General features: G+C 31.6%; 3 protein-coding genes across 3 annotated transcripts; 1 reads left to right on the forward strand and 2 right to left on the reverse strand.

The window, feature by feature from the left end:
• Nucleotides 1-21,582: 21,582 nt before the first annotated feature.
• On the forward strand, nt 21,583-37,936 carry LOC148308946 (DNA (cytosine-5)-methyltransferase PliMCI-like). Its single transcript, XM_088260961.1, has 8 exons — nt 21,583-21,689; nt 28,934-28,974; nt 29,819-29,933; nt 31,042-31,240; nt 31,319-34,013; nt 34,593-34,752; nt 35,680-35,861; nt 37,268-37,936. Exons 1-8 carry the CDS (start codon nt 21,677-21,679, stop codon nt 37,349-37,351), a joined length of 3,489 nt encoding a protein of 1,162 aa, XP_088117087.1. The 5' UTR covers nt 21,583-21,676; the 3' UTR covers nt 37,352-37,936.
• An 11,018-nt stretch (nt 37,937-48,954) lies between these two features.
• Nucleotides 48,955-219,778, reverse strand: LOC148308947 (solute carrier family 7 member 14). Its single transcript, XM_088260962.1, has 18 exons — nt 219,471-219,778; nt 114,489-114,633; nt 103,380-103,533; nt 93,696-93,823; nt 79,853-79,955; nt 77,603-77,811; nt 71,078-71,249; nt 69,104-69,287; nt 66,223-66,347; nt 64,067-64,239; nt 62,783-62,898; nt 60,075-60,175; nt 59,224-59,379; nt 54,030-54,201; nt 52,051-52,178; nt 51,155-51,332; nt 49,620-49,742; nt 48,955-49,069 (listed from the first exon to the last, which is right to left on the reverse strand). The coding sequence occupies exons 1-18, from the start codon at nt 219,482-219,484 to the stop codon at nt 48,955-48,957; spliced, it is 2,496 nt and encodes an 831-aa protein (XP_088117088.1). The 5' UTR covers nt 219,485-219,778.
• Nucleotides 219,779-236,115: 16,337 nt separating this feature from the next.
• Tcs4 (Threonyl-carbamoyl synthesis 4) lies at nt 236,116-247,506 on the reverse strand. Its single transcript, XM_088260904.1, has 9 exons — nt 247,117-247,506; nt 246,911-247,044; nt 245,845-245,960; nt 244,115-244,252; nt 243,182-243,315; nt 241,730-241,803; nt 239,649-239,797; nt 236,884-237,029; nt 236,116-236,611 (listed from the first exon to the last, which is right to left on the reverse strand). The coding sequence occupies exons 1-9, from the start codon at nt 247,341-247,343 to the stop codon at nt 236,467-236,469; spliced, it is 1,263 nt and encodes a 420-aa protein (XP_088117030.1). The 5' UTR covers nt 247,344-247,506; the 3' UTR covers nt 236,116-236,466.
• Nucleotides 247,507-260,187: the final 12,681 nt, after the last annotated feature.

Below are 260,187 nucleotides of genomic sequence, written 5' to 3' on the forward strand. Positions count from 1 at the left end.
CTCCGTTTTATGTGCTCCTGATACAAAAAGGATTCTCAACGTTTTCGCAGCGCGTTCGAGACGAGACTCCTTGAATTAAATAACGCTTAACTAACGATTTATTACTTCGATTTATGTGACCCTGGTAAAAAGGATGGTAAATATTTTCGCACTGTACTCCTTGAGTATTCAAAGCACGATCAAGTTTTTTTAGATGCTTTTCGATACTACATCAGCATTCAGAATATATAAGTTGTGTTTGACTTTTAAACACTTTTATAATCACCATGTAACATTAGAAGTTGAATTAAAGTCTGATTGTTTTGCCTGATGTAAAACGTTTAATAAACATAATATTTGCTTGATTTATTTAATTTAAAAATAATTCTTGTAAATTTTGTAATGCTGCGGAAATACACAACAAAGTTGCGATCGAAGCGAATAGGAATTTCAATGGAAATATCTAATATTTTACAAAACGTAATTATTTCAGCACGTAGAAAAAAATAATCACGAACTGTCGAAGGGATGTGCTGTAAATATTAAGCGAGAAGCAATTTAGTACGAAATTACCAGATAAAATAAGCTGTATATTTCAGATGGTGACAATTTGTTTATTTGTCTCCTATATATTCATGCTTCAGATAAAGTTATTATATTTTATCTACCATAAATAAAGCTTATTTAAAATATGAAAAATGCGTTTTTCTTCGTTTACCTTCAGATGGAGTCCCTTTAATTTAGATAAACTTCTGACGTTATTATTTCACCCGATTATGATAACTCGAAGTGAATGTTACCTTAAATATTCCACCATACGCACAAATAACGTTTTTTATTATTAATTTTGGCTTTGATGTCAGAACGGGTGTTTGATTTTGTGGAACCATTGTTTTGTCACCATACGTATGGTATGTCATAAATTATTCACTTTTCACCCTATGTTACAAAAAATGTTTTTTGTGATAATAAAGAACTGCAAATGTTCACGCAAGCTTCTTTGTTATTTAACAAAAATTAAACACTTGTATGAGCCAACTTGTATTCTTAAAAAGCCCAGAACTTACCCATCAAAACTAGTATTCGAAGAACTTAATATACCAACTATTGAAGAAATTTTTAATAAAGCCGCTATCTTACAAACTTTTAAAGAAAAAACAATTGAAGTGCAAAATTCAAGTAACTCTAGATATACTAATAATTTAATTTTGCACAGATGTAAAACAACAGCAGCGTTAAACCATTATACGTACATAGGTAAAAAAAACCTTTAATAAACTTCCGGAAAACTTAAAATCTATAAAAAATTATCAAACTTTTAAAACTAAAATTAAAAAATATTTAAGACTCACCCCTTCCTAGACTCCATACCAAAGAATGTTTATATTTAATTTTTAATTTACCTTGTTAATTTTTAATTTTTAATTTAAATTTACTTTGTTTTAATTTACTTAGTTTATAAAAAAATAAAAATAAATGTGAAACGAACTCCCTCTCTAAACACAAGTATCTACTTTATTAGAGAGGTAGAAACGTTATATATAAGATGTTCTGTATATTTACCTATTTTGTATTTCAAAAATGTATTTTTGTAAAAAAAAAAATAATAATAATAAATAATAAAAAAATAATAAAAAAATGAGACCACTAATTGTATTTTATTTTACACTGCAAGTTCCGAATGCTAAAGACGTTTTCATCGACAGATGATCACTACAACAACACCTAGTTTTTTATGATCACCTGTAGATAAAAAAACATCTCATTTCTCATTTCTTGAATGTTTTCCGCAAATACTTTGTGGCACATTTTATAAACTTTATAAAATTAAATAACTTAGTTTTAACCACTTTTTTCATTAATACGATTTAACCTACCGGTTTCGACAAGAACCTTGTCATGATCAGGGTTTATTTGAATTCAAAAATATTAAAAACTCACACCAAAAACTTCCACACACTCCGTAAAAATCTTAAATTTTTTGGGATATATTGTGACATTTACCTTCCCTATCCTTACTATCCTACCTGCAGACAAACATCTAAAATAGACGCTTTGCGGGTTATTACTTTAAACAAATGTAAAAGTATTAAATAAAATTTAAACAACTATGAGAGAAAAGTATGAAGGAAGTGGAAAATCAATGTGTGACAGAGTTAAAAACGAAGATATAAGAAAGGAATGCAATACTGAACTAGGGATCATTGAAAATATTAATAAGAGTTCTTTAAGGTGGTATGGACATATGAAGCGAATGGATAACGAGATGATGACTAAGTAAATATATGTGGCGAATGTGTGGGGGAGAACAGAACGAGGACGGCCGAAAAAGCCTTGACACGATCAGATCAATCAGAATCTAAAATCTGGTAGTGTCAAAAGTATGCGTAATCGGAGGGTATGTATGACTAGATGTATGGATGTGAAGGAAGCGAGGAGTGTAGGTCAGGACAGAAGAGTGTGGCGTTCCATCAAACGGCGTGATGGTGGTAGTAGAAGTAGTAGCAGTGGTAAAAGCAAATAAAATATGCTTACAGCGTCCATTTCTATCTGGCCTAGCAGTCTGTTTGAGAGGCCGAAAAGGCGCGCTCTTAGCTTGTGGGTCACGAGAACGATGTCCGAACAGATTATTCATGAACTCAAAATGGCTGCTTGTCCACGATCCTAATCCGCTTCTATTGAATCGATTGTAGGTATCATTCTGTTCCCCTGGAAAAAAAACAACTTATCATTAGTATACAGCTACCGTTCTGGAGGTCCCGGGTTCGATTTCCAGGTAGGGGTCACATAAATATAAGTGATTTTTTCATTCTAACATTTATTCGATATTACCCCGGACTAGACCTGGAGCAGAGGGTTGATCACCTTTCCTTCATGTGTTAACGATCAAGATAACACTGCGTTTAAAAGATGCAGTGCCATATCCACCATCGGGGTGCGGATATGGGTTCGAAGAATATACAATGTGATATTGGTGTTGAAAATGAAAATCTTCTTGCTTATGTTGGGATGTGGTCCCGTGGTTAGTTTCGCGGTCTCTCGAGTCATAGTTTTTGGGTTCGAGCCCACTCTACCACAATTTGATACCAATTTTTGATAATAAGCCGCTTTGGCTCACAGAAATAGTACGAAATGTAAGTATTTTTATAAATAATAATTACACAGTATTTTTCTTTTTTTAAAAATAAACATCACTATTTCTTAAAATCTACTGTGACACGTGTTTCGATGCATTCCGCATAATTTTCAAATACGGTGTTTAAAAATGATGCGAAACGCATCGAAACACGTGTCACAGTAGATTTTGAGAAATAGTGGAATTTACTAAGTAAAACACAAATTAAAAATGGATAGATTTTACCACAAAGTGACGAATCAATTAATGGAATCATATTATTCAGTGTATTTCAATAAATCTTTAAAAATGCTTTCACCGAGTAATTAATAAGTCATATTTAAATAAAAATTCAAAAAATCTTTGCTTTATACTTATGGATATTAAAATTTCGATCTCTTGTTTTTAATTATTATTTAACAAATAAATACAGATTTTATTGATCGGATTATTCAGATAAGAAAAGTTTTTTTTTTCGATTTCTAAAAATCCCATTTCGTTTAGATATTACTAAAATGCTGTTTTCTTTCTTGTGACGGGTACGGTAGCCAGGTACATTATATGTTATTTCGGAAGTCAAAACCGGACTATCAAGACGGAAACATATATATTTTTAAATTGTTTTGCAATATATGTATTATATTGTATCATTTTAGCGTATTGTCGATTAACCTTGACATATAAAAATATATTTGTTTGAATAATATCACAGTTTTACACAATTTGTTTTCCGCGTAAACAAAATTGGTTTAATGTACTTTGTTTTTCTCATTTCTCTTTAAGTATTTTTATAATATTTTAAGTAATTATAAGATTTAAATGATCATTTAATTATAATGTATAACTTATTGAAAAAACACATGAAATGAATCGAAAATTTTGCACAACCCTGAAGGAATCCATAACATACCGTCTAAAATGTATCTGATACATTGTAAATCATAACGGCAGATCCGACGGATCCGGTGCTCTCGCCAGAGTACCGAAAGCTGATATCGCTCACTCCTTTCAAGAACGTCATAAATCAAAAAACTTGATTTTTCATGAGAATGTTTTTAAAGTTTAAAAACATAACCCAATGTATTAAAAATAAATATGAAGCCACTTTTTTAACTTTTTACTGTGCAACAGATCTTTTTGGGCAAAACCTGAAGGTTTTTTCTCCATTTGAAAAATATTTACTCTAAAAAAAAATAATTAAACAATACCTTTTCTTCAAAATGCAAAAACAACATTTTCTGCCCTGTAGCGGGTAAATATTAAGTTAAAAATATGCCTCTTTTGCTGGGATATAGTACATTTTCTGGGCATTCTGAAAACATGCATAACTGAAAATTGACGATTTTTGATTTATGACGTTCTTGAAAGGAGTGAGCGATATGTGCGAGTGTTTTTGCCTAGAATTTTCACTCATGAATTACATGAAATTATAGTAACTTTAAACATAATGAGTAAATACACTTACAAGTAGGCATAGGCTATGAAACTTATAAAGTTGAAGCCTGAGTAGACATGATAAACGGTGTTGCATAAGCCGTAGCTAGATTTCAGAGTCACTTGGACGTTAGGTAATTTAAAAAAAACAGATATGTGTCGCCTACTTTCAAAATCCGCCAGATCCAATTTTATAAGATATTAAATACTCTATCGGAATGCCAATTCTGGGTTTTATTGTTTAAAATATGTATATACTTGAAAACCCTGCTAAACAATATTTAAAAACAGCGTTGTATTTCAAATTCCGCTATATTCATGGAACTTGCCTTCTGACTCATATCGTCCAATCAGAGAGCGGGGATAGGTCAAAAATTAAGATGACGTCATTATCGGTTTGTGTCTCGTGTTTTTTTATTAGTACTGAAAATTTTCTTTAAAAAATGGGAATATTCTCTCTTTTTCACAATATTTTATCTAAAGATTGACTAATCTTTTAAACATAAATGTTACCCGGAGAATTTTGCATTTTTTGTAAAATCGACTTACATGGATCTAGCGAATTTTGAAAGTAGGCGATACATATATCGGATTGTGGTAACCAAATGGTTTTTCTTATTCCTCTTAGCATATGAAAATTGACTGGACGAAATATTAACGATTTTATCGAGACAGAAACTTACTTTCCCTGACTGATATAAACAATACGTAGCTTTTTTATTTATTTAATTTTACTTGGTAAATACTATTTCTTGAAATCTATTGTGACACGTCGAATGAATTGAAACACATGTCACAATAGATTTTAAGAAATAGTGGTATTTACCGGGTGAAATTTAAAGTAAAAATAGTTTTAAATGACCGCTATATTTAACGAAATCATACCACTCACAGTCACATATTTATTTATCTAAGTTTACTATTGTATTGATTTTTTATTATAAAAATGCCACTACTTTGGTGTCTTGTCAAATTCAATATAGATGTATGTATATAAATATGTATGTAGATGGTTCACTCGTAACTCGTTTACATATTGTAATGCTATGTTTATATTAAAGGAATTTTTTTATCTCTCTTAATGATTTCATAGTCACCTAATTCCATTTAATATCAAAATAATTTTTAAATTCTACTCCTTTGGTGTGTTGTCAAATGCAACATACATACATATCGACAGCTCTACCTGCAAATCTGTTACTTTACAGGAGAGAGCTTAGAAGATTTTTTCAACATATATTTTTTTTATTAACTAACGATTTTATCTGAAATTCTAAACTAGTGTTATGCATTCAAAAACACGATAAAATAATGTATTCAATCGTTTTATAACTTTACACCTTGTCAAAATGAAGTAGTTAGCGTTTTAGGAGTTCAGTTCATTTCGAAAATTCGATGTAGACAGCGTCTTATACGCCTTAAAACTAGGCGTAATTTATTTTATATATTTTTTTTAACGGTCAGTTGATAACATACACCAAATATCTCAAAATTGACAAAAATTTAATTGGAGCACTTAGGGCACGAAGGATGGTTCAACCTTAACTCTTTTACATTTTACATTTTTCATTAATATATTTATATTTTTAATTAAAAAAAAATTATATCAAAATAATACGATGCGAGCATTCGTATAATCACGTTACCACGAAATGTGGAGGTCAGCCCCCAACTTTAGGGAAACATATCACATAAAAGCTTTTTTTATTAAAAGCGGAGCTTTGTTGCGGTAAAATCTCTTAATGTCTCTTTATTTTATTTTATTTTTCAAAAAATATTAATATTAAAATAATTTTAAAATTCTACTAGTTTGATGTGTTGTCAAATTCAACAAACATAATATGTACAATATAAAGATGGTACGCCCTCAACGCGTGTATATTTTATATTAATTAATTTTTATTTTTACATTCATATTATAATACATAATTTTGATAATGTCAAATTCTATATATGGTACATAAAATTGTAGATAAATAGTTCACCCTAAAATAGTATATTGTGTAATGCTTTGATTATTTGTAAAATTATTTTAGTACTGACCTCTTGATACAGATAAAAGCGCTGCCAACAAAAATAGATGAATTGTCGCCTTCATGACTTGAAGTGTATGCAAAATCAACTTTTGAATTTTTCATACCGCTCTTCACTGCGCGAATAGTTCACTTCTGAATTATAATCTGATTTAAACAACGTTTTTATACAGAGCTAACAAAGGCAACGGTCGGGTTGTTTACGACAATAGAGGAACGTATCAGGTTTGATTATCTCGTATGTAGAATCGTTCCTATCTGCCAGCACGTGTAACCACACGAGTAGGAACTAAGTAGCGCATATCTGAATAATCTTGCATCTGCATCCATCTACCGCCATTCTCCGTCTTTTCCCCTATCTCCGTTTTTTTATCAATTAACAATTTTTTCCCTAACAATTTTTAATGTGCGTTTCAGAAACCTTATGTTGCATTATTGGGTAATATATCCAAAATTAAACAAGGTTTATTTGGTTGAATTCTACATTTATTTATGTATATGTTAATACGTGACGCGTTTCGTCTTCTTAGGATATTATCAAACACTCGAGTGTTTGATATTTTCATTCACTTGAGTGTTTGATAATGTCATAAGAAGATGAAACGCGTCACGTATTAACATATACATAAATAAATGTAGAATTCAACCAAATAAACCTTGTTTAATTTTGGATATATGGTATTACCCAACAATTCAATATGGAATTCTACCAACTGTCTGCAGTTACAATAAATACCTTATGTTGCTGCTGTGTGCACATGATTGTGCGTTTCGGAAACCTTATGTTGCGACGGTGTGCACATTTTTGTGCATTTCGATTACCTTCAACTTATGTTACCAGTCTGATGTGCCGTTCACTGGTCAAATAAAATAATTTAAGAGGACTGTCTATAGGTAGGATAGTAAGGATAAGGAAGATCAATGTGATAAATACATCACAATCACCCAGACCAATTGGAAATCAATCAATTGAGTTCATTTTGCAATTAGGGGGAATCGAACCCACGACGTCAGTTTCGCGGTCGAGCGTCTCCCCAACTACGCCACGCCACTTTTTTATTCGGTATAAACTGTTTATAACTGATTTCAGTGTACTCCTTCTTAATCTTGCTATTTTTCTGTGATGAGGTTAACGTGGCTCATGACATCTTCTTTTTTCGGTTTTCCATAGTGTCTTATGACGTCTTTCTTCCACTCCTCTTAAAACCTTTGCGCTTGTCGCATAAATACGAACAAATATAATATGACTATTTCAAGAATGACATTTAAACTTTAAATATTTTCTTAAAAAGACTCACGGGTTGGCATAAATTCGTATGATATTATTAACTCTGTTTGTCCTTAGTACTATTTATAGTGAGTACACCTTACTAACTAACCATTTAGCCTCTTACCCGCAGGGATAGGCACAAAGAAAAGAACGCCACACCATTCTGTTTTTGCAAACATTCTTCGCCTTTACGGAATTTATGCATCTAATAATACATACCCGCCGATTATACCGACTCCTGACCCTTCAACACACCTTTCTTAATTTTATCAATAATTGTTTTCTTATTTCACCATTCGAACATCTATCTGAGTGATCGCATTTGACTCCATTTGTGTACTTTCATCCTTATTTTGCCAACTCCAGTACTTAATATTTAATCCTTTCAAGCTGGAATGATTATTCCGAAACCGATAGTCACGAAGAAGTGTTTTTCAAAGTGGTATTACACAAAGTAAAGGATGAATGATAAGCAGAGTGTTACATAAGAATTTTCCCCATTTACAACTATTTGACACCAAAATTCTGATATAATTTTTATGCATTATATAATATGTAGTATTGTCCGCAAAAGTAGGTTCAAAGTGCGTGTGAGTGCGGAAGAGAAACAAGCGTGAAGCGTGAATCGAGGCAGTTATAGCTTTAGTAGTCTCTACATAGTACTAAACCAGGTCTGGCCAACCCGAATAGCACCCCGGGCCGCATCGATGATATCAAATGCTCCCAAGGGCATACAGACATTAAAAAAAATGAATTATAATAACGAACTACAATTAAGTAATTGTGAAAAAAAGCATTACTACGACCAGATGTGAGAAGAAAACACACATTGAACAAACAACAAATGTATTTATTTGTATAGTAATAAAGATTTTGAAAAATCAATCAAAATTATGAAAATTACACATCGCTTACTCCTTTCAACAACGTCATATATCAAAAATTGTCAATTTTCAGTCGTGCATGTTTTCGGAATGCCCACAAAATGTACTATATACCAGCAAAAGCGGCATATTTTTAACATAATATTTACCCGCTACAGGGCAGAAAGTGTGATTTTTGTATTTTGAAGAAAAGGTATTGTTTAATTAATTTTTTTAATTTACTAAATATTTTTGAAATGGAGAAAAAAATATTCAGGTTTTACCTAAAAAGATCTTTTACACAGTAAAAAGGTCAATAAGTAGCTTAATATTTATTTTTAATACATAACATTACATTTGTAAACTTAAAAACGGACTCCTGAAAAATAAAGTTTTTTGATATATGACGTTGTTGAATGGAGTGAGCGACATCAAACTATATTTACCATTTTATTTTAAATAAAATCAATTTATTAATGGTCACTCAGTGCAAGAATTGTTTTATTTTAAGAAATTATTTTTTCTAAATCTATTTCAATAGTTGAATCTGCACACCTTAACTGGGTTTCGAGATTTTTGAGATAAATTGCCTTAAACTGACGATGCTGAAGATCTACGAAAGGATATTGTTCACTGTTTTTATAAAAACATGCATGACTTGGCTCAGAGATAAAATTCTTGAGCGCATAAATTTTATTGGTGTATCGAACCGTGTATCACAAACATACCACTGGTTTAAAAATATTTTTCTTGAATGTTTTTGGCAGATGCTTTGTGGTACATTTTACAAGCATTATAAATTAAAACAACTTTGTTTTAACCAATTTTTATTGGTACACTTTTTCCAACCGGTTTCGGCAAGAACCTTGTCATCATCAGGGTTTATGTACAAAGTTGTTTTATGTTATAAAGTTTAAAGGAAAAGTTTAAGGGAAGGGGTCGAGAGTTTCAAGTACTTGGGAGTGTACGCGACTGAAAATGGCAGCCTTCAAAAGGAACTGGGAGTGCGATTAGGACTCGCAGGGTCCGCATTTAACAGTATGAAGGCTGTCTGGAGATCGGATTTATACTCGGTGAAGACCAAATGCCACCTATACAATGCTTGCATTGCTCCTGTTCTCTTTTACGGCCGTAAAACATGGCACCTTACAAGGGCCCCGAGCAGCCGTGTACTGAGCTTTGAGAATAGGTGTCTGCGGAGAATTTCAGGCGTGCGGTGGTTTGACTTTGTGAGGAATGAAGAGATAAGGCGTAGGACGCAGCAAATCTTATCACAACTGTCGTCAAGAAAAGGCGATTCAGTTGGTTTGGCCATGTACTCTGCATGCCTCCTGAGAGCCTTTATCAAGCTTGCCTCTTTTACAAGGCATCAGGTTCGCGCCGCCCAGGACGACCACTGCTGAAAATTCGTCGGCAGTTCTCGTTAGAACTTCGGGACGCGGATCTGACTTGGGAGGATGCAAGGGAGCTGGCAGCCGACAGAAAAGCCTGGAGACAGTTTGAGGACTCCATATGCTCCACCTAGGGAGTGGATATGCTTTAATTTAAAAAAAAATTAAAAATATATTCGTTATACGTGACAACGGGCCGTACGTAAGTGAGTCGCGGGCCGCGAGTTGGACACCATTGTGTTAAAAGCAGGAAACGAATTGCATAAACCTCATTGTACCGCCTTGTGAATTGCAATGTTATTGTTTATCAGACGAACAGTAAATTATTTCATTTTTCATTAAATATTTGTAAGTAAAACGCAAACATATACCGCTGCGGTGTGCATGCATCTACTAAACAATATGGTATTTTTTCACACACTTGGTTTTCTTCTCTATAACAGCATTTAAAACAAATTGAGGCTAAAAAGAATATTTTTAGTACAACATGATATAATTTATAAACATTTATACATATGGCAAACTTATAGTTTTAGATTCGCTGTGCCTCTCCAAAAAAGAGACTGAGCTCTTGTGCTTGGATAGGGACTTACACTCATGGTTTAATGTTTTATATAATTAATAGTATAATAGTTTTTTCAAGATTTATATGTAATGGGCATTAATTTTATTCTTGAGGATTTTTATATCTTCTATTTTTTTTGTCCGCCTCCGTAGTGTGATGGTCAGCACGCTCGGCTACCGTTCTAGAGGTCCCGGGTTCGATTCCCAAGGGGGGTAAAATAAATATAAGTGATTTTTTCACTGTAATATTTATTCAATACTACCCTGGACTGGTACCTGAAGCGGAGGGCTGATCACCTTTCCTTCATATGTAAACGATCAAGATAACACTGCGTTTATATGACGCAGTGCCCTGTGCACCATTGGGGTGCGGATAAGGGTTTTATTATTATTATTATAATATATATTTTTTTAAATTTCTTTTTGGAGTTTATTGAAATATTTAATTCCCAAATATTTGAAGTTTTGTTGAAATTGTTTAGTATTACATTTTATCGATAATGCTAACATCAGCCTTGCATTCCTTCCTTATATCATTATTCGAACATCTATCATACATGGTTTTGCCACACATTCGTCTGAGAGATCGCATTTCGTCTGCATTTAGTCTACTTACGTCCTTCTTTTGCCAGCTCCAAGCTTCTTTCCATACATTTCAAATAAATAAGAAAAAAGGTATGAATAAATATTAGTGATTTAGCCTCTAAAATTTATTTAATATTACCCTGGACTGGTCCCTGAAGCGCAGGAGTGAACACCTTGCGTTTATATAATTAACGATCAAGATAACACTGCGTCAATACGATGCAGTGCCCTATTCACCATTGGGTGCAGATTAGGGTTAGAATGTTAGAAGAAGAATAAATAGGTATTTTGTTATTTTTTGACATCTCATCAAAGATGAAGAAGAATATGGAAGTCTGGGCATTTACGGGGCTGACGAACGTCATAGGCTGGTTTAAGTGATCACTTTACACACGTGTAACATTCACCAATTCTACCCATTATTGACAACCATACTACTCAAATTCTTGGAAGTTCTGTATATATGAACCAATTTAGAAACCTTGTTCTTGAATCACTAGAACTTCACTAGAGACATCAATTATAATCCAGGATTCGGACCTCACATACTAATATAAGAGTTTCTTTTTAATCAAAAGCTTCTTTACATCTCACCAATAGATGTCAGAACTTCCAAGAATTTGAGTAGTGTGGTTGTCAATAATGGGTAGAATTGGTGAATGTTACACGTGTGTAAAGTGATCACTTAAACCAGCCTATGACGGTCGTCAGCCCCGTAAATGTCCAGACTTCCATATTCTTCTTCATCTTTGATGAGATGTCAAAAAATAATATGAAAATAACTCCTGTAATTGGAGATAATCCAGATTTTGTGAACAAGTATTTGGACACACTCAAAATGTTGTAGGTATTTTGTTATTGTGTCGGTAGCGAAATCGATCAACATAACACTGCGTCAATACGATGCAGTGCCCTATTCACCATCGAGTGCAGATAAGGGTTAGAATGTTAGAAGGAAAATACATAGGTATTTTGTTATTGTTTCGGTAGCGAAATCGATCAACATAACACTGCGTCAATTGGGTGGAGATAAGGGTTAGAATGTTAGAAGAAGAATAAATAGGTAGGTATTTTGTTATTGTGTTGGTAGCGAAATCTCGTTCAAGAAATGTACAGAAGTGCATACAAAAAAACAAAATATTTTGACGGCGCGTTGATAGGTGAATAATTTTTTGACGCAATGTAAAAAGGGATCAGTTAAACTACGTAATGGATGGGAGTTTATCTTAACGGTGTGATCCTTAGATTGCGTAACGTTTAACTTTCCCGGATTCTCGATAACAATTCGGTTTCTGGAAGTTGAACGCATCAGTTTTGTTGAAAGGTTAAAATTATGACTTGAGTTTTAATATTTGGTTTATATGAATGTTACAATTTTTTTGCGAGATTACACACTTTTTCCGCGGAGACTAATTTTTTAGGGATTTATGATTTGTCGCTTTGTCAATCTGGGCGACGCCGACGTTGCCAAATCAATTATTGTGATCTCAGTACATACTTGGGATATACGGCTGTCCAAACTCAAAACACAGTAAAGGACATTTTTTTGTAGTACATTTTTTTTGCATTTTTGGACTAAGTTGATTCTACTTAGTCCAAAAATGCAAAAAAAAACGTACTATAAAAAATGTCCCTTACTGTGTTTTAAATTTGGACAGCCGTATAAGCCGCTTGTGCACTACAGGGAATTTTACCGTCCGGCAGTCCGGTTTTTTGAAAAATGAAAACGACTACGACAGTTTAGCGTGATCGAATTTACGCGCAACGTGTTCACGCACAGATCAAGAGCATCGAACCGAAGAAATATGGACATAAGCACAAGCCAATCCAAGCCAATCATCCGTTTTATATCTAACTAAAGTGCCGGACGGTAAAATTACACGGAATTTTACCGTCCGGCACGTCAGTTAGCATATCGTAGTCATACAGGAGAAAGTGACCAAGTGCATTTTTTACAAACACGTGATCATAGACTATTTTGATATCTTACTAGCTCAATATTGTCCTGAAAAAAATCCCAAAGGATTTTAATTTTGGAAGAATAATATATTGACTTGTTAAAAATGCCAAACTGCAATGATGTTTATTTTGTTGCCAAGCAAAAGTGACTTAAATGGCCCTTCTGAACATTTTACGTTTTGTTAGTTGGTCACTTTCTCCGGTACGACTACAATATAAATTAATACTTTGTGGCACTTTTCACAAACTTTTATAAAATTGATTAACTTAGTTTTTACCACTTTTTTAAACAAATAAATAAAAATAACATTTAGGATTTTTACGGAGTGTGTGGAAGTTTTTGGCGAGAGTATTTTAATGTTTTTGAATTAAAATAAACCCTGATGATGTCAAGGTTCTTGTTAAAACCGGTAGTTTAAATTGTATTAGTAAAAAATGTGGTGAAAACATAGTTAATCAATTTTATAAAGTTTATAAAACGGGTGATTGGCTTGGATTGGCTTGTGAAATGTTATTAACCCATCGGCCTATCAGCCGCCAACCGTTGGCGGTAGGTATATTTTTACATTTGCAAATCAGCCGCCGTTTAAGCCACGCTCCATTCGTTGTAGTTCATATTATAAAGATACTTTCGTGTGATATCTACAAATCAGTAAAGAAAGCTTTTTGTAATGCATTATTTCTTATAATTTTAATACAAGTTTACCGACGAAACTTGACCAAAGATGTCCCTGTGAGGATAGAATTATCCCTTTGATTGAAATATCAACTAAAATCAGTGAAAAATCAAAACTTTACATCCCAGGAGTAATGTTTAATTGAGTTATTTTTTAAGTTTTCATGTTAATTTATCACATTTCTGATCTAGACACACGATAAAATACGTGCGTAATAGTTATATGTACCATATTTATTGGTAAAACCATAAAAGTTATAATTTTATGACATAGTTTATTTTTATAACTCGGTTGAATTTGAACATTGTGTCATTGGTTGGCTGTTGGACCGCGCACTAAACATCAAACGTTTATTGCGCGGTACCTTTTTCTGCATTAAAGATTATTTCTATGTTTGTTCTCGTTTTAATAGGTGCAAAATATTAGCGCCTCCTTGTTTGACAACCCATATCACCTCCCCTCCGGGCGGGGCAACTTTCTTACTTGCGGGGATACATTCAATTAGTGTCTTTATTTACATATTATTTTTGACATCTCATCAAAGATGAAGAAGAATATGGAAGTCTGGGCATTTACGGGGCTGACGACCGTCATAGGTTGGTTAAAGGGATCACTTTACACACGTGTAACATTCACCAATTCTACCCATTATTGACAACCACACTACTCAAATTCTTGGAAGTTCTGTATATATGAACCAATTTAGAAACCTTGTTCTTCAATCAATAGAACTTCACTAGAGACATCTATTGGTGAGATGTAAAGAAGCTTTTTACTAAGCAGAAACTCTTATCCAGGATTCGGATCTCACATACTAATATAAGAGTTTCTGCTTAATAAAAAGCTTCTTTACATCTCACCAATAGATGTCTCTAGTAAAGTTCTATTGATTTAAGAACAAGGTTTCTAAATTGGTTCATATATACAGAACTTCCAAGAATTTGAGTAGTGTGGTTGTCAATAATGGGTAGAATTGGTGGATGTTACACGTGTGTAAAGTGATCACTTAAACCAGCCTATGACGGTCGTCAGCTCCGTAAATGCCCAGACTTCCATATTCTTCTTCTTCTTTGATGAGATGTCAAAAATAATATGAAAATAACTCCTGTAATTGGAGATAATCCAGATTTTGTGAACAAGTATTTGGACACACTCAAAATGTTCTTTATTTACATGTTTTGAAAAAAAAACTGATATATGGATGGGTTAAAAGTATTGTAATAATTGATCAGTTTTTTTAGATGCCATCGTACATGTACCCAAATCATGCCATCATATTCCTCAGCCAACAGCATGATAATTAAAAAACAGTAAAGCTTCCTACTACTCATGGCTCTGTATAAACAATGAAAGAACATATAACAATTGTGAATTGCTTGTCTATGTACTTTCTAATAATTGTTGGAAAGTGTCAACAAGTAAGTACTCGCTCGTTCGTGGATCGCTGGACCGTGGACCTTTCGTGACATAATCAGTTTATAGTCATATATTATAGCAGTGGTGCATAACCGGTGCTCCGCGAGCTTGTTGCAAGTGCTCCGCGAAATTATGGAAACCAAAATTTAAGGTTGGCTCATTTACTGCGCGATTTGAGTTACAAATATAATGGCTAGATGGCAGCATCCTTGCAAAATGAAGTTGTGTGCGCTCACCTCACAACAGCGGTCAATATATCTTTGATTCTATATCACCATATTTAGGGCGAGTGTTTTTGCCTAGAATTTTGACTCATGAATAACATACTAATATAAGAGTTTCTGCTTAATAAAAAGCTTCTTTACATCTCACCAATAGATGTCTCTAGTGAAGTTCTAGTGATTCATGAACAAGGTTTCTAAATTGGTTCATATATATAGAACTTCCAAGAATTTGAGTAGTGTGGTTGTCAATAATGGGTAGAATTGGTGAATGTTACACGTGTGTAAAGTGATCACTTAAACCAGCCTATGACGGTCGTAAGCCCCGTAAATGCCCAGACTTCCATATTCTTCTTCATTTTTTATGAGATTTCAAAAAATAACATGAAATTGTAGTATCTTTAAACATAAAGAGTAAATCCACTCACGAGTAGGCATAGGCTATGAAACTTAAAAAGTTGAAGCCTGAGTAGGATCATGATAAGCGGTGTTGCATAAGCCGTAGATTTCAGAGTAACTTAAACGTTAGGTAATTACAAAAATATATTTAGAACAATTGAAAATATCATGGGAGTTATGTAAAGCAATTTACACAGATGGTACTCCATCAATGGTAGCTTCATTAAAAGGATTTGTGACCCATGATATATGAACCTTGACTTAGCAATTTGGATGAAGAAATGAGAGTAGCTATATCAAGTATTTGACCTAATATCGCTGAGATTAGTAAAAGCCGTCAAGCTCAGATGTCACATTAAATAATTTACGCCGCATAAAATTTCAATGGAGTATTTTTTATGTTTGTTTTTGATTAATGTTATTTTAAGCTTCTCTGTTATAAAATAACCAGTTATATTTTAAATAAAAGTTATCTTAGTATGTTTTTTGGATCTTTAGTTGGAGAGCTACGAATTTCCCTTATGATCAAAAGTGCTCCCTGACTTCAGAAAGGTTCAGAACCACTGTATTATAGTTAAGAGCATGTACGGGCAACCATCGGCCCGGCGAGCTATTTTGTCCGGCCTTTAATCATCTCGGTGAAGTATATACAAATATGGAAATTTACGCGCTTTCGAAAAAAATATGCAGTCTTTTTTTGCAGCACATATACTTACGTGCGAAACACACTAAACAAAAAATTCTAACGAGAATAACAGATGGAAACCTCGAAAATTCTAAGCGATTATCCTTAAGGCCGTGCTCAAAATAATATAATTCATTAAGCATCTGGCTGCATTTAGAGCCAGTCGCCACCTACCCGTTTTTTCTCAAGAATACATCTTGGATAATTTTTTGATTTTTGGAATATATATATTGAAATAATTTTTTTATATAATTCTAAACTCATTCTCCGATAACTCTTTTCTTTTCAAAACTGTATATTTATTTCGAAGAAAGACTTTTTTTTTCAATACAAAATCGGTGTATTTAAAAAAAAATCAATTACGTCAAATGTAACCTGGGTTTAAAGAAAATTAGGTTGCGATTTGACGTATATTAGGCCTCAAAGGGGTACTCGCAAACACACAATTCAGTAAGCGATCCAGATGTGTCTCAGAGCAGGTTTTTTTCAGAATACTCATATATATCGGAATTTGATTTTATCATTACCTTTCAATAACTCTTTTCTTTTCAAAACCATTTTTTTAATAATAACTTATTTTTTTCAACACAAAAACGGTGTTCTAAGAAAAATTATTGAAAAGAAGCAATGTGTTTTATTTAATTTAATATGACTTTATTATGTTCAATTATTTTATTATGTTTAATTATTTGACTCGAAGGCAGAATGATAATTTGGCCGCAGATGTAGGGAAGGTTGCCCATGCCTGATTTAAAGAATATACATACATTTTTACAATCGTTTGTTACGCCTTCATTGTAATACTTGGTTTGCGTACAAAATAAACAAACTTAGGAAATGAACTGTTTTGTGCTGAGATTTTTTTCGTATATATCTTCCTAATACAGGAGAAATGACCTTGTGTATTTAAAAAAAAAAAGTTATTGACTATTTGACATCTTACTAGGTTAATGTTGACCTGGAAAAAACCCCAAAGCGACTTTAAACTTGGAAGTGTATTACAATGACTTGTTAAAAATGACCTCCTGAACATTTTACGTTTTGTTAGTTGGTCACTTTCTCCTGTACGACTGCGATATATGCTAAAATTGCCCCAGATTTTGTGTTCTTGTAAAATAATCCTTTTTATGTAGGTGTGTAAAAAATAAAATAATAAATTCCCTCAAATATTGACCGATTTTAGTATTTCTTTTTCCGCCTCCGTGGAGTAATGGTAAGCGTGTTTAGCTACCGTGCTGGAGGTCGCAGGCTCGATTCACAGGTGGGGTGAGAATAAATATTAGTAATGTTAAACTCTAATATTTATTTAATATTTAATATAAGATCACCTTGCCTTCATGTAAGTAACGATCAAGATAAGACTGCGTCAATACGATGCAGTGCCCTATGCACCATTGGGTGCGGATAAGGGTTAGAATATTAGTAATTATTTTTAAGCTTGTCAGGAGTTTGGTACACTCCAGTTTTCTCTATGCTGCTGTAACATGGACCATAAATGGAGAAAAGTTGACCCATTTCAAATTTGGTGTTGAAGGCGCATCCTCCGAATTAAATGGACAGCTAGACGCCCCTACAAGTCCATTCGTCAGGAGTCGCTGGTCAAAGTATGTGGAAAAAAAACTTTACAGTTCTTATTATAGTTACTGAATAGAGTAATTATACTACTCAATACTTTCAAGTAGGTATCAGGGAATCAGCAAAACAAAAAAGTAAATTACGCGATAATATTCCATATTGGCCCGTAGTTTGGTTTTCTTGCGCAAACGCAAGTTGTAACCGGCGTGGGTTACGTGCGATGACTCTCAAAAATGTACACGCCTGGCCTTCTTCGGAATCTCCCAACTTTGCCACCGTTGTAAGGGGTGACGTTCCAGACGGCCCCGCCGTACCGAGTTACCGAGTAAGCTGGATACGGACGGAGGTGAATGGATGTATGAGCCGGGAAGAGCGGCACTGGACCGACAAGTCAACCTCAATAGCCCTGATAAGGGCTTTCCGAAACTGGTCCGTGAATCGGTATAATGAGGCGAAACGGTCCAGGCTGGCGGCGCGGCGAGTCGTCCAAGGAGCGGGAGCGGAGAAATGAAACACAGGTTTCAACAGTCACACCAGAACTGGTTTATTACCAAAAAATGCGCCCTCTATATACCCGGCCGTGATCGCGTACCGCCCGACAGTGGGAAAGTACAGCCAATCAGCGGCCGGGGGAGAGAGACAGCCATATCTCTGTCTCTCTCTAATGGGCACCGGACGGGCTACACTTTTATACCGTACCGGTGCCGTTCCAACAGTTCAACAATTACAAGTCATATTTATGCTATAATATCCGTAATATCTATTTATTCTACTTAATATCTAGGCGCATTTAACATCTTTTCTTATATCTAATACATTTGGTGCCGAAGCCATATCAAAATTGGTACAATTCCTAGAGGCCCTTCTTCGGGCCGCATTCCGACGGGCGACCGTTTCGCTCGCCGCCAGGCGCCTGGAATTCCTTTTCAGGGCCGCCGCACGGGGTGTGCGATCTGTCCGTAACACAAGTGCTAGAAAATATTTTGCATTCATTCAAACCCTTATACGTACCCCAATGGTGCACAGGGCACTGTATCATATAAACGAAGTGTTATCTTGAACACATGAAGGAAAGGCGATCAGCCCCCGCTTCCGGTACCAGTCCAAGGTAATATTGCCTCCGTAGTGTAATAGTCAGTACGCTAGGCTGCCGTACTGGAGGTCCCGGGTTCGATTCCCAGGGGGGGTCAAATAAATATAAGTGAATTTTTCACTCTTATATTTATTCAATATTACCTTGGACTGGTACCGGAAACGGATAAATTATTTAGTCTTTTAATTCTCTTATTTTCAATTATATTTTGTTTTATTATGTCATACAAATATCTAACTAAGTAACTAACTAACCATCACGCCGCTTCCCCGCAGGGGTAGGCAGAGAGAATAGAGCGCCTCACCACTCTGTCCTTGCAAACATTCTTCGCCTCTTCCACGTTCATGCATCTCCTCATATATACCCGCCGACTGTTACGACTCCTAACCTGACCACTTTCAAGTATTTGGCATACCTGATCGTGCCATGTTTTTCTCGGTCTTCCTCTGCTTCTTTTCCCAATAACATTCGCCTCATAAATTTGTTTTACCGTTCTTTCCTCACTCATTCGTTCTACATGTCCAAGCTTAATAATTATTCCATATTTAATAATTATTCTACTTGATAGTTTCAAGTACAGTATCAGGAAATCAGCAAAACAGAAGGGTAAATAACGCGATAATATTCCATATTGGCGCGTAGTTTGGTTCTCTTGCGCAAATGCAAGTAGAAATGTGTATTGTGAAGCTTCTTCGTTAAAGTTTTACAATGAATAAATCTCATATTACACTTTTTATAGTTTCAAGTATCAGGGAATCAGCAAAACAGAAGGGATAATATGCGATAACATTCCATGTAGGCGAGTAATTTGATTCTCCTGCGCAAACGCTTGCGCAAACGTAAAAGTTATCAACTTATTAAGATTTACCTACACATAATTCTCTAATACTGTATTCACCAGTAAACATTTCATAATAATAATATAATAAAACAACAAATATGTAATGGGATTGGTTCCCTAATAAAACGAATAAGAAATAATTTTTTATGCGACTAAATGAATGTTTTAATCGATTAAATTATAACTTTAAATAATGAGAAAATCAAATCATTTTATTTTAGTATATATTGGATTTCTGTACTAACCTAAATCAGGGATTCCGTGAATCGAACGACAATTTATCAGGAGAGCACAAATCTTGAAGAGATTTATACTCGTTATACAGTATTTAACGAGTGTTTTTGCCTAGAATTTTCACTCATGAATTACATGAAATTATAGTTACTTTAAACATAAAAGAGTAAATCCACTCACGAGTAGGCATAGGCTATGAAACTTAAAAAGTTGAAGCCTGAGTAGGGTCATGATAAGCGGTGTTGCATAAGCCGTAGCTGGATTTCAGAATCACTTGGACGTTAGGTAATTTAAAAAAAACTGAGACTGATATCTGAACATGGTAATTTGTATTGTCCTTAGCTGAACCCAGCTCATTCCCACAGTTCGTAGCCATCATATTTTAAGATTGATTTATATGTTCCTCACAAATTGGAATGATAAATGATAGTACAAAATAGCAATAAACTAAGAAAGGTGTGTTGAGATGGGTGAGTGAAGAAAGATCACTAAAACAAATTTATGAGGCGTATGTAGATGGAAGTAGGAGCTGAGGAGAACCTAGGAAAACGTAGAATGATCAAGTAAGTCAATATGCTTGAAAGTGATCAGGTTAGGATTCGGAATGAATGTAGGAAGGAGTATGTATGTGGAGATACATGAATGTGGAAGAGACGACGTTTGTTTGCAAATACAGAGTGGGGTGGCGTTCTATTATATCCGCTTACCCTTGCGGGAAGCGGCGTGATGGTTAGTTAGTTTTCTAAATCATATTATACAAGAAAAAATAGTATTTTCTTACAAGAAATGCATTTAATGACACAATCTAATTACGTATGAGAAAAAAATATTAATAATAAATCATAAAAAGAGAAATTACTTATTTACATGATATGCTTGAAACTAAAATTGATTAGGTCAATTTCAATATTTTTTTTATTATTTTTTCTAAAAACGTGAAAACAATGAACACCATTCATATATATTTTTAAAACCTTTAAACGTCCTAATAAAATTCTTGTAAATTAGTTCCTTGCGCTAAGTTCGCGACAAGCGTGATTAAATTTGGCAATGGTGTATAAGATTTTGTTCTCGTTATTGGGTAGACAATTTTTTGGCCCAGAGTAAAAAGGTTTATTTATCCTTATACAGCATCTCATTTCTGGCACTGTTTAAATGGCTTTTATTGTGCCGAAGATGATTAATTTACTTTGATATTTCTTTTGTATTCGCGTTGTCGGGAAGTTTGTATATTATTATTTTTTCCTCACTCGTGTGATTGCGGCTCTGTAGGGTGGCTGGACGCTGCGCTGGGATCGCATCGGAAAATTACCCTCAAAATCAAATTGTATGATTTCACAAAATGTCTTCAAAACGTGAGTATTAATATTTTTAATTGGGTATTTTCACTTCTTCACTGTCTTTATTAATATTTTAAATTACTCCTTATTTTTATTGGAGAATGTAAAGTAGATATTATATTTTTTTACAAGGAAGATCTATGATTCAAATTTATGACGAAATTTTCAAAAATATTTTAAATACTTTCAACCCTTTATTTTCGAATGATATACTTATAAAATTCAATAAATCATTATATAAAAAATGTAGGAAAAATAAGACTACATTATTAAATCTAGTTTTATCAAAATGCTAAATCGTTAAAAATTAAACATATTCTGATCATGTTTTATAATTTATATACAATATGGATTTTTAATATACCATATGCATAGGGAAGAAATACCCTTAAAATGCGTGTTTTTTTTTTTCCTTCAATTTTCTATTAAAAAATATAAATAGTTTTGTGTTTTATTTTTTAAAAATATTTTCAACATTTTCCAATACTTCAAGATTGAGATAAGATAATTAAAGAGTATTTTGCGTAAATATATAAATATTTTTTTTATTTTCAAGCAAAATTGTTTTATTGTACGAATTCACAAATCATTTATTGTTTCATGATGTTACTAAAAACAGTCAAAAATATAAATAAACAAAAAATATAAAAAACAATGTTTCAAAACAGTGGGTGAAAGAGGTGATGGCGTTATGAGCTTGTTGCGACAAATCGAAACACGGGTTGAAATTAATTAAAAGCTGTTATTCATTTGTTTCCTACAATTATCTTACAACCTATGAAAATATTAAAAAATACCAATTCGGCTCTGTAATAAAATTTAGATAATAAAAAATAATGTTTTTTTTTTTGCAATTTTTTTTAAATTTCCTTTTGAGCGAATCACTCAGAAGTAGATTTTGTAGTAAAAGAATTATCAAAATATTATATTTCGAACCCTTTTAACTATTGACATATCGCTCACTCCTTTCAAGAACGTCATAAATCAAAAATCGACAATTTTCAGTTGTGCATGTTTTCGGAATGCTCAGAAAATGTACTATATCCCAGCAAAAGAGGCATATTTTCTTAATATTTACCCGCTACATGGCAGAAAGTGTTGTTTTTGCATTTTAAAGAAAAGGTAATTTTTAATTAAAAAAAAAAAAAAACTTAATATTTTTCAAATGGAGAAAAAACGTTCAGGTTTTACCTAAAAAGATCTGTTGCAAAGTAAAAAGTACAAAAGTGGCTTGATATTTATTTTTAATACATTGTATTGTATTTTTAAGCTTTAAAAATAATCTCCTGAAAAATCAAGTTTCTTGATTTATGACGTACTTGAAAGGAGTGAGTGACATGTTAAGCTTTTAACTAAAAAAAATATTTGAATTATCATTGCAATACCATATTTTATCATTTTGACTATAGCAATTACGTAAGCGCAAACATTTTTCCGTATCATTGATTTTGAAAATTAAAAAAAAAAATATCCATAAAAAAGGTGCCAGAACGCTGTTCTACTGCGTTACATTGAAAAAAATCCCTGAATAGAAGTATAGTGACGATAAAGACTTATAAAATTAAAACACTCAAAATGAGTCTTCTGAAAATTGATAAATTTAGAGATGTGACATTACATTTGCAAATAAGCTATATTACATTAAATTTGCAAATAAGCTCTATAAGCTATTGTATTCTTTGTTCAGAGCTACCTATTCTTATTTTAATTGGAGAACACTTCAATGTTAGGGCCCTGACTGCACTGTGACCTGTTAAATCTATAATAATCATTGACAAAGGCTACTTCACATTATTTATTCATACAAATATTCGCATACCTTATTTTGGCAAAAAGTTATTTTCGGAAGGCGGTAATCTTGTCAAATGAGATATTGCTTATATTACAAGCGTTCGAGAAAATGTTTGCAAGTTTTCGCAAATGAGAAATTGCGTATTTGATATTTTGTACTATTTATTATTTTAGAATTTAGTTTTTGTTACATCGTAATCATTCCGTGAAATTAATATCAACTTAACATTATTAATGTATTGTTATGGAGATGGTTCGTTTATTGAGAACTGTTAGTTTTGGCATGATTTTGCAAATATATATTTTTTTTAATTAAAATAAAACTGGTTGAAAGAAAAATATGTCTCCGCCTCAAAATTTTAGGGGTCCATCTTGTAGGATCTATCTTGCAACATGTCCAGCCCATTGCTACTTGAGTCTTGCTACGCGATCCATGATATCCGTTTTCTGGTTTCAAATAAGTCAATAAGCTGTACAATTTATAAAATATTGCAATTTGTACTTTTTAAGTTGTCTTAATGACTTCAGCCTTGTTGTTGTGTTCAGTATTGAACAAAGTCCTCGCTCTTGGTCATCCATAGTTCTCTGCTTCACGCTTCTGCGTCCTGTTCTAGGCTTCCAGTCGAGCACCTTTTTTGTCCCATCTATCTCAGACATATCGCTCACTACTTTCAAGAAGGTCATAAATGAAAAAACTTGATTTTTCAGAACTTTTTTAAAGTTTGAAAATATAATACAATGTATTAAAAATAAATATCAAGCCACTTATTGAACTTTTTACTGTGCAACAGATCTTTTTAGGTAAAACCTGAATGTTTTTTCTCCATTTGAAAAATATTTAGTATATTTAAAAAAATAGTTGAACAATACCTTTTCTTCAAAATATTTTTTGAAAAATAATTTTCTGGGCATTCTGAAAACAAGCACAACTAAAAATTGACGATTTTTGATTTATGACGTTCTTGAAAGGAGTGAGCGATATGTGTCACATGACCTGCCCATTTCCATTTTTATTCCGTGATTCTATGTTGTCTTATTACGTGTCAATGGGTGATGGCGATGGTTGCGGTGACATGTCTTAGTTATAATTAACTTAAAGATTTACTACGGCGATTACTAGGCTTCGTAAAATGCAATTGTCTTACTAAGTTGGCGATACTGATGACATCCTTATGGCTTATATTTCCTTGCTGTGTTTGTAGCCGATTTTTATCTTAAATACTGATATTCTGTGATTTGACAATACCCTAACTAAGATCAGTGTTGTGCTGCTATGGGTTTGTACTTCGGTTCGCAGTTCGGGATTTGAGATCGTTGGTTAAAATATGGATTTTTTTTACTATCCTATTCTCGAGATGGATTTTAACATAATCACAATAATTGGTTGATTTAATATGGATAAAGTAAAAATTTGCAGCCGTTTAGTGTAACTTTCTTGTTTGTTTTTATATAATCTATAAAGTGTGTAGTTAAAAGAGTGGCACGCGCTTGAATAGTGTAGAATACATTCATTATGATTATGATTCATGCTTTCAACTCTACATAAAACTACACCGAATATGCAAATACGAAAAATTACCGAATCTCGGTGCATCTCAAGTGTTAAATAATGTGCAAGCCGGTTGCTATAATTTAAGCAGCACATCACTGCCTAAGTTGGTAACTACCATCTGCGCAAACTAAGCTTAACCTTTTATCACTGTGCAAGTTCTGTTAACAAAAGATTAACAGAAAACGGTCTCAGTTCAGGATTCCCTTTAAATGGTGTCTCTTTTACTATTGTAATTTAATAAAGATAAACTTTACTCGACGCCGAGTGCCCTTAACACATTGTTGTCGGGGTGTTTTTTACTAATTATACTAATTAGGGTCGTATACTGATCACAAGTAACCGCAAACCAATTCTGATCTGTACAACGTTTTGTGGCTTTTTTCGCGCTCTTCCAAAATTAATTAAATATAACGCTCATAAGCGTCTCTTGCTCTCTACCAACAGTATGTAAAATACAAAAGCATTTCCAGAAAACAATGTGTTAAAATAGTATTTAACGAGGATAGCGATCTATAAATTATCATGATTCATTATAACACCTATAGACATTGTTGTCATGTTAAGAGAATGTGACAACATACACGGCGTATATATTGTGTATTTTACTATATTTTCACTAGATTTCTTTAAGTGTCACAACACACAAACATTTCATTGTTTTTCTACAACCGTAAAAACCCTTTAAAAACCCTTGTTTTTTACCATTGAGTTTATTTTATGACGACTAGTTTCGGAAGCTAAGCTTCCATCTTCAGGTCTAAATGTAAACATATATTTAGGCCTATAGATGGAAGCTTAGCTTCCGAAACTAGTCAAGTCAAAAAAACAAGTGTTTTCTTTGTGATGCCAAAACAATGCAGAAACAATAAATAAAATAATTAAATAAAATGTAAAATGATATTATATTTATTTGATTTAAACTAAACACTTGAATAATACACTTTATCGAGTTTTATTTTTATTTACGACTAGTTTCGAAAACAATTGTCGTTTTCGAAACTAGTCGTAAATAAAAATAAAACTCGATAAAGTGGATTATTCAAGTGTTTAATTTTAATAAAATAATCATATCATTCCATACCTATATTCGCATACCTTATTTTGGCAAAAAGTTATTTTCGGAAGGCGGTAATCTTGTCAAATGAGATATTGCTTATATTACAAGCGTTCGAGAAAATGTTTGCAAGTTTTCGCAAATGAGAAATTGCGTATTTGATATTTTGTACTATTTATTATTTTAGAATTTAGTTTTTGTTACATCGTAATCATTCCGTGAAATTAATATCAACTTAACATTATTAATGTATTGTTATGGAGATGGTTCGTTTATTGAGAACTGTTAGTTTTGGCATGATTTTGCAAATATATATTTTTTTTAATTAAAATAAAACTGGTTGAAAGAAAAATATGTCTCCGCCTCAAAATTTTAGGGGTCCATCTTGTAGGATCTATCTTGCAACATGTCCAGCCCATTGCTACTTGAGTCTTGCTACGCGATCCATGATATCCGTTTTCTGGTTTCAAATAAGTCAATAAGCTGTACAATTTATAAAATATTGCAATTTGTACTTTTTAAGTTGTCTTAATGACTTCAGCCTTGTTGTTGTGTTCAGTATTGAACAAAGTCCTCGCTCTTGGTCATCCATAGTTCTCTGCTTCACGCTTCTGCGTCCTGTTCTAGGCTTCCAGTCGAGCACCTTTTTTGTCCCATCTATCTCAGACATATCGCTCACTACTTTCAAGAAGGTCATAAATGAAAAAACTTGATTTTTCAGAACTTTTTTAAAGTTTGAAAATATAATACAATGTATTAAAAATAAATATCAAGCCACTTATTGAACTTTTTACTGTGCAACAGATCTTTTTAGGTAAAACCTGAATGTTTTTTCTCCATTTGAAAAATATTTAGTATATTTAAAAAAATAGTTGAACAATACCTTTTCTTCAAAATATTTTTTGAAAAATAATTTTCTGGGCATTCTGAAAACAAGCACAACTAAAAATTGACGATTTTTGATTTATGACGTTCTTGAAAGGAGTGAGCGATATGTGTCACATGACCTGCCCATTTCCATTTTTATTCCGTGATTCTATGTTGTCTTATTACGTGTCAATGGGTGATGGCGATGGTTGCGGTGACATGTCTTAGTTATAATTAACTTAAAGATTTACTACGGCGATTACTAGGCTTCGTAAAATGCAATTGTCTTACTAAGTTGGCGATACTGATGACATCCTTATGGCTTATATTTCCTTGCTGTGTTTGTAGCCGATTTTTATCTTAAATACTGATATTCTGTGATTTGACAATACCCTAACTAAGATCAGTGTTGTGCTGCTATGGGTTTGTACTTCGGTTCGCAGTTCGGGATTTGAGATCGTTGGTTAAAATATGGATTTTTTTTACTATCCTATTCTCGAGATGGATTTTAACATAATCACAATAATTGGTTGATTTAATATGGATAAAGTAAAAATTTGCAGCCGTTTAGTGTAACTTTCTTGTTTGTTTTTATATAATCTATAAAGTGTGTAGTTAAAAGAGTGGCACGCGCTTGAATAGTGTAGAATACATTCATTATGATTATGATTCATGCTTTCAACTCTACATAAAACTACACCGAATATGCAAATACGAAAAATTACCGAATCTCGGTGCATCTCAAGTGTTAAATAATGTGCAAGCCGGTTGCTATAATTTAAGCAGCACATCACTGCCTAAGTTGGTAACTACCATCTGCGCAAACTAAGCTTAACCTTTTATCACTGTGCAAGTTCTGTTAACAAAAGATTAACAGAAAACGGTCTCAGTTCAGGATTCCCTTTAAATGGTGTCTCTTTTACTATTGTAATTTAATAAAGATAAACTTTACTCGACGCCGAGTGCCCTTAACACATTGTTGTCGGGGTGTTTTTTACTAATTATACTAATTAGGGTCGTATACTGATCACAAGTAACCGCAAACCAATTCTGATCTGTACAACGTTTTGTGGCTTTTTTCGCGCTCTTCCAAAATTAATTAAATATAACGCTCATAAGCGTCTCTTGCTCTCTACCAACAGTATGTAAAATACAAAAGCATTTCCAGAAAACAATGTGTTAAAATAGTATTTAACGAGGATAGCGATCTATAAATTATCATGATTCATTATAACACCTATAGACATTGTTGTCATGTTAAGAGAATGTGACAACATACACGGCGTATATATTGTGTATTTTACTATATTTTCACTAGATTTCTTTAAGTGTCACAACACACAAACATTTCATTGTTTTTCTACAACCGTAAAAACCCTTTAAAAACCCTTGTTTTTTACCATTGAGTTTATTTTATGACGACTAGTTTCGGAAGCTAAGCTTCCATCTTCAGGTCTAAATGTAAACATATATTTAGGCCTATAGATGGAAGCTTAGCTTCCGAAACTAGTCAAGTCAAAAAAACAAGTGTTTTCTTTGTGATGCCAAAACAATGCAGAAACAATAAATAAAATAATTAAATAAAATGTAAAATGATATTATATTTATTTGATTTAAACTAAACACTTGAATAATACACTTTATCGAGTTTTATTTTTATTTACGACTAGTTTCGAAAACAATTGTCGTTTTCGAAACTAGTCGTAAATAAAAATAAAACTCGATAAAGTGGATTATTCAAGTGTTTAATTTTAATAAAATAATCATATCATTCCACAAAGTTAATGCCGAATCAATAAATAATATATTTATTTGGTTAATATTATACCTCAAATTCCAAAATTTTATGCGAAGAAGTGTCATTTTTTAATAATAATTTTGAATATAATCATATTGTTTAACCATGGAAACATTAGAGCTTGCACTCTGCCTAGAGATTTGGAAAAAAGATAAATTAAGGCGATAAAGTAATATTTCTAAATGGTTTATTTCCAGGCAAATGGAATCAAAAATTGGATAGTCCAGAAGTATCTTCGGTAAGAATATTTTGTAATTCTTGAGATTTTGAATTTTAAAAAAGTTTATGCTTGTAATTTTTTGACATCTTATCAAAGATGAAGAAGAATATGGAAGTCTGGGCATTGTTGTATTTGAATTGGTGAACGTTAAAACCAGCCTATGATGGTCGTCAGCCCCGTAAATGCCCAGACATTCATATTCTTTTTCATCTTTGATGAGATGTCAAGAAATAATATGAAAAATAACTCCTATGATTGGAGATAATCCAGATTTGTGAACAAGTATTTGGACACACTCAAAATGTTGTAAGTTTATGTATGCTTTAAGGTGGAGACTGACCGGAGCATTTCATCGTAACATAACGTCGTAACATCGCTCGCGGCGAGCATCGAAAACTATGGATGGAGCGCTCGGCTCGGTGTACTGACTGTCTGAATGCTCACATTGTAATATGTTACGTTACGACGAAATGCTCCGGTCAGACTTCATGTTTAGAGGTATATTATACCAATATTTGAACTCAAATGTATCTGCCGCGGTGAAGAATCACCAGTGTGTAGTGCTACAATGTATTCTCCAATCAGAGATAAAAGTAGTTTTAGGTAGATTTTATATAATTTTGGGCAGTGTACAAAAATTTTGTAAGGAAATTTAAGGTGAAATTTAAGGTCACTTTTAAATTTTTCATGACTGAAAATTTTAAAAGTGAAATTAAAAAAATGCATACATATAACCATTTACAGATAATGATTTGTTTGGTCTTTGACTTATTGAGAAGTGGGTATCGGAAATGGGCCAACGAGCTCCTCTGAAGAAACAATATACTGCACATACAATATAAAGCTATTTTTTAATTTTTAGAGATTGTCAACACTAAGAAGTAATAATAAAAGTAAGAAAGATGATGTCACAACAATTCCAAAAGACGGAGGAATGTTGGAAGAAAATGCTTTGAAAATGAATATATTCTCCAGCAGTAAATATAAACATTTTATATTATTTTATAATTATTTGAATCTATTACACTGAAATAAGGAAATTTAGATGATTATCATATTGTTATAGACTAATAGAAGTAAATAAAAATGTTATTTAAAATTTTCATGGCATGTTAAAAACTAATAGTAATTCTGTATATTACAGACTATAAAACAAACTTTTTTCTTCAAAAAATTGCCTCCGAAATTCAGGTGTATCTTATACTCAAAATTAATATAAAAATGTCTAGCGCTTGATTTAAAATTCTGCTAGTTTTAAAAATGACCATTTATTTAAGGCTGCGAAAAACCTATATCTATCTGCCAACATTGAGGGATCGTAATCCTGTTTTTTTATCTTGCTTTGCAATCTAATAATATAAAAATGTGTTTTTTAAAATAGATTATTAATTATGGTTCATCTTATAGTCTGTAGTATCTTATTGTCTGTAAAATACGGTATAAATAAATTTGTTTTATGAGTGTGTACGGTATAAATAAACAGAACGAGGACGACCGAAAAAGACTTCGACAATCAGATCAATCAGAATCTAAAATCTGGCGGTGTCAAAAGTCTGCGTAATCGGAGGGCATGTATGACTAGATGTATGGATGTGATCCTTCACATCCATACATGCGAGGAGCGTATGTCAGGACAGAAGAGTGTGGTGTTTCATCCTTTCTGCCTACTCCTGCGGGAAACGGCGTGATGGTAGTAGTAGTAGTCAGAACCTAGTTTAACCTGTTAACCGGGCGGGACACATAATACGTCAAACGTAAACAATATCGGGTAAGGGTAGGACATATGAATACGTCCTTGAAATATATGTTGCGCCCTGGAACGGGCGTATATTTTTGGAACAACAAAGGTATTTTCATCCATACATATCTCGACATGAATTTAAGACACAGAGTGAATCAGTATTCGCGCCCGTTACAAGTTGCGTAATTGGACAGCGGACCGCCCGGTTAACAGGTTAAATAAACTTGGCAATTTTTTCCAGAAAAATGTAGATAATTTTTTTTAAAATGACCAGACATTCTTAATACAAGAAATAAGAACTGATAATTTAAATTTCAGTAAACAATTTTAAACATTATTTCCAGGGCAGAAGAAAAAAAAGCCTATTCTAGAATTAACCAATTTTGTTGTATTTGACAAATGGAAAAATATGAAGTCGTTTAGTGATGAACCTCCAAAAGCTGGCAAAGATTTGTTTTTTTCTGGTCGCTTAATAAAAAACAACGAAGAAAGTGGCAGCAGTGATTCTGCATATGTGAAAGATTGTGGACCTGTTCGAGATTGGTAATTATATTTCAAGTAAAAAATATGCTATTATTTTCTTAGAATTCATTCAAATGAGCTAGTTTCTTTTCATTATAGGACCATATTCATTTCCAAAAATGGAGAATATTTGCCCAAATTAATAACACAAATGGGACACTACATTTTACTTCAGCCGCAAGAAAAATACAAACCATATATGCAAGATGTACTTGAGAAATGTGAAATTTGTAAAGTCACTATTACATTTTTAAATGATAAACTCTCTTCTCGCCCCGACCATTCGGAACTCGTAAAACATTTAAAGAAAAATTTAAGACCGGATCTTAAAGGCAAAGCGGAAAAGCTTTTACTGAAACATGAAAAATATATTAACCTTCAAATTCAGCTTTTTAAACCACGTGTACTTAGCCATTTCAAAAAAATAATTCGAAGTTTCAAACTGAAATTGGGCGAAGTTAAAAAAATTCCAACTAATCCCAAAGTAATGATTAAAGCTGTCACGACTCCCATAGTGGAAAGAATTTTTAAAAAGATTTATCCGCAATATATACAATCTGTTGATAATAAAAAACGTAGCCCCAAGCGTACAAATGCGTTGGCTAAAACCAAAAATCTTGGTAAGGACACAGATGATTTATTTCAAATTTCAAACAAAAATAGTGAAGTGACCTTACCTTCAAATACTGCAGAAGTGATGAAAAATTTAAATTATTATTCAGATGTGACTATTGGAAAAATGAAAATAAACAGCCGAAGCTTTGTTATCGCTGAAGTTTCCCGTGACAAAACAGAAATTTTAAAAGTCATGTATATCTGGCGAGATAGTGCAAGTACGGTACCGGGATTTTTCCACGGTCTTACATTTATCAGATCCTCTGAAACAATGCTCGGTGATATTGGAGACAAAAGGGAAATATTTATGACTCGCAAATGTTATACTAAGATTCCCTTAAGCAATATTCAAAGTAAAATTTCAGTTAAGAAAATTGACCTCTTCAATCACGAAGTAGACGAGAAAGCTGATTTTGTTTACCAAAAAATTTACTATCCCGAGTCCGGTAATTTTGAAGATATTCCAGAAATTGATTCGGTTAGTCAGAGATCTTGTTATTTTTGTAAAACAAATTATGATGATAAGATTCCTATTTTGAAAAATAAGTTGGATGTGCCCTCTAAACAATTGAATAAGGATCCCGATTTTTATGAAAGTTTCGTGTATGATGGGACAGAGTATACGAAAGGTACGGCTGTATATATGAAACAACAATTCACATTCAAAGAAGATGTTCAAGTTAAATTACCGAGCCAGCCGAAAGTCCAAAAAAAAGTCAATAAAAATATACATACTGAATATTACCGCAAGGAAGCAAATAACTTGACTGAATCTAAAGCAGAGTTACAAAACCCTTATTGCGTGGGAGTGATTGATACTATTCAGTATGTTGGTTCTTACATGTTTCGGAATCCATATGATATAATTGTTACTGTGAATATTTTATACCGCCCGGAGAGCATAACTAACGTGACTTTCCATGATACCAAATACCATGATAGCAACGAGTTATTTTGGTCAAAAGAGAAAAGGCAAATAAAGGTATTAGACATTTTGGGAGTGTTTAAATTGACATATATTGATAACATCCCATATTATCAGACTCTGGACCAATGGTCAGCAGCCACTAAGAATGGGTTTTATTTTAAGTATTTCTATGATCACATCAATAATACAATCACGGAGAAAATTCCCGATGAAGCTATTCGTATTGGCCTCGAGGACAAACTGTTTCATGAGAAAACAAAAGAAACCAAAAATGTTAAATTTGGTAATGCTGGGAAAAGCAAAGATGAACTTAAACCATCACCTTTGAAGTGCTTGGATATATTTGCCGGTTGCGGAGGCCTATCTGAAGGTCTTCGTCAATCTGGAATATCAGTTACCGAATGGGCTGTAGAAAATGTTGCTGCAGCCGCTCATTCTAACCAATTGAATAACCAGGATTGTATTATTTATGAAGAAGACTGTAACACTCTTCTTAAATCCATCTTAAGCGGGGCTGACGAAAGTAAAAGCCATTATACGTTGCCGAAACGTGGGGAAGTGGAATTACTATGTGCTGGTCCACCTTGCCAAGGATTTTCAATTTTAAACAGATTTAAATCTCGCAAATACTCAATGTTCAAGAACTCACTGATTGCCACTACTTTGTCTTATTGCGATTACTATAGACCGCATTACTTTGTTTTAGAGAATGTGCGTAATTTTGCACTATACCAAGACAATTTGATTTTGAAAACGACAGTTTTTTCACTTTTACAAATGGGTTATCAATGTTCGTTCGGTGTTTTGCAAGCAGGGAATTTTGGGTTACCACAAAGCAGACACAGATTCTTTCTACTCGCTTCTGCTCCAGGTTTTCCAATGCCAAAGTTTCCTTCTCCAACTCATGCATTCAAGAAAACTATGACTCTGTCATTAAACTTTGGAGGCAAAATTTACAAGCACTTTGACAAGGATATTTCTGGTCTAAGAAGACCTACGACCGTATATGATGCCATAGGTGATTTGCCTGCTATTAAGAGAGATCAAAAGCATTTAATCATTAGAGTCAAACCCAAAACTGATTATCAGCGGCAGTTGATGTCAAAAGACTTTATAATGCAAGATCATGTATGTGGAAAATTATTTGAAATTGATATCATACGTATTGCAAAAATTCCTAAAACACCTGATTCGGATTGGAGAGATCTACCAAACATAGCTCTCTCTCTTCCAGATGGAACAAAACTAAATGTAAGTATTTTATATCCTAACCTAATAAAAAAACAATAAATCATTATTATGTAACTAACTGGTCGAGATTTGAATTAGTTATTTTGCATTTAAATTTTCAAGGGGTATATGTATTGAAATTTCCCAACAATATCCAAGTATTTATTTGTATTAGTTGTACTGTAATGTTTCTCAATATTTCCTCTTATCGTAATATACCATAAAGCACAAAGCGGTTTCTCAGTATGTGCAAATGAGCAATGTGCTACTCTTACACAATTCAATTTACGAATAGCTTGTCACAAGAGAATTTTTTTAGTAAAAATTTGAATCATGTATATAATACTTTTTATCTTATAAATCATATATTATACCATTTTTGAAGTGAAATGCATTGCCAATAATGGCTACCAATGCTATAAAGTCAAATATACGAGTATATGCTGTATTTCAAATGATATGGTTAATACGCTATATGGTAGTGCTTCCCTTCTTCGTCTAATTTATTATAGTTTGATAGGAGACTGGGAGTAAACACATGATTCAAATTTTGCTTGATGTAATTGATAATTTAATTATATATAAATATTATATTTTCAGAAACTGAAATATACACATTTCATTGATGGGGTGTTGCGAGGCGTGTGTCCTTGTGCCGAGAATAAACCGTGTAATCCTGCATATAGACAGCCCAAAACTCTAATACCTTGGGGGAATGTGCACACAGCCTCCAGACACAACAACTGGGCTGGAAATTATGGTATGATAAATGAATATAATGAATTAGTTTAACCCTCCAATGGGCAGTGTATTTACTGAATTATACATCTTCTTGTGCCATGTCAAGTCTCCTCCTAGTCGACTCACTTAAGAGTATGTGTCCCTGTCTTGGACATTTCTAAATAGAGTTTCAACTATTCAATCTCCGTCTAACCTCATTTATTCTGTAGCCAGATCTACCTTCTGCCTACGCCTCATCAACTTTCTATTTTGCCTTTTATGATTACATCCAATAGCTCACAGTTCTCTCCTATAAGCATATACCGCAGACATTAAAGGCGGAGACTGACCGGAGCATTTCGTTGTAACGTAACACGTTACAATGCGAGCATTCAGGCAGTCAGTACACCGAGCCGAGCGCTCCATCCATAGTTTCGGATGCTCGCTGATGCTTGCCGCGAGCGATGTTAAGACGTAATGTTACGACGAAATGCTCCGGTCAGTCTCCATCATAACATCTGTCAGCAACTGTCATTCTACTCTTGCTCTTTAGAGCACATTTGCGTTGCTGACCACTTCAGTCCATGGCAAAATTAAACAAAAAAATTCTTCACTTTGTGGTAAAATCTATCTCAGTAAATACCACTCGTTCTACATAGAAATAGTGGTATTTACTAAGTAAAACTTCAATTAAATTCTTAATGTTGCTCATCTATTATTTCCACAACAGTACTCCCCCTCACTATGCCTTCATTAACACAATTACCTGAAATATTTATATCTAATCAATATGTTTATTCTGAATAGTAGTCGGAGTTTTAACAGACATATTTTCTTAGGATTTAGGAAACAAATCACCAGGCAAAATGTCTCATGTCTGATGGCTAACTTGTGCCAGTCAAATTTAGTAAATCTAAGTAAGTATCTAAATCTTACTGAACATGTTTTTTTCTTCATTATGTTCTAGGTCGTCTATCATGGAATGGTTTCTTTGAAACTATTGTCACCAATCCGAATCCTTCCGGAATACAAGGACGTGTGTTACACCCGGATGAGGATCGAGTGGTTTCCATTCGGGAATGTGCCAGGTCACAAGGCTTCCCAGACAAGTTCATATTTGCAGGAAGCATTGCAGACAAGTATACACAGGTAATCAATTGTGACTTTTATCTTGAGACTGGAAACGTTAGAAGCGACATAAACGTTGGATTGAAAATATTATCTGTCAGATTAATTATTTGAGTCTTGTGCACTCAGTTTTCTGTGATCAGTCACATAATATGCTAAAATTATATTTGGCTATAATTGTTTTTGAAAATAAAGCATAATCATTTTTCCCTAAGAGTGGTCTAAATTGTGTGTGACTAATAATGCTATCTGATGAGGTACACATGCTCATTATAAGCACAAAAGATTACTATTATTGAGCAATTGCAACATAGCATGTGTGTATGTTCTTTGATAGAAATAAGTAAGTTCCTTTCGAGAATGCTACCTGCAGCGTGGGTGGGCGGGGCATTCTCTGAGCGCATCTGAACAGGTTTGCTTATGAGCATGCTAGTATTGATGTACGTAAACGAGTGTATTCATTTCTAGCAAATGTATACAGCTGGAGAGCATCCTCGTCTTAAGTATGCTCATAAGCATGCTTAATCTTTTATTCACAGTGACATGTATTTACTAGAATTCGACTCTCATAATGAGAATATGAAATATAATAGATACAGGCTCAGAATTTTTGTATTCCTCGGTAATATAATTATGTATTTCATAAAAGTATTATAATATTAATTTATTTATTTGCGGAAAAGGAAATAAATAATTAAAAATTTTCTTGCCTATTATGTAGAAGGATTTAAAGCATATTTAGTTTATATCTCTTTACTAAAATGAAAATGGATGTGTATAGTTCATAGTAAATTAATAAACTTGATCCCTAAAAAAACAAAAGAAAAGATAATAATAGTAATAATAATAATTTGGATAATTTGTATAGCGCCATTTTCGTAAAATACTACCTCAAGGGCGCTAATAATAATAATAGGATGATGATGATAATGATATACAAAAAAATAGATTAAATCGTCGTCAATTGCTCTCGGGCCGTCGAGTCTGGAGCGGGGAAAAGGTGAGCCGACAAATTAAAAAGCCTTTCTCTTGATCCCATGGGCTGGAGAATGGCCAAGCTGTTGGGCACGACGCCTTCCTGAGCGATGGTCGTCACGCTGGAGGGCAGCTTTTGAGCTTCTCGTCATTGTGGATGGCCACTTCCAATTTCCAGACTAGCACAGTTCGAACGGGACTTCACTTTTCAAAAGATACAACAATACAATAGACACAATGGATTCAGTATCTTATATCAATAAAGATCTGTCACATAGCTCATTAATTTGTCTTAATCGTCACATTTTCCGAATAAGACACCAACTCCGATAGATCCCTTTGTCCCATGCCTCATCAATTATTGTCAACTGAATACCCTCCTTTAAGCAAATCCTCAATTGCAAAAAGCAGTATTATATTATTTGTATTTATCTTCCTCATCCACTTTGCAGATTGGTAATGCGGTACCCCCTCCGCTGGCGCGGGCGATTGGTGAAGAGATTCTTAAATCATACAAGATATATCTCAACAACTAAAGATTAAACACCTTTTGCTTTTATTAAAAGTAATTTTTAAACTATTTTACATATACAAAATAGGTTAAACATATGATAGTTTACTTTAAATACACATTTATATAAGAGTATGTTGCAGTGGAAACTCTCAAACGAGCATAAATCTTTTCAGAATCTTACTCGCTAAGTGAAATACTTGCTAAGCGAAACATTGTTTTCCCATTGAAATCATTATAAAATACGAAAATGCGTTCCATGCCGAAAGAGTACTCATTTTTCAATATTTTTTACTAACGTTTATTCATTATTGTTCGCCTCCGTAGTGTAATGGTCAGCACGCTCGGCTACCGTTCTGGAGGTCCCGGGTTCGATTCCCAAGGGGGGTAAAATAAATATTAGTGATTTTTTTCACTGTCATATTTATTCAATATTACCCTGGACTGGTACCTGAAGCGGAGGGCTGATCACCTTTCCTTCATGTGTAAACGATCAAGATAACACTGCGTTTATATGACGCAGTGCCCTATGCACCATTGGGGTGCGGATAAGGGTTTAAAAAAAAAAAAACGTTTATTCAAATAAAATTACTTATAAATTGTTAAGGAGTGTAACAACTTGAGAATTTATTAGAAAAAATAGAATTTATGACAAATAACTAATCATTTTAAACTACAAAACTGTTGCTCCGCTACTTCCTTCTCCATTAATAAGACCTCCTCCATAATTTCTTGCTGTGAAACAAGATGCAACTTTATAAGGTCATCGGTGTTCAGCTCTTGACTGTGATCTTTCACATGCCCTTCAATATCTTTTACTTCGAGTGCTGGCGTGGAAGTTCCTTTCTCTGTCACTCGTTAAGCAAAGTTGAAGCAACATTTTCACATTTTTTTACTCTTTATGTGAATTATTCGTTATGAGAGGTTCCACTGTATTAATATAAGAGTACATTTATATTTACAATTTTCATTTTTTATTTTAAAAAAAGTTTAAAAGGTTTAACAGATAATTCTAGGTATTTCCTAAAAATACAAAGTAATAAAAAACTATATTTTAATTTCAGAAAGATTTTTAAAAAATTAAAAAAACCTTTTAGTAATAAATATAAAATAGTTTTTTCTTTTATAAATATTTTTTTGGTGATTAATGTAAAATGTTTTTTGTTTTAAAAATAATTTAAGGTTTATGCAAGTTCTTATACGGGTTTAAAAAGGATTATACGTTAAAAAACCTTTTATTAATGAAAATGTTTTTCTCTTTTTTAATGAATATAAAAAGAATATGTAAAATAATTGAAGATTTGCCGAGAACTACAAATATAACATTTAAATTTCAAATAAAAATAAAAATTCAATATTTTATATCAAATAATTTAAGGATTCTCCTAGGGGTACGGGTTTAAAAAATATTTTTACTAATGAAAAGGTTTTTTTTGTTTAATTCTTTTTTTATGAATAATTAAAGTTTATATAAAATAGTTTAACGTTTTTCCTAGGATTATACGGGTTTAAAAAATATTTTTACTTATAAAAAGGTTTTTCTCTTTTTTTTCTCTTATTAAATTAAAAAAAAAACATAAAAATAATAAATATAAATATATTTTATATCAAATAATTTAAGGTTTTTCTTAGGATTATTCGGGTTAAATTTTTTTTTTTTAAAAAGTAAAAAAAAAAGTTTTTCTCTTTTTTATTATTATGAATGAATATTTATAGTTTATTTTAAATAATTTAAGCTTTTCCTATTAAATTTTAATTTAAGAATCATCAAAAAAAATTGTATTTAATATTTTATACCAAAAATTTCAGGTTTTTACTAGCTATCATATGTTTTATATCAAATCATTTAAGGTCTTTCCTAGCGTAGAACAAAATAGATTTTTAATGAAAAAATATTTTTTTATAATTTTAATATTTTTTAAATTCTAAATGTTTTAGACTTTATTATAGAGTAAAGGTTTTTCCTATGATACAATATTGTTTAGTATGTACTAGTAGCAATAAGTGGCAATTTTTATCATTGTTTTATAAGTATGTATCTAAGTGTGCAATCAGATACAATAACAACTTACATATTACTACCCTTCATTTATTGGTTTTCCTCAACTCTGTATATGTTAAATATATTAATTTTAGTATTTTTTTTACAAATCAAAGTAAATCTAACTATATAAAAATATTTATATTAAAATATATTGTTTTCAATAAAGGTTTAAGAATCAATCGTAGCATATCGAAAAGCCAATGTAGTTTTTGATAATCTTTTTCAAATATAGCTCCCTTTTAGGAGATAGAAATAATGCATCATTTAATAGAATGGTCCTTTTTGTTAAATTTTCCATTTCGAGCCCTGATTAAATATGTTCTAAGGTAACTTTTACATTCTTAAATTTAATTGTGCTTTATAAATATTTTATAATATTTTTTTTATTATGTCATTATTTCTGTGACAACTTTGGTGTGTTTGATTTCGTTAAAACCTCTGTGTACTGCATTCTTTTTTAGATTTATACAGGGCCGCCTGTCAGAAAAAAGGACCTAACTGCCGCATTTTGTTTAATTTGTCAAGTTTGTTTAATGTCCTATTTCTAGCCGTGATTATGTACAATTATATATTTCGTTTAGTTAAAACAGCTGTGAACTGTATCCTGTATTAGGTTTATACATACTAGCTTGTCATGTAAAAAGGACAAAAATCTACAATCGATACAAAGAAATCTGGGTTTTACAAACACGGCTCTAAGTCACTTTCATATTTTACTTTTTATTACAATAATATTCATATACTAAGGCTTTCTTCCTTAACTTAAAATGTTCTTAAAGTTTGTGTTTTCCTGTTAAAATAAGTTAATAATTAATGTTTCTTCTTAAATTTTTATCAAGTTAAAAATGTTCAAAACGGTGAATACATTTTTGTTACTTTTAAATTTTTTTCTTGGTGTGGGCCTTGTGGCCTATTTTTAAGAGGGATAGCCTCTCGCAATGTCGATTCTCAGCTGTTAATCCATCTCTCTGGTGGTCTGCCTGGGAGTCGTCTATCATGGAGTTAGCCGTGCAATGCAATGTGGGGGAGACTGGATGGTTCCATTCTCCTCACATGCGCACACCATTGCCTTCTTTGTTGCCTTCCCCACCTAACGACATCTTCAATGTCGATTAGATTTATATAATGTTAGTTTAGTTTTATAATTTTGTAATTTGTTTGTAATTTGATTTTGAAATAAAGAATAAAACTCCAAAATGACTTTTACTTAATTAACTTTTTGTATAGCTTGACAAAATGTGTAAAGTTCTCTAGGATGCGTTACAGACGCAAGTCGGCTGTCCAAACTTAAAACACAGTAAGGGACATTTTTTTTTGTAGTACGTTTTTTTTGCGTTTATGGACTAAGTAGATTCTACTTAGTCTAAAAATGCAAAAAACCTACTATAAAAAAATGTCCCTTACTGTGTTTTAAGTTTGGACAGCCGAAGTGCAGACTCTCCACTTAACCACTCCTGACTTAGCTTCGTGAAGATCTGGCAAGGATGGGTTAGGCAAATTTTGTATTGTTGTATTTCATTTAAGATACTCTATCTTTCTCTGTCTTTCACATTAAAGGTCTCTAATTCTTTATATTTTTGATGCTGTCCGCACAGTTTTTTAACATTTTTCTCGATGTAACTTTTTCTTCGTTCTCACCTCTTTCAATCTTTTTTTTGTATATTGTTAATACTATATGTGGAGGTCCCCACCAAATAGTTACATATCCAATATTGCACAAAAAATCATTTAAAAGCAAATCTGTTGTGTTTACTGTATTCTATCGAAATCTTAATTAAAGTATCGAAAAAACGTGACCAATTCTGTGTTGAACCAATATGAAACCATTAAATCGTACCTAAACGTAACAATTTTACAAGTTGGAATTCCTGAAACTCAAAATCATTTATAACGTTTTGGTGAGGACCTCCACATACGTTGTTAATAAAATACCTCTATATGTTAACCCTTATCGGTTCAATGACGAATCTCATTCGACGTGGATTTTTTCTTCGTAGGTCCCATGTCGAATATCATTCGACATTATTTTCATCGTTAGTATTATTAAGTTAAAATGCAAGCCCACATTTTTCACTCGTATCTATTACATCAGTATGTGGTGCAGAGGACAAATGAATTTTTGCCCATTGGAATGTGTAACTGTCGCCCTGGATTTTTTTTGGGAACTGAAAAGGGTAAATAGTATTTATTTTCAGGCATAGCAGGAAAGGAAAGTGAAAAACACATTTCGGATTAAGACAAAAACATTTTTTGTGTTTATTGTATGTAAATTTAACATTGAGTTTTGATACGTTTTGTAACAACGATATTATAGAATGTTTACAAGTTTCTAATATTAATACAGTTATTATAACAAGGAAACTAGATAATTCCAAGCTGTTTATGTTCCATATACTTTCTCCATTAAGACATCATTGTGGGTGTCGTCACCATTTTTTAGTAATCACAATGCCATTCATAAAAATTAATACAGTAATATTTATTATACTAAATAACATTGAATAAGTTATTTTAAGAGAGTTCATTTATTTATCTATAGAGATAACAAATCCTTTGTTACATGTACAGTGGAACCTCAGAAATCCATATCCCGGAAAATGCAAAAAACATTTTTAAGAAAAACATTTGAAAAACGCTCAGTGACTGAAGAACACATAGGTTCTATGTTAAATTAAATTATGTTATGTTAAATTATAATAAAAACTTTTACTATTGAAAAGTTAATAAAATTTACAGTATGTCCTGTGCCTGTATTGCTATACAAGAACTATAACATAAGATTGAAATGTAAAAGCCGTGTACAACGTAACTGCTGTAGTGTAAAGTATTATGTAGGTACGTACTGTATTACAAATTTTTTCGGCAAATCCGAACTTTGCCATATCCGAACAGGCCCCAGCCCCAATTAGTTCGAATTTCCGGGGTCCCACTGTTCCTTGACTCATAATATTATTTGTCCCTTATTTAGAATCTATTCTCCTTTCTCAACACATCTTATCAAATTATCAAAAATTATGACATAATATGTAAATTCAACAGCTTGAAACTTATCCGAAAGACGATAAAACGTTATCAAGAATTATAGTATTACATTAGTAAAATCTTTAACAATTGTTTTTTGTTTGTGGCCAAAACTGATTCGACGACCATCTGTGTTAAATGCCACAAAGTGATCAGTATGGACTAAGTTAAGTAGTATATTTCTACTTAAAATGATATGACGTGATTATAGTAGTTGAAAATATTTCATATTCTTATATCGAACGGAAAACAGTAAATGTATATTGTATAATCTAATTTAATATTGTAGACAGTTATATATGTATAACAATAGTAATATTATATGATCTATTCTCTTTCTTAGAAGTTACCGTAAAGAAATTAAGAAATTAAAAAATAAGGATAAATTAGCTGTATGTATAATACGATATAGAGAATTTTAGAACAGGAAGACAGTTTAAGTGAAGAATCGAAATGAATATAATATAATAATATTTAATTGATAATGTAAATTTATATATTTTATTAAAACGTTTACACTGTCAATAAAATCAATTTGATTAATTTTTTAATTTTTTAAATCTTTCGGATATGAAGTACATTTAATGCTTATAAGTAAATTCCTATTTCAGACCTCATTTTTCATATCATAAATATTAATCCAAATGGTCTTGCGCCTCATACCTTCAAGAAATCCCAATGTATTTTTTTTTTAAATTTAGTATAATATATTATATTATCTATTACAAAATTTAGAAATGGTGCTGTTACAAAATTATATAATTGGAAAGGTAGATGCCATAGTCCGATTTCCTTATCCGTACAATTTGTGCAATCATTATCTCAAAGTTTGGTAGACCGGTTATTTACAATTTTTATTCAATACAGTGGTATATTGCAAGGCAAAATGCATTTATTTGATCTTAACAAGATTGGCTACAAAAATATTCAAAAAATACATATTCTTTTGTAAATGATGTTCATTTTAATATTATGTAGTACTTATATTTGTTCATCCTATTGTTAAGCGAATATTACCATTCATTGAAGTATTGTAGTGATATAATTTTATAATTAAACTCTTTTTCCCGAACGTGTTTCATTCATTATTTTCAGTTCTCTTTATACTGGATGTAAAAAAACATAGTACCAATATTGTACAAGGCTGATATAAGCATTATCGATAAAATTAAGAAAGGTGCGATGTTATGGTTTGGGCATGTGAATCGAATAGTCCACAAAGAATGGTAAAACAAGTTTACTTCAAATTTACTTTTATTTAAAAATAATAAGGGGAAGACCGAGAAAAAATTGGCATTATCAAGTATTTTAAATACTTGGACGTGGTCAGGTCAGGAGTCGGAATAATCAGCGTGACGAGATGAATGAATGTAGAATAGGCGAAGAGTGTTTGCAAAGACAGTTTGGTGGGGCATTCTTTTCTCTGCCTACCCCTGCAGATAAGTGGCGTGATGGATAGTTAGTTATTCCTATTATAAAATATTGTATTATACATATTTAGATCTCAAAATTATTTATTAAATCGGGTAGATGCCGAAGATATGTATAACGTACGAGTACGTATGAGAATCATTCAAAACTTATGTACACACATGGAAGCTATTCTTAATGCTGTTGTGGACTTATATTATGTGGATGAGAGTTTTATAGTTACTGATAAGAAATATACGTAAAAGACACCGAAAATTTAAAAAAAATCCTTTGGGAATTTTTTTTTCTTAAATATATTCCAACAGTCTATTCATTCCGGCCTGTACTATGTTATTTTTACGCCCTGTACATAGTTTTAACGTTTCTACGAATCAATACAAACACACCTCATCATTCATTTAGAAAAATAAATTATATAAACTAGAAGTTAAAAAGTTTAAACGACTTTTAAAAGAGAAGTTAAAACGAAAGATAACATCTAAATAATAAATGAAGATCTTTGTTTTATTATAACAATGATTAAAGAGGATGTGATTTTTTACCATTGCTAATTGAAAAATTTACACAATAGATACATATATGTTTAAATATAATATAATACATCATCTTACAATCTAGTTAAAACACATAAAAAAAATACCACGGTTTCAGTAAATACTCGTATTTGAGAATAAGCAATTAGCTTAAAATTAAAGATAAAATGGAAGAATCTACTGTAATTTTTTTAAAGTATATTAAGAGGATTAAATAAATAGCAGAGGTATTTAATTCATTGGAAGTATGTTAGTTTTTGAACAATTAAATGAAATATTAAAATAAGGGAAGCAATTCAAAGTTTGCAAATGGAAAAAAAGAGGTACCGAAATCTATCGTATATTTTAAGAGTATTTACAAGAATTTAACAATAAGTCGATTTGACTATTCTACTCTCAATGAATACCTATATATACATATGTATGTATTTATATATATATATATATATATATATATATATATATATATATATATATATATATATATATATATATATATATATATATATATATTTATATATATATGTATATATATATATATATATATATATATATATATATATATATATATATATATATATATATATATATATATATATATATATATATATATATATATATATATATTTATATATATATATATATATATAAATATATTTAATTTTTATTATTTAATAAAATGTCAAACAGCTTTGCAGCCGAACCATGGTTCATTTTACAATAAATGCAAACCCAATTACACATATTATTTTTCAAGAAAGCCTTATGATAATTACAATAATTTAATAAAACAGGTTTATTTGTCAAACCTTAGAATGTAAACACTTATTTTATATTTTTTAATTATGTAATATATTGTTATAACTATTTTCAAGAGATATTTATACATATGTAAATAATTCCTCCCACAGACTGTTGGTCGATACGCACAAAGGTTTATCTCTCGTGACTCAGTCATTAATATGTAAGTGAAAGATGTTACTTTAAAATAGGACTTCTTTATGAACGACATACACCTTCGATCATACTAGACGGAAAGCATTGACAGTATTATTTTATAACATGACGACAAGGAATTTGAAATGGATGTCAGAGTATCTCTAGAGGCATATTTTTTTAACCATCCTACCTTCGGGTTATTTACAGGCATATTTTTTTAAAAGAAGCAAAAAAAACACAACGTTTGTTGTCACAAAATACCGTTAGGTATGAAACCTGGCAAAAAATTGTCAGTGTATCCGGTATGCATTAAATATTTTTGGAAAAGATGTATTTTTTTAAATTACCTAACGTCCAAGTGACTCTGAAATCTAGCTACGGCTTATGCAACACCGCTTATCATGACCCTACTCAGGCTTCAACTTTTTAAGTTTCATAGCCTTTGCTTACTTGTGAGTGGATATAATCTTTATGTTTAAAGTTACTATAATTTCATGTAATTCATGAGTGAAAATTCTAGGCAAAAAAACTCGCGACAGAAATCTTTTCTCGTGCGCGTAGGTTATCACGTACGTTCGTATGTGTAGGGCGGTTAATATCAAACGCCTCTTTCCAATAAATATTTTTTCAACTTTCACTAACGTTTAAATTTAATTTAAACTATTCTATTCAAATTATAAATAAACGATTTGCCTTTGAAATTTATTGAATTTTAAAGACGGTTCGTATTTGAAATATTCACTTGGAATACAATGCAAAATTGAGATAAAAAATTACCATAAGTGATTCGTAACGCGTTTATTTTGTTTTTATAGTACAATGACTTGTGTGTTTATATTTTAATTTATTGGAAATGAAAGCGAAATTTTTTGATATTCAATTCATAAATTTCAACCATTTTTAGCGATTCTTTGAGAAAATAAGGTTAAAAAATAACGCAGTCAATAAGAAAATTAAATTAAAAATATGAAAACTTCACTAAATTTAATCTCTAAGGGACAATGAACTAATGATTTATTTCTTTAATATGTTATAGTACTGATTGATTAATTATATCTACTTCGCACGTTAAGACTTTGACTGATAAGTTATGTGACCCTTTGACTGATAAGTTATCATAATGATTTCATTTAGAAAAAGGACAGGATTTTTTATTTGAAATATATAATATTAAGGTAACATATAAGATTGAGTATAATAATGTATTTTTTTAATTAGCAGAGACTTTTATGAATTGTTTGTAAGATTATTCTCTATATTTTACATACCAAAATACTGGGAATAAATAACTGGTCTAAATAATATTTCAATATAAAAATTAAAATGACGTTTTCAAGCGTCTGCTAGTATGATAGAAAAATTGATGAGAATCTTACATACATTTATAAAGGTCTCTGGTAATTTGATAAAATAAAACTTACTATAATGATTCGAAACATTTTTTAAAATATTTTACTGTGATAGTATATTTTGTTTTGAAGACAGATATTTAAAAAAAATATAAAAAATAATTATGGAAACCAAAGTTACAATCTTTCAGCTCTCGCATTTTATTTAGCAACTGATCAATTTCTAGCTATTGTAATTCCAATATCGTCGCCAAACATAAAAAAGTTTATTATGCCACGATATCATACATTTAATATGCAATCCATGTCAACTCCGCCAACTGAAACTTTGCATATGAATACGTACATTTATATATATATATATATATATATATATATATATATATATATATATATATATATATATATATATATATATATATATATATATATATATATATATATATATATATATATATATATATATATATATATATATATATATATATATATATATATATATATATATATATATATATATATATATATATATATATATATATATATATATATATATATATATATATATATATATATATATATATATATATATATATATACGAGTATATATATAAATATATATTTATATATATATATTGTCCTTAAATGTAATGACGAGAAATTCATCCGCCATAGAATAGAGATAATTTTGAATAACGTTGGCTTTTTATTTAGCTACTTTAGTTTTATAATTTTAATACTATCTAAGATACATGTTTTATAGCAGAGCTCCGCAACCGGTGTGTCGCGGTCAAATTCTATATATTTTACATTTTGTATTTTTTCATTATGTATTTAATACACAATCACAAATTAAATTTTCATAATACTGTGTATTTTTCAAAATATAGTATAGACAGTGGCGTGCACAGAGATTTTAATCAGGGTAGATAGTAGGGTTGGGTAAGGATAAGGCATAGTACGGTTGTCCAAACTTAAAACACAGTAAGGGACATTTTTTGTAGTATGTTTTTTTTTGCATTTTTGGGCTAAGTAGAATCTACTTAGTCCAAAAATGCAAAAAAAAGGTACTATAAAAAAAGTCCCTTACTGTGTTTTAAGTTTGGACAGCCGAGTAGGCACTGGTTGTGTTTCTATATCGAGTAATCGTAATCCAGGGTAGGCACTGCTATTCTGCTCTGAGTATAGAATAATTTTTGAAAAATCAATGCAGCACCTGGTGCCAACTGTTAAAAACTGCGTAATGTGCTTATAATAACCATTTGGTTAGCAAATTTCGATAAATCATTTTTTGGTACTCTAGCGAGAAATACCGGAATCGTCGGATCTGTCTTCATGATTTACAATAGTATCATACATTTTAGACAGTATGTTAGGAATACCTTCAGGGTTGTGCAAAAAGTAACGATTCATATTATTTTTTAATTCAATATGTTATACATCGAAATTAAGAATTATTAATCACTTATATTTTGCAATTAGTTGTAATATTACAAAAATAATGTACGTTAAACCAATTTTGTTTCCGCGAAAAGTAATTTGCGTAACGCTGTATATAAATTTTACCTTATAAAAGAATATGCAATGAAGTGATTCAAATATAATACATATATTGCAATACTGATTTCTTAAAATATTTGTTAATTACACGCACCCCTACACTATTTCTTTCAACACCTAATGTCGGCATTTATATTGGTAGTAGTTTCTCCAGTGTTATACGTACGGCGTAAAAAGGAGGTGGACAATAAGCTTGTCAGTCATTTAGTGATTTTTTATAACGTTGCATACATTTAGTTAAATAAAACCCGAGAGATATCATCGTCACGTAAGAGAAAGATAAAATAATGGCATACAGTGTTTATAAATTATTGAGCACATTTTACTTTTGAATTTTTATAATTAAGCTCTTGACCAAGAACTTTGGGTTACGCTATCAAAAATCGAGTTGAATATAAAACTTATTTTCATTGAAACAAGCAGGATCAAATTAATTAATTATTATTTTATAATAAGTATTGAGATTGCAGTTGAATATAAAATTTATTTTCATTGAAACAAGCGCAGGTTTCACATTAATTTATTATTATTTCATAGTAATTATTAAGATTGCGTAAACATAAATGCATTTAAGCTTTACGTATCACCACTTTTCAAATAAAAAACAAACAAAAAAATTGTATATTAATTTAATAACTATATATTTTAGGTTAAGAATTCTGGGAAGAATTTTGGTATGTCGTAGGTGAGAAAAGGTTGCGGAGCACTGCTTTATAGGATGAGGGTGCTGGATTCGGGTTTATTGAGGAGTTCAGTCATCCCAGGACGGGAATGCATCGACGTCACTCTGCCACAGGACGCTAGAGGACGTTCCCGATTTACCCTCCACCAAAGTCGACTTGGTATTGTTGGTCTTGACGTCAAATCTGCAAGAAAAACATAATTTCATTGTGAAAATTGTGTCGGGTTGTGGTCCCGTGGTTAGTGTCGCGGACTTTTAAGTCAGAGCTTCTCGGTTCGAACCCACTCTATCACAATTTGATACCTATTTCTAATAATGAGCCGCTTAGGCTCACAGAAATAGTATGAAATTGAAATATTTGTGTAAATAATAAAAACACAAATATCTCTCTTTATTTAAAATTGATAAACCAGATAAAACATTTTGAGTGTGTCCAAATACTTGTTCACAAATCTGGATTATCTCCAATTATAGGAGTTATTTATCATATTATTTTTTGACATCTCAACATAGATTAAGAAGAAAAATATGAAATTCTGGGGATTTACGGGGCTAACGACTGTTATGTGCTGGTTTACACACATGTAATATTCACCAATTCTACCCATGATTGACAACCACACTACTGGATTATAATCAAGATTAGGACCTCACATACTGAAATACACACAAATAAAAGTGTTTCTGCCTACCCCTGCGGAAAGCGGCGCGATGGTAAGTTAGTTGGTTATTACCTTTGCTCCACGGTGGAATAAGAGGGTTGGGTGGAGTAACGTTCACCCCATGCTCCGGACGATCCCCATGCACGACTTTCATATTTGTCCCCATTGTCCCAGCTAGAATTTGTATCCGAATATCTGTAAAAAATATTTCTTCATAAGATCGAGAAAGCTGAAATCGCACACATCGCTCACTCCTTTCAAGAACGTCATAAATAAAAAATCGTCAATTTTCAGTTGTGTATGTTTTCGGAATGGCCAGAAAATGTACTATATCCCAGCAAAAGAGGCATATTTTAGACTTAATATTTACCCGCTAAAGGACAGAAAATGTTGTTATTGCATTTTGAAGAAAAGGTATTGTTTAATTTTTTTTTAAATATGCTTAATATTTTCCAAATGGAGAAAAAACCCTCAGATTTTACCTAAAAAGATATATTGCACACTAAAAAGTTCAATAAGTGGCTTGATATTTATTTTCAATTCATTGTGTTATATTTTTAAACTTTAAAAACGTTCTCCTGAAAAATCAAGTTTTTTGATTTATGACGTTCTTGAAAGGATTGAGCGACATGAACAACACCGGAAATAATCTACATATAACGGCGAATATATCTTATCTTTTTTGTGAATTAAAAGCATTGTTAAGGTAATATAGCACTCTCTTTATCATTCATCGTTATCTTTGTCTAATACCACTTTAATGCGGTATATGTAAAAAACGTTTCTTCAAATGATCGGGAAAGGTAAAACCTTGGGTTCTTACTCAATATTTAAGTAAGTAATTGCGTTCGTGATTTACTTGAATAGAATTTTTGTTATCCAACAAGAGCTCCGTTGAATATTAAAACTATTTCGACACTTTTGTGCAGACTATTGATGTCATTCACAGGCGTGTGTTTTATATAAAAGCATCAGTGTCGTCTCTAGTTTTATGGAAGAAAATAAAGAAACGGACATATTGATGGAAATGAATCCATGTACATTAGGACTGATTAATCGGTCGTTGTATTTGTGATTTTCTAATGATTGTTTGATCAAGGGTTTTTCATAAATGTGATCACTTTATAATAATGCTGCATTGTGTAATAATAAATAAATAAATATTGGAAAAAAACACGTTTCAAATAAGAAAACCTATGGAACATAAAAATGACCACAAATTAACTAAAATAAATGACAAATATTATGTATTTAATTTAATAACGTCTAAATCATATCTCTAATGTCTTATTACGTATTGTCCGCCTCCGTAGTGGTCAGCACGCTCGGCCACCGTACTGGAGGTCCCGAATTCTATTCCCAGGGGGGGAGGTCAAATAAATATAAGTGATTTCATCACTCTAATATTTATTCAATATTACCCTAGACTGATACCTGAAGCGAAGGGCTGATCGCCTTTCCTACATACGTTAACGATGAAGTTAACACTGCGTTTATATGATGAAGTACCCTATGCACCATCGGGTGCGGAAAGGGTTTGAATGAATGAATAATTGAATGAAATTAGGTCTAAATTAGGTCTACTTTTAAAATGAAATATTGCTCACCCTCCATAAGCTCCCAGATTGAAGTGTCCATCCCCTTCAAAGATAGTCTTGTTTGGGTCTGGTTCATTGCGCCTCTTCTTCTCCATAGGAACCGGAACTTGGATATCTTCTTCTTCCTCTTCTTTCCCAAGTTCCAGAGTCGAATTTTTGATTCCGTAATAAAAGTACATTACAAAACCTACAAAAAAGTAAAAAAAATAGGGTGGACCATAGACATCAACAAATGGAGCCGCCAATAATTTAGCAATGTTACCAATATTAAAATAAGTCCACCGTTTTTGTCACGTCAATCATTACCAACTTACGAAAATAATGTATTTACGAAGGCGAATTTTCCTCAAGAAAATGATGACTGAAAATATTGATTTTATCGGCTGTTATAAACACAAAACGAGTCTAATACAATCCTGTATAGGTGGAGTATATTAAATTAGATATTTCTCCCGTCTTATAATGATCCTTTGCCATCATAATTAATGCTTATCTCTTATGGAAATAATTTGTTGGGGAAAAAATATGTAGTATATCCTTGAAATATTCTGGTTCATTGCTATCATATTTTATTTATTGTTTTGGCATTAACTGTGTGGTAAGACATGTTACAATGATTAAAGAAAACGCTTGTTTTTTACCACTTGAGTTTTATTATAGACTACATGTTTCAGAAGTTAAACTTCCATCATTCAGGTCTGTATAATAATTATACAGTTATTATATAGACCTGAATGATTGAAGTTTAACTTCTGAAACATGTAGTCTATAATAAAACTCAAGTGGTAAAAAACAAGTGTTTACTTTAATCATTGGTATCATATTTAATTCTCAACACTTATAGAAATAAATTGTTGAGAAAAAATGAGCACATACCTAGTGTTAAAAGTTAAAAAAAAACTTACCAAGTGTCATCCAGACAGTGAATCTCACGAGAGTCAGTATGGAGAGCTTGAAGATGAGGTAAATGTTGACAGTAACTGCTATTGCTGGAACGAAGGGTAGTCCCGGTGTAGTATAGAGAACGGCACTCCTAGAAAACAGGAGATAAAAAAAATATAGTGTCAAATAATTATAAAAAATAATCTGTATAATTCTTCTTCTTCTTCTTCTGGTTGGTGTAGGCCTTGTGGCCTGTTTTTAAGAGGGATTAGCCTCCTGCGATGTCGAATCCCAGCTGTGGATCCATCTCTTTGGTGGTCTGCCCGCCAGTCGTCTTCCTCGATGTTTTCGCCGTACAGTGCAATTTAGAGGAGTCTGGATGGTTCCATTTTCCTCACATGCGTATACCATTGTCTCCTTCAATGCCTTCCCCACCTAACGACATCTTCGATCTTTTCCATTCACATATCCCTTATTTCGTTGTTCCCTATTCTGACTCGTACACTCTTGCCAGATATGTTTCTTAGAGTTTTCATTTCTGAAACTCGTTTTTTTCTGAAAGCGCGTTTTTTGTGACTACGGTGTCCACTCTGCTTTCAATCTAAAATCGCTCACTCCTTTCAACAACGTCAAATATAAAAAATCGTAAATATTTCAGTTGAGCATGTTTTCGGATTGCCAAGAAAATGTACTACCTCCCAGCAAAAGCGGCAACTTCAACTTAATATTTACCGGCTACAGGACAGAAAGTGTTGTTTTTGCCTTTGAAGAAAAGGTATTGTTGATTTTTTTTTAAAAATACAAAATATTTTTCAAATGGATAAAAAACATTCAGGATTAACCTAAAAATATCTGTTGCACACTAAAAAGTTCAATAAGTGGCTTGATATTTATTTTTAATACATTTCATTCTATTTTTAAACTTCAAAAAACGATCTCCTAAAAATTCAAGTTTTATGATATATGACGTTGTTGAAAGGAGTGAGCGATATGTCATGATGGGTCACACACAAGTTTTGCATATTTTAATTTTTTATCTTATTTATTAAAACAACTTAATACTCTAAAATATTAAGAAAAGAACCAACAAGAAAAAGAAAAAAACACCGTGAGGTGTGTGAAGTAAAAATAACATTTAACTAAACTAATCCACAATGCATGACTGGATAGTTAGTATTAAATAAAATAGGTAATGTCTGTTGACAATATATTTAAGCATTTTTTCTACCTTCAACGTCCCAAGAAGGCAACTCTAAAATTTTGACTTAACTATAATAATTCCTTCATAGATTTGATAATGTCCAAATGACCTGATGATGAAATGATTATTCCGAAACCGGTAATTACGAAGTAGTATTTTTTAAAGTGATATTGCACAAAGTGAACGATGAATGATAAGGAGAGTGTTATATTTCCATACAACAAAGTTAACTAATGCTTTTAATATACAAAAATTAAAAAAATACATTTGGCCTTTTATTTCTACCTATTTAGTCGTTTTGACTTGTATCACCTACTTTCAAAATCCGCCAGATCCATGTAAGTCGATTTTCCAAAAAATACAAAATTTTCCGGGTAACATTTCTTATTAAAAGATTTGTCTATCTTTAGATAAAATATTGTGAAATAGAGAATTTTCCAATTTTTTTAGAATTTTTTACAGTACCTATTAAAAAATACGAAACACAAACCGATAGTGACGTTTTCTTCATATTTGACCTATCACCGCTCTCTGATTGGCCGATATGGGTCGGAAGGCAAGTTTCAAGTCAAATCTTTTAATAATAAATGTTACCCGGAGAATTTTGTATTTTTTGGAAAATCCACTTACATGGATCTGGCGGGTTTTGAAAGTAGGTGACGCACTTATAGATAATGAATAAATATTTGTAATTTATCGAACAGAATGGCAATTACAATCGCATTTCGTAACTAATGGGCCACCATTAGGAACGGAAACGGAAGACGAAGATAGCGATTTAATTTAAGGGTCTCAATTTACCTGTTTTGCGGTTTGCGCGAAATGGCGAGCAGGATTCCGAGTATGCCGATTACAAGGAGGGCCATTATTGTTGCCGTAGCCGGGGAGCGAGCCGGGGAACCGCACACAGCCGTGATGTCGAAGCACACGATCAGGCAGTAGAGGAAACCGACCATTCGCATGACGTACATCCCTGTAATGAGAAACATATATTTTTTTAATTTAACATATTTTGAAAAAAGCTAAAGTTTTATTCATTTACTAGACATTTCTACTTATAACATATCGCTCACACCTTTCAACAACGTCATATATCAAAAATCGTCAATTTTCAGTTGTGCATATTTCCGAAATGCCCTGAAAATGTACTATATCCCAGTAAAAGAGGCATATTTTTAACTTAATATTTACCCGCTACAGGGCAGAAAGTGTTGTTTTTGCATTTTGAAGAAAAACTATTGTTCAATTATTTTTTTAAATAAACTAAATATTTTTGAAATGGAGAAAAAACATTCAGGTTTTACCTAAAAAGATCTGTTGCACAGTAAACAGTAAGTGGTTTGATATTTATTTTTAATACATTTCATTATATTTTTAAACTTTAAAAACGATCTCCTGAAAATCAAGTTTTTTGACATATGACGTTGTTTAAAGGAGTGAGCGATATGTTATTCATATAAAGTAAAGCTATGTTACCTCTACAAAAAGAGACCAATCTCTTGGGCTTGGAGAGGGAATTTCACTCAATGTTTATTGTTTGTACTTAATAAATGATTTAAAAGTCTTTTTCCTTCATATTATTTTTTGTAATTTAAATTTAACTTTGCTTTAAAATCACTGTAAATATTTTATTATTACTCAATTATAATGTCTACCGGTTTCGAAGCTAACTGCTTCTTTATCAAGACTCATCAATAGTTTATCAAAGATTTAAAATAAAAAATTACATTTCAATTATAAAATGGAAAATCACACAGTTCGTGCTTCAAATATGATATCATATAATTTTTTCTATAGTAGGTTGTATGGTTTTGTCCACAGTATTAAGTATTATTTTTATCTTAACATATAAGAAAAATGGTATTCATATAATCCCCTGGTTTGAACATAAATCTAATCCTCCCAGACACTCTTTTCATGCACTAAAACATATATCAGGAAAACAATTCCTACTAGGCAATATCGATCTTGACCTAGTAGGAAAAAAACTGCATCGGCCCTGAGTGTGCGCTATGGTAATAAATACCGTTTTCTGTCGAGAAGAGTAAATCCGTTTTACATTTAATATAGACGTATGTACACAGTGCCGTAATAAGGTTAATGGAATTCATGATGGATTCCATTTTGGATTTCTGTACACCGATGTCAACCGAAATAAAGTGATTGCTGTCTTAATTAACAGGAAAATGAGTTTTCACTACATCCCTCTGGTTGTTGTTTTGTACCAGCAAAAAATATGGAAATATATGCATATATGAAAACATCGCTCTTGGATTCCAATCATCTGGGTATTTTTGACGTTAGTTAGACGAAGTTAATATTTTTATTTAGTTAGGTTTTTCGCATAGGTTTTTTCATTTCAATTAAAAATGACAGAAATTAAACAACTTTTATTTTAAACCGAAAAATACTCGTTTGAAAAGGGGAAACTGTTTCTATAACATATTAGGTGTTATCTTTTAAATTATTGATTGGCATCGTAGTATATTATGGAATATTTTTGCCACTTTTATTTTATTTAACCAGTGATCAAGTTTCGTCGATACCGACATCATCAGACTAATGGGAGGCTAGACAAAATTCGTATATGTTATGTGAAAATGTTATAAACAACGAGGCAAGGGGGTTGAAAAGCATTATTTTTAAATACGTTTTGAAATAAGTATAATCGAAGTTATCACAAAGAATAAAATATATTACTATTTATTTCATAAACACCGTGCAGTTTATTGTCATTTCCTAAAATAAAAATCCTCATTATACTCGTATAAACATTGTTTTTTTGTAATATAGTAAAAGGTTATCGTTTAATTAGCACAATAATTAAAAATCGTATTCAGTTTTCGATTACCTAAATTTAAATAAAATTTATTTCCAAGTTCGACTGCAATATACTCACGTTGAGAGTCAATAGTAAAAAGGTCCTTAATATAACTAAAAACTAACTAACTAATCATCACGCCGTTTCCCCGCAGGGGTAGGCAGAGAGCATAGAACGCCACACCACTCTGTCTTTGCAAACATTCTTCGCCCCTTCCACGTTCATGCATCTCCTCATACATATCCGATTGTTACGACTCCTAACCTGACCACTTTCAAGTATTTGGCATACCTGATCGTACCATGTTTTTCTCGGTCTTCCTCTGCTCTTTTTTCCACTTACATTCACCTCATAAATTTGTTTTAGCGTTTTTCCCTCACTCATTCGTTCTACATGTCCAAACCATCTCAACACACCTTTCTTAATTTTATAAATAATGCTTATCTCAGCTTTGCATTCCTTCCTTATTTCACTATTCGCACATCTATCATACATCGTTTTGTCGCACATTCTTCTGAGAGATCGCACTTCGACTGCATTCAGTCTACTTTCATCCTTCTTTTGCCAACTCCATGTTTTACTTCCATACATTAGAGTTGGAACCAGGACTCCGTTAATATCAATATGATATATTGGGGGTTAATTTCCAGAAGTAATATATTGACGAAATAAAAGTTGAACGATCAGAGGGTGTAACTCAGCGGACCGAAAACCTTATTTTGTAGCTTGCATGTGGGAAGCTGATAAGGAAGGATCTATGTATTCTACGAATATAGCGAATGTTTTATTTTTCAAACTATTAACCTCTATTGTGTTAGCATTATGGGGTAAAATCCGAAGAATATTACGTATTCAAGTTGTAAAAAATAACTTTTATCATTATAATTTTTTTAGGATAAGTTTACGTTTTTTTAAGAAGAATGATGAGGTATGGGCAGAAGACAAATTTCCTGGCTCCGGAATATACGAAATTAGACGGGATCAGGACCATCGAGGCGCTGTTCAGAGCTGCCCAAGAGTAGGATAATTACTCTCGAGTAACGTCGGGGGGCCTGAGATGACACGCACAGAAGAGGAAGAAGTTTTTTTGTCTTACGACCCAAATTTAAAATTCACTCTTCTCGACCGTAACCACGAAACCTAAAGCTGTATTTCTCAATGATCTTCAGATAAGTATATTATTTTAATGTATAGTTTTCTCATAAAACACTTTTCTTAATAAATTACCAGAGCAGCTCAAGCTATATATCGTAGTTATACAGGAGAAAGCGACCAAGTTCATTTTTTACAAAAACTTGATCATTTACTATTTAATATCTTACTAGTTTAATATTGCCCTGAAAAAATCCCATGTGATTTTAAACTTGGAAGTATAATATATTGACTTGTTAAAAATGACTAACTACATTGATGTTTATTTTCTTGCCAAGCAAAAGTGATTTGAATAACCCTCCTGAACATTTTACGTTTTGTCAGTTGGTCACTTTCTCCTGTACGACTACGATATGTATAAGAACGTTCTGATTTATAAGTACGTCGAACTTGCGGTACCGACTGATTGTGGTTTTTGTCAAAAACAATATTTTGAAACATTTAACGATTTGATATAATAAAATATTCTTTAATCTTTTAAACATTTCTTTAATTTTATTTTTTAACTTTCAATAAAATTGGAGTAAGTAGCTCTTATAATACTTAAGTTACGACAAGTAAAGTTGTTGACGATAGTCAATAGTCTGACTTCTACGGAGTTTTACGTAGTTTCCTCCCAGCAATGGGCAAATGCAGAAATGTTTCTGATTGGCCTACACTAGATTATCCCTCCTGTTTCCAACACAGATTAAAATAAAACAAAAATCTACTTTATGCTCTATAAACCTTATATATATATATAATAAACAAGGTAAATAATAAATTCAGCTTCCATATAAAACATAGGTTAACTTTGATATACTCGTATACAGAAGTGTAAATGATAAATTTATGAACATCTAATAAAATTGATCATGTTATGACGATGACAACCCTACATTTTTTTCATTATAAAGTTAAAGGATTTGTCTCCGCGGTCCACTGATCCGTTTAGTTATTTGGATTGGTCCGAGATCATATCTGGCTAGGACAGCTTGGATCTCGTAAATATTTCAAACTAATTTCAAACTCATCAGTTTTTCATGCTCGCACATCCATCTTGTTTGAAAACGCTGGCTTAAGGAAAATAAGATGAAGTTTCGTAACTTAATATAATTTAAAATGTGTTAAATAAATAATTGGTGCACAATATGAGTGTGTCCAAATCTTTGTTCACATAACTGGGTTTAGTCGAGGTAGGAGTAACATTTTTCAGCATCTCATAGTTCAGTAGTTCTTATCCATGTTGGAGGTACCGAATCCCCCAGTTTCATGTGCGCGTTCACCGAACCCTTTATTGGAAAAAAATATTGCTAGATTTTTATATATTCCTTTCAAACAATATACTACATCTATTGGATAAATTAATATATCATACGTCGTATAATTATACATGATATTTTATATATTGCTTTAAAATATTATACTAGATCTTTTAGATAAATTAATATGTCATACGTTGTATCATTTTTCTTAATATTGTACAAGTCGGGTGTGTTTTGTCCTCTGCCGAACACGGGAGGTTGACTCACCGAACCCAGGTTAAGAACCACTGTCCTAGTTTGTAAAATAATTCGGGAAAAATCTTATATACATTTCATAGAGGTCTCTGCTAGTTAAAACTTGTTCAACTCAACCATAGATGCTGACGAGAACTCGCATACGAAAGAAGGTATCAATTGAAGGATGTGCGTCTTCTGAAATTTGAGTATTTTGGTTGTCAATCATGGGTAGAATGGTGAACATTACATGTGTACAAAATGATCACTCAAACCAGCCTATGGTAGGTCGTACGACAACATATTATTTTTCAGTGTAGCAATTGCATTCTTTCCTTAAATCACACCATTGGAACATCTATCAAAGGTGGTTTTGCCGCATTGAGAAATCGCATTTCGACGGCATTCGGTATATTTTCATCCTTCTTTTGCCAACTCCAGGCTTCATCTATAAAGATGAATATCTATGAAGATGTATGAAAATAATTTATCTTTGCAATGATGAAAGTAAGAATGCTCAAAGAGATTTGATGAATTGACGTACCGCTCTGTTGAGTAGCTGGTCCACAGTCTACCCAGGGGAAGATGGCTGGACACAGGTACGTCAGAGCCTGGAGGCGCCTTGCGAGGTTGCTAAGGGTTGGACCCATTGTACCCCCCGTTCCCATGCTGGATCCAGGAGTTCCACCGTGTAGGGTTCCTAATGAAACAAATATTAAAATGTAGTATACTCAACCTTTTTCCAACCCCTATACAATGGGTGGCCAACCCGCGGCTCGTGACGGCCTTGCGTGCGGCCTGCGGTCATGTATGACGAAATATCGTATAAATATTTTTAAATATCAGATCCTTCAGAATATATTTTAAATTATATTTAAGTTATTAAAACTAATCATGTTTCTGTAATCACATGAAATGAATATATTCTGGTGAAAAGAAATCCAAATATCGCACTGAGTACCCATTGATAAAATGGTTTTGATTTTTTTGGTTAAAATTCATAAAAATGTTTATTACTATACAGATACATTTTTTGTTAGTTCATTGTGTGTTTTCTTCTCACATCTGGTTGTAGTAATGTTTTTTTTTCACAATCACCCTGAAACTACACAAAATGTTTAACACATTCGATTAGTGCATGTTGGTCTTTCGGTTGACCAAAAATCGCATGTGTGAAACATTTTGTGTAGTTTTAAGTGTGTAAATGGTGCTATGGTGGTGAAGGGTGGTATTGTTTGCATGCTGTGGTAGTGATTGTCCTGACGAAGAGACGGGTACGTCTCGAAACTGGTAGACATAAAAATCTTGGTGAGTGGTTATTTACTAATATTATTAACATTTTTGTAAAAAAAAGGATTTATCATAACGTCAAATATTGTTTGCAATGTCACTTACCATAGAATTTATTTTCGGTTTGATCTGACACCAGGAACTGATCGTCTCGGCCGAAGTCTTCATTATCCTCCCCGGGCAGAGTATCGTCCGAGTCTGGAGAGCTATCAGACAAAATTCAATACTTACACTTATCTGCCGAAAAAACAAATCTAATAGCTATCTGGAGATAATCCAGATTTTGTGAACAAGTATTTGGACACACTCAAAATGTTCTAATAGCTAACTATGAGTACCCAATACTTTTTCATGCATATACACAAGAATTATTATATTTAATCAAGTAAGACATGATTAAATTGTAAATAAAGACATTTGTTTTTTTATCACTTTAGTATAATATTGAGATAAGTACTATCGATAAAATTAAGAAAGGTGTGTTGAGATGGTTTGGACGTGTAGAACGTATGAGTGAGGAAAGAACGGTTAAAAAAATTATCAGGCGAATGTAGTTGGAAAAAGAAGCAGAGGAAGACCGAGGAAAACTTGGCACAATCAGGTATGTCAAATACTTGAAAGCGGCCGGGACAGGGTTCGTAATAATCGTTGGATATGTATGAGGAGATGCATGAATGTAGAAGAGGCGAATAATGTTTGACAGAGTGGTGTGGCCTCTGCCTACCCCTGCGGGGAAACGGCGTGATGGTTAGTTAGTTAGTTAGTTACTATAATATAAGGTATATTTATATTCAAACCCGTAGATGGAAGCATACCAAAACTTGTAAAAAATAAATATTATACTTAAGTGCTAAAAAACAAGTGTATTCATTTACAATTTTAAATATATTATAACGATTTAGGATAAACGTTTATTGTGGTTGCAACCGAGTTTCTGTAAATATTAGATCCGGTAAGTGAGATATGAAAAAAAGTTTTGTACTCAAGCAGCACAGGATTTTCCAATTTTTATAGGAAAACTGGATGGAATGAAAAATATGACATGTGTAATGGGTGAATTGTATGAATTTTGTTTCATTTGCGTCATATTGTGTTACGTGACCATTCCAGATAACATACTTCATGTGAAAGGTTTGTTTTAAAAATAAATACCTATTCTCGGATATAACGAGGAACGGTTATAACGAGCAAATTCAGACGGTCCCTTCATCCTCGTTATAACCGAGTTTGACTGTATTTATATCCATGTAAGTTTAAACTGTATGATGGCTTGGCAGAAAGCTTTATGATTAAAAGGAAGTTGAGTCATTTTAAACAAATAATTAATTTTATTTATGTATTATATATATATATACAGTATACAAATGTAACTGTTAAAAAATACACATAAAATGTTATACAAAAAAAATCGTATATGATAAATAATATTGTAATTTAAAGTAGCATAAGATATTTATTTAGAATAATGGAAATACTCAAAATAAGTGGGTTTTTTGTTACCACTTTATTCAAATTACTTCCGTAGTCTAGTTTTTACATTTTAAAGTTCAGGCGATGCGCTTCGTATTGCGATGACAAATTAGTAAGCACAGTGTGAGATATAGTGTAATGCGCGTTATTTGAGGACGTGTTACTGAATTTAAATACACGAGGCGTATTTACGAGTATGTACTCGTACGTTTGCGTTTTTGACTCACAAAGAATGGTGCGTTCTTTATGGGGTTAAAAATGTATTCAGAGATATTCAGTTTTTTTCGAAACGTAGATTTTGTGAAACCTGTTTTTTTTAATTTTCATAAAATTATTTTTTTAATGTCTTTCAGATATATTTTATTTTTAAACAGAACGTAGATTTTATACGACTTTTTTGATTATATTATTTTACGGATTTTAGTTAAGACTGTTTCAGAAATATTGCATTTAATTACAAAACTTAGGTTTTGTATTCCCACTAGGACCCTGTGTTTCATGTTAAAATATTTTTTGTTTTTTTATTAATTTTTGTATTTTTCATTATAACTGCCTGTGAATCTAAATATTGTGAATTATTAAATCATCCATTTTTGAAATTTAACCAGGTGTTACCAACTAAATGTAATTGAAAAAAAATGACGTGTTTTTAAACAACTTTTATTGTTATTTAAAAGTAATGAAATCATTGCGATTAAAAGTAATGTTGATACAATGTTGAAAATGTGCGAGTATTCTATCTTTGTTACAAGAAGATTAATTATATTAAATAATATATTTATGTATGAGAGCTAAAAACGATATGAACTAACTAAAATAAAATATGTGAATGTTGTAATGGAATCGTAAACGTATCGCTAAATTGCAAACAACATTATTTTAGTTATAAATAAAGTTTTGTATCAAATGTGTGGAATTATTTGGGTAAGTTAAAAAAAAAACAGTTACAAAGTGTAATGAAAAAAGAAGTATCGCAATATTCGCAAGATAAAAATTAGCATAGTATTTACCTAAAACTTAGGTATTGAGTTACAAATCCATAGTAGTAAAAAATGTTGAAATGAAACGCTGAAATATCGCAGGAAACATCAAAACAGACGCTTTTATATAAAAAAATAAAGAAAGAGATTAATTAAATAATATGGTAAAAATATATTAAAAGACGAACGCTTGCAAAGGTAATATTATCCTTTATAATAAAAATATAAAATTAGTCGAATTAAAACAAATAATTAGCTTGAATATTCAAGTTTCGAAATATCAAATTTGTTTTTTTTGGTTTTTTCAAATCACAGTTGTTGTTTTGAAGTTACTTTCCAAACAATCTACATATGTTGACTCACCTTCTTGTTACTTTGCGGACCATGATCCTCTGCGTGTTGGAAGTCACGATGGTATCACCCAAGGTATGCGCAGTCATGCCGGGAATCCCTCCGGACAACATTGAATCTCCATACATCTTCGGAGAACAAAAACATATATTTTGCGGCATATCGCTCACTCCTTTCAACAACGTCATATATCAAAAATCGTCAATTTTCAGTTGTGAAGAAAATGTACTATATCCCAGCAAAAGCAGCATATTTTTAACTTAATATTTACCCGCTACAGGGCAGAAAGTGTTGGTTTTGCATTTTGAAGAAAAGGTATTGTTTATAATTTTTAAATAAACTAAATATTATTAAAATGGAGAAAAAACATTCAGGTTTTACCTAAAAAGATCTGTTACACATTAAAAAGTTTAATAAGTGGCTTAATATTAATTTTTGATATATTTCATTATATTTTTAAACTTAAAAACGTTCTCCTGAAAAATCAAGTTTTTTGATTTATGACGTTGTTGAAAGGAGTGAGCGATATATCATATCCTTGGGTAACGAAATAAAACACTTTGCATGTTTAAAAACCTGAAGAAATAATTTTTGTTAAGAAATGTGGTAAAGAAATCATTCACAATGAAATCTTTTCAGATGTTTTAATCACCAGTTTTACGAGTATTTACACATTTAGTTATGATTGAATAAAAACTTAACCTAGAGATACAAGATTAACATTTTATTTATATTTGAAGCACTGGCTATGTGATTTTCTATTTTAGTATTAAAATGTAACTTTGTTTTAAAATCTCTATAAATATTTTTTTTTTAAATATTGTATTTTAAACAAAGTTACATTTTAAATATACAAGATTAACAGATTGACAAAACGGGCACACAATAATTAATAAAAATAATAAATAATAATAATCAATAATAATAATGAAACATACGAGTAGATATTAAATAGAATTTACATAATTCTATGTAATATCTGCTTGTGTGTTTCATTTGAACCCTTATACGCATCCCAATGGTGCATAGGGCACTGCATCATATAAGCACAGTATTATCTTGATCGTTAACACATGAAGGAAAGATTCAGGTACCACTCCAGGGTAATACTGAATAAATATTACAGTGAAAAAAATCACTTTTATTTATTTGACCCCCCCTGGGAATCGAACCCGGGACCTCCAGTACGGCAGCCGAGCGTGCTGACCATTACACTACGGAGGCGGACTCTTATGTTAAGATGTCAAAAAAATGTAATGTTTTCAGATTTAACATATAAATAAATTAAAATAATACCCCTGTATGGACGTTAATATTTGATCCATCGATGTTCGTATCCTTAACCGGTGTCCCACCCATGATCGGAGTTCGAAGGCTCTGGGGCAGGAGTTCAATTAGGTTGGTCGAATGCGGTTGGTAGCGCAGGATCAGTACGCAGGTCGAGACCAATGTATACGCGAGAAGTGTCCCTGAAATTATATCGAGTTAGTCCCTATAAATGTCCTGCATGAATGGATCATTCTCATGAGTTTAGTCTCTATAAATGTCCATGAGTTTAGTCTCTATAAATGTCTGGTAAGAATGGATCATTCTCATAAGTTTAGTCCCTTTAAATGTCCTGCATGAATGGATCATTCTCATGAATTTAGTCTCTATAAATGTCCATGAGTTTAGTCTTAATAAATGTCTGGTAAGAATGGACCATTCTCATGAGTTTAGTCTCTATAAATGTCCTGCGTGAATGGATCATTTTCATAAGTTTAGTCCCTATAAATATCCTGCATGTATGGATCATTCTCATGAGTTTAGTCCCTATAAATGTTTGCATGAATGGATCATATCATGAGTTTAGTCCCTATAAATGTCCTGCATGAATGGATCATTCTCATGGGTTTAGTTCCTATAAATGTCATGCATGAATGGATCATTCTTATGAGTTAAGTCCCTATAAATGTCATGCATGAATGGATCATTCTCATAAGTTTAGTCCCTATAAATGTTTGCATGAATGGCTCATTCTCATGAGTTTAGTCTCTATAAATGTGCTGCATGAATGGATCATTCTCATGAGTTTAGTCCCTATAAATGTCCTGCATGTATGGATCATTCTCATGAGTTTAGTTCCTATAAATGTCCTGCATGAATGGATCATTCTCATAAGTTTAGTCCCTATAAATGTCCTGCAAGAATGGATCATTCTCATGACGTGTTATGATTGGCTAATAAACTAATATGAAAAATCACAAGACTATCAATAACATTCTTTTTAAAATATATACAGAAGTAAGAGAGATATGAAGGTTTAAACATAAGTTATTTTAATAAAACGAAAAACGGACACGGCTATACGTCATCATATTTTACGTTATCAGGTGTATCCCTTTATGTATCTGCTTTATAGAGCTGTAATACTAGTAGTGTGGATTCGTTTCTGTGACGCCATTCGTTACGAACTTACGAAAATAACGTTTTTACAAAGGCGAATTTTCCATAAGAGAATGATGAATGAAAATATTGATTATATCGGCTGTAACAAACACAAAACGAGTCTTACACAGCCCTTTGTATGTTGAGTATGTTAAATTAAATATTCCTCCCGAGTGATAATACCCTATTGGAATGTGCGAATAGAGGGTTTTTTAAAAGTTTGTGGAGGTCGTGAGTACAAAGGAATATAATCATGGACTGACTCTTCCCCGTACCCAAATATTTATAAGACAAGTGTTATAAATTGCTATAAAATGTTTTAAAATCTTATAAATAAATTTCCCCGAAAGTAAATATAAGTTATTTATAAATTCGGATTCAATTTGTAGGACTTCGTTTTAATTTATATTTTAAATATTAAATTCAAGCACTGATTTTTAGAATCTACCAAACCGTATTTTATTATTGGAAACACATAAAAAATAAATTTTCGGACAATAATTTTTCATATTAATAGTGTTTTTTTCTGTTAAAAAACTAATTCTTATTTTTCTTGTAACCCTTATTCGCACCCAATGGTGCATAGGGAACTGCATCGCATTAACGCAGTGAAATATTTAAAAAATAAAAAAAAGTCAAGGGTAATATTAAACAAATATTAAATTGTAAATTCACCAATATTTATTTTCACCCCACTCTGCGAATCGAACCCGAGACCTCCAACACCGTAACAAAAAACACGCTAATCATTACACCACGGAGGCGGACAAAATAACAGTCAATAATATAACCGGATTTTTCGTCCGTTATATCCGTTCGTTAAGTAGAAGTCCGTCATATTATTATTTTGATTGTAATATTATTGTTCAATACATGCATTGCGGTTTTGAATTTCAAATCAACATGAATTCGGGGTGTAATAATTAACGTATTTCATAATATGTTAATGAACGTCAAATATCATTTATTGCAGATTGGAGGGTTAAAAGCTAATTAGCGAAAAGGCGGATATTGGTGACACTCACCGATGCTCATCATTTCCACTAGAACTTCCAACCTGATGAACAAGGCGACAATTGCAGCTGCCAACCCGGTGCTAAATGTTGCTAATACCGGAGTTCCGGTTTTAGGGAGGATGTGCGCCAAGGTTCTAGTAAATCAAACACAAGTATGCACATGGGTTAGTTCATATCACTTCGTGGATTGTTACATAGAAATGTGTACATAATAAAAATAATAATAATAAAACCCTTATCCGCACCCCAATGATGCATAGGGCACTGCGTCATATAAACGCAGTGTTATCTTGATCGTTTACACATACCAGTCCAGGGTAATAATATTGAATAAATATTACAGTGAAAAAATCACTTATATTTATTTTACCCCCCTTGGGAATCGAACCCGGGACCTCCAGAACGGTAGCCGGGCGTGCTGACCATTACACTACGGAGGCGGACAAAGTGACAATGAAATAGGCGGACATAGTGAAATAGGACAATGTGTACATAGATACAGATATATCGTAGTCGTATCGGAGAAAGTGACCAATCAACAAAACGTAAAATGTTCAGGAGGGCCATTTAAGTCACTTTTGATTGGCAACAAAATAAACATCAATGCAGTTAGTCATTTTTAACAAGTCAATATATTATACTTTCAAGATTAAAATCCTTTGGGATTTTTTTCAGGGCAACATTAAGCTAGTAAGATATCAAATAGTCAATGATCAAGTTTTTGTAAAAAATGCACTTGGTCACTTTCTCCTGTATGACTACGATATATCCATTTTAAGCGGTACTGTATACATTGCATGAAGCTATATGCATGTATTATATATATTTTATTAATCGTATGAAGCTATAGGTACACTGACCTTTTGTTATAATTTGAAGGTAAATATCAGAAGATATTCAGAAAGGTCTAAAAAGTTATTTGTTGATAATATGATATTTGTGTATAAATTTTTTTTATTGTAAGCGGTTTCGTATCTAACGTATGATTCAAAAGTATGTACAATATATAGATTGAAATCAATAAATAAGACGATCTGTATCCGAGTATTATCATTATAAGTGGTACTGTATCAACGTATTAAGCTGTATTTAAACTGACTTTTTCTTAGAATTCGAAGGTAAAGATCGGATGATATTCAGAGAAGTCTTTAAAGTTATTTGTTGAGAAGGCGATATTTTTATCTTTTTTTTTGTTATTGTAAGCGGTTCCGTATCTAACATGAAGCTAAAGTATGTAAATATGGTATGTTGAAATAAATTTAGAGGATCTTAATTAATTTATTATAAGATATTATAAGCGGTCCTGTATTATTGTATGAAGCTATAATAGTATATATATTGATCTTTTCTTAGTAGGTATTCAAAAAGTCTATTAAATAATTTGTTCATAGCTATTTGTTGATAAGATGTTCTTTTTCAATTTTTTTATAATATGCTATCCCGTATCTAAAGTTTGAAGTAAATTTATTGAAATACATAAATAAATAAAGTGGTAGGTAATGTATCAATCGTATGAAGCTGCATGTATATAAATCGACTTTTCCTTATAATTTTAATGTAAATATCGGAAATTCAGAAAGGTCTATAGTATTATTAGCGGACAGTAATTTGTTGATAAGATGATCTTGATATATCTTTATTTTATTATAAGCGGTCCCGTATCTAACGTATGATGCTAAAGTATGTATGTATATCGACCTTTATTTAGAAGGTGAATATAAATATCAGAAGATATTCAAAAAGGTCTGTAAAATAAGTTATTGATCGTAATTTGTTCTTTTTTATATTGTTAGTGGTCTTGCAACAAACGTTTGAAGCTCAAGTATGTATAAAGACCTTTTATTACAACGTGAATATAAATATTGAAGGATATTCAGTACTGTCTATAAAGTAATTCGTTGATAGAATTTCCATCCATCTTTTTTTAAATATAAGCGGTCCTGTATCAAAGGCATGAAGCTTATGTTTGTACATATATTGACCATTCCTTTGAAGGTGAATATAAAATTCGAAAGAGATTCAGAAGGGTCTACAAAGTAATTTCTTGTGAGTCATTGTACAATCAATCGTCTTCTCCACTTCGAGTATTTTACGAATATTGAGCAAAGAAATATCCTTAAAATTTTAGTACATTCTTTGAAACGTACTCGTACTTGAATATCAAAAATAATTTTTAATGGTTTTATTATGAAAATAAAATGATATTTCAATATCAAATGCTTCCATAGAAATATCGAAAACAATGAGGAATAAAAATGTTTTTTATTTGTGTTATTTAAAGCTTGATTTGAAATATTTCTCGTATGCTTTCGAAATACGGTATTGAGTAAAAAACTTCATTGTGTGGAAATAATTTTAATCACAGAAAACGCCAACAATGTATTGTTAAATTTTGCAGTTAATTTAATATTTCTATATAGCCTTTGCTTCGGTAAACTTAACTTTAGAAAAAAGTAAAACATTATAATTGAATTCTATATTTACGAATCGTAATTTTTAATTTTCGTTTGTGACGAAAAGCAATTTTTAACTTTGAAATTGCGATGAAAAGCAAATTCAAATTAAATTTTTGTTTTATACAATTCATTCAAACCCTTATCCGTACCCCAATGGTACATAGGGCACTGCATCCTATAAACGCAGAGTTATCTTGATCCTTAACACATGAAGGAATGGTGATCAGCCCTCCGCTGCAGGCACCACTCCAGGGTAATATTGAATAAATATTAGAATGAAAAAATCACTTGTTTTTATTTAACCCCCCTCCCCCTGGGAATCGAATTCGGAACCTCCAGAACGACTACGGAGGCAGACTTTAAAAATATATATATATGTTTTTGTATTTATTTTTTTATACAATAGGTATAATAAAAAATTAAAAAGCAAATACCTGAAGATCAAACCGTCTTGTGCCATGGCGTAGACAACTCTTGGCATAGGGAACATGGAGCCAAACATGGACACAGATAATCCTGCCACTGCACCAACTGCCACAAAGTACTTGCATTTGTATGCACCAACTTGACCAAACATTTCCACCAGCGCAGAGTCCTGATCGACTTGGTCGTAAGGCACTAAAAAATGGTCATTCATATATAGTCATCATAAGTAAACCATTGAAAGAAAATATAAAAATAAATAAGTAAATAAACAGTTACTTTTTGGAAAGATATTGAGTTAGTGATTAGTTATATATTCTATTTTTTTCCTTTAAACATACTTCTAACCGTATGTTTTTATATGCCTATTTATTATTTTTTGACATCTCATCAAAGATGAAGAAGAATATGGAAGTCTGGGCATTTACGGGGCTTACGACCGTCATAGGCTGGTTTAAGTGATCACTTTACACACGTGTAACATTCACCAATTCTACCCATTATTGACAACCACACTACTCAAATTCTTGGAAGTTCTATATATATGAACCAATTTAGAAACTTTGTTCTTGAATCACTAGAACTTCACTAGGGACATCTATTGGTGAGATGTAAAGAAGCTTTTTTTATTAAGCAGAAACTCTTATATTAGTATGTGAGATCCGAATCCTGAATTATAATCACACACATGAGAAACGCCAGAAAATACCATTTTCATTTTTATTATTTAGCTTATAATTTGACCAGATAATTTATTTACAACATTTTGAGTGTGTCCAAATACTTGTTCACAAAATCTGGATTATCTCCAATTACAGGAGTTATTTTCATATTATTTTTTGACATCTCATCAAAGATGAAGAAGAATATGGAGGTCTGGGCATTTACGGGGCTTACGACCGTCATAGCCTATTTATGACCGTCATATCTATTTAATCATGCCTATTTATTGTAGCTTTTTTTGCTTTACACTTAAAATTTTATAATTAAAATGTAAAAGTTACTTCTACCACGCATACGATCATTTTTTTAGACATGTCAATATATTTGCGAGGGATATAAATGGGTTTTCAATTGATTACAAAGTTTAATCTGTACTCCCAGTACTTACTACTACCATCACGCCGTTTCCCCACAGGGGTAGGCAGAGAGGATGGAACGCCACACTCTTCTGTCCTGACATACACTCCTAGCCTCCTTCACATCCATACATCTAGTTATACATGCCCTCCGATTGCGCAGACTTTTGACTCCGCCAGATTTTAGGTTCTGATTGATCTGATCGTGCCAAGTCTTTTTCGGTCGTCCACGTTCTGTTTTCCCTCTCACATTCGCCACATATATTTTCTTAGTCATTCTCTCGCTATCCATTCGCTCCACATGTCCATACCACCGCAAAGAGCTCTTTCTAATCTTTTCAATTATTCCTCGTTCAGCCTTACATTCCTTTCTTATATCGTCGTTTTTAATTCTGTCATACAATGATTTTCCACACATTCGTCTGAGGGAGCGCATTTCAACAGCATTCACTCTGCTTTCATCCTTCCTTTGCCAGTTCCATGTTTCGCTTCCATACATTAGTGTCGGTACTAGCACGCCGTTGTGAACAGCTAGCTTGGCTTCCATGGACATATTCTTATTCCCAATCACTCTGTTAAAAGCACCATTTATTCTATTCCCTGCATTCACTCTTCTCTCAATATCCTTATCCACTTTTCCATCCCTTGTGAACATGCTTCCTAGATATAAAAATTCTTGCACCTGTTCTAGGGATTCATCGTGCACGATAATCTTGCATTCTGTCAAATCTTTCTCTCTTTCAAACACCATGACCTTTGACTTACCTTCATTCATTGCCAGATCATTTTCCATACATACATCATACATTCTTGACACTATTAGTTGCAAGTCCCAGTACTTAATTTTTTTAATAATAAATATCCGTATATAAAAAAGCAAAATATGGTCGTTTGAACTAATCTTACCAATCAATGTCAACATCATCGACGTGGTGACATATGCAACCAATATTATCATCAAACTTGTCACAATTGCCATAGGAATGCTTCGCTTGGGATTCGTCGCTTCTTCACCAGTTGTCGCAATTATATCAAACCCAATAAAGGCGTAAAAGCAAGTAGCTGCTCCAGTAAATACCTTAAATTAAATAACCATAATAACATACTTGTAAACAGGTACTGTACAACATTCATCGTTCACTTTAAGTAATATCACTTTCAAAAAAATAGTATTACACAAAGCGAAGATGAATGATAAGGATAGTATTATTTTACCATACCACAAAGTTATCAATGCTGTTAATATACAAAATATTATACAATACATATTTTAACTTGAGTTTTAGGTTAATATGGGTGTAGAACTTTTCAATATATTGTTCCAAGTATTTTTAATTTGTTGCTGACGGAGGTAAGAGGTCTAAATAAAATATGGATAAAAGGAAAAATTAAGGTATAAGTAAATGATCAAGAGTTGTAACCAGTTTTTATTTTTTAAATATTTTTTTTTGTGTTACTGTGTTAAAATATTTTCTTATTACTTTGTGGCACGTTTTATAAACTTTATAAAATAAACAACATTGTTTTTTACCACTATTTTATTGGTATACTTTTTTTCCATCCGATTTCGACAAGAACCTTGTCATCATCAGGTTTTAAAATGTACTAATTCTAAAACATTGAAATAATTAAAGTTGAAATACTCATACTCATACTAACCTAACCTAACTATAAATATTTCAATGTTTTAGAATTAGTACATGTTAAACCCTGATGATGACAAGGTTCTTGTCGAAACCGGTTAGAGAAAAAGTGTACCAATAAAAAAAGTAGTTGAAAGCAAAGTTGTTTATTTTATGAAGTTTATATTAAAATAATTAAAAAAAAATTAAACCGGCGAGACACATAAGGTGGCTTGACTTTGCTCTGCCAAAAATGTTTATTTTCTTTATATTTTTTTAAAAGAATGTTTATATGCATTTATATGTAGAAATGTATAGTTAGCAAATAAATGATTTAATAAAAATAAAAATGTGCTTTATTTTCAGTGCAATTTTCCATTCAGAAATTTCAGACCACCCATGGACGATCTAAATTTTGTGTCTTCGTGTATATTGTAAGTATTGCTATTTGCAGGTTTTTTGTAAAAGACCTTTGTGATTTTCAATTTCGTGATGTCGAAAAGCTAGCTGAACCGTGATCTTTTCCGCAAAATTTGAGAAGCGGTCACAATCAGAATTAATCAAAGCATTCTCATTCCTTTGTACTTTCTGTTCTATTGGCACAGTCGTGGAACAATTGAACAAATCATATCTGCTCACAAAAAAAACTAAGTAGTGTCTATAGGTCTTCAACCAATTCACCCTTCAATTTATCACAGACAAATTAGGTCGAGTGAAAAACAGGGAACTTTGATAAAAAGATAAGAATGGAGAATATTATGATTGGCAAAAATAGATCGGTCACGTGTTGAGACCTGCACATAATTATAGAGGGGATCAGAGGACGCCCACGCCGCGAATACCTATGCGACTTATACGAAGACATGGCCTGCTCAACGTGTGAGGTGCTGAAGAGGGTTTCAGAAATTAGACCAGAATGGCCAATTAGATGTCATTTCTACAGGATTTGGGCTAGAAAAGATATCCGTGTTTATAATGTATTGTCACCTTCTTCTAGCTCTTATAGATGGATTATTTACGTATTTACGTACACACACACACACACATATATATATATATATATATATAACGTGGTAATATTTTCCTTTTGAAAATTAAGTGTAAATAATATGTAAAGTGGGTGTATAATAATAAAATAAACAATGTGTTGCTTTGTAATTAAAGAAACGACAATAAAAGTTTATTCTTAATTAATCTTTACAATAATTTTTATATCTATACGATTCTGACAGTTAATAATATTATCGGAAGTCTTTTGTTTTCTTCTGAGTGACGCATGCGACATCTGTTGGTAGAACTGTTTTATGTAGGTACTATTTGTAGGTACTTAATAAAATGTATGGGTAGGTACCTAGTTATTTTATTACATCTCCCCCCTTGGGGAAGAAAATTCATAGTAAAATTTTCACTCGTCCTCCGGATCATCTTCTTGTAGTGAAGGGACTGGTATAAGTTTAGTGATATGATAAAGGTTTGATTTTATTTTTTTGTGACCTGTATCAATTCTGTATATTGAGTTAGAAATTTTTTCAATAATTTTATAAGGTCCAATTTTTAGTTCATCCAATTTTTTTCTGTTTAGCTTGTTTCCATTTTCCACATACACCATGTCTCCTACGTTGAATTCGCAGCCTATTCTATTTTTGTCAAATAATGTTTTATTGTAATTATGTGATTTTATTGTATTTTCAAGCGCTATTTGCCTGTCTCTAATCCAGTCATTATTAGATTTTCCTTGTTTTAATTCGTTGGGTAAAATATTTACATCTGTACCATATAAAAGATAACTTGGGGAAAAGTCAGTGACTGAGTGATTAGTATTATTATATTTATTAACACATTCTTGAGCTATTGTGGTCCATGCTCTTCTCTTCCCTTTTTCATTTATTTTGCATCTGATTTTGTTCACCAATGTTTGATTCAGCCTTTCATTTAGGCCATTTGAGAATGGTGCATTTACTGCAGTGAAGATTATTGGGATCTGCTTGTCATTTAAGAATTCCTTGAATTCTTTCGAGTTTATTCCTGGGTATTGGTCGGTGAGAAGCATACCAATATCCTCGGTTTCTGTTATTTTCATGACTAGTTTTATAAAATCATTTGCATTCTGAGTTTTCGAGGTTAAAATAAATGCGTATCTTGTAAAGTGATCCACTAAGAGATGTAGATATTTTTTTGTTGATCTTGAACCTCCTAAACCTCCAATTGTGTCTAAAGATATTATTTCAAAAGGCTTTGTGGTCGGGCCTAGATGAGACATAAATCCAAATTTCTTTTGTCCTCTTGATTTATTTTTAATACAAATTTCACAATTTCTACAAATTGTTTTTATGTTTTTCGTCAAATTTTTGGCTGTGTAATGTGGACTAATAGTCTTTTGCATTTGTCCAATTCCAATATGGCATAGGTTTTCATGTATGTCTTTTATGATTTCGATGCTAAACGGTTCTGAAAGAATAATTTTTTCTTTTTTCTTGACCTTTTTAAAATAGACATTGTTTTTTTCAATCCATTTGTTTTTTTTCTGTTGAATTCTTTCATTTTTATTCTGATCTCTTAAAATATCTTCCAATTTAACCAAATTTACAACTTTTAATTGTTCATCTGCATTTTCACTCGATTCTAATACTGGATTCCTGCTTAGACAATCTGCTTCTAAATTCTTCTTTCCTGGATTATATTTTATTTCAAATTCATATTGCGATAAATAATATGTTAAATCACCTAACTCTTCATCGGTCCTAGATTTCAGATTCATATTTTCCAAAGGTTTGTGATCTGAATAAACCGTAAATGATTTACCTATTAACCAGTATTGCCAGTATCTTACTGCTTCCTTAATTGCTAAACATTCTAAATATATTGCTTTTTTTTTCTTCTGGGCTTCATTTAGTTTTTTTGAAAAGTATGCCACTAGTTCTTAGATTTCCATATCTTCTTTGATCCGAAAACCTTTTTTTTATTTACAGCGTTTTCGTGTTTTTTTACTTCATTGAATAAATCGACTGTATCTTCTAATTTTTCTCTATCAATCTTATTAATTATAAATTCTGGTAAACCAGCCACAATAAGATCTACTAAGGTACCCATGTCGATCGTTCTTCTCATCTCCAACAAAAGTTTTTCCTTCCTTATGGCATAGTCTAACAAGGAACCGTCGTTATATTTAAAAGATAATGCAAACATTACATGGTTCCATCCCTTGTTTGTAAATGTTTTACAAAAGTTGTTTTTCCATACTATCCATTCTGAGTTCATGGAAAATTTTATCATCATCGAACTGTACCAATCTTCACAACTTTTATCCATAAACAATCTTAATATTTCAATTTTTTTCTCATCCGTTGTCACCTCAAAACGTGTACATTCTTTTTCAAAAATATCCATCCACTGGTTTGCATTAGGATTTTTGCTTGTAAATTTTTGAATGATGAACATCTCTGAAATATCTTTTAAATTTTGATGTTTGCTTACCTGAGCATTTTGTATTAATTTTTCTAGTAAGTTTTCTAATGTTTGAGGAGCAGTATCCATTTTTTTTAAATTTTGTCTCTTTATTTTTGATTAACAAAATTGTCGTTTTATAACGTGGTAATATTTTCCTTTTGAAAATTAAGTGTAAATAATATGTAAAGTGGGTGTATAATAATAAAATAAACAATGTGTTGCTTTGTAATTAAAGAAACGACAATAAAAGTTTATTCTTAATTAATCTTTACAATAATTTTTATATCTATACGATTCTGACAGTTAATAATATTATCGGAAGTCTTTTGTTTTCTTCTGAGTGACGCATGCGACATCTGTTGGTAGAACTGTTTTATGTAGGTACTATTTGTAGGTACTTAATAAAATGTATGGGTAGGTACCTAGTTATTTTATTACATATATATATATATATATATATATATATATATATATATATATATATATATATATATATACATATTATACAAAATATGCAGGAAAATATCCTCTTCAATATCATCATTTTCTGCTGTATTGTATTAAAAACATTATTATCTCAAAACTTTTAGAAACACTTTCAAATTATTTTTAAACTCATAACATTTTTTTGAAGTGTGATTAGATTTCCGCCCTGAAACTTTTAATTATTGTCTTTGAAAAGTTCCGAAAACGAAAAGATTTTCTTTGGTCTTAAAATAATCGTGACAGTACTCTTCATATTTAATATTCGGTTTATCTACCACATACGAATTTATTTTATAAGAAAAAGGGTGATACACCATTTTAGCAGTAATTAGTACATATTAATAAGTTATATCCAAACGTAAATTAATAGATTACGTTATTAGTTGGATATTAACATAAATTTATTCACTGCTTGAAATTAATTTATAATTGTCGCACAAAAAATGCTCCAAGGACGTTTTTCCTAAAACCTGAATTGTTCGCCGAAATGGAGTCGTAACTCCATGCTGTTAAAACCACGTATTAATTATGCAAAGTTGTTCCAACCTCGGTTAGATTTTTTAAAACGAGTTACTACTTTTTTTTTTAGCTTGGTTTTATATTCAAATACTTATAAACAATATTATTTATACAATATTTAGATTTTAGTATGAAAAAGAAATCCTCATACATAAGAAAATTAATAAAAATAAAAATTACTAGACCTATTTTGATATTTTTTATTTGTTCACCTGAAAGCTGAGATCTCAAGCGTTTAAATTCAGAACGTGAACGGTCGCGCTAGAAGTCAGACGTGTTTCATATAAAATATAAAAATAAATAAAACCATTATCCGCACCCCAATGGTGCATAGGTTATCTTGATCGTTTACACATGAAGGAAAGGTGATCAGCCCTCCGCTTCAGGTACCAGTCCAGGGTAATATTGAATAAATATTACAGTGAAAAAATCACTTATATATATTTGACCCCCCCTGGGAATCGAACCCGGGACCTCCAGAACGGTAGCCGAGCGTGCTGACCATTACACTACGCAGGCGGACAAAATACATACATACTTATATGTATATTGAATGTTTTTTAGAATAAACAATATATTGAAAAAATATCTTTATAAATTATTTAACTCCTTACCTTTCAAAAACTATTTTCTGTTCAAAACCGTTTATTAATTTCCATAAAAAAAATTATCAATACAAAAATGGTAGTAAGCAAAAAAAAACGTAAATTGTGAAATAAATAAATGAATAAAAAATAAAGTAATTAACCGTATATATGAAGCGGTTAAAAAAAGAAAAATCCATTGAAACAGTCTAAAAATATAGAAAATCTTGATTGGTAATTTTGTTTTGGAAATGCATTAAATATTTCAGAGTATTTTGTGAAATAATTGAGCCAATTCCCATACAAAATAAGCAATTTCAATTTTTCAGCTGTTCCTACGGTTTTTTTTATATATATTCAATTCGAGCCATTTTAATTTTTTTACTATATGAAAGCATGGCAGTAAAATTGCATTAAATAAAAAGGATATAAGATAAAGAATACTTAAGAAATGCGTGTCAGGTTCCCGGAGGTCCCGTGGTTAGTGTCGCGGACTCTTAAGTCAGAGTTCTCGGTTCGAACCCACTCTGACAAAATTTGATACCTATTTCTAATAATGAGCCGCTCAGGCTCAAATAAATAGTATGAAATTGAAATGTTTGTGTTTATAATAAAAACATGTATATATATGTATATATATATATATATATATATATATATATATATATATATATATATATATATATATATATATATACATATATATATTTATTTGTATATATATGTATATGTATTAATACACAATTCATATACAATTGTAAATAAAGACTTACCCCACTCCATCCGTAAGGCAAGAATCCCTTGTGTTCAGTCCAGTTATCGCTACTAACGTAAAAGAGGCCTGCGCCCATAATGAACACCCACACAGACAGATTTATGACGTTCAGCACGTTATTGAAGATGAGTGATTTCTTAACACCGGCTGCCATCAGAACTGTCATCAATATTGTGATGACGCAAGCAATTAGATCCGGTGGTCGACCTGCAGAAAAAAAATAGTTTCACAAGTTTTAAAAATATATTCGCAATATTTTTGAGTGTGTTCAAATGCTTGTTCACAAATCTGGGTTAGGAGTTAATTTTACAAATTTGACATCTCAACAAAATATGCAAGTCTAGGTATTTACAGGAATTACGACCTCCCATAGGAACAAACAGAAATTGCAGAGCAAAAGTGGAACTGGACAGGTCCTGTTTCGGTCAGGTCAGGCAAAATATTTCACATACTTGATAACGCCTGAAAATTTGATTTTCAGTTTTTATGATCAGCTATTTTGGGAGAAATCCAGATTAATGAACATGTATCAAAATACACTTTTAATGTTATGAACGTATTTATGTATTGAATTCACACAAACGAAAGGAGGGGCATTTAAAAGTAGGAACTGAGATTAAAAGATACAGATAATATCATGATAACAGCGAAAAAAATATATTACTTAAGTACATAATACCTCAGTAATCCACAAAAATAAATTTCTTCTCCCGTTTTAAAAATAATACCATCAATTGCTACATTCTCCAAAAACCACATTCTCATATTTATTTTTCGTTTCATATTATTTTGCTATTTGTTTAATAACGGTGGAATACCGGAACTGTGGGTGGAATGTTCTATCCCCATAAATAATTTTTGATATATATTTTTCTGGAATTCTTTCATTGCTTTATTTGAACGTTTATTTTGCTTTGCTAGTATTTATATGAATTTCATCAGTATGTTCATTATTTTTACAAAGGTAGTATTTATACATTAACCCTTTGGTTACCAAAAATTGATATATCAGATTTTGGTAGTCTAGCGAGAAATACCGGATCCGTCGGATCTGACGTCATGATTTATGACAGTATCAGATACATTTTGGACAGCATGTAAAGCTGTGATATTATTCAAATATAGACATTTTTACATGTCAAGGTTAATCAACAACATGCAATAAATTAATGCAAATGCATATAATACAAATATTGCAAATTAATTTTGTTTATTGGTCACACCCCTACTCTATTGCGTTTAACACCAGATGCCTTCAATGAGGTCGGGAAGTCGTTTAATTCGCCGGTGCTCATTTTTTAAAAATTATTTCTTTGTTAATTGTTCTACATTTTTCTACGAGTTTATTCTTTCTAACCCCCTATTCGCATTCAAGAGTGCATAGGTCAATATATCGTGTATAAACAGTGTTATATGGATTTATTACAGAAATTGAATACCCCATTTCTTACTATTATAAAATAATGTTTTGTTCGTTTATCAATATTTTCCATCTGTAAAACTTGTATTCCTTAGTAGTTGAATTTTGCACCAAATACTAGTTTTGTTGATTTCGAAATCCAAAGATATATTAGCAAAGCAAGTGTGGGTTTTAAATGAGAAGGTTAAAAAAAGAGTTTTATCACTAGATAATGTAAGAGGTTGAAACTATCAATACAAAACGGAATTCAAGGTGTTGATTCAAATCATGAAATATTTGTCGGGAGAAATATTGCTTTTTAGAAAGCTATTTCTGTTTTATCCTGTCGCTTCACATTTCCGAACCGATTTATCCCCTGTTCAGGGTTGATAGAAATTTCATATTGCAACACTGTATATGAGTCGCCTACTTTCAAAATCCGCCAGATCCAATTTTATAAGATTTTAAAATAAATATTCTATCGGAATGCCAATTGTGGGTTTTATTGTTTAAAATATTTATATACTTGAAAACTTGCATAAAAATACACGTTGTATTTCAAATTCCGCTATATTCATGGAATTTGCCTTCTGACCCATATCGGCCAATCAGAGAGCGGGGATAGGTCAAAAATTAAGGTGACGTCATTATCGGTTTGTGTCTCGTGTTTTTTTATACTGAAAAAAAAACTTTAAAAATGTTAAAATTCTCTATTTCATAATGTTTTATCTGAAGATAGACAAATCTTTTAAACATAAATGTTACCCGGAGAATTTAACATTTTTTTAGAAAATCGACTTACATGGACCTGGCGGATTTTGAAAGTAGGTGACACATATCATCACTTACCAAATATGGTACCAAGAGAATTGCCTATTCCGGTACTGATGACTCCATTAGAAAGTGCATCGAAGCAGGCACTTAAAGCGCAGGCACAGGCGCTCGTACCGATCTGTGAAAAACAACAAATTAAACTTGATAAATAACAAAAATAATAGTAAAGTTCTAGTGATTCAAGAATAAAGTTTCAAAATTGGTTTATATATATATATGTAGAACTTCCAAGAATTTGAGTAGTGTAGTTGTCAATAATGGGTAGAATTGGTGAATGTTACGCGTGTGGAAAGTGATCACTTAAAACAGCCTATGATGGTCGTCAGCCACGTAAATGCCTAGACTTCCGTATTTTTCTTCATTTTTGATGAGATGTCAAAAAATAATATGAAAATAACTCCTGTAATTGGAGATAATCCAGATTTTGTGAACAAGTATTTGGACACACTCAAAATAATTTATCTGGTCTAATTATAAGCTTAAATAATAAAAATGAAAATGATATTTTCTGGCGTTTCTCATGTGTGTGATTATAATCCAGGATTTGGACCTCACATACTAATAAAAAAGTTTCTGCTCAATAAAAAGCTTCTTTTCATCTCGCCAATAGATGTCTCTAGTGAAGTTCTACTGATTCAAGAATAATGTTGATACATAACAAGAACAATTGGTGACTGATATCAAAGTCCTTGAAATAATGTATTATATGTATGAGGACGATATGTGTGTGTATATTCAGTAAAAACATAATTTTACACTATAAACTACATACTTATATGATAAAATAACATAAGATACCATCAAAGGACCAAAGATGTTCTTTGAAGCTCAGTTCAAATACAGCCCAGTTCAAATACATTTCAAGCATCGTGATGTACCAAAGAAAAATAATTCTGGTTGCATGAAAGAATTTATTTGTGGAAAAATAAAGATTCCCTTGAAAAATAATAACACATGTATTTTCTTGAATGTTCTTAGAAACAGTTGCTCAGTAAACGAAATGGAAGATATCGTGTCTCGATTTATTATACTTGGTCGAAAGACAGTACGTTAGTATCAGAACTTGAAGAACACAAATTGAGTCCAAATGAAAAATCCAAGAAAATTGAAAATGACATTTTCAGGCATTTTACAGTATGCATGGTAAAAATAATCCGGGGTTCGGATATTGTATAACCTCAAATTAAAGGGTCTCTGCTAAAGAAATATATAAATAATGAGATTTATGACATGTCAGGAGCTCCAACATTTGAATATTGTGGTTGTCAATCATAGGAAAACAAGTAATTGTTGCACGTGTGTAAAGTGATCAGTTAATCAGCCTCTTGAAGGTCATGTAAATACCCAGGCTTCTATATCCTTCACAAAACTTTGCTTTTCCTACCTTAAATGGCTTTAGTAAACTCGTTTTTAAAGAACGTTTTTAAAGTTTAAAAATATATGTATTAAAAATTAATCTAGATCTTTTTAGGTAAAACCTGAGGGTTTTTCCTCCATTCGAAAAATATTTAGTTTATTGAAAAAATAATTAAACAATACATTTTCTGCCTTGTATCGGGTAAATATTAAGTTAAAATATGCCTCTTTTGTTGGGATATAGTACATTTTCTGGGCATTCCAAAAACATGCACAAATGAAAATTGACGATTTTTGATACATGACGTTGTTGAAAGGAGTGAGCGATATGTCATGATGGGTCTCAAACAAATTTTATTTATTTTGATTTTGATTTTCTATCATTCTGAAATATTTATTAAATTTTACAGTCTCCTTACGTTCAAATTCAGATATTTTCTAAGAATCAATTTTATATTATCAAAAACTAGATATATAAGAAGGGAAAAACGTAATCAATTTCAATTTCAAACGTTTTCAAATTGTAAATTTAATGAATATAATTGTATGATTAACTCCGTCAATATGTTTTTACTACATATAATATTATGTAAATTTTTATGAGAAAGTTCTTTTTTTAGTCGAACAATTCTCATGAAAAATGTGATAAATCTAGTACATATATTATCTTTTCCATTCGAAATACACAAATGAGTCTCTTGTCTGCTATTACATTATTGGTTTATTTCCATCCCAATATGACCTATTTCATTGCCACTGTCTGATGGCTTCAATTTCAAAAGCGGAAATGAATGTTGCCATATGTGTCACACGTCCTATTGTAATTAATTTAGTTTTACAAAACACACTCATGATTGCCAGCGCAAAAAAACAAGGGAAAACAATTCAAAACATCACAATAGCTGTTGATTTGACTAATAAAAATGTGAAAAAACGAACAATGAAAATTGAGTATAGATAAGTGTCCTTATTAGTTGCAATGCGAAACAATTGATTTCCCCTATAAGTAATTCATTAACGGAAAATCAAATTAATAATACAGAGAGAATACTGTGTGGATGGTAGTGCTGGATCTGATTGTAAATTGATCTTTGTAATTGTTAAATTTTAATTTTAGTTTTTCATGCAAAAACCATATTAATGCTTGAGTTTTGTCTTTTACCGCGCCAAAAGTGGTTTCACTTAAAAAATATAACTTTTGTCTTAATGACGTAAAATCGGTTGTCAATGGATCTTATTTATTTATTTAAACATATCACATACACAAGTCACATATATGTATAATATTCCTGATGAGTCATTTCCATTCCTTATTTTGGGACATGGGATTAACGTTAACAAGACTGAAAAAATAAGAAAACACAGGACAAAATGGAAAATGTAAAGCAATAAATAGAACAGTAAATGTGCATTAAAAAAACATAAAGTTAGAAGCATGTTGAAAGGAAAAAAATAGAAAATATAACTAATCTCTAACACAAATACCTTTCCATAAAGTATTTTTTTAAGTTTATTCATTTTGTATCCCTGACTGGGTTCTATTTTATATATCGTAGTCGTACAGGAGAAAGTGACCAACTAACAAAACGTAAAATGTTTGGAGGGCCATTTAAGTCACTTTTGCTTGGCAAGAAAATAAACATCAATGCAGCTAGTCATTTTAACAAGTCATTTTATTATACTTCCTGGTTTAAAATCCTTTGCGTTTTTTTCAGGGCAATATAAAGCTATTGTAGTAAGATATCAACGAGTCAATTATCACGTTTTTGTAAAAAAATGCACTTGGTCATTTTCTCCTGTATGACTACGATATGTCAGGCAGCTTGTTAATTTGGGTAAAGGCCAATATATTGCATGGACCTTACTCCAAACTAAGTTGTGTTTATCGGCCCCACATATATTTTATTATGTCCTGGTGTATTATAATGATGAATTTGTGTATTATAATGCTGAATTATTTAAAAATGGATAGATTTTACCACAAAGTGACTTAATGATCCATTTAGATGTGTGACCATAACTTTGAATGAATCTCATTCACGAACGGCTGATACGCTCTGATATACTGAGTTATTATATCTGATGCACGAATTTTCTTATTCAGTCACTATTTCATTAAACGTAACACGTAACACGTTAGTACAGCGAGCCAAGCGCTCCATCCATAGTTTCGGATGCTCGCTGATGCTCGCCGCGAGCGATGTTTCTATCTAACGTTATATCTTTCTTCTCTCTCATGTAACTAAATGTGCGTAATAAACGTGACGCGTCCTTAAAATTTAACTCTCAATAATCGTCCAATTATGTATTATCGAAACGCCACCTCGGATGTTTCATATAAAAAACATATTTTCTTTTATTTATCAAAAAGCAAACAATATCAAGGAAAGATCATTGTCTTCAGTTTTGATTAAATGTATGAATAAATTTTACAGTACTAAATATATATTTTTTTATTCAAGGGTGAAGGTGTAATATAAAGTTCTACTGAATCATAAATTATGTATCTTTGTGAATAATATATTAAGGAAAACATAAATTGACATTAATGGTGATTAACTGTTTTTTGTTTTATATCATAAACTTGTATCTACGATCAGGGAAGTTAGATATTAAGGCCAACGATCAAATAAGTGACCGTCATCAGTAAAACTTGTATCTACTTTATAATATAAACCTATTTTCTTATTCACCATTTTTCTTCAACTGGTTTCGACAAGAACCTTGTCATCATCAAAAGTGGTTTAAAACAATGAACTTTTATTTTATAAATTTTATTAAATGTGCCATTTTTTTTTATAAAGTATCTGCGAAAAACGTTCAAGAAAAAAAAATATTTATGTATGATTGAATATTAAGCCAGTACTAAGAAATCCATAATTTTTAATGCAAAACTTCTTACTCGGTAATTTGATAATTGATAAAATTGGATGAGAATCGAGAGTAAAATTTCAAGGACGCATCACGTTTATTAGGCACATTTCGTTACATTAAGTATGCTGAGTAAGTAACATAAAGTAAGGAAGCGAAGTTAAAATAATATATAAGACATGTGTAAGACCGATTGCCACATATGGGATACAGACCAAAGCAGACACAGCGAGAACAAAATCTCTTCGATCTATCGATGCATCCAGTATATTTGGGGCCGTTAGTAGTTGATATTGTCTACCGTATTCTTTAAGGCCCGCAATTTCATTTTCTATAAACCCAGGTGACATTTAACCTAATTTATTTTTTTGCTTACAACACCGTTTTTGTAATTTAAAAAAAAAATGAATATTTTTCTTGAATGTTTTTCATATTTTTTTGTAAGGGAAGGGTAATTGACTATGAGTAATTCAATGTTTTACATTTTAGTACATAAACCCTGATGATGACAAGGTTCTTGTCGAAACCGGTTGGATAAAGTGTACCAATAAAAAGTGGTTAAAACAAAGTTTGTTTTATTTTATATAGTTAATAAATACATGGTTTTGAAAAAAAAAGATTTAACGTAAGGTAAGACAATAACATTCTGAACTTTGTATTTCATGTTAATTTTTGCGATTTGATTACTTCTGATTTGATTATAACGATTTTTTCAAGTAAACATAAGAATAAATTAAAGGTTACAGTAATTTTTACCATCCACATTTTAATATGATTTAATAAATGTAGGTCGAATAGTTTATTTTACATTTTCCGTTATAATAATTAATTATTATTATTGTAGTTATTTTGCTCATACCTCTATCTCCTCTTATATCTTTTTTTATTGTCATTTCAATGTATTTTGTTTATTACCTATAAACAAAACTATTTACAAAATTTTGAGTATGTCCAAATACTTGTTCACAAAATTCGGATTATCTCCAATAACAGGAGTTATTTTCATATTATTTTTTGACATCTCATCAAAGATGAAGAAGAATATGGAAGTCTGCGCATTTACATTTACATTCCGTAAATGCCCAGACTTCCATATTCTTCTTCATCTTTGATGAGATGTCAAAAAATAATATGAAAATAACTGCTGTAATTGGAGATAATCCGGATTTTGTGAACAAGTATTTGGACACACTCAAAATGTTGTAAAAAAATAATCTGGTCAAATTATAAGCTTAATAATAAAAATGAAAATGGTATTTTCTGGCGTTTGGCACACATGAGGTGTGTGATTATAATCCTGGATTCGGACCTCACATACTAATATAAGAGTTTCTGCTTAGTAAAAAGGTTCTTTACATCTCACCAATAGATGTCTCTAGTGAAGTTCTAGTAACTTTTCGAAATTGGTTCATATATATAGAACTTCCAAGAATATGAGTGGTGTGGTTGTCAATAATGGGTAGAATTGGTGAATGTTACACGTGTGTAAAGTGATCACTTAAACCAGCCTATGACGGTCGTCAGCACCGTAAATACCCAGACTTCCATATTCTTCTTCATCTTTGATGAGATGTCAAAAAATAAAACGAAACCATGTTTGAAATAAGGTATTTACACTTAAAGTTAACTTAAGTATTTATACTTAAATCAACCAGCTGCCTGACACATATTTAAAATGAACCTTGTCAAGGATCCAAAATAAATGAACTGAAAAAAATACATTTATCGCTTAGAAACAAGTTTTGTACCATTTTTACACCTTTTTATTACATCCGTTTATTGTTTTTTTTTAAATCTTTGTTTGTAACTTTCTTATTTGTGTTTCAGTCTTGTTGACCTCGATCCCATGTCCCAAAATTAGAAATGGAAATTACTCATCGAAAATATTTAATATGTTTATGACTTACGAATGAAATATGTTTTGAAATAAATAAAAATCAGTCGTAAACGAGTAAAGGTTTAAAAAAACTTTAAATCAATTACTATTGATATATACTTATGTAGAATAATTACTGTACAACAAATAAACTCATTTTAATGTTAGTATTTCAATGTAATATGTATGGATAAGCCAATTTTCCATTTACAATGTCCTAGTTGGAAGAGAAGTGAGGGAAAAATCCCATTCTGTTGCACATCAGTGACAAAATGTCATGTAACGTACGACGCACGTCCCTCGTTTAAAGTTCCGCATCGCCTGTAACAATGTTGTTCAAACAATATGTTGCCTGTCAAACTAAAGGAGAAAACTGAATGTAACGAATAGGATAGTATACGTTTGTACATGTACATACAAATATAAAACCAAGGATATTTCTATGGGGCGAGCTGATACGAACTTTTACGTGTTGAAAAACTCACTAACTAAAAAATATATTTTTAAAGCTCCAATTTCTCTCATTGAAGTGAAGCTTTTTTTAGTTCGCGGTAGGGCAAGCTTCTGTTAATTGCATAGAGTTCATACACATGTCGGCTGTTCAAACATAAAACACAGTAAGGGATATTTATCGAAAAACGTTTTTTTGCATTTCTGGACTAATTAGAATCTACTTAGTCCTAAAATGCAAAAGAAACGTTTTTCAAAAAAATGTCCTTTGCTGTGTTTTAAGTTTGGACAGCCGATGTGTTGTTCATACACATATATTGTTTATCCACAGTTATAAATTTAGATGGATCAACCTCTAGGGTGCTAATGTAACATTGATGATAAACATTTTTTATTGGTAGATTGTAATGCATACTAATGTACTATGAACCATACCAGGGGTAGCGAACTATTTCCACAAGTAGTTCAATTTTTATTTTATTTTTAAATCCGTCTCGCGGGTCATGTAGGCCGAGTTTAAAAAATGTGCAAAGGCCTGTTTAATTAACTTTAAAATTTACAAGCCAGAATTCAATAAAATCTTTATAAATAAAAATAAATGGAAGCGAAACGTGGACGTACGGGTAGGTAGAAAAGGGGCAGCTGGAGGCATTTGTGATGTGGTGCTACAGGTGCATGTTGGGGATTCATTGGTCGGAACAGGTAGGGAACAACGAGGTATTGAGTAGAGCTGGGGAGTTTAGATGATTACTAATTAACACAACAGCGAACCAAATGGATATGTCAAAATATACGACATCCAAGCCTGCTTCTTACGATTGTGGAACGCATGTGCGAAGGCACAAACTACAAAGGACTACCCCGCTTAACCTATACGGATCAAATTATCTCCGACATGCGTTGTAGCCGGTACGCCGAATCGAAGAGACGAGCGGAGAATAGAGTCGGGTGAAGACTGACAATGAAAGAAGCAAATCAATCATCATGCAGATTGTAACCCGCGGAGAAGAAATAATAATAAAAATAAATGAGATAAACTGTAATAATAATAAAAAGAACGACAGTTTCTCATTCAACGATATTATCGTTTAATGGGAAATCTGTTGTTTATTTGACGATAATGTGAGGTTCATAGTAAGTGGTGTTTTATCTTACACATGCAGATGTCATTTATTTACTCTGTCGATTTTGTAGGCGTGATTGAATAAAATTAATCGATGAAAATAACTGCTTGCATGCAAATGTCGATATAAACATAGTTAAAAGTATCTTTTTCATTGATTCAAATGAACTTGGTAAAAAATTACATTCTTGTTATATTACATGTATGTATTTTTAACTTTTTCCACTATTAATTTATTCACTATTTCACATACCCTTTTCTGCAATACAATGTTTTTTTCTTTATTTTTTTTTTTGCATTTCACAATAAATTATAATTACATGGACAATTTTTTATTCATCAATTAATACAACAAAAGATCCCACAAAGGCATGGCCTGTGCGTGGGTATACGTTTTATTTTATGTTATAATAAAGCGCTCTGGAAATAATACAACAGAAATGAGAAATATAAATATATTCAAAGAGTTAATATAAAGTACAAATATTTTATTTTGACAGAAAAAAAAGATAAGAACGGAAAAGTTAACAAATAAGTACTAAGTATATTAGTACTTTCAATCTAAGTTTTTTTTTGTAGATTAGACTTATCGAAGATGGCGGCTTTTTATTTATAGTTAAATAAAAACATTAAATAAAAGCAATCATATTATTTTTTAACATTTCATTAAAGATGAAGAAGAATATGGAAGTCTGGGCATTTACGGGTATTTTCACATTTTCATCTCACCAATAGATGTCTCTAGTGAAGTTCTAGTGATTCAAGAATAATGTTTCAAAATTGGTTCATATATATAGAACTTCTAAGAATTTGAGTAGTATGGTTGTCAATAATGGGTAGAATTGGTGAATGTTACACGTGTGTAAAGTGATCACTTAAACGAGCCTGTGACGGTCGTCAGCCCCGTAAATGCCCAGACTTCCATATTCTTCTTCATCTTTGATGAGATGTCAACTCCTGTAATTGGAGATAATCCAGATTTTGTGAAAAAGTATTTGGACACACTCAAATTGTTTTAAAAGCAACCATTTATAGAAAAGTTCAAGCGGGTAAGATAATTTCTCACGCAGATCCGCGGGTCTCTTGTTCGCCATCCCTGAACCAGACACATTTCGTTGGTAGTTGGCAATGCATATCAATGTACTGTGTACTGTGGTTATTACATTGGTGGATTGTAATGCATACTAATGTGCAGTGTAATAAAATAATTCACATAGAGGAAGAATAATATGGAAGTCTATGCATTTACACGGCTTACGACCGTCATAGGCTATGTTAAGTGGCCACTTTACATACGTGTAACAATTATGGGTTATATTATTTTTTGATATCTCATGAAAGATGAAGAAGAATATGGAAATCTGGGTATTTACGGGGCTGACGACCGTCATAGGCTGGTTTAAGTGATCACTTTGCACACGTGTAACATTCACCAACTCTTCACATTATTGACAACCACACTACTCAAATTCTTGGAAGTTCTATATATACGAACCAATTTAGAAACATTATTCTTGAATCACTAGAACTTCACTAGAGACATCTGTTGGTGATATGTAAAAAGCTTTTGACTAAGCAGAAACTCTTTTATTGGTATGATAATCCAGATTTTGTGAACAAGTATTTGGACACACTCAAAATGTTGTAAATTATGGGTAAACCCATGATTAGTAACCACGCTATTAAAGAAAATAAACTTCTGGATATATTGATCAAACTCGTAACACAGTATAAGCTCATTCACAATAGCCATCTACTGTGGGACGAGGAAAGCTTTTATTGAGCAGAGACTCTTTCCATTTTTATGTGAAGTCCGAATTCTTGATTTTATTATATACTTGAGAAAAGCTTTGAAAACATGATTTTCAACTTTTTTTAGCTAAGATTTTATGCAGTTAATTTATTTACAACATTTTGAGTGTGTCCAAATACTTGTTCACAAATCTGGATTATCTCCAACTTGGAGATACACTGAGTATCTAGAAATGTGGTTTAAAAGTAAATTCAACTTTAAGCTTTATTTATTTTATTCAGGCTGAAAGCTTTAAATAACAGGATTTATTCAAATATGGATTCCAAAGTCAACGTTTTTTGCCAGTATACCCACGATATTTTCTTCTTTCTCATGTTTCAAAACATGCCTTATGAACTGTAAATTTCACTCTCAATTCTCGTCTAATTACCGACTGTCGAATCAAGTAAAAAGGTTCACATCAAAAATGTATTAAATATTGTCACGAAATGTCTAGAACTTAAATATTTATACATTTTCTCTTATTTTTTTGTTCTCTTCTTTCCGTATTTCGCGATTTATCAAGTGTACTATTAAGCCGTAAAGTGTTTTCCTTTGTAATTTAAAAATTGTGTCTCGTCGGTTCGTTGTTTTTAGCAAGATTATTTCCGAACATGTCTTGAATACTTTATTCAGCGAATGAATGAAAATAATTCATATTTCCGTCGCAAGAAATCATTTATTTAAGCCCATTATTACAGCCTAAAGTTTTATTGAGAAAAACGAACTCTGAATGTGAATATAATTTATTGAGCAACAAATCTAAATTACGTAGAATTTATTATTTTTTTATTATTCAGGGGAAAAACCCTTTTATTATTAACATAATCATTTAAAAAAATACAAAGTAATGATTCAATTGATCCAAAACCCCTCCTTACATCACAATACTCCTTTCTTAATTTTATCGATTACGCGTACCTTAGTCTTGCAATATTTCCTTACATCACCATTCGAACATCACGATACATCGTTTCTCCGCACATTAGTCTGGAAAATCGCTCTTTCAGTTAACATTAATTTTATAAAATAAAATAACTTCGTTTTAACCATTTTTTATTGGTACACTTTATCCAACCGGTTTCGACAAGAACCTTGTCATCATCAGGGTTTATGTACTAAATTCTAAAACATTGAAATACTCAATGTTTAAGAATTTAGTACATAAACCCTGATGATGACAAGGTCCTTATCGAAACCGGTTGGATAAAGTGTACCAATAAAAAGTGGTTAAAACAAAGTTGTTTTATTTTATAAAGTTTATAAAATGTGCCACAAAGTATCTGCGAAAAACATTCAAGAAAAAGTAGATTAATTTTCTTTGCCAACTCCATGCTTCACTTTACTATACATTTGGATTGGAACCAGGACTCCATTGTACACTGCTAGTTTAGCTTTCGCTGACAGGTTTTTCTTGCTGTGTAACTGATTTCAGTGAACCATTTACTCTGTTTCCATCATTCATTCTCCTTTTTTTATCATTATAAATGTTTCTATCCTCAGAAAACACATTTCCCAAATTTACGAAATCATTTACCCGTTCCAAAATTTCGGCGTTCATTGCTTTTTTTACAAACAGATGTACATTTGTCTCTTTCAAAAACCACGGACTTTGAACTTGACAACATTCATCAGCAAATCACTTTCCTAAAATCACATATCTTTCACTCCTTTCAACAACGTCATATATCAAAAATCGTAATTTTTCAGTTGTGCATGTTTTTGGAATGCCCAGAAAATGTACTATATCCCAACAAAAGCGGCATATTTTTCACTTAATATTTACCCGCTACACGGCAGAAAGTGTTGTTTTTGCATTTTGAAGAAAAGGCATTGTTTAGCTATTTTTTAAAATTTACTAAATATTTTTCAAATGGGAAAAATACATTCAGGTTTTACCTAAAAATATCTTGCACAATTGCACAGTAAAAATTTCAATCAGTGGCATGATATTTATTTTTAAAACATTTTATTGTACTCTTAAACTTTAAAAACGATCTCCCGAAAATCGAGTTTTTTTTATATATGACGTTGTTAAAAGGAGTGAGCGATATGTTATACGTAATTTTATTGTTTGATTCTAGTTTTTTATCGAATACAATTTATCCTTTTTCATGGTCCATTCCTTACTATTTCCCCATTCATTACTATTTTACACCAGAACTACATTAATCTCTTTCAAACACTACGGACCTTGAATTTGTCAATCTTCCATTAATTAATTTTCAAATTAATAAAATAATTACATTAACCATTCCCTTTTAAATTCACTGTAGAAACTCGGTTCAAATAATTTAATTTTTTTATTTGCGTTAGTGATCATGTAAGTTGTGCAAAAGTTTTATAAGAGCTTCCATTAGCTACCTCTACACGTTCGTTCTTTTCCGCGAGTTCAGTGTTGTGTTAGTGAATCGAGGGCCAAAGGGTTTGCAGCGTTTAACGTAGTGAATGCGACAAAGAAAGCACCGTGCACAGTCCTTGACTCGCGGTTACTTTTAATAAGTTGTGTGCACATTTTCCGTGCCTTTTATACGGTTTATCCCGTACAATAGAATGCACCATACGTATGGTTTATGCGCGTTTGTGTAAATGTCATAAAGCTTAAATAAATATATTTTAAGACCCAATAAAACATAAATCGGAACATGATTTTCATAAAACCCAGGTAACATTTGATGAAGGTAATTGAATTGTGTCCGCCTCCGTAGTGCAATGGCCAGCAAGCTCGGCTACCATACTGGGGACCCGGGTTTGATTCCCAGAAGGGAGGGCCAAATGAACATGAGTGATTTTTCACTTTAATATCTATTCAATATTACCCTGGACTGGTATCTGAAGCGGAGAGCTGATCACCTTTCCTTCATGTGTAAACGAGCGAGATTACATTTATGTGATGCAGTACCCTATGCACCATCTGGGGCAGATAAAGGTTTGAAGAAGAAAAGAAGAAGATTTTTTACTTAAAATACCGTTTTAGTATTGAAAAAAATAATTTTTCTTCGTAATAAATATATGGTTTGCTGAAAGGTTAGGAGCTTAAAAAAAATTATAAAATAGTCAAATACCAACATATTTTTTTAATCGCGCTTAAAAAAATAATATGATAAAGTGGTATTACACAAAGTGAGCCATTGATGATAAGGAGAGTGTTTTATTACCATACCACAAAGTGTTCAATGCTTTTAAAATACAAAATAGAAACGCCATGTGCCTGTTAGTCCGCGAGAGGTACTTCATTTCCCTCCTACCCTGCATATTTACCGAGTATTCCCCTATCTGCCACCTGTGGACCTGTTCCAAAGCGGTCGCAGAATCCCAGAAAAGATGGACCGATGACATCGTCTCTGTCGCGGGTGAAGTGGATTGGAATTGGAGCCAGGACCTATCCGACATCGGATCCGAGTTCATAATGAACTCTTACGAGAGGTGGTACCATGTGGAGGTTCTCCCCAAAGAGTTACATTTCCAATACTGCACAAAAAATCCTTCAAATGCAAATCTGTTATGTTTACTGTATTCTATCGAAATCTTAATTAAAATTGCGACAAAACGTGACAAATCCTGTATTAAACCAATATGAAATCATTAAATCGCACCAAAACGTAATAAATTTACAAGCTAAAATTCCTGTTAACTTAAAATCATTTAAAATGGAAATGTAACGTTTTAATGAGGACCTCCACACATCGTAGTCGTACAGGAGAAAGTAACCAACTAATAAACCGCAAAATGTTCAGGAGGGCTATTTAAGTCACTTTTGCTTGGCAAAAAAATAAACATCAATGCAGTTAGTCATTATTAACAAGACATTATATATTAAAGTCCCAAGTTTAAAATCCTTTGGGTTTTGTTTCAGGGCAATATTAAGCTAGTAAGAGATCAAATAGTCAATGATCACGTTTTTGTAAAAAATACACTTGGTCACTTTCTCCTGTATGACTACGATAAAATTATGGAAAACAGTGAAGTACATTGGTACCATAAACCAAACTAGGACACATAATGTCGAATCCTCTTCCCGTGGAACGGAAGGCCTGTTGACGACAGTCAACATTCTGGTTTCTACTGAGGACTTCTACGTAGTTTTCTCCCAGCAAACCTGAATTGAGCAAATGCTGAGAATTTCCTGTATGACCCACACTAGTTTATCCTTCCTGTTTCCAGTTTAGAATAAAATTAAACATGTTTTTAGCTAGGAGAAACCAAAATCCACTAATTGATCTATGAACCTTGTACAAAATAAGTGAAGTAAATAATAATGCAACTCTCATCTAAAAAAAAGGTGAAATGAAAAAACCCAACCGAAAGAAATATAAGAGGCATACTCTAGCAGGCCTACGAAGCAGAAGAAGAAGAAGAAGAAATGTAGGAATAATTAAGTTAGACATACCAAATATTCAAGGATCATGTTCCATCCGATGACAAATGCGATGAACTCCCCTACAGTGACGTAGGAGTACATATAGGCAGAGCCGGTTGTATGAGGAACTCTAACTCCAAACTCGGCATAGCAGGCTCCTGAAAAGATGAACAATGGATAAATATCACGATGTGAGATTATTGGCTACTAAATTAAAATGAAAAATCTCAAGACTATTGGCAGCATTTGTATTGAAATATGTAGAGAAATAAGGGATATATGAAGGTTTAAACTTTAGATATTTTTATAAAACGAATAACGTGCGTCATCAAATTTCCGTCATAGAACGTTTTATGACGTCATATGGTTTACTGTCTATGGTTTATAGAGCTGTAATAGTAGTTGTGTGGATTATTTGTTTAACTTTACACTACCATTTGTGTTATACAAATATGAGAGGAGGGGAGAGGGGTGGGAGGGTTGACCATAGACATCAACAAATAGAGCCACAAATAATTTAGCAATGTTACCAATATTAAAATAACTCCATCGTTTCTGTGACGTCACTCATTGCCAACATACGAAAATAACGTTTTTTCGAAGGCGAATTTTCCAAAAGAAAATGATGAATGAAAATATTAATTATGTGGGCTCTTATAAACACAAAACGAGTCTAAAAAAATGCCTTTATAGGTTGAGTGTGTAAAATTAGATATTCCTTCCGTCTGACAAAGATCCATTAATACGACGTTGATCAATCTGATTTCCGCTATGTTGAACAATATCACATTGGATATTGATCTGTTCCATGTGTCCGAAGGAGTTTTCCGAAGCGGGATTCTTCTACACCTTTAAGTCTTCTTGCTTACTTTTACTTTTAATATATACGCCTTAAATATTGTTTGTTATGTATATATTATTTTTTTATTGAATAAATTGAATTGAAAGTTGAATTGAATTTAATTGAATTCATTATCAATAAAATGCAAGTGTAATCTCATAATCGTGACAGAAGTGAAACTTAAAACAAGAATAAGACATCATCTCGCCAATAGACGTCTCTAGTGAAATTCTAGTGATTCAAGCACAATGTTTCGAAATTGGATCATATATATAGAACTTCCAAAAATTTGAGTAAAGCGGTTGTCAATCATGGGTAGAATGGGGAATGTTACACTTGTGTACAGTGATCATTTAAACTGGCCTATGATGGTCTTAAGTCCCGTAAATGCCCAGACTTCTATGTTCTTCTTCATCTATGTTGAGATGTTAATAAAATAATACGAATAAGAGAGATTTAGTGTGTGAGACTGAGAGAAAGCAATTTAAAATAAATACAACAATACAAAATTTGTGTAAAAATATGATGTATAATAAATATTTACACTGTCATTGAAAAGTGTTATAATTTGTAATATTGATATAAATATTTTGTCATAGCTAAAATAATTCATACAGATAAGAGATATATGTCTGCAAATCAATATTTTCGAGATAACGAGAAAAAATTGCATCGATCGTTGTTTCGGATTTTGTAGTTGATTCTTCGGATTTTAATTGAATTTTAAATACGAATTCTTATGTTTCTTATAACGAACTTGCTCCTGAAACGAATTAAGTACCTACGTTATGCGAGGCACCACTATATGTCATTGTTTATTTATTCGTGATCCTTTCCTATTTACTTCAGTTTTCTTTACTCGTTTCTTAGCTTGGTTTTACCACATGTATGTTTTTATGAATGTAAAAAATGAGATGTTTCCAGATTTTTTTCCAGTTGTGATACAAAACATATTATTAAAAACTAATTTGAAAAAATTTCAAAAATTTAATATTCATAACATTTTACAATCTCTCTATGGATATCAAAATTTTTGAAGGTATATAAACTACTCTAAAAAGTTTATGCCTTTTTACGTTATATCATTTAAAATGAGTACTTAATTTTATTAAGAGAGTGATTTAATTTAAATTTCTCTCTAAATGTATATATGATCCTAAGTAGGTACTTAAAACATAATAATTGCCTAATAATTAAAAAGATTATATATAACAAAAAAATATATTATGTAACTCCCCTCCAAACATAAGAGCTAAGTCTTTAAGAGAGGCATAGTGAGGCTAGAATTATATATTTTTTATTAAAAAAATAATTTTTGAAACAAAAATAGTCACTTACTCACAGTTTCAAGTTTTACGTGATTTATCATGTAGGGATCAAGATCATGATAACATTAGCGTGTGTTTAAGTAGAAAAGTCAAGTATCGATTTGAATTTCTCCGGCATCTTGAAATAAAGGATAATAATCGACCCTTATTGTCTCGATAAAATAATGTTTTTTACGAACATAACTAAAACTTAAATATTTTTTGACATCTCACTAAAGACGAAGAAGAATATGGAAGTCTGGGAGTTCACGGGGCCGACGACCGTCATGGGCTGGTTTAAGTGATCACTTTACACACGTGTAACATTCACAAATTCTACCCATTATTGACAACAACAAAATTTCTCAAATTCAGGATACGGACCTCACATACAAATATAAAAGTTTCTGCTTGTAAAAAGAGTAAAAAGCTTCTTTAAATCTCACCAATAGATGTCTCTAGTGAAGTTCTAGTGATTCGAGAACAAGGTTTCTACATTGGTTCATATATATAGAACTTCAAAGAATTTGAGTAGTGTGGTTGTCAATAATGGATAGAATTAGCGAATGTTACACGTATGTAAAGTGATCACTTAAACCAGCCTATGACGGTCGTCAGCCCCGTAAATGCCCAGACTTCCATATTCTTCTTCATCTTTGATTGGAGGTCAAAAAATAATATGAAAATAACTCCTGTAATTGGAGATAATCCAGATTTGTGAACAAGTATTTGGACACACTCAAAATGTTGTAACTAAAACTTTATTCATTAGAATCAAAACCTGTCTTATCTTAGCGGATAACTCTTTTGTTAATCCTACCGAGGAGGGTGTGTAGCAACCATGGTTTAATCAGAAGTCTATTAAATTGCTCTTGTGAAATCCCATACCTCTCGGGAGTAAACTTGTTTCACAACGCTCAACCACACTGCTGTGTACAAACGATGCAGAGTAAACGATTTTCCACACGCTGTGATGCAAGCTCAGATAAAACACAGTTTAAAATGAGCTTTTATTGCAATGCTTTATTTTCTAACTGGAATATACTTTTATGCGATGTAACATAATATTTTTACACAGTCAAAATGTGGTATTTAAAAAAATAAAGTTTTAATTTTGTTTTGAATAAAAATAAAGGGTTTTTTCATAGATCAAACAATATAAATCTCTCTCTCTCTCTCTCTCTCTCTCTCTCTGTCTCTCTCTTTCTCCATTAATTAGTTATTAATCAATGTAGTTCCATTAATTTTTTCAATCAGAAAAAAAAACTATAGTTGAGTTCGTGAAAAATGATGACATTTGTGGATTACATATGCTTCACATAGGGAGCGGATGTGGTTAAGTATGTAAGTAAAGTAAATCATGTACATGTAGCGAGATTTTAACGTATCGATACTTAATATACTATAAAATATATATGACTGTTACGTATTGACACCAGCTCGTGACATCGTAAAAGTTACAAATATCTTATTTATTGTTTCGGCATTAACTTTGTGGTCTGACATGATAAAATGAAAAATAAAACACTTGTTTGTGTATATATATATATATATATATATATATATATATATATATATATATATATATATATATATATATATATATATATATATATATATATATATATATATATATATATATATATATAAATATATATATATATATATATATATATATATATATATACATATATATATATATATATATATATATATATATATATATATATATATATATATATATATATATATATATATATATATATATATATATATATATATATATATATATATATATATATATATTATATATATATACACATATATATGTATGTGAATGATTGAAAGCGGCCGGGTCAGGAGTCGTAATAATCGTCGGGTATGTATGAGGAGATAAGTGAATAAGGAAAAGGCGATGAATGTTTGCAAATACAGAATGGCGTGGCGTTGATTCTCTCTGCCTACCCTTGCGGTGAATCATTTGTTTCAAAATATACTCCATACATAAGTCAAATATATAATATTCCCGATGAATAATTTACTTTTCTCATTTTGGGATATGGGATTAAGGTTACCAAGACTGAAACGCACATGAGAAAGTAAGAAAAAGATTTTAAAATCTGAAAGGGATTAGTAGTTACTTCAGTTAGTCAGCTATATCCGATTCAACCAGCCCCGACCAGCATAACAGAGAGATTCGGAACAGTGGCAAGACATTTGCTGAAAACGTTCAGTCATCGCTTTTACCACTCAATCATTATTTATCTGTTACGGATCACTTTTACAAGTAACTTTTTTTTTTCTTGACACTATCTGACAACAATCCTAACAAACAACTTGGCAGAAAGCCCTAATCACGACATAGAAAGATAACAACAATAGAATGTAGTACGCTAGATACATAAAGATAACACCCTTACGATGCACTACTTTTAATCAAGCATAATCATTTAGAAAAAACAATGATTTTTTTTTAATCTAAAATTTCTAATAATCAGTGAATTAAATGAATTTTTTTGACCTCTCATCAAAGATAAAGAAGAATATGGATGACCGTCATAGGCTGGTTTAAGTGATCACTTTACACACGTGTAACATTCACCAATTCTATCCATTATTGACAACCACACTACTCAAATTCTTGGAAGTTTTATATATATGAACCAATTTAGAAATCTTGTTCTTGAATCACTAGAACTTCACTAGAGACATCTATTGGTGAGATGTTAAGAAGCTTTTTATTAAGCAGAAACTCTTATATTAGCATGTGAGGTCTGAATCCTGGATTATAATCACACACATGAGAAACGCCAGAAAATACCATTTGCATTTTTATTATTTAAGTTTATAATTTGATCACATAATTTATTGACAACATTTTGAGAGTGTCCAAATACTTGTTTACAAAATCTGGATTATCTCCAATTACAGGAGTTATTTTCATATTATTTTTTGACATCTCATCAAAGATGAAGAAGAATATGGAAGCCTGGGAATTTACGGGGCTGACGACCGTCATAGGCTTTATAATTTATTTACGAGCACCCTCTAAACTCTTAAAGAGACTTTAAGACACCAAACCTCTAAAAGAGTTTATTAAAAAACAACTTTTTTTTTTTTTTTTTTTTGGTACGACTTTTTAAACTTAGCTACCTTTACTCGACTTGGACTCGCTTGACTTTATCTTACTTATCGTACCTTCACATAACTAATTCTAAGAAGGTACCAAGTCTAAAAGAGACTGTAAGAGAGGATACCTTTGAAAGAGTTCATTAAAACTTCGCCTCTTTTCTTTATATTTTTTTTGGTACGACTTTTTAACCTAAGTTACCTTTACTCAACTTGGACTCGCTTGACTTTATCTAACTTATCGTACCTTCACATTACTAATTTTTAGAAGGTACTAAGTCTAAAAGAGTCTGTAAGATAGGATACCATTGAAAGAGTTCATTGAAACTTTTCTATGTTTTTTTTTTAATATTCTTTTTGGTACGACTTTTTAACCTAAATTACCTTAACCTGACTTCAACTTGCTTAACTTAATCGAACTTTACGTTACTTCACATGACTAATTCTAAGTAGGTACTAACTCTTAAAGAGACTGTAAGAGAGGATACCTATGAAAGATTTCATTAAAAATTAGCCTCTTTCTTTTATGTTCTTTTTATTTTTTTATGGTACGACTTTTTAACCTTAAATACCTTAACTCAACTTAGACTTACAAAACTTTACCTAACATGGCGTTGATTCACATTACTAATTCTAAGTAGGTACCTAAGTCCACAAATATATCCTCACATGACTTTACTAAGTTTTCAAAATTAACCTTACCTTTCCTAACCTAACCCATCCTTAACTTACTCAACCTGACCTATGTTTGATTTAAGCAGGTACTATGTTTTTTATAAAAGCCCTTTAATAATTAAAATCATCTTTTATGTTATGCCGAAAAGTATTCATTTGAAATATATAATAATGTTTTAAAAAAATTCATTTTCAAATCTGTTAAGTATGTTAAAAAAATCAGAACTTAGTCTGTTCAGGTATGTATATATATATATATATATATATATATATATATATATATATATATATATATATATATATATATATATATATATATATATATATATATATATATTTTATTCGGTGCAACGTCTATTAAGTATGTAAAAAATCAACCTAAAGTAAGCTTTATTTTCGAAAATCGTCGCTTGTGTATCTATCTCCACATAGTATTTTGGGAAATATTCAAATTGCAATTAAATGTGCAAAACGGTACTCATACCGCCATCTATCGAAAATATTTGAAACTTTCCCATTTTATAATTTTCCCAATTTATATTTTTTTATAGTTTTTTTCAAATTTCAAATAACTATTAAATGTGCAAATCGGTACTCATACCGCCATCTATCGAAAATATTTGAAACTTTCCCATGTCAAGTACTTGAAAGCCGGGTTAGAATTCGAAAAAATCGGTGGGTTTGTATAGATGTATGAATGTAGAAGAGGCGAAGAATATTTGCCAAAAATATAGCAGTTTGGCGTTCTATTCTCTCTGCCCACCCCTGCGGAGAAGCGTCATGATGTTATGTCAGCCACAACATCCAAATCAACCTACTTTGTTGAATGGTATCGATATAATTCTACCAGGATTGCAGAAAGATACAGAAGGTATTTGGAACTAAAAAATGAATTATTAAAACTCTAATTTATATAAAATTCATAATGAAAAATACAGCAGAAGTAAATTTTCAATAAATATGCAAAACGGTACTGACACTGCCATCTATCGGAAAATGTTCGAAATTTTCCCATTCTAACTAATACTCGAATATATTTGCCCAATGAATGTGGAAAAGGCGAAGATTGTTTGCAAAAACAGAGTGTTGTGGCGTTCTATCCTCTCTGCCCACCCCTGCGGAGAAGCGTCATGATAGGTTAGCTGTAACATCCTAATTAACCTAGTTTGATAAATGATTTTGGTAAAAATCTACCAGGAGTACATGAAAACGCAGGTGGTGTTTGAAAGAAGTAAGTTTGGTCGCCTTGTATAAGGAAAACTCGGCATACCTATGCACGTACTCATTTGAAAAGAAAATAAATTGCGCTCCAAGACTATCTAAGAGTAGTTACTGAGATATGAAGTACCATTTTATAATTTTCCCACTTAATAATTTTTTGTATGGTTTTTCAAATTTCAAATATCAATGAAATGTGCAAATCGGTACTCATACCGCCATCTATCGAAAATATTTGAAACATTCCCATATTAACTACTTGGTTAGAATTCGAAATGATCGGCGGGTTTGTATGGATATAGATTTATAAATGTGGAAGAGGCGAAATTGTTTGCCAAAAATATAGCGGTTTGGCGTTCTATTCTCTCTGCCTACCCCTGCGGAGAAGCGTCATGATGTTAAGTCAGCTAAACATCCAAATCAACTTTGTTTATTGAATGGTATTGATATAATTCTACCAGGATTGCAAAAGGATACAGAAGGTATTTGGAACTAAAAAATTAATTAAAACTCTAATTTATATATAATTCATAATGAAAAATACAGCAGAAGTAAATTTTCAATAAATATGCAGAACGGTACTGATACTGCCATCTATCGGAAAACGTTTGAAATTTTCCGATACTATTGAATAAATGTGGAAAAGGCGAAGATTGTTTGCAAAACAGAGTGTTGTGGCGTTCTATCCTCTCTGCCCACCCCTTCGGAGAAGCGTCATTATAAGTCGGCTAAAACGTTCAGAACAACCTTGTTTGATGTATAATAAAAGTACGAAGTACCAGGAGCATATGAAGACGGAAGAGGTCTTATATGGAATACTTGGCATAGTAAATTCGGTACTCGTGTACTTGAAAATGAAAAAATTTGACGAATTATTATTAGTAGCACCATCAAACGGCAAATGCTTGAATCATCCAAAAGTAGGTACTTACGGTAGGTACTCGTAGATAAAATAATATGAAAAGTCAGTTGAGATGGTTCAACACGTAAGAAAGAAGGGTAGAACAAAAATAATAGGCGAATGTAGTTGGAAAAAGAAGCAGAGGAAGACCGAGGAGAACTTGGCATGATCAGGTATGTCAAATACTCGAAGGCGGCTGGGTTGGAATTGGAAATAATCGGTGGGTTTGTATAGATTTAGAGATGTATGAATGTGGAAGAGGCGAAAAATGTTTGAAAAAATAGAGATCATCTCTCTGCCTACCCCTACGGAAAGTGTCATGGTGATAAGGCGGCTAAAACGTTCAGAACAACCTCGTTTGAAGCATGAAATTGCTTTAAATTACCAGGAGTACATGATTATGCAGAGATATTTGTTAGTAAAAAATGTATCAAATCGTGAATAAAATGTACCGATTAATATATTTAATAACTAACCCCGTTTATTTCCAAAGGTAGGTCCCCTCTAAAGGAAAATGTTGAAATATAATTTTCAAAACGTTCCATGAAAACCAAAACAATCGATTCCATTCTCTTGCTTAAAGCGGGAACTATACCCGATACAGACATCTCTCTCTTACTTATGCATTGGACATGTTGCCTTCTCGCACTCGCTGAAGCCCCGCTTGGATTGTCTCGCTTCAAGCGGTACCTCATACCCGTATTGCCGTCTCTCTCTGGCTAACGGGTCGCCCCTACCGAAGTAAGGCATACTGCTCCCACAGGGCCCTGAATTTTCTCTCGAATTCTCCCATACAAAATGTATGGAGAAATGAAAATTGCAAATTTGTGCACTAAAATTGCTCAGAACTGAATGATTTTGCATGAATCGACGGCGGCCATGAATTTGAACATATTAAAAATAAAATCTCGTGGCGGGCAGAGAAAAAAACCGGTCAATTTCGTCTATGAAAAACGGACAATTTTTAGTATGGAGATTTTTCATCTCGCAAATACTAAACCAAAAAACTATTTTCGACCTAAAATTTCACCGCTTAAAGTTGAGCATCCTCGTAAAGATGAAGTTTATGTAAAAACATGTAGGCGAAAGGCGTTTTTAGCTTGGAAATGTTAAAAAATGATTACTATGAAAAACCGTATTCGGCGACTTTGAACGCGCGCTGTAAATTGAAAACTGAATGAAACCTTGTCAAAATTGAATAGAATATGCAAAAATCAATTTAGAATCGTTTGTACACCTCACTTTTTCGATTTTCGTCGCGATATTTTAGCATTTAGCTAATGTTCGAGTCGCTGGCGAAAAATTGAAACTAAAGTCAATTTGACGTTTGAAATGGCCGCCCCGATCACGTGGTCGTGAACAACCACGCAAGTATGGAGATGAAATTAAAAATGAAAAAGATGAATGAAAAAGTAAATTAAACGGAAAAATAAGTATAAAATGTGAAAGAGGAGAGGATTCCGCTCGATAATGACCTCTCGCTTCGCTCGAGGCGCCGACCATGTTAGAGTAATAAGAAATTGAAATTTTTTTTGGCGCGAATTTTTTTTTTCGCGCAAAAAACGTTAGCTAAATAATAAGGACAACATTTTGGACACACTCAAAATGGTGTATATGAAAATAAGTTATTTGTATTACGTTACCTGAGAAGACGCTTGCAAGGGCCGCAATGATGAAACTGATGACAACCCCTGGTCCAGCAACGTTCCTGGCAACCATCCCACTCACCAAATACATGCCAGTTCCCACACACGAACCCACTCCCAGAGATGTAAGGTCCAGGGTTGTTAGACATTTCTGGAATTAAAAAAAAAATATTATGACAATTTTGACATCTCAACTTATTTTTTTTTCAAATGAAACCATATCCGCTCCCTAAGTGGAGCTTATGGAATCCACTGTCTCCAGGCTTTCCTATCGACTGCCAGCTCCTTTGCATCCTCTCAAGTCAGATCCGCGGGGGAAGTTCTGACGAGAACTGCCGACGAACTGTCAGCAGTGGTCGTCATGGGCGGCGCCAACCTGATGCCTGTTAAAAGAGGCAAGTTTGATTAAGGCTTTCGGAAGGCATGCGGAGTACATGGCCAAGCCAACTGAATCGCCTTTTCTTGACGACAGTTGTGACCAAGATTTGCTGCGTGCTACGCCTTATCTCGTCATTCCTCACAAAGTCAAACCACCGCACGCCTAAAATTAAAAATCTTTGAGAATAGGTGTCTGCGGCTGCTGTAGGCCTTTGTAAGGTGCCATGTTTCACAGCCGTATAAACTAGAAGCAATCTCTCTTAATTTAAAAAAGCGAGATTTTGACGCTGTAAATCTCCATTTGACAAATATTGATAGGTCAATTCTTTGTGACCGACATCTGAGTGAGACTGATGACTGAGATGTGACCGACTTTGTGATCGCAGGAGGCTGATCCCTCTTAAAAACAGGCCACAAGGCCTACAACAAGAAGAAGAAGATTTTTTTAATAACCTTTTTATGTGATTTTTGGTACATTCCATCATATTGATTTGAAGTTATGCGGTTTTAAAAAATAATGGAACCCATCCCCCAGTTTTGTATGTATTTCAAGTATTTTTTTAAGCGAATTATTTTTATGCGACTTCCCGTGGAACGTATCTATTGCATTAAAAGAGACCCAAGTGTATACACATATGTGTATATATCGGTAGTGTAAAGGCAAATGGGGTATATCTGTTTCATATAAAATTTTACAGGAGAGCAAAAACAAACATGTGAAGTTTAATATTTTTTTCAAATGGCATATGCACATATCTTAATAAAATTAAATCAGTATTGCAACTACAGCTTTATCCTTCAGACAAACAAACGGACTTAGAAAACGATTTTTTTTACAGATATACCCCTTTGCCATTACACTACCGATATATATTTATATGTATATATGTCAAAATTAAGAATAATTCGATCCAATACAATTTTCATAATAAAGTTTTATCACTATATTGTAGAATAAAATTGAAGGTATCAAGTCATATTTTTAATATATCGCATCATTAATTAAAGATTCTTTACATTATATTATATTGGGCTTATAAAACCAAAATTCACACAATTAAATGGATAAACTGACGTATTACTACATTATAAAGCAAGCACGTATAACATGAAAGGAAAATTTGCCGAAGGCGGAATTTATTATGAATTTCAAGTAATAATATTCATCTAAATTTGTGTACTTAATATTACACATTATATTTTGATCAAATTACGAGAGTAAATTCTTGGCGTAGCGAACCAAAAATGTAATACATATTTGTGTTTGCTCTATCACGTCACATAATAATATTACTTTATTACCGCTATGATGTTCTACGTTTCTGATGTTAAATTTTATATACGGGTTCAATAACTAAAAATATTTCGAAAATCTTACCCTCCCATATCCAACCTGCATATTATACAAATAATAATTTACATAAAATCCTCGATAACTCAAAATGTAAAATTGATTTATTACAAAAAAGTGGTGTTTATGAAATTTCGTGTGGAGATTGTGATAAAAAATATATTGACCAAACTGCGAGAAATTTAAAGATTAGAATTAAAGAACATCATAGCGGTCTTGTTAGTAATTATTTTTCGGAATTTGCAAACCATATAATAGATACTAATCACTCATTTCACTCTCATAAATTAAAATTATTACACCTTGTTCCATATAAAGGCCAAATTATGAATTATCTTGAAATTTAGAAATCCAAAAAAACCTGAATTCTAATAATAATTTATTAAATAATATATTGTTTCAAAATTCTTCACCATTGCTTTCCATTTTTCCTTTTTTTTCAAACTCCGTCCCTTGACTAACCCCTTCCCCTTACTTTCCCCTCTCCTTATTTATAGAACAATTTTATATTTTATATTTTAGTTATTATACAGACCTGAATGATGGAAGTTTAACTTCTGAAACATGTAGTCTATAATAAAACTCAAGTGGTAAAAAACGAAGTGTTTTCTTTAATCATTGTAATAATATTACTTTTTAGTCAAATCTCGAAAATAATTGTATTTTTAGCTCTTTTCAGTCTTGTTTACGGTAAGTATCTGTGTGTTATTTATTATATATGTATCTACGCTATGGTTTTATAAAAAAAAATTGATGTGAACTTTCTGATGATCGATATTTGGAGGAGAATCGAGAGTGAAATTTCAAGGACGCATCACGTTCATAAGGCACATTTCGTTACACGAGAGAGAAGGAGAAAGAGAGCTATTATATGTACGAGTATATTCCGACTCCACAGAAGTGGAAAAAAACACAAAATTTAGACTTTTGAAATCAACTTTTAGTATTTACTTATTTAAAGTACGATTAAAATAATGTTTTATATATTTTAAGAACTAACTAATAATCAGGAGTAGGCACAAATAATAGAACGCCAAAGCAATATGTCTGTACAAACATTATTTACCTCTTCTACATTCCACATACCCGTTATTCCGACTTTCAATTATGTGAAAAACATGACAATGCCAAGTTTTCCTTGGTCTTCTTCTCGTTCTATTACCAACCACATTTGCGTCATGTTTTACTATTCCTTCATCACACATTCAATTCACATGCCTAAACCATCTCAACACACCTTGTCGGATTGTTTATAAGCAGAGGAAGACCGAGGAAACTTGGCAGGATATAGCATATCAAATACTTGAAAGCGGTCAGGTCAGGAGTCGGAATAATCGGCGGGTATTTATAAGGGGTTGATGTATAAATATGGAAGAGGAGATAAATGGTTGCAAACACATATTGGTGTGGCGTTTTAGTCTCCTCTTTACCCCTGATTAATTAGTTCAATATCTTCTCACTCTCTGGTCTCAATCCTGCGGATTGGTCTGTAGCAACAGATGACATCTCTTTCGCCATTCTCGCCTATTTTCGGAAGTCCTCTTCAGCTCCTCATACGTCGAGCAGCCAATAATATCTCAATTTAATGTATATTTGGTGCGCGAATTTCATAAAACATGATTCACCAACAAATTTTATCGACTGAATGAGCTTTATTTCGGCGTAATACAGAATTATTATGTAGATAAATATTAGAGTGAAATATTTGCGAGTATTTAATTTATGCAATCAAATTCGTGGAATAGTTTCCATCACAGTATAGAGGATAAAATAATATTTGTACGAACATTATTACCCTTTGTTATATTGTACCAAGGCCCAAATTAGCATTCAATGAAAACAGCAAAATGGAAAATTCAAATGGTAACTAAATAAGAACTGATGGAGTAATATAACAGTTTCATTAATGGTTTTGACAGACACTCTGTGTTAGTATCTATCCATATTGAATAAAATTTTACTTGTTAAATACCGTCTCCGTAGTGTAATGGTCAGCACGCTCGGCTGCCGTTCTGGAGGTCCCGGGTTCGATTCCCAGGGGGGTAAAATAAATATAAGTGATTTTTTCACTCAAATATTATTCAATATTACCCTGGACTGGTACCTGAAGCGGAGGGCTGATCACCTTTCCTTCATGTGTTTACGATCAAGATAACACTGCGTTTATATGATGCAGTGCCCTATGCACCATTGGGGTGCGGATAAGGGTTTGAATTTGAATTGTTAAATACCACTATTTGTTAAAATCTATTATCACAAAATAAAATGATTATAATTATTACTACTTACATATCACGTGGTACACTCTTATTCTATCACTTTGCATCATTGTGGATACGTTACAATGCTCTTTTTCCATATCTCTCTTCATATTTTTCCTTAATATCTTTCTTCTCTTTCATGTAACGAAATCTGCCTAATGAACGTGATGTGTCTTTGAAATTTCACTCTCGATTCGCGTCCAATTATTGATTATCGATTCGCCGTCTAAGAAACTTCATTTATTTTAATTTATATTGTATGTAAAGATATTATTTATTGATTTGGCATTTACTTTGTGAAATGACAAGTTGATTATTTTTTTAAAAATTAAACATTTGAATATACCGCTTAATGAGTTATATTTATATATACGACTAGTTTTGAAAACATCTATTAGTTTTTATTTTTTAAAGTATTTTTTAAGTGTTTTTTTTTTAGTGTTTATTTTTTTAATATGTAAAGATCTTTTACACATCAACAAGCATAGTAAAATTGAGAAAAAATACCTTCTTTATTCAACAATTTGTATTTTATATATCATAAATTGATTCGGCAGTCATTTTCTTGTTTAAAATTTATTTCTTAATCTGAGTTTTACTTGGTAAATACCACTTTTATGTTTTGAATATTGAAAGGATTAACTTTTACTTATTTTTATTTTTATTTATTTGTATACATTTATTTAACTCACAATTAATACATATTTAGAATAATTTTTTTACAGAGACCCACCCACCAAGCCCCACATTCTTGGCGGAGTTCTTTTTTAATACATTTTTTATTGTTTTTAACGATTTTTACCTAATATAGACACAAAAAAGAGAAAAAAAATAAGAATATAAACATTTTACAATTTCCATAAAATTAACTCTTGATCATTTACCCATTCCTTTATTTTGCCTTTGTTCCATATTTTATTTTGACCTCTAACATCCGTCGGCAACAAATTAAAAATGTTCGGAACGATATATTGCAGTGTTTGACTTCCATATTTACTGTTAATTCTTGGGACTTTCAAACCTTTGTTGTGTGTAAATTGTGTATCATGGTAGTGTACTAAAGGATTTCTATGTTTTTGTCTAGTTTGTTTTTCAACAATGATACTCATCCACAATATTCCACGTACCGGCAATAATTTTAAATGTTTAAATATCAAGATTGTGGATCACATTGATATATTATTTTGAGAAATAAAAATACTTTGTTTTTTAATCCACTCACATTTTTATTAACAACCAACTAGTTTCGGCAACACCTGTTGCCTCTTCAGGGTTCAAGTCATAAATTAAACCCTGAAGAGGGCAACAGGTTGTTGCCGAAACTAAGAGAAACAAAGTCTTTTTATCTCTCAAAATAATATAAAATACCACTATTTCTTAAAATACGTTATGACGCGTGTTCCAATGCATTTCGTGTTCCAACACCGTGTATCACCGCAGGCTACATCCAAAACTACGCAAAGTTTTAAAGTAGTACAAAACGAGAGAACGTTATAGGTAGGATTGAGTAACCGGAGATCGAAGTGAGTGCAGGAGCCATTGAGCAGAATTGTGGCGCAACTGTCAAGGGATTTCCTCTGCAGTAATCCTTTTACGTTTCAAGGAGGAATGTTCCCCCATTAGACGGTTTACACCGTATCTGTGCAAACTTCAGTTCCAGAATATTTCAACAACTTTCAACTCGCTGGAGAGCTGTTTGAGTAGGATAACCGATTCCGCGATACTCGTTTACTAATGTACTTTGACGATTACTTCAAGTACCTTTATGTTAAATTAACTTTGGTAACCATTCACCGACCCGACGAATCCAATTAATTATTTCCAAACTATACTTATACAAAGAGATCTTGAGATGCCTGGCGCAAAGATCGCTCCGAATAACGGAAAATCTTATTATCTTCTTCTTTATATTTTAGTTCTTCACATCAGCGACTAATTACAACATGGTAGAGTTGACAGTTGGCAGTGGCGTAGTTGGGTAGACGCTCGATTGCAAAACTGGAGCCGGGGATCCATTCCCGGGAATTGCAAATTAAATTAAAAAATTAGTTTATTTTTATGCTATAATAAATAAAATCACGTTTTCAAGCGTTTCTCGAAAATGTGAATATAATCCACGATTCGGACATCGCATACAAATTTAAAGAGTGTCTGCTTAATAAAAGCTTTTCTCATTCCAAAATAGATGGCTGTTGTGCACACGCACGCGCTGTGTTACGAGTTTAATCAATACATCTGGTTGTTCCAAAAATTTGAGTTGTGTGGTTGTCAATCATGGGTTGAATTAGTGAATGTTACACGTGTGTAAAGTGGTCACTTTACCAAGCGTATAACGGTAAAAAAATAAGACCTGTAAATCCCCCGACTTCCATATTCTTCTCCATGTATGTTGAGATGTCGAAAAAAAAGTTAAAATCAAGAATATTATTTATTTACTGACATGGCGCTTATTTTGTAAAACTCTATAGTTATTATTTAAAAAAACTAACTAACTAACTAACCATCATGCCGCTTCCCCGCAGGGGTAGGCAGAGAGAATAGAACGCCACACCACTCTGTCTTTGCAAACATTCTTCGCCTCTTCCACGCTCATGTATCTCCTCATACATACCCGCCGAATATTACGACTCCTAAACACACATCCTTTGTGATGATTGGTTTGCTTCATTCATGGTCAGACTCCATCAGTCTCCATCTGCTTCTATCCTCCACTCGTCTCTTCAACTCGACGTACCCGCTACTATGCATATCGGAGATAATTAGTCCATAAAGGTTAAGCGGGGTCGTCCTCTGTAGTTTATCCCACTGCACATGCCCTTCGCAATCGTAAGAAGTAGGCCTGGGTGTCTTATATTATGGCCTATCCATTTGCCTCGCTGTTGTGTTACTTTATTTAGTAAGTGTCTAAACTCCTCAACCCTGCTTAAAACCCCCCTCTTTTGTTCTCTTTATGTTCCAATCAATCAGCTCCACATCTTAAATTAATGTGTCACATTTATTTGAAAATGCCCCAACAAGGCTAAACAATTGTCACAGAATTTTTGTTGTAATTTTTCTTTTGAAATATAAAATAAACTTTTTAAAAGACTCAAATCAGTGTTTCATTCATAAATTTAATGTATAAATTCAAGGATTATTTTCAAAGGGTCTGTCTGTTTGTGAAGTATTTTTCAAATTTAACCTCAGTCAAAAAGTACTTACTTCAAAGTCTTTGACAAGTCTCTAAAAATACAGACTTTGAGTGTTGAAAAAATCAGCTGTATTTTGTTAATCTGATAAAAATATTATTTAAATATTGTAAATGTTTTTGGTTGCTGTCATAAACTGAGATTCAGTAGCTGTATGTTTACAATTGTATAAAGTATAAAAAAGTAAGCGATAAAATTAAGAAAAAAAATAAGGGCTGAAAAATGAGATTCCTGAAAACCAATTTTTATTGTCACGTCAAATCGTTTTTCACAAAACATTATTTTACACCTGAACCTATTAAGGTTGAATTTTCCAAGAAATTGTATTTAAGCGCCGGAGAAAGGGAAAAAAATAAGTCAATAAAATTGACACGTGCGTCGATTTTTTCAAGATACGTAATATTATAGATATCAAATATTTAAACGCAGTTGAATTTTTTAATGACTAACTAATCAACACGCCACTTCACCGAAGAGGTAAGCAGAGAGTATAGAACCCCAAAAACATTGCAAAAAATCTTCGTCTCTTCCAAATTCTGACTCTTAACATGACCACTTTCAACTATTTGAAAAACTTGATCATTCATAGGTTTCCTCGGTCTTCCATGCTTTTATAACGGCCTATAATATTGCCTCATAAGTTTATTTGCTTACTTAAACCGTCTCAACAAACTTTTCTTAATTTTATCGATAATGCGTTTTTCAGCCTTGTTTTCTTTCTTTATGTCACCTTATTTTATATATTTTTATTCGGGTTAACAGCAGCGACATATGTAAAACAAAACAATTGAAAGATACACATTAAACAAGCCAATTTATACATTAAACAAAATATTTAGTGTAGATCTAGCAAATTAATGAATGTGTGTGTGTGTGTGTGTGTGTGTGTGTGTGCGCGTGTGCGTGCGTGTGTGTGCGTGTGTGTGTGCGTGTGTGTGTGTGTGTTATGTTGATTCTAGTAGGGACATACATACAATGCTGAGAAGCATAGTTTTTAAAGATCCTGAAAGGACAATATGCTCACCATTCGACTTTTCAACACAGATTTTCCGCAATTGAAAATGTCAACTTGGCTAAAACATGAGTTGTACTCACTAGCCATTCGAAACATAACTCCGCGCATAATTAGTTCGAAGGACAGGTACTCTGAATAAAGATTGTGACGTGTTTACACAGACACACACACACATATATATATATATATATATATATATATATATATATATATATATATATATATATATATATATATATATATATATATATATATATATATATATATATATATAAATATATATATATATATATATATATATATATATATATATATATATATATATATATATATATATATATATATATATATATATATATATATATATATATATATATGCAATGTTAGATACAGGAGATAAATACCAGCGTACCATTTTTCGGTATAGGCTTTTCGTTACAAGGTAAAATTGGAAGCCATTTGTTATTACGCTCATATGACCATCAGGTATCAAACTTAATTATGAACGTACATGAAAAGTACACAAACCATCGAGCGCCCACTCATTGCGGAAATTCAGGCTACATCCAATAATTAATATTCTAGGACATGAAGTAATTAACAGCGTATCGACCCTGCGGTAATAGTGGTTTAATTTTAGTTGATATCCCTTGATCCTGGCACAAGTTTAACCAAAAGTCCATCCGGAGAAATAAAAGCGCGTATTCACAAATGGTGTAAAATTTGAATCTGTTACTAAATCAAATTTAACATAAAAAAATACGTTTGTCGACGTCTTAACATAGATAAGGAAGAATATGGAAGTCTGGGCATTTAAGGGAGGTTTAAGTGATCACTTAACACACGTGTAACATTCACAAATTCAACCCATAATTACAACCACACGACTTCATGGAACTTCTGTATAAGTATTGTACAAAATCGACTAGAATTTCACTAGAGACATCTACTAGTGAAATCAAGAAGCTTTTTTGTTGAGCAAAAACTCTTATATTTGTATGTAAGGTATATAAAAATCGAAAAATTATATGAAAAATAACTCATTTAAACGGAGATAATCCAGATTTGTAGACAAGTATTAAGACACACTCAAAATATTGTTTGTAAAAATGTGATTAAGCTGATTCTCACACTTCTGCATTCTACCCTCATTCAATTAAAATCACAATTTTCATACCGCTCACTCCTTTGAACAACGTCAAATATTAAAAAACTTGATTTTTCAGGAGATCGTTTTAACTGTTTAAATATATAATAAAATGTATTAAAAATAAATGTCAAGCCACTTATTGAAGTTTTTACCGTGCAACAGATCTTTTTAGGTAAAACCTGAATGTTTTTTTTTCCATTTGAAAAATATAAAGTAAATTAAAAAAAATTAAACAAAACCTTTTCTTCAAAATGTAAAAACAACACTTTCTGCCCTGTAGCGGGAAAATATTGAGTTTAAAATATGCCGCATTTGCTGGGATATAGTACATTTTTGGGCATTCCGAAAACATCACAACTGTAAAATTTACGATTTTTTAAATATGACGTTGTTGAAAGGAGTGAGCGATGTCACCAAATTCAATTGAATTTAAGGTTTTATTTAAGTTGCCATTCTTTGATCCTGTTAAGTTTAACTAAAAGTCCAATCGGAGAAATAACTTGTAAAAAAATTTGTGTCAATATAAACTTTACATACAATAACGTGATAAAGTTAATTTTCACCCCCTTCCCTCATTGATAATCGATGGTTATGTGGAATCGGGAGATGTGTGAATATGGAAGAGGCGAAGAATGTTTACAAAGACTGGTCAGTGTGGCGTTCTATTCTATCTGCTTGCCCCTGCATAGCAGCTGCGTAATAGTCAGTTAGTTATATAAATATATAAAACATTTCTTGATTTTTTTTCGCAAATACTTTGTGGCACATTCTAGAACTTTATAAAATTAAACAACTTTGTTTTAACCACTTTTTTATTATTACAACACTTTGACCTACCAGTTTTGACAAGAGCCTTGTCATCATCAGTGTTTATTAAATTCTAAAACATTAAAATACTCATAATTAATTACATTCCCTTACCAAAAACAAAATTTAGGATTTAGTTAAAATGTACTAATAAAAAAAGTGGTTAAAACAAAGTTGTTTAATTTTATAAAGTATAAAAAATATTATTTTGATAAGTTAATACTAAAAAGTTGATACAAAAGTCATGATTTTTTTTTATGTTAAAAGATTCGAGATTATAATACGAATCATTCATTTTTAATTAATACCACTTTTTCTTTAAATCTATTGTGACATGTGTTTCATGCAATAATTTAAGAAATAGTTATATTTATTAAGTAAATCTTATATATATGAACCAATTTAGAAACCTTGTTCATGAATCACTAGAACTTCACTAGAGACATCTATTGGTGAGATGTAAAGAAGCTTTTTATTAAGCAGAAACTCTTATATTAGTATGTGAGATCCGAATCCTGGATTATAATCACACACATGAGAAACGCCAGAAAATACCATTATCTGGTCAAATTATAAGCTTAATAATAAAAATGAAAATGGTATTTTCTGGCGTTTCTCATGTGTGTGATTATAATCCAGGATTCGGATCTCACATACTAATATAAGAGTTTCTGCTTAATAAAAAGCTTCTTTACATCTCACCAATAGATGTCTCAAGTAAATCTTAAGTTAAAAATGGATAGATATTACCACAAAGTGACTACTGAATCAATTAACGAAATTTTCACTTTATTTTTAAAATATTATTTAAAATAAGGTAAAAACGATATTTGTATTTAAAGTAAAAGTGTAACTATAAATACCTTAGGTAATCATCTCATTTTAACATGGTAGGTACTGAGTTTAAATTATTATTTTGTTACTCTGTTTATTGTTTCGTTTAGACCGGAACTCACCGAGAGCTTGGGCTTTCTTCCTGTTTCTGCATCCCTCTGCGCCTTCCTTCCCATGGCTTCAACATCCTTAGTCCGAATGAGTTTGCCAAACAACGTCAAGCCGTCCCTTTTCAGCGCTACTCGATCGACTTCGTTCAGCTTAGCTCTGTAACGAAAATAAACGAAATTATTATCTCAATAAAAATATCTTTCACAATCTGTACGACATATCTTTATACTATAATTAGGGCAGCGATAGCGAACCTTTTTCACAAGTGGGCAAATTTGTTTTTTTTTATTAATAAAAAATGTCACGGGTCACATATCGCTCACTCCTTTCAAGAACGTCATAAATAAAAAAAAACTTGATTTTTCAGGAGAACGTTTTTAACGTTTAAAAACGTAACACAATGTATTAAAAATAAATCAAGCCACTTATTGAACTTTCTACTGTGCAACAGATCTTTTTAGGTTAAAAACCTGAAGGTTTTTTTTTCCATTTGAAAAATATTTAGTATATTTTAAAAAATAATTACACAATACTTCTTCTTCTTCAAAATGCAAAAATAACATTTTTTGCCCTGTAACGGGTAAATATCAAGTAAAAATATGCAGCTTTTGCTGGGATATAGTACATTTTCTGGGCATTCCAAAAACATCCACAACTGAAAATAGACAATTTTTTCATTCTTGAAAGGAGTGAGCGATATGTTAAGCAATTAAAACAAAGGCTTACAAGATTTATAAAACATTAAATTTTAAAGAGTTTTTTTTAAAGAATATTCGTATAAACATATATAATTTTTATTATGGTTCATATTGAGTGGTGTTTAATTTGCATGCAGCAGTCATTTCTTACTAGTCGATTTTGTAGCCGCAACCCTCTTTCTACCAAGCGCGTCCGACTGACCCGTCCGGAAGTTAATGTTAGGTTTATTAAAACTCTTTATCTCCTTTTTTCATGAACCCTCTGTCTTCCACTGCTGGATATAAGCCTTTTCCCCTTTTTCCATTTCCTCCAGTCGGTTGCTGCTTGCAGCCATTTTTTACTCCCCACAGCGACTATGTCGTCGGACTATCTCTTTTGGGGTCTTCCAACACCTCTTTTACTCCCCAAGGTCTCCATCGTAAAATTATTAGGGTCCGTTTGGTGGGGTCCTGTCTTGCAATATGTCCTGCCCATTGCCATTTGAGTTTTGATATAAACTCTTAATATAATGTATTCAATTCCATTCAATTTATTTATTTCAATTAATATATACACTACAATCTATAAAAAGTTTAAATCGTATACGTTAAAATAAAATATAAAATAAGAAAAAGCAAAGGTGTAGAAGAATCCCACATCGGAAAATACCTTCAGACACATGACACATGGAACAGATCAATACCCAATGAGATATTGTTCAACATAGCGGTAGCTCTTCCTACAGGCATAACTAACGGCAGGTTGGTCCTGTGTATAGGAATGTGAAACAATCTATGTCGACGCTGTCTTAGGTAACTATCGGGAACATACAGACCAATGTTCCAGATAATTTCAGGATTATCGATCATACCGCGCAGCAATCGATAAAAATGCGTAATCAAATACACATTGTTTCTAGTCTCTAAACTACTGTAGCCAAGCATACCCTGGAGAATCTCGGTCGGGTAGAGCCAAGGATAATAGCCGTACTCTCTCATGTAGATATACCTCTTATATATATTATATATTATAAAACTCTTAATATAATGTATAAATCATGGAGATAAGAATATATAACGTACACAAGAGTTACATGTAATGAAAGTATCATATTTTACGGAACGGTAATTATCGATAGTTTTTGTTTGTAGTGGACGGAGGGTTAGTTGAATTCGTTGATGAAAATAACTGCTCGCACGCATAGGTCGATCCAAAAGTAGTTAAAAGCGCAGTCTTTGATCGGTTTTTATTTACTATTTAAATGAAAGCTTGAAATTAAAATAATCTTATCTAAAAGTTCAAATGGGTTATATAATTTCTCAAGCGGATCCCTCGTTCGCCATCTCTGCTACAGGTTTCCATAAATAATAACCTAAATTGAAAAATATTTTTAAACACATCTTTACGCAACCAAAAGTGACCCTTTCAATTGATCGAAAATGGAATTAGTGTACCGGAGAGAAAGAATATGTCAATTACAGAAGAGATGATAAGGGAACATTGCGGAAAAAAAATCAGGATCCATGTCAATTTCTTGTGCTTATGAAATGAAAATTACCCGACAACAATAAATTGTTTTTCGTTTCCACTTTTGGAACAGCAATTTATTCGGATGAATACCTCCGTAGATTATTAAAGTCTCCCAGAACAGTAGTTCCCAAACCTAGGGTCCAAATGATTGGTAAAAATAAAACCAGATCCCTACTGAATATACAAATTATGTAAAAAAAATCAACATCCTATCTGTGTGAAGCATGATTTTTCTGCAGCAAGAGCAACCAAAAGAAAACAAGAAAATAAGCTCGGCGTTAGCAACAGACTTCGGGCGTCATTGTTTCCTACTACTCTCAAACGGATATAATTTTATTAACTATATAAATCCACTTCCATTTTTTTTCTTCTTCTTCTAACCCTTATCCGCACCCAATGGTGCATAGGGCACTGCATCATATAAACGCAGTGTTATCTTGATCATTAATACATAAAAGAAAGGTGATCTACCCTCCGCTTCAGGTACCAGTCACTTCACTAGAAACATCTATTGGTGAGATGAAAAGAAGCTTTTTTATTGAGCAGAAACTCTTATATTAGATTATAATCTCATACATGAGAAACGCCAGAAAATATCATTTTCATGTTTATTATTTTAGCTTATAATTTGACCAGTTCATTTATTTACAACATTTTGATTGAACAAAAATTAATAAAATGTATTATTGGACAAGTATGCTATGGTTTGGTCATAACTCAACACAAAACCATTGAATACGTGGAAACCATATTAATTATCTGCGTCAGAGCAATTATATGTGTTATAAAATTACTCTGTGTGCTACGAAAAATGAAATTAAACTCAAGTGGTATTATACAAGTGTGTATTTTAATATGTCATTTTTGAATGTGTCATTCCACAAAATTAATGTGAATTAAAAAATAATACGCACTTCATCATGCTTAATTTTTCTTTACGTCTATTACCAACCACATTTGCCTTATAAAATTGTTTCAGTTTTCTTTCTTCACTCATTCGTTTTACACGTCTCAACACACCTTTTTCAATTTTATCAATAATTCTTATCTCAGTTTTTTTAATTACCTAGCATCCAGACTCTGAAATCTAGCTACGGCTTATGCAAAACCGCTTATCATGATCTCAGGCTTCAAAATTTTAAGTTTCATAGCCTACTCGTGAGTTGATTTACTCTTTATGAATAAAGTTACTATAGTTTCATGTAATTCATGAGTGAAAATTCTAGGCAAAAACACTCGCTTTATTATCTCAGGCTTTGCAATCTTTCCTTATTTCACCAATCAAACATCTACCAAAGCTGGTTTTTCCGCACTAAAAGATTGCATTGCACATCGCGACTACATTCAGTCTACTTCGGATGATTTTTCTCACAAATTTATATATGTATATATATATATATATATATATATATATATATATATATATATATATATATATATATATATATATATATATATATATATATATATATATATATATATATATATATATATATATATATATATATATATATATATATATATATATATATATATATATATATATATATATATATATATATATATATAAATATATATATATATATATATATATATATATATATATATATATATATATATATATATATATATATATATATTTATATATATACATATATATGGTATTTGTCTACATTGCATACGAATAGTTAGAAACGTTAGCGTGTTTTGACAAATATGTTTCGACATTCTAATACCTATATAATAAGTTAGTAGTGGAAGGAGAAAATAAATAACCATTCATCCAATTGCTTTCAGCCAATTTCATATCATTACTCGGAAAACGGTTTACGGGTACTATTATTTTATTTTTATAAATGATGCATATTTATCAATGTGATAGTCTTTTCTGTTACAAACTATTATTCATGTGTAGAAAATTAAAGAAGGATGTCCACTAAAAACATTGATACACATAAATATTTTTGTAGCTTAAAGGACGTACAGGGCATTTTTTTTAACATAAGCTTGTTTTCAATAGAAAACTAATCATTACTACGTTTGTACCGAGTAACTAAAGTAATTAATAGAGCATCCGAATACATTAATACAGTTGTGTAATTTATATATATATATATATATATATACAATATATATATATATATATATATATATATATATATATATATATATATATATATATATATATATATATATATATATATATATATATATATATATATATATATATATATATATATATATATATATATATATATATATATATATATATATATATATATATATATATATATATATATATATATATATATATATATATATATATATATATATATATATATATATATATATATATATATATATAACTAACTAACTAACTAACCATCACGCCGCTTCGCCGCAGGGGTAGGCAGAGAGAATAGAGCGCCACACCTCTCTGTCCTTGCAAACATTCTTCGCCTCTTCCACGTTCATGCATCTCCTCATACATACCCGCCGATTGTTACGACTACATATATATATAAATATATATATATATATATATATATATATATATATATATATATATATATATATATATATATATATATATATATATATATATATATATATATATATATATATATAATATATATATATATATATATATATATTGTATATATAAGCTAAGGCAAATTAAAGGCATTGGCAAGAATCTGACAGTTGATGCTGCGCGTTAATTGATAAATGGGTTTGTAGTATCTAAAGTCGATTATTGTAGCGGTATACCGACGGGTCTACCGAACAATAAAATGACTCGACTGCAATCAGTGTTAAACGCAATTTTCACACTGATTATTTGGAATTTCTATCATCCCACTACTTCACAAACTGCACTGGTCACGCTTTTTCGAAAGGACTAATAAATAATTGTTTCCATTTGCCCTTTTCCATCTTCCTCATCATCAGTGTTCCAGTACCATAAGTCGTAAATTCTATGCTAGAGATTTTTATACTTATATTGTTTCAATATATTCGAGAGGTTTGAAAAAATATTCGACGCATAACATCTCTGTGAAATATCTCTGTCTAACAAAGCCTCCCATAAACAGCTCTCAGAAAGAAACTGCGGAAAGTATTTATATTTAATCAAGTGATCGCCAGCGGCTCTTCAAATAAGTAGACACAAAAATTTATTACGGTAGCCGTGTTTCAAATTACCAGAGTAGTCGAAACCATGTTTCATTGTGGACCAGTTCTCTGTATTAGGCTAGTATCTAATAGTATCTATCTAGCTAGTATCTATCTTACTTTTGTAAGAAATTGTCAAAAAACATTATTTGTTAAAATTATTTGTAAACTAACTAACAAACCATCATGCCATTTCCCCGCAGTAATAGGGTGGGAGATTAGAACGCCACACCAATCTGTCTTGAAAAACATTCTTTGCCTCTTCCACATTCATGTATCTCCTTATATAATACATAGTACTCGGATATTATTCTGACTCCTGTCCTGACCGCTTTAAATTATTTGAAATACTTGACACCGCCCAGTTTTCCTGGATCTTCTTCGGTTTCTTTTCCAAATACATTCTGATATTTCCAACTACATACATTAATTTATTTTTCTGTCCTTTCTTCACTCATTCGATTTGCATGACCAAACCCTCTCAACACATCTTTCTTAAATATATCAATTATGCATATCACAGATTTAAATACATTCTTTATATCACCATTCGTCTGAGAGACCGCATTCCGACTGCATTCAATCTTCTTTTATCTTTATTTTACCAACTCCGTGCTTAACTTCCATACGTTAGGGTTTGAACCAAGACTCCGTTGTGAACCGCCAGTTTAGCTTTCGCTGATGTTTTTAATTTGCTATAACTCATTTCAGTTCACCATACACTGTTCACAGCATTTACACTATTTTCATAATTATTATCTATCTTTGCATCCCTAGAAAATAATAAATAACAATAAAACCCTTATCCGCACCCCAACGGTGCATAGGGCACTGCGTCATATAAACGCAATGTTATCCTGATCGTTTACACATGACGGAAAGGTGATCAGCCCTCCGCTTCAGGTACCAGTCCAGGGTAATATTGAATAAATATGACAGTGAAAAAATCACTTATATTTATTTTACCCCCCTTGGGAATCGAACCCGGGACCTCCAGAACTGTAGCCGAGCGTGTTGACCATTACACTACGGAGGCCGACAAAAACATAGTTAAAAGCGAATATATAAAATAATCATCCTCTTCCCGAATTTCCCAATTTGCTACACAGATACAGTCATCTCTTTCACAAAACATGACGTTGGATGTATCAGCATTCACCAGCAAATCACATATAAAAAAATCTTAAGAATAATATACCTAAAAGATATATTAATGTTTAGTTAAAATCTTACTTGATAAACCACTTTTTCTTAAAATCTATAGTAATACGTATTTCGATGCATTTCGCGTCACTTTCAAACACGAGTGTTTGAACATTAATAAGTATAAAATAATATTTAAATGCAATTTTTGTATTGTTGTATTTCTTTTGAGATGCTCTCTCTTTCTCTCTCTGTCTCTCATATTAAATCACACTTATTCTTTTTTTTAAGTTTCACTTGCATCAAACGTAATATGCACGCACAATTTTTAAAATCAAAACTTCGTGAAAAAGAATATTCCTGCAGAAATAAAACATTTGGATCTTTGATCATTCAATCACAGCAAAACGCTTTTGAAGTTATATGATGCAACATAAATTAATATTATTATACCTCGAGCCGTAGTTTGCAGAGCTATGACTAACAATTCGGCCTCTGAATTATGCACTATGGTAGTCATCCATGCTAATTCAATCAATTTCCTCAAATTTCATATCTGATAATTGATAGAAGTTCGTCTACTGAACAGGCATGGTGTGAGGACTATCCGACCAAATACGGTGCTTTCAATATGAATTACCATAAGCTTAATGTTCACTTACCCGTTTTCGTAATTGGCCGCACAGAGGGACCAATTTACCATAACCCAACCTAACTGGGTGTTATAATTAGTAACATTGTTATTGTATATATTAAATAGACCGTTAAACATCAACAAGCATTACAAAACTGAGAAACACTTGTTTAATTTTTGTTGAATTATATTATTCATTGATTCGGCCTTTACATGTCGATTTTTTTGTTATGATTAAACACTTATTTAACCACTTAATGATTTTAATTTCATTACACACGACTAGTTTCGAAAACCAAAAGATGTTTTTATTTTCTGGTGAAAAGCAAAACTAATCAGTTTTGTGTTAAATTTATCATTAATTGATTCGTCAGTCACTTTGTGGTAATAAATATCTATCCATTTTTAATTTAAGATTTACTTTATAAACCACTATTTCTTAAAATATACTGTGACACTTGTTTTGATGCAATATATTAATGAAAAATGGTATTCACCAAGAAAAATATAAATTAAAAATGATGGATATACACTCATTTTCAAACGGTGTTTGAAAATGATACGGAATATATTGAAAAACATGTCACAATAGGTTTTGAGAAATTGAGGTATTTACTAAGTAAAAATAAATGTAAAAATATGCATAATCTTTTTAAGCGGAGAGATTTGTAACGAAGCCAATTAATAAAGTTGAAAAAAAAATCAAAACCGTAAAAAAATCTAACAGAAATATACATAATTTGAAAATGTATGCTGAAATAAAACGGAAAAAGTATGCAGCGATATACCATACCGGAAACTGTATTGAAATGTAAAACATTTTTTTGTATTCCGTTGAAAGCGAGGTACAGGAAATTGAATCAGGAAATAAGTTGCCATTAGGAAGGTAGAATCCGAGAAGACGAATGGGGGTTAAAATTTCTAGCAAGCGATAGTAATGACATTTCTTGGGAATTACTAAGTAGATTTATATTCATACTATAATTCAACCATGGTATTATGGCAAAATTTTATCAATTTCATTTTATCCTAGGCAACGTGTTACAAACCCCTCATCATGTTATAAAAATGAATTGCATTTCCGTGTCATACGAATGACTGCCAAGAAAATACTATAATGAAAATTGCCTAATCATAAGTAAATTCTAGATAATTTATACAACGTTCTAGAATTCAAGTGAATTGAATCGTTAAGTACTTAAAAGGCACACTTTAGCTAATGAAAATTATGTACGCATAGCATTCATGTCAGGTACTCGTGCGAGTACATACTTGAAGAAATAAACGTGATAAAATATTCGACAAATATCACATTGTGACCAAAAAGTATTCAGCAAACAAACACATCGCGACCGAAATATTCTGTTTATTAAATAAGCTCGCGTACCTACTTATAATTTATGGACAAGCTTTTTCATATTTAATTTGGTACCGGCGGAGATAAAGAGAAGGAAGTTATATGAAACTATATTCAGCAAAGGCAACATGATAAAAACACATAAGAATGGGTTAGCTTTGATTTCTCATACAAGTAATTCATAGAATAAATGCTGTTTTAGCATTATGTAGAGATTTATCAAAAGAGCCATATCCAATGCCTGAGTGGGTAATCGCTAAACATTAAAAAATTAAACAGCTTTGTTTTAACCACTTTTTTATTAGTACACTTTATCCAACCGGTTTCGACAAGAACCTTGTCAACATCAGGGTTTATGTACTAAATTCTAAAACATTGAAATACTCGTAATTAATTTGGGCGATTCTATTCGTAGTTGTGATTTGGAGTTGACATATTCGCAACGCAATGCACAATAAAAACAACATTAAGGAGATTTAAATCATATTTTCACATAGTGTGTGGAGTGCGTAAAAGTTTTTGGTAAGGAAAGGGAAATTAATTATGAGTATTTCAATGTTTTAGAATTATGTATATAAACCCTAATGATGACAAGGTTCTTGTCGAAACCGGTTGGATAAAGTGTACTCATAAAAAAGTGGTTAAAACAAAGTTGATTAACTTTATAAATTTTAAAAAATGTGCCTCAAAGTAACTGCAAAAAACATTCAAGAAAAAATCGCTAAACATTTGAAAATAAACTTTTATTCAGTAAAAAAAAAATTACACCAAGAAGACGAAGATTTAAAATGTCATAATGGTTTCAAATCAACCCAAATGCGCGGGCTGGTTTGAAACCATTATTACACTTTACTCGGGAAATCTCAAAGCTCTCGCAGAATGATTTTGTAGTGCATATAATCGGGTGACTCCTACACTTTTCCGGAAAACATTTATCAGGTGAGAGTTTCATGTCTCCGCTCTTTGTGAATTTAGTGGCGTGACTCCTGTCAGGGTGGCCCCAGGGATCATCCCCAGGCCCTTCTGAGATCCTGAACCATCACACAATCTTCGCTTCGCAATCTTTCAACGAGAATATTAACAAATTTTAATAATTAAAATAATCTTTCACAGCGATCATTAATTTACTAATTTGAGAAATTACAATACTCCTTCTACAGTAATTATCTCTGGGTTAAATATACTCTTTTTCGTGTTTAATTAAAATGGTTCGATCACTGATTTTAATAATTAAAATAATCTTTTACAATGAAATTCATTTCAACGATCCCCTAAAAAATATGATTGGACATGGTTTTACATCTCATACAATTTGTATAATTCAAAACGAACCAAAATTGTTATTTTTCAAAAAAGCGAATATTATAATAATTTTGAAAAAAGGATTTGGACATCGTGAAAAGTTTTCTGAAATTTTCCATCACAGAGTTTTATAAATAAGTACTGTAAAATGTTCCCTCGGTACACAAAAAAACAGTGAAAGCACATCATTGTAATTTGTGATTATGTTTAAGATTAAATACATAAATAAACTGCATGTATTCACATGTTGAGTGTGTCTAAATACTTGAACACAAATCTGAGGTTTCTTCACTAAAAAGTTGTTTATATGAAAAATAAAAAGAGTAAATAAAATGGAAATCATTGTATTTATAGAGCTTATGATATGTCATATGCTGAAAGATAAAAGCTTTCTCAATCCAACATAGATGGCTGTTGTGAACTCATATGTACTATGTGATGAGATTGATCTTGGAGTTCTTTTTTTTTAAATTATCTGTGTGATGAAATATTTTTCTTCAAACCCTTATCCGCACCACAATAGTGCATAGGGCTCTGCATCATATAAGTGCAGTGTTATCTTAATTGATAACACATTAAGGAAATGTGATCAGCCCTCCGCTTCAGGCACTAGTCTAGGGTTATATTTAAAAAAAAATATTAAAGTGAAAAGATCACTTATATTTATTTAACCCCCCCTGGGAAGAAAACTTGAGACTTCCAGAACTGCTACTATGTAAGTGTAAGTGTCTCTAAATGAATAATACAAAACCAATAATTTCCTGTAATTGTCGTTCGCTCTAAGATGAATACTCTTCAAGCTGTTTGATTTATTTACGGAGCAGTGCTATTAGTGATGAACGCTTAATTATATTTAATTTTCATCCCGTTTCCGAATACATAAAAGCGCTTATTTTCCCTCTTCGCAAGGATTCAATTTAAAGGAATTCATTTAAAACAAAAGGGTCTTTGATTTGCTGGTACTGTTCAAACCTTCAAAAGATTGATCAAATTGTTCTGCGTCTACTGATGGGAGAAATCTATTAAAATATTTACATTAATTAAATAAAAATAGGAATGAGTTGGGAAACTTTTGGCAAACATATTTGAGAGAAAAGAGATTCCGACATATCTGAAAAAGAAAACATGAATCATGTATACTGTCAGTGACTACATTTGCATCAGAGACTATGGCTCTTATAAAATAATGCAGAGAAGCTCAAACGCACACAGCGATCCATGGAAAGATCCATTATTGTTATAAGTCAAAGAAACAAAATAAGAAATGAGGAAACTAGACATGGATCGCGTTGCAAGACTAAAGTAGCAATGGGCAGGACATGACAAAAGAACTCATAAAGTGGCAGGCTTCCGGGAGAGGCTAATGACGAGCTCCAACCTCATATAAAGCGGCTTGTGGAGCACAGATGGGGGCTAGATATGTGGCGGCACTGGAGCACAGTGCTGCGTTTGCCAGCGAGCTAATCTTCATCTCCATCTCTCCAAATTTCCTTTTTATTTCTTTCACCGTTTCTTTTCATTATTTTTGTTTTTATTTGTTTATTATTTTTAATTTGATTTTATAAAAATGTTGTAAAACATATACAATGGCTGACTAAGTATTGCACCCGCCACTTAGTCAAGCTAGAATAAAGATTTATTATTATTATTACTATTATAATTATTAAGAGATGGACTTCTAAAATTTTTAAGAGAATAAGAGAGGCGTCGGAAGACCCCAAAAAAGACGGTCTTACGATGTAATAATGAATCCAAGGTTGAATAAGCATTATCGATAAAATTAAGAATGGTGTGTTGAGATAGTTTGGATATGTGAATCGGACGAGTGAGTAAAGAACGGTAAAACAAATTAATAAATGTAGTTAAAAAAAGGAGTAGATGACCTAGGAAAATTTGACACTTATATTCTGCCCACACCTCTTTGACTCGTCATTTTTATTTTTATATTGATTAATAACATTTAATAGATTTTATTTTAATGAATATTTATTATTTGTGAATTTATTAAATTTATTTTTTAAATGTTTTCCGCAGATTTTAAAAACTCATTTCATAAACTTTATAAAATGATTATATCATTGTTACAACCACTTTTTTATGGATATAATTTAACTTACCGGTTTCAACAAAAACCTTGTCATCATCGGGGTTTATATTAATTCAAAAACATCAAAATACTCTCAACAAAAAACTTCCACTCATTCCGTAAAAATCTTAAATGATATTTTTATTATTCATTGCATAGCAACCCCAAAAAATAACAATTATTATTATTATCAGTTGTTATTTGGGGTTGCTATGCAATGAATAATAAAAATAACATTTAGGATTTTTACGGAGTGTGTGGAAGTTTTTTGTGAGAGTATTTTAATGTTTTTAAATAAATATAAACCCCGATGATGACAAGGTTTTCGTTGAAACCGCTAGGTTAAATTGTATTCATAAAAAGTGGTTATAACAAAGGTTTTTCATTTTATAAAGTTTATTTAATTTAGACTCTGGCCAGTGTCTCTACATGACGGATTATTCAGTTCTTTAGACACGTTGCGCGAATGAGAATAGCCTGTTGTTACCAATACCAATACCAATCACAACCAGTTGTTGTAACAACTGGTAGCCTGAAGGGGAAGAGAGGGATAATATCCCCCACATCATGGACAAATGAACAGAAGCAGACATCTCGGTGGTTGGAGCGCTACGTTCAACGCAGCCAAGGGATAATTGGAAAAGAGCCATTGCTTCGACAAGGGTCACAATCCTCAGTAATGAGGAGGAAGACAGAAAATAGACATTTTTTATTTAAAATATTTGTTAACGAATAATAAATAAACGTTTTTTAATTGTTGCTTTTTATAAACATGTCGCTCTCTCCCTTCAACAACGTCATAAATAAAAAATCGTCAATTTTCAGTTCTGCGTGTTTTTGGAATGCCCAGAAAATGTACTATATCCCAGCAAAAGCGGCATATTTTTAACATAATATTTACCCGCTACAGGGCAGAAAGTGTTGTTTCTGCATTTTAAAGAAAATGTTTTGTTTAATTATTTTTTTAAATACACTAAATATCTGTTGCACAGTAAAAAGTTCAATAAGTGGCTTGATATTTATTTTTAATACATTTTATTATATTCTTAAACTTTAAAAACGATCTCCTGAAAAATCAAGGTTTTTTTTATATGACGTTGTTGAAAGGAGTTAGCGACGTATACAATGCATGCGAATACGTAGGAACATTACGTTATTCTGAGGCAATATATTGGAGTAATGTGTTACGGTATTACTAAACTCTCTTTGTGGAATGCAGAACGCTTGAGGATATAGTGCTTCATGTGAAGGTTAAGTTTACAGGTCTATAAATCACATCGCTTATGAACTGTTTAGCAGTTTTGAAATTGTCTGCAAATTCTTAATATTATATCCTTAAGGCATTTAAATATATAATTTAATAAGCGTGTTAATAATAATAATCATTTTGGATAAATTATATAAAATACTAAATCAAGGCTTAAGTACGATGATTGCATTTTTTTTCTTAAATATTTTTTTTTGAGAATTAAAAGAGAAAAGTAAATACAAATGTCTAATAAAGTCCGTCAGTCTTATGTAAAGGATGCAAAAAAAACGGAAGATGATCGAGGAAAACATGGCATGATAAGCACAGTAAAACCGCGATATAATGGCCTAATTAGAGAAAAGGTTTTTAAAAATAAAGTTTTTGTGGGAAAAACGTACTTCTTTAATCTGTTTGTGGCGTTTTTTTCATCGAATATTGAGCAGAAATTATTTTTTCTTCTAAATAGTAACTATCAAATTAACGTTACTGAAACAAATAAAACTAAAGAATTAATAAAATTTATGTATCCCCCACTTATTGTCCTTAAAACCCTCGTTAAACACTATGAATTCGATTACATGTTTTCGACTTCTTTTCACATGGTCCCAATCGCCCATAAAACGAATGATTCTCTCATTAATTGATTCGGCAGTCACTTTGCGGTTATATCTATCCAGTTTTAAATTAAGTTTTACTTGGTAAATACCTTCTTAAAATCTATCGTGACACGTGTTGCGATGCAATTCGCATCGTTTTCAAACACCTTATGAAAATGTGTTTGAAAATGATGCGGAATACAAACGTATGATAATAGATTTTAAGAAATAAGTGGTATTTACCAAGTAAGACTGATATTAAATTTAAAATAACGATCTTTAAAGGAAACGGTTGTGTGGCTCACTTCCATCTTAATTAATTTTTTTATTTCATTTTTATTTTTATTTTTTCAAAACATGTAACATACATAAGTCATATATATACATATTATATTCCCGATGAGTAATTTCTATTTCTCATTAGTGAGATGTAAAGAAGCTTTTTACTAAGCAGAAACTTTGATATTAGTAAGTGAGGTCCGGAACCTAGATTATAATCACACACATGAGAAACGCCAGAAAATATTATTTTCATTTTTATTATTTAAGCTAATAATTTGACCAGATAATTTATTTACAACATTTTGAGTGTGTCCAAATACTTTTTCACAAAATCTGGATAACCTCCAATTACAGGAGTTATTTTCATGTTATTTTTTGACATCTCATCCAAGATGAAGAAGAATATAAAAAGTTCTAGTGATTCAAGAACATGGTTTCTAAATTGGTTCATATATATAGAACTTCCAAGAATTCGAGTAGTGTGGTTGTGAATAATGGGTAGAATTGGTGAATGCTACACTTGTGTAAAGTAATAACTTAAACCAGCCTATGACGGTCGTCAGCCCCGTAAATGCCAAGACATTTATATTTGATGAGATGTTAAAAAATAATATGAAAATAACTCCTGTTATTGGAGATAATCCAGATTTTGTAAACAAGTATTTGGACACACTCAAAACATTATAAATAACGTATCTTGTAATATTACGAGCAAAATACTACAAATGAAGGTTCGCAATTTACCTGGCAAACCTCAGCCGAGTTGGAGAAAGATCTCTTGGCACATCCCGGAAGCGAAGGGAAAATTCAAGATAACCCTATTAGAAGGACTAATGGGTCTGCTTTAGAAATCGTCGTAGACGGATTACTCATTTGGAAGGGGAATTAAAAAGGCCTTTATTGGCAATATCGAAGGCACAGATTTGCGGATATAAGCGGTTTCGCTAAGGATTAGCGAAACTTCAATCAACTGCAAAAAAGTCAAAACTCGTAATTTAGTGCGGACTCACCGCAGTTTATCAACAATTCATTCGATTTTATTTTATTTTTTGACATCTCAACAAAGATGAAGAAGAATTTAGAAATTTGGGCATATTCCGGGCTTACGACAGTCATGGAATTGGTGAATGTTACATGTGTGTACAGTGATCACTTAAACCAGCCTATGGCGGTCGTAAGCCCCGAAAATTACCAGATTCCATATTCCACATTCTTCTTCATCTATGTTGAAATGTCAGAAAATTATGCTAGAGGTCCCGGGGGGAGGGGGGGGGTTAAATGAATGCTAGTGAATTTACGCTCTAATATTGATTTAATGTTACCCTGTACTGGTCACTGAAGCGCAGAAGTGATCGTCATGCCTTCATGTAAGTAATGATCAAGATAACACTGCATCAATACGATGCAGTGCCCTACGCACCATTGGGTGCGGGTAAGGGTTAAAAGAAAAAATTCCACTATTTAAAAGTGGTATTAATCATTACTACTACTATCATCATACCGTTTCCCCCATGGGGCGGGTAGAGGGGATAGAACGTCACACTATTCTGTCCTGATATACACTCCTTTACATCCATACATCTAGTCATACATGTCCGCAGATTTCGATGACTTTTGACACCACAAGATTTTAGGTTTTTATTGATCTGATCGTGACAAGTTTCGTTCGATTCACATTTGACAAATATACTTTCTTGGTTCTTCTTTAGTTATCCATTCGCTCCGCATGTCCATAACACCTTAAAGAACTCTTCTTACTCTGTTTGATTATCTTTAGTTCAACCTTACCTAGTTCTTATCTTACAAATGTAACTACATATTTTTGGTGAAAAATTGAAATGATTAAAGAAAACACTTTGTTTTTTACCACTTGAGTTTTATTATGGACTACATGTTTCAGAAGTAAAACTTCCATCATTCAGGTCTGTATAATAACTAAAATATAAAATATAAAATTGTTCGATAAATAAGGAGAGGGGAAAGTAAGGGGAAGGGGCTAGTCAAGGGACGGAGTTTGAAAACAAAGGAAAAATGGAAAGCAATGGTGAAGAATTTTGAAACAATATATTATTTAATAAATTATTATTAGAATTCAGGTTTTTTTGGATTTCTAAATTTTCAAGATAATTCATAATTTGGCCTTTATATGGAACAAGGTGTAATAATTTTAATTTATGAGAGTGAAATGAGTGATTAGTATCTACTTATTATGTGATTTGCAAATTCCGAAAAATAATTATTAACAAGACCGCTATGATGTTCTTTAATTCTAATCTTTAAATTTCTCGCAGTTTGGCCAATATATTTTTTATCACAATCTCCACACCAAATTTCATAAACACAATAATAAAACTCAAGTGATAAAAAACGAAGTGTTTTCTTTAATCATTGTAACATGTCTTACCACAAAGTTAATGCCGAAACAATAAATAAAAATAGAAATACTTTTTATTTTGTAAAAATGTATTTTTTTAAATAACGAAGTGCATAAATTGCAAAAAATAATTTAGCCTACAATTCGCCTTTTCCACGTCTATTTTTTATTCTTTATTTTTTTTTATGAAAACGTTACTTGAATTGAATGAATGACCTTAAATTATGATGAAATATACCCAAGATAGGAGTTGAAGAAGAAAGCCTTATTTGTGGAAGAAAACCAACGAAATTGAATGTAGTGTCTGACGCGAAATGAAAATAGAAATCTAAAAAGACATACACAATGAACTCGATGACATTTATAATAGATTTTATTTTCTTATGAAATAAAGCACGAACCTTCATATAAAAATGCGAAGAGATTTGAAAAATGATCTATACATTTTTAAATAATATTTTTTTGAAATCTAACATAATAACGAGAGTTTCGATTTATGATTTAATTAATTGTCTAGAAATTTCTACTTTACAATCTTAAAATTAAAAACGCTGTTCTCTTCAAGAAAGAGACTAAGCTCTTATGCCTGCAGAGTGACTTCTTCTCCAGTTCTTCAAACTCTTATCCGCACTTGAATGGTGTATAGGGCACTGCATCATATAAACGCAGTGTTATCTTGATCGTTCAAACATGAAAGAAAGGTGCTCAGCCCACCGCTTCAGGTACCAGTCCAGGGTAATATTGAATAAATATTAGAGTGTAAAATCACTAATATCCCCCCCCCCTGGAAATTGAGCCTAGGACCTTAGCACTGTAGCTAACACGCTTACCATTACACCATGGATGCGGACATGATTATGGTTCTTTTATTAAACGAGTATTTTTATTTTTAATTCATTTTTTACTTAGTAAATACTACTTTTACCTAAAATATACTGTGACACGTGTTTCGAAGCATTCTGCGAAGTAGATTTGAAGAAATAGTGGTATTTACTAAGTAAAACATTAATTAAAAATGGATAGATGTTACCACAAAGTGACTGCCGAATCAATAAATGAGAGTATTTTTATTTTCTCGATATTATTAATATTTAACGCATTTACTCTGTGGGTAGTCATTTTTACTTTTATATTTTTATACAAAAATGTTAGTAATATTAGTATGTAACCACTCACTGAGATTTTTATGTCTACCGGTTTCTTCGTCAGGACAATCATTACCACAGCTTGGAAACAATACTACCCTTAAATACCATAGCACTATTTACACACTTCAAAAAATGCAAAATGTTTATTTAAGTAATTTTCAATGTATTTTTATATCAAGTAATTTTTTCTACAGGAAATAATAAAAGGCGAACAAAATTACTCCACGATACCGGCGAAACGTTAACAAGGTAAGTTGTATCAGTAATCAAAAATCTAGAGGGCTTTGAACAATAGTTATCCAGTAGTATTTCATGCCAATTATCCCCTTGTAACGAGGCTTTTACAGAACGTAACTGATATTTCACGTTCCGTAACGATTCACCCAGAGAAAATAGTCAGACACATAAATACATATACTGTATTTCCAATCCGATCAATGGGATTTGCTCGTATTCCTATTCCAATCTATGAATTCCCCTTTAAATAACGGATATCGCTTGATTGGGTAACCTTTAGTTACTCAATGCGTACAATTTAGTATGTTTTGGAATTTATAACGCTGGATTTAATGAATGATGTATTTTGTGTCCAAAAATACCGAATTTTGTTTGTACGGTGTTTTGAAATGATGGCAAAATGTATCGAAACACGTATCACAAGAAATAAAAAAAAAAGAGGTAATTATTTTCTTTTCTTTGCAGTCACCTAATGACAGGATGTTTCTGCTAGTGTCAATCAAGTCTTATTTTTATTTACAACCATTATAATAATAAATTAATTAATAATTAATAAAATGATCGCTTAGTGGTATTTATCGAGTAAAATTTTAATAAAAAATGGGTTGATATTACTACAAAGTACCTAATTGCCAAATCAAATAATGATTTTAAACAATTTATTTGATAAAGAAATCATATTTTTTCTCAGTTTTTCAGTGCCTGTTGATATCCAAAAGGTTTATATAATATAAACAATAACAATGTTACTGATTAGAACTCATAGTGACGTTGTTTGTACGGTGTTGAAAATGATTCTAAAAGCTTCGAAATACGTGTGACAATAGATTTTAAGGAATAATGGTATTACCAAGTAAAGTTTAAATTAAAAATGGATAGATATGAACGATAACAACGTGACTGTCGAATCAATTAATTATATATTGAACACAAGTTATTATATATATCCGTTACTATGTATTTATTATTATTTATTGTTATATGTTATACCATGTTGTGGTAGTGATTGTCCTGACGAAGAGACGGGTACGTCTCGAAACCGGTAGACATAAAAATCTCGGTGAGTGGTTATATACTAATATTATTAACATTTTTGTTTTAAAAAAAAGTAAAAATGACTAACCACAAAGTAAATGCTTTAAATATTAATTATATTGAGAATGTTATTCATTAATTCAGCCAATCACTTTGTGGTAAGATATTATTAAATTATAAATAAAACAATTATTTTAACCACGTGAGTATTATATTATAAGGAATTGTTTCGGAAGATACAGATGCCTATATCTACGGGTTTTAATATGTCATGTGTCATTTAACGTGTCACAATAGATTTTAAGAGAAAATGGTATTTACCAAGTAAGATTTAAAAGTATATATATTTTTAAAAAAGGCTAGGTTTGTCATATTGTATTTTATAAAGACGTGAGTCTTCTACCATACAACATTATTCCTCTTGAATAAATTTTTACATTTTTTCTTTCTTATGGTTACTTGGGTTAAGCTGACAAAACATTACTTGAAATATGTATATTATTTATTGATTCGGCATAACTTTCTAGAAGGAACTATTGATTGATTTTAAAAATGAAATACTGGTACATAACAAATTAAATTCTGTTAATTAAAAATATGCTGTTTCAAAATACGTCACCATTAATATCTATGTTTCCTTTAACAAAAAGTCCCGTTTCTAAACCTCCCCCTCCCCTGTATTTATTACCTTATCAACCTCTACATTTATACCTAAACATTAATAAACATGTTTTACTTTTCACCTGTAGATGAAAACATCTGTAAGTTTTCGAAACTAGTCGTGTGTAATGAAATAAAACTTAATAAGTTATATAAAACAAGTGTTTACTTGAAATACGCCGAGACCCCGCTTAGCACTGCTACAGTTAAAGCTGGTTCAGTTTAACGCGGTAGTATACGGATCCCATAAAATCTGTATTCCACGATATTGCGCGATTTTGTTACTTCTATACCGGCTAGAACTCTCGCGGCACATTCGATATTACGAGTATTACAGAACGTGTTGAGATACATATAAGTATAAGTATGTATTGTATTTACGTGTTAAGATGTTCCCGTTTAGTTCTGGAACTTATTGAAAAGTATTCTACCCTCCCCTTCATAAGCGGTACATTTATATACGTTCATACACGGTACATTCATGCCTTCGTGAATGCGATATGAGTTAAAGCATTCTACTTCAAGTCCGAGTTTGAGCGGCAAAAATTGTACTTATTATTACGAGTATAAGTACATACTAAAGTTTGAAAGAAAATAATATTATTTTTTGACATCTCATCAAAGATGCAGAAGAATATGGAAGTCTGGGCATTTACGGGGCTGACGACCTTCATATGCTGGTTTCAGTGATCACTTTACACACATGTAACATTCACCTCACCAATCGATGTCTCTAGTGAAGTTCTCAGAGTGACTTGGAGACGTCTCGTGTTGGCCATATGTTCCACCTAGGGTGTGAAAATGGAAAGAAGAAGTTCTAGTGATTCAAGAATAATGTTTCAAAATTGGTTCATAAATATATATAGAACTTCCAAGAATTTAAGTAATGTGGTTGTTAATAATGGGTAGAATTGGTGAATGTTAAGTGATCACTTAAACCAGCCTCTGACGGTCGTCAGCCCCGTAAATACCCAGACTTTTATATTCTTCTTCATCTTTGATGAGATGTCAAAAAATAATATGAAAATAACTCCTGTAATTGGAGATAATCCAGATTTTGTGAACAAGTATTTGAACACACTTAAAATGTTGTAAAATAATATTTAAAAAAAATAATTAACTAACCACCACGCCGCTTTCTACAGGGGTAGGCAGAGAGCCATACCACCCATAGAGAGTCATTACAAACATTCTTCGCCTGTTCCACATTTATGCATCTCCTCATACATACCCGCCGATCGTTCCTACTCTTGACCTAACCGCGCCCAAGTATTTACAACTTGTTCATGTCAAGTTTTTCTCGGTCTTCCTCCGCCTTTATTTTCACTATACTATAAAATAAAACGATGTACAATAGATATTCGAATAGGGAAATAGGGAAATAGTGCATAGCTGATATAAGCATTTTCGATAAAATTTAGAAAGGTGTGTTGACTTAGTTTGGACTTCTGGAACGAACGAGTGAGGAAAGAACGATAAATTTTTGAGGTAAATATAGTTGGAAAAAGAAGCGGAGGAAGATCGAGGAAAACTTGATATGATCAGTTATATCAAATAATTGAAAGCGGTCGGATCAGGAGTAGGAATAATCGGCGGGTATGTATGAGGAAATTTCATAAATGTGGAAGGGGAGAAAAATGTTTGCAAATACATAATAGTGTGACATTTTATTCTCTCTGCCTACCCCTGCGGGTAATCGGCGTGATAGTTAGCTACTTAGTAAGTTTCGTATTAATTTTAAGTTTTCAGTACGTTAAACTGAAGCCTAAAATATTCGTTATCCCCAAGTGTATTGCTTGGGTACAAATGAATATCATGGTAACTCAGTAAAACAGTTAACATTGAAGCTCTGGCAAAGTTCCTTATTATCCCTCAGGATGCTAAACAATTCGATGGATTAAGGTTTTCGATTCAGTCCTTAGACACGCCTGTTCGTGCGTAACGTTTTCGCCGAGAAAATAAATAATTTATGACCCTGTGGGAAGTTGAGGGTAAAGTGGATAATTAATATAAGACATGTTTAATGGAGGATCTCTTCAGATAATTAATTTAATTTAACGAAATTAAGAATCTTATTTCTATGGTGGATTTAAGATTGAAGACTAAAACGTGAATGTTGATATGGTAACACTGTCCTTATCATTAATAATTCATCAAAATAAATAAATATCACTTACTTAAATATCACTTAATATCACTTTGTCCGCCTCCGTAGTGTAATGGTCAGCACACTCGGCTACCGTTCTGGAGGTCCCGGGTTCGATTCCCAAGGGGGGTAAAATAAATATAAGTGATTTTTTCACTGTCATATTTATTCAATATTACCCTGGACTGGTACCTGAAGCGGAGGGCTGATCACCTTTCCTTCATGTGTAAACGATTAAGATAACACTGCGTTTATATGACGCAGTGCCCTATGCACCATTGGGGTTTTATTATTATATTAAATATCACTTAGTTTGGCCAGTACTTAATTCCAAGGTTTTTCAATATTCAAACGACAAACGTATATGTCGCTTGTCGGGCAGAAAAAAAAACAAAAAGTAAAAAACTAACTAACTAACCATCACGCCGCTTCCCCGCAGGATAGGCAGAGAGAATAGAACGCCATACCACTATGTCTTTGCAAACATTCTTCACCTCTTCCACGTTTACGCATCTCCTCGTACATACCAGCCGATCATTTCGACTCCTAATCTGACCGCTTTCAAGTATTTGACAAACCTGATCTGCCAAGTTTTTTCTCGGTCTTCTTCTGCTCCTTTTATCAACTATATTCGCGTCATAAAATTTGTTTTACAGTTCTTTTCTCCTATGTTACAAGTTTTAATAAAGGAAAAAAAAAACATTTGTAGTGATCAAAGTTTGCTTTTGTTAAAACTAAAGATTTTTTTAATTTTCAAGAAAAATTACTTTTAAAATTATAACATAACTTAATTTAAAAAAAATTACGATGATTTTTTTTAAGAACATCTTCAAGTCGTTTTAATTCACAAATTGTGGTAAACACTAGTATATAAATGTAAAATAAGAAAAATCTAATTTTATGGATGTGTCGACTTTTGCAAATTAGCAAGTAAAGAAACGTAAATGTTCACATTGATCGTTGCTCTCTTTTGCCCCGTGGCGTCGATATAAAACACTTCATATCAAAAATAATATATTGAGCACGAAAATGTTCAAATTCAAATACACAAATGCAGTTACCGATTTATGAATTTTCGCGCTAACTTTTTTCAAACAGTAAAATGTGTATGATATATCCTAATAAGACGAAACACGTCACTTATCATATATGTAAATAATTCAATTCAATTCAATTCAATTCAATTCAATTTATTCAATAATTAATATATACATTACAAACAAACATTTAAGGCGTATATATTAAAAAAACAAATTAAAAATTACACAAGAAGACTCTTGTTAAATGTGTAGAAGAATCTCGCTTCGGAAAACTCCTTCGGACACATGGAACAGATCAATATCCAATGTGATATTGTTCAACATAGCGGTAGCTCTTCCTACAGGCATAACCATCGGCAGGTTGGTCCTGTGTATAGGAATCTGAAACAATCTATGCCGACGCTGTCTTAGGTAATTATCGGGAACATACAGACCAATGCTCTGGATAATTTCAGGATTATCGATCATACCGCGCAACAATCGATAAAAATGCGTAATCAAATACGCATTCCTTCTAGTCTCTAAACTATTGTAGCCAAGCATACCCTGGAGAAACTGGGTCGGGTAGAGCCAAGGATAATAGCCGTACTCTCTCATGTAGAGATACCTCAAAAACTTCTTTTGGACTTAATGTAGAATTCGATCCATTAACCGTGTTTAATATTGGATATATTCCACAACAATTCAATATGGAATTCTACCAACTGTCTGCAGTTACAATAAATTATCACTTGACCAGCCTGTAGGTCATAAGCCCTGTAAATACCCAGTCTTCCATATTCTTTTTCATACATGTTCAAACCCTTATCTGCACCCCAATGGTGGAAAGGGTTTGAACGCAGTGTAATCTTGATCGATAACACACGAAGGAAATGTGATCAGCCCTCCGCTTCAGGTACCGGTCCAGGTTAATATTGAATAAATATTAGAGTGAAAAAAAATCACGTTTATTTATTTAACCCCCCTGGGAATCGAACCCGGGACCTCAAGTACGGTAGCTAAGCGTGCTGACTATTGCACGCTTTTATTATTATTATTTATTGAATGCTTTTAATATGCTTTTAATATACAACATTTATTTCATTTTAACCTATATTATTAATGTGATGTATCACATCACCTCTGATTTCCTGGTCTCACATTATTAGCCGGACAGTATATCACCTGTGTCGTATGAAGATAAATCAGCTTAGACCTCTAGAACGGTAGCCGAGCGTGCTGACCATTACACTACGGAGGCGGACCATGTTAAGATGTTAAAAATGCACTAAATAACTATTTTCCGTAATTATTTTAACAAATATATGCGACATTACTAGATGTAAAGTTATATTGTATAGGTCACAAAAAACAAACAAGGCGTTTTTTCATGTCAAAGTAAGGTTTGGATAATCTACATACTTTCAAATTGACAAAAAATTGACTTTTATATTTTTCATCATATTTGTTGAGAAGCCAATAAAAAATTCCTAAATAGGGAAAAAGTATTTGTACACAATCAAAAATATTGTAAATAAACTTCTATTCCGAGGTTTTTCTAAAGATATTTATGTAATTCTTTTCAGTCGCATAACATTTTATGAGGGTTGTAATATTCAATATGAAATTGTGAACACAACATTCATACTCGCACGTATAACTCAAATAAATTGTATACACACAATAAAATGCTGTTAATAACTTATTTGCTTTTCCCCAGCCATTCATTGAATAACACACAGAAAAAGAATTGGCTTTTTATTTCCATATAAATGATAAAATATTCAATTATATAACTTTTTAAAATATGAAATAATTATGGCTTATGAGTGTGTTAATAAACCATAATCATCGTATAATAAACCATATCTGTTTGGTTGAAAGATCTTTGATCTTTTTCATTTTCCATGAAGTCATTAAAAAAATGTATGTACCTAAGACAGATCTATTCATGAATGTATAATAGAGGTGTGTAGATCTAATATGGGTGGCCTCATTCGTTCATATCTTATTTTAATACATTTTATGAACAATTTTTTTTAATATAATGTTAAAAATTAGGTTTGTAAAATGTGCCCTCGACACGGGAAAACTCAGTAAGGGCACATAATTGTAATTATGCAATTCTATGAGAGCGATGTTACGATGTTACGTCATGACGAAATGCTCCAGTCAGTCTCCACCATAATGCACAATTACTTCTAATACCCTCTATGATTTCTGTTTTGTGATTATTATTTTTTTTTGTAATTATTCTTTTTACGAATTTATCAAATATTTATTTGTAAAACCTTGGACATTTTTATAATCGCAACATTTTGAGAAAAGATTGTATAAAAAAATGAATTTATTGTATTTTCATCACATTTTACGGAAAATTGTATAAATAGACATTTGTGCCTTGATTGTGTTTTGTTTTTTTTTTACTTCCCATTTAACAAGCTAATGTAATATAATAAAGCGACCTAATGCAAAATTTGTAAAAATCGATTTATATTTACACATGGCAACATTGTAACACCAACAAGCTGTAGAATATTGCCTGCAGACGCCTCTATCAAGAGTTAACTTATGAACATTTACAACATTTTGAGTGTGCCCAAATACTTGTTCACAAATCTGGATTATTTCCAACTATAGGAGTTATTTTTCGTTTTAATTATTGACATCTCAACATAGATGAAGATAAATATAGAAGTCTTCATTTCATCTCATCAACAAATGTCTCTTGTGAAATTCTATGTTTCAAAATGGAACCATATATGTATATAGAAGTTCCAAGAATTTGAGTATTGTGGTTGTCAATCATGGGTGGAATTGCAATTATGTGTATGGTGGATTATAAATAAATAAATAAAGTCAAAACACCTACCAATTCCATATTTGTTGCGTGTTTGTATGTTAAACGTTATTAGTTATATTCATGCATTCCCTTTTCCACATGGCAAAATAATATGTATCCCAGAATCCCTTCACTCACGTCATCCGAATGCTATCGAATGTTTCCTATTACTAAACCAGCGAAGGACTGTTCATATTACAGAACATTCGAATTGAAATTGCCTCTGAATCGTAAATTGGTTTAAAATTCACACACCCAAAAATGTGCTTGTTTTGTTCACTGGAATGGAAGGAATAAATTACTGAATTTCACTTGCAATATATAAAATACAGAGAAAAATGATCTGGTGGTTTTAAAATAAAAACATCGCAAATATTAAAAGTGGGAGATTTTTTTTAATTGCTTTTCACAAAAGGTAATCATGCAAATTAATGAAAATAACATCACAACAACCGATTTCATGCATTTAAGGCGGGATAATCGATAGCCCGCAACTTAATTGCCTTTAAACTCATGTAACTGACATCAATAATAATATTCTTTACATCTCACCAATAGATGTCTCTAGTGAAGTTCTAGTGATTCATGAACAAGGTTTCTAAATTGGTTCATATATATAGAACTTCCAAGAATTTGAGTAGTGTGGTTGTCAATAATGGGTAGAATTGGTGAATGTTACACGTGTGTAAAGTGATCACTTAAACCAGCCTATGACGGTCGTAAGCCCCGTAAATGCCCAGACTTCCATATTCTTCTTCATCTTTGATGAGATATCAAAAAATAATATGAAAATAATTCCTGTAATTGGAGATAATCCAGATTTTGTGAACAAGTATTTGGACACACTCAAAATGTTGTAAATCAATAATAAGGTTGAGGAAAAACAATCAAGATGGTTTGGGTACCTACATAGGACGTAGGGAACTTGAACATATTATAAACTAGGCGATCGCCATGGATCTTCCTTGATAGATATCTAGAGGAATACCAAAATACTCATGGATGCTACAAAAAGATAACGTGATTCAACGGAATGGCCTGGGTGACGTTGTAAATAAATAATAAAAAACAGCAATTCTCCAACTACTTAAGGGTGAAAAATACTTAAATCTAAAGAAAAGTTCATCTTGAGATACCAACATGATTTGAATTACCAAAATGCCTTACCAAAAAAATCCAACAGAACTTTAAATATTTGGGAACCAAGTACTTCAATAAGATTCCTACTGATATAAAAAATAAATTAAATGATTTTTATGCATGTTAATCCAAGAAAAAATTATACTACCAACATAAAAACAATAAATGAAAAGTGTAATTCCCTCTACAAGCATAAGAGCTTCGTCTCTTAATTGGAGAGAAATGCGCTATTTATTTTACGATTGTAAAAGAAATATCAAGAAATATCTATTTAAAAAAATCCTTTATTTATCGAAGTTGTGGGAAATTTAATGAATGTTGTACCCACCTTGATATGTTCTACTCCAATCTTTCAAACTTTAAAGCTAAATTGTTCGAAATCTTATAAACTTAAAAAGGTAATTCTATTCCCTGTCCTTTCCTTTTCTTCTTTTCCTATCACTGCCATCTCCTTTTCTCTTTATCCCATCATTGTCTCATGTCTCTTCCTTTATATAGACTTCTCTTTTGTATAGTTGTGAAGAACTATAATTGGTACTCATGATTTTATTTTTTGTATTCTGATGTATCATATATTGTAACTGTTGTTCTTCCTTCTAATTAAATAAAATAAAATAAAATAAAATAAATTAATAATAACTCTAAAGAAAAGTTTTGTTATCGTTAAATAAAAAACTATTTTAACTAATATAAAAATTGATAGACGGACCTACAGTCTGGGGACGAGGATAGTTGACCCCAACAGTATACAAAAACGATATGTTAGGATGAAGCTAGGAAGAAGAAAAATAATGAACACGTTTTATAATATTTATTTTTAGTCACAGAAAACATTTTTTACAGATATAACGTTAAACTCTCTTGTGTAGATTCCAGATACCCGGCACGCAGGGTTTCTGAGGTAATCATTGAATAATTTAGGAACTTCTGTGAGGTCCATTCTCCGAAACGCGTATTACTTATTTACGAAGCAGCTACATGTAGTTTACTGGCAGTTATTAATCTCGTTTTGTGAACACGGGACACTACTTTTATATTCCGGGTTTACAAAATGTCCTGTCAATTTGCGGTAACATATCCCTGTGCCGAAAGGAGTTTGACCCTTTGTTTTATTTTCTCACGACATTTTACGGCAATTTAAATCAAGTACAGAATAAAAGTAAATACAAGTATTAAGGAAATTTGCAGTTAAATTAATTGACGATTTCGCCTCATTAAGGCATTTTTGAAATAATGCTAATGATTATAATATTAAAATCGAAATAAATGAAACTTTCCCAACATTTCGTTTGTGTCCAAATACTTGTTCACAAATCTGCATTTTCTCTGCTAAGGAGTTATTTTTACTTATTTGATACATGAAAATAAATTAAGAAGAATATGGAAGTATCGGTATTTACAGGGCTTATAATCTGTCACACGCTGGTTAATTTTTCTCAATTATATCTCAGTCTTTTCTTTCCTCATACCACTCGAACGTCTACCATATATCGAATGATCGCATTTTGACTATATTAGGGTAGGAACCAGGACTACGTTGTGTACTACCAGTTTCCCTTTCGTTGATTAAGGTAGGTTTTTATTTCGTATAACTAATGTCAGTGCACCATTCACTATGCAGCATCCACTCTCCTTTCTATATCTTCATCAATCTTTCCATCCCTAGAAAACATATTTCCCAAATATACCAAATCATCTACCTGTTAAAAATATCCCATTTACTACTACTTTTCACCCAGATATCTAGATAGGGAAAAAATTCAGTATATTCAAATCTGAATGTATTATTAAAATATTGGTTCTTTTCACTCGCACCACGTCTACCTGCAAACAGCGGGGTACCAGAAATGCTAATTTGCAATTTTAAATAAGTAAAAAGGTAGAAAGGTAGCATGTCGCTCACTCCTTTCAAGAACGTCATAAATCAAAAAACTTGATTTTTCAGGAAAACGTTTTTAAAGTTCAAACATAAAATAAAATGTATTAAAAATAAATATCAAGCCACTGATTTAACTTTTAACTGTGCAATGGATCTTTTTAGGTAAAACCTGAATATTTTTTCTCCATTTGAAAAATATTAAGTATATTTAAAAAAATAATTAAACAATACCTTTTCTTCAATATGCAAAAATAACACTTTCTGCCCTGTAGCGGGTAAATATTAAGTTAAAAATATGCCGTTTTTGCTGGGATATAGTACATTTTCTGGGCATTACGAAAACATGCACAACTCAAAATTGATTTATGACGTTCTTGAAAGGAGTGAGCGATGTAACAAAGAGCATGAAAATAGTTATGAACCTTTTGAACCCTGTGAATACATTTCTACGAATTGCTAGAATATAACAGTTATCATATATTATATGTAGAATATCTAACATGTTAATGATTCGTAAAATAATTCCCGTAAACGTCGGGTGAACGGAAACATGAAAAAGCCCAATGAGAGAAATTTTTCTAAAATCTGTAGAAGATAAATCAGCCTTGAATTTCTAGCTTCATAATAAACATTTTATCTCTTATATAAAAATGTTCCACCATTTATTATGAGAAATAACATTATCAGATTTAAGTTTTGTGCTGACATTTTTGATAGATTTTTTTTATAATGAAATAACAACTACATTTTACAAGATTTTAAGTGTGTCCAAATACTTGTTGACAAATCTGGATTATCTCCAATTATAGGAGTTATTTTTCGTATTATTTTTGACATCTCATCAAAGATGAAGAAGTATATGGAAGTCTGAATAAATTATCTGGTCTAATTATAAGCTTAAATAATAAAAATGAAATGATGTTTTCTGACGTTTCTCATGTGTGTGATTATAATCCAGGATTCGGACCTCATATACTTATTTAAGAGTTTCTGCTTAGAAATAAGCTTGTTTTCATCTCACCAATAGATGTCTCTTGTGAAGATCTAGTGATTCATGATCAATGTTTCAATATTGGTTTATATATATATATATATATATATATATATATATATATATATATATATATATATATATATATATATATATATATATATATATAAATAAATATATATATATATATATATATATATATATATATAAATATATATATATATATATATATATATATATATATTTATGTATATAAATATATATATATATATATATATATATATATAAATAAATATATATATATATATATATATATATATATATATATATATATATATATATATATATATATATATATATATATATATATATATATATATATATATACATATATATATATATATATATATATATACATATACATATATATATATATATATATATATATATATATATATATATATATATATATATATATATATATATATATATATATATAGAACTTCCAAGAATGCAAAAATAATGTTCATATTTTCCAAAATGGTTTATTTATTTATTTTAAGCCTATTTTTATAAAACGGACTTTCAGCATTTATGGAGACACTCTCCCCCTAATTAGTATGATATATCGAGGTTTAACTATGTATAGTTTTTTTTCCAAATATATCCATATTTTTTCCACATTATATATGTGAAAAAAACTATTAATGTAGTTGTCATTTTATTATATGCGAGTATAATATTATCCCCATTTCAAAGTCAAGGTCTTATGCTTTCCCCAGAATTGGATCAAGTAAAAAATACAAATTTGATATGCATGATGTTATGAATTTATGTATTCTTGATAAGGGTCATCGAGGCGAGTACATTTGTCAGTGCCTTTTCATACATAAATGGAAATGAATAATAAATCAAGCGTTTTGGAATTGATATGTACAATGGTATTTTATATTTCCAAATAAAGGAAAAAGGAATTGTTAGAATATTTGGTGTTGGGAGTAGATACACAGTATTTTTAAAATTGTGATTCTTTTTATATATTACATTGATGTGTAACTACAATGGTGGCTTCTTCTTCTTCTTTTTCTTTTTGTAGATCCTAGGGATCTGTTTGTGCCTCCGCATGTCGCTCTTGGAATGTTGACTCCCAGCTGTCTTTCCATCTTTTCGGAGGACTGCCTGGGGGTTTACATCCTTCAGGGTTGCCTTGGAGGGCGAAACTTGGAAGTCTGTCTTCTGACATTCTGTTTATATGTTTCTTCCAGTATCGCCTTCGTTGACGTCCCCACCTCACGATATCCTTCGCCTTGTCGCTCCGGATGTCGGTATTTCTTACTCGGTCTCGCAATGAGTTTCCGGTTATGGATCGGAGAGTCTTCATCTCGGAAATTCGAAGTCGAGATTTTGTTCTGCAAGTATCTGCTCTTGCCTCAATCCCGTAAGTGGCTATGGCGGCGATTGGATAAAATATAATTGGTCAAGAATTGACATTAAGAAAATGTCTGTATCTACCGTAATATCGAACAACCTGTATCTTTTGCAAAAAAATAAAAATAAAACGTTTTGTATTTGACGAGCGTAGTGCACAACAAATAAACATTCTCTGTCTAATCCCGCATATACCTTAAGTTCACCGACGATCTTTTTTACTTGCGAACTGACCACATTATAGTATTGTGTATCAGAATAAACACTTTCAGGCACTTCGAATTGTCACAAATTGACTAACATACTTCAAGTCCACAAAGGACGCCCGTAAAAGCAATCGACCGCGAAGCAAGATAAAATTGTGAAGTAAGGAAAAACAAACTAACTGTGTAGGTAAACAGAGAGAATTGAATGCCACACCAACCTGTCTCTGCAAACTATCTTCGCCTATTCAACAAAAATACTTTTCCTCATCCATTAGTTTTTCCGTTCAGAGAGGTGTGGCGTTCTATTCTGTGTGGCCTATCACTGCGGGGAAGCGGTGTCATTGTTAGTTAGATAGTTACATTTTTTTAATGACATCTTATCCGTAGGTTGATTAATCCAGTGTCCGATATTATATCTTGTTACGAAGAAAAAATTCTATAACCAAGTATTTTTGAATTTCTGTCCTCTACTTTTCTTTCCTGCATATACCATTTTATACCATACCCTTACCTTTTTACTCCCACCCTCACGCACACACACACACACACACACACACACACACACACACACACACACACACACACAAACCCACACACACATACCCTCACACACGCCTAGGGTGGGCAGGAGTAAGTTCTATCTTCTCTTTTTTTCTCTTTTAATATTCAGCAGTATTTATAACATATATCGCTCACTCCTTTCAACAACGTCATATTTATGAAAAATCGTCAATTTTCAGTTGTGCATGTTTTCGGAATGCCCAGAAAATGTACTATATCCCAGCAAAAGCGGCATATTTTTAACTTAACATTTACCTATGTATAATGTGGTAAGTTAACATCTACAGGGTAGAAAGTGTTGTTTTTGCATTTTGAAGAAAACGTATTGTTTAATTTTATTTAAATACTTAATATTATTTCAGGTTTTACCTAAAAACATTAGTCGCACAGTAAAAAGTTCAATAAGTGGCTTGATATTTATTTTAAAAAGATATTTAAACATTAAAAGCGATCTCCTGAAAAATCAAGTTTTGATATATAACGTTGTTGAAAGGAATGAGCGATATGTGGAATTATTTATTGGCTTTTACCATAGTCAATCTAACTATTTATTGTATTCTTTTACGTACAAGCTGTTAGATTCCCAAACAAATAAAGTAGGTAGATAAATAATAAATATTATTTATATTTATATTATTTTAGACACCTCATCAAAGATAAAGAAGAATATGGAAGTCTGGGCATTTACGGGGCTGACGACCGTCATAGGCTGGTTTAAGTGAAAACTTTCACTTAAACCAGCCTATGACGGTCGTCAGCCCCGTAAATGCCCAGACTTCCATATTCTTCTTTATCTTTGATGAGATGTCAAAAATAATATGAAAATAACTCCTGTAATTGGAGATAATCCAGATTTTGTGAACAAGTATTTGGATACACTCAAAATGTTGTAAATTATTTATATTGTAGAATGCTTATCCCAGCTTTGCAATATTGTCTCTTAAATTTTCGTCCAAATATCGAACATCATATCGCCACCTAATATATAATTTATAAGTAATTTAAAAAGTTAGTAAATTACCAACGAAAAGTAACCGTAAATATTGTAAAGTAAATTAGCTTCCCTGTAGAGAACAAACAGTTGGAATAAGTATTCTTGTAAACAAGCTTACATATTTAAGTGCAGTGTAAGTAAAGACCTCAAATGGAATTAATTATGAGATCCGGAAAGGGTTAAACTTCAATCCTTTGTTAGCAGCAGAGGGCAGAAAGTAAGATTAATAAAGGGAAAATTAAATGTTATTTTAAATATTTAATTTACGAGGAATCGCTAAATGTTGGAAACTTTTATGAAATATTTTATTAAAATCAAACACTTGAATAATCCACTTTATCGAGTTTAATTTTTATTTTCGAATAGTTTCGAAAAATTGTTTTCATCTTCTGGTACAAATTAAAACTAACGAATAAAAATATATTAAGGTGTATATATAGGTTAATAAATATGGGTAGGGGGGTTAAATAACAACATTTTTAATAATGGTGACGTATTTTAAAACAGTATATTATTAATTTTTTGTCCGCCTCCGTAGTGTAACGGTCAGCACGCTCGGCTACCGTCCTGGAGGTCCCGGGTTCGATTTCCAGGGGGGTTTAATAAATATAAGTGATTTTTTTCAGTATAATATTTCTTCAATATTACACTGGACTGGTACCTGAAGTGGAGGGCTGATCACCTTTCCTTCATGTGTAAACGATCGAGATAACACTGCGTTTATATGAAGCAGTGCCCTATTCACCATTGGGGTGAGGTAAGGGTTTTAAAATTTAATATGATTAATTATTGTTTTATCTGAATTAATTTTTTTTTTGTATTTCTAAATTGTGTAAATTATTCATGACTTGACGTTTATTTGTAACAGAGTGTAATAGTTTAAGTGTATGAGAGTCAAATGAGTGGTTAGTTTCCATGATATGATTTGTGAATTCAAAAAATAAAATAATCATGTCATTCCCCAAAGTTAATGCCGAATCAATAAATAATATTTTATGAAATACACTCAACAAAAACAGAAATATTGTGTGATCAAATTTCGGACTCATTTAATTTTTTAAAACAATTTTTTGATCGCAACAACAGCGCCATCTTTGAACGTTACATCGTTAAGCACCGAGTTCGATTCCCTGGGTGGGGTGTCAAAATAAATAATCGTGATTTTTTCCTCTTATATTTATTTAATATTTTATTGTAAAATTGATCTCCTTACCTTCATGTAAGTAACGATCAAGTTAACAATGCTTCAATGCGATGCAGTGCCTTATCCATTATTAGTTTCGGATAAAGTTTGGAATAAGTATTTTAGTTTAAAATCAGTGTTCCTTGTGAACCTAAAAAATGAGGATGTAAGTGAAAAAGGCGAAAAAGAAGAAACTAAGCTGCAAAATATGAAGTTATCAGTGGTAAGATCACATCTCGACGGTTGGAAAACATTTATTGACAAGTTCAAGCCTCAGTTAACGGAGTTAAACTATGATATCGTACCTTGAATGTTTTTCGCAGATATTTTAATGAGTATTTTAATGTTTTAGAATTCAATAAACCCTGATGATGACAAGGTTTTTGTCGAAACCGGTTGGTTAAAGTGTACTAATAATAAAAATTTCGTCCACCTCCGTAGTGTAATGGTCAGCACGCTCGGCTCCCGTTCTGGAGGTCCCGGGTTCGATTCCCAAGGGGGGTAAAATAAATATAAGTGATTTTTTCACTGTAATATTTATTTAATATTACCCTGGACTGGTACCTGAAGCGGAGGGCTGATCACCTTTCCTTAATGTGTAAACGATCAAGATAACACTGCGTTTATATGACGCAGTGCCCTATGCACCATTGGGTGCGGATAAGAGTTTTATTTATTTATTATAATAATAAAAATAAAAAAGTGGTGAAAACAAAGTTCTCAATTTTATAAAGTTTATAATATCGTAATTTTAGAGAGAAAAACAAACAGCAAATTTCAAAAGTGCAAACGAAACTTGATTCCCTTTTCAAAGCAGGATTACCGAGATTAAGCGCGTCGATATCAAACAGCAACGTCACTTCACGACGAGTGTTCGAGACAAGAATATATGATTTGTTTTATATTTCGTATTTTGTGTGTTGAGTTTTGTATTGTTTATTTGTCCGCCTCCGCAGTGTAAAGGTCAGCACGCTCGGCTACCATCCTGGAAGTCCAGGGTTCGATTCCTAGGGGGGTCAAATAAATATAAGCGATTATTTCATTCTTATATTTATTTAATATTACTCTGGACCGGTACCAGAAGCGGAGGGCTTACCTAACTTTCATGTGTTAACGATCAATATAACAGTGCGTTTTTATGATTCAGTGCCCTATGCACCATTTTGGTGCGAATAAGGGTTTGAATGAATGAATTGTTTATTTATCTCAAAAACACTGATATTTTGATTTTATTTTTAATTTCGATTTTTTTCATGTTTTCATATAACGGACTTTTGGTATTAACAGCACCCCCTCCCCTCAAATAGTCCGTTACATAGAGATTTTACTGTAATTCAAAAGTAATCACATAACCATAGAGCAAGTTAAAAAGATAAGACCTACGGTTTTATTCGAGTAGAATCCCACATTCCTCGAAATAATGTGTGTATTTTTAGATGTGAAGAATAACGAAGGCTGTAAAAGGATTATAATACAGTAAAATACATAATGGCTTTACATCTCGCCGTTTATATTCCGGCTTTGTTCAATTAATATTTACTCGACGATGCTTTTAGAAAATACTCTGAGTATCAAGTAAATATTCGTCTTGCTATCAGAAATATTGAATAATAATATTGGTATTTTCGTGCCAATAAACCCGGATTGAATTTCGATAATTAAAAGCTAATAAAGGTTTATTGAAATATTGGTATTAATTTATTTGTTAGACAATACATTAATTTTACAGAAATTGTATTTAACGCTATATTTGAAATTACAGTTATTGGGCTTTTTACGTTTTTGAAGTGTTGAGATTATTTTTTTGATCGCGTTTGAATACCATCCTGGAAGTGCCGGGTTCGAATCCCGTAGGGGTTTTTTTTTTTTTTTTTTTTTTTTCTTTCTCCCTCTCACATTTTTTTGCACCTTGCTTATATATGCAAGGTCATGTTACGGGTACGGGATTCTTGCACTTTTGCTTTAGTGCTTTCGGGTATGCATTATCTGGGAGAGAAAAAGAGGTTAGAGCAGCGTTCAGCCGCTTCACTCCACTGCATTGAGCTCCGTAAGTATTATCCGGCTCCGACGTTTATCCTCCTTCATTGTAGTTTTTCATCTCCACAACTAAACTTTCCAGGTAGTCCAAGTATAATTTGGAGACGACTCCGCTTTTTTGCATCTCCTGCGGGTTCAGGGAGTCGATGTTGTGAGCATCACACTCCATTTGGAGATTCCACCTGTTTCGCTCAAACATTGGGCAAGATCTCAGTACGTGTTCCACAGACTGAGCAGTGGTGCCATCACATGGGCAGCATGGATCAGGACGAAGGCCGAAACGGTTTAAATAGACTCTAAAGGCTCCATGTCCTGTCAGCATTAGGATCAAGAGCAAGATCCCGTAGGGGTTAAGAATACAGTTTTAACAAAATGATTTTAGTACAACTACTTAAAAAAACCCTAGATAACTAAACATTCGTCCACGCGACGACGCCCTTCTCCGAAAAAGTCAAATGCACTTTCTTCCCTGCAGGCTTTGTTTTCGGAATAGTGATTTATTGTTAAATGTCTCTTACATTCATTTCTCATAAACCAAACTTAAGTGTCATGTAACCAGTTACTATTTTTAATAAATACTTTTGACAATTTTCACGTTTTTAATTCCGTAGTCTGCCTGACGAATGTTTAGTTACCATGTATCTACAAATAAATCTAGTGATAAAGCTAAGAAAACGAGAATTACATAACTATTTTTTTAACTGTATATAAAGAAATATTTACTCTCTTATATTATTCTCAATATAATTAATATTAAAAGCATTTACTTTGTGGTTAGTCATTTTTACTTTTTTCATTTATATTTTTACATTAATGTTTATAATTTGTGTTGTGTTAATAATGTTAATAATACAAAAATGTTAATAATATTTTTTGTAGTTTTGAGTGTGTAAATGGTGCTATGGTGGTGAAGGGTAGTATTGTTTGCATGCTCTAGTAGTGATTGTCCTGATGAAGAGACGGGTACGTCTCGAAACCGGTAGACATAAAAATCTCGGTGGGTGGTTCTATACTAGCATTATTAGCATTTTTGTAAAAAAATAAATAAGTCTCATATATTATTAAATTATAGCCTCCTTTCCCTGATTTCAGTTGAAATTATAGACAACTGCGATATTGAACAAAAATAAAATTAATTAGAAACGCATTCACCAACACTTACACCATACTTTGGAATATCAACAGAGATGAAAAAGAATATGGAAATATTGGTGTTTTTGGGGTTTGGCCTGACCTGTCATAGGCTAGTTCAAGTAATCACTCTATACACGTGTAACATTCACGATGATTGACATTTACACATCTCACTTTTTTGTAACTCGTGCATTTATGATACAATAACATACGTCGCTTCATGAGCGGCAGTATCTATGATTGATTTCAGTAAGCTTTTTATTTAGTAGAAACCCTTTTGAATGTTGTCAGGCAACTTCCAGTATGTAAAATAATTCAGTAAAAATCTTAAATACATTTAAAAGTTTCACTGGTAAGTAAAATGAAATGCTTACTCAAATCAACTATAGATACTGTCGCGAGCTCGTACAAGAAGCGACGTATGAATTGGTTTATATTTACATGGTGAATTGGTGTGAATTTGAGTGGTGTGGTTATAAATCATGGTTAGAATGGTCAATATTATACATGTATAAAGTACTCACTTAAGCTAACCTTTGGCTTTAAGTCGTAAGCCTTGTAAGTAGTGTATTTCTAAGTTGAGAAACCCAGATTTGTGAACCAGGATTTCGACCCCCCCAAATTGTCGTAGACTTACACAACACCCTGTAGTTTGAAAAAAAAATTTACAAGAGTCGTTTTTTGAACTCCACTCAGGTGGTTATTTATCACAATAGTTTTGTTTTTCATTCCATGTTTATTTTCAGATTCTACTCAGGTACCTACAGATATTGTAAAAAATTCAAATAAAGATTTGGTGACAAAAAGCCAACGAGAAAGATTTATTACATTATACGTAAAATATTTTTATCAGAGAAACTTATTGAACTTCCTATATTTCGATTTTCCCTACACGGTACTTCGTTTATCGGTCTAAAAATCAAATTAAAAATCCTTTGAAACGTAAAATAAATATTAATTAGTTAATGTTGTAATCTAAAGCCGAACATAAAAAATGTAAATTGGTGTCATTTGTTTGCTTTTTGTGAACTCCATTCGGAATCAAATCACCAGTTTTATATGATCAATTAAGAGTTACGTTTATTATCGGACGGAATAAAGGATTGTTGTACTGGAAAATACTATAAATCGCTCGAATATTAAAAAAAACATTATCTAAACCAGTGGTTCTCAAAGTGGTCTTTACGAACCCCCAGAGGTCCCGGGATATTTCAGGGGGTCCGTGGAAAATTAAAATTTATGAAAAACGTCAGGAGATCCGAATAAGGTTTAATATAAAATTTCAAAAATTGTGATACATTTTTATTAATATGGAAGTTATAATCAATAACAATTAATAAATTATTATCTAAATCTAAAACGAATTCTGTCTAGGGTAAAAACGCCATCTTCCTTATCTTCTTCGTGATATTTTTAATTTGGAGTAATACACCGAACGGGCAGAAAATACTTCAACAAAATGTTTTGTTTACATTTCATTTTTACGTCACTATTTACCTACCATTTAAGATATCAAAGTTTTATTTGTAATTTAGTATAATATGGAATTAAATACTTCAATAAACTCCTTAAAGAAATAAAAAAATAGAAGACCTCAAAATTATTAAGAAAAAAAAAATATTTTTTGACCTCTCATCAAAGATGAAGAAAAATATGGAAGTCTGGGCATTTACGGGGCTGACGACCGTCATTGGCTGGTTTAAGTTATCACTTTACACACGTGTAACATTCACCAATTCTACCCATTATCGACAACCACACTACTCAAATTCTTGGAAGTTCTAAATATATGAACCAATTTAGAAATCTTGTTCTTGAATCACTACAAATGCCCAGACTTCCATATTCTTCGTCATCTTTGATGAGATGTCAAAAAATAATATGAAAATAACTCCTGTAATCGGAGATAATCCAGATTTTGTGAACAAGTATTTGGACACACTCAAAATGTTGTAAAAAAAATTAATGCCCATCATATGTAAATCTTAAAAAATATATATATAAGAAAAGAAAAAGACTATTGAACCATTATTAAAATAAAACAAAAAACCTTGAGTGAAAGTCCCTCTCCAAGCACAAGAGCCCAGTCTCTTTTTTGGAGAGGCACAGCGAAACTAAAATCATATGTTCGCCATATATTTATAAATGTATGGAAACTATATTAAATTGTATTAAAAATGTAACTGTATTAAATAATAATAATAAAAAATAATAAATCTATTGTGGATTTATGTAGTTTTTCACCCAGGGTCCGTAGACATGTTTTGACTTTGAAAAGATGTCCGTGAACCAAAAGAGTTTGGGAACAATTGATCTAAACTTTGATAACCATTATTTGTTTTACTAAACATTTATTTATTACCTAAAATTACGGATTAAATAATTATACTTAGTACATACATATATATATATATATATAATTGTGTAATAAAAATAATGATTTAATTATTACTATTTGGTATTCCTCCTCAGGACTGGGTTTGGAGGATGGGTATAAAGCGCAGAGGGTTGGCCAGTCTGTGCGGGTGGTTTCCTATTGGGGCTGGGATCCCCTTGTAGGGTTGATAACTTTCCTACCGCTGTCACCCTGGGTGGTTGACTGTACACACTAGTTAGTATTTACTTACTTCCCCCGCTGATAGTGATAGGGACTTTGGAAGCGTTAGTAATGAAAATAAAATAAATTCTTTGACCGAAAGTTTTTGCATGATTGATTAAATATCGTGATGAATTTTTTTGAATGTTTTATTTTTAAATATATGGGTTTAAATGAAAACCAAGAGTTTCTTTATCGGACCTGGTAACATGGCGGGAGCTTTTAGAGTACTTTTTATGATTTTTTTATTAATTATTAATATTGTAAATATAGTATATTCAATCAATGAATTATTGATTTCTTATCTGAGTATTCATTTTTGTTTTAATATTCCCGATATTAAATAATGATATCTATCATATCGCAATACTACATGAATAAAATAATGTTTTAATTAAAATGTAACTTTGTTTTAAAATATAGTGATTTTAAAAGAAAGTTACATTTTAATTATAAAATGGAAAAACACAATGTTAGTGCTTCAAATATAAATTATACTAAAATAATGCTTTAAAAATATATATGAAAACAATCCTGACATGAAGATCGACAGCAAAATTAAAATATATATAAGTTTTGTCATCATCACATATGGAATCGAATGCAGAGCGGACACCGCAGTAACAAAAAAACGCGCTAAGAGTGTCAGAAATGAAAATGAAAGCAACATATCTGGCAAGAGTCCACAAGATAGAATAGGGAACATCAGGATAAGAGATATATGCGAGATCCAAGACGTCGTTAGGTAGAGAAGATAACGAAGAAAACAATGGTATGCGCATGTGAGGAGAATGGAACCATTCAGACTCCCCGGAATTGTATTTCACGGCCAACCTCAAGGAAGATCACTCCCGGGCAGACCAAAAGAGATGGATTGACAGCTGAGAATCAACCTTGCGGGAAGCTAATTTCTCTTAAAAACAGGCCACAAGGCCTTCACCAAGAAAAAGATAAAAAATATATTCGGCTGACGACCGTCATAGGCTGGTTTAAGTGATCACTTTACACACGTGTAACGTCCACCAATTCTACCCATTATTGAGTACCTCACTACTCAAATTCTTGGAAGTTCTATATATATAAACTAATTTTCAAACGTTATTCTTGAATCACTAGAACTTCACTATAGACATCTATTGGTGAGATGAAAAGAAACTTTTTATTTAGAAGAAACTCTTTTATTAGTATATGTGGTCCGAATCCTGGATTATAATCACACACATGAGAAACGCCAGAAAATATCATTTTCATTTTTATTATTTAAGCTAATAATTTGACAATTTATGTACAACATTTTGAGTGTGAATAAGTATTTGGACACACTTAAAATGTTGTAAATAGTTTTAAAGCGCCCTGATCTTTTTTAACGATTCCAACATGAAATATTATGGGTTTCTCATCTGAAAATTCTTTCTTGTTTCTAAAGCTCCGATATTGCATTGAATGATCCTACGACAATCAAAATGCACTCGACTATAAATGATAAAGGAATTCTTTTAGTTGGGAATTTCCGTACAAAGAATAAGAAGAATATTTTTATGTTGGTTCAAAAGCATTATATTGCAAACATACATACCGTAAGTACAAAAGTACCTCGAACTCTTTATGACACATTCTACAGCCATAAGGGTTTAAAGCACATAATGCACAATATTAAGTAATACATAACATACAACACAATACATCTAATACACAACACATATATTTTATAACATTTTGACTGTGGCCAAATACTTGTTCACAAATCTGGATTATCTCCAATGAGGAGTAATTTTTTACTTTTAATTAAAGTTTTACTTACTACATACCACTATTTACTTAGTAAATAGTAGTATTTACTAAGTAAAACTTTGATTAAAAATGGATAGGTTTTACCACAAAGTGACTGACGAATCAATTAATGAAGTTATTTTTTACATTATTTTTTGATATCTCAGCAAAGATGAAGAAGAATATGGAGGTCTGGAAATTGACAGGGCTTACGAGCGTCATGGGCTTGGTTAAGTGATCACTTTACACACGGGTAACATTCTACCACCTCACTACTAAAATTTTTGAAATTTCTAGATATATTGACTAAACTTGTATGCGTGAGTTCACAATAGCAATCTATGGTGGGATGAAGAAAGATTTTACTAAGCAGAGACTCTTACTAGCTTATAATGAGTGTTAGTGTGGTTGTCAATCATGGGTAGAATTGGTGAATGTTATATGTGTGTAAAGTGATCACTTGAGTATTGAGCCCACTAAAAACCCAGACTTTCATTCTCTTCTTCATTTACATATATTAAGATGTCAAAAATATATATTTTTTTATGAAAATGACATTTGTTTTGTAAAAGTGCTTCAACGTATAAACGTATGCACATGTATATGATATACATAAGTAATATGTAGGTTCGTTAACATATTAAACTCCATTACCTAAGTCATTATACATATTGACCTAAGTCATTTACTGATTTTACTTCATGAAATATATTTTTTTAGCTGAAAACAAGAAAAACAAAGCTGTGTAGAGTTAATGGATGATATATGATATCGATACGTTGTATGATATATGTTCGAGTGGAATAAGGAAACGATGCACGGTTGAGGTAAGCAATATCGATAAAATTACCCCACCCAGTTGGTACGCTTTGTAGTTCTAAAAACTAGTGAAGTGATAAGATAAGTGCACATAAGTGTGAAGTAAGTAAGTATACTCCTAGTGTGTACAGGCTGGCGCAAAATTAATCACCCTATCGGAAGATGTTATAATTTTGATAAATGGCGTCGGACGTCAATCGTATTTGGCATTTTTAAATAAGACAGCTGCATTATACAAAAAAAAATAAGATGGCGCAAAATTACCTGCCCAATTTTGTTTTTGAATAACGTTTTTGGTAATTAAAAAAGAAAAATTTTGAAAGATGGATATCTTTATTACTTAGGATCATTACATTTTTTTCTGTTAAGTAGAAAATATGCCTGCCGCCAGTGTTGGTACACATTTGTCTGTTTTATCAATCTGTTTGTAAACTGCAGCCGTTCTGTAGCATCCATGAATTTTTCGGTCTTCTTCTAGATATCTTTCGCTTGGTTTACAATATGTTCAGGTTCTCTACGTCCTATTTTATTAGTTTAACAAAAAAATGAAAATTTAAAACGAGGAAGTTATTTTACCCAAAGCTTTCCATGTACTCCATAATTGCCTTCATGTTTATTACTCTATAATATTATAAACCAGTTCAATACGTAAAATTTATCAAACATGAACATGAAAAATTGTATATTGTATTTTTATTAATGTATGAAGTAATGTATAGCGTGTTCTCCGGTTTACCTTCCCCCGAGAAACTGTATTGTGATTCTAAACAAAGAAAATGTTTTCAAAGAATTGCCTTTATTCCATGAAGCGAACATACGAGAAATGTTAAATTATTCACTCGATAACCGTTCCCTATCAACAGGTTTCTACATTTCACGAAAATCACTGTCGTTTATACTACAAGTACGCTTTTTCGGATGACTGACCACTTGTTTTATGCAATAGTCGTGTGAAACATCCAAATTAAGAGTGTTATTGTAAAGCTTAGTGCTTAGTTTTGAAAATACGAGTTTAGTGATGAATTAGTATTAAATACCATGTAGAAACCATATTTTTTTTAATTAGTATTTTTCAAAAAATAAATAAAGTATTTAAAAAAAATATGAATATTCAAATCTAAACAAGTACTTTATTGAGATTTAAAAATGATTTAAGGACACAAAATTCAACCCCAAACAATTCTTACTAAATTAAAAATATTTGGGAATCAAATAATTTAAAAACTTCTCAAAAATCAAATTGAACTTTTTTTAAAAAAATGCCTTTTATAGGTACACGAAAAAATGAAGAAACAAATTATACAACAAAAAACGACTTTTAAATTCTTAATATTAACAGGTTTTTTTAAGACATTTATTTATTTATTTAAACTTCATGTAGGTACTTACTGAAAATAAATATTTACATTGTCAGTCAAATCGCTAAAAAGCAATATCCTCCAACCAACCTAAAAAAGACTAGTGATATTACATACATACGATCGTCAAATATATCATTATAAACTTTATAAAATTAAACACCTATTAAAAAAAGTGGTTAAAACAAAAGTGTTTAATTTTATGAAGTTTATAAAATGTGCCACAAAGTATCTGCGAATAATATTCAAGAAACACATAATATATATATATATATATATATATATATATATATATATATATATATATATATATATATATATATATATATATATATATATATATATATATATATATATATATATATATATATATATATATATATATATATATATATATATATATATATATACTTATATCATATCGCCAAACAGTGATTTCTATTACACGTTTTAGGTATGGTATCCAAAAGGTATTAAACTAAGGGTATTATATCAACAACAAAAAATTATACACAGCAATAATACTGTTTTATACCCTTAATAAGGTATAATTAATAAACGTTGAATATAAGTCCCTCTCCAAGCACAAGACTCTTTTTTGAAGGGGCACAGCATAACTAGCATAAGTCATTTAATAAGAAGAAATTTCTAAAAAATAATTGAATTATATTATGTTAGAAATAATTTATTGTATGTAATTATTTATTACTGTAGTAATATGAAATAATTGTATTTATTTCAATTTGCAATCTCTACGGATTAATTCATTTCTTTCGCCCGCATTTATTTGTCTGGAAAAATCTCAAAAAATGACACTGATTCTTCAAAAAACTAGATACGAATATCTAAAAATGTACGTTTTAAAATCATATAAAACTCTACACGTTTTTGTTAAAATTGGAAAATGTACATAAAAATACTTTTATTTGATGAGTACGTCTCTCGGAAAATTTGTTAAAGGTAAGTAAGTGTTCGGAATAAGGAAATTATTCAGAAAATGAACTGTTATGCCAAAATTTACATCCGCTGGCATATTTCAAGGAAATAAGTTTCTGGCGTATTCAAATAGTTGCACAAATGTTAACATAGAGAATAATTGAAATATGAAAATGTATGTATTCACACACCGTGTAAAGTTTTTCGTATCTACAAAAACGCTATTTTATCTGTGAAAACTTCTTGTTATTTCCATGTTTTTTTACCTACAAGATTGAAATTCCGTGGAAAACCACATACGTAAAAAAAAATTAGCAACATGTTACAGGCGCCGTGGCGTAGTTGGATAACGCTCGACTGCAAAACTGGCGCAAAAAACGCGGGCTCGATTCTCGCCAATTGCAAAAAAAAACGTGAAAGAATTATTTTCAATTGATCTGGGTGTTCATGACATGTTTTTCGCATGTTTCTTCCCTATCCTTACTATCCTGCAGACAAGCCTGTAAAAGTAGAGTATTGCTTTTAAAAAACTGCTTCAATTTTTTAAATAGTTTTTCCACATTTATTATATTTGATCAGTGACTGGGTCTTATTGTTACCAACGTCTTAAGGCGGAATAATCAATAGTTCACAAGTTAACTTTCTTTAAACCCAGGTAACACTGAACGTAATAGTATTTGTTGCTGAAAGCATCGTATTTCTATTGAAAAAACAAGTTTTTTTTCTAAATAAATATAAGGTTTTGAAAATAAAACAGTTATTCAAAGACAAGGAGTTTCAAAAAATGCAAAATTACAATACATATTCTTAAAAAAATGTGTGTGAAACTAAAGTAGTAACAGTTACTCTCTAAAATATTATTATTCTTCTTCTTCTTACTCTCATTCGCACCCAATGGTGCATAGGGCACTGCATCATATAAACGCAGGGTTATCTTGATCGTTAACACATGAAGAAAAGGTGATCAGCCCTCCAGGGTAATATATTGAAAGAATATTACAGTGAAAAAATTACTTATATTCATTTGACCCCCCCTGGGAATCGAGCCCGGGACCTCCAGAACGGTTGTCGAGAGTGCTGACCTTTACACTACGGAGGCGGACAAATATAGTCACATCTCTAAAATATACATTTCTATTTCTGTAGGGAATACACCTGATATTGACACCGGTCCTGATAAGGATTCCAGAACTAAATTTAGGTTAAAAGGTTAATTTACGTAAATAACTTCTGCGTCTGACACATACATTACATACAAATTTCTTCTTAGACGCTTCCTATTATTTCTAAACAAAATCTCTTGTGTTTTCTATTCAAGTAATTCTATATATTATCTGAAAACTTTTAATATGTTTTCGGGTGAAGTTTCCGTGTTGACTTTTTACCATACATTTAGGTCAAGAAAGTTGAGAACTGTATTACAAAACTATTTTCATATTAGGATTTGTATTATATGACATCAGACGGAATGTGTATGGACATTCTATATCAATGTGGACTTGATGAAACTTTACAAGGAGATGCATGGACATTATTCGCAATAAGTAGTGTCCTTTGGATACCTCACTTTACAAAGATTCTTTCGTCGATGAATAAAATCGTTATTGTATGTGAAATCAGGTTTTATTGGGTGTGCCTGTAATTTAATAAAGGTCTAAAATATGATAAAGGTGAATAGAAATGAAAACAGATTTGACTCAAGAATTTTCAAAATATAATTTATATTGGAAGCACTGTGTGATTTTCCATTTTATAATTAAAATGTAACTTTATTTATTGTTTCGGCATTAACTTTGTGGTAAGACATGTTACAATGATTAAAGAAAACACTTGTTTTTTACCACTTGAGTTTTATTATAGACTACATGTTTCAGAAGTTAAACTTCCATCATTCAGGTCTGTATAATATGTTATTATACAAACCTGAATGATGGAAGTTTAACTTCTGAAACATGTAGTCTATAATAAAACTCAAGTGGTAAAAAAGAAGTTTTTTCTTTAATCATTGTAAAATGTAACTTTGTTTTAAAATTAATTAAAATTAATAAATAAGATATTTTATTGTTACTTAATTATAAAGTGATATAGGAAAACCTCTAAAAAATTTAACATCCGATGTAAAGAGCATACAAAATATCTAAATAATAGTAATTATTCTGAATTTGACAATCACCTAATAGAAAATAATCATTTATTTGATAAAAATAAAGGTCTAAATATTTTACACACATGCAATGAATTAAATAAGATATGGAAATATAAGTAATTAAAAAGGTAATTAATTGTAATTTACAACTAATAAATACACAAGTAAATAATTTTACGAAAAGTCCGTTATTAAATATGTTTCCAATCACTCATCATCCCTGGTTCCTTTTGACTGTGACTGCCAATCAACACGAAAAATAAAGCCACTTGAGATCTATCCATGCTTTTTTGCCTAACCGTCAAAATATTTTGAATTTTGTTGAGTTGATAGTGTTTAAGTATTAATCAGTCTTCGTAAAGAAGCGGTTAGCTTCGAAACCGGTTGAAATTATAATTAAGATATAATAAAATATTTATAGTGATATTAAAACAAAGTTACATTTTAATTGTGATTTTTAAAATTGTTGTAATGTGCATATTTGGCTCTATAGGTTTGCTTGTGGACCACTGACCTAGGTGACGTTTGTTAAATAGAAGGACCTACTGAAGACGAGGATAGCTAACTCCATAAGTTGGGATGGAGCCGGGAAGAAGAAAAAGAATCGTTGTGGTAAGGCTTGTTCGAACCTAAGGCTATGGTTACCAGGGTCCGCGTGTACTCGACCATAACCAGACTCATTATAAGATATATTATTAAATACTAGACTAAAATTATAGATACAACATATTAACGTACACTGGATAAGCTCAAGGTTCCTCTATTATTATCTTTTGTTAGACCGAAAGCGAAATTCAAAGCTCCGAGTTTTAAGACGTAGAATTGTATTTATAAAGGATGTAGTTGGTACAACGTCGCTGTATTATTTGTATTGATACAATATTAATGCCGAATCCATTAGGAAAGCCTGCTTTTGTTCGCTGATCTTATATATTTGTATTCAGTAAAACAATTATCTCGATCGTTTCATTTTAAACTTTCCCGAAGTATTTTCCAATTAACTTCTATTTCGCGTTACGCTCGAAAAATAATTGAATTTGAAGTGTTCGATAAGGCCAGAGGCTAATAAAAATACAGAGAGAGTTTTATTTTAGTCCGGAAACTCGGCGAATCGAGTTATGAAATAAATGCTCGAATCGGGAGATTTCTTTTATTATTTACTTGAACTTTGAGGGACGGATGAGCGATTTAACATAATAATGACTCAAAGTTTGTAGATAGTCGTAACTCTGTGAGGAATCTTGCTCAAAACTGTGTAATTTGACATGTACTTTGCCAAGTTAGGGCAGGGGTGGACAATATGCGACCTCTTAGCTACTCTGATATGACCTATTGATTTGTTCCATTAACCCTTTGGGTATCAGGACTTTTGGGGTTACTATGCCAGAATCTTCTTCTTCTTTCCATGTTCGCTCCCAAGGTGGAGCATATGGTCAACACGAGAAGTCTCCAAGTCACTCTGACATGCGCCATCTCCTTGTCTTCCTCGCAGGTCAGTCCGGCATCTCGAAGTTCCGCTGAGTATGGTCGGTAAATGGTCGGATCCGGGGCGCCGGAAACTTCGGGGTTGGAAGAAGAGATATGAAGGGTTAATGCTCTCAGGTGGCATTCCAACGATTCCACCTTCTCCTCTTCAGGACTTTCAGTATGAAGGGGGGCTGTTGGGTTCTTCAGCCATGAATACCAGAATAACGCCAAGAAGAAAAAAGAATGCCAGAATAACACGATTTAACTATAAAAAAATCTAAGAAAAATGTGTTCGAGAATTTATACACTCTGTGTCGTTGTTTTATTTTCGGTGCGACAAAAATATCTCTTGAATTTTATTTAACTTAATGTATGCAACGTTATAAAAAAATACGAACTAAATGACTAACACGTAAATGCTGCTTGCTTATGTCCAACTCCTTTTTACGCCATACGCATATCAGTGGAGATCAAACGGCTGGCCGATATCCGGCGTTGAAAGGAATTAGCGTAGGGGTGCGTGATATTAAAAAAATACTTTTTTATTTTATATTTTGACATCTCATCAAAGATGAAGAAGAATAAGGAAGTCTGGGCATTAAGGTACTTATTATTTTTTGTTTTTTTTTTTAAATAATATTTATAAGGTTGATCTCAAATCATCAGGGAATTTTTCTATTATTATTTTACACGATATTATATCAATGTACATATGATAATTTTCCATTTGGTTTCGAAACCAGATAATACAAAAAGTGACTGTCGAATAAATTAATGACAACGGTAAGGTATTACCGATATAAAAAGGGTTAAAACTCCAAATTTACACAACCAAAGTTACATTACAAAAATTTATGAATTCAAAATTATTTAAGCGATTCATCAATTTTCTGGTGACATCATAAGTCCAAATTAATTTGTACTCATTATTTTGTCGTATAACGTTGGGATTAAAATTAATAGGACGCCAACTTTCATCATAACATATGTAATCCCATGGGACACCAATCATGCATGAGTTGAATGTTCAAATATAATCAACATTGACATATCGCTCTCTGCTTTCAACAACGTCATATATCAAAAATTGTCAATTTTCAGTTATTCATGTTTTCGGATTGCCCAGAAAATGCACTATATCCTAGCAAAAGCGGCATATTTTTATCTTGATATTTACCCGCTACAGGGCAGAAAGTGTTGATTTTTCATTTTGAAGAAAAGGTATTGTTAAATTATTTTTTCAAATATTCTTCGAATGGAGATAAAACATTCAGGTTTTACCTAAAAAGATCTGTTGCACAGTAAAAAGTTCAATAAGTGGCTAAATATTTATTTTTACTACATTGCATTTTATTTTTAAACTTTAAAAACGATCTCCTGAAAAATCGTATTTTTTTATATATGACGTTGTTGAAAGGAGTGAGCGATATATGAATAAATCATTAGACTGATGAGTGTGTCGGTTACGATTAAACCCGGTAACTGATCAAATAAAAAATTAATTATTATTTTATTATATAAAATGCAGTCCCACCAAGAACTGTCAATACAGAACATAAATGTAACTATGATTTACACTTTTTATTTTTCATTTTTAAATCATTCTTTGCTTGGTAAATACAATTTTTCTTAAAAACATATATGGTGCAAAGCTTCATTATCAAACACTGCAATCTTCGATATAAGGTGTTTGATAATGATGTGTACTGTATCGAAACACTTGTCATAAAAGATTTTATCTGCTTTTATTACCAACCACATTCGCCCCATAAATTTGTTTTAGTATTATCTCTCCACTCATTCCATTCACATGCCCCAACCATCTCAACAAACATTTCTTTATTTTTATAGAAAAGCCTTTTTTTCTAATATCACCATTTGAACATGTATCAAACAATGTTTTGCAACACATAAAAAAATATTAAATAAAAAATACTTTAAATTAGAGGTTCCCAAACTTTTTTGTCTCGTAAATGTCATACCATGTTTTTTGATTTTCGGTAGACATTGATTTTAAGTGAATTCACAAACTTCAAATGTATTTTTGACAGCCGGTATATGCTGTGCTACTCACTGAAAGATTTAAATTTATGATGCTTTAATAATATTAGACGCGCATTTTTTTCGCTAACAAATAGACCACTTACAAGTTGTCGTAGACCCCTGGGGGGTCGATATAGATCACTTTAGGAAGCACTGCTTCAAAAAGTCACTATTTAAATAGTTTTCCTAAAAGTTACCTTTGTTTGAAGCAAACCTTTGTCGTTGTAATTTTCTCATTCTGAAGGTTGATCCAAACAGCGGATTTAAATGCACCCACAGTACTATGTTTTTTTTTATGAAAGTAAAAATGATAAAGTACATTTTCCTCGTTATATCGGTCGAATGAGGTAGTTCAAAAGAGGTCGGTGTAAAAATTAATAGGTTTTCCCTCTACAGTGATGTGCCGCTGGCTGAAAGATTTCAAGCCGAGCGTCAATCGCCGTGGGTAATAATTTTCCCCACTCGCTTTATGGAGTAATAACTTCATGGGAAAATTTAATTATCCGTGTAAATTCATGAAATTTTAAACAAGCTCCATACAATTTTAAACGAATTTTTTTTTAAATCACGAAGACCAGTAATTACGTTATTTTATTTTTTACTTATTTGCGATTTAAGCAGAACAGTTACATTATTCACATGTAGGGTCTTCAAATAAGAACTTATAAACTTTCACAGTTAATAGCGGCCATATTGTTGATGCTTTATCTGTAAAATTGATTGTCATTTATTGTGTTTCAATATTTAGTTTATTATGGCCAATTACCATCACTGATTTATACGCCAGAGCTATGGAAAATTGGGCATTGCCACCCATAGAAGCCGCGGCGGACATTTGAACGATATTATATTCCATACATATTTCTATTGATATGCAAAAAATATGATATCTCACACACTTTGTTTTATTATAATTTAAAGGTAGGAAGCACTTAATGAAAGACCCATTATGCATATAAAGTATGAGTATTTTATTTATTTTTTTAGACGGGAGATGCATTTATTATTTACCTTGCTAATTATGTATGTAGAAGGTTTAGAGATCATAGTGGATTTTTGTTTCTTCTAACTTTTATTTTAAAGTTTTATTTTAATATGTGTTGGGAACAGGAGGATTACGGAATATGTATGTATACTGTTCCAATTATAAAATCCCACATATGTAAAATTGTAACAATATCTGGAAGAGAAATGGTCGGGGGGAAAAGGGGAAATGGGAGAGATCAAAGCTCAAGTCAGAGGCAAATCGAACGATACGAGGGATGCTCCAGGATATCAATGTAGACTTACAATATTAATGATCTCAACGCTGATAATATCGAGTTGAACATATCGAAATTTCCATATCTAATGTTGAAGATCGATAAATATAAAAACTTTGTTAAAAGTTTGTTCTACTCGTGGAAAACACCAAGGTATCAGATACATATTAGTTATAATGGAATAAACATGATTTTTCTTCAAATATTTTTTTTTGTTTAAAATAACAAATGATGTGTTGTTTTTCTGTCTCCAAAGTGAAGTAGTTATAGCGCTTGGCTATCGTGCTAGAGTTCCAGAGTTCAATTCCCGGAAAATATTTTACAAAAAAATAAAACTCGGAAGTTTTACAAGCAAATATATTTTTTAATTTTTTAAAGGTACTGTCCCTTTAGAATCTCTGGTAGAATGATAAAGACAAATTTTTAAATGCCAGTAGTATCGGCCATGCATTATTGTGGAGTAGTCTAGTTAAATGGAAAAGAAAAATGCTGATTAGCAGCTGCCAATCAGCACACTGTCCGCAATTAGCAATATTTAGTTTTGCGTCTAATACTGTTACATTCAACAGATGGCGCTACCATTGCCCTTAAAAAATTGTTTTAAAAAAAGTTTGTTTTTTTCTGTCACGGTATCAAACAATCGGTGACTTGTTTTAGGAGATTTAAGATTTTCAATAAAAGAATATTTTTTATATATAGATTTATAAAGAATAAAAAAATATTTTTTCTCGCTTAGGCATTTATTTCAAATAAGCATAAAAATATTTATTCGACTTTATACTGTTATGGTAATCAAATGTCAGTCTAGCTTTTTTTAATAGAAATGAATATGATTTGCATATCCAATTATGGAAACTTTTCTAATCTAACTTATGTACATAAGTATGTACGAGCACACGAAAAGTGTTATGCGTGTTTCCCACCTCATACACACATGTGTAATTACCATAAAATAATTATCGAAACATCCCAGGTGTCATTTTTAATTTAACTGTAAAAATGCATTAAATGAGATAACGAAAATTCCCCTTATGAAGTTCATTCATTTTACAATCACGATATAAATTTAAGTTAATGTTCAAACTTTTTGTGGAATTGTTTGAATCAGTACTTGTAATTTTGAAACGATGAACAAGGTTTAACGTACAACATTGTATTAGATAAAATCGAAATTTATGAAAAAAACAAGCGTACAATAGTGATAAAACTGTGGCTTCTTCAAAAATAAAGAGAAAGAAAGATGGAAGTGAAAAAAAGAGAAATAGACTCTATTCGAAACAATAAAAATGGTATCATGTGTATGGTATTTCAAATATTTTTTCAATAGGATGGATATCCATTTTCCAATCAAAATAATTATTTACAACATTTCGAGTGAGTCCAATTACTTGTTCACAAATCTGGATTATCCCCTATCATAAGATCTATTTTTCAAATATGACATTTCATCAAAGATGAAGAAGAATATAGAAGTCTGTGCATTTACGGGGCTGACTACCGTCATAGGCTGGTTTAAAATATCACTTTACACACATGTAACATTCACCAATTCTATCCATTATCGACAACCACACTACTCAAATTATTGGAAGCTCTATATATATGAACCAATTTCGAAACGTTGTTCTTGAATCACTAGAACTTCACTAGGACATCTATTGGTGAGATGAAAAGAAGCTTTTTACTGAGCAGAAACTCTTTTATTAGTATGTGAGGCCCGAATCCTGGATTATAATTACATACATGAGAAACGCCAGAAAATATTATATTCATTTTTATTATTTTAGCTTATAATTTGACCAGTTAATTTATTTACAACATTTTGAGTGAGTCCAAATACTTGTCCACAAATCTGGATTATCTCTAATCATAAGAGTAATTTTTCATATTATTTTTTGACATTTCATCAAAGATGAAGAAGAATATAAAAGTCTGTGCATTTACGGGGCTGACGACCGTTACAGGCTGGTTTAGGTGATCCCTTTACACACGTGTAACGTTCACCAATTCTACCCATTATTACCCGCAAATGCCCAGACTTCCATATTCTTCTTCATCTTTGATGAAATGTAAAAATAAAACTAAATAACATACAAAATAATGATAATACAGTTTTCAGTCTCACCTCCTACTCCGACAAATGTTGTTTCTGATACGTACTGATTAGTGTGCCTGAATTTAACATAAATAGTCGTTTACCTAACATATATGGCACATTTGCATATATATCTAGCGGCGTGTTTTCCGTTTACAATAGCTTCATGTGTCGTTGGCTGCCACTGATGTTGAATAGGGTATTATGACTACAAACTCCGTTTGTTTGTGATTTACCCATAAAATTCGGCTACAGGTTGGCTGTTTAATCGGCGACATACAGTAATCCATCAAACAGGGAATTTATTTACCAAGGGATAAATGACACAAAACACATTACAATAGTATAATGCTCATTTGATAAAACATGAATAAAAGTTGTAAAGCATTCGCGTGCAGCACAGTCGTAGAACTTCTTGAAAATGGAAAATTTTGAAATATGCACAAGAAAAGATGTTTATTCAATATTAACAATGCCATTCATTGGTGCTACAATTGTTAATACTGATATAATTTTTTTTAAGAGAAATATTTGTGTTTTTATTATTTACAAAAAAGTGAGCCTAAGCAGCCGAGCCGAGAATAATAAGGTCATTTTTAGAAATAGGTATCAAATTGTGGAAGAGTGGGCTCGATCCGAGAAACTCTGGCTCAAATGTCCGCGACACTAACCACGGGACCACAACCCGAATCTTATTATTAACCTGACACATAAATATTTGTGATATCTAAAATATAAAATATACTTATTTTATTTTTGTGATTCGATATTTTCGATCTATTGTAGTTGCAGATTTTATTATTGATATGTTGGGTTTGTTATAACACAATGATAAAGATTACTTACACAACTTGAGATACCTCAGCTGATTATATATAGAGTCTGACATGTACATCTACGACGCGTGCACGCTCTACACCATTTAATTCTAACGTTTTGTATCTTAGTGTTAACGTCGCACTCATTTGCTCCACTCCCGCAGCATAGTTCTCTTTCTTCTACTCTATACGTTATATTATATACTTTTCTCTCTTATGTAACAAAATCCGCGTAAAATGTGACGCATCTTTGATACTTCACTCTCCACACGCGTCCAATTATCGATTAGCGACTCGCCGTCTAAGGATGTTTCACTATAAAAATCTTCCAATTGCTTTCTCCTTCTCTCTACGTTATATTATATATTTCTTCTCTCCCATGTAACGAAATGAGCCTAAAACGTGACAAAGTGTAGAGACACTCCAATTATCAATTATTGAATCGCTGGCTAATATTGATGACATACTTTTATCATAATAAAAATTAATTATTGAATATTTAAAGTAATGGGATTTGGTAGTGTTACTAGTTCACCTTTACGTGGTACACCTGGGCAATGCCTTAGGGCGGCAAAGAAGGCAGCTAACGCCGACTGTAGGGCGGTAGAAAATAACACAATTCCTTAGCGGGTCAACGGCTTCGGGCGAACGAACCCCTTTAGGAGGCATTTCGGAGCGTATTCTATTAAACCTACCCTGGAGTGCCAGAATGCGCAGCTATAAATAGCGTCCGTTCTCCGTTTTTTTTATTTAAGTTTTACCAAGTAATTATCATTATTTATTAAAATTGTAAGAATAAGTGGTATTCTCTAAGTAAAACTCAAATTAAAAAAAAGTAAATTTAACAACATTTTACGTATGTCAAAATACTTGTTCATAAATCTGGATTATCTCCATTTAAAGGAGTTATTAGTCCTATTATTTTTTGACAACACAAATTATAAGCTAAAATAATAAAAATTAAAAAAATATTTTCTAGCGTTTCTCATGTGTGTGATTATAATCCAGGATACGGACCTCACATACAAATATAAGAGTTTCTGCTCAATAAAAAAATATTTGTCTTACCAATAGATGACACTAGCAAAAATTATATTGATTCTTTTACAATGTTTTAAAATTGGATCATATATATATATATATATATATATATATATATATATATATATATATATATATATATATATATATATATATATATATATATATATATATATATATAGAACATCCTAGAATTTGAGAAATGTGGTTGTCAATCACGGGTAGAATTGGTGAATTTTACATGTGTATAAAGTGATCACTTAAACCAGCTTATGACGGTCGTCAGCCCCGTAAATACCCAGACTTCCATATTTTTCTTCATCTTCAATGAGATGTCAAAAAATAACTTTTACGAAGTTAACAGGCTGGAAAATACGTTACGGGAAATTATTATTACAGACAGACTATTCAAATATTAGGGATTAGTGAACACAGGTGGCCTACAACAGGGCAACACGCAACGGTGACGTTTTGTAATGTAAATAATTAATTAAACAACTCTGTATGAAATTCTACCCCTCTAAGAGATTTTATGAAGCTTTTACAACTGAAAGCGAGGTTAGTAGACAGAACTGAGATAATATAGGTATATGCATCCACTGCAGACAGTGAATAAAAACGCCATGGAGATTTCTACCAGCAAATTAGAGAAATGATGAAACCCTCTAAAAAACATTATGTAAACTATTATGGGAGATTTTCTTGAATGTTTTTCGCAGATACTTTGTGACACATTTTATAAACTTTATAAAATTAAATACTTTGTTTTAACCGCTTTTTTATTATTACATTGTTATTATTATTGTTATTATTTATTATTGTTTTTGGGTGATTCCATTAGTTGTTACTTGGGGTTGCTACGCAATGCATAGTAAAATTAACATTTCCGATTTTGTGGTAAGGGAATGTAATTAATTATGAGTATTTTAATGTTTTTCATGTTTCAGAATTTCATAAACCCTGATGATGACAAGGTTCTTGTCAAAACCGGTAGGTTAAAGTGTACTAATAATAAAAAGGTGGCTTAAACAAACTTGTTTAATTTTATAAAGTTTATCATGGGAGACTTTACTAGCAAAATTGGAAAAGTAATATTTGAAACTCCCTGGTAAAGAATTAGTTCATTTCAATTGGTATTATCTCTAGTTGTCTTTTTACTTTCTGATTGTAACCTTTAAAATAAAAATAAAATTCTGGGGTAACTACATTTGAAGGTAATAGAAAAAAAGAAATGTATTTAAAGATACGAAGATATCCTACATAACACATAAGATCACGCTCGTATGGGTGAAATATATTAGTTTAAATGGAAGACATCTAGTGATGCGTGTCATTTCGATTCGCGAACTTAGTAACATAGTTGATACTCCTATTTCAACGTATATTGACTAAAAAAATATTTTTTTAGTACCCAAGAGTCACTGGGACTCTTGTCAAGGTATACAAATGCATGCGTATTTTTTTAGCGCATAAGTATGTGTTTTTTCTTTAAATTTCATCTCAAGGAAAGACATCCATAATATTGATACATCCATATTGTTTTATTAATTGATTCGGCATTAACTTTGTGGAATGAATTGTTGATTACTTTTAAAAAAATAAACACTTAAATATACCACTTAATGAGTTTTATTTATACAATATTAACGACTAGTTTCGAAAACTTACAGATGTTTTCATCTTCTCGTAAAAAAATATTATTAAAAAAAATAAACACTTGAATATAATGTACATTTCTTGAGTTTTATTTTTTTAAATACGACTAGTTTCGAAAACTTACAGATGTTTTCATCTTCTCGTAAAAATTAAAACTTGTTTATCATATGTGGGGTGAACAACCCAATATCTGAGAGGATTTATGATAATACTTCACAAATCCCTCAACTGATGGCGTAACAATCGGCTTACTTCACGATTATATCTAAGACCATTGCATATATACAGGTTTCAACAATTAATGCAACACAGATGCTCATTAATAGGCGGAATGGTGAACGTTACACAAGTGTATAAAACGATCGCTATAGCCAGCCAAATACCAGGTCGTAAACTCTGGTATGCTCAGACTTCCGTCTTCTTTCATAAAAAGGGAAGAATGAAACATGTTTTTTTAAGTTGAGACGCATTTAAAAAATTGAATGATAATAGATTGTTCAATGTGGCTTTTGTAAATTGTGATCAAATTGATGTCGAGATATCAAAAAATAATGTGAAAAATAACTCCTATAATTAGAGATAATCCAGATTTGTGAACAGTATTTGGACACATTAAAAATGTTGTAGCTATTTTTAAACTTTATTCATTCAAACCCTTATCCGTACCCCAATGGTGCATAGGGCACTGCATCATATAAATGCAGTATTATCTTGATCGTTAACACATGAAGGAAAGGTGATCAGCCCTCCACTTCAGGTACCAGTCCAAGGTAATATTGAAAAAATATAATGTTATAAGTGAGATCTCCAGTACAGTAGCCGAGCGTGCCAACCATCACACTACGGAGGCGGACAAAACTTACAATTATAAAAATTACGAATGGTTTAATTAAGGATAAACTTCAATGGTACTGAAAATCCTTTTTATTCTCATTCATTATATTTTAATTTGGCAATTTTAACGTTTGAAAAAATCAAAATTTCATTAAAGTGTTTGTTAAACCCTTGATTTTCATTCGGTTTACCATATAACAATTTCCTTCCGAGAATTCTTCATAATCACTGGTTACCATGGCGTTTGATTAAATTAACCCTTCCTTCTTAGTTTCGAAGTTTCTCTCATTTTATAATGTGTATATTATACGGTAATACCTCGCTTTACGTCAACTCCGTAATTGATACCTTCTCTAACGTTTTCGGTGGTGGGATTCAGCCGGTTCGCACCGGTTCCCAACATTTTTAGAGTTCACCGAACCGGTCCTTAACATTTTGTTGTCACATAATATTCCGATTGAGATCATGTATCGGAGCACACTCGGTTTACTTGGTCGGCCACGTTGTAAATATATTTGAACCTCACGAAGAGAAAAAAATATGAATAATATAAAAAATAGAATGGGAAGATGAAAAAAAATAGTAGAAAAATTCAGATAAGTTATTGCACTTAGTAAAAAGAATATCGTGAAAGATTTACGCATCAGTATTTGGAACATTATCAGTTTTTATGTGAATGTTCTGTTTATGTGCAGAGTAAAAAAACAAATAAATGAATGAATAAATGTAAAAACTGTTTTTTTATATGTAGTATATTTTATTTTTAAGACATCTCATCAAAGATGAAGAAGAATATGGAAGTCTGGGCATTTAATGGGCTGACGACCGTCATAGGCTGGTTTAAGTGATCACTTTACACACGTGTAACATTCACCAATTTTACCCATTATTGACAACCACATTTCTCAAATTCTTGGAAGTTCTATATACATGAACCAATTTAGAAACCTTGTTCTTGAATCACTAGAACTTCACTAGAGACATCTATTGGTGAGATGTATAGAAGATTTTTACTAAGCAGAAACTCACACACATGAGAAACGCCAGAAAATAACATTTTCATATTTATTATTAAGCTTATAATTTGACCAGATAATTGAAAATAACTCCTGTAATTGGAGATAATCCAGATTTTGTGAACAAGAATTTGGACACACTCAAAATGATGTAGTATATTTTATATGTATTTTATATTTGTAGTGCCTAAAGGGCGTACCGGTTCTTGAAAATTTTGAATCCCATCACAGGTTATATTCCGCAATAGCTAGATTAAGATGAAATAGACTTTCAAGATATTCAGATATAAAGACACATTCTGGGTAACGAAGTTAATCCTCACACAAAGGCGTAAGTGATACCGAAATTTACTGTAACGAAATAAAGATCGTGTATTATTTTTCACAAATGTTACATCATATCATAGCTTAAATTTTAGAAAAAAATATTTAAGTCGTATAATTTATATTTACAAAATGTTTCTTTGATGCTAATTTATAATTGTCCGACTCCATAGTGTAAAGGTTCTGGAGGTCCCGACATCGATTCCCAGGGGGGGATAAAATAAATACAAGTATTTTTTCACTTTAATATTTATACAATATAATCCTGGTACCTGAAGCGCAAGGCTGATCACCTTTCCTTCATTTTGTAACAATCAAGATAACACTAAGTTTATATGATGCAGTGCCCTATGCACCATTGAGTGCGGATAACGGTTTTAAAGAAGAAAATGTAAATAGGCTAAAAAAATAAAATGTTATATTTTTATTTAGAAACTAGTAGAATCGCTGTGATATGGGAAAAACGTTAACGTCAAACTTGTTTTAATTCTTGTCCTTATTTTCTCAAATATTCTGATATTAATTCAATAGCTTCAGCCAACGCTCTGTCTGGAAAATGATAAGTTATCTTCTTCTTCTTCTTTTAGGACTAAGTCCTGTCATTCTCTAACTCTGCTATCCTTCCATCGTTTAGGTGGTCTTCCTGGGGGTCTGATCCCGCTTATGCAGCTGTCCGCTGCCACCCTCACCACTCGATCCGAACTCGCTCTTCTCACATGATCTCTCCAGAAACGTCTTCTTTCTCTTCCCCATCGCACAACATCTTCAACATCGCAGACATTTCTTATATCTGAGTTTCTTACTCTGTCGCGAAGTGTTAGGCCTGCATTTCCGATGTCCTAAGAAGGTTTTTTGTTCTCGCGGTGTCGGCTCTTGTTTCCGTGCCGTATGTCAAGATCGGTCTTACGCAGGTTTTATAGATCCTCACCTCACTCTCTTTCAGCATGTATTTGTTTCTACATACAAAATTTTTTAAGCATCCAGCTACAGAAGACGCCTTATTTGCTTGCTCTCTTACTTCATTGTAGAGGATAAGTAATGAAGTACTTAATTAATATTTCATGTTTTGCCGATAAAACAAAACGCGATAGAGAAAACCAACTGGATGAAGTTTAAAGATGAACTTAATAACTAAAATGTCGTTTTGAATTTCTTTGTTTCTTATTTGAAAGTAACCCATGAGTAATGATTAAAGAAAACACTTCGTTTTTTACCACTTGAGTTTTATTATAGACTACATGTTTCACATGACTACATAAAATATAAAATTGTTCTATAAATAAGGAGAGGGGAAAGTAAGGAGAAGGGGTTAGTCAAGGAACGGAGTTTGAAAACAAAGGAAAAATTGAAAGCAATGGCATCATTGAAAGCATTTATCTTGAAAATTTAGAAATACAAAAAAACCTGAATTCTAATAATAATTTATTAAATAATATATTGTTTCAAAATTCTTCGCCATTGCTTTCAATTTTTCCTTTGTTTTCAAACTCCGTTCCTTGACTAACCCCTTCTTCTTACTTTCCCCTCTCCTTATTTATAGAACAATTTTATATTTTATATTTTAGTTATTATACAGACCTGAATGATGGAAGTTTAACTTCCGAAACATGTAGTCTATAATAAAACTCAAGTGGTAAAAAACGAAGTGTTTTCTTTAATCATTGTAACATGTCTTACCACAAAGTAAATGCCGAAACAATAAATAAAATAACCCATGTATATTGAGTTTAATATTATTATTAAGTATTTTTATTATTCGTAACTCGTAACACTTACTTGAGAATAAAAGTATTAAAAGGTATGTGACTAAGGTTTTGAGTACGAGGTTTGCAAAAAGATATTATTACTTCTTATACTCGTGTAAACTCATATGTACCGTGTCAAGACATTGACCAATATATCCAGTTCTAAAAAAAATGTCAATCATGGGTAGAATGGTGAATGTTACACGTTTGTTAAGTGATCACTAAATAAGCCTTTAAACAGGTCATAAGCCTTGTAAATACCCAGTCTTCCATATCTTCTTCACCTATGTTATGATTTTATACAGGAGAAAGTGACCAACTAACAAAAGGTAAAATGTTCAGGAGGGCCATTTAAGTCACTTTTGCTCGGCAAGAAAATAAACATCAATGCAGTTACTTATATTTACCAAGTCGATATATTATACTCCCAAGTTTAAAATCATTAGTGATGTTTTTCAGGGCAATATTAAGCTAGTAAGATATCAAATAATCAATGATCATATTTTGTAAGAAATGCACATGGTCAGTTTCTCCTGTATAACTACGATGTACACACACACACACACATATATATATATATATATATATATATATATATATATATATATATATATATATATATATACATATATATATAAATATATATTATATATATATATATATATATATATATATATATATATATATATATATATATATATATATATATATATATATATATATATATTGTATATATATATTGTATATATTTATATATATATATATTTATATATATATATATATATATATATCGATCTGATTGTATGGTATGCCTCAGAAAGGCGGTCAATACATTCATATTCTTAAACCGTCCTGAAACAAATGAAACGTGGCCGGAATATTTATTACATCATTTAACATACATACACAAAGATCTTCAAATGCCGTGAATATAGCCTGTGACCAGACACAACCAGGAAGACGAATTAAAGCTTGTTTCCTCCGCCTCGATAGACGTAGGGGCTTGTTATCCATCGCACCGTATTTGATTGTGAATACAAGAAAAGGTACCGAGCCGGGATAAAGCTGGGTGGAATAATAATATGCCCCAGGCACTTCGAAGTCACACATTTAAATATATTATATTAACGGTTCAGACGCCCTGCGTGTGTAATGTTCGTACCGCAGAAAGTCCCGAGGGCGATCGGGTAATCCTTCATATAATCTTTTCCAAAATCTTCCTCGTCAACAACGAATGCCAGAAACGTGTAATATTGACAAATGAGATATTCACGTACACACATTTTAAATTCTTTATTTTATTTATTTAAGCTTATGACATACATCACATATCGCTCACTCCTTTCAAGAACGTCACAAATCAAAAATCGTCAATTTTCAGTTGTGCATGTTTTCGGAATGCCCGGAAAATTTATTATATTTTTCAGTTGATATTTACCCGCTACAGGGCAGAAAGTGTTGTTTTTGTATTTTGAAGAAAATAAGTTGTATATTTTTTTTTTACATACTAAATTTAGTTCGAATTCAGAAAAAACCTTCAGGTTTTACGTAAAAAGATCTGTTGCACAGTAAAAAGTTCAATAAGTTGTGTGATATTTATTTTTAATACATTGTAGTATATTTTTAAACTTTAAAAACGTTCTCTTGAAAAATCATGTTTTTATTTTATTGTTCTTGAAAGGAGTGAGCGATATGTGGAGGTCCACCAAATAGTTACATTTCCAATATTGTACAAAAAATCCATTAAATGCAAAGCTTTTATTTATTGTTTCGGCATTAACTTTGTGGTAAGACATGTTACAATGATTAAAGAAAATACTTCGCTTTTTACCACTTGAGTTTTATTATAGACTACATGTTTCAGAAGTTAAACTTCCATCATTCAGGTCTGTAAAATAACATATTATGTTATTATACAGACCTGATTGCCTCACCCTTACCCATTGGTGGCCTCTCAGCGCCAGTTCTTGCAAGTTTATCGGCAGCTTCGGTGCCCATGACACCACAATGCCTTTTTGAAAGGGTTTGTAGGTAGTACAAAAAATATCTTTGGCCGGAGAAGAGCCAAGTAGAGAAACTCTTTTTCTCTCGAAAAAGAGTTTCTCTACCGGATCTACGGATGTGATGAAAGCTTTCAGAGAGATAGAGTAAGATTAGTCGCCAGATATAAATCTGCTAATAATTTGAAAACTGATGTAACAAGACTTTTTGGAGTTTTTTTTTGTTATTATGATGGTGAATGAAGCAGTTGCTGTTTTTTTTATTTCTTATACATTGTGGCACATTTTATAAACTTTTAAAAATTAAACACAGCTCACAGAAATAGTATGAACTTGAAGTATTTTAGTAAATGATAAAAACACAAACATTTCTCTTTTAATTAAAAAATCAAATTTAACCACCGTTTTTAACCACTTTTATTTTTAGTATTTTTTTCCTACCAATTTCGATAAGTACCTACCTTGACAGGGGTGAATATATGCTAAATTTAAAACAGAGAAATATTCATAGTAAAGAGCGTAATTAAGTGATCTTTGAAGTGAGAGAGGATGGAAGCGTGGAGGTTCTATTATTACTATTTATAAGAAAAGAGAAAATATTTCGAATAAGTCTGTTACTTAAATTTACTTGGTTATTAATAATGTTTTAATTTTATTTGAATGCTTCTTATTTTTACAAAATTTCTAAATTAAGTTATTAATTATTTTTTTATTAGAATGCATAATTTTACATCAGGTTAAAAATAAAAGGAATAAATTTTATTCAAAATGTGATGAAAGTAGTAAAAAACTGTTTGGAAAAAATGTACCAAAAGTGGTGAAAGCAAAGTTTGAGTTTATTTTGTATAGATTTTATAAGTGACGTTGCTGTTTAATTTTGACGTGATTGTTTTCGGTAAGCCTGCTTTAAAAAAGCTTTCATTTGCTTATTTCCAAGAAAAATAATAAATTCTCTAAAATTAAGAAAATGCGTGTAATGGAGTTGAACTTTGTTATCTGACGAATATTCAATAAATGTTATAAGATCGTCGAGATATGGTCTTACCACTGTTAAAATTATGTTTGGCAGTATTATTATAGCTCCGGCTAGTTGAAATCTATGAGCAGGGCAGCATTTTGTCTTTAATTCTAGTGTAACACTATGAAGTGATTATCATAGCTGGTATAAATCGTTTGCATGTGGCGATACTTGAATTTAAGCATGTATCATATTAACATTGATTAATTTAGTCAGCCTCCGTAGTGTAATGGTCAGAACACTCAGCTACCGTTCTGGAGGTCCCGGGTTCGATTCCCAGGGGGGTCAAATAAATATTAGTGATTTTTTTCACTGTAATATTTATTCAATATTACCCTGGACTGGTACCTGAAGCGGGTTCCCTTCATGTGTAAACGATCAAGATAACACTGCGTTTATATGACGCAGTGCCCTATGCACCATTGGGGTGCGGATAAGGGTTTTATTATATTATTATAATATTAACATGACTTTTTTTTGACAGGTTTTTTTGTCCTTAATATCCGAAGTGTGTTAAATAGAGGTCCGTTATATCGAAGTTTTACTGTACTTTCAATTCCATTACAGCAGATGTTTCATTATTCATTCGTGTTTCATCCCTTAAATTATGCGGAGCATTGGTCTGTATGTTCCCTACAGTTAGCTGAGACAGCATCGGCATAGATTGTTTCACACTCCTATATACAGGACCAACCTGCCGATGGTCATGTTTTTAGGAAGAGCTACCGCTATTCTGAACAATATCACAACAGATATTCATCTGTTCCATGTCTCTGAAGGGATATTTCAGGATTCTTCTGCAACTTTAACAATTTATTTACACTTTTAATTAATGTTTTACTTAGTAAATACCACAATTTTGTAAAATCTACTGTGACACGTTTTTCGATGCATTCCGCATCATTTTCAAACATTGTATGTCGCGGAAAATGATGCGGAATGCATCGAAACACGAGTCATAGTAGATTTTAAGAAATAGTGGTATTTACTAAGTAAAACATTACAATGATAAAAGAAAACACTTGTTTTTTACCACTTGAGTTTTATTATAGACTACATGTTTCAGAAGTTAAACTTCCATCATACAGACCTGAATGATGGAAGTTTAACTTCTAAAAAAACATGTAGTCTATAATAAAACTCAAGTGGTAAAAAACAAGTGTTTTCTTTTATCATTGTGACATGTCTTACCACAAAGTTAATGCCGAAACAATAAATAAGTAAAACATTAATTAAAAATGGATAGATTTTACCACAAAGTGACTGCCGAATCAATTTATGAAAAATTATTTACATGTGATTTGTAGTATTTATTGAAATCGTTGAAATTTTTATTTTAAAAGGGATAAATATTAAAATTTTTATTATTTACAAAAATACTTAAATTACATGCCATTTCTGTGAGCCTAACCCAAATTGTGGTAGAGTGGGTTTAACTGAGAAACTCTGACTTAAGACTCTACAATACTAACCACGGGACCACAACCCGACAAATGTTTTGTAATCTTTATATTTTTATTTACATTGTTATTTGTGTTATTGATATGTACGCCTTAAATGTAATGTATATGTCATTAATTTAATAAATAAATTGAAATTGAAAAAATAATATTTTCACTTTGTTACTTTTATTTTTTGCAATCGTACTTTCAAAATGTATTACTGGTGTAGTATTACTAGCTTGAGGAAGTAATAGAACACCGATAATGTTATGTATCCCTGCTTTATTATTGGGCGCAATGAATTGTGTGATGAAACCGCGCCGTGTTGATAGTCGTGCCTTGTTTGCGAATCCAGAGAAGTAGAATTGTGGCTCTCTCGGGATGGAACCTAAAGGTAAGTACTTGATCCTTGCCAATTTATTTTCCCTACCTCCGGGCGTCGGATTATATTTTTTCATTGTTTTTATAATTCTAGAAGGAATACAGGAGATAAGAGCTTTTTGTTGAGATGAAAAAATATGAGTAATTAAAAAATAAGGAAATAAGGAGAAGAAATCTTTCCTGCCTTTAAGGACTAAAATAAATACATTTTGGATTTTATTAATATTTTTTATAGCCGGTCCTGACTAACAAGGTTTTTATCCGTGTTGAGTAAATTAAAAGAATAATCTTGCATATTAAAAATAAAGATAAACAATTAATTTATTTGAAAAACAAATGATGATTACTTCTTTAGCTGAACCTTTTTGAATATTAAAAATTTCAAAATTAAAAACAACGACGTAAAAAATGTAGTATCATGTATTAATAAAAAAAACTGTACCGTACACGTGATAGAAGTAAAATAAAAAAATAAATAAACGAGATTTAGTGTAAGAGACAGTGACGTCAAAATATAACTCTTATAACTCTTTTGATCACTCTTCTCTCTCATGTAACGAAACGTGCCAAATTAACGTGACGCGTCCTTGAAATTTCACTCTCAATTTACGTCCATTTATCAAGAATTGAATTGTTGTCAATGCTTTACTTAATAAAATAATAAACACACCCATAATCTACTGTAGATTTACCATAAATAAATAATAAAGTATTTTTTAAAAGCACCAAATATTTGTCACTTTGTGGTAATTATCTATCCATTGTAAATTTTAATTTCACTTGGTAAAAACCACTATTTCTTAAAATCTATTGTAACGCGTGTTTCTCAGCATTTCGTATCATTTTCACACCGTGTTATTACCAAGTAAAACTTAAATTAAAAATTAAAGATATAATATTAAAATTTAAAATCCTAAAAGCCTAGATTTAAAATCGTGGAGTTAATTTTCATTATTATTATGTGGTTTTCTCTCTCAAATTGTAATTTTTCACTGAAATCCTTTCACTTGACCGTTCGTCCTGGCTTCTCAGTAAATTGAGTGGGACACACACTGGCTGTTAATTTCGCTTTACTTCACTGCCAGACAAACGCTTTGTGGGCGTGAATACATGAAAGTCCGAAAAAGCCCAATGTCAAATACCGGCTCTTTGCCAAATTAAATGATTACTTCGAACCGGATAATTTTCACGTATGCTCAGAGACCCTTATTAATCGCAAGCATGTGCACATTTTAAAGAGAATTGGAATTGATGAAGAATTAAAAAAATATATAAAAAAAATATTTGTATACATTTATTTCAATCACAATTTTGCATGTAAAGAATTTTTTTTTTTGGAGAGACCCACCAAGCTACCTTGTGTCTTGTCGGTGCTCTTATTCCTTGATTCCCCAAACATCGTATTTCTTGAAGGTGATACGAAATTAGAAATGTGAATAAAAAAAAACATTTTTATTGATTTATTTATTTAAACTTCATGTACAGAAAATAAATAAATAAATTGGTAGGCTTATCGCTAAAAATCAATATCTTCCAACCAACCAAAAACAGACTGGTGATATTGATCAAAACGTTTGATACCATTTATAGATGTTTGCTCAGAGGGTATATAATACTTTCACATTTAAAAAAAATCAAATTAATGATAATAATGAAGGCAAAGGAAAGGGCGATTTTAGGATAGGAGGTAGAGGAAAAAACTAAGGGAGGTGGTTTAATGGACATAAAAAGTAATGTCTCAGACGTTTCTTAAAAGTTATTAGAGAAGGTGAATTTTTTTACAAGGAGAGGTAATCATACCATAGTCTGACCGCTTGGACAAAGAAGGAATTACTGAAGAATGATGTGATGTTTTTACCTAAAATACGTACATATTCGAAAATGAGCGTATGGTCAAGGTAAGATATTGATTACCCTTGTTATGTTTATGCTCATATTAAAATAAAGATAGTATTTATGGTCGATGGGGAAGAAAAGTATTGGAATGGCGCCCAAGAACTGGCAAACGAAGCATCGGCCGACCCCCTACAAGATGGACTGACGATATAAGAAGAATAGCGGAAGTGACCTGGATGCGGAAGGCGGAGGATCGAAGAGGATGGAGACTCATGCGGGAGGCCTACGTTCAACAGTGGACGGACACAGGCTGATGATGATGATGATGATGATTTATTTATCTGAATTCATAATTTACAGTATCGAAAAAATCATATTGTTTCTTTATTATTTTTTTACGTGCATATTGTTGTTATTGTAAGAGTAAGACTGTGGAAAACTCAGCAATATCAAGTATTTAAATACACTAAAACCTCGATAAAACGAACTTAGGGGAGGGGGTGTTCGTTATATTAAAATAGGTTTAAAAATAAACAAAAGAAACTTGTATTGAAAATATGAACACTGAATTTATATTTAAATAAACAATACAAAACAGAAACAATATTCTGTTTACTGTCTCCGGACGTGATGAAGTGATATTGCTATTTGATATTGACGCGGTTGCTTTCGGTAATCCTATTTTGAAAATTTAATCATGTTTTGTTTGCACTTTTGAAGATGACTGGTTTTTTTTACAAACAACTCTCTAAAATTGCGAACATGTGTATAATATAGTTGAACATCGTTATCTGATGAATAGTCAATATTTTTACCGAATTTTTGTCCGTTTTATTCGATGTTCGTTAAATAGAAGTCCGTTATATCAAGGTTTTACTGTACTTCATAGTGGTCTGATCTGGAGCCGGAGTAATGTATGAGAAGATCCATGATTAATAGCACGTCGTTCCTCGGCTCTCACCGATGTGCATCTAGTAGGACTGATGAAGCGAATGTTGTATTTGTTATTTCTACATACATAAATGATTAAGTCTGATCAAAAGTGTTGCATCATAAAGGTGCTGTACAACATTTTGAGTGTGTCCAAATAATTGTTCATGTGTGTGATTATAATCGAAGATTCGGACCTCACATATAAATATAAGAGTTTCTGCTCAATAAAAAAGCTTCTTTTCGTCTCACCAATAGATGTCTCTTGTGAAGTTCTAATGATTCAAGAACAATGTTTCAAAATTGGTTCATATATATAGAACTTCCAAGAATTTAGGTAGTGTTGTTGTCAATAATGGGTAGAATTGGTAAAGTTTACACGTGTGTTAAGTGATCACTTAAATCAGCCTATGACGGTCGTCAGCCCCGTAAATGCCCAGTAAATGTTAAGTCAGGTTTGTGTCAAGAAAAAAATCGCAACTAGTAAAAGCGATCCGTAATAAAATGTCGATGAATACTAGTTAGTGGGAAATGCGATGACTGAAAATTTTCTTCAAATGCCTTGGAACTGTTCCGTGTCTGTCTGCTGTGCTGGTTGGGGTTGTGGATGCGTCTGTGTACCGGCCAACGCCCGGTTGGAATCGAATATAGCTGACTAACTGAACCAACTAACCACTTATCCGTTTTACTGCCTTCACTGAGACGCTTTGTGGTGGTATTACAAACTTATTTTTATTTAAAGGCAATGACAGGGACCTTGAAAGCTTTTAAATGTAAATTCAAAGTTATTTCGGGATACAATTTTGTTTCACATTTTCTAATAGTTTTCATAACTTATATATTAAATTAAATTGCTTCGCAAGACAAAAAGTGTCAGGAAGCCAAAACAAATCTGTATGAGATCTGTTAAATAGGATAATAGAGCTGATTCTATAATTATGTATCTTAATCACGTATGAATTTTTTTAAACAATTTTGTTAAAATTTGAAGTACTATTCTCTAATGTGAACATGATTTATATGAATAAAAATGAGGACTATAATGATAAATTCCATTCCTTTTGGAACTTTGTATTTCATGTTGATTTTTGTTAAATTGTACAAACAAATTTTGTAAAATGTAGCAGTATATACGAATGTAATGAAATTGGTACGATTTGTTGACACTGTTCTGATACTCCCCATCCCAGAATGTTTAGATACGCATTGAATTAATTTAACAGGGAAAGTGTGATGAGATTTGGATTCTTAAATTTGTGAATTTAACAAACTCCCTATTAAAGTGAAAATCTTAAATTTTTCAATTTTCACTAATATTTTTTTCTGAAAATCACAGAAAGATTAGAACAAAAAAAATATATCCCATTTATCTATGTACGTTTAGATTTCATTAATTGATTCGGCAGTCACTTTGTGGTAAAATCTATCCATTTTAAGTAAGTGTTTTCTTTAATCATTGTAAAATCTATCCATTTTTAATTAATGTTTTACTTAGTAAATACCACTATTTCTTAAAATCTACAGTGACACGTGTTTCTATGCATTCCGCACGGTGTTTGAAAATGATGCGGAATGCATCGAAACACGTGTCATAGTAGATTTTAAGAAATAGTGGTATTTACTAAGTAAAACATTAATTAAAAATACGTTTAGATTGTTTATATTTTTCTTAGCTTCATAAACTACACGTACATATGTATGTTTGCATGTTATTTGATTTATTTAATCTTGGTAATAAATTATGACGAAGATTTTACATTATTTTCATTTTTATCCTCAACGTTTTTCATCTCATCAAATCTAGAAGTTGAAAAAACAAATTGTTGTATGTTTGTCAATCACGGGTGAATGTTACACGTGTGTAAAGTGATCGCTTAAGTGATGAAAGGTAATAAAGAATTACATACAGAAATAGTGAAATGCTTTTAAAAATGTTGCGTTCAAATCAATATTGGCGTAAAAGTGAATTTTTAAATGAAATTTTAATTTTTCACGTGTATCAAAAAAACATAAAAACATATACTTTAAAAAATACCCGTGTAGAACCGTACATGTGATAGTAGTAACTCCTTTAAAAAATCACTCCCATGGCGTTCCATTAAAAAAATACAATTTTCTGTACGTAATTTTTTTTTAAATCTTTTTGTTTTTTAAGAATTTACAAAAAATATTTCTTAATACTTCAAAAGTAATAAAGTTAACTATGAAGATGAAACAGTTTACTCTTGAGGACGGTAACTAGATATTTACCCTAATAGAAAAATATAATTAAGTTATGGTATATCTCTATAATGTGGTTAAAGGTTTATCTCATCAACGCAAATCATATTGAGGAATTGAATATTAAATACTTGTATCTCTCTGGCAGCCTGACAACTAGAGCTTTAGAGCTTGACGCTTTCAAACCTATGACTGAACTTACAGAGCTTTCGTGATAAACTTATGAAAATAAGGGCACGAAGAAAAATTATCAATTTAACTCCACTGACATTACCGTTTCTAGAATGTATGCGTTAACTTGCTTGCAATATCACTCACTCCTTTTAACAACGTCACATATAAAAAAACTTGATTTTTCAGCAGATCGTTTTTAAGGTTTAAACATATAATATAATGTATTAAAAATACATATCAAGCGATTTATTGAACTTTTTACTGTGCATCAAATCTTTTTAAGTAAACCCTGACTGTTTTTTCTCCATTTGAAAAATATTCAGTTTATTTTAAAAAAAATTAAACAATACCTTTTATTCAAAATGCAAAAACAACACTTTCTGCCCTATAGCGGGTAAATATAAAGTTTAAAATATGCCGCTTTTGCTGGGATGTAGTCCTTTTTCTGGACATTTCGACATGCATACATAACTGAAAAATGCTAGAAAGACATTGGTACTATAGTACCATAGTGTTTATAAACCAATCGAGGATACTAAATGACGAACCTCTTCTATTAGAACGGAAGGATTCTCCGGAGGAGTTAAACTTGGTTTCCTCCCAGCAATGAGCAAATGCTGAGAAGTTCCTGATTCCATACTAGTTTATCCCTCCTTTTCTCAATATAGTTAAAAAATAAAACATGTTTTTTTTAAACAAGACGTAGTAAAAATCCACTTGATGATACATCTTGTATATAATGAACAAGGTAAATAATCAATGCAACTCCCATCTAAAAAAAAACACTTTTTGTATTTTTTATTTTATTTATTTGAAAACCAACAGAATACATACAAAAATAACATAAAAAGTTTTTAGTAAAAATGAAATTCCATTTACAGGTTTTCACTTAAGTAATCTAAAAATAAAATAAAAACTGTCATATACATAAAAGTATAACTATATTTATATATATATATATATATATATATATATATATATATATATATATATATATATATATATTTATATATATACATATATATATATATATGTAAATATATATATATATATATATATATATATATATATATATATATATATATATATATATATATAACTTATATATAACTTAATATATAAAGAAATTTTCTTTATCAAATAGTCAAATAGACATCAAAAATATTTCTCTTAAACGTATTAAAAGAAACATCATTGATGTCTTTTTCTTTAAGCATTACATTGCACATATCGTAGGCTCGATTTAAAAATTAATTTTGGTGGGACTTGGTGTGTCTCCCAAAAAGTCCCAATTTTTTTTCCGGTACGGCAGCTTTAATTTCACCATGAAGTATGACGATCGTCCGTGTATGAACGGAGCTAAATTACGATTTAGCACTTTATGGAAATGATCACGCCATTGTTCCATTACGTAATCCGCATTTGGTTCGATAACTCCATTTGTGTTGTTAACAACTTCGAAGTTATCGAGAATTTAACAAAGTTTTTTATTACTACATTTTGACTGTGTCCAAATACTTGTTCATAAAATCTGGATTATCTCCAATTACAGGAGTTATTTTCATATAATTTTTTGACATCTCAATCTCATCTCATCAAAGATGAAGAAGAATATGGAAGTCTGGGCATTTATTTTTGATGTGAAAAAAAAAATTAAAATGTTTTTTTCTGGCGTTTCTCGTGTGTGTGGTTATAATCCAGGATTCGGACCTCACATACTAATATAAGAATTTCTGCTTAGTAAAAAGCTTCTTTCCATCTCACCAATAGATGTCTCTAGTGAAGTTCTAGTGATTCAAGAACAAGGTTTCTAAATTGGTTCATATATATAGAACATCCAAGAATTTTAGTAGTGTTGTTGTCAATAATGGGCAGAATTGGTGAATGTTACACGTGTGTAAAGTGATCATTTAAACCAGCCTATGACGGTCGTCAGCCCCGTAAATGCTCAGACTTCCATATTCTTTTTAATCTTTGATGAGATGTCAAAAAATAAGTTCTATCTTGTTATTTGAAATAATTTCAATGTCATTTTTTTAGATAGCCTTTTCCACTGTTATGATAAAAGAGTGTGACGGTACTGACCTTAAAAGTGCTTTTAGTTTTGAGCGGTAGATCTTCTTCAAGTATCGTATATCCAACAATGTCTGATGATACTTAGGAAACAAAGATGTCAACTTAATCAAATTGATATTTTATTTATTGTTTCGGCATTAACTTTGTGGTAAGACATGTTAGAATGATTAAAGAAAACACTTGTTTTTTACCAGTTGAGTTTTATTATTGACTACATGTTTCAGAAGTTAATCTTCTATCATTCAGGTCTGTATAATATCTATTATACAAACCTGAATGATGGAAGTTTTACTTCTGAAACATGTCGTCAATAATAAAACTCAAGTGGTAAAAAACAAGTGTTTTCTTTAATCATTGTAATCAAATTGATATGATAATTATATTATCTGTTATATTACAATTTTATAAGAACAACTAAAGATCTGATGTCAAATGGTCCAAAATCGATGACAACCAGCCATACATTTATCATTTAGTTCATTAGTATAAATCATATGTTAATATTGTCTCAAAATGACTTATACTTATATAATGAGCAGAAAAAGTAATTCCTTTTTTAAACTTATAATTAAAAAATAAAATTACTTTGTTTTTAACCACTTTTTATTGGTACATTTCTCTAACCTGTCTTGACAAAAACCTTGTCATGATTAGGGTTGACAATGTACTTTCTTAACCCTGATGATTACAATGTTCTTGTCGAAACCGGTTGGAGAAAAGTAACAATAAAAAGTGATTAAAAACAAACTTGTTTATTCCATAAAGTTTAATAAATAGGCCGAATTATCTGCGAAGAACATTCAAGAAACTTTTTTTTGTTGTTGTCTTAGTTAAGTTAAAGGTCAGAGACTGCTCCAAAAACTTTTGAATCTTTCGCAGCTACCTCGAAACATATGTATATCAGTGAACCACGCCTGCTTGGCCGTTTGACTTGACCAGACATTCATGGGTCGTTCTTAGGATTCTATTCAGGGACTAACTCTATGGAATATTCTCTCTGACGATTTGCTTTGCCTGATGTATCCAACTGGCATCAAAATTGCATGCGCTTACATTGAGGAAGCTTGAGGAAAACTAAAAATAATCTTGGATTGAGACAGTAGGAAAAGAATTCCAAAATTATTCACCGCATAAAACTACGGATTTGATGATATATATTTTTATTTTATAATCAAAGAAATAAAATCAGAGATGCAACAACAAAAAGTTGTTTATCTAGTCTTCTTCTTATAATTCTTTATACGCATCAAAAAGTGCATAAGGCACTACATCTTTTCAAAGCATTGTTGAATTGATCGTTAATTACTTGACGACAAGATGAGCAGTCGTGCGATTGATGTGCCAGTCCAGGGGGCTGTTAAATTAATTTTAAAGTAAAAAAATGCTTTTATATATTTTGACTCGTCAAGATTTATCTCGGGATCTTTAGCATGGTAACCAAACGCTTTAACCACTACACCACGCAGGCGGACAAAAGTACTATGTAGATAGGGCATTATATTTTATATATTAATGAAGATTTAACTTTTTTGTTTTTTTTGAAATTTTTCGACTTATGAGAACTGTACCATTGCTCATCTATCCACTTAAAAAAAGAATTCTACATTTAAAAAAAAAATAAACGACTAATTTAGTCTTAAATATATTACGAAAATGTTAAATTATCCAGATTTAAAAAAAAAATATTTAAAAAAATATCTATTAACTTTATTATCATTTATCTAAAATTGTTTGTTAGACGAAACTCCAATCCCTCCCAATTGGTGGTAATGGACTGTATATCAGCAAATTTGAAATTGATCATTGCGCTTCATCTAATTCATATTATACCCATCGTCGAATAGTTAGACAGGTGTTCATCTCTATTTCAGATCGCAGTCAATCAAAATAATTCCCGAATAATTCCAACCATGAAGGCTTCTGACGTTACAGTATATCCACAATCCACATATAATGGGTTTTGTGCAAAGCAGCCATAGGTTAGATAGGGACTGAAATGTTCTGAACTGATTAATATCCATAAACTTTCAAACGTCAATTAAAACAAGTACATTCGTTTTTTTTGTAGAATTTTAACATGAAACTACTTTTTTTTCTTTTAAGTACTAGATATACCCTGAAACAGAGAAGAAAATTAAAGCCCAGATTTTTAAAGCAAAAGTTTTTAAAAAATCTAAAAATTAAAAAAAAATATTTTTTTTTTTGTTTCTTGGGCAACATATCGCTCGCTCCTTTCAAGAACGTCATAAATCAAAAAACTTGATTTTTCAGGAGAACGTTTTTAAAGTTTAAAAATATAATACAACGTATTAAAAATAACTATCAAGCCACTTATTGAACTGTTTACTGTATAATATATCTTATTAGGTAAACCCTGAAGGTTTTTTCTCCATTTGAAAAATATTTAATATATTTAAAAAAATAATTAAACAATACCTTTTCTTCGAAATGCAAAAACAACACTTTCTGCCCTGTAGCGGGTAAATATTAAGTTTAAAATATGCCGTTTTTGCCGGGATATAGTACATTTTCTGGGCATTCCGAAAATATGCATAGCTGAAAATCGTTGATTTTTGATTTATGACGTTCTTGAAAGGAGTGAGCGATATGTTATATTGTTTCGACTAGCTACAGGAGTTAGAGATGCTTTTTTAAAGATGTAATTGCATTTATTATTAACCTTGCTTATTATGTACAAGGTTTAGAGATCACTAAGTAAATTTTTGTTTCTTCCAACAAAAAAAATGTTTTATTTTAATCTGTATTGGGAACAGGAGGATAATCTAGTGTGAGCCAATCAGGAACTTGTCAGCATTTGCTCATTGCTCGAAGGAAACCACGTGAAACTCCTCTGGAGAGGGCGTATTATTCATAACTTTTATGATATATACTGAGACGAAAAGTAATATTCTTAACTTATACATATGTTTATATTCTAACCGGTAAATGGAAGCATGTGTAGATAACGAAACCAGTCGTAACTATATAATATGGTGAAAAAGTGTTTTATTTATAATTAAAATAATTTTTAATTTTATTTTTTGACATCTCATCAAAAATTAAGAAGAATATGGAAGTCTGAGCATTTATGGGGCTGACGACCTTCATATGCTGATTTAAGTGATCACATGTGTAACATTCACCTCACCAATAGATGTTTCTAGTGAAGTTCTTAGAGTAACTTGGAGACGTCTCGTGATGGCCATATGCTGACGATCTTCATGGGCTGGTTTAAGTGATCACTTTACACACGTATAACATCAACCAATTCAACCCATTATTGACAACAACACTACTCAAATTCTTGGAAGTTCTATATATATGAACCAATTTTGAAACATTGTTCTTGAATCACTCAAAATGTTGTAAATAATTTCCGTTTGTACGGTATGTTCAATTATTAGTATTTTGTTCGAGTAATCAACGCTCGAAATTCCAAATAACTTCAAATTAAATAGTTGAAAAGTTAAAAAGTTAATCGTATGATTCAAATATTTATTCTCCTATGAGCATACATTTCCATTGTGTTATGCTGAATTTTCTCGACTTGTTTGAGGACAACGCAAAATTTATTCGAAATTGAATAAAATCCATTGTTAGGTATTACTTTTACGAATTCAACGAAATGACAAGCCGAGATAAGTAACATACAGTAAAAGCTTTCTCGGCTTTCATATGTACATATCTAGTCACATGTGTTGCTCAGTAATGTAGAGTGTGGATAAATAATATGTTTCCCGTGTTCGAAGAAAATCCCGAAATGGGTTGAAAAAAACTGTTACAGAAAATTGTTTTTTTTTTGTTTTGGGAAACATGTTACATACATAGAAAACTTGCATCATTTATGATTCTTCTTCTTAATCCTCCTTATAGACTCTAGGATCTGTATGTTCCGTTATCCGTCTCTTGTGACATGGGCTGCCAGCTGTCATGCTATCGCTTTGGAGATCTTCCAGATGGTCTTCATACGGTTCTGGGTTCTCTTGAAGGGCAATTCGGTCCAGTCGGTTTTCTGGGATTCTATTGACATGGGCATTCCAAAATCTTCTCTCTCTTCTCCATCTGACTTTATCCACCTTACTGTACATTTGTCTAATTCCCATGTTTTTCATTCGGTCTCTTGACGTGTTTCCGGTTATGTAACTCGGTATCCTGAAGTTCTTCTGAAGTTCTTAGAAGAAATTTTGTTCTCACTGTGTTTGCTCTTGTTTATTTCCCATATGTAGCAATCGGTCTTACATGTCTTGTATATTTTTTCTTTGATTTTAAAAAATTTCTACTTACCCCTCCCGATATTACAGTCACTTATTGACTTATTAGTTTTTGAGATCTCATCAAAGATAAAGAAGAATATGTAAGTCTGGGTATTTACAGGTCTGACGACTAGGCTGGTTTAAGCGATCACTTTACACACATGTAAGTGAATGTTACACGTGTGTAAAGTGATCACTTAAACCAGCCTACCCAATTCTACCAATTATTGATAACCACACAACTCAAATTCTTGTAAGTTCTATATATTTGTACCAATTTTGAAATATTGTTCTTGAATCTCTAGAACTTCACTAGAGACATCTATTGGTAAAAAGAAGCTCTTTAATTATTTAAGCTTATAATTTGACCAGATAATTTATTTACAACATTTTGAGTGTCCGAATACTCATATTCTTCTTCATCTTTGATGAGATGTCAAAAAATAATATGAAAATAACTCCTCTATTTGGAGATTAAACCCCAGAAACCTGAATTCCATTACCCCCTTAATTACAAATTATTTATAAATTTTGTTTAAATTGAACCAATTTTATTCATTTTAATGGCTAGTCAAAACCTCACCCAGATTTCCAATTTCATATTTCCAAGAAGAACTAACTTCTTTGAAACTAACTGAATATAAACTACAACTTAGTTTGTATTTAGACTCGTAGATGGAAGTATCTGTAGCTTCCGATACTAGTCGTTAAAATAAAGAAATATAACTAAAGTGGTAAGAAACAGTTGTTCTCATTTAGAATTTCATCATGTCTTACCGCAAAGCGAATGCCGAAACGTTAAATAAAACTTCTAAGAATCTAGCTTCCAGTAAACTTCCACATCCTTGTACATCTTTGTTGAGATGTCAGTACAATTAAACTCGATGTAAGCAAATATCTGCGTTCTAGTGAATAATGAACTTCTCGAGATTCTTAAATATTACTTAAGTACTTAGTTTAAAGGATATCCGGTTTAAACCGATTACAAGTTGTAAGGTAGGTTGCATGGACGCCTGAAACTATTCACAATTAAAACTTTACATGTAATGTAAATACTTGGATCTTTTTATTTACTCGTAAACCACGCTTCAGAACTTTTTTCTTCTCATAGTTAGATCGTCCACAATGAGAAAACTTTGCCTAGTTCACCTTGGTTTATAGATACAAAGTTCTAGTCTGTGCTTGATGAAGTAACCCCGACAATTATAATGTAATTAGACTTCACGGAGAATTTGAAAAACCCTTACTTATTAAGGTAAACTATTTACAACATTTTGAGTGTGTCCAAATATTTGTTCACAAATCTGGATTATCTCCAATTAAAGGACTTAATTTTCATATTAACTTTTGACATCTCATCAAAGATGAAGAAGAATTTGAAAGTCCAGACTTCCATATTATTCTTCATATTCTTCTTCATGAGATATCAAAAGCTAATATGAAAATTAACTCCAATAATTGGAGATAATCCAGATTTGTGAGCAAGTATTTGGACACACTCAAAATGTCGTAAATAAATTAACTCATCAAATTATAAGCTAAAATAATAAAAATGAAAATGATATTTTCTGGCGTTTCTCATGTACCTATGTGAATATAATCCAGGATTCGGACCTCACATACTAATAAAAGAGTTTCTGCTCCATAAAAAGCTTCTTTTCGTCTCACCAATAGATGTGTCTAGTGAAGTTCTATTGATTCAAGAACAACGTCTCGAAATTGGTTCATATATTATTTATAGAACTTCCAAGAATTTGAGTAGTGTAGTAATTCAACATACCGTACAAACGGAAATTATTTACAACATTTTGAGTGATTCAAGAACAATGTTTTAAAATTGGTTCATATATATAGAACTTCCAAGAATTTGAGTAGTGTTGTTGTCAATAATGGGTTGAATTGGTGGATGTTATACGTGTGTAAAGTGATCACTTAAACCAGCCTATGAAGATCGTCAGCATATGGCCATCACGAGACGTCTCCAAGTCACTCTAAGAACTTCACTAGAAACATCTATTGGTGAGGTGAATGTTACACATGTGATCACTTAAACCAGCCTATGACGGTCGTCAGCCCCGTAAATGCCCAGACTTCCATATTTTTCTTCATCTTTGAAGAGATGTCAAAAAATAATATGAAGGTAAACTTTTGAAACATGTATTAAAGAATTTTATTTATTTTGTACAGTCAATTAATTTATATTTCAAAGAGACGTAGAAATCTCTAAGTTTTTATATTATAAAAATATGTTCATATTAATAGAGTAATCATTATATTATGGAACGAAAAATACTCAACATGAAACACGATAATCGTCGCTATAAATTTAATTTGCAATATCCAAAAAAACAAAGATGTGTTAAAAAACGTGGGCAGCATGGTAAATGTTGGACAGGTGTATAAATGTATAAAGGGATCACTTAAACCAGCAGATTACATTGTAGACGCTTTATCATAATATTATAATTATTTGCTGAAATTATTTTCTGTTCGCCTGCGTAGTGTTATGGTTAGCACAATTGGCTACCGTTCTGGAAGTCCCGGGTTCGATTCCCAGGGGGGTTCAAATAAATATTAGTGATTTTTTCACTCTAATGTTTATTCCATATTACCTTGGAATGGTACCTGAAGCGGAGGGCTGATCACCTTTCCTTCATGTGTTAACGATCAAGAAAACACAGCGTTTATGTAATGCAGTGCCCTGTGCACTATCGGGGTGCGAATAAGGGTTTGAAGACGAAGAAGAAGACAAAATTATAAATTAAGTTAAACACATTGTTAAAGGAACCCCTTTTTGTGTATTTAAATATCGCATATAATAATGCTTAACTTTATTTTCAAATTACCTTTCCCACCCAATATAAAACATTTTTTGAAATTACTTTTTAATATAATTATTACCAAGGCTATATAAAAAAGTCAAAAAAGACCTTTATATGAAAATGTTGAATTTTCACTAGATTCCAATTGTGAATAACAAAAATCAAAGTAATAGCTAAATCGAGATACATAGAATTTTCACAATACTATTGGGATCAACCACCTTAAAATTTTACCTGAATTTCAATACAAAAAAGGATTACCTCTCATGATTGTTGAGCATTGTAAAGAAATAAAAATAATACCTTCCCGGAAAATGAAAACGTCTTACCCTAAATATAAAGCGTATTTCTTAAGGGGTTTCTATTTCCCGACATAGGATAAAAATATTTTACGGTTGAAATCAAATGATGCGTATTTCAATAAATAATTACCCTTTTATTCATTTTAAGAGACTAACGCTTTACATTTAGAGATTAAATAAAATCTCTTATCTTAGAGAAAAATTAAATTAAAAAAAATTGTATTCCTACACGTCAATAAGTAATATAATTTACCATATGATGGTTTAAATATTAAATACAATCGCGTAAATTATACAATTCAACGTAAACTGGTGACGGAGTTAAGTGCAGTTGACCTTTATAATTTAAGCATAATACAACTTACGAAATTTGAGTAATGTGGTTGTCAATCATGTGAAATTAAGTGATTTACAACAATTTAAGTGTGTCCAAATACTTGTTCACAAAATTTGGATTATCTCCAATTACAGGAATTTTTTAACATCTCTTCAAAGATGAAGAAGAATATGGAAGTCTGGGCATTTACGGGGCTGACGACCGTCATAGGCTGTTTAAGTGATCACTTTACACATTCACCACTTCTACCCATTATTGACAACCACACTACTCAAATTCTTGGAAGTTCTATATATATGAAACCATTTAGAAACATTGTTCTTGAATCACTAGAACTTCACTAGAGACATCTATTGGTGAGATGTATTGGATGCCCAGACTTCCATATTCTTCTTCATCTTTGATAAGATGTTGAGATCATGAAATTTAGTGATCACTTAAACGAGCTAGTGACAGATCGTAAGCCCTGTGTTTACCCAGACTTTTTTTATTATTTTTATATATGTTGAGATGTGAATAAAAATAAAAATAACTCTTATGTGGAGCAAGTCCCGAATTTGGAAATAAAAATTTGGGGTCCAAAATGGGCTAATTTATACTAAAAATGGACTAATTTGGACATTATATATACATATAATGTTCCCAAAACTACTCGTCGGGAATATTATATGTAAATGTATATATGACTTATGTTTGTTTTTGAATGGGTCTTGATGAGGTACTTTTTCCAAGTTCTTTTGAGATAAAATTAGACAAAAGTTAACAAGAAAATTAATTGGTAAAATTGAGAGTTAGCCCTTTATTATCTTTCGATCTAGTTCAAGTGACTTTCGATACGAAAATTGTTAGACACTCGTTACTGAATATCGAGACTTGTTAGAGAAGTGTCTAACAGGGGCCTCTTAATATTTATAGATATAAGAGCTAGTAATTTTTTCATCGTTTAGAAAAAAACGTCTGAATGAATTGGAATCAAAAAATAATTATGTTATTTAATCCAAAATAATAGTTGGAAAACGAAGAAAAGATTAATTATTTGTTTTATAAATAAATCACCAACACACTTTATGGTAACGTACATACAACGACAAGGTCCAAAACACAGAAAAACATGAAACAATTTTCTTTCATAATAAATACAAAATGTGCCCAAGGCACGGGGAAACGCAGTAAGTCTAACTAACCAACCGTTTATTTCGACTCCTAACCTACCTGATCTTGCCATGTTTTTCCTCGGTTTCCTTCTGCTCCCTTTTTCAACCACATACATTCGCCTCATAAATTTATTAAACCGTTATTTCCTCACTCATTCGTTTCAAAAGCCCAAACCATCTCAGCACAATTTTATCGATAATGTTTATCTCAACTTTTCATTCATTCCTAATTTCACCATTAGAACATCTATCATACATTATTGTAACTTGTAATTATGTATATTATGAAATGATAAACAATGAGAAGTTTAATATTGCACAAATTGTAATAAATTACACAAGAAACGCCTTTGTGCAGTCTGGTGCTGGAGGCGCACGCTAAGAATACCGCGCACGGGAAAACTCATTTAAATTTGTATTAAGTAAATAATGAAATAAATATTATAAAATGTATAACTTTATAAATTATAATAAAATAATAAGGTAATATTACAAAAGAAACGCCTTTGTGCAGCATTGTGCTGAAGGCGCACGCTAAGAATACCGCGCACGGGAAAACTCATTATTTAAATTTGAATTAAGTAAATAATGAAATAAATATTATAAAATGTATAACTCTATAAATTATAATAAAATAATAAGGTAATATTACAAAAGAAACGCCCTGGTGCAGTCTTGTGCTGAAGGCGCACGCTAAGAATACCGCGCACGGGAAAACTCATTATTTAAATTTGTATTTATGTAAATAATGAAATAAATATTATAAAATGTATTACTCTATAAATTGTAATAAAAAATAACGTAATATTACAAAAGAAACGCCTTTGTGCAGTCTTGTGCTGAAGGCGCACGCTAAGAATACCGCGCACGGGAAAACTCATTATTTAAATTTGTATTTATGTAAATAATGAAATAAATATTATAAAATGTATAACTGTATAAATTATAATAAAATAATAAGGTAATATTACAAAAGAAACGCCTTTGTGCAGCATTGTGCTGAAGGCGCACGCTAAGAATACCACGCACGGGAAAACTCATTATTTATATTTGTACCTATATATCGTAGTCGTAGAGGAGAAAGTGACCAACTGACAAAATGTTAAATGTTCAGGAGGGCCATTTAAGTCACTTTTGTTTCGCAAGAAAATAAAGATTAATTCAGTTAGTCATTTTTAACAAGTCAATATATTATACTTCCAAGTTTAAAATCGGTTTGGGTTTTTTGTAGGGCAATATTAAGCTAGTAAGATATCAAATAGTCATAATCACGTTTTTGTAAACAAATGCACTTGGTCACTTTCTCCTGTATGACTACGATATGTAAATGATGAAATAAATATTGCAAAATGTATTACTCTTAAATAATAACGTAATATTTAAAAAAAAACGCCTTCGTGCAGTCTGATTCTGGAGGCGCACGCTAATAATACCCTGGGAGAGTTGACGCACTAACGACTCTATTGTGACAGTGTATGCTGTGTGCGATATTTCGGTCACCTCGCAACGAGAGAAGAGGGTGGTTAGGAGAAGGTCGTTGTGGCCGGCGGAGTATGTTGAAAGAGAACCACTACCGTAGTGAGGAGAGATAATATCTGCAACAGGCTTCTCAGCACCTGGCAAATACGAGTGGACTCCCAAGTGTTGGACGCCATCTTCAAACACGGGGGACGGACTTGGAAGTATTTTAATTTATTAAAAAAAAAAAATCAATTCATTATTATTAATATATGGAAATAAAATATTTAAATATCCTCCCTACGAATATAGTAAAATTAGATATATATATATATATATATATATATATATATATATATATATATATATATATATATATATATATATATATATATATATTTTTAATAATCACAATAGATGTCTCTAGTGAAGTTCTAGTGATTCAAGCACAATGTTTCGAAATTGGATCATATATATAGAACCATCAAGAATTTTAGTAGTGTTGTTGTCAATCATGGGTAGAATTGGTGAATGTTTTTATTTTTGGTCAAGGGATCTAGCATCCCTTATGTCACTGCGACCATATTAGGTCTATTGTGACCTCCCTCTGTATTACAGCTCACTGCCAAGACCTACATGAGTCATATAGGTGAATGTTACACGCATGTAAAGTGATCACTTTAACCAGCCTATGACGATCGTAAGCCCCGTAAATGCCCAGATTTACATATTCTTATTCATCTGTGTTGAGATATAAAGATTAAAAATAATACAAAAAATACATTTTTAACATCTAATAATCGTAAGTATTTCTTAATATTTTTAGTATTACCTAATTAAGTCTTATTTGTGTGCTGGAAGGTCCCGGGATCGATTCTCAGAGGGGGTGAAAATAATATTAGTGAAAATAAATATATTTATTTAACATTACCCTGGATTAGTCCCTAAAGAGCAGGAGTGATCACTTTGCCTTCGTGAAAGTAATGATCAAGATAACACTGCGTCAGTACGATATATTATCCTATGCATCATAGGGTGCGGATAAGGGTTAAAAGAAGGAAAAAACTCTAATTAAAAATATCACATTTTTTATACAGATGTTGTATTTTTGTATTTATTTTGAGAAAGGTAAGCTTTCTCTCTCTGTATCTCACGTTAAATTTTTCTTATTCTTTATTTTTCTCAAATTTCAAGTGTACGATGCTGTACGCATTTTTTTTCTTATTTCCCGTCGAGTTCTTGATCCCGGGGCTGTATGTCATTTGGGTACCGAGTACAATAACCAAGCAGGAAAAGCAAAGTTGTACCGAAGTATGCCATTTAAAACTTTTTTAATTTCCATGAGGCCTGCGGAATATGCAAAATAATTAACCTCGATTCTTTTTTTCTTATTACTTTAATTTATTTTGCTTCCTATAATATTTTCCGAATCTCACAGGATACAACATATCAAAAGTGACCAAACTTTTCGTTACTGGGAGAGACTTGGGGTCCGTAAATCTTAGCTTTATTTGTAGGAAGGGTTGATACTGAAATTTGTGTACAAATTCATAGTAAAACAATGAATGCGGGATTAAGAAGTCAACACGCAAATAGATACGACCGAGTAAAGATACTGTCCTCTCAATCTGCTTAACCATTCGTAGGCTAAAATGCTAAGAAGAATACATGTTTCAGATGCAAATGTATTTATTAAGAAAAGTACAAACTAGAATAGAATTTAAAAAATACTTTTGTTTTTTAACTTTTGTATTTTCGTAGGTCAATAGTATATTTTCGGCTTTGCGAATAGTATTTTTTTCAGCATTGGTTATTGAATGTGCGTTGTAGAAATGTAGGTACAGGCAGCGGCTCCTTTTATATCGACCTCACCTGCTATCGGTTACACAAGCTTTCGATAGTTTTTATCCCATACGTTGTCGTTGAATGTAAGAAAATTGGAAATAATGTAAAAAAACAGACAAAATGTATAAAATATGCAGCTGATTCGCACGATAAGTGCGGTAAACGGTGATAGAGAAACCCCAGTATTGTAATTTTGAAATTTAAAAAAAAAATGTGTTGATTTAACATTATTTTTTTAATGGCGAAAAATACCATTTCTTCAAAACAAAAATATCGAAATCCTTTAGTACACAACCATGATACACGATTTACACACAACGAAGGTTTGATGGTCCCAAGAATTAACAATAAATATGGGAGTCGAACACTGCAATACATCGTTCCGAACATTTTTAATTTGTTGCCTACGGATGTTAGAGGTCAAAATAAAATATGGAACAAAGGCAAATATGGAACAAAATAAAGGAATGGGTAAATGATCAAGAGTTAATTTTATGGAAAATGTAAAATGTTAATTCTTAATTTTTTTCTCTTTTTTGTGTATATATTAGGTTAAAATCGTTAAAAACAATAAAAAATGTATTAAAAAAGAACTCCACCGACAAGATACACAGGTGGCTTGGTGGGTCTCTGCAAAAAAAAGCTTTAAATATGTATAAATTGTGATTTCAATAAATGTATACAAATTAAAAAAACAGTGGCGCTTGAAAAATGTTATAGAGTTTCTGCACCAGGGAAATCAAACGTTAGATGTATGTACAATAGAATGTAATCATGTCAAAACAAGAATATAACGAGATTAAACGTGACAATGTTTCATATTCACCCGTAGAAATTTTCTTAAAATAAAGGTAAACTGTTTGATCATCTTCAAAATGGCTAACGGAACAACGCCTTGTGAATATTTATACAGGGGTAGGCAGAGAGAATAGAACGCCACACCACTCTGTCTTTGCAAACATTCTTCGCCTCTTCCACGTTCATGCATCTCCTCATACATACCCGCCGATTGTTACGACTCCTAACACTTTCAAGTATTTAACATACCTGATCGTGCCATGTTTTTCTCGGTCTTCCTCTGCTCCTTTCTCCATTTGTGCGAATAGTTAAATAAGGAAGGTATGCAAAGCTGAGACAAGCATTATCGATAAAATTAAGAAAGGTATGTTGAGATGGTTTGGAGATGTGGAACGAATGGGTGAGGAAAGAACGGTAAAACAAATTTATGAGGCGAATGCAGTTGGAAAAAGAAGTGTCACCTGTCAGGGAAACAATGAATCATGTCAATACGTTCATTATTGTAGACCAAATACAGATCTTTATAAAAAAAATGTACTGGGCTCAAGTGACAATCATCAAAGTTCAAGTAGCCCCGTTCTACGGTACTTCAAAACGCTATTTTTGTGCGCTCTTGTATTTTTAATTCTATAAGTATCCGGGAAGGATATAAACACGTTTATATAATAACGCCACACTAAAACATTCCACTCAACATTTCTCAAGATACGTGTACGCACATAGGTGCCTATATTGAATGAATTCCGTGACGGATCATAACTACAGAGGCTTCTACCGAATTTTCTGTAAAAAACGTTATGTATCAAAGCATTGTGTGCGAAATATTTCATACCAGCCTTCAGGGAAGGAACTCGCTACTTCGGTTATACCAAAATTTAATTCAAAGCACTTTATATGGATCTTTTAGGTAAACAAACTTTTATACCTAATTTTTATATTTTGAAGCCGTTATTTGATTCGAAAGATACACACAAAAATTCTAATCCTTGAAATTTTTGTGTGTTTTGAGCTAATAAGAACTCCAACTCAACAACTCCACTTGTATGGTATATGTGCCACCTACTTTCGAAATCCGCCAGATCCATGTAAGTCGATTTTACAAAAAATGTAAAATTCTCCGGATAACATTTATGTTCAAAAGATTTGTCTATCTTTATATAAAATATTTTCCCTTTTTTTAAAAAAAAAATATTTAGTATTAAAAAAAAAAACAAAACTCGCAAACCGATAATGACGTCATCTTAATTTTTGACCTATCACCGCTCTCTGATTGGCCGATATGGGTCAGAAGGCAAGTTCTATGAATATAGCGGAATTTGAAATTCGACGCTGTTTTTAAGTATTTTTAGCAGGGTTTTCAAGTATGTAATTATTTTAAACAATAAAACCCACAATTAGCATTCCGATAGAGTTTATATTTTAAAATCTTAACTTTTAGTTAGTTAGTTATCTTATAACATTGAATCTGGCGGATTTTGAAAGACATATAATATCTCTACATTTTAAACATTGTTTTATATCATTGTTATATGTTTTATGTACAGAGTGGCTCGAGGTAGGCTTATGGAATTTAAGACGCCATTACTTTCTTCCTGATGGTCGTAGAAATTTGAAAGTGTGTTAATAAAAAGAAAGATGGAAAGTTTATATTCCATATGGTGTCAGTCGCTATAATAGTGTGGTCCATTAAACATAGTGTTTTTTTGTGTGAGCATCTATTTTTTGAACACCCGCTCTATCATCCGCGTGCAATAAGCAAGAGTGATAGAAATCTCTAGGAGCTCCACCAGAGGTCCCTGCATTCCGACAGGATGACGGTGTGACTCTTTTTTTATAAAATGATCGAGCGGCTACAGTCTCATTTGCACATTACGGAGCTATGATCCAGGATTTTTTCTTGCTTGAATTGGAAGAGATAGAGCTGAAAGACATCCGGTTTCATTAGGATGTGGTTACAGCCAACGCAGCAGGGGTTGGGTTGCATGTATTTTTTATGAGACAGATTCCCCGAACGCCTCGCCTTTTTACGAATGTCTCAGGACCCTGTAAGCCCTTAAAAGTAATATTCATACCCAAATTGCCAAAATTCCCCTGGCAATCCTTCGAAAAGTGCAGGAAAAGGCTTACTGAATATTTGGAGGTTTTTTTTAGATGGGAATTGCATAAATTATTTACCTTGCTTGTTATGTACAAGGTTTATATCACATAATATATCATTTAGTGGTTTTTTTTTCTCTAACTAATTCTGTATGTTTTTATTTGAATTTGTGTTGGGAAAAGAAGGGATTATCTAGTGTGGGCCTTGTCTGCATTTGCTCACTGCTGGGAGGAAACTACGTTGCACTCCTCAAGAGAAGGCGGACTGTTGACTGTCATCAGAAGACCTTCCGTTCCACTAGAAGAAGGTTCGGCATTTTGTGTCCTAGCTTGTGAATATTTGGAGTGTGGGTTGACTCATTTTCGAAAAATATTTTTACTAAACCGTGTAAACTTTAATTTTCGTAATCAGGTAATGAACCAGGAAAGACGAGCAACACTAATGCATTCTGCACAACAACAAACTGTATATAATAACATAATATAATAATATAATATATACCAGCCTTCCAGCATATAAGATTCATCAAGTTGAGATGGGCTGGACATTTACAGAGAATGCCGAACACATGCATCCCTAAAATATTGATGACATTATCCAGGTGGAGAGAGTAATGTGGGAAGATCCAGACTGAGGTAGAAAAACGAAGTTACAGTATAGCTTCTCCAGGTGGCAAATTGGAAGTCCGACAAATGTTGTGGTAGGAGAAGGCTTATTTCGAGAGGGAGAGAAAGAGTGAGAAAGAGAGATAATGAATCAGACGAAAATGGTCCTCTTGTATCAGACAGCCATGTATTTCATTTTCAAATCCATGCATCTGCCGCACGCCACCCTGTACATATATGTATATACATATTACATAAGAGAATAAACAGATATTTACGGAAATATTCAGGTAATGCGCGACGTTCAAATTCAGCTGGAGGATAAATTCCTCCGACCTAGTTTCGTTCCTCTGAGCTTCAATCCACACGTGATTAACTTTGTCCTACTTTATGAATCCTTTTTTTTTAATCGCTATAAAGCCCGGGATGTGTTTTGTAAAATGGCTCTTACCAGTCTGATGGTCTCTGTTGTTGGGTAATCCATGTCATTATAAAAATGGAAAATTACACGATTACGGGAATAATATGAATTTCATGACTGTAATTTTTAATGCTTAATTTCCGTTTATTTTTCCCTATTTTAGTTGTCTATGATTTGTGATTTCTTTATATTACAATTCAAAGTTTATATGCATGAATATATTTGATTAATGAGTATTAATAATAATTAATTATACATCATTTTCAATAAGGAGTTACCTTTCTAATGTCCGCCTCCGTCCGCCTCCGCCTTTGTCCGCCTCCGTAGTGTAATGGTCAGCACGCTCGGCTACCGTTCTGGAGATCCCGGGTTCGATTCCCAAGGGGGGTAAAATAAATATAAGTGATTTTTTCACTGTCATATTTATTCAATATTACCCTGGACTGGTACCTGAAGCGGAGGGCTGATCACCTTTCCTTCATGTGTAAACGATCAAGATAACACTGCGCTTATATGACGCAGTGCCCTATGCACCATTGGGGTGCGGATAAGGGTATTACTATTATTATTTTTATTACCTTTCTAATAGAGTTTACTTCTCGTATTTAGGGAGTTTGTTTTACAAACATTATTTATAACTAGAATTATAAATATAATTTATTAGTTAGAGGAATTATTTTATTAAAAATTAATCTTATGTTACATTAAAGTCATAATAAAATAGTAATTAAAAGATTAATCAAAAGAAAAGGAATGAAAAAAATGCGCAATTATTATAGTAACAGTATCAGTAACCCGATTAAAAATACACCTACAGCCATTATATTACTTTATTATATTATTTTTTAATCCGGAAAACTATCCAGGTTAGGTGAGAACGTTTTTTTCTTAGCTTTATGTGGTGACTCGCAGTAAAAGTTCAAAAGTATTATCGAAAAAAAAAGTGTTTCAGGAGTAAAAAAAGTATTACTGAGAAAACTCACGATTGTCTTATATTTGCGCTAGTAGTAATTCTACCCTCAACTCCTCGTATAAATCTACGCTTACACAAAACCTACCCCACACTTTCTCCCCAAGCAATTTAAAAAATCCAACATTTTTCATTTTTAAACGACAATTTTTTATATAATTTTTTAATATTTTATTCTTTGTCCGTTGAATCTTCTATAATACATAAATTTTGTTACAAAAAAATACGTACTATGCAGGGTGGCGCAAAATTAATCACCTCAACGGAAAATTTTATAATATTATGCAAGTGGTGTCGTACGTCAATCGTATTAGACATTTGTAAACTAAACAGCTGTAGTATTCAAACATATTCAAGATAGCGGAATAGTAATCATCCAATTTTGTTAAGTTTCTTTTTTTTTACTCCTTCTTCTTCTTTTAGGACTAGGTCCTGTCATTCTCGGTTCGCTCCTGGGAGGTGGAAGACCATCTATCCTTCCATCGTTTAGGTGGTCTTCCTGGGGGTCTGATCTTCTGTCTGATGGTCTGATGTCTTTTTTACTTAATTTGAAAAATTATTTTGAGTGATGGAAATCTTTATTTGGACCTTATTTTTTTGTAAAGTGAAAAAGATAATAACCGTCAAGTGGCTGCCTCCAGTGTTACACATATCGCTCACTCCTTTCAAGAACGTCATAAATAAAAAATGGTCAATTTTCAGTTGTGCATGTTTTCGGAAGGCCCAGAAAATGTACTGTATCCCAGCAAAAGCGGCATATTTTTAACTTAATATTTACCCGCCACAGGGTAGAAAGTGTTGTTTTTGCATTTTGAAGAAAAGGTATTGTTTAATTGTTTTTACAAAAATTCTAAATATTTTTCAAATGGAGAAAAAACCTTCAGGTTTTACCTAAAAAATCTGTTGCACAGTAAAAAGTTCAATAAGTTGCTTGATATTTATTTTTAATACATTGTATTATAATATTAAACATTAAAAACGCTCTCCTGAAAAATCAAGTTTTTTGATTTATGTCGTTCTTGAAAGGAGTGAGCGATATGTCCTCATTTCATTGATATGTTTGTATACTGCAGATGCCTAGTTCACAAATACCGAATACGATTGACGTACGACGCCATTTGCATAATATTATACAATTTTCCGTTAGGGTGATCAATTCTGCGCCACCCTGCATAGAACTTATTATTTTGTAACAAAATTTATGTAATATTGAAGATTCAACGGATAAAGAATATAGCATATTTCGATAGGGTGAATTATTTTGTGCCACGATGTATATTAATTTTGATAATATCATTATTATTTTCCATTTAATGCAATTATTTTCACAATAGATTATTAATCCCTACCTTATGTCGATATTAGATAACATATTTCACAAACAACTTATTGAATTTACCTGTTTATGATTACATGCTGTACTAGTTAAACAATTGTATTTATAATACATTCAATTAATATCATATAACATAATTACATATGGTATATTGTATTACAAATTGAATTGTTGATTGGTTCAATATTACTTTAGTAAAACTAGGTTACGTCATAACCACATGATTTCATCAAATGTATATATTTTAGAACCAACTTATATAATTGGAATTTCAGTTAATCAATCATATTGATATTACATATCAGTAAAGAAAAATATGTACATTTTAATCATTTTTACTCTATTTATTAAAAAAACATTTTTATTTTATTTTCAATATTAATTAGTAAATTATTCAATCTAAGTAAAATGTGCATATTTAAGAAGTTTATACCATAGTTTATTTTTTTATAAAATTTCAAGGTTGCGTCACGTTTATTAGGCACTTTTCGTTACATGAGAGAGAAGTATATACCGTAAAGAGAAAGGGAGCTATACATGCCGACGCCAAGGAAAAAGAGCAAAAGAAAGCCATGCAAAGCAATGGAATAAGATAGCGTCTGACGTGTATATCTACAAGTTGTTGACGTATACGTCAGAAGCTATATCTGTGGTAAAACGGAAAAGGGGCACAAGTCTGTAACATATACAACAGGACGTGTGCCACTCTTCCGTGTCACCCAGTTAAATGAGGTACCACGCGTTATGTACGGAGTGTTGAAAATTTAAGACCTTTTATATTATATATGAAAAATTTATGTTACCGTTTGTCGATCTATACAGATGACGAATGTAAACATCTGTATGTGTTTATTATGTTAGTTATTTTATCATAATAAACTTCTGCTTCTTTGTAATAAACTGTTTGTTTTTAATTATTTTATATAATATTTAACAAAATCTTTAATTTATTGACGTAAGCCATAATTGGGGTTTATTTATTTTTGCCTTTAGAAATTAAAACTGTAGCATTTACAAAAACCAACTTTAACGAAGTTAATGTTAATTATCTAGATGCAGATGTCTTCCATTAAAGTACAGTAAAGTGGTCACGGCAAAAAAATTTAAAAATGTCATAACGCCAAGAAAAGTCACATTTTATTATATTTTTTTTTTTATAAACTATTACAGTGAAATTCATATTTTTAGTGCCACCGTACGTATATTACTTAATTGCATGAAATTTGAAACATGCACGTTTCGACTCAAATCAACAGTTTCCACGCTATGCTTGTAATTTCGTTCTGAAATTCGTTTGGTTTCATATACCTACTTGTGGGCCAGAACAAAATGTCTGAGCCAAATAAAATCACCGCCAATAAAAACTGATAAGCATAATTCCATAACTTTATGCGATTCAAATATGGATGGCTTAAAACTAATGGGGTAAGTTGAAATGTGTATTTGAAAACTCTTAAAATAGATTTATTGATTTGGTATTAACTTTACGGAATAATATGTATTACATATTTAAATTAATAAAAATAAGTATCATCACTGAATATTGCTGAAGTATTGATTGGAATGTTCAAAATATCTTTAAAGTAAAAAAAAAAAAATTTCGTTATTAAAAGCATTGAAAACTTTGTGGTATGGTTTTTTTTATTATTTTTTTTTTTAATAATCTTATGATGGAATAAGTAAACAATGTAAACAATGGATGATAAGGAGAGTGTTCAAAAAAAACTTTTAAAAATACTATTAAGAATTGATAAATAACGGTTTATTTTAGGAGATTAAGGAAGGTATCTGCATTTCCTACTATCTAGCCAATATCGTGAGAACCTACTTAGTTTATTAACCGTATCCTGTCATTACATTACCTTATTTTAAATTTCAAACTTTCTCACGGATACAATCAGTATCAATCCTTACCAATCGATTCCCAACTTCCTTTTTGAGGGATGTTTCAGGGTCGTCTGATGAATCTATGTAGAATATTCATTGTATGAGGCGTCTCAATAATGTTAACAACGAAAATCAAGGAAATGTTTTAAAGCTTTCATTCAGTGTTTATGTTCATATATATATATAGAATATATATATATATATATATATATATATATATATATATATATATATATATATATATATATATATATATATATATATATATATATATATATATATATATATGTATATGTATATAGTTTCCATTTCATCACGTACTTGATTGGTCGAATGTAATTTTTTGTATGTTTTATTCTCAGTTGATAATAGACAACGCAACAAATTTTCCATACCGGCTCTCATCATCAAACTCTCAGGAGACGTCACACAATATCTTCCGCTCCGATAGTCAAAGTAGTAAAAGCAAAACTGGCTGTAGGAAAGGACACATAAACTAAATGCAACAAAATGCACTCATGCGACTCCTGTGATTATAAAGAAATGACAAAATAAAAACATATTTTTTCCGTATACCATGATATGTATATCTTACAATAACTAATAGTTCACATAATATCGAAAAAATCGTACAATGTAAACTACTTATTAGTTATTTGTAGTTATGTAACGTGCATAAAGTAATCATAAGTACGTAAAATAACCAGGATTCGAATCATGCATAGAAATGAAAGGGTCTCTGCTAAATAAAAGCTTTCTAAATCCAATCATATATGGTTCTTGTGAACTCAATCATTGAACGTCGTAAAATCGATTAAACATATCGCTCACTCCTTTCAACAACGTCACATATAAAAAAAAATAGACAATTTTCAGGTGTGCATGTTTTCGGAATGCCCATAAAATGTACTTAACCCCAGCAAAAGCGGCATATTTTTAACTAAATATTTACTCGCAACAGGGCAGAAAGTGTTGTTTTTACTTTGTGAAGAGAAGGTAATGTTTTAATATTTATTTAAATATGCCAAATATTTTTCAAATGGAGAAAAAACATTCAGGTTTTACCCCAAAAGATCTGTTGCACAGTAAAAAGTTCAATAAGTGGCTTGATATTTATTTTTAATACATTTTATAATATTTTTAAACTTTAAAAACGATATTCTGAAAAATCTAGTTTTTTTTTTATATATCACGTTTGTTGAAAGGAGTGAGCGATATATGTATGACTTGTCATCGTGAGTAGAATGGTGAATGTTACACGTATGTAAAGTGATCACTAAACCAGCCTATGACAGGCCGTAAGCCTTGTAAATACAAAGACTTACATATTTTTCTTCATAGATGAACATAGATATGAGATTTTAAAATGTATTTAAAACCTAATTTTAAAAAAATGTGATGTATAAATTATTCATGATTAAATAGAATTGTTATTAAATCAATCCTACCTCACAGTTAAGTTTCAGGAACAGATTGTGAATTTATATGGCAACAAAATAGGTCAATCGTAATTAGTTGCAACATGCATTAGGGTGCTCAGGCCAGGTCAGCCTGGATTAGGAAAATACAAAGGTGCCTCGCTTTTTGTAAACTGTGATGATCGGAGATTGATTGAAACTTCAACTAGCACATAACGGTGTACTCTCAAATATTTAAAGTAAGTACTCTCCCGGCTGTGTTGTCCGCGCACATTTTTTTTTACAATATATATTGGAATTTGGCAAATAAATATTTTTTTATTAATTGATTCGGCAGTCACTTTGTGGTAAAATCTATCCATTTTTAATAAATGTTTTACTTAGTAAATACCACTATTTTTATTTTCATACGGTGTTTGAAAATGATGCGGAATGCATCGAAACACGTGTCACAGAAGATTTTAAGAAATAGTGGTATATACTAAGTAAAACATTTATTAAAAATATTTTTTCATTTACTTTACTCCATACCTTACTATAACTTTTAGCGTTTTAAAACCATATATTTATTTCGAATAAAAACTTATTTTATCAATACAAAAAAGGTGTTAAGCAGCAAAAAAAAACTATCCTACCTATTCCAAGCACATATTAAAATAAAACGTGATTTGAGCGAGAATAAATGAAAATATACTAATTGATCATTTTAATTAAATTAACCACTTGAATAATCCACTGAATTGAGTTTTATCTTTATTTACGACTAGTTTCGAAAACGACAATTGTTTTCATCTTCTGGTACAAATCAAAACTAGTTTAGTTTAATTAAAATTAGTTTTAATTTGTATCAGAAGATGAAAACAATTGTCATTTTCGAAACTAGTCGTAAATAAAAATAAAACTCAATTCAGTGGATTATTCAAGTGTTTAATTAAATTAAAATAATCATGTCATTCCACAAAGTTAATGCCGAATCAATAAATAATATACTAATTGATCTATAACCTTGAATATAATAAGCAAGGTAAATTATAAATAAAATCAACTCCCATTAAAAAATAAATAATTTAGAAGCAATTACGCTAAATGTTACGTGGGTTTACAGAAAATTAAATTGCCTTACATAAAAGCACCAAAATTCCTTACATAAAAGCTGATATTATATTCTTTGATATTGACGATCTTTAAAAACAAAATCTACCTGAAATGTTTAGAAAGATTGTAGAAGTCACTCTTGTCGATATGATAGATATATATTACTACAATCTGCGACTAGGATGCTGTTATTACTCTTATACTGGAGTCATGAACTCTACGTATTTATTCTCAATATTATTAATATTTAAAACATTTACTTCGACGTTAATCATTTTTACTTTTTTTTACAAAAATGTCAGTATATCTACGTATTTCATGTCACCCAGTACCTACATGAAAAAGATTGAAAAGTTTTTGACTATGGTAGAAATAGAAGGCAATTAAAAAGACTTTATGTAAAAATTTACAAATCAAATTTATGTAAAAGCTTGAAGCAAAACGTATTCAAAATTATTCACTTCAATATACATACTTAACCAACAAATTTATTCCTTTACTACTGGGACATTTTCTGTCAGTATTGTTAGATCAATCAATATCCATGTATTATACATTGAAACGTCTGTCATATTATCATTTTATAATATTATCATATATTATAATATTATCAATATTTTAACTAGAGACGACAAAACTTCTTAATATTTATAAAATTCTGATTCATTCAAAAGGAACATACCAATGAAGCAACCACAAAAAAATCCACCCTGGTTTTTACTCGGTAATATTCGAACCACTACACTTCTATAGTAGGTGGATTTATAACACATCTACCCATTACTTTGGACTCACTAGATTGAAAAAATGTTATTACCAGATCATTTATATAATTATATTAAAAATTGAGGTACTCACATATCGCTTAAATTCAGGGACATCAAACACTGTTGTTTGAAATGGGTGAAACCAGTGCTAAATACATTTATGTGTTTTTAAAATTAAAATTTTATTTAGTAAATACCACTTTACATAGTGGTATTTACGAAGTAAATTTGAATTAAAAATGGATAGGTTTTACCACAAAGTGACTGCCGAATCAATTAATGAAATTACATATATCGCTCGCTCCTTTCAAGAACGTCATAAATCAAAAATCGTCAATTTTCAGTTGTGCATGTTTTCGGAATGCACAGAAAATGTACTATTGTATATCCCAGCAGAAGCGGCATATTTTTTACTTAATATCTACCCGCTACAGGACAGAAAATGTTGTTTTATGTATTTTGAAGAAAAGGTATTGTTTTAATTATTTTTTTAAATATATTCAATATTTTTCAAATGGAGAAAAAACCTTCAGGTTTTACCTAAAAATGTGTGTTGCATAGTAAAAAGTTCAATAACTAGCTTGATATTTATTTTTAATACATTGTGTTATATTTTTTAACTTTAAAAACGTTCTCCTGAAAAATCAAGTTTTTTTTTATTTATGACGTTCTTGAAAGAAGTGAGCGATATGTGACCTATAGTACCATTTGCGAGAAGTAGAATTCTACGCATGGATGGTTTCGATGTATTCCGCATCATTTTTAAACACCGTCTGATAGATTTTAATAAATAGTGGCTTTTACCAAGTGAAACCTTAATAATATAATATTACATATAAAATGGAAAACGTGTTAATGGTTTATTTTAAAGCACGTATACAAATAATAATCATAATAATACGTTAGCAGGCTGACTAGAGCTGGACGGGAAATTTAATATATATGGAAATAAAGCTTGATTAGCACCATTTTGCTGAAGACCACTAGTACTTAATTAATGCAATAAAATGGCGTTCGTTGCAGTAAACCACGTAACTAGAGTTAATAGGTGCTTTATAGTAAATAAAGCAATTAATTTAAAGGTGCTCAGAGTAAACACATTTTGTATTTTCAATTTATTTTCCTGTCTCGATAGAATATTATTCAGGAAATCTAAGGCGGATACATGTGGAAAATCGATATTATTTTGGAAATCCTATCCCGACATATGTTGGAAAATCGATGTTGGATATTAAAATAAACAATAAAATGCTTTTCCTCCTACCCTTATCCGCATCCAATGGTGCATAGGGCAGAACATCGTATTGACGTAGTGTTATGTCGATCGTAACTTACATGAAGGCAAGATGATCACTCCTGCGCTTCAGGGACTAGTCCAAGGTAATATTAAATAAATATTGGAGTGTAAAATCATTCATATTAATTTTTACCCCCCCCCCTGGGAATCGAACCTGCGACCTCCAGCATGGTAGCTAAACCATTACACCACGGAGGCAGATAAATAAGACTTAATTAAATAATTTAAAAAAATAAAGAAATAGGTAGTCATTTATTAATTTTTCATCAAACATATAATAAAGAATGAAAATTTACAGTTATTTTCCCTCGCAATCAAATACGACATGGCCGAATGATGTGTATATTTCAGATCTACCCACCTCTATTTTACATTTATCAATAGCTTATTTTTACTTAATTTCGTTATTTAATGACTTTATAGAAAGTGGAACAGGTTTCACAACTTTTTTTAGTAATAAAGTTTTTTTGACAAAAAGTGGTATGGATTTGATGTGTTTCTATGTTTGAAATGTTGTAGTTGTTTATACATTTCCATAAAGTGTTGATTGTGATTAACATGCTTTGCTGGTATATGATTTTTTGAGTTATGTGGGAGTAATCCTTAAATTCATGTTTATTTAAGGATTGTTTTAGAGTTAGAGCATTGTTCCGCAAAGTGTGTGCCGCGGCACACTGGTACACCGTCGTGATTAGTTGGTGAGCCGCGGAAAAAAGTCTAGTTTTGTAAAGATAACACAATTGCTCCAAATTTTGTTCACCTGTGCTCAGTCGAGCAGGCTCACATTTTGCATAAAACATATATTTACAACAGGGCGTTTTTGCCTAGAATTTTCACTCATGAATTAAAAGAAATTATAGTAACTTTAAACATAGAGAGTAAATCCACTCACGAGTAGGCATAGGCTATGAAACTTAAAAAGTTGAAGCCTGAGTAGGGTCATGATAAGCGGTGTTGCATAATCCGTAGCTAGATTTCAGAGTCACTTGGACGTTAGGTAATTTTAAAAAAACAATACGCCTTGAACTCTTTCAAAACAGTTCAGAGAACAATAATTAAAATAATTTTAAAAAACTATTTAACAAATTTATTGTTTTTAATATATCACATCCCAAGAACAGAAACCATTTTCAAAAAACAACAATTCTCCAACTATTTAAGAGTGAAAAATACTTAAATCTAAAGAAAAGTTTATCTTCGAGATACCTACATGACTTTACAATACCAAAATGCAATACCGTAATTCCAAAAAAAACTTTAAATATTTGGGAGCCAAGTAGGAACTTCAATAACCATTCTACAAATATAAAAAAATGAATACATTAAATGCTAAAAAATTAATAAAATAAATTATGTACATTTTAATCTAAGAACGAAAAAAAAGAAACACAAAATAATTATAAAAGTAATGTGAAAGTAAAAGTAGAAATGTCTATAAATTGAATTAAAATTATTTTAAAAAAATACTTTTGTAACCAATATATAAATACATATTTTCGAATTATATTCAATGTAATAATAAATAAATAAACATTCAATAAACTTTGATTTTTTCCTTTGGTGTAGGTACCTTTGAAATTTCCTAATTCGGCAGGTTGTACCTTGTACAAAAAAAGTTAGCGGAACACTGTTTTATGGGGTAGTTGTTTGACTGTCAAAAATTGTAACGTATTAAATATTTCCTCAGTGGGAATCCGTTTCGGAACTTCAAGCACGATTTTCCATATCGATTTTTGGGCAACAATGGCTCTCTTTAATAATGCATTACTCTTACCACCCCAACCAATAATCCCATACTGTAGAACAGACTGACATGAACGCATAAAAAACAGACAACTCATACAAATATGTAATATATAAGACAGTAAGACTGACTTAGTTAAAAAAGGACTTGGCAAAATAAACCAAACAGAATTTGATATCTGGAGATAATATATCTGTGTGAATACTGTGTGTACTTTATAATTTACACCTTTTACTCCCACCCTCACACACACACACACACCACACACACACACACACACACACACACACACACACACACACACACACACACACGCACTCACACTCACTCACACACACACACACACACACACACACACACACACACACACACACACACACACACACACACACACACACACACACACACACACACACACACACACACACACACACACACACACACCCTCTTTTCTCTCTTATTATGCAACAGTATTCATAACATATACATATCGCTCACTCCTTCAATAGCGTCAAATATCAATAAATTTAATTTTCCAGAAGATCGTTTTTAAAGTTTAATAAAATGTTTTTAAAATAAATATCAAGCCACTTATTGAACTTTTTACTGTGCAACAGATCTTTTTAGGTAAAACTTGAATGTTCTTTCTCCATTTGAAAAATATTTGGTATATTTAAAAATAAATTAAACAAAACCTTTTCTTCAAAATGCGAAAACAACTCGTTCTGCCCTGTAGCAGGTAAATATTATGTTTAAAATATGCCGCTTTTGCTGGGATATAGTCCATTTTCTAAACATTCCGAAAACATGCAGAACTGAAAATTGACAATTTTTTTTATAAGACGTTGTTAATTGGAGTGAGCGATATGTGAAATTATTTAATTGGCTTTTATCATTGTCAATCTAACAATTTTTTATATTTTTTTTTATGTGTAAGCTGTATAGTTCCTGAACAAATAAAATAAATGAATAATACTTTATATTTCGCTTGGAAAATTTCTATCCTTTTATTCGATTGTATCATGGCAGTTGAAGCAGGCTTCCCCGCCTCGATGAAGAGAAGTGCATTCGACGCAAAAAATAACCCTCTTAAACTGTATAAATAACTCTCTTCGTGTCTAAATGTCGCTTTAAGCCTTTTCGCGTTTCAGTGTAAAAATCATTAAACTTATTCACCGTAGGAGGGGCTAATGGGTGGGCTACTTCATTTGCATACAGTCCAAAGGATTTTTATTACAAATTATCTGCGAAAAACATTCAAGATTTTTTTATTACTCTTCTGAACAAGGTAGTTGTGAATTTTTGACTACTCAACATAACTGAAAAACCGATTGGTGTAGCAAAATTAAGATATAATACGATTATCTCAAAACAATTGTTAAGATGGATAATTAGAAATGAACATGTGTTTTTGTTTTATGAAAAATTTCTGGGTGCATTATTTTCTAAGTCTAATAATCTTTTTACAATTTCAATTAAAATGTTACTAGGTAAATGCCACTATTTCTTTAAAATCTCTTGTTTCACGTGTTTTGATACATTCCTTATCATTTTCAAACACCGTAATACGTCGATACGGCGGAATACATCGAAACACGTGTCACAATAGATTTTAATAAATATTGGTATTTACCAAGTCTAGCTTAAATTTAAAATGAAAACATTCTTAATTTAAGAAGACATTCATAATATTTTGAGTGTGTCCAAATACAATTTCACAAATCTGGATTATCTCCAATTAGGAGTTATTTTTCTGGACCTCACATACAAATGAAACAGTTCTTGCTTAATAAAAAGCTTCTCTCATCCCACCATATATGTCTCTAGTGAAATTATAGTGAATTCAAGCGCCGTGTTTCGAATTTGAATAATATTTATAGTTTATAAGTTCCTAGAATTTGAGTAGTGTGTGTTGTCAATTATGAGTAGAATTGGTGAATGTTACTCGTGTGTAAAGTGATTTTTCAGACTTTCATATTTTTCTTAATCCATGTTAAGATGTCAAAAAATTAATAGATGTTAATTAACACAAAGTGACAACCGAATCAATGAATGAAATATGAATAAATGACAAGTTAACATATCGCTCACTCCTTTCAACAACGTCATATATCAATATACTTGATTTTTCATGAGATCGTTTTTAAAGTTTAAGAATATTATAAAATGTATTAAAAATAAATATCAATCCACTTATTGAACTTTTTGAACAGATTTTTTTAAGTAAAACCTTAAGCTTTTTTCTCCATTTGAAAAATATTTAGTTAATTTAAAAAAATAATTAAACAATGCCATTTCTTCAAAATGCAAAAACAACACTTTCTGACCTGTAGCGGGTAAATATCAAGTTAAAAATATGCTTCTTTTGGTGGGATATAGTACATTTTCTGGGCATTCCGAAAACATACACAACTGAAAATTAACGATTTTTGATATACGTATGACGTTGTTGAAAGGAGTGAGCGATATGCGTTTCATGCCTCTTATGACTTTGATCGTATCAGAGTTTGTTTGAATATTACGGTTGAGTGTTTTTTTTGTGTTTGCGGTTATTAAAGTCAAATCCAAGCCGCTTAGGCCGGGAGGGGCCTCAACTTTCAGAAAGTTTATTTTACGTTAATTCATCGATAAAAAGTAAAAAGGTGTTATTTTGCTTTAAATTGATTACATGAAAACTTTTGAAAGCAAATACGAAAATGTTCAAATACTGAAAACCAGAATGGTGAACGAATAAGATATACTGAGTATATGTACGCTTAGAGAGTCTGAATAAAACATTCTGGAATTTAAAAAAAAAGTCAGTCACGTCAGTTATTCTGGAAAAATAGTTTCAAATTACATATAACGATGTTGTATAATGTGCCCTCGGCACATTATACATTTTTTTTAAATATGTTTTTTATTCTTCAAACTCTCATCTGCCCCCAATGGTGCATAGGGCACTTGATCGCTAACACGTGAAAAAAAGGTGTTCAGGTACCTCCGATTCAGGTACCAGCCCAGGGTATTATTGAATGAATATTAGAGAGTTAGTTTTTATTTACGTTTATGAAAATTAAAAAAAATCTTTAACAATCTTTGTTATTTTTGTGGAGTGAAATAAAAGTATTTTTTTAATGAGTAATTTAGTAAAAAACGTATTTAAGTGTGTATATGACTTTTATATTTGTTTCTTTTGTGAATTGATTGAGCTTTATTTGCTTTTCAACGATTTAATATAAATAAAAGTTAATTTAAGATTTAGTAAAAAAGCATATTCGAGTGTGTACATGATTTTTATATTTGTTTTTTGTGAATCGTTTGAGCTCAAATAGCTTTTAAAAGATTTAATATACAAAAGATGAAGAATAAATCCAGATTTATTAAAAACGAATATATGTGAGTGTGTTACATACATGGTGGTTTTATTTGTTAGTGAATTGATGAATGATTCAATAAAGACGTTTATTTTTTCTAGATTAAATAAAAAAATAGAATTAAGAATATGAATCTTATAGTTGTTTTTGCGAAAAGTGTGAGATGAAGAAGCTTTTTTCATGATTTAATATACATGTTGGATTATTTTTAATTTATTTTTAAAAAATCAAACCAAATTTAATAAATATTTTAGGTTCTGATTGATCTGATCGTGTCTTTTTCTGCCGTCCTCGTTTTATTCTCCAGTTCATATTCGCAACATATATTTTCTTACTCAGTATCTCGTTACCTATTCGCTCCACTTGTCCATACCACCTTAAATAACTCCATTGTTCAGCCTTACATTCCTTTCTTACGTTTTCGTTATTAATTCTGTCATAAAATGATTTCCCATATACTTATCTGAGGGAGCGCATTTCAACAGATACTCAATTCAAGTACTCAAAACTAGGTTAAAATATTCACATATTTGGTAGTCACCTTTTGAAATACAACGCTTTTAAAATACCCCTAATGAATATTAACTACAATAGTGGCTAAGAGTAATTAGACTATCGGAATAAAATTTAACGGGTAAAATAAATTATAATAAAAAATAAAAAAATCGCAAGAATCGGATAATAAGCAAAAGTAAGCAAAGCTTATCAAAAAAAAGCTTATCTGAGAGTGAAAAAGAAAGGGTGGAGAAAATAGGACGAAAACGTTAAAATAACGTTTTTATTCTTACTCATCTCCTCTACCTAATGGTGCAAAGGGCACTGCATACAATCAATACAGTGTAAACTCAATCTAAGACAAACTATACATAAAAACGAAATGAATAGACCTGTAGAGCAATGTTAAATGGAATCGGACCTCCGACCACATGAACAGGAGTCAAACGCGCTAACCACTACACTACGGAAGCGGATAAAGTAAATCTGAAAGTAATTTAATTATCTATTTTTAAATTGGAGGGAATTGAAGTTGCTTTGTCGATTTCGTAGTCAACCGTTTACCCACTACGCTTATCAGAGACTATATTATATATATATATATATATATATATATATATATATGATAAGTTCTTTAATTTACGTCTTATAACAGGTTAGTCATTTGTATGTCGTTTTATAAGCAATAAACAAATTTATTACCCATTTATGTTGAAACATGATAAAAGATAAAATACGTCATTTCACTTTACAACCTGAAGTAATGCCGCAGCATAATCGTTTCACGAAACACACATAATAGGTTGAACTAACACACAAGGGTTGATTTGGAAAACAACGCCGCTATAACCCCCCCAATGCCTGGAAAATCCAGTGAGGCATTCACATATGTGTTATATTAATTTTTCATAAATCTTGTGTGAAAAAATATATATTTGGATATTAACTGCATCCTCATCCACTATTATCTGTATTTCAACGATTTGTTTACTATAAGAAAAAAAAAACATAATTCAGCAGTACCCTTTCCACTCGATACTCGATATAAGAAAATTATAACCTGAACCCGTTTACTTATTAAAAAATCGAAATCACGCTGCACACTTCCAAAATTTAAAAATAGGTTTAAATATTAAAATTCAAGTTGTATTTCTTAAGTTAGAAACGTTTTACAAAATGAAAATCAACCAAATAATATTATTATGTAACTGAAATTTAAATTTCATTCATTTTATATAAGATAATAACGTTATTTCGTCAATGATACCTTAAAAAAACTGAAGAATTCGTTCAACAAAAACTCGAGATATGCGTTGCAATCTTCAATTTAAATCTTAAACGAAAAACATGTTTTTTGTACTTACTTTGTTTTTATGAAGACGAAGTGATACACAAAAAATCATTCGCTTTGAATGAAAGTAGATGGAGTTTTCTGTTATAAAATAAAAATATGTTTTATTGAAAAACATGTAATTTAATAATCAACTTACCGAATCGTCTCCATGTCGCTGACTTTCTTCAATGGAAACAAAGAGTCCGCACCAAGAACCGGGTCAAAACTAATTTGGCATTTGGGTCCGCGAACCGAACAAAAGCCAGAATCTAAAGGCGAATACTATACACTGCTAAAAAGGACGAGATTACGTTAGATACACTGTTGTTTAAGGGTGGCCTAACGAAAGTTAAAAGTTCGTGTCCACGGGCGCAGATCAGGTTATTTTAACACCTACTGTTTAGGCGCCATATACGAGTACAAAGGCATAGCCTTTAGTCAGCAATATCCTTTATATTGATTCAACTCGTGTTTTAAACCCTACCCCCAAAATTTACGAGTACAAAGCAGAAGTATATTGTGCCAGTAACACTCATTTCTGCTTTGGCAATTTGAACCAATTCAAATTAGTTCATCGGAAAAAAAGTCGTTGAAAGCGATCGTTGGTTATTTAAATAATTCAAGAGTTTTGCGAATTTATTAACCTAATCAGCGACTCAACTGTTGCCTCAATGTTAGCCAATTTATAAAGACTGTTGAACTAAGCAACAAATGGTCGAGGAATATATTTTTACAAATATAACTCTGACACCGTTTAATTTTAAACAAGAATTTAGGAATAGTCCGAATTACTTTATAAAATCCCGCTCTCGCTCTGAAACTAAGTAAGAGTGGGTTAAGAACTTTAAAACCACGGGACACGAAACTTTTTAAAAAGTTTTTTTTCTAAACTGGGTAGCAAAAAAATGAATTTTAGAATAGAGAGTAGTTCAACCCGGTGACTGAGTTTCTTTAAAAGCGAAAGGAAGAGATCGCGCTTTTTACGTGAAGTTAAGGAGCGTCTGGTGTACACGCGACCTGTTGGAAAGAAGCGAAATCCGCTTTTGAGAGCCGTATCGACCTCCCTTACATGTCCCTCTTAGGGTGCGACCGCTCCGCGCATGCTCGCGGTGAAATCAACTACCGATATGTACGTATTAAAACAAACCTCCGATGTTTTTTACGGCCTCTGTAGAAAGAAATTGTCATTTTACTCCGATACTTTACCCATTGCGGACGAAACGGGCATAAAGAAAGTCTTCGCTCAACCTATCGACCTTTATCTAAAAAGAGGCACCTGCCAACCGAACTTCAACTAGATTGAATGATCTTTAGTACTTTGCATGAATGAAAATTCGCGATATATTTCAAATAATTCATCGTTTCACCTGTCATTTCTTTTGATAATAAACTTTTCAATGTACACGATACTTCTTAAAATTGATAAGACGGCAATGGAGTATTGAAAATAAATATTAACAGTTTTTTTGTGGTTCAAATAAAATGTTTATGAATTTGAGAATACTGCCTGATCGTAACGGTATTTTTTTTTAAATTTTCCACTAGGAAACAAACCGAGAAGCTTTATGACGGAGATGAAAATAAGCATCGATAATACCGAAAAGAGATTGTACCAAGTTTCTTTAGAATCTTTCTCGCGCAAGGCTTTACATAGAATAAAAAGAGGTGAAAGAAAAGTTGGTTTAACATAATATTATAAAACTTTTACTAAAGTATGCGTTATATCCGACGGCGTATTCAGGCAACTTTTTCAAAGAGACAATTTAAAAAAAAACTTTTTCCAAAATATCAACAAATAAACAAATAGTAAAGTTTTTTTTAATAAACTAACCCAACTATCCATAATCCACAGAGGGAATAAAACTCTGCACTACTCTGTCTCTGCAAACATTATTCGCCTCTTCCACATTCATGCAATTGCTCGTGTATGAATGTGGAAGAAACGAACCTTTGAACTCGCTGATTATTTCGACTTCTGGCTTGACCGTTTTCAAGTATTTGACATTTCTGATCATGCCACGTTTTCCTCGGTCTTTCTCTGCTCCTATCACCAACTTTATTCGCTTCATAAATTTCTTTATCGTTCTTTAATCACTCATTCGTTCCACATTTCTAAACCATCTCAACACATATTTCTTAATTTTATCGAAAATGCTTATCTCAGCCTTGCATTCATTCCTTATTTCACCATATCCATCATACATCATCTTGCCGCACATTAGTCTGAGGGGTCGCATTTCCATTGCATTCAGTCTACTTTAATTCTTCTTTTGCACACTCCATGCATTAGAGTCGGAACCCGAACCCTGTTGTGGACTGCCAGTTTAGCTTTCGAAGTTTTGTTAGGTTTACATTTGATTAATTTTATTTGCTTTATATGTATGTATTTTTTTGAAAAATAATAGTAATTTAAAATTACAGATTTTAAAATAAATATGTAGTGTCGGGTTGTGGTCCCGTGGTTAGTGTCGCGGACTCTTGAGTCAGAGTTTCTTGGTTCGAACCCACTCTACCACAATTTGATACATATTTCTAATAATGAGCCGTTTGCGCTTGCAGAAATAGTATGAAATTTAAGTATTTTTATAAATAGTAAAAACACTAATATTTCTCTTTTTAAGTTATCATTGCGTAAGTCTCGCGTGACCAATTCGTTAGGAAAATTTGAAACGGAAGGGATACATTAAGTTTCGGTTATGAACTGAATCCTTTGAAACACAAATTAAGCGAGACGTATAATTTTGGAAACACCCACATTAATTCATCATGATTCGTAAAAGGACGGATTTTAATTATAAACTTTGACCAAATTAGGAATTGCTTAGACGTATTAAATTATTAATTTGAAGGGTGCGAAGCAGATAATAGGTAATCTAGGGTCCTGCAACCTTTTCTCACTTACGACACACTAAAATTCTTCCTAGAATTCCGCGGCACACCAAAAACGAACAAATGGACCATTAAAAAAAAAACCTAATAATTATTATTTTTTGACATCTCATCAAAGATGAAGAAGAATATGGATGTCTGGACATTTACGGGGCTGAGGACCGTCATAGGCTGGTTTAAGTGATCACTTTACACACGTGTAACATTCATTAATTCTACCCATTATTGATACCAACCACACAACTCAAATTCTTAAAAGTTCTAATATATATATGAACCAATTTTGAAAATTGTGTATTATGTTTTATACGAAATACATAGTGACATTATATGAATAAATAAATTTTGTTTTATGTTTTATATAAAATACATAGTGACATTATATGAATACACGATGACAAATTATTTTTCATAACATTACCTTTTTATGAAAACTTAGAATATACATAATTATTAAGTATAACATTTTGAGTGTGTCCAAATACTTGTTCACCAATAGATGTCTCTTGTAAAGTTCTAGTGATTCAAGAACAAGGTTACTAAATTGGTTCATATATATAGAACTTCCAAGAATTTGAGTAGTGTGGTTGTCAATAATTGGTAGAATCGGAGAACGTTACACGTGTGTAAAGTGATCACTTAAACCAGCCTATGACGGCCGTCAGCCCCGTAATTTCCCAGACTTCCATATTCTTCTTCATCTTTGATGACATGTCAAAAATAAAGTTTAACTATATTATACGCCTTTTAGCATTTTTAGGGAGTTGATTATAAGAGTGTACTATCTTTTGACCCTTTCCACCTCTTTGGTGTAGTGGTTAGCGAGTTTGGCTCTCATGCTGGAAGTCTTGGGGTCGATTCCTAGGGAAGAGGGTCAAAATAAATAAGGAGTCCAACGATTTGATTCCATATGGAGTGTCCTATGGACCATCGGATGCGGAAGAGATTCAGAAGAAGAAGAGGATGCACACTTTTTCCACCATATCAATAATAATAAATAAATAAAATAATTTATAATTCATTAAAGTTTTCGATTATATTGTATTTTCAGATGCCTATAAAGGCATGTATAAAGTAGAACTTTTTTTATGAATTTTTGGTCTAGGTAGCAAAATTTTAAATTAACTATAATTACCAAAGGGAAAACATTATCTGGAGTAAAACGAAGTGATTTGTTTATTTTTTTAAATACGATTATATTATTGTAAATTTATATTTTTATTAGACAAACATTACGTTGACCATAAAGATTTTTCTATGATAGCAAGATCTATAACTATAACTAAAAGAGTTTGAGTTTTTTTGTGTTAGGGAAGGATGGAAAGAGTACTAAGAGATATAAGATAAATAAGAAGACTGAAAAGAAGAACCTTATTATAAACAATAGAAAACAGAAGAGGGTAGACCACATGCCGTATCCCGCGGCACTACAATCTTATCATTATCATAAAAGACAGGAAAACAAGAGAGATAGAAGAAGAGAAACCCATGAAGGAGTTATGTGGAACAGTTGAAGGAGAAGTAGTAGCAAAGTGTCGTATAATATAAGGTTCATATAAACCTACCGTTGGTCAGAAAACGGTTTAAAAACTGCTGCATGGGTAAGAGCTTGTGTGTGTGTGTGTGTATATATATATATATATATATATATATATATATATATATATATATATATATATATATATGTGTATATATATATATATATATATATATATATATATATATGTGTATATATATATATATATATATATATATATATATATTTATATATATATATAGAAATATAAACAGTACCCTTAAGTAATATTCAGCACGGTCAATACCGATCCGTGGGTCCCGGGTAGATTCTCGGAGAGAGTTTAAATAAATATAAGTGATTTTTATTTCACTCTAATATTTATTCAATACTACCCTGCACTGGTACCTTAAGCGGAAGGCTGATTACTTTTCCTTCATGTGTTAAAGATCAAGATAACACTACGTTTATACGATGCAGTGCCCTATACATCATCGGATGCGGATGAGGGTTTGAAATGAAAAATAAATATGAAAATATCAAATTATAGTTAAAATTGATCAAGCCAAAAACGTTATTTACCGATTCTAAAATTACACATTCTTGTATTCCTATATATTCGTATAGATGGAAGACAAAAAGTTTATTTTAGGAACCTCTAAATAACTCGATAGTTTAAGTAATGTTTCCCACCCACCCTAACTCCTCCCTCCCCCCTCCTTTATAACGTCAACCTAAATAGCGATGGACACTTTGTAACCTGAATGCAGAACTATCCTAAGTCGCGTGCAATTCAATTTCATTTCATTTCTTGAACTGCGTTGTTATCCTATATAAATATCTATTCAAACAGTATGAATTTAATTATTGAAATGAAAATATTACTAAATGATCAATCATTTTGAGAACCTTTTAATTTTTTTTGCGTCGTCTCTGCAACCTTCTGTCTCTATTTGATTTCATTCATTTAGACATTTTGTCTGAATTTCACAAAATAAACTTTTGCTTCTTCATAAATTTTCTTTAAATGGAAAAATGTTTTAGCTGAAATTTAAAAAAAATTGTCATTTTTTACTTTATATGGTATTATAGTTTATGGTATTTTATATCAAAATTATTTTTTTGCTTGTAAAAAGTATTTTTAAATACTTTTTACAAGCACAAAAATAATACATACTGCTAATAATACATACTACATACTAAAAATACGTTAGTAAAGCCCTCATTTGTACATACTCGTATATGTATGTATATTTTTAAGACATTTGACATGTCTTTTACGAAGGGAATATAGAATTATGAGTAACTTTTCAGGCCTAATGACTTGATGTGATCACTTTATACACTTGTATGACGTTTACAATTCTACCCATATATGTGGGAAGTCTCGTAGGATTCTTTTCATATGTCGGTTGAAATTGTTATTTTTGAACATCCATATTATATCAATTTTGAAAGTTTTATCAATATGTATGCGATGATTTAGGAAAATTTGTAAAATACACAAAATCAATGCATTTTTTTGAGTTTATGACGGTTTCACACAAAATTGATTTTGACAAATATTTCGTTTTTAAACTTTGCGGTTTTGTGGTTTAAAAATTCAATAAACTGTCAAAAAATACTAAAATTATACGTCATATAATAATGAACATTCTTACATACGAAAAAATGTATTGAAAGTACTCATGAACAATTATTTATATAATTAAAATGTAACATTGTTTTGGATGGAAAATCACAAAGAAAAATAAAAAAGATGGACAAATGGAAAATGGAAAATCACAAAGTTGTGCTTTAAATATAGATTATTTAATTATTTATGTACATCAATAAGAAAACTATTTTAGGTTTTAATGTTCAAAGTTATCTAAACGTCAACTCCATAAATTATATTTTCGCTAGAGTAATTGTTATGGATCTATTATTGTTGTCTGTTTAGGCAATTAAGCTATATTTAACTTAGAGATAAAATTATAACGATATTAATAACATAAATTATTTGACCTCACGTGTTAGAATTTTTAGGCGTTTAAGACATTTTAAAATAAATGGTGTTTCGAAGAAATTTCCAGGTTTTTTTTCATTATTGTTGTTTCAAGTACAACTTTACTTCTCGCTAAAGATGTTAATGCTATATAATAATAAGATTAGAAAACGCTCCTTTCGAAAGCTTTGGTTTGAGAGAGAAAACCATTTCTCTTACAGATGTGTTGACTTTGCTTCTATGCACCTTAGGGCATTTGAATAAGTATTTTTAGATTGTCCATAACGATTTGAAATATATTTATCACAATATTTTGAGTATGTCCAAACACTTGTACATACTCAAAATGTTGTAAAGAAAATAGCTGGTAAATTTTTAAGTTGCATGAAAATCAGGTTTTCATGTTTTTTCAGTATGTTAAATAATCCAGGTTCAGATCTTGCATACAAATAAAAAGGTCTCTGCTAAATGAAAGCTTTCTAAATCTAATCACAGATGACTGTTGTGAATTCAATCATGGAACGTCATGAAATAGATCATATACCATATGTATGATCTTCAATATTTGAGTAATGTGGTTGTCAATCATGGGTAGAATGATGAATGTTACACGTGAGTAAAGTCATCACTTAACCAGTACGACAGTTAGTCAGCCCTGTAAATATTTTTATTTTTATTTTTATTTGTTCGGGAATTGTAAAGCTTTACATTTAAAAAAGTATATAATAAAAAATAGTTACATTAACAATAATAAACATCACATAACATTAACAAAAATAGTTACATTAATAAAAATAAAGCCAATTAAACGATTCCACGTTTATGTTAAAATAACTATTTAAAACATTCAGAGATAATAAAAAAAGGGTATGGTATAAAAAAAATAGATTTTGCAGGAAGGAGAAGACCAAATATCTAGACTTACATATTCTCCTATCTCTTCTCTTCTCCGTCTATTTGTCACTTTAACTTCAGTTAAAGTAATAACTACCTTATTGTAACAACTAGAATTAATGTTATAACATTAAAATGTTATAACATTAAAACGGAATGGGTTTTTATTTCAGTAAATTATTTCCAAGTTAGCTGAGATATGCAGAATATATATTTTAAATCAAATTATCTCTTAAAAGAATGAAAATGAAAAGTGTCTAAAAGAATTTAAAATTAAATGTCTAAGTTACTGTAAGGAAATGTAAATATATAAAGATGATGTAAATGTATATAATAGTTTATATTAGTTTTAATATAAGCTAACTTAAGAAATAAATAAAAAAATAAAATAAAAAAAATCCCATCAAAGTCAGTCAATTAATGCTGCTTTGAGACACGTATCGATTTTATTTTAATTATAAATGATCATCACATTCGAAATTCCGTCAGGACCTGCGGACAGGATACTTACGCATGCTGTGTGTCACACACGCAACAGGGCCTTGAGATACAGGTGTTTTCCCATCAAACTGGACGTTTAACAAACCAAATTAGACGCCTTACAAATCAATTTGGACGTTAAACAAATCAAATTGAACGTTATATTGTATTTTATCAACCACGACAAAATAGAGATTACAACATTTTGAGTGTGTCCAAATACTTGTTCACAAAATCTGGATTATCTCCAATTACAGGAGTTATTTTCATATTATTTTTTTTACATCCCATCAAAGATGAAGAAGAATATGGAAGTCTGAGCATTTACGGGGCTGACGACCGTCATAGGCTGGTTTAAGTGATCACTTTACACAAGTGTAACATTCACCAATTCTACCCATTATTGACAACCACACTACTCAAATTCTTGGAAGTTCTATATATATGAACCAATTTAGAAACCTTGTTCTTGAATCACTAGATCTTCACTAGAGGCATCTATTGGTGAGATATAATAATATTTTAAGAGTTTCTGCTTAGTAAAAAGCTTCTTTACATCTCACCAATAGATGCCTCTAGTGAAGATCTAGTGATTCAAGAACAAGGTTTCTAAATTGGTATATATAGAACTTCCAAGAATTTGAGTAGTGTGGTTGTCAATAATGGGTAGAATTGGTGAATGTTACACGTGTGTAAAGTGGTCACTTAAACCAGCCTATGACGGTCGTCAGCCCCGTAAATGCCCAGACTTCCATATTCTTCTTCATCTTTGATGAGATGTCAAAAAAATAAAATAGAGATTTATAAAATATATTCATATTAGTAGTAAATTTGCCATCAAGGTGAATACCTGCCCACATTTTTATGCATGTGAGATTATGATTTTAAAAATAAATTTAAATATATTCATTAAGACTCTATCATCTTACATCTATAATCTTATTACCATATGTTTATTTTGTATGCATACTGATATAAATACCCAAATAGTAAAATAGTCATTTGTTTATTTAATTTAAAGCATCCCTTTGGTGTGTTAAACGTCCAATTTAATTAGTAAGTGGCCCAATTTGATGTATAAGTCATTCAATTTGATTTGTAAGGCATTTTTTCGAATTATTTTGCGTACTAATAGACGCCTGAAAGTATGAAAGTAAGTTTTTTTTAACATATCGCTCACTCCTTTCAAGAACGTCATAAATAAAAAATTATCAATTTTCAGTTGTGCATGTTTTCGGAATGCCCAGAAAATGTACTAAATCCCAGCAAAAGTGGCATATTTTTAACTTAATATTTACCCGTTACAGGACAGAAAGTATTGTATTTATGTATTTATTTTAAATCAAACACAGATTTTTTTAGTCAACTAAGTTATTAGTCCAAAACTTTGTAGACTCAAAAAATCTGTGTTGGATTTAAAATTAATACATAAATTAAAATGGAGTTCTACAAATTAAACGCCAAATCAATAAAAATAAAGTTTTGTTTTTGTATTTTGAAGAAAAGGTGTTGTTTAATTATTTTTTTAAATATACTAAACATTTTTCAAATGAAGAAAAAACCTTCAGGTTTTACCTAAAAAGATCTGTTATATAGTAAAAAGTTCAATAAGTGGCTTCATATTTATTTTTAATGCATTGTATTATATTTTTAAACTTTAAAAACGTTCTCCTGAAAAATCAAGTTTTTTTTTATTTATGACATTCTTGAAAGGAGTGAGCGATATATTTTATTCTCAACATTTTGTTGAGTGTGTTGAGATGTTAATATAATCTCGAGTGTTGAGATGTCAATATAAATAACTCCTAAGTGGATCAAATTTGGTTTATAAAATGTCCAATTTAAGTAGTATCTCCCTGTAGGAGAGTCATTTAGTATGTGACAGCTTGCCTCTGTACCAGTCAGCCTCCCCCCCTCTCTCACATACTCGTACATCAGGTCATGTAGACAGTAACACAAATAACACCAATATTATTACGAGAGTTGGATTGGACGACCGGACCGGAAAGCCTGTCTAGGTCGTGAGATTCCCTCCCGTATACGAATCAGAGCGATCCAAGCCTGGAAAATTACTGACTTCCTCGGTTCGTTAAGTTTTCCATTTCACTCGCTGACCAATATTATTTATGACCTATACATAAATACTATGAAATATGTTACATATGAATGTACTATGAAGGTTTGTCTTCAATTGGCAAAAAATATATCTCAGTGTCTTATTACCTAGAATATTCAATGTTTATTTATTTTTTATTTCAAAACATATTACATACATAAATCATATTTACGTATAATGTTCCCGATGAGTAATTTCTGTTTCTTATTTTGGGACATGGGATTAAGGTTAACAAGACTGGAACACAAATAATAAAGTTACAAAAAAGATTTTTATTAAATAACCAAAATGAATACTAATACATGGCAAAATATAAAAACAACATGGTAAACAGGTAATGAGAAATAGAAGTTACTTATCGGGAATATTATGTGTATATAACTTATGTGTGTAATATTTTTTGAAAATAAATAAATAAATAAAAAATTTGCCGACGCTTCAAAATTTGGCGAAAATGTGTCACACCATTATCTTCACACCGCGAATAGCCACCTCCTTATTAGGGTGATGCTTCTTAATGTACGATGCAACAGTTTATGCAAGTCCCGGCTCACAAGTGAATGTCGTGAAAAAGCCCCTATCTTTGTAACTCGTTATGCGAACTATAGCTCGTTAAGGGAGTAACGTTTTCAGTTTTTATGCTCGTTATACGAATTACTCGTTTTGAGAGGTGCTCGTTACGGGAGCTTCCAATGTATATGCATTATAATTGATGAAAACATAAACGAAGTAACTAATTTGGAATGATCACTTGCCGATACTTGGCTCTAAGGAGCCAATGTTTGAACTTTAATAGGCTTCTTCTTAATCTTGAGTTACAAGTTACATTTCTATGCTTTCTGCTTAGTACTCTTGATTACTTTCGTGCAATATACAATAAATAATCACTCCGGTAGGGAGAGGGGAAGAAAGCGAGAATAAGAATGAGAGAGAAAGATAATCCCGGCAAAAGAAAAATCGGTTAAAAGCATAATTGAAGAATATTGCCAGTTTACTTAACAAAGGAACTGAAATATAGGTGCAACATTTTGAGTGTGTCCAAATACTTGTTCAAAAAATCTGGATTATCTCCAATTACAGGAGTTATTTTCATATTATTTTTTGACATCTCATCAAAGATGAAGCCCCGTAAATGCCCAGACTTCCATATTCTTCTTCATATTTGATGTCAAAAAATAATATGAAATATAGGTGTATATACTAATGATAAATACGGTTTTTTAGTAAGGTTAACCGTATAAAAAGAAAAAAATTGATACAAGTCGATTTAAAACTGAAAATAAGTATTAAAAAATATATTTAAAATATAAAGAAGTTATTCTTCCTCTGTGTTTTAGTGAAAGATCATGAAAAATTACAGCGATGCTTTTAATAGTATTTCTTGAATGTTTTCCGCAGATACTTTGTGGCACATTTTATAAACTTTTAATAGTAACCTAATGAAAAAAATCAATTTTCTCGGAAGTAGTATTTTTCGTTTTTACCAACAATTTGTTTAAAAATGTGATTCTTCCCTCGTATAAGAAGTAAAACTTTTTATGTTGAATAAACTGTTGATTACAAAATAAATTTTATAATCAACAATTTCTAGGATTGCTCTCTTTGCATTTAGTTATTTATTTACGGTTCATAAACGATGATCAATGATTTACATGATGCTTGATCATGTAAAGTTTTCCTTGGTGTTTTATATAGATTAAAAATAATATGGAAGTCTAGGTATTTACTGAGCTTATGACATATCATAGGCTGTTGAAGTAATTACTCTAAACACGTGTAACATTCACCATTCTACACATGATTGACAATCATACTACTCAATTTCGGTATTCTCTCGGTAATTTGTATTTGTATATATTTTTTAATTGACACCTTCTTTCTAATATGAGTTCTCGGCACCATTAACGGTTGAGTTGAGTATTTTTTTATTTGGAAGAACATTCACGAATTGTAAGATTCTTTTCGAATTATTTTACGTACTAATAGACGCCTGAAAGTATGACTGAAGTTTTTTAACATATAATTTGAGCAGTTATTGTATTCACAACATTTTGTTGAGTGTGTTGAGATGTTATTATAATCTCGAGTGTTGAGATGTCAATATAAATAACTCCTAAGTGGATCAACCGAGATTTGTGAACAAAAACTTGGACGCACTCAAAATTACGTGAATATGAATTGGATTTCACAACTGCGTAATAAGATATTAAATTTACTGTCATGACAACTGTGCCGCTCTCTGAGATTTAAAGAGAGTGAAAACAATGTCGACAGAAATCCACTTGTTTATTCCCTCAAGAGACTGAATTGTCCCAAAAATAAATGAACTCAAATGGATTTTCTTCCTACGCCCTACTAATTAATTGTGGGCTTCTACAGAATACGGTATACACCATTCTAATTCATGAATATATGTATGAATATTTTGATATTTATATCTCTTAGAATGATGCTTATTTTGTCATAGGATTATTGTTTTGTATGTATGTATGTGTGTATATATATATATATATATATATATATATGTATATATATATATATATATATATATATATATATATATATATATATATATATATATATATATATATATATATATATATATATATATTTATATATATAAATATATATATGTATTTATATATAAATATATGTATATATATATATATTTTTGTATATATTTATATATATAAATATATATACACACACACAAATGTCTTGTCAAATTATAAGCTTAAATAATAAAAATGAAAATGGTATTTTCTGGCGTTTCTCATGTGCGTAATTATAATCCAAGATTCGGACCTCACATACTAATATAAGAGTTTCTGCTTAGTAAAAAGCTTCTTTACATCTCGCCAATAGATGTCTCTAGTGAAGTTCTAGTGATTCAAGAACAAGGTTTCTAAATTGGTTCATATATACAGAACTTCCAAGAATTTGAGTAGTGTGGTTGTCAATAATGGGTGAAATTGGTGAATGTTACACGTGTGTAAAGTGATCACTTAAACCAGCCTATGACGGTCGTCAGCCCCGTAAATGCCCAGATTTCCATATTCTTCTTCATCTTTGACGAGATGTCAAAAAATAATATAAAAATAAGACACCTATTACACTGTCGCTTTATTATCCCGGTGCCTATGTTCAAATCAAAAAAAGTAAATAATGTTTTTAAAAAAAATATATATATATTTATATTTTTTCAACGTGGTCACTTTATGAGACTTTGGAAAAGCGATCTGGCGACAACTATACAATAGTAGAGTATTAAATTTTACTCGAAGTGTTTCGTTACTACAAAGCTCCCTACTACAAAGGACAGGCAAGCAATCACGAACGCCAAGTTTTTAATCAGGGTGGACAATAAGGGAGGGCGAGATCTGATATTTTATTTATTTATGTTTATTCGAAACTTTGATGTAAAGCATCGCGAGCCTCTAAGGTTCTTTTGGGATAATCATTATTTAAAATACATTGAAATAAAGAAATATAACATAAATAATAACAAAGAAATACTTAACACTTTGCTACAAGTAAAATCGAGTGATGTTAAACAAACATACACATTTATGTACGTGTGTGTGTATATATATATATATATATATATATATATATATATACATATATATATATATATATATATATATATATCTATATATATATATATATATATATATATATATATATATATATATATATATATATATCTATATATATATATATATAAATATATATATATATATATATATATATATATATATATATATATATATATATATATATATATATATATATATATATATATATATATATATATATATATATATATATATATATATATATATATATATATATATATATATATATATATATATATATATATATATATATATATATATAAAAATTTAAAGTTTAAAAATATAATATCTAAAATGCATTAAAAATAAATATCAAGCCACTTTTTAAACTTTTTACTGTGCAACAGATCTTTTTAGGTAAAACCTGAAGGTTTTTTACTCCATTTGAAAAATATTTTGGATAAAAAAAAAAAAATTAAACAATACCTTTACTTCAAAATGCAAAAACAACACTTTCTGCCCTGTAGCGGGTAAATATTAAGTTTAAAATATGCCGTTTTCGCCGGGATATAGTACATTTTCTGGGCATTCCGAAAACATGCATAACTGAAAATTTTCGATTTATAACGTTCTTGAAAGGAGTGAGCGAATTATCAAAGAGGCGTTTTATTGCCCGAATCGAAATACTGTATTTAATATCACATTTCAAAGAGCGTGTCAACTATTGAAGCAATAAACGGATAAAACGAGTTCCTGCTGTATTATTAGGTCCATGGCTGACTTATTAAAGAGAATCGGAATTTATCGCATGGCAAACAAAAGACGTAATATGGCAGTTCATACAAAAAGAGTTATTCCGATAATGACACACGTGTGCTTCAGTCATTATTAATGGACTACTTCATTTTTAATTTTGACATCAAACTTAACATGATACACACTTTTTGATATTTTCATTCGGTAACTTTAATTATAATATACCAGTTCATACAACCCTAATATCAACCGTTAATTATTTATATGGAAGGCAAAGTCAGTCTCGTGCTCAAAAAATATCGGAAATATGTGTCGCCTACTTTCAAAATCCGCCAGATCCATGTTAGTCGATTTTACAAAATGCAAAATTCTCCGGGTAACATTTATGTTTCTAAGATTTGTCTATCTTTAGATAAAATCGTCTATCTTTATGAAATATAGAATTTTCCCATTTTTATAGAAATTTTTTCAGTAACAAAAAAAACACGAGACACAAACTGATAATGACGTCATCTTAATGTTTGACATATCCCCGCTCTGTGATTGGCCGATACGGGTCAGAAGACAAGTTCCATGAATATAGCGGAATTTGAAACACAACACTATTTAAGTATTTTTACCAGGGTTTTCAAGTACATTATAAATATTTTAAACAATAAAACCCACAACACACACACACACACGCACGCACGCACGCACGCACGCACGCACGCACGCACGCACGCACGCACGCACGCACGCACGCACGCACGCACGCACGCACGCACGCACGCACGCACGCACGCACGCACGCACGCACGCACGCACGCACGCACGCACGCACGCACACACACACACACACACTCGATGTATGATAAATGTTCGGATGATAAAGGAAATAATAGAATAAAAAGTGATCACTTAAACCATCTGCGACTCATAGTCTTCGTCATCGTTGTTGTGAGATTTCAATATAACTCCCAAGTGGATACACCGAGAATTGTGAACAAAGATTTGACCACATCCGAATATTATGAATTTGCTGCGTAGTGTAGATTACTATCGTTGTGTGAAAAAATATTTTTAAATATGATTTTACCATTCAATAACTCTTTTCTTTTCAAAACCATATAGTTATTTCGAAGAAAAACATATTTTTTCAATACAAAAATGGTGCTTCAAGAAAAAAATCTATTACATAAAATGTTACCTGGGTTTTGAGAAAATTAAGTTGCAACTTATTTAATACTAGGCTTTAATAGATTGGTTAGATTATGAGCTAATAAATTTATAAAATATATATTTTTATATTATTTTACAGCATTTTGTGTTTTGTTTATGTTTCGGAAAATATGGATTAGGTTTTAACTCATTCGCCGCCAATCACGCGCCAGTGCGTGACGTGTATTCAATATATTATTCATATTCGGATTAGTCGGCATCGTGTGTTAAGCGAGTGTAGTCGTATCGGCGTGGATGAAAAGACAATTTTAGAAACATTTTGCATTTAATTTTACTTTATATTTATCAATATTATCATCATACCAAGAAAAATAACGTGGCTTCTGGTGAAATATTGCTTCCCTAACCGGCAGCGAATGTGTTAACCAAACGACATGTTGATTGCTCATTTTCCATTTATTTTTTGTATTTACCAAGGAAAATACAAAGACTTTTAGTCCCAACATATCGGTCACTCCTTTCAACAACGTCATATATCAAAAAACATGATTTTACAGGAGATCGTTTTTAAAGTTTAAAAATATAATACATGTATTCAAAATAAATATCAAGCCGCTTATTGAACATTTTACTGTGCAACAGATCTTTTTAGGTAAAACCTAAAGGTTTTTTCTCCATTTGAAAAATAGTTAAACAATACCTTTTCTTCAAAATGCAAAATACAACACTTTCTGCCCGGTAGCCGGTAAATATTAAAGTTAAAAATATACCGCTTTTGCTGGGATATAGATCATTTTCTGGGCATTCCGAAAACATGCACAACTGAAAATTGACAAATTTTGATTTATGACGTTCTTGAAAGGAGTGAGCGATATGTTACATTGCTTCTTCGTTTGACGTACTTGAATTTTTTTCTTCAAACAAAATTTTTGTATTGTTACCTCAGTGTTCTTAAGGTGGAGACTGACCGGAGCATTTCGTCGTAACATAACGTCGTAACATCGCTCGCGGCAAGCATCAGCGAGCATTAGAACTATGGATGAAGCGCTCGGCTCGCTGTACTGACTGCCTGAATGCTCGCATCGTAACGTGTTACGTTACAAAGAAATGCTCCGGTCAGTCTCAACCTTTATATATAGCATCTGACATGTACATCTATATTGCACGTATGAGCGATACAATATTATTGTATTGCTTTGTATCATTATGTATATGTCGCTCTCTTCTGTTCCACTTCCGTGGCGTTAGAATGTATAGATCTCTTTACCAATCTCTCTACGTCATATGTTTCTTCTCTCTCATGTAACGAAATGTGTCCAATAAATGTAATGTATCCTTGAAATTTCACATCTAAAAAATTGATTATTTGTGCACTACTTATTGCCATTGGGGAGGTAAAGGTGTAAAAAATAAAACATGAAGAAATTAAAAATATTAAAATTTATTTTTAACAAATATTAAAAACAAAAATACTCATGTAAGGTGTGTTGTACCTTAGTACAAATATATACTTTAACACATTAAAAAAAAAATTGTTATGGAACTTTGAAATCGTTTTAACTTTTTAGAAAACTTTAATAACATAAAACATATTTTATAACTTGACAATTGTTTTTCAATCAACTGTTTTATCTTTAACGTATTATGACTAATTTTTGTATTCTCAGTCAACTGCATTGAATGCCACAAAGATATCATCGTGTTTTTGCATCCGCTGCAGATAATATAATATATTTAATTGAAATGGTAACATGAAAAATTCTAAAATTACTGATATCACTTGAATAACTTAGATAATTTAACCCAATTACATTTGATGTGTAGACTCCGAAGATCATCTATTATGTTTTCCCCCAAGTCGCATTGTGGTTGGGCATTGACAGAGTTGAGATCATACGTCAATCCAATATTCTTTTGTGCCCTAAAAAAAATAATGATATGACTACTACTACTTCTACTGTCACGCCGATTCACCGCAGGGGTAGGCAGAAAGGATGGAACGCCACACTCTTCTGTCCTGACATACACTCCTCGCCTCCTTCACATCCATACATCAAGTCATACATGCCCTTCAATTACGCAGACTTTTGACACTGCCAGATTTTAGGTTCTGGTAGAGGATGAATTATAAGTCAAATTCATTCCTGTTTATTACAGGATCTAGAAAAATAAAAACAGTAGACATATTTATACCTTTCCACTCCATTCCAAGCGATCATTACTCCGTTATCTGTACATAATTTTGGTCGCGGACGTACAAGATTGTACCCCATTTCATTACAAACAATTTCTAGACCTTTTGCTATAAAGTTGTTACAGGCAACACCACCAGATACAACCTGAAAAGAAAATGAAGCATTTATGATATAATAATTCAAAATAGATGTTTTCATCTAAATGATTTTAACGCTACTTTACCCTAGATTTTGGGACATTCATAAAATTTATGACAGACATCCAATTTACCGATATTTTATGTAATGAACCAATTTTGAAACATTATTCTTGACTTCACTAGAGACATCTATTGGTGAGATGAAAAGAAGCTTTTTATTGAGCCGAAACTCTTTTATTAGTTTTATATTATCCACTGACACTTCGTGATGGAATTGCATTTTTAATTTATTATTAGATTAAAACCAATATTTTTAGCTTTTCCACTTTTTTATTTGACCAGCGACCGGGTTTCGTCGTTACCGACATCATCAGACTGGTCATCTGATGATGTCGGTAACGACGAAACCCGGTCGCTGGTCAAATAAAAAAGTGGAAAAGCTAAAAATATTGGTTTTAATCTAATAATAAATCTTTTATTAGTGTATATGAGGTTCGAATCCTGGATAAAAATAATGAATAATAATAATAATAATAATAATAAAATAAAAGCTTATATAATAAAAATGGAAATGGTGTTTTCTGGCATTTCTCATGTGTGTGATTATAATCCAGGATTCCGACCACACATACTAATAAAAGAGTTTCTGCCTAATAAAAAGCTTTTTTTCATCTCACCAATTTTATGCAATGCTTACAAAAAAAATGTAGCACTTATTTTTTGGCAAAAATGTGAGTTTTTCTTATCGTCATACATTTTACAACAGTCCCAAATTAAAGTATATTGAAACAAGTCCTGTGGTCTAGGGTTGAATTAAGAAAACTCTTAAATAGCGTGATGTTAAATCAAGGTTAACTGTTATCATAAATGATATAACCTTATATTAATATAGGTTTTTTTTACATTAAAACTTTCCTTAATTTTACACTGTTTTTTGTTTGTCAAGTTCTTAAGGTGAAATAATGAGGTTTTGTTGCATATAAATATAATACAAACCCCAATTATAAATATTATTTACACACATTTTATAAATATCTCGCAGTATAAATACAATAATTCTCTTTGGAAAGAGTTTGAATAATCGCACAGATAAATATTTATTATAATATTTTCAATTGTACATTCACAGTTTAAGCAAGATACTAACAAACACATTGTTTGTAAGAAATGCTTATATGTATGCGTCTTTCACATACTGTGGACGATTGTCCACTATACGGGATTTCACCGTCCGGCACTCCGGTTTTAAAAATCAAAACCACTACGACAGTTTGGCGTGATTGAATTTACGCGCAACGTGCTCACGCACCGATCAAGAGCACCTCTCCGAAGAAAGATGGACAAAAGCACAAGCCAATTGTCGTTTTAAAACGCTAACTGACGTGCCAGATGGTAAAATTACACGGAATTCCGGATAGTGAACAAGCGCCCCGTTGGTAGAGAATGGGAGACATTTATAAGAGTTCTATTTGCTTACTTTTGGTAGAGCCCGAGAGATGTCAAAAAACATTGTACAGATGGGAATTGGGTTTACGGTTACTTGTGATTAGTATACTGAGGGTCGGGCGGCAGACTGTCTGGGTATAATAAGGGTCGGGGTTGATTACCCTAACTTAAAAAACCGCCCGACAACAAAGTATTAATTACATTAAATATGACCTAAGAATGTAGGTATCATGAAGTTTTATGTTTCCCTTGTAAGATATTTACATGGAGACCCCTTCGGTAGTCGGCTGTTGATTGAATTCTGTGTTTCGTTGTATCCCTTTATATCAATTTCTCATAGATCTGCATGTGATTATAATATGAAATAATGTATTGAAAAGATGAATTGAATTTACAACATTTTGAGTGTGTCCAAATACTTGTTCACAAAATCTGGATTATAATATAAGAGTTTCTGCTTAATAAAAAGCTTCTTTACATCTCACCAATAGATGTCTCTAGTGAAGTTCTAGAGATTCATGAACAAGGTTTCTAAATTGGTTCATATATATAGAACTTCCAAGAATTTGAGTAGCGTGGTTGTCAATAATGGGTAGAATTGGTGAATGTTACACGTGTGTAAAGTGATCACTCAAACCAGCCTATGACGGTCGTAAGCCCCGTAAATGCCCAGACTTCCATATTCTTCTTCATCTTTGATGAGATGTCAAAAAATAAGATGAATTGAAGTTTATTGAAAAGTGTAAATGTAGTTCAGATGTACCAAAAATCTAAATTAATTAAATGGTTTGGACCAAAGTTGAGTGAAATTATCATACAACATTTTGAGTGTGTCCAAATACTTGTTCACAAAATCTAGATTATCTCCAATTATGGGAGTTATTTTCATATTATTTTTCACATATCATCAAAGATGAAGAAGAATATGGAAGTTTGCCCAGACTTCCATATTCTTCTTCATCTTTGATGAGATATCAAAAACAATATGAAATTATCATGTGTACAACAATAAAAATATAGACGCTGTTTTGCTACAGTTATTGTGCAAATAAAGTTGACAAAATACTGAAATCGCAATACAAATTATCGCAAGAATACTTTAAAACATCAGAATTTAAAATAACGAAACGCGTCAATTAGACTGGCTTTTTACTTCTTTTGAAGAGAAATATCTCACCAATGTTTTCTTATTGCTAGGTATATAATTTTTTATTTCCAAATATTCCATGGCTCTTTGTGTCCGTTGGCATAGATGTCGTGTAATTGCAAGTTGAAATCCGGAACATAAGTCATACAGCTCAGGAATCACTCCATCTCCCATGATCCCTAAAAAAAACATTTTAAATTAAATTAGATAGTAAATCAAAAATAGAGGGAACAATTTATTTTAACAAATCGATTTTGAACACTATGTAGATAAAATTAAATTTACTATAGAACTTCACCAACATTTATAAACCAGTTAAATGTAAATTCAGCGACATTTCACTTACCTACATAGGCAATTCAAAATCAAACCTAACTCATATTGCTCACTCCTTTCAAGAACGTCATAAATCAAAAAACTTGATTTTTCAGGAGAACGTTATTAAAGTTTAAAAATATAACACAATGTATTAAAAATAAAAATTTTAAGCCACTTACTGAACTTTTTACTGAGCAACAGATCTTTCTAGGTAAAACCTGAAGGTTTTTTCTCCATTTGAAAAATATTTAATATATTTAAAAAAAGTAATTAAACAATACCTTTTCTTCAAAATGCAAAAACAACACTTTCTGTCCTGTAGCGGGTAAATATTAAATTAAAAATAATCCTCTTTTGCTGGGATATGGTACATTTTCTTGGCAAACCGAAAACATGCACAACCGAAAATTTACGATTTTTGATTTATGACGTTCTTGAAAGGAGTGGGCGATATATTAGCTGAACTTTGAATTTCACTTAATTTTTTTAATTAACAAAATTACATAAAACATTTTAGCGATGATTAAAATATATATCACCATCCTTTATGTTCTACACAAATAATCATTGTTTAAACATCGTAAAGGTGTGATTGATTGGTAACTGTTTCTTATTCAGTAACCTAATAGGGATGATACTGGTTACTTTTTCTTGGTTTATATATTTTCCCGCAAAAGTTTTTGATATCAAATAATAAACTATATTACAACCTGGAAATAAGCCATATGCAACCAAATTTGTGCATTGATCAGCGTGATCAGCTTTAAATGATCAAATCCAAAGACCAATTAATTAACAACTCTTTTTAAAGAAGTCGTTATTTTATTTGATCCTCTAAAACAGTGCTCTGCAACCGGCGTGCCGTGAGCTGGATACAGGTGTGCCGCAGCCAAATTCAATGTATTTGACATTTTACAATTTTTCATTATGTAATCAATACACTATTTATTATTTCGGCATTTACTTTGTAGTAAGACATGATAAAATTGTTAAATAAAAACACTTGTTTATAACACTTGTTTATTTACAGAACTGTTAATTTTTTATTTTGTTTTAGTTTACATTTAGACCTAAAGATGTAAGCATAGCTTCCGAAACTAGTCGTCTTAAAATAAGTGTTTTTCTTTAACAATTTTATTCAATACACAATGACAAATTATTTTTCATAATTTGTCTTTTATTCTTCAGAATGAAGTATATTGTAACATGACAACATTGATGTCAAGGAGTGGGGAATGATGTCAGCCTATGGATACCCGCCATGTTGCCTGGAGCACGCGTACTAGAAAACAACCGTTGGCAAGCCGCACTTCTTCCCTGGACCAATGTAGATCATACACAAAATTGTATCGCGCTTGGATACAAACTATTGAGTATTTTTACTGACAAACACGACGGCTGTTACAGAATAATAATTGCTATAAGTAAGTAATTTTTCAATGGCCCCCAATGCTTAGTCCCAACTGTTGAAAACTGCGTAGTGTGATTTGTACACACCATGACCGCACCAAAGTAGCCATAAACAAAGAAAAGTGACCCTTACGAGTCGCTGAAAACTCATACGCATGCATTATACTGTACAAAAAATGTGTGTTAATTTAACATCAATATATTTAAGCGTTTGTGTGTTACGGAATTTTACGAAGAGTTTTGGTGTGTCGTAAGTGAGAAAAGGTGCGGAGCACAGTTCTAAAACACAGCTGCAATTTCTTACAAATTGGGACCAGTAAAAAAACCAAAAAAAAACCAACACACTGGTCCAACTAAAATGATTACTTGATGGAAGTACAAACCGTAATATTTCTCCTTTGTTAATGCATGGCGTACAACTTTATTCTTTATGCCGGAAAAGCTGAAGTTACAATCTCTGGAATAAATATAAACAAAGAAAATGAGAAGTGAGAACAATTCATTATGTCGCTAGAGCTGAATTCATTTTTATAAATTCATAATTACAAATAGCACATTGCAAATATGATTTATAGATCAAATTTAAATCTTGCAAATTATTAATAAGTATCAAAGGCGAGTGTTAACTGCAAAAATTATTTACAACATTTTGAGTGTGTCCAAATACTTGTTCACAAAATCTGGATTGTCTCCAATAACAGGAGTTATGAGAGACAATCCAGATTTTGTGAAAATGTATTTGGACACACTCAAAATGTTGTAAATAAATTATCTGGTCAAATTATAAGCTTAAATAATAAAAATGAAAATGGTATTTTCTAGCGTTTCTCATGTGTGTAATTGTAATCCAGGATTCGGACCTCACATACTAATATAAGACTTTCTGCTTACTAAAAAGCTTCTTTACATCTCACCAATAGATGTCTCTAGTGAATTTCTAGTGATTCAAGAACAAGGTTTCTAAATTGGTTCATATATAAAGAACTTCCAAGAAATTGAGTAGTGTGGTTGTCAATAATGGGTAGAATTGGTGAATGTTACACGGGTGTAAAGTGATCACTTAAACCAGCCTAAGACGGTCGTCAGCCCCGTAAATGCCCAGACTTCCATATTCTTCTTCATCTTTGATGAGATGTCAAAAAATAATATGCAAAAATTATAATGAAGTTAATGTTTAACTAATCTGTCCATCATTACTGTGTTTGAAAATGATGCTGAATGCATCAAAACACGTGTCGCCATCGATTTTAATATAAAGTGGTACATATTTACAGCTTAAAATAAAAATGGATTCTTTTTATTTTTATTTCGTAACATCCATTGTGACACATGTTTCAATGCATTCCTCATCATTTCCAAACACCATATGTGAAGCAAACTCAAAATTTCAGAGTTGCGTCCTTGTGACGTTGTAGGATGAAGTGGAGGTAGAAGCTGTTTATATATATTTATTTATTTTATTTTTTATCAGTGGGAACAAAGACAATGAGGGGGTAGGCTCGAGTCATCGTCATATTTTTATCTATGGGTTTATTTTTATTTTTATTTTTATGAATTTCTCTTATTTCGAAATGTTGCAGTTTATGACTTGTCGTATGAACAACTTTTAAATGAAAAATAAATTAATAAGTATAAAATAAAAAACATGTCCTACCCTCCTTTAAACCCTTAACGTCCCGAGAATATTAATCTTAAATTTAGACTTAACTTCTTTTTCAGGCTTTGAAAATTGTGCGGAATGCATCGAAACACGTGTCACAATAGATTTTAAGAAATAGTTGTACTTATCACAAAGTGACTGTGGAATCAATCAATGAAATTAAGATTCAACTTACCTATAAGTAGACATGGGAACTGAGAACTCAAACATGAGTGGGTTTTTCGCGAATGTTGATGCTAACTCTATAGCTTGACCTCCGGATAATTGTGAAAACATTTCAATGTTCCGCAGCTTCAACCGCCTTGATGTCTAAAATTATAAAAAACATAATTCACTTGTTTATAAATAAAATACAGTTTTGCATAAGATAACAACACAACCTAATACTATGGCTGTCGTCACGCTTGTGAGAAATCAACATAAATTACATTCTGGGATGCATAGATTCAAACTAGCGGCTGGACACTTGCGTTGATTACTTTTTTTTATCAAAACAGCTCCTACAGCCCCTCCATCCATCAACGCCTTAAGGACACAAATTCAAAATTTAGACTCAATATAATGCATTTTAAAAAAACTGCGCGCACGCAACGAATGGACTATACGACAGCCGGGTCTTCTATAAGGCCGCCAAATTTTCTGCTGCGAGTCTGTTAATGTTAATATTTTTGTGTAAATACACTATAAAAACGTAATAAGTAAATTGTGTACTGTGACGTCTATAATAGATATCTGAACGACTTACGAAAGTTTCACTACAAAAAATAGCCAAAAATATGCTATTTTTGTCAAAAATATTGTAATGTAAAATAATCCAGCACGGGACGGAAAGTTTGACACCCGAAATTGAGCAACTTAGACGTTAAAAATACTTGGTCATGCTTAGTTTTCCTCGGTTTTTCTCTGCTTCTATTACCTACACATTCGCCTCATAAATTTGTTTTACTATCCTTTCTTCACTCATTCAATTCACATGCCCGAACACACCTTTCTTATTTTATAAATAATGTGTTGCATTCTTTCCTTATGTCACTGTTCGAACATCTATCATACAGTATTTTACCGCACATTCGTCTGAGAGAACACATTTGTAAGTTTGTCAACTTACTTTGTCATAAGCTTCACCGGGAGAGTCGTCGATAGTAGTGCCGAGCAGTTTGAAGTCATCGACATCATTCACTAAAGCTAACAGGCAATGTCCTCCGGAAATGAGAAGAACCAAAAATGGATACTCTACATCCTGTTCCTAAAAAATAAAATAAAAATACATTTTGGCATCTCAACATAGATGAAAAGGAATATGGAAGTCTGGGTATTTACAGGAATTAAATCTGATAAAATAAATAAAAATATATAAACTCCAAAATTCATTCCTTAAAAAATTGCATCATATTTTGTTGCTGTATTTTTCACGATTCCGGTCTAAAGAGCCAATTTGATTCAATCATGTTATATTATTAAAGATTTACATAATTATAACAGTACATAATTATAATTTAATGTAATAATAAACTTTGTATTATTGTAGCTGCAATGCTGCAGTTATAACAGGATGCCTCAGAAACTCGGAGCGGAGGAACAAACACATAAGAATAGAAAGTAAAATGAAAATATAAAAAACATGTGTTCGACCAATAGCCACTTATGAGATTCAGACAAGAGCAGATACTTCTAGAACAAAATCTCGACTTAGAACTTCCGAGATGAAGGCTCTCCGATCCATAACCTGAAACACATTGCGAGACCGAGTAAGAAATACCGACATCCGGAGCATGTGTAAGACGGAGGTTATCGTGAGGTGGGGACGACAACGAAGGTGATACCGGAATGAACATATATACAGAATGTCAGAAAACAGACATCCACGTATCGCCCTCCAAGGCAACCCTGAAGGACGCAGACCCCCAGGCAGACCTCCGAAAAGATGGAAAGACAGACAGCTGGGAGTCAACATCCCAAGAGCGACATGCGGAGGCACAAACAGATTCCTAAGATGACCAAAAAGAAGAAGAAGAAGTATTTTTCCGTTAGTTCAAAACTAACCTAATTTTATGTTCTCTTTTCTGAGGCCATCAATTCATATTTACACTGTTATGCTACGAATTTCTTCATAGCTGTACAAATATGGTAAGTACCTACTGGAGGGACGAGAAAACCCTTAGTAGGCATCCTGGGCAAGTAAACAATCTATGAGATAAATCATTGTTTGCGGGAAACACTTAAAAGCATCTTATATATATTGTTGGTAGAGAGCAGGAGACGCTTATCAGCGTTGTAACATTTTTGCTTATTTTTGGCAGAGAGAGAGAGAACGTGGATTGACAGCTGGGAATCGCAGGAGGCTAATCTTTCTTAAAAACAGGCCACAAGGCCTACACCAAGAAGAAAAAGAAGAAGTTTAGATGCTAAGTACCCAATTGGTGTTTTCGCCAACAAGATAGAAAAAGTATGCATATGGTTAAAATTACATGTTAAACTTTTAAAGTTCAACACATTTTTTGCGGGAAACGCTTAAAAGCTTCTTATACATACTGTTGATAGAAAAAGGGAGACGCTTATAAGTGTTCTATTTGCTTACTTTTAGTAGAGCGCGAGGCGCCAAAAAACATTGTACAGATCGAAATTGGGTTTGTGATTTACTAATCACGAATACTAATACTGAGGGTCGGGCAGCAGACTGTCGGAGCATAATTAGGGTCAGGATTGATGAAAAAACCACCCAACAACAATGTGTTAAGTACGGCAGCTAGGTACAGGCCACGTCTAAAGAGCCACAAAACACAATTTTCGAAAACAGTAATCACGTGAATAATATAAATTTTCGCATCTTTGTCTTACCATTCTAGCAGTTAATGCATGAGCTTCCATGTGATGAATCGGTATAAGGGGCTTGTTGTACTTCCGACATAGATGTTTGGCATATTTCAAACCAATCATCAAACTCAATGATAATCCTGTAAAAAAACATACAAGTCATAATACAACATATACAGATAGTGACAAGCAGGAAAGTGCTTACCATATAGAAAAGCAGTGCCTATCCTAACTTATCCGCATGACAGGACGCAACCAGTACCTACCCTAAAACACTTAGTAGTACCAGTTTACCTTACTGCCTACCCTAATAAGTAGTACCTAGCTTACCTTACTACCTGCCTCTACCACCTACCCTAATTAATTCTCTGTGCATGCCACTGGTGACAAGTAATACAAAAGTGATACCATACCCGTTTCAAGTGACAAATAATAAAAATATACATGTTTATGTATATTTTTAATTAAATTTTAATTGTGGATTAGAGTTGTGTTTTTGCAGCACAAACTTCTGATCAGTAAAGTTCTCCTTTATTTGTCTGATGAAGTGATGGATGTAATTCTGCGCTGCATGTTTTTTGCCTATGACCACTATAAATACAGTGAAACCTCTATCTATCGTTTTTAAAGGGACCTATTAAAATAAACTATGGACGAGGATAGCTGACCACAATAGCCTACAAAGACAATAAGTTGGGATGGAGCCAGGAAGAAGGAGACATTAGAAATGCTTCAATATAAATGAAAATTATAAATTGCCAGTGCCCTTTACTATGACCCAAATATTATATTATGACCTAAATATTATTTTTTAATATTTTTTCAAGTTAAACCTACGAAATTTCTTTGAAATATTTTATCAGTTTAAGAGGTAGCAGACCCCCAGGAAGACCACCTAAACAATGGAGAGATAGCTGGTCTTCCACCTCCCAGGAGCGGACCGGAGAATGACAGGACATAGTCCTAAATAAAGAGGAAGAATAATAAGAACAGGAAAGAAACTCAATATTTAAAATAACTAACAAAGTACAAATAAAATCAAAAGAATATTAAACGCAAAATGTAGATAAATATTGACAAAATAAATCACCAGGTCTATTAGTCACCGCTACAGCATCAATATCAGATCCAGTTAACCCTGCTTTTTTAAATGCTTCATCAGCTATTCGCTCCATATTACTCCTGTGAAGATCTTGAGCGATGGGTGGTATGATACCACCATTTCTAAAATAAAAAGACCTAACATTAATTAAATAGTCGAAGAAATTATTCAATACATTACTATAAAACATTAACCTTAAATGTACTAGTTGCTGAGAATGTAACGCTTCGCCCAATATCTGCCCAGTTTCATTGACAATAGCGCAGCCTGTATCGTCACAAGATGTTTCAATCCCGAATATTATAGATTTCTTCCTAATTTCCGAAGAAAAAGAACGCCGGATAACATTTTTAAATCCTAGTTTATCCGATATAACTTTGGCGGGAATCCTTGACAAGCACATGTTAAATAATACAGACATGGCTGTCGTTCTTGAAATTTGAAATTGTGCTTTATTTATGATATGTTTAGTTACAAACTATCTTTATTTTCGTAAGAAATAGTTGTTGTCCATAACCCGAATATTTAAACTTATACTGTCATTTTGACAGCTATCCCGCTGATTCTCTATCAGACCATAGATTAAAAAAGAAATAATAGCGGATCTTTGGGATGCGTTCGAACTTTCCAGCCGTACTCACATACACCATACCTACTCACAAAAACAAAACTCAGCTTTGTAAGAAGAGACATGTATGAATAAACTCAGATTTTCGCTATTCCTTTGGTAAAGGGTTTTTTAGGGGTATAAACATTCAAATTTTCCGCAATAAACTGATGGTGGCCGAATTAAAGTAAAGTCAAAGTCTTCTTCTTCTTCTTTTTGTGGATCCTAAGGATCTGTTTGTGTCTCCGCTTGTCGCTTTTCTGACCCCCAGACCTTTCCACCTTTTTGGAGGTCTGCCTGGGGGTCTGCGTCTTTCAGGGTTCCACGTGGAATCCCAGCTCATGTACTTGAATTGATATTGTAGCCATGGATTGATTACACGTATGCGTTTCGTAAATTACAGCTTATACATGTAGAGTGTCCGGTGGCAAAATTCGAAATTAAAAAAATTATAAAAAATAAAGTACAAAGGAAATACATTTTTTAAATTACTATCACAAAGAAGAGAGTGTGGATTTTATTTCTTATAAATTATTTAGTCTAAATGTAGACCGTCACGTCGGACACACTCTTGAAATCTGGCCTCAGTATTGCGTGCCACTTGTTAGAGAAGTGACGTCGGGATGCCATTAACTTTGCGAACAATATTTTTTTTAAGTGAGATGGTCGCGGGGTCGGTTTTATAACCTGCTGATATGAAATCACGAAATCAATTTCTAGAGACATAAATATAACCTTATTACATTTCCTTGAAATGGACGATGATTCACCTTTTCACACAATATGTGTGTTGCTTTTTTTTTAAACCTTGAAATCAACAAAATTTCAATCCCCTTACACCCAATCATTTTTTTGAGAATAACATTTTTTAGAGAAACATCCTTGATAAATTTTGCAAGAGAGAATTTAAAGTTTTAAAATCAAAATTATAATTATGCTACGACTTTTTGTAATTGACTTAAGGCCTAGTATTCATAAGGTCTCAACTTAATAAAAATTTTGCAAAAGAAAATGATGAATGAAAATATTGATAATATCGGCTGTCATAAACACAAAACGAGTCTTATGCAATCCTTTATAGGTTAAGTATGTTAACTTATATATTCCTCCCGAGTGATAATACCCTATTCAAACGCCCACTCATCTCTGCCGCGCTTCTAAAAGGATGAAAGTGAAGAAATGTTTGACTTTGCAGCAGTACCAAGTATTCCCATTCAAGCGTGGTGTCTGTCTTAAATACATGCCTAGAATGGGCTGACCAAGTGGATATTCTTGTATCAGAGAAGATGCTTTTACGTAAATTGCGAGACAAAGATTTCCCCATGTCATTTAATAAATCTTGACCAAATAAAATATTTGATTCTTTTTAAAACGTTGAATAAATACATTTAAAGTTTCACAATACATTTTTTTTTATTTGAAAAAAATACTCTACAAATGTATTGTAGGTACTATAATCTGAACGCTCCACTAGTCCGAATAGAGGGAAAATTTTCGACGTTTGTATTATAGAGCAGTGTTCCGCAAACTTTTTTTCTATTCAAGGTACACCTACCAAATCAATACTTTTTAGAGGTACACCAAAGAAAAAAACGAAACTATTTTAAAATTGATTACTTATTAAAATTAGTATAATTGATATAATCTGAAAACATATATAACATATGATGTTTAATACGAATTGTGAGCCTTCTTAACTGAGTACAGGTGATAAAAATTTGAGCAATCGTTGATAAGGCTGCTCTCACCTCTACGTTGATCGTCCTCAGGCGTTCTCTTTTTTTTAAAATTATTTAATAGTAGTCAGAGTCTTTTCGCGCAACAAAGCGTCTCGCTCGTATAGCTTTCAGCTATTTCTAGGTGTGTTATCTTTACAAAACTAGACTTTTTTCCGTGGCACACCAACTAATCATCACGGTACACCAGTGTGCCGCGGCACACACTTTGCGGAACACTGTTATAAAGGTCCTGCTGTACCTACTTGTAAAATAGAAGTATGTACGAACAGTGCATATACCTGCGAATCCCTATAAGTATTACTTTTTAATAAAATCTCAGTAGTGCGTAGAAACAGCTTTCAAATTCTTTAGTATATTCCATTAATGTTAGAATTATATGCGTGTACGGACAGTTTTACTTTCAAATCCCTAAGAATATTCTAATATTGGTAATATTATATACGAGCTTGTATACTACCGAATCTCTAAGAATATTTCAATACTGGTTTCCTTTATCTTAATTTCACTGCCAATGGTAATGAATCCATTTTGTAAAAAGAAAGTGAAGGCCCAAAGACAGGGTCAAAGGCGATGTTTTTTTCTACGAATCATACCGGCCCTGATTATAAAGGGGGACACCTTCAATTGAACATTAAAAGAAAAAAACGTTATGCGACATAAATGATACATGTTTACAATAACCTTGAAATTAGAATAATTCAGAAATTAAATAATTATTATTACAAACCGTGACAATGCATATCATAAGCTAATTTAAATAGACAGTAAAAATATTATAATCAAACCAAATCTACCATGGCGCTTTTTTACAGATCATTCATAATAAATAATTCTAAGACAATTCAGTACTTCTATATGGAGGTGAATCGTGGACCACTATGAACGGACTGGAGGCATTCGAAATATGGCTCCATCGCAGAATGCTACGATTCCGTGGACCGATATGGAAAGCAAAGAAAATGTGCTCCAAATAGCAAGAGCAAGGAGACAGTTACTGACCGATATCAAGGTCCGGAAGGTGTCCTATCTGAGGCATGTGCTGAGAGGAGAGAAGTACGAGCTATTGCACCTAATTATATAAGGCAAAATAGAGCGTCAACGATGTGTGGGCAGAAGACAGATCTCCTGGCTGTGGAATATACAAGATAACCCTCAGTAATGAGGACTAAGACGGAGAAGAAGAATATAATTTTTTGAAGGCACTCCATAATATCTTCTACTTTATCTCAATCCTGCGGATTGGTCTGCAGCAAGAGATGACATCTCCTTCGCCATTCTCGCCTATTTTCGGAAGTCCTCTTCAGCTCCTCATACGTCGAGCATGTCTTCGTATAAGTCGCTCAGGTATTCGCGGTGTGGGCTTCCTCGGGCGTTTATTCCCTCGATCGTCCTCTCTATTATTTGGTGCAGGAAACCCTTTTGTCTTGGCACATAAATAAGATTTAATAAAAAAAAACTAGGTAGTCGTGTATTGAATGAACTATTTTTGTAAAATAATAAGGTTGTTCACAGTCAGTTTTTTAAGACGGTGTGATATTAATAAAATAAAATTTAAAAAATAATCGATATTTTCATTGAAATGTAAATCTTCAAATAAATGAATCCCAAAAATTTGTTCTGAACTTTTCATTTTATGTTTATGTAAATTATGATAGGTTGAACAATGTTTTATCCAACCCCATTTGGTAGTCAATGCCATAAACAAATACGAGTATGTACAATTGATAGCACTGAAGTTTAGTAAGTGTAGGTTTTTAATTTATAAGTTTGAACGTGATGAAATGCTCTTTATTCTTGCAAGAGTAATGAACATACAAATAAATATTCCCACCGTTCATATTAAACATTATTTAGGCAGGAATTTCACTACATATTGCATCCCTTTCGCCGTATTATTGATAAAGACAATGTTTACAAGATGACAGGCGCCGTGGCCTAGTTGGGTCGACGCTCAACTGCGAAACTGGCGAAAGTGCAAAATAAATTTAAGAAAAAAATAATTTGTAATTGGTCTGGGTATTTGTGATGTATTGTTCACGTTTACCTTTCCTATCCTTACCATTCTACCTACAGACAAGCCTCTAATAGAGGCTTTTCGGGTTATTTCTTTTTTTTCTAAATGTAAATAAGAATAACCTTACAATAACATTAAAGGTTTTTCGTAATGATAGGTCCTGTAAAATAATGTTTAAAAATACTTTTATTATTTAAAAATAAAGTATAACATATAAACACGACATAAAACGTGGGAGATAAAATTGTCATTTAAATTTGGGATTATCTCCAATTAGAAGATAGTTTTTTTTTTTATTATAAAAAAATTATTTATCATCATACCTTACCACAAAGTAAATGCCGAAACAAAAAATAAAATATGTGGTTTAAATATATTCGTCTCCTGATATAATAGATTTTAGTCATGATGTTGGTTTACTGGCTAATAAATTAATTTCGTTATAATTTATATATAATTATTACAAATCACAAGACTATCGATAACATTATTTTTGAAATCTGTAAAGGAACTAAGGGAGATATTAAGGTTTAAACTTTAGATATTTGAAACGAAAAACGTGCGTTCACATACGTCATCAAATTTCCGTCGTCGAACGTTTTATGACGTCATATGGTTTGTCTATGGTTTATAGAGCTGTAATAGTAGTAGTGTGGATTGTTTGTTTACCACTACACTACCATTTTTGTTATACAAATATGAGGGGAGGGTGGACCGTGGACATGAACAAATAGAGCGGCCAATAATGTAACCAATATTAAAATAAGTTCATCGTTTCTGTGACGTCATTCATTACCAACTTCCGAAAACAACGTATTTACGAAGGCGAATTTTCCACAAGAAAATGATGAATGAAAATATTGATTACATCGGCTGATATAAACACAAAACGAGTCTAATGCAACCTTTATAGGTTGAGTATGTTAAATTAGATATTCCTCCTGTCTGATAATGATCCATTTAGGAATGAAGCAAGATTTAATAATATACAGGTTTCAGTGACACAACAACTTGATCACGTATTCAATTTTTAATGATTTCTTGGAATTTAAGTCCTCTTCCAAATAATAATCCTTTTTTCTCTGTAACTGCAGTTAAAACAAACAATAATTTTTGTACAACATTTTGAGTGTGTCCAAATACTAGTTCACAAATCTGGATTATATCTAATTAGGAGTCTACTATTTTTTGGCTTAAATAATAATAAAAAATTATCTTTTCTAGCGTTTCTCAACTATGTGAATATAATCCAGGATTCAGACGTCACATACAAATGAAAGAATTTCTGCTTAATAAAAGCTTTCCTTATCCCACCCAAGATTTCTCCAGTAACTCTCGCACACTGTTTCGAGTTTGATCAATATATCTAGAAGTTTCAAGAAGTTCATTGTTGTGGTTGTCAATCATGGGTAGAATTGGTGAATGTAAGCTCTGTAAATGCCCAGACTTCCGTATTCTTCTTCATTTATGTTGAGATGTCAAAAAAATTATGTAGTAAAAATTGTACCCAGTCATATATCAAATCAATTGTATCAATCAAAGGGACAATCCAAACTTGATATATAAACATTTAAAGTTTCTTCCGGTACCTACGTGGAATGTTGTGGATGAGTATCATCGTTGAACAACAAACTAGACAAAAATATTGAAATCTTGTAGTACACAACCATGATATACGATTAACACACAACGAAGTTTTGATAGTCTCAAGAATTAACTATAAATACGGAAGTTGAACACTGCAATATATCATTCCAAACATTTTTAATTTGTTGCCGACAAAGGTTAGAGGTCAAAATAAAATATGGAACAAAGGCAAAATAAAGGAATGGGTAAATGATCGAGAGTTAATTCTATGAAAACTGTAGAATGTTTATATTTTTAAAATTTTCTCATTTTTGTACGTATATTAGGTTAAAATGGATAAAAACAATAAAATATGTAAGTAAAAAGAACTCCACCAACAAGACACACAAGGTGGCTTGGTGGGTCTCTGCAAAAAATATTTTAAATATGTTTATAATTGTTCTTTAAAGTAATGTATCCAATTTATGTAAATAATAAAAGAGTTGATTTTTGTGTATATTTTTTTTGTTTTATTACTTTAAACTATCCAATTTTTAGTTGGGATTTGGAATTTTCACGGAATGTATAGATGGTAGGTTTCTGGGGTCGGGATTTGCTAAACAATTTTATATTGTTTCTTATTCTTCTTTCGACTGAATGAAATTTATAATTTCAAGTTCCTCTATACGCATTTTATGTTTACCGCAATCATTAATTGTATACGGATCGATAATAGGTTTTAAAATGACCGGTCGTTAGTAATTATCCACAACATTTTGAGTGTCCAAATACTTGTTCACAAATATTGGTTTTCTCCACTTGAGAGTTATTTTAACATTTTTTGTGAAATCTCAACATAGATGATGAAGAATATGGAAGTCTGGGATTTACGGGGGTTTAGACCGTCATAGGCTGGTTAAGTGATTACTTTACACACGTGCAACATTCACCGTTCTCCACATGATGGACAACCGCACTACTTAATTTTTGTGAACTTCTAGATTAATCGTATGAAGCAGAACATATGAGTTCATAAAAGCCATCTATGTTGGATTTAAAAATCTTTTATTTAGCAGGCACCCTTTTATTTGGATTTATGCAAGATCCAGACTTCCATATTCTTCTTCATGTTGAGATATAAAATAATTGTTAGTAATTATGATTATTTATTCCTAATTCTTGAATGAGTGTTCAAGGCTCTTTGGTTCATACGCTATATATCTTATATAAAATTCAACGAAAAATAAAAATGAGAACACACCATAAGTACATGTTTTACATATTTAAAATACATTCATGTTTTTTTAGAGGTATACAAATTGATGGTGACAGCCACCGTGTAGCATGTTGCGCCATTTTATTGAAACCACATTTCTGTCACATTAATGCCATTCAACGGAGGAACAAAGAAGTCTCCTCAATGAAAATAAAAATATGTTGAAAAGGATCAAGCTGAATATTGTTTTCGACCCATTCACCAAACCTACGACGCGCATAGTGGTCATTCAGTCTATTTATAGTGAAATGGCAAAACGTACTGACAACTGTCAAATTGACAGTCTGTATAAAAAAGTTACCAGTTTAAAAACCAGTCTCTAAAAAAATGTAAAAGAAAACTAAATATATCAATTATCAACTGTGTTCCCAGCCTTTGTACGATTTTTTATTTATTTTATAAACTAAATATAATATAATTAATTTCGGAATAATGTTTTTTGACCCTGATTTGAATGCCACCTTATGCGGTGACCCAGGAGCGTGCATTCCATTTAGAAAGAAAAGCAGTACATACCCTTCCTTACTACCTAACTTCTTCTTCTTCTTCTTCTAACACTTATCCACACCCAATGGTGCATAGGGCACTGCATCACATAAACGCAATGTTATCTTGATCATTAACACATGAAGAAAAGGTGATCAGCCCTCCGCTTCAGGGTAATATTGAATAAATATTAGAGTGAAGAAAATGACTCATAATTATTTTCTCCCCCCCTGGGAATCGAACCCAGGACCTCCAGAACGGTAGCCGAGCGTGCTGACCATTACACTACGGAGGTGGACAGAACTACTACCTAACACATCTCCATATCTAATATGTGCAGGACAAGGAGGCCAACGTACAGGCGACTGGACAATCCACTTGAAGAAGAAAAAAAAAAGATTTTTTGATCTTTCATAATGCCCCTGTGGTGAGTCATGGGAGTTCATTGTCAAAGAAACTTTAATAATTGTAAGAAGTGAAAGGCTTCGCATAGCTCCCGCGAACCAGGAGACAAGGAAATTTAACCCTTCCGCATATCAGTTTTTTTTATAAATATGTATACAAATATACTAATTGAATATTTCCCCGAAAGTAAAAAAGTTGCCCCGCCCGGAGGGGAGGTGACATGGTTTGTCAAACAATGAAGTGCTAATATTTTGCACCTGATAAAACGAGAACGGGTTGCGGTCCCGCGGTAAGTATCGCGGATTCTTAAGTCAGAGTTTCTCGGTTCGAACCCAGTTTACCACAATTTGATACATATTTCTAATAATGAGCCGCTTAGGTTCACAGAAAAAATTAGCACGCACTAAGCAGATTGATCTTTGTGGTAAAAATCAGTCCAAAAAATCATAACGCTTACGTGTGACTTATACATTTGAAGCGTCTAAGATGTTCAAATTTAACTGAGTTTAAAAAATAAACTGATTCATATAACTTTTACTGTTTTATCATGAATATGGTACATATAACTATTGAGCACGTATTTTATCAAGTGCCTAGATCAAAAATGTGATGAATTGACAAAAAAAAATTTTAAAAATAACTCATTTATTGTTTCGGCATTAACTTTGTGGTAAGGCATGTTACAATGATTAAAAAAAACACTTCGTTTTTTACCACTTGAGTTTTATTATAGACTACATGTTTCAGAAGTTAAACTTCCATCGTTCAGGTCTGTATAATAACTGTTATTATATAGACCTGAATGATGGAAGTTTAACTTCTGAAACATGTAGTCTATAATAAAACTCAAGTGGTAAAAAACGAAGTGTTTTCTTTAATCATTGAAAAATAACTCAGTAAAATACTGCGCCTGGGATATAAAGTTTTGACTTTAGTAGATATTTTAATCAAAAGAATAATTCTATCCTTACAAGGACATTTTCGGTCAAGTTCCGTTATTTATTTTGTATAAAAATAATAAGAAATAGTGCATTAAAACCAAAAGCTTTATTTACTGATTTGTAGATATCACTCGAATGTATCTTTATAATATGAACCACCAACGAACCGAGATGTGGTTTAAACCGCGACTGATATGCGAATGTAAAATAATCCTAGGCGTCAAGATATGGAGGCTGGATGCCGATGGGTTAAAGATAAATAAAGTGTCCGCGTGATAAACCAAGCTTAGCACTCCACACACGCGCCCTCGGAATACGAAGTCATTACAATTCTGCCGGTTTTTGTTGAGAAAGTGAAATACAAATTGGTTTTTCATCCTTCAATTCAACGTTTTTGGAAACCATGGAATCATACATGGAAACGTGGGTTGTCTTTCCTTAGTATGAAACAAGGTTTATTAGAAGCCAAAGGTTGGGACAAAAATTGAAAATATAACTGAACACCTTCTTTGACAAAACGATGTATGGTACATGTTTGAATAGTGAAATAAGGAAGGAATGCAAAGCTGAGACAAGCATTATTGATAAAATTAAGAAAGGTGTGTTGAGATGGTTTGGACATGTAGAACGAATGAGTGAGGAAAGAACGGTAAAACAAATTTATGAGGCGAATGTGATTGGAAAAAGGAGCAGAGGAAGACCGGGAAAAATTTGGCACGATCAAGTATTTTTTTTTTACATGGGAATTGCATTTATTATTTACCTTGCTTATGGCACGATCAAGTATGCCAAAACACTTGAAAGTGGTCAGATTAGGAGTCGAAACAATCGGCGGGTATGTTTGAGGAGATGCATGAACGTGGAAGAGGCGAAAAATGTTTGCAAGGACAGAGTGGTGTGGCGTTCTATTCTCTCTGTTAGTTAGTTAGTTTACCTTCTTTGACTCCTGTTAGTATGCAAATATGTACAGCAGGACCTCTTGAATCCAAACTCCCGCTAATCCGAACACCTCTATAATCCGATCTCCCACTCATCCCTTAAATACATGCCTAGAATGGGCTGACCAAGTGGATATTCCTGAATATCCCGGAATTGAGAGACAAAGATTTTTATTTGGCGTTAAAAAAATATATACCATGTAAAATATTCGATTTCTGTAAATTTTCGCAGTACATATTCGTTTTATTTGATAAAAAATACCCTACAGATTTTCAGTACCTACTGTAATCCGAACGCTCCACTAATCCGAACAGGGGATAATTATTCGCCGTTCGGATTATAAAGGTCCTGCTGTTCATGGCAATATGTCGAATCGACGTGGTGTCAACTAGATCATAACCTATCTGAAGGGAACTCATGCGCTCCAGATTTAAAAGAGAAATGGAACATATTTGATGGCGTACTGATTACTTAAGTGAAGGAACTTAAGTTTTTTTATTTAGTTATCGGACAATTTATATAACGCCTTTTTCGTAAACCTTTCACCGTTTTTTCGTTTCACCTCAAAAGCCCTTTACAATTAACAAAAATATTAATATTTAAAAACGACAATAATTAATATGTGGACCGCTGACAACGAGATTTGATCATTTTGACAAATAGTTTTGACCTTAACGAAGAGATTGGTATATGATATTTATATAAAAACTTAAAATATTTCATTCTTTTCTGACTTTGAAAGTAGGCCGTCACAAAGGGAAAAATACACTTCCCATCCTTAAGCATCAATCGACCAAACGGGTGGCAGTATTTCCACTGGAAATACCTATTTTTTTTATAAATAATAAACAAACACCCGTCCGAAATGTGTTAAGACAGACCGTGGGGTTGTTGAAAAGATAATGGACTGCTCAACTGGCGTCATGGTGGTTCCTACCAATTATTATTATTCTTCTGCTTGGTGTAGACCTTGTGGCCTGTTTTTAAGAGGGATGAGACTCCTGCGATGACGATTCCCCGCTGTCAATTTATATATTTGGTGGTCTGCCCGAGAGTCGTCACCTTGAGGTTAGCCGTGCAGTGCAATGTAAGGAAGTCTTGTTGGTTCCATTCTCCTCACATGCCCATACCATTGTCTCCTTCGTTGCCTTCCCCACCTAATGACATCTTCGATCTCGCATATTTCTCTTATACTGTTCCTTATTCTCTCGTAGACTCTTACGAGCTATACTCCTTAGAGTCTTCATTTCTGTCACCCTTAGCTTTGTGTTATTGTCCTAAAATTGATATCTACATACATACAAATAAATACACAGGTAAAACAAGGATGAATTGAGACAGAAATAGTTAAAAAGGTTTTAAATCATCCTAATTTTGTGGATGTGGATTTTCAAACGATTTAATTATTTCATAGTAAATGTTATAGTCAAAGTAACGTGCGTTAAATATAATTGTAGCAAATTTTCCCACGTAATTTACTTTCGCTACCAAAATCTTTTGAGTGTAAGGCAAAAATTGCAAAAGGCAACAATCGTTATTGAAATTTTAATTTACGGGTTTTTTAACTAATATCGTCACATCAACGTAGAAACATGACAAATTTTCCAAAAATTAAATGACAATATACCACTGCAAATCAAAATGGGAATATTTTCTAATAAATTTAACGAAACCACTATTTTATTTATTATTAGTACACTTTTACCAACCGGTTTCGAAAAAAACCTTATCATCATAAGGGTTTAATAAATTCTAAAACATTAAAATACTAAAAAACATTAAAATACTCATAGTTAATTAATATACATTCCCTTACCAAAATGAATATAACTCAAGTAGTAAAAAAAAAGTGTTTTTCTTTTACAATTTCATAATGTTTTACAACAAGGTGAATGCCGAGGCAATGAATAAAAATGTATTTAAGAATAGTTATTAAAACTTTAAAAAAATTTAATCGTCGATATATTTTACCTATATATTTTTGCTTTTGGTATGCCTCGGAATTCTAGGAAGAATTTTAGTGTGTCGTAGGTGAGAAAAGGTTGCGGATCACTACTGAAAAATATAGTGAGGTGAATAAGACGAATTAACATTTTAAAATTTTTTCTGCATTTATTGATTATCGGTAATCGCTTATCAGTTGCTAGTCACCTTCATATACATGTTTCGTAGAAATAAGACAAATATGTTAAACACTTACTAAGAATGAATCACATGGTTTGTGGTTAGTTGAAAAAATGCAAGTGATGGGTGTCCAGAAGGCGACCGTTATTTAATATGATGAAAGGTAGTTCGTTAATATTGAGAAATGTGTCGGGAGTTATGGGTTGTCGATATTCAGTTGTGCGTGTTTTCGGAACGCCCAGAAAATGTACTTTATCCCAGCAAAATCGGCATATTTTTAACTTCATATTTACCGGCTACAGGGCAGAAAGTGTTGTTTTTGCATTTTGAAGAAAAGGTATTGTTAATTTTTTTTATTAAAACACTAAATATCTTTCAAATATAGAAAAAACCTTCAGGTTTTACTTTAAAAAATCTACTGCACAATAAAAAGTTCAATAAGTGGCTTGATATTTATTTTTAATGCATTTCATTATATGTATAAACTTTAAAAACAATCTCCTGAAAAATCAAGTTTTTGATATATGACGGTGTTGAAAGAAGTGAGCGAAATATGATTCGTACTAAGTACGAATCACGTGATTATTTTATTTTATTTTATTTGGATATTTTACAGAACAGTTACATAAATACATTTAAATTAATGAGTAATAAAAAAACAGGTATTTGTTACATTCCAATTACAAAATTTCACATATGTAATATAAAATAAATACCTGGAAGAAGGACGGAAGGAAGGAAATGGGGAAAATGTAAAGATCAAAGCTCAAGTCCCAAGACAAATTGTGTGTAAATTATGACACATCACGATATGAATATCGACTTACTAAGTACGCGATCTCAGTGCTGACAATGTCGAGTAGAACATATCAAAATTCTTATATGCATCGTTGTCCAATTTTGATGAACGGTAAATAAAGGAACCTTGTTTAGAGTTAATTCTACTCGTGGGAAGCGCTAAGGTGTCAGATGCCTGGTGATCCGGTCGGAAACTCTACCACTTATACGTTCTATCAATTCGGAATCAATGTATGAGTTTAATAATTTTGTGGTTAATTGTAAAAATGCAAGCGAAGGGTGTACAGAAGGCGATCGATATTTAATATGATGAAAGGTAGTTCGTTAATATAGGGAAATGTGTCGGGAGTTATGGGTAATGGACCAGATA

The sequence above is a fragment of the Brachycentrus maculatus genome, unplaced genomic scaffold (assembly GCF_059751285.1).
Source record: "Brachycentrus maculatus isolate JH-2025_06_01 unplaced genomic scaffold, ASM5975128v1 h1tg000144l, whole genome shotgun sequence".
In the NCBI taxonomy this organism is placed as follows: Eukaryota; Metazoa; Arthropoda; class Insecta; order Trichoptera; family Brachycentridae; genus Brachycentrus; species Brachycentrus maculatus.

What these genes read in the sequence shown, in the direction of transcription:
- LOC148308946 (XM_088260961.1), top strand. An exon ending in TGTGGACCTGTTCGAGATTG is followed by an intron (nt 31,241 to 31,318) that starts GTAATTATATTT and finishes TTTTCATTATAG; the next exon opens with GACCATATTCATTTCCAAAA. An exon ending in TTGCAGACAAGTATACACAG is followed by an intron (nt 35,862 to 37,267) that starts GTAATCAATTGT and finishes TCCACTTTGCAG; the next exon opens with ATTGGTAATGCGGTACCCCC.
- LOC148308947 (XM_088260962.1), bottom strand. An exon ending in AACCGAAAATAAATTCTATG is followed by an intron (nt 59,380 to 60,074) that starts GTAAGTGACATT and finishes TTGTTTCATTAG; the next exon opens with GAACCCTACACGGTGGAACT. An exon ending in AATCTGGGAGCTTATGGAGG is followed by an intron (nt 49,743 to 51,154) that starts GTGAGCAATATT and finishes TATTTTTTACAG; the next exon opens with ATATTCGGATACAAATTCTA.
- Tcs4 (XM_088260904.1), bottom strand. Translation starts at nt 247,343, where the DNA reads ATGTCTGTATTATTTAACATGTGCTTGTCAAGGATTCCCGCCAAAGTT. An exon ending in GTTCCCATGTCTACTTATAG is followed by an intron (nt 241,804 to 243,181) that starts GTAAGTTGAATC and finishes TATTTATTCCAG; the next exon opens with AGATTGTAACTTCAGCTTTT. An exon ending in CTAGCAATAAGAAAACATTG is followed by an intron (nt 237,030 to 239,648) that starts GTGAGATATTTC and finishes TTTTCTTTTCAG; the next exon opens with GTTGTATCTGGTGGTGTTGC.